General features: G+C 42.9%; 2 protein-coding genes across 2 annotated transcripts; one reads left to right on the forward strand and one right to left on the reverse strand.

Moving 5' to 3' along the window:
* The first annotated feature begins 120,127 nt into the window (after nucleotides 1–120,127).
* LOC130861387 (uncharacterized) lies at nucleotides 120,128–221,887 on the forward strand. The gene is made up of 2 exons (XM_057750221.1): nucleotides 120,128–120,450; nucleotides 221,469–221,887. The coding sequence occupies exons 1-2, from the start codon at nucleotides 120,233–120,235 to the stop codon at nucleotides 221,851–221,853; spliced, it is 603 nt and encodes a 200-aa protein (XP_057606204.1). The 5' UTR covers nucleotides 120,128–120,232; the 3' UTR covers nucleotides 221,854–221,887.
* A 5,959-nt stretch (nucleotides 221,888–227,846) lies between these two features.
* On the reverse strand, nucleotides 227,847–240,961 carry RCN1 (reticulocalbin 1). The gene is made up of 6 exons (XM_057695440.1): nucleotides 240,581–240,961; nucleotides 235,522–235,715; nucleotides 234,358–234,536; nucleotides 232,866–232,926; nucleotides 229,917–230,116; nucleotides 227,847–229,023 (listed from the first exon to the last, which is right to left on the reverse strand). Exons 1-6 carry the CDS (start codon nucleotides 240,835–240,837, stop codon nucleotides 228,916–228,918), a joined length of 999 nt encoding a protein of 332 aa, XP_057551423.1. The 5' UTR covers nucleotides 240,838–240,961; the 3' UTR covers nucleotides 227,847–228,915.
* Nucleotides 240,962–288,358: the final 47,397 nt, after the last annotated feature.

Consider the following 288,358-nt stretch of genomic DNA (forward strand, 5'->3'; position numbering starts at 1 on the left):
ATAGGATTGCAGGGACCTGTCCCCCACCTGCCAAGATTTACGGTGATGCTGAGGTGTTCTCCAACAGTGACACCTGTTTTGTCCATTTATACCCTCTCCCAGCCCCTGCCATGGTTTCCTGATGGTTCAGTCTCACATTTCCTTGCATGAAAGAAGCTTCATTGGCTCCCAAAATCTTCTGAATGGCTAAATTGAAGGGGACCTTAGAGGCCACCTGTCCTGACTTCATTTTTCGGAGGAGGCCTAAAAAGCTGAAGTGGATTTCCTAAAGCCATCCAGCTCAAGGCAGGACTGTGGCTGGAACCCAGGTCTTCTGAGTGCATCACACTGTCTGCAAAGGGCACGCAACTAATGAAGAATATGCTTTATAACTGGAAATTGAGTTTCCAAAGATGAGTAGATATTGGTGTGTATGTTTTTTTTGTGTTCTCCCAAAATTCATGTCCTTCCCCAAACCTCAGAATATGACTTTATTTGGGAATAGAGTCATTGCAGATGTAATTAGTTAAAATGCGGTCATACTGGAATAGGATGGGTCCTTATCAATAGGACTAATGTCCTGATAAAAAGAGGAGAAGAGAGACAGAGATAGAGACGCAGGGGACAACTCCGTGTGAAGTCAGAGGCAGAGACTGGGGTGATCACAAGACAAGGAACAACAAGGATTGCTGGAAACCTCCAGAAGCTAGGAGAGGGGCCTGAACAGATTTTCCCTCTGGGCCCTCTAGAAGGACCCAATCCTGCTGACACCTTTATTTCAGACTTGTGGCCTCCAGCAAAGCCACCCGGTGGCGGGAAAGTGAATACAGTGTGCAAAGATGAATGTCCAGAGATGCTGTGTACCGGGAGGTGTTGTGCCTAATGTACACCCACAGCTGCTTATCACGTTTCACAGAGATTTTTATCTCAACTCCTCAGTCTGGCCATCGGGATTCACCAGGCGTCTGTCCTCTAGCCGTCATCTGCTCTGTGCTGTGGAGGATGCTGAAGTTTAGAGAGATGGAGTAATTTGCCAGGTCGGAAGGCTGGTGAGTGGCCAATTGATATTTGGAGCATATTCTGTTTTCTTCCCAAGTCAATAGTCTTTCTATTGCACCATAAATAATCCCTTTATAACATAAATATCAGGGGTGGGAGATGATCTGTTAACTGAGGTTATTATATGAATTGAATCTGGTTTTGATCCTTAAATCTGACAAGGACACAGCACCACCTTTACCCTGCTGCCCTCACCACCAACTAATTTAAACTAATTTTACTCAGGAAAAGATGCAAGAACTGTATATCACATTGTCAATTAGAATAATACAATACATACTAAAAGAATTGTCCACTACGGTAATGAGGTTTATTCTGGGGATGAAAGATGTAATTTGTAGAAACTATTAATAGTTTCCTATTTAACAGAAAAAAATACTTATCTTAATAAATACAAACACCTTAACAAAAACTCTATCATTTTCCTTGGTAGAACTCTTAAAAATTTCATGGGAAGAATTTCTTCATACATCCAAACACACCCACACACTAACACGGGCAAATTAATACAACAATTGAGATACCATTTCACATTTGCCTGAATGGCAACAATGAAAGAAATTGGTGGGGTTGTGGAACACCTGGGATTCTCATATATTGCTAATGGGAGTGTAAAATGATAGTCATTTTGGAAAACTCTTTGTCAGTTCCTTATAAAGTCAAATATACATCTACCCCATGACCCAACAATTCCACTCCTTAGTATCTATTCAAAAGAAATGGAAACATGCATCTACAATAAAAATTGTACAAGATATATTCACATTAGTTAAAAATTGGAAACTACGTAAATATTCATCAACAGGAGAAAGAATAAATAAGTAAATTGTGGAACATTCATACAATGGAATGCTATTTGGTAATAAAAAAAGAATGAATAAATGATCATTGCAACAAAATGGATGAATCTCAAAAAATTTTGAATGAAGGAAGACAGAAACAAAAGAGAATGTACTGCATGATTCCTTTTATGTGAAGTTCAAGAAAAGGCAAAGAAGTCATAGATAGAAACCAAAACTGTAGTTGCCTATGAAGAGTGGGGAAGAGGGCATAAAGAAATTTCTAGGGTAAATGAAATGAAATGTTCTGTATCTTTATTGGGGTTTTGATTACTTGGGTGTATACATTTAACAAAAGTCATCAAATTGTATGCTTGAAATTGATACATTTCACTGATTTTACCTCAGTTAAAAAAATACTCCAGTTTGCCTCATCATCTTTGAGGAGGAGGAACAGAAAAAAATGTTTGGAAGAAGGTCAGTAGATAAAACAAGAATGGGTGTTAAGTACATGGTAGTTTAGTGCATCTCTCTCTCTACCATTGTGCTTGCTGAAAATTTCCATAAAATTAAATGCAAAAGCCAAAGCATCCTCAGTGTGGAAGAACCCAAGAAATTCTCTTTCAGAATGGAAGCAGACAAGGATGTCTCTTGCTATTTAATAGGAATTAGCAACACTGGTAAGAACTATTCAAGGAGATAAGGAGACAAGAGATAATGCCTTAGTACAAAATACAAACATAGAAAAGTTTAAAAAGAATTATTTATTTATTTGGCTGCACTGTGTCTTTGTTGTGGCTTGCAGGATCTTTGTTGACGTGTATGGGAAAAGTTTTGAGCAGACATTTCATCAAAGAAGATGCATAGGAAAATATATCCAAAATATCATTTATTTGTAGAGTACATAATTATATATCTCATTGATCTCCAGAAAGCACCCAAGAATAATTAGTGAGAGAAAATTAGTCAAGCAGCTGAAAATATAAGAAAATTCATTAGAATGGATTTTATTTGTGCATTGTATCTGAAATACAACTTTAATAGAACAAATTCTCTTAAACATTAAACTTCAAAATACCAGATATATACAGATGTCTTAACACAAAAATATTGGTATTTTTGTTTGATTCTCTTGCCATGTCTGTGCTTAAGTATAAAAAATCCCCCCAGGTTTTGAATTAAGGAAGCTTTTACCCTCCAAGGAAACAATTTCATTATCCCAAACACTTTTGGGGTTATGCTTGGTCTGGTTGAGCCTGGATGCTGATTACAAAACTTTCCACGAGACTGATGGGATGCAGTGAGCTTTATTTACGGTCCTGTATCTCAGGCTTCCCTGGATTCAGGTCACACAGTTCCTAACCCTTGTCTCTACTCACAGAAGTCTGTGTACCTGCCAGTCTGCTACTTCACTTGACTGGATTTTGCATTTCTTTGATTGTTAACATATTTAAATGTCTCTGGTCCAGTTTTAAAGACCTCTAAACTTGGTAGAATCCTGCATTCTTTTAATATTTTTCCAGTGTTGGAGTCCAACAACAAATAAAAGATATTGAAACAACACCCAACTGGATTCTGGATATCTCTCATTCATGGTCTGACCTTGTGCTCATAACTTCCAAAGTTATCCTATTGACAATGAAGACAGGACAGGAATTTGAAATGCTGAAACTATTTAATGGTAAATGTTCCTTGAATTCCATTTTTCTCTTACGAAGTTGCTATGTTCATGATGATTATATTTCAAGGAAATAAATTGCCTCTGGTACCTCATAAATCAAAACTTTCCTTTGTACCAAATGGCACTTTTGCCCAGGAAAATTAATTCCTCTCTCTGAGGGGCAAGTGCTAATTAATTCCTCTCTCTGAGGGGAAAGTATTAATATTAAAACCCTAGGAGAATTTGCTCCAGTCTTCTTACAAGTACTTGTGTGCCGAGATGTGTAGACGGAGAACTTGCTCTGATGACAATACAAGATTGAAATCAGAGTGGAGAAAAGAATCAACTCAGGGCTTTTGTCCTTGCTGCTGACATTGCTGAGAAAGGGCTGCCCCCACCTCTGGCGCCCACCCAGCTTCCCATCAAAAACGAACCAGCCTGGAGTTCATCCTAAGCATCGACACAAGTCTCCCCCCTGGCTCCTCCAGGGGATATTGGCAAATTCCTGAAAGTGCCCTCAGGGTAGTTTTGTTTTCTCTGTGGCTGGTTAATGCTTATCGATGCCCCCACGTCAGCAGGCAAACTGCCGTCTTTTCTCTGTGAATCCAAGGAACTTGAAATAAGAACATGGACATGGATGCAGCTGCAGAGTCACCCTTTAACTGGCTCTCCTCTCATTTATTTGCCTTCTTTTTTGCATACCTCGCCCTGCATGACGCTCAGAGCGTGGTTTATTGAAGCAGAGCCCAGACCTGAATATAAAACTAAAAATATAATAACACCTCATATTTATTAAGCACTTAACTACGTGCCCGCCATGGGCTAAGTGCTTTCCGTGGATCATTTTATTTAATCTCCACAACCCAATGACACAGCTGTTCCCAGGCATCTCCGCTTGGATCTCCCACAGGATCAGCAAATCAACATGCTCACAATGGAACCCATCACCTTCTTCCCCAAGCCTCCTCCTTATCCTCCTCCGTGGCTCCAGCCAGAAACCTGGGAGTCATCCTGGACTTCTGCCCCCACCTGACACCCAATCAATCATGATGCCCTAAGGCTAAATCTAAACCTCTGTCCCTCCACCGCCTCCACATGTCTCCAGCCCTCACCCCCACATCTGTCTCTGGATTATTGTAACAACCCTGTAACTCTTCCCTCCATCACCACTCTTGAGGCCCCCCCAGTCTATACTGGTTCAGCATCTAAGAGAGACTCATCTAAAATGCAAGTCATCTCAGCTCACCACCTGGTTCCCTTAGGATGAAGCTTAAACTTCCCAGGGGTTCACCAGGCCTTTGAACACCTGACCCTTACCTTGCCCCAAAACTCACAGCTCCAAAGACCTGCTTTACTCTCAATCGTCTTTGAGCTTTGTTCTAAACTTTGTTGAATCCCTCCCTCTATAGCTTCCTCTTCCCATTTCTCCCAAATCCCTAACTCTCACTCATTCTCCAGGTCTCAGCCTAAACAGAGAAGCACTTCCTGATCCCCAAACCTGCTATCCCTGTGACCCCTCACACAGTCCCACACTTCTCTTACTTTTGCACTTACCACACCACTCTAGACTGTAAACCACCCGTGGTAGGCAGAATAATGGCTCCCCAGAGACGTCTCAATCCCTAGAACCTGTGAATATGTTACCTTACAAGGCAAAAGGGACTTTGCTGATGTGATCAAGTTAAGGATGTAAAAAAAAAATTTATTTATTTACTGGCTGCATTGGGTCTTCGTTGCTGCTCATGGGCTTTCTCTGGTTGTGGCAAGGAAGGGCTACTCTTCATTGTGGTGTGCAAGCTTCTCATTCTGGTGGCTTCTCTTGTGGCAGGGCACAGGCTCTAGGCACACGGGCTTTGGTCGTTGTGGCACATGGGCTCAGCAATTGCAGCGCACAGGCTTAGTTGCTTCATGGCATGTGGGATCTTCCTGGCCCAGGGATCGAACCCGTGTCCCCTGCATTGGCAGGTGGATTCTGAACCACTGCTCCATCAGGGAAGTCCCAAGTTAAGGATTTTTACATGGGGAGATTATCTTGGATTACTGAGGTGGACACTACATATAAATAGGAAAAGAGATGGGAGAGTCTGAATCAGAGAAGGAGATATAATAAAGGAAGCAAAGCTCAGAACGATATGGGGCTGTGAGCCAAGAAAGGTGGGCAGCCTCTAGAAGCTGGAAAAGGCATGGAAACAGATTTTCCCCTAGAGGCCCCAGAAGGAAAGCAGTCCTGATGATACCTTGATTTTAGCCTAGTGAGAACCATATTGGACTGATGATCTTCAGCAGTGTAACGTAAAAAATTATGTTGTTTTAAGCCACTAAGTTTGTGGTAGTTTACTCTAGCAGCAGTAGAAAACAAATGAATCCTCCGTGCAGATTTTGTTCCTCTCTATTATCATTAGCTCCCAGAACAGTGACCGGCTCCTGGTACGTACTCAGTAACATGTGGCAGGATGCTATTTTGGGAATATTATCCTCTTTATTTTTCTTCTAGCATTCTACTCTCCATCTTGCTACTCTAGCAGCTAGTCCCTGGGTTCTTTTCCTTAGGAAATAGGTATGACAAGAAGAAATGGCCAGTTGGTCCCTCTTTTGAATTTTCACGTATTTTTATATTTGTGTTTGCCAAAAACATCATGAAGGGAATGACTCTAAGAAGAAATTACCAAAATTTAAAAGAAGGAGGGATTTCTCTTGAAGACCAGAAAAACATTCCTTGAGGCAGGAGGAGGTGGAAAAAGAAAATGGGGCTTGAGAAGGGAGAAGGCAAGACCCTAGGAGGGGGTGGCTGAGTGATGCGTCTTAGGTAGTCAGGGTGGAGGACCACCCTGGCAGCCCAGCTGAATATCTAGTGTCTTCCCGGCCTGGATGGGTGGGGCAGACAGGGGAAGCATCTCAGTGGATACCTACATGCACAGATTCCTGGAACAGCAGAAAGACCACTTTCCAGGCTTTGGCAGTGAGTTCCCTGAAACATAGGCTAGAACCTTCAACATTGACCAAGATTAGACCTCAGTGACGTGGGAGTTTGATATAGGAATTAAGTTCCATTCTAGGAAAATAAAATTATATTTCTTGTGCTCTTGAATTCAAACCCACCACACGCACCCATCAAATAAACGAACCGCCCCATGGCTTGCTGTCTGTGCTTATAGCTTTCACATACCCGCAAAAGCCAACTCTGTTATGACTTTGGTAACTATCCTGCCACAATGCAAAACTCTTCCTTAGCTGTCAAAGGAAATAATTTTAATATTCCATACCACAGCAAGTGTGTTAAGCCTATTTTCTTGATTTTTGAAATGAAAATTAGGATCTCTAAGCCCAATATTTTTGTGTGTTCATTCATTAGTTCAATGCATGCAAATAGCAAGATTATAGAGTATAGTGCTGAAAAGCAAACACTCTGCTGGGTGTAAAATCCTTGCTCTTTCTCTTGCTAGCTGTGTAACCCTGAGCACCTCTCTAAATCTCTTTATAAGAGCCTGTGAGTTGAGCTAACATATAGGCTTCTTGTCAAGATTATTTGAGTTAATATATGTAGAATACTCCTGTTTGGGTGTGCTGCCTGATTTACTTCGTGTTGACTCTTTAAAAAAAAATCTGATACATGCATAGAAATTGAACTAATGTCACACGCTGTAATTGGAGATAAAGAGAGATGACGGCTTGATATGAAAAGCACCCCGCTGGTGGGTCGGGCTAGTTGTTTTTAGCCGTGCAGGCTCTGTTCCAGACACTGGGAATGTCAATGAACAACACAAAAAACTCTACTCTCATGGAGCTTACATTCTATTGGGGGAAATAATAGAAAAAACATGAAGAACTAAACCCAGTGAATATTTACTAAGTCAGGTGAAGGACAGCAGATCAAGGTAAAGGGGATAGGTACTCCATTTTAAATAGGGTCATTATTTGGAAAGAGATCTGAGGGAAGTGAGGGAAGAACAGCCAAGTGCAGAGGCCTGGAATGGGGCATCATTGTGAACTTGAGAACCAATAAGGCAGTCAGTTTGTTGGGGCCAAGTGAGCAGGTGATGGAGGAGAAGCTGCAGGAGTCAGATCATGGAGGGACCTTGCGGGGAAATGTAAAGATGTTTGTTTTCATTCTGGCCAGGAAGCCATTGGAGAGTTTTGAGCAGAAGAGTAACATGATCTGACTTAAAAATTAAAAGGATCATGACCCAGCAATTTCAATCCTAGGTATACACCCAAAATACTGGAAACAGGTATTCAACCAAAAACTTGTATGAGAATGTCATAGTAGCACTGTTCACAGTAGCCAAAAGGTGGAAACAACCAAATGTCCATCAACTAATGAGTGGATTACACAAAAAAATGTGGTCTATCCAGAAAACAGAGTATTATTCAGCTATAAAAAAGAACACATGGTATAACATGGGTGAGACATGAAAATACGCTAAGTGAAAGAAGCTGGGCAAAAAAGGTCACATATAGTATGATCCCATTTAAATGAAATGTCCAGCATGGGCAAATCCATAAAAAAAAGAAAGCAATTAGAGGCTGCCAGGAGTGGGGGAAGGGGAGAATGGGCAGTGACTGCTTACTGGGTGCGGGTTTCCTTTGGGGATGATGAAATGTTTTAGAACTGGATAGAGGTGATGGTTGCACAACGTGGTAAATGCACTAAAAGCCACTGCAGTGTGTACTTTTAGCATGTTTGATTTCATTTTATGTGAGTTTTAACTCAGAAAAATTTTAAAGATCCCTGAGGCTTCTGTGTGGGGAATAGACTGAAGTGGGGTAAGGACCAAAATCTGTGAGGAGGCTCTTGCCGTAATCTAAGAGAGGTGGCTCAGACGGGCTGGTGATGGTGGAGGTGGGGAGAAGTAGGCAGATTTGGATATATAATCTAAAAGGTAAAGTTCCTGAGTGTCCTCTCTGAGGTTCAGTTCTGGTGGGACCCCATGGGCTCTCTCTCTGAGAGCCCGAGTAGTTACTCTCAGCGCTGAGCAGGACTAGATTTAGGAAGCCTGGGTGTTGCTCAGCTCAAGGCAAGTACTGGGCCTGAGGATGGCCACAGTGATGGGGTGCTATGGGCCACAGAGACCTTTTGCCCAGGACAATATGCTGGATTCACATCAGCCCGGATGAGGGATTACACTCCACTTAAGGGTGGATACCATGTTAAAGCTCTGTGTAAACTGTTTTCTTCCGACCCATCAATAAACATCGCTTTGAGAGAGAGAGAGAGCACCAAATGCACTGATGGGTCTTAATTGTCCAGAACAGTGACTAAGCCCCACTTGGTCAAGATTTTCTTGACTTAGCAGCCGTCCAGAGAGTGACAAATTTATGATTCGAGAGCAGTTTCATTTTTCTGCCTGAATCACACAATAATTTGTGGGAATTAGCTACCTGATAAGATAAGGGATAGGGGTGGGAGGTTGTGGAGGGGAGGGGAGAGGGCATTCAATGCCCCTCAGTGTTCCAGGGAGGGCTGTGGAATTTTCTGTGCAGCCCTGGACACACTGCAGGGACCATTAAAGGATTAACTGGCCCTGATGGGGCGGCTGCACAGCGGTGAGGTTAGTAAATCATGGGAGGCCCGGTCGTTATCCTGGGAATTCATTCAAGTTGTATCCGCTGAGACACCAGCTATCATCCGGAGTCTCCAAAGAGGACACCAAAACCCGAAGCTGAACTCGGGGACTTGAAGGGCTGAGACTTCCAGGTCACAGGCACCGGGATTGTTTTCTTTTTTTGGCACAAACCCTCTCCAAGGTCATAACTCCCGCCTCCATCATGGTCACATTTTTGTGGGGGCCATCCATTGCAAGTTTACTTCTCTCCACCAGCATTGTATCAACTTGGCATTTCGCTCCTTTAGGAAAAAATGTCCTTTTCTGAAACACGAGAGCAAGCGTATTAGACAAAAGGACGTTTTCTTCTGTGGCATTTGTCAAGAGCAGAGGCTTAGGTATTTGCCTTTCCTCTTTCTTTGTATGTGGTTTTTCTTTTTATCAGGCAGAGGTGGGAGGGGGTGTCTTATTTCACTTAAACATGGAACTATTAAAAAAAACCCCTGATTCATCTGGTGTTGTGGAATATGGGGGTTCTTGACAAAGGCAATAAGTGGAAATAAAAAATGTATTTGAGTTGCTTGTGTTTCACTCCCCAGATGCCCAGCAAAACGGCAGCAAATCTTTCCCCTTACTCTTTTCAGGACATTTATTAATTATGCTGCCGAGTGAGACTCTGTTTGAGGAATCTGTCTCTGTGTCCTCGTGGACTTTGACCGACATCTGAAAGATCAATTTTGCAGAAAAAGGGGATTTTGTGTTGCTGGTTTAAGGGCTCTCAGGGCCCTAATGCGCCACTGCTGAAGGGGTGTTAACGGATGAGGAGGAAGCATTCTGCGCGATTCAATCAACGAACCTGCTACCAAGCAAAGGTCCTGAGGGCGTCGGGCCTGGGGTGGGTGGCCTGATAAATGGACTGAGGAACAAGCCCACTGGGAGCAGGAGGCAAGTGTGTGGTTAAGAGTCCCACAGCCTGGATGAAACCCTGACGCCACCACTTTCTGTCTGTGACTATGGACAAGTCATCTGATGTCTCTGAGCCTCAATCACTTCGTTAATAAAGTGAATAATGGTACTTTCTCCTTAGGGTAGTTTGAGGATTAAGAGATGTGTTTATTTGTTTATTTAAATATTTCTTTTTTTAAAAAAAGATTCATTTATTATTTACTTATATTTATTTTGGCTGAGTTGGGTCTTTGTTGCTGTGCATGGGCTTTCTCTAGTCGTGGCGAGTGGGGGATTACTCTTTGTTGCAGTATGCAGGCTTCTCATTGCTGTGGCTTCTCTTGTTGAGGAACACGGGCTCTAGGCATGTGGGCTTCAGTAGTTGCAGCACACGGGCTCCGTAGTTGTGGTTTGTGGGCTCTAGAGCGCAGGCTCAGTAGTTGTTGCACACGGGCTTAGTTGCTCCGAGGCATGTGGTATCTTCCTGGACCAGGGCTGGAACTCGCGTCCCCTGCATTGGCAGGTGGATTCTTCACCACTGTGCCACCAGGGAGGTCCCAAGAGAGGTAATATTTATGAAGTATCTGATACAGAGTAAGAGCTATGGAGTTAGCTGTTATTATCTTTGTTCGGGGGGCAAAGGGTTGCTTCCTTTGCTGTGTCCAGGACAAACACAGATCATGCCCAGGGATGCTTTCTGGTTCAGCGCTGGACTGTGCTTTGTGGTCACTTGCGTAATTTCACCTAGTGGAGGGGAAAGAACACTGGACTTGGGGTCAGAAAACTTGGTTTCAAGTGCCTTCTCTTCCACTAATGAAATGAGTGCACTTGGGGAAAATGTCTTATTCTCTCCAAGCCTCAGTTTCCTAATTTGTCAAGTGGGGACACTCATCTGGGGCTCACTGATATAGTGTGAGGATCAAATTAGATTACTAATTCATGTGGCTATACTGTGTAGGCTGGAAAGCACTCTATGGATGGAAGATGGGGTCAATAATGAATGTGCTGTTGGATAACAGGCTATTGATGTCATGGGCCACCCCAATACCCTCTAATGGCTTTGTCTCAAGGAGGGACTGAGGATGGAAGATAGGAAGGGGTCAGAATAATCCTAACTCCATAAATGCTTTCACTTTCTGGAGGTGGGACAGACGTGTCACCCTTGCCCTAGATGCTAGGTAGACCTTTGCAGGGCTAGGCCCTGTCTTGCAGCGGCTCTGCTCATATCACCAAAAGCACACGGGTAATAGCTAAGCTAATCACCTCATCCTCCTGCCTCCCCTGGAAAAGCCATTCTGAAGTCTGGTGATTAACTCTGTCCAGGGTAAGTGCGAGAGGCCTGGCCACGTGCACAGCAGATGGAGTGGCTCCAGTAACTGTAACTGGCCTCCACTCCCCAAGGCCAGGGGGAACGGAGCAGAAGCTGACCCATGCCTGCTCTCAACAGCTCGTGGTTTTGCGGTGGGAGGAAAGCAGCAAAGAAAGACCAGGACTTAATGCTGACGAGGGCCTGGTCTCTTTCTTCCTTGCGCGGCTGAGCTCCCTTTTACATACTGTATGATATGCTAAGCTGTATGGTTTTGCAGAAACCCACCGTCAGAGCAGTAAATGATTCCTGAATGCAAAGTGCCTTTCTTAGCACTTTTATCTGCTCTACTCGCCACCTTAGCAGGGAGAAGCTCTGGGTCAGATGGAGTGGGGGGGGGGGGGGGGGGGGGCGGGGAGTGTCATGATTTAAAACTTGAGATATCCAATTTCTCTACATCATCAAATACCCACCAGATGTAAGCCTTCCCTGTGAACTATGCCCAGGTTTGGAACTGTGGAAGCTGGGTTCATCGCTCCCTTGCCTGTGTCAGCTCTGCTTCTTTCTGATGAGGACTCATCGTGGCACCAATCTCTAAGAACAGAGATCTTTGATCGAAATGCTTTATGTCATAGACTTCTGTAATGTAACCTAAAATGATCTGAGGAGACCATTCTGCGTGCTTAATTTGCTCTTTCCTTAATTTAGACAAATGCTTTCAGAAATATATTTCCAAGTTATTCCATGGCTTTCCAACTGAACTCTTTTAAATCCTGTAAGCCTATTATCTAAACTGCCCTGAGACAGACCTTCCACATGACCTCGTATTTGGCCCCTTCTTTTCTGGTCCACACCATAGCCTCCTGCAAGTATTGGTTCTCAGTCAAGATCAGTTGCCCAGAAATGGTAAGTGTGTATTGTCTGATTCAGTCACGGGCACGATTCCTATTTTTGAAGGCTAAATTTTCAAGAAAATTACTATTACAAAAGTAATGTATTTGATATGTGAAATAATTCAAAATAAAGTATATAGAATAAAAGGTAAAAGTAATCCTTTTCCTCGATCCCACGCCCCTCAGGTACAGAATGTTCATATACATATAACACTTAAGAGAAAAATGGAACCATGCTGTATATACAGTCTGCAATTTCTTTATTTTTTTCATTAAAAAATATCTTGGGTATCTTTCCATGAGTATAAATTTTAGAGCAGGAAACAGGGGTCCGTGAATTCCCAGGAGGCTCCATAGATGGACTTGAGGAGTTCACACACCCTGAAATTTTATGTGTATGCACATGCATTTTCCAGGGTTCACGGCATCTCACAGGTCTCAGAGAGTTCAATCACCCCCAAAACGTATAAACAAAAACACCCCAATCCCATATTAAAGGCTTTTTTTTTTTTGTACTGGCTGCTCTAACATCACAGTTAAAACTGTTAGACATCATTGTTAAATTGCCATTGTGATATATTAGTCTAATGATGACTTTTATGAAATTGCTTTTAAATGCTAAGTGTCTTCAAGCACAGAAACTCACTCTAACTCAGTAACTTGCTCAGTAGACCACATTGTACCTCTCTTTGCTCTGTAAATTTTGCAGCAGCCTTGGGCCAAAAGCAATAAAATCTGACCTGGACAAATCTGTGTAGTAACAGCCGTGCTATTAACGGGGTCTCTGTGCTGGGAGGCTGCGTGATGTTCCATCCAAATGAAATGGAAAGTGAGAAGCGAGTGAAAGATAGTCCTTAAGTCAGGTAACCATTTCAGAAAAAGAATGGTGGAAGAACATGAAATCCAGGTTGCAAATCAGTTTCTAATTCTTTGTTTTCTCCAAACGTCGCACAGGTTAATGCTTGTGAAAAATCCTCCTAGCAACTCTCCAACCCTGCTTCATCACAACTGGAAATTATCTGGGTAATTTATGTTTCCTTGTATATTATTTGTCTCCACTGGCACCTCCCCAGAATGTGATCTGTCTTGGTAGTTACTGTTTCCTCAGTTGCCTAGGAAAGTGCCTGGCAAACAGAACTTAATCAAAGTCAGTTGAATGAATGAATAAATCAGTGAATGAACGCTGCCCTGCTACGATCAGAGAGAACGGAATGCCTGGAAAGTGAGGTTGGAGTTGCTAACCCTTCCTAACTGTCAAGACACAGGCCCATGTTCCCAAAGGAATAACAGGGAAAGATGCCCGTTTGCAAGTCACCACGCAGGCCTGCAGCAGCTCAGCCCTCAGCAAGCCATCAACGCCAGCTTCGAGGGGGTGAGAAGGACAAACGTCTTTTCCATTCCCTGGCTGTGGAATGGGAGAATGCTGCTTTTTTATTCTTAACCTCATCTTCATTCTAAGATGACACAATGCACCAGCACATACCATGCGATGATTTCTCCCTCTGACACAAGCAGAAGGGGCTGAGCGGAGACACGAAGGGTCTTCACTGGCACCCTGACCCTGTTCAGACCCAAAACAGTCAGCAGCCGGCCCTCTGGGCCTGCCGGGCAGCCCAAAGCTAGGTAAGGAGCCAAGGCTCTGGGGCGGGGAGAAGAGCCTGCTCCCCACCCTCCACCCACCCCCTCGCTAGCCCAGCCGTGTTGTTTCTAGGACTCATAAATCCTGAGCCAGTATTTGATCCCACAAAGCAAGATTGCGGTTATCTGGGTGGATGGGCCTGTCACGGGGCCTGTAGACAAACCGCAGCCAGGCTGGGCCGTGCTGGATCATTAGTCACGAGGACAGAAGTTCTGCACCGGGTCAACCCCAGGGCCAGTCCAGCTCTGGCCTCAGACGGGGCCCCCGGAGGACAGCTCATTATTGTTCTGAGGAACTCAACGTCAAGCCTTCCCGTTCTTTGGGAGGTGAGGGGGGAGGTAGGTGAGTAAAATAAATCTCTCGCCTCTGTCGGCAGTGCTTTTCAAACACTGGTGTACGTAGCAATTATCCTAGAGAGTGTGTTGTGCATGCACATTAGCTGACTCCATCTCCAGAGATTCTGATTCAGTGGGTCTTGTGCCAAGATGACCCTTAAAATCTGCCTTCAGCGCTGCAAGGCTGTCTGTGCTGCATCCTAAACACTGGTCTCATGTTGTCTAGGCATTGCTCCCCTCCCTCCACCCACCCGGGCCCTGTGTGGGAGGCTGCAGAACAGTGAGAAGGGAGGGCTCTCTGGACTTGTGGCTCAGTGCGGCCCCCATCTCCCGCTTCAGCTCACCTGTGCTGGACAGGACTGGGACGGAGGAGCAAAGAGGGCCAAGCCCGGAGCCACGGGGGCCTGACACTGGGAAGCAGGTCAGCGTCTCCAATGCTAACATCATGGACAATAGTAAGATTGGTTACCATTAACTGAGCGCTTCTACATGCCAGGTACTGGGCCAAGCGGTTTCTGGGCATTATCTCATAAGGCAACCATCCTAGGTGATAGGTGCCACTCTTATGCCCATTTATCAGGTGAGGTACGGATGAGCCACTTAAGTGACTTTCCAACGTCTGCTCTGTGACTACGGAGACTGTTCTAAACCCTGTCTCTCCGGGTATGGGCCGAGGACCAGCAGCAATGGTATTTGTGATGGCTTTTAAAATATGTCCACAGAGTGTTGATTCTCTTCCTGTCAAGGGGTGGAGCTTAATTCCTCTCACCTTCAGTGTGGTCTGGAGTTAATGGCAATTCTGATGAACAGATTATGGCAGGAGTGATGGTATGTCACTCCCGGGATTCTGTGTAAACAGGCTGTGGCTTCTGTCTTCGGGGAAGCCATCCCATGAGCTGCCCTGTGGAGAGGCCACGTGGTGAGGAACCAAAGGCTGCCGCCTTCAGGGACGGACGTACCTGAGCCTGGAAGTGGAGGGTCTGGTCCTTTCAGAGATTGTAGCTGCCACCACTTTCTGAGCTGGCTCATCGCTTCATAAGAAAGCCCAAGCCACAATCATCCAACGAAGCGGCTCCCAGATTCCTGACCCTCACAAACTGTGTGGGATGAGAAGTATTTGTTGTTTCATACTGCTAAGTTTCGGGGTAATTTGTTATGCAGCCGTAGATAACTAACATAGCATCGTCTGGGAGCCTCTGAGAAATGCAGACCTCAAGCCTCACCCCAGAGGTGCTGCATCACAAGCTGCAGTTTAGCAAGCCCCCCACCCCCAGATGATTCACACGCACCTTAATTTTGAGAAGTGCTGTTCTAAGCCTCTCCTTTCTTAGTTAAGAATAGAGAGATGAATACATATCTGTCTCCCAAGGGAAGTCTTTGCATCTAGCTCATCTTGTGTCTTTCCTCTTCTGCCCCTTTTCACTCCAGTAAGAAAAGCCAGCATCCTCTGCCCATCGCCCCACCCCAGCAGGCGTGTCCCTTGTTCTGAGCATCCTTCCCCTCTGCCTCAGACCCAGCATGTGACAAGTGCCTCCTTGCACGAAACGCTCTGTAATGGTTTATGGGAAAGCGCTCAAGGGAGTGCTTTAGATGGAAACCCTGGGGGAATCAGGGAGGCCAAATAACACACAAACTGGGAAAAGTACCCCAGGGATGCGATGCCTTAACATAAACGTGTGAGTTTGATTCATTTCCTTGATATGGGGCCAGCTCACCTCTAGGGGTCTCCTCCCTTTGGGGAGTTTTTAGTGACTTCAAAGGCCAAGCCAACGAATTGCAGAGGGAGTAGGAAGAGGGTGGAAGGAGGTGTTTTGATTTCAAGTTATGAACAGAGGATCACTGAGAGAACCTGGATTTGCATGGTTCTTTCTTTCTTGTGTCTGTTGACAATGTGTGCCTGCTCTGTGTGTGGAGCACAGAGATTTCCTGGAGGACTGAAGGCCAAGTCAGGCCTTTGGAACTGGGGAGGCAGCCTCCACCCTGGGTTAGGTGTCCCTCCTCTGTGCTTTGAAAGCACCCTGGGCCATCCTCCCTTTTGCTGCTTATCCTCTGTAATTGCCGATTTACCTCTCTTCCCTCCTAGACCGGAAGCTCCGTGAGGGGCTGTGTCTCAGCCATTGTTCCAAACATCAGAGTGTCTGGCACAGAGTAAGTGCTCAATATTTCTTCGCTGAACAAATGCATGAATGAAGATCCCCTGTGCCTAGAACAGTGCCTGGCCCCTGGTACGTGTTCAGTAAAGGTTTATGGAATGAATCAGTGTCTGCGGATCATTTGTCTGGAGAGGTGAGAAAGTGGTGGGAGCTCTTGAAAGAAGACCCCCGGAAATCTCGGAAGCCCCTGGAAAGCCGGAGCCGCTCTGCCCGGATCCCTCCCTCTCACGCTGGAGCCGACCGTAGGCTGAGCTCGCGCCCTGCTTTCATCATGCTTGCTGCTCCTCTCACTTCTCTTGACTTGATAAATAGAACTGAACTCTCTGGTCTGAAAGGTGCTGCCTTATTGATTCAAAAGCTGGCAACAGTGACCCCGGCACAGAAACATTTCCTGGGGATCAAATAACCGGCTCCTCTCAGCACTCATCAATCTGCAGCCTGGCTACATGTCCACTTACTCTAGGACTTACTACCTGAACCCTAACCCTAAGTCCCCCAGGCCAGGGGATGGCCTGAATAATTTACTATCATCTTGATTTACCAGGGTTGTAATTTAGAAGGGCTTACCGTTTGAGGCAAAACAAAGCAATGCTTTGGTTCACTCAAGGTTCTGAATGGTGCTACTTTCACAGAATGAAAATAATAATCCTATATCAAAAATATTTTTTACACAAGGAACTCTGCTCAATATTACGCAACAACCTAACTGGGAAAATGTATAACTGAGTCACTTCGTTGTACACCTAATCAACTACACTCCAATATAAAATAAAAAAAGTTAAAAAAGATGCTTTTTACATAAATTTTCTTATCTGGCTTGTATAAAAAACTAGAGCAACCATGAATATCTCCAGTTCATAAATAAGGAAACAAGCTGATGGAAGTTTAACAGACTGTCCTCTAGCCACAGATCCAATGCTACTGTAGATAGTAATAATAAATAAATAAAATCGTAATGACAGTTATTTCTTTAGTGTTTATCATGTGTCAGGCAACTGCATTTAGTATTTTTTAAAGACAATCTGATTAAATGGTCACACCAAGCTTATAGATTACGCATAACTATTCTTCTCACCTGACACCTGCAGGTACTGAACCTTAGAAAAGTTAAATAACTTGCCCAGGATTGTGAAGTAAGTCTGGTTCTCCTAGCTGCTACTCTGTAAACTCCATTAGGACAGGGACCACATCTACTTAGGCTTCTACTGAGCCCTCGTTGCCAGCACAGAGCTAGCAGACGATAGGGGCTAAGTGTCTCGTTCCTCTGCTTCCAACTCTGACATTCTTTCTGATTTTCTGTTCCGCCTTGCACATGAAGAAGGCAGGTCAATGCCGTGTGTCAGGAGGCCAGTCTGGCCGATTCTGCATTCATTGCCAAGACTTTCTATACTCTGAGCCTCCTTTAGCTCACCATCAGAGTGGTCATGGTCACGGCTGCTGTGTACCGAGCAGACTCCGTGTGCAGCACTGTTCCAGGCATTCTGTGGGCCTTGACTGGACCCCCCACACCACCCTGTAAGGGAGGCATTACCACTTCGGACAGTTCAGCTGTGATTCATAAAGCTGAAATAAGTGACTAAGGTCACATAGTACCTAAGTGGCAAACCTGAGATGGAACCCACAGTAATGCCAAAAGCAGACTTCACAATGTCATCCCACTCTTTCTCTCTTTTTTTAAAGCTCTTTATTGGAATATAATTGCTTTACATTCCTGTACCAGTTTTTGAGGTATACCAAAGTGAATCAGCTGTATTTATACACATATCCCCATATCCCCTCCCTCCTGCGACTCCCTCCCACCCTCCCCATCCTGGCCCTCTGAGGCATCACCCATCATCGAGTTGATCTCCCTTTGTTATACAGCAACTTCCCATTAGCTATCTTTTTTATAGTTGGTAGTGTATATATGTCTATGCTACTCTCTCACTTCATCCCAGCTTCCTGCTCGCCTCCCCACCCAACCCTGTGTCCTCAAGTCCATTCTCTGCATCTGCATCTTTATTCTTGCCCTGTCACTGGGTTCACCAGTTCCATTTTTTTAGATTCCATATATATGAGTTAGTATACGGTATTTGTTTTTCTCTTTCTGGCTTACTTCGCTCTGTATGACAGTCTCTAGGTCTATCCTCCTCATTACATATAGCTCCATTTCATTCCTTTTTATGGCTGAGTAATATTCCATTGTATATATGTGCCACTTCTTCTTTATCCATTCATCTGTTGATGGGCATTTAGGTTGCTTCCATGTTCTGGCTATTGTAAATAGTGCTGCAATGAACATTATCCACTCTCTTTTTAAAACAGCTTTATTGTAATATAAGAAAGCACACAATTCACCTATTTAATGTTTAAAATTCACTGGCTTTTAGAATTGTCACAGACTTGGGTAACAGGTATCACAATCAATTTTAGAACATTTTCACTACCCACCAAATAAAACCCCTTACCCTTTGTCTACCTCCTACTCCAACCCCACCATGCTCTCTCAGCCCTAGACAATCACCAATCTACTTCCTGTCTCTATAGATTTGCCTATTCTGGACATTTTGTATAAATGGAATCATATAATACATGGTCCATTGTGACTGACTTCTTTCAGTTAGTCTAATGTTGTCAAGCTTCATCTAGGGTATAGCACATATCAGTACTTCATTCCTTTTTATTGTCCAATAATATTCCATTGTATGGATATACCACATTTTACTTATCCGTTCATCAGTTGGTGGACATTTGGGTTGTTTCTGATGTTACCTCTCTTACCCACCCTATTTGCCCCCCAGGGATGTTCTGAAGACCAAATGAAAATTAGACAAGAAAGCATTTTCTATTCTAAAGTGCTGTACATGCAGGAGGCAGCAGTTCTCATTGAGCTGATGGAAACAAATGAGGGCAAGTTGGCTTCTGTTTGTTTGTTTGTTTCCAACGAAGCACAGTGTATCCTGCAGCAGTAGTTGGAAATTTAGTGGACTGAGAACTGTTTGTGTTCTTATCACTGTTAGTGCCTCTTCAGCATGCTATTCTGTGATAATAGTTTCTATCTTGACTTTTATTTTTTGCTATAAAACAAATGATAGCAAGTGACTCTTTAAGGGCATGTTTTTTATTTGGAGTGATTCAAAAGTCTGGCATTTCACTTTTATGGAAAACAGATCTATCTTCTGTCACTAAACTAGGGCATTGTTGACTGGAAATAATCTTACTAAACCAATTAAAAAAAACTATTCGTGGATCTTTCTCATCGGCTGCTCAGCAATTCATATATCTTTCAGATATCAGAGGCGGCTAATCATGTATGTGTTACTAAGGAATCCACTGTGTATATTTTGTAAACACACTTAGATGAATCCAAGAAGAAAACCAGGACAGTTGGGAAACTTGCATCCTCTTTTCTTCCTTATCCTGGGGTGAAATGAAACAGAAGTGGGAGATTATGTTCTTTTCCTCATCTTAATTTAGCAAACTAGGAATTGTTTCCACTAAGGCCTATAAAGATGGCATATGCTGTGCAAATATCCCTCGTATATAAGACACTTTCGGGTTAGGTTTTTCGGCAGCCATTCTGAAGGCAGTGTAAAAATGTCCCTGTAAAATCCTTCCTGTTTTCAGCTAGAGGCTGCTTCCACTATTTTCAAAGGGGCCTCTATACAATTCAATAGATTTATCGAGTGCTGACTGTGTCTGGCAAAGGACATAGAGACAGACATATAGAGAGGTACCAGCTGGAGCCATGAGAAAGGTGAACATCAAGACAGGAAGAAAGGACGAGAGTGGGGCAGAGAGAGAAAGAGAGAGAGATGGAGAAAGAGCGGCTATACGGGGATGGCAAATTGAAGGGCCAATGAGATGAGATGTGCAGGAAATACTAACAGCTACTATTTTTGTTTATACATTTACTGTTTGCTAGATACTACACCAAACCCTTTACACATATTTCCTCATCCAACCACCACAATTTAATAATGGTACCCACCACAAGTGAAACCCCAAGTAGGTATCATCATGAACCCTCCTTGTAAGATGGGGACTTACTTGTTCATGTCATACCCTTAGTAAGTGATGGAATTCAGGCCAAGTACCTAACCACTGCTCGAGACCATCTCTCAATCAAACAGAAAGCAGCCTACTCAGGATGCTCCATATTAGAGAGTAGATTTTTTTTTTTTTTAAAGGAAAATGAAGCCTAATTTTCTCACTGCAAATTAGGCAATTTAGCTCTGAAATCTAACTGTTGGATATGAAAAGATCAGAGTTGTACACTTTCAGCATTTGAGGATTCTTGAATGCATATGGTATCTTGGTGGCGCTGGGTGAGGCTGGGAAGAGGGTGACTTTTATCTGTGGTAGTTGCACACACCTCTCCTTCTCCAGGGTTCAGGGCTGCTAGCCCCCTCTCTACCACCTTTCAAATGACCATGTGGCTGCCCGTTACGCCCTAGCTGGCCTATGTCCCAGATCTGATATTTGTTTCCAGAGGTTACAGAGGAAGTGACAGCTGGAAAAGACTGAAAGGCATTATATGGTGTAACCCTCCCATTTTGCAGATGAGGAAAACTGAGGCCTAGAGAAATGAATCACTCCAACTCACAGTTGGATAATAGGCCTTTGATGAATTGTTCCTTCTCATGTATAACTGTTGCTGCTTTTTGGAGAAGCATGAAAGGGGCTCACAGAATTCCCTAATGCCTGGGATGAAGACCACTGGCGGTTCTCAAGATGATTGAAGTGATAGTCAAAGCAAAGCTGTCAATCCTTCTGGTTCAGGACAAGGAGATGATTTCCATTTGGCCCTGTATTTAACACTTCACACTTGGTAATCTCTTTTTATAACAAAGAGAGAACAAAGCTCAGGCTCAGAGCCTCTGACAGGCAACTAGCCAGCAAGAGTCTAGTAACCTTGTTTTGTTTTCATTGTAGTCATTATTATGCTGCTATTTATGGCAAATGATACTGACTTTCTGTTTATACTGGTACAAAGTTTCCCCTAAAATATTGCTATCCACGTTTTTTAAAACATGATCTACACTCTTAAGCAAATAATACTGCAGATGGTTCACAAATATGACGAAAATCTTCATAACAGTAAGCAAATGACTCAAAAGCAGGAAATGTTACTGCAAACCATTTGAGTGACAGACAGGCATGAGTTGGGGCCCATACAGGCCCCTGAGGCAGGCAGATCTCAGATCACACTGCCTAGCTCCTCGCCTGCAATGTGAAGGGTCATCTTTGTGTGAGGATTAGGGATAAATTCACGTTGACAAATCACTTAGCATGGTCCATCCCCCCCGCCCCAGGAGTCTAACGTTCCCATGGTCTGGCTTCTCCCTGGTGTGCCCATGTGTTCCTCTGGCCCCCCACACCCCACTTTTCCCTCCAATCCTGCGATGACCTCTAAGTTCCCCTCTCTTCCCCCTACAGACTCTGACATTAAAGAGGCCGGATACCTTACAGGGAATTCCTTGACATGGAAGAATGGTGAGTCACTGTGGCCTCCGGGACCAGACTTCAGTGAATGCAAAAACGCTGTGTGCGGCAGTAGAACGATGCGGGTCTGGGGGCTCCTGGCCCTGCCTCTCGGGAACTTGGTGGGCTTCCGACTCTAGGCCTCAGCAACTGCCCCACCAGCCTGGGGAACTCCAAGTTCAAAGGGTTCTGTCCTCTATTGATCTCACCTCTCAGCTCACAGGGAAGGTGGGCTGAAGAAGGGAGAAAGGAGGAGAGAGGAAACGGTCAGGGAACAGGAGGGGTTTTCCTGATCTGTGAAATAAGAGACATATGTATAGCCAGTTGGAGGCCCAAACCCATAGGGTTGTTGTGAGGATTCATTAAGACGATGTCGGACTTCCCTGGCGATCCAGTGGCTAAGACACTGTGCTTCCAATGCAGGGCACACGAGCTCGATCCTTGGTTGGGGAACTAAGATCCCGCATGCCATGTGTCATGGCTAAAAAGAAAAATAAATAAATAGATTGTCTTAAAAAAAAAATCAAAGCTCAAATTAAAAGAAAAAAAAAAGGCAATGTCTGCAAATGTCATACCACAATGCCCACACCGTAGGTGCTCACAGTAGGTGCTCAAACATGGTGGCTAGTGTGTCATGGGACTGCTGAAGAGGGGAGCCCGCGTCTAGACACAGTGGAGGATGCTGAGAGGTGGCAGGCTTCACCCACGGTCCTTGAGTGGTGGGGTCGCCCCTCAGCCCAGACTGGACTCTCTAGAGGCTGGATGCAGAATGGGCCCATCCCCTTTCCCTGGGTCTGACCAGTGACAGAGGGCACAGTGAGAAAATTAACACCAGGAAGAGAGTGAGGGGATTGGAGGCCCCTGTGTAGCGAAAAAAAAAAAAAGGATAAGAAACCAGTCAAAGTTCAGGAAATCAATTTTTTTTCTCCTTACAGATCTATAAGTTTAGAGGCTTGTAAAGGTCAGTGTTGTTTTTTTAAAGTAGCTCCAGGATTTACATCCTGAGTAACACTTGGTTTCCTCCATGGTAAACATGAAGATCCAATTAGTTTTCCCTATAATTCAAAGAGATCCGAGAAACAGGGACCTTTCCGGTTGGAGTCAGTTTGGCTATAAAGTTTCTTGCTACATTATTCTGAGGATGAACTTTAATCCATATCTTATCTCCTGTTTGAAAATGAACATCCCTTCTCTTCTTATCATAATGTTTCTGCTTTCTTTTTCACTTTTTTCCCCCTTTCCTTAGGAGCCTTGGCCATATTCCTGTTTGGCAATTAGAGTGAATTCTTCATACTTAGTTATGTGCTGCACTCAGTTACCTTAAGAATTTTTCTCCCTGACTTGACTCCAGAAGGCATTTTTAAGGTCCTGTCAAGACAGAATGTTGCTGGAACCCAAGCTTTCTGGGCCCCAATTCTAAGTCTTTTACAGCGACGTGAAATGGTGATCACTGAATATTTCTCTTTTTTATGGCATCCTTGGCCAGGGATGAAATCACTGACACAGCCGTTCCATGAACCCTGTTTACAGAGACTTCTTCTTGCTCTCTGGGTTCTCCCTTCCCCTCTGGGTTTACTAATCCATCCTGGTCTGTCCTGGGGGGACAGTGGGTGAGGTGGGCAATTGCCAATACAAACACCCCCCAGGGTGGGCTTTCTTCTCATGTTGGGCTGGTGTGCTGCCGTGAACAGGGCTAGTTCTGGATTCTCGGGGTAAGAGGTTGGGGGTGTCCTTCACATCCTTTCATGAAGGGTGAGAATCAGTGCTCCAGGCCCTCCTGAAAGGCTGGGCTGAGCTTTGAGGAAGAGATCTGTGTGTGAGCTAAGGAGTTGTGGGCCTTGGAAATCTGCAGGAATCTTATTTTGTTCTCTTTGGACCAAAAGAAGAGGCATGAGCTCTTTAACAACAAGATAGTGTCTTATAGAAGACTTGGCAGGAGACACTGGTTCTCTCTAGCACAATCCCTAGACTATGAATCCTGAGAATCATAATAATTAGCATCTACTGGGTGTTTGCTATGAACAGGGCCTGTTAGATACATGTTACATGTATTATCTTATTTAATCTCAGAGCTTCCCTATAAGGCAGATGCTATTATGGTCTCCACTTTACACATACAGAAACCAGGGCACAGGTAGGTTAAGAATCTTGCCCAGGGCCCAACAGAGTTAAGTGGCAGAGCACATTACATGTGGCAGTTCAAGACATCATTTTTTTTTCTCTATCTTTGATGAGAGAAGAAAAGGATGGATGACCATGCACCTTTTTTGCTTTTGCCTCTTAAAAGATTGCTATTTGGTTTTCCTCTTTGCTTGTTGCCTAACAGTCTACCTAGGAAGTATATCAAATCAGAATGCATTCTGAAGTTTCAAAGAACAGAGAATCCAACTCAAACTGACTTTAATAAAGGAGATTTATGAGCTCATGCAATGGCAAGTCCAAAACTACAGTGATCCAGCACCTCAATAATGTTAGCATGGGCTTAGTTTCTTTCTGTCTTTCTGTTTCTGCCTTCTGAGGTATGTACTTCTTCCAAAAGCTGATTTACTTCATAGTGGCAAAATGGCTATTGCATTCCAGGCTTCATATGTGAGTAGTTGAGAAGGTAAGAGGGCACTTCTTTTCCAGCATTGCAAGCAAGAATCTGAAGATTCACTCTGGTTGGAAAACTTACGTTGTAGCTAACCCTTGAATCAATCTTCATTCAGTTCCAGGGGAGTGGAATTTAATGACTGACTTAAGCCAACCAATGATCACCCCTGTAAACAGGGGAAGAATCTGCTTCCACTGGCCACATGGGACACACAGAGGGGCTGGATACCTGAATAAAAATCTGGGTAGAGTCAAGAAGGAGAGAGCATAGAATGAGCAGTGGGTAAATAATTCATATCTTTGAGTCATTTAAAGATAAAGCATGCCTTTGGCTGAAAGTGATAGAATGCCCAATGGCTGAAATGCAGGAGATGATTAATCTCACTTTGCATGAAATGTGGAAGCAGGCCATTCCAGTGGGTGTAGTGGCTCAGTGATATTCCCTGTGACTTGGGCCTTTTCTCACTTGCATACCCAGTGTTTCGGCAATGGTCGCAAATGGCTGCTAGAGCTCCTGGCATTCATTATCTTCTCAAATGTGACCCAAACAGGAAGGAGGCAGGAAAGATGCAAATAAAAAGTCTCTCTACCCATGCATCTTGTCTTTCACTGAGGTAAGAAAATCTTTCCCCCCAAAATCCCAGCCATCTCTTTCTTCCTTCCAACTGGCCTGGAGCATATGGCCACTGTAAACTGCCCAGGAGGCTGGGAAAGTGAATACCTGCAATTTTCAGTCTCTGTCATGGGAAAAAGTGGACCAACAATGGTCTTGGGTAATCATCTAGTAATGTCTTGTTTTGGTAATTTTGTGCAAATGAAATGAAGGCCTGTCCTAAGATTTTACTGGTATCTATTACAGAGAATATTACCAAGATCTGGCTTAAGGTCTTTATAGCAAAGCTCAGACTCGCAAGTAGTTAGCGTTCATCTATACTGTCTTTGAATACAAAGTTCAATGTAGCGTTAGGTATTCAAGTGTTGACATCAATGAGAGGTTTATCAGAAGCACATTTAGGTATCAGCCTACTTCACATTGTCAGCAGTCAAGGAACACCTCACACCTAATTAAAAATCAGACGTCTAAAGTAGGTGTATAAAAGTTGGAAATTCCAACATAGACTGTTAACTAATCTGAAGTTTGCTTTTTCAAGATGGTGAAAATATTTCTCTACTAATTAATTGCCTAATCGTCAGGGGCTATATGCTCAGTCTCAAAGTACATTACAAATACCCTATCACTCAATAAATTGCAGCTAGTATCAGCAAAATATTTTTGGCTTATTTGAGGACTGGCTCAACTAAGCCAAGAAAGTGACTCCATAGATTAGAGAAACGGTAGAGTGAAAGACGCTGAGAACAATCTGATTACACGCACATACATCCATTATGTTTTCAGTTTCGAACTATTCCAACGGTGGACATTTTTTTTTCTTCCTAACTGCCTTTGAAAAATGACATGAACAAAATTTTCACTGCAGTTGGAAGCAGATTCTGTTAGAAGAAAGAGGCCAATACTCGGGGAAACTGTGACAAATGAATCTGTGAGGAGGAAAGAAAAACTAAAAACATTCAGAGAGAGTTGAGGACCCAGGAGTAACTGCAGTTTGGCTGGGCAGGGCCAATGTGGACTTACATTTAGTACTGACTCACAACCAACATTTCAGGATGCTTTAGCATTTATGAGGCATTTTTACTTACACTGCCAATTGGCCCAGGCTCTCATAAATCTCCACTGGAGCATATTTGGTATGTACAATTACACTGGGATGTAATAGGTATTATTTTTGGCAGCCCAGCAGTTTATTCCCCATCTTCCCTTTCTGGCAGCTGATTCAGGCCTGGCCAATCATAGTATCCATTCACCTGAACCCCTGGAGGACCAATCAGGGTCTTCCCCTGGGATTTTGACATACAGCCAATAGAGGTACCCACTCACCTCATCAGCACCACATGCTGCAAAGCTGGAAAGTAAGACTGCAGCTGTAGAGGAGAACAATGGAGATGAAGAGAGCTTAGCAAGTCTTTTGGACCCAGGATCAATCTTTGCCTGACACCAGACCCCTTGGGATGTACTAGTTAGGTGAGCCAACAAAACTCCGTTTCTGGCTGAGCTAGTTTGGGTTGAGTATCTGTCACTTGCATAGAAAGTCCTGACTGATGCCACCATTCAAACAATCTACAGTTCATCTTTGCAAGTTCAGCTTGAATTGAGACTCTTTGACGAAGTCTCCCCTGATGACTGTCCTCCGACCCTTCTTCTTTCCAGTAGCCACATCACTCACTGTACCAGTTGGCACAGTGTCAAATGCAATCGCAATATTCTATGATTTTTCAAATGTCTTTTCAGCTGTATTGTATGTAAAGTCTTATGGGAATGGGTAATACAGTCCCTAATTAATAAACAGGATAAGTTCTGAAAGGATTTTTGGAAGTTGTTTGGTTAGAACTTGAAATACATGTCTCCAGAGAAGTAATATAAGCATGGTTAAGTTTCCAGGCTAGCTCACAAAAGCCTGTTTTACGAAAATGTGTGTACAATGGCAGAGAATCAGAGAGGAGTCATGCAGAAAACTACTGCCTGGGATAAAGGAAGTTTGATCTGAGAAAACAAGGAACTAGAAACAGACTTTTCTGGACTACCTGGAGGAGCTTTAGAGCTGTGTCGGTCTTCTTTTTTAAAAATTAGTTTGAATTTTTACCAAACTTATACATCCATGTGGTTTAAAGAGTCAAACAGTTCTCCAAGGTTTACCACAAAAAAATAGCAGTTTCCAAACCACCCTATCTCCTCACTTTTCTGCTTTTTTGGGAGGGAACCGCTTTTAAATCTTATAGTTGTTTATTTTGGTATTTTTTAACACATATGTCTAAGCCATTTCTTGAGTTTTCTTTTTTAGGCATTATCTGTTGATTTCCATTAAGGCATATAAGAATTTAGTTTCCATCCTCATCTGCCCACCCTGGTATGTAGCACTCACACTCTCAACTTCTTGATGCAGGTCTAGCATAAAACTTTGGTTAGCTCATCATTTTATGTTCACAATATCATGACTAGATAACATGCAATTCACTGCTGAGCCATGTAGTATAAAAAAGTATGGGGCTTCCTAGGCAGCGCAGTGGTTAAGAATCTGCCTGCCAATGCAGGGGACATGGGTTTGATCCCTGCTTGGGAAAGATTCCACATGCCGCGGAGCAACTAAGCCCATGCGCCACAACTATTGAGCCTGCGCTTTAGAACCCGTGAGCCACAGCTGTTGAGCCCATGTGCTGCAACTACGGAAGCCCACGTGCCCAGAGCCCTGCTCTGCAACAAGAGAAGCCACGGCAATGAGGAGCCCACACACCACAATGAAGAGTAGCCCCCTACTCACCGCAACCAAAGAAAGCCCGTGCACAGCAAAAAAGGCCCAACACAGCCAATAATAAATTAATTAATTAATTTAAAAAAAAGTATGAGGATTACTTCTCCTTTCTGCCACAACTCTAAATTTCCCTAGGAATAATAATTACTTTATATTTTGGTTTGTTTGCCTAAGTTTTTATGTGATTATTAACGTAGCCTCAACTTCTCTCCCAGTTGGCTGTATATCTTCTCAATAAGTTTGGAAAACATCATGTCTTCTAAAAATTTCATCGATTTGGAGACATCACTCCCTGAGCCTTCTGATCTGCTCCAATCCGCAGCGGTTGTTTTCTGAGCCCGATGCACAGCCGCTATCCTAAGGTCTCCCTTCTTCACCATCCCGGGGATGCCTTTTACCTCACTCCTGAGTCAGATTTCTAGCTTCCTGAATCCCAACTTTCCTCTTTCTTACTTCACTCCCTCATTTAGGTGGCATATCTTTTCCTCTAGGAGCTTTTTTCTTCCTTTTGGTAAACATAACATAAAATTTATCATTTCAGCCATTTTTAAGTGCACAGTTGAGTGGTATTAAATATACTCACATTATTGCACAACTATCACCACTATCCATCTGCACTTCATCATCCCAAACTGAAACTCTGTACCCATGAAACAACTCCTCACTCTCACCTCCCCTCAGCCCCTGGTAACTAATGTTATACTTTCTGTATCTACGTATTAGCTATTGTAGGCCCCTTCTATATGGGAAATACAATATTTGCCTTAAGAAAGCGTTTTGAGAGGCATAATTTTTGAGAATATGCATATCCAAAAATCAGTTACTTTCTCACTTATTGATAATTTGGCTAGATACATAGTTCTGGGTTGCATGTACTTTTCCCCTTTCATTTTGAAGCCACTGCTTCAGCATGATATACCAATTAGGGTCATGGGCTCTGGAGCCAGACTGCCTGGTTCAAATTCCAGCTCTAACATTTACTACCTGGGTCATTTGGGCAAGTTACTTAGCTGCTTTGTACTTCAGATCTCCCACCTGTGAAATGGAGATACTAATCGTACCCATTTCATAGGATTGCTGTGAGGACGAATTGTAAAGCATTTAATATAGTACAATACAGTTAATGTCTACCTGAAGTATGAGCTACTATTGCCTTGCAACTTCTAGTGCTGCTGTCAAAAAGTCTGAAGCTGGTTTGATTCTTGATGCTTTCTAGGTTACTCATTTCTTTTTCTTTAGAAGTGGCTAAAATCTATTTGTACCAATATTCTGAAATTTTATAATGATGTTCCTTCATGTAGGTTTATTTTTACCCATTCTGGGCACTTGAGATACTTTCTTTCTTTTGTTTTAATGTAAATTTATTTACTTATTTATTTAATTTACTGGCTGCGTTGGGTCTTTGTTGACGCACACGGGCTTTCTCTAGTTGCTGAGAGAGGGGGCCACTCTTCACTGTGGTGTGTGGGCGTCTCAGTGCCGTGGCTTCTCTTGCTGTGGAGCATGGGCTCTAGGCGCGTGGGCCTCAATAGTCGTGGCTTACTGGGCTCTAGAGCACAGGCTCAATAGTTGTGGCGCACAGGCTTAGTTTCTCCATGGCATGTGGGATCTTCCCAGAGCAGGGCTACAAACCTGTGTCCCCTGCATAGGCAGGCAGACTCCCAACCACTGCGCCACCTAGGAAGTCCAAGAGGTACTTTCTTATTTATTTATTTCATTTGTTTTTTTGGGGTACACCAAGTTCAATCTTCTGTATTTACACACATATCCCCGTATTCTCTCCCTCCCTCGACTCCCCCCCACCCTCTCCGTCCCAGTCCTCTAAGGCATCATCCATCCTCGAGTTGAACTCCCTTTGTTATACAGCAACTTCCCACTGGCTATCTATGTTACAGTTGGTAGTATATATATGTCTATGCTACTCTCTCACTTCATCTCAGCTTCCCCTTCACCCCCCGCCCCCCTCGAGTTCAAGACAAATACTGTATGCTAACTCATATATATGGAATCTAAAAATGGTACTGACAAACTCAGTGACAAGACAAGAACAAGGATGCAGGTGCAGAGAATGGACAAGAGCTACTTTCAATCAGGAGACTCAGGTCCTTCAATTTGGGAAAATCCTATTGATTAATTAATTAATTAATTATTTAATGATCGCCTCCCCTCTATTTTTTTCTGTCCTCTCTGGAACGCCTATCATTTAGTTGATCTGGTCTGTCCTTTATTTTCACCTATATCTTTTATTCCTTAGGTTTTTTTTTTTCATATAGTTACTATCCAAGAGCTCTGCCTTGTTCTTATTTCCTTTTTTTTAAAAAACAGCTTGTTCTTTTTTCATGGATGCATATATTCTTTTATCTCTGAGAATTTTAATGAAAAAAAAACTTTTTTTCCCTCCCTTAATAGCCTTCGTTTTTTTCTGTTTTCTCTTAACACTTCTTTAACACTAGAATCTTTCTTCTAATAGCAAGTAATACTTGGTATCTGCGAAGTGGGGCAAAAAAAAAAAAAAGCTAATTGTTAGCAGTGTGTGTGTGTATGGGGTTTGTCAACTACGGGTTTCACCACAGGGTGATCTTATTGGATCTGATCAACAGCCTGTCATGTCAGTATCTTTTCTTTTTGGCTGGCCAAATTCACCAGAGAAGAATTCTGCAATCTCCTCTCTGGAGGATGTATGTCAGGCTTCCAGCCTGATGGAGAAGAGGGCTTGGGCAGTATTTAAATTTTCACTTAATCCTCTTGTTTTTAACACACTCAGCCTCTCCGGGAATAAGCCTCCAGTGTTTTGCTGGGGTGGGACACAGTCACTGTAATGACTTGGAGAGGATACTGAATTGCCTCTTGGACTTCCAACTACAGCTGTGTTTCTGTGGTTTCCCAGTTCTGCAGTGCAAATTAGAATTCTTCTCAGTACTCACTACCATCAGCTTAGGAGTCTACTTTTTTGGGTCTTCTGTCAGTTACCACTAGACTCTTTTTTTCTTTTTTAGCAAGAAGGAAGAAATTGTTCATGTTGCAGTTTTCACTGTACTCATCAAGAACATCTTTCCAAGTCAATAAATATTGTCTAAACTATGTTAATAGTTGTCTTGTATTCCTTCATATAAATGCACCATCATTTATTTAACCAGCTTTCTATTGATGAACAAATTTGGGTTATTTCCAAATTCTTTATTATAAGCAACCGTGCATAACATTTTTGTTCCAAATATTCTGTGTATGCCCTTAATTATTTCCTCAAATTCAACTCAGTGCTACTTCTGACAGTACTGCTTTTGACAGCTCATTAATCCCACGAGTTGCTTTGTGAAATTGTTCTGCAAAGAAATATGTTTGGGACTGCTGAGATTCTGTGTGAGTGGTTTAAAAAGCTCCATAGATGCTTTTGTTGTGCAGTTCAGTTTGGAAACCATCATGATCACAGGCTCTGCTTCCATTTTACCCAAGAAAAGCTGTGCTGATTGAGGCCTGAGTGAAGCAGTAGAATAAAAATCGGCAGATGTCTTAGTCCCTTTGCGCTGCTATAATAGAACATCATAGACTGGAAGGCTTATAAACAACAGAAATCTATTTCTCACAGTTCTAGGGGCTGGAAGTCCAAGATCAAGGCACAGGCAGACGTGATGTCTTGTGAGAGCCCACTTCCTCGTTCATAGGCAGCCTTCTACGAGCTGCATCTTCTCTTAGCAGGATGGGTGAAGCAGCCTTCTGGGGTCTCTTTTACAAAGGCACCAATCCCACTGGGCTCTGCTTTCGTGACCTAATCATCTCCTAAAGACCCCACCTCCAAATACCATCACACTGGGGATTAGGTCTCAACAAATGAATTTGGGGGAGTGGGGGACACAAAACATTCAGTCTCCAGCAGCAGGGTAGGAATACATGTGGCTCAGAATGACAAAGCCCAACATTAGTAGAAGGCACAAAGTATAACCCATCTACTTATCATCAGGATATAAAGTGGGAAGTAACGCTTTTGGCATAACTTCCTTTAAAAAAATTCATGAAATAAGGCACAGTTTGTTTGGAAGCCAAACTTCATCCTCTACACTTGGGGAAAAAAAAAAGGATGTTCAATACTGTTGAGAGTTTTGAGAGAGGGCTGCAAATGGAAAAACAAGCACTATTTTAGCAATGTCAAATAAAGGGCCAAGTCTAGTAATTCTCAAATTATAGTGAAGCAGACATTTCACAAGGCAAGCTTGTTAAAAATGCAGATTTCTGGGCTCATGGCTCTTAACCTAACTTGTCAGCTATAGTGTGGGCCCTAAATCCTGAAACTACAACAAGGATTCCTCCAGAAATCTGATGTAGGTGGTCCGTGGACCAAAACTGGAGAAACTGGCTTAGGCAGTTACTTTGCCAGAAATCACTAGGGTTGCGTGAATCTGGAAACTTCTCTTGAGTTTCCTTGTTGGTTGTCACAGGATCTTGGGATTAATGCTGAGGACACGTTTCCCCATCAAACAGGGCACCAAGCCCAGAAGACGTGCTGGAGTAACCCACTTTGGAGTGGTTTTTATGGAGCGCAGTGTGTCAGGCAAACACTTGAGACGGCAGGGCTTTCTAACCTTCTTGTCTGGCTGGCTGGCTGTTTCCTGGGGTCCCTTAAAATTAATGCAACCCCCTCGGAAACCAAGGCCGTCAGGCTGAAAGGCCATACAGACCCCGGTAATGGGCTTAAAAACCAGCAATTAGAGAAAATGAGAAAACAGGCCGGCTTGATGTTTGGTCCAAGGAATAAGGAAATGGCTACTCAAAACTCGGAAGCACATTTTTTGGGGTCTTTGTTCCTCTCTGCACCTTAACTTCCTGTGACCTAACAATCCTCCCTCTCCTGAGGCCTGTCTGCTACTCCGAATAGAGTTTGATCAAAGCGCCAGCACTCCAATCTTTGACCCAAACGAGTAGCCAACACCCTCTCAGACGCTGGGCTGGATTTGGGGTTCTGGCTGCGGGGCGAGGCTCTCAAGCTGTCGCACGAATTTTACTGCGAGCCCGAGGAAGGGGCGCCGCCTTCGCGGCCCAACTGTCCCCCCACCCCCACTGCTGTCCCTTCCGGCCCCCGGCTGCAGCCTCGCTCGGCTCCTCGTCTCCCGATCAAGGGTCGCGGGCAGAGAAGCCCACGAGGACCCCGCGCCGGGCGGCCCCACGTCCCCGGAAGCTCAGGCTCTCGGGCGCCGGGCTGCAGCGTTCCAGGCGGGCGCGCTGGGCCCTCCGCGTCCCCCACGGCCGCCCCGGTCCCTGGAGACTCGAGCGACACCGGCCACCGAGGGTAAGCGCTGCGCACGCCGCCGACGTTCTGGAAGCCGGCGCCGGGCCGCGCGCGAGCCCCGCGAGGGAGTCGGGGTCTCCGGCGGCTCCTCCGCGCGCCCGGGGCGCAGGCCGCAGGCGGACCCGAGTCCGCCGCCCGCCCGGGTTTCAAGTTCAGAAACGCGGCGGCCGTGCGGCTTCCCTCTGCTCCTCTTCCGCCCTGCGGAGCGCGGCGGGCCTGGGGCCTTTCAGGGCGTGCGGACTGCGCTCCGGCGTGGCACCGGGCGGGGATGCGCCTGCTCGCCGGCTGGTTACCCCTCGCGCCCCCAGCCTCACTTCCTGACCTCGGACGCCCTGTCCTTGCCCGGCGGCCAGGACCAGCTGCCTGCTTTCTCCTTGCTCAGCTCCTGAATCCCCTCTAGAAAACACACCGGAAGGGGGAGCTTTGGGCCTAGAGAAGGCTTTTCAGTCCAAAAAAAAAAAAAAAAAAAAAAAGCCCGCCTCCCGCGCACCTGGTTTTAATAAGAGCCTAGGGAGAAATATGGCCGGGGGCCTGAAGGATCCCCAAGAAATTCTGTCTAGAGAGAGAAAGAAGGGTGCACGTGGACTGTACGTGAGCAGGCGCGCTCCCGGTACGAGGGTTTCTAAAGACCTTGTGCACTTTTCAACTTTCTGTGGCTCGCAGAGGATGTAGGTGGTAGCGGTGTTAGAAATGGGGTATAAATCGCAGGTCACACATGTGTTAACATCGAGGACAAGGAGATTGCACAATTGTGCACAAGGTATTCTTTTCTCCCCAGTTTTCAAAGCAAAAAAGGAATACTGAAAACAAGCCTGCCCCTGTCCTATATCCCCTACTGCCTAGTCCGTGAGCACACATATTTTTTACATAGTTGCATTTAGAGGTACACGGCATTCTTATTTCAAGTTTTGGAACGAGGGAGGTGAATTACAGCCTAACAGCACGGAAGTCTTCATTACTTCTGAGAAAAAGATCTCTCCATACACGAGCTGGAAGTTAGAGATTGTATCATGCTTTCAACCTATGTTATAAAAGTTTGAAGGATAAAGGACATGAAAGGCTTTTTTAAGACCCTTGTGAGACATATAAATATATATTCACACACATTCTTTTTGCATCTTCTTTTAAAGCCAAGAACAAATTTTCCAATATAGCACTTTGATCTTTGCACGCTTAAGAACTCAACTCTACCTTGTACTAGAATTGTGAGAACATTAATTTTTCAACAAACATTTCTTAAATCCCTAATCAGCATTAAATCAGAGACCTCAGGGTTGTACTGATGTTCCCTTTGCTTGGAATGGTTATCTCTTGCCTTTGCTTTGCCAGCTTGTCCTTATTCAGATCTCTGCTCCAATATTCATTTCCCTGCCTACCCTCATGCAACAAAGATATTTCGTTTCTTCAAAGCACTTACCACGATCTGAAATTATTAATTTGATTATTGCCTGCCCCCGCTGCAATCATTTAAGGGACCTTGCTGTTTCTATCCTAGAACCATACCCGCCCATTCCCAGTGTCTACCAGGACTTGTATTTAGTGAATATTAAAAAAAATAGTAAATAAAATTTTAAAAAAAGTTTGCAGTAGAGACTGTAGCCTTTGGAGCATTTGCTAAGTGAATGTGACCCTCAAGGAAAGGTCTCCTGGGCTCCCCACCCCTGCTTTTTCCCCTGGGTAGCTTGGGTACAGCTGCTGTATGACCCACTGGCCCTTCTAAGGCCCCACCCACGGTGACTCACCAGCCCCAGGAAGTAGGCCCTGGAGGCAGCTGGGGCTCAGGCAGTTTTGTTTTTTTTTTTGGGTCCAGATCTTGGACTAGTGAGCGAGTGGGATTCTCCCCCAGAGGCCTGGGACTGCTGGCCGCACACCCCCCCTGACCCTTTAGCACTTCCTAGTGCTTGGCTGCATGCATGAGCTTCCAAAGTTCATGGTGGGAGCTGCTCCTGAAAGATGCACTGTTATTGTTGGACTCCCAGCATGGGGAAAAATTAGCGGAGTGACAGGCGCTAAAGTCGAGGTCTTTCCTTGTGGGCTGGGTCATTCATGAAGCTGTGACTGGCCTCTTGCTGGCAAAGGCTGCGGATTCCTGTGGATTCCTACGCGGTTCACTTCTTGGAGGAAGCCTTGGTGAGAAAGAGGCTGGGAGTGGGGGCAGAAAAGTTTGGAATTTCCCGTGGTTCCTCAGGGATTGACTGTTGTTGAGAACCACCCTGGGCACCTCGAAGGTGGAGTGTCTGAGTCTGCTTGCCTTTCCTCAAGGCCACTCTGGGCCCTCAGATGTCTTACAGGCTGCCCTGCTTGTCCAGAGGGCAGAGTTTGAGAAGGCAGCAGGGGAAGGAAGCCGAGGTTCTGGGAACTGCCAGCTGGCAGCAAGGAAGAAGCTTTTCCTTAAGCTCTGCAGTGCCCAGCGTGGTGTTCGGCACATGGTGTGTTTAATAAATGTTCATTCAAGTATGCAGTGTGAGTGTGCGTGGAGCAGTGTTTTAAGCCTGGTGGGTCAGTGGACAGGAACTCTGGAGGCCCACTGCCTGGGTTCAGATCCTGGTGACTCCACTTGCAGACTGTCCCTCAGCATCCCTGTGGCCCACACTCCTCACCTGTAAGATGCAGGTGATGTGATCCACTTCATGGGGTGCTTATGAGGGTTAGATGGAGTAAAGATTAGAAAGGACTTCAAGCCTGGCACATACTAATACAGTAGGTGCTAAAAATTGTTTAAAAATACAATACGGGAAAGGTAACAGTTACATCATGGGGGAGAAAAGGGAATGGAATCAGGGAGCGGCACACTGGGAATTTCAAAAGTAACTGTCACTCTCTCTTTCCTAAACTGGGTGGGTATGTGGGTTTTGTGATATTGCTATTCTTCAAACATTACATCTTGTAAATGTTTTAGTAACTGCTCCATGTATGAGAAAACATTGACTGCACACTCTGATGTCTATTTGTGTGACCTATCTTCTTGCACAGCCTTATGAGGGAAGAATTATTATTAGTTCCAGTTTACAGATGTGGGGACTGAGGCTGAATAACTTGCTTCATGTCTGCACGGGTAAATAGGAGGTCCTGGATTTAAATCAGAGTCTGTGTTCTTAACTGCTGTTATGGCTTTCTTATGTGCTGCTTTAAAAATAATGAAATTCATTGCCCTACCAATGGTCCACTGACATAAAATTGTATACTGTGACTTATCTGTGTGAATCAGAATATTCTTAATTATGTGAAGCCAAGTCAAAATACAGAAATAAGCTGGATCCAGAAATGGCTGACTGCAAATTGCCACTTCGAACCCTCTACTTCAGATTTTATATTCACCAAAACTGCCTGCTGTTCTTAGTAGTTCCCTTAATAATGAGAAATGCTAAAATGCTATTCATTTTAATTTAAAATAAGTGCATATAAAATAGGATGCCACTTATGTGTTTTATTTACTCTTTATCTAAAACATATATTAAATCTCTCTTTAAAGCATATATTGGGAGTCTAAGATTTCAACAGAGGGTCCAGGATGCAAGAAAAAGAAATTGACTATTGCTGGCTTAAGAATATAATTAAGGTTTAAGAATTTGATAGTGTGAAACAGGGCTAAATGTCATTCAACAGACATTTATTAAATGTTTTTACGTATAAAGCATTGTGTTAGGCATTTAGGGAAAATAGAGGTGAACAGAAGGTTTGATATTCAAAGTTGTGTGTAGTCCTTCAGGGTGTCACACGTTGATATACTACTGATTGTTTTGAAATATGTGATGCTAATCAAAGCTGATTGTATTATGAATTATGAGATTCCAACAATTGAAGTGTTAGAATGCAAAGAAAAGATCAATGATTTCACAGTGATTCCAGGATTTGAGCTGGACTTCAAAGTTGGATAAAGACAGGGGGAAATGGGGAGGTTCATTGAGGTGGTGGTGGTAGGAAATCTTGAGGGCTGTAAATAGTTCAGTTGACTAGAATGTTAGGTAGGAAACGAGGCCAGGAGGGCAGGCTGGAGTGAGAACCACAAAGGACTCACTTGCCAGACTCATGTGTCTGGGCTTCCTTATGTAGTCGGCGGTGGGGAACCACTGAAGTTTCCTAAGCGTAGTTGTGACATGCTCAGTACTTCAACCTAGAAGCATTCTGCTGATGGTGGCTAAGAGGGAAGAAAACAAGATGTAGAGACCAGTCAGGAGGCTTTTGGGATAGTCAAGGGGGGTGATCGTAAGGACTTCAACTAGCAGGATGGCAGGGGACGTAGGGAAAAAATTTTTTTTGATGGAAGAGATGGCTGGAGCTGAAATTGTAGTTTGATGGCTGCTGGAATGTGTTGACAAAAAGAGAAATAGAAAGACTGCAGAGATTTGAGATTGGATGCCACTGACAAAACGGAAAAGTCAAGAGAAGGAGCTAGGGATATTTTTCATGATCAATGTGTGAGGATGTGAGAAAGCTGGAGTTGAAATTTGTATTCTGCAGGACTTCTCTGAGCCTTGAGAGAATATATCATACAGCATTTCTCCAGCTGACCACAGAAAGCCCCTTTCCTCCTCTGCAGACATTTTTCAGAACTCAGTTTGGAGATGTATCAGCAGACCAGGCCTGCGAGGAAAGAGCAAGCCGAGTGCTTTGGACCTTTCACGATATCAGTCCCACAGTACAGCCAGGGCACACCTCACAGGACCCCTCACGCCCAGGACGTTGGGTTCTGGGACCCAGGTCAGTTAGCGTTTGCCCCTCTCTTCAGGCTGCTGTTCTAGGTACTACTTCATCATGCCTTAGATTTATAGCAAAGGAAGACTACAGTATCAGCTTGGAAAAGAAGATGCGTGAGAATTTCACACTTGTTCCTGAAGCATTGGGAAATTTTGGGGAGATTTTGAATTTTCTTAGAAATGCTTACTTTTCCTTCTGAAGGGCTAGAAGAGGTAGAAGCCCTGTTTCTATTATTGGTGCGCTGCTACTACTTGTTTAGACATCATTTCCTTTAGAACAGGATCCTTGGGTTTTGAAACGTCATGTATGTATTTAACACCAAATCTTTCAAATGGACCCATCTCTAGGTTTGCTGCAAGCTCTCCAAGTGACATTTAGGGACATGGTTCCAGTTAAATCAGAGGCTCCCCTTACCACAAAGTCATCTCCATGATTTTTAAAGAACCAATTTTATATACAAATTTATTTTAACTATTTTAAAGTGTATAATTCAGTGGCATTAAGTACATTCACATTGTTGTACAACCATCATCATTATCCATCTGCAGAATTTTTAATCTTCCCAAACTAAATAATAACTCCCTACTCCCCACGCCCAGCCCCTGGCAACCACCATTATAGTTTCTATGAATTTAATCTCAAGGGACATTACATAAGTGTAATCATACAGTATTTGTCCTTTTGTGTTTAGCTTATTTCACTTCGCATAATGTTTCCAAGGTTCATCCACGTTGTAGACTGGGTCAGAATTTCCTTCCTTTTTAGACTGAATAGTATGTACATGTATCCATACACGTGCATATATGTGTGTATATGTGTACAACAGTATCCATCGTATATATATGCCACATTTGTTGATACCTAAGGGCATTTGGATTGTTTCCATCTACCTGTGATCTTGATTAAGTTCTTTAAGTAGTCCCTGCAGGGAGTTTCCTTCCACACAAGTTGGTGATGACTTTTGGGTTTGTTTTAATTATATTTGAGTTGATAATAGAAAATCACAAATCATCTCATTAAATCAAGATGTGAAATTGGATTCATTAAACTTTGGAGAAAAAAGTTCTTCTTAATTCCCATTTCAAGTGGATTTGAATAGCAGTTCTGTACTTGATTGGAGGGCTTGGTCCTAGGAGCTAATTGGTGATTCCTGGCAGGAGAAAATCCCTTTTGATTTGGGAAGGGACTAGGGCTAGCTCATCAGTAGCAGTTCAATGTAAGGGTCTGCTGTGCTTTCCTAGATCTTTGCAAGGCCTCGAAACAGTTGGGTAGAAAGGTGGAAAAGTCAGTAGGGATATTTGGAGATCCAGGCTCAGATACCATGGAGAAGAATTTGGGTGTTTCCCAGGGACATGCTGCTTTGCAGGCTGCTGTTGGTACTTAGTTTTGAGCTGGAGAGAACAGATTAGAAGAGGACTTTGGTGGAATGGGGGGACATAGAGACTATGAGTCCGGAGGTCAGCTCAGCTTCCCACACCATCCTCTTCTCCTTCTCAGAAGACTTTGGTTCAGAGAAAACAGAATAATTTTGACTGAGCTATTAGGTTGGAATAATTTCAAGGATAATTTAATGAGGTTTCTTTCCCCTTTGCCAGCCTCACACAGAACAACCAGCTTTATCATGTAAACCTGTCGATTCTCAAATTGTGCCCTGCGGTGCCTTGGCGTGCTGCAGTAAACTCACAGGGTGCTGTGAGATATTTAAAATTTTAAGGAAAACAGAGCTATATTTGACGTGTGTGGGATGCTCAAGAACCACTAGCTCGAGGTATTCATGGTTTCAACATTAGATCGTGCTCCACTCTTTTAGTGATGTCATATCTTTGTGGAGCTGGGGTTTTGGTGGCTGCCGTGATAAAATTGAGTATGGGATGGAATCAGTGTGAAGTAGGAAATGAGAGGAGCCGTGTCCAATCTGATCACAAAGTTTAAGAAGTTGTATAGTGCCCAGTAGGTGTACACAGTACATGAATAAGTGATTGTGATCATTTAAGAATGAAATTTAAAAAAATTTTCTGTTTATCTGTATTATTCCTTTAGATGGCTACTAAATTACTAGGACATAAATAGTAAGTTGTTTGGACTTAACTTCTTAGCAAGTGGAACTGTTAGGTATTTCTTTCATCCCAGGGGTGCCATAAAAAATTACTGAATTACATGGACTTCCCTGGTGGTGCAGTGGTTAAGAATCCGCCTGCCAGTGCAGGGGACACAGGTTCAATCCCTGGTCTGGGAAGATCCCACATGCTGCAGAGCAGCTAAGCCCGTGAGCCACAACTGCTGAAGCCCACATGCCTAGACCCTGTGCTCCACAACAAGAGAAGCCACCGCAATGAGAAGCCCACCCACTACAATGAAGAGTAGCCCCCACTTGCCGCAACTAGAGAAAGCCCATGCACAGCAGTGAACAACCAATAAATAAATAAATAAATAAATTTATTTAAAAACAGTACTGAGACACGACTGGCACTGTGTATCAAGAGATTTTGAAAATCTTTGCTTCAGTCTATCTGAAAATTCTCAAAGTTGTATGTTTACTTTTAAATACATCAAATATGGGATTGGAGATGTGATGACAAAAGAAATAAATACTTTGCCTTGAGATTTTTCTGAAGTAAATAGCTTTATTTTTTCCATTGTGAAACTAATATGTATTGATTATTTTAAAAATCCAGGAAGGTACAAAGTAGAAAATAAGACCTCTATATTACTACCCTCTCTCTCCCTTCCCCTGCTAGAGATAATAGCTGCTAACATTTTGCTGGATAAAAGTTCTTCCAGACTTTTATGTTTCCTGGGTGTATTTAAGAATAGATATTTTATAAAAATTGGACCATAAAAATTCTATTTTGCTTATTCCTTTTTAAAATTCACTATACTACAGCTATGTTCCCATGTCAAAATGAATAGATTTGTAATCACACATAATGCATATGTATTTACTTTAACCAGTTTACAAATACACTTTCAAGGGAGAAAAGCCTTTCAATTCTAAAGGCATTATTACTAACTGTAGGTTGATTTCACTATTAGAGTAGCTCAACCATGCCCCCTTGTGGCATAGTGTGATATTTAACATTTTTCCTCAAATCTGTGTGTAAGGCCTTGTATCCTGCCATGGAGGTTACAAAAGTAAATGAAATAAGATCTTTTTAAGAAGCTTACAGTCTCTAAGAGGAGATGAAATATAGTTAAATAACTATGAAAGGGAATAATATGTAATTAGGTATATCTTAAGAGAGCTACAGTTAAAAATGCCATACTAGCAAAGGGTTAGTTCGTCTTTGAAAATTAAAGACGTCACAGCAGCAACAACGACAACAGATAATGTTTATTGAGTGCCTATGAATCAAGAACCGCTCGTTGCACTTTTTATACAAAAGATGGAATTTCTGTCCTCTAGGACTTTAAACATGGGTAGAGTCTTCTCTTAGAGGCGTGAAGAGGAGATGGAATGAGGGCAGGGGCCACTACTCCTGGTGGGGGAACTGCAAGAGCAGAAGCAGGGAGTCTGTACAGAGAGGAGTGGGCCTTGCAGAGTGCTTGGAGTGATGTGGGAAATGACATTAGGAAGAGGCAAGTGCCTTGAATCCCAGCCTAAGCGATGTGATCTTAATTCTGTTGACAGGCAATGGGAAGCAGTGATTCAAGTTTTTGGTCAGGGGAGTAATTTTATCAGAGCTGGACTTTGGGAAGATTAACTTTTCAGCAGGGTGAAAAATGAGAGACACGGGGCAGAGGGGCCAGTTAAGAGGCTACTACAATGGCCCAGGCAAGATATAATGCCACTCTGAGGAGGCACAACAGAAGATGGAGCGGAGGGAATGCATCTGAGCTTGGTTAGAAAGCCAGCAATGACAGGATCTCTTTCTTGAGTTTTACATTAAAAATTTTTATTTATTTATTTATTTGGCTTCATCAGGTCTTTAGTTGCGGCTTTCAGGATCTTTGGTTGCTGCATGTGGGGATCTAGTTCCCTCACCAGGGATCGAACCCTGGCCCCCTGCATTGGGAGCTCAGAGTCTTAACCGCTGGACCACCAAGGAAGTCCCGAGTTTTACATTTTTATTATTAATGTTAAACACCACAGTGACATTTTGTGAACTTTGAATGGAGGTCTTTATACCCATGGGTTTATTCTTAATGAATTAAATAGATTGATTTGCTAGTGTTCACATGGTGATTTCTTCCCTCTCCTCCAAGAAGCTAGTTCTCTTAGGGACACCAGCTAGACCACGTTATTCAGCCTCTGATCTGGTAATTTTAGCAGGGCCCAGGTCCTCTGGTAGGGCACATTATTCCTAGCCATTCCCTAAGTTTGCGAAGGTGGTGTAGTATTTGGAGAATGGTGTCACAAGATGTCTCTTTCCAGTGAATATAAAATCAAAGGGAATTTGCTGAACCAAACCAAATTTCCAGTGAATATAAAACCAAAGAGAATTTGCTAAGCAAACGGGATTTAGATTAGATCAGAGGAGCTGATTCTAAGGATGGGAGCTACCTGGAATTGCACAATCAAGGGGGCTTGCATTCTGTTTTGTGGCCCCTTAAAAGGATGAGATAGTTAGTTGAGATGGTTGGAATTTAGTGTGTCTTCCAAAATAATTCATTTAATTACATTTATGAACGCTTATAAAAGAAATCCTATCTTTAATATTATAAGCACCTAGAGCAGTGATTCTCAGAGCGAGGTCACCAATTCATTGGTGAGCCGTCAGGATCTTCCTGGTGGGCTCAAGCCTATCCCATAAATGTATAGTGTGTTATTTTCTAATAAAGAGTAAGGCACATCAGCTCACATTTGTCTCTTATAAAGCGAATAATAAATGGATGAGACATCTTCCTCCCAGGTCTTCCTCATCACTGGCTTTCTTGTGCCCATGTGGGCTTGTCCCTGTGGTGTCTGAGGGTCACTGATGTGCAGAGAAGTGATTATTTGGATCGCTTTTTGTGCATTTCCCCAGTAACCAGTGGACATCTCTGCACTTCACGGATCCTCTTAAATATTGTTTCTTGAGCAACTGTCTTAAGTTTTATCACAGTTTAAAGGTAAGTAAGTTGAATAGGGAAAACTAAGTCAGAGGTTTCTAGGGCATCCAAGACCTAGAAGTTTAAAAGATTCCCATGGCCTTTTTCTCTGAATGTGAGAGAATATGCTTCTGCTTGTGGGCAGGGAAGTGTGACTGAATATAATATATAACATCATATCATGCAGTTCTTGAATTTGTGGATCACTAATTATTATGCTTGAGCTATTTCAAACTTTTCTGGAATCATAACTCAAAACTGATTTGTCATCGGTATACAGTAGTATCGTATTCCAAACCCCATCAGATTATAGTTATGTACTTTATCACTTTTTAACCATTTAAATTACATTCCTGTTAATAGAATCTGTGTTTTAATGTCAACAGGTGAATTGGTGGATTGCATGGTTCATGTCTAGTTGAGTTTTTATGGCTAATTGGGCACATATGTACTAAGCTAACCCCTCTATTTAGATGTGAAGGATTACTAAAAATGAGCATATTTTTATTACAGGCAGCTTAGTTTCATCTGCTTAAGTAGTTTTTAAAACATGAACCATTTTTCAGTATGACTGTATCTTAATGTGTTAACTGTATTTTTTAAATGCAGATTTTTTCACTTGCTTAATGGGAATTCACAGAAATCATAGCCTTTTAATTAAAGCCAATATGTTTCAGTGCCAGACATTGTGAAGGATTCCAGTGAACCAAAAAAGAACACATTTCTACACTGGAAGTGTGCATATGGGACCCTTCAGAAGCCTGACAGAAATGCCTGATGGAAGGATTTGAAACAGGAAAAAGGTTAATAAAAAGAACGTCAAAGTAGGTTTCAGAATAGCTTAAATAATGTGTGTAGCGAAATAATTTTCTACACCAAAGGATGGTTTGATTGAAAAAGTGTGACTCCTGCCTGGTCTTAATATTATAAAGTCTAAATCTCACTTCAATCCATTTGAACTAAAAAGAGCTTTATTTTTCAAACCTAAAGCTGGTACAAATGACTATATTTTCAGAACTAGTTCAAGTGGTCTGACAAGCAAAATTTGGAAGATTGGAAGACAAGGGAATAGAATATTTGAAATTGAAAAGATCCTTGAAAGTCTGGGGTATACGGTCGCTGTAATGGCAGCTGTAGGGAAATCACAGGATACATTTGGGTACAGTTTGATCAAACAGAAAGAGCCTGGGACCGGAAGTCAGATGACTTAAATTTTAATCCCTGCCCTGCACTTAACTCTCCGTGGGACTAGACACATCATTTAACCTTGCCATGTGTCTGTTTTTTCAGTTGTAAAATAGTGATTATATCTACCGTAACCATCTTATGGCTGTGTGTATAAAAGCTTCTTGAAAAGTGGTGCTAAAGTGTTATGCACATGGAATTATTTCTGTGGTTTTGAATAATCATGGCCAGACAGAGAATGTGCTTTATTTGTCATTGCCTTGATCAAGTGCCTAGTGTTAAGGAAAGGTTCCATAGACAGTGCTGAATGCATGAATGAATGAATGGTTCTTTTAAAAAAAAATAATTAATTAATTTTTGCCTGCGTCGAGTCTTCGTTACTGCACACAGGCTCTCTCTAGTTGTGACGAGTGGGGGCTATTGTTCATTGCGGTGTGTAGGCTTCTCACTGTGGGGGCTTCTCATTGCAGGGGCTTCTCATTGCAGTGGCTTCTCGTTGTGGAGCATGGGCTCTAGGCACGTGGGCTTCAGTAATTGCAGCACACGGGCTCAGTAGTTGTGGCTCACAGTCTCTAGAGTGCAGGCTCAGCAGTTGTGGTGCATGGGCTTAGTTGCTGCTCAGCATGTGGGATCTTCCCATGTCCAGGGATTGAACCCATGTCCCCTGCATTGGCAGGCGGATTCTTAACTGCTGCGCCACCAGGGAAGTCCCTGAATGAATGGTTCTTTTTGCCCTAGTTTTATTTTCTCCGTCAGAGACTTGGGTCAAAAAAATAAAACTAAACTTGTGGCTTGGAATTCTTTAGAGTTTTACACAGGTACACGTGCTGGTACCCATCCAAGTCTGAGCCACATGTGTAAACACAAACATAATCTGGTAAACATCCTAGTATTACATGTGTACAGGATGTTTGGTGGGATTTTTAAAATTTTTCCTACAGTATTGGACTTGGCAACTAGAACCCTAGTTGAAAATGCAACATTTTAAAGAAAGCCAAGGACAGTTGTGGCCCTTCCCTTTCCCTTCTGCATCCCCTGCCCCCACTTCAACTCCTACTTTGGGGCAGCTTGCTTGGTCCTCTCCCTCCGCTCATTGACCCAGTCTCCTGTCCCATCCTGAAGGCCTTTTATGGAGGTTATGGGGGAAGGAAGAAAGGGAGAGAGTCTTTTTGGCTGCAGCCTTTTGGAAGAACAGTGTTCATGATTTTCTCCTTTTTCAGCAAGGGAGAGACAGAGGCTAGGGGGAAATTCCTTCAACAAATTAAACGAGGGGGGAAATTCCTTCTTGCTTGCAAGAAGAGAAAACTGACTTTAGGTTTCCCTACTGGACATCCTCTTGGGCTTGCAGATCTGTCCCCCGGCCTGCTGGAGCAGAGAAGAGGGCTGAAGAGGGATGGCAGGATGCTGAGGGGGGCTGGTTGAGGTGGCGAGGATGCCCGTTTGTCATGGTCAGGTGTGCACTGTGGTGAGGGCTGTAGCGGTTGACTCTCTTGCTGGTTTTCCCACCTGTGAGGGTGGCCCACTTGGTGAGGAAGCATTCTGAAGAGCCATGCTTCCAGCCCCAGCCTGCCTTGCAGGGGAGGGAGGTGATGAGTTTTCAGTTGAGTCAGTTTGACATTTCAAACTGGACTAACTAGAACTCAATGACAGGAACCCAGAGGTGATGGAACTTGTTTGAGATCCACTACTCCAACTAGGAAGGGAGATTTGACAGCAGTGATTAAAAGACGGAAAACAAAGCAAAACCCAAACTGTTTCATGTTTGTCTGGCACTGAGCAGAAACTCTTCCATAAAGTTATTACACTGATTAGAAACTGTCCTCGTGGTTTGACTCCAGTTACTTAATCACAGAATCCAGGGTCTCAGCAGAAAAGACCTTAAAGATAATTCCTCCTAGGCCAGGAGGTTTCAAATGATGTTCCAGGAAGTCCTGAGTGGGGGTGGCAGCCCACAGAGGTTGCTCAGGACCCCCTGGAGGGGTGAGGATGGGTTTAGGTTGGGGCACGGCGGGGGTCGGGGGGGAAGGTTGGAGGAGGGTAAAGATGCCAAGAAGGTAGGTCTTCTGGTCTGTATCCTCCCCTGTAGCTAGAAAACTTTTGCTTTTATCTGCTTTATCTATCAGTTTTCATTGTAAGATTACTTTTGTCCAGAGAATTCCCCAGTTAGAAAAAAAAAAAAAGGCTTTCTTAAAATCCATCCCCCTCATTTCTGAGATAAACTGATGCTCAGACTGGGGAAGTGACAAGTCACAGGCCACAGAGCCTTGAGTGGCAGAGTCAGGACACGGATTATCTAGTTTGACACCCTGTCCCAAACTGAAGGGTAGAGTTAGCGTTGTGAATTCAAGGTGCATTTATTAAGCAGCTACTAGATACAGTCATGCTGTACGGTTTTCTTCTTCTTCTTCCTAAAAGATTAATGCAGTTATTGCATCCATTTGGTGCCTTTACTGCCGGAAAAATAACAGCCAGCAGGGGCTTTCTTGGGTTACCTCCGTAAGAGATCTCTGCAAGTCAAACACTATTAACTTTAATGAAGCGGCTTTGATGGTGGGGAAGAGACAGCTGACACCACATTTCCCTAACAATAAACCACTCTGACAGATAAAAACAAACAGGCTCAAGATAACATATAGCGTTTCCAGAACTGGGCCAATAATGAACGCAGACGGATGTGAGTTGGGGTTTCCTCTAAAGCCGTGTCCCTCCATCTGTTGTGGAAACTTCTAAAAGGCAGGGCAGGACGCTCTAATCTGGCTTTTACAGAAACCACTGCCTGGGTTATTATAAGAATGGCCCTGGGAGGAAATTTTAAATAAACCTAGTATTATCCTGGGCTCTTTCTGAAGACCCTCTTTGCTCTGCTTCAGACATTGGATCTGAGCGCTGATGGTTTGTTTATGCAGTTCTAGCAACCTGGGTCATACACTCCTCTGCCTTCCCTGCCGTGGGGTGATCCAGCCTGCTGCTGGCCTCTCCCTGGGGCACGCTCTCAGCCTCCAGGACCGAACCTGTGACCAGCGAGCATTACACACAGAGCTGCCGTGACTCACTCCCTCTTGGCAGATCCCCGTGGAGAACGTGACCTAAGATAAAAACAACACCACCACCACCTGAAACAGTCAGGGTTCGACCAGGTTTGATGCTAAAGCCTGTTGGAAGAGCAGAAAGGAAACTGGTGTGTAATCTTGAGCTCTGACATGATTTGGTCATTAGTCATTAAATCTAGATTTCATTTAGACTGTGGTGCGGGACACATATTAGTTTAAAAACAATTTTATTTCAGTTCCCTCATCTGGCTGTGTCACTTAACAGAACACCTTATATTATGCCCTTTCATTGGGGGCTGCTTTTATAGGTGCGGTGGAGGAGGGGTCATTATAATTATACTTTGAATTTTTAAGTCATTTTCTACATGTATTTCATGTATATTCTAATTGGATCTTTACAATTTCTCTACTGAAGCAGATTTTTGATAGTTTCACTGATTTGCCCAGGTAGCATCAGACCTGGCACTGTGTGGATTTCAAGTTTTATTCCAGTCTGATGGAAAGCTCTTAGCGTTTTCTGTGTGTGCGTGTGTGTGTGTGTGTGTGTGTGTGTGTGTCTTGGGGATAGGGTGTGGGGCAGAGTGGCTAGAAAGAAGGGCCTGCCTGAATTACTTATTGAAATCCACTGATAATTCCAGAACCCTAGTGTAGCCTTACACACCATGCTCTTTTCTCTGAAATATTTCCTCTGCTAAGACAATTAAGTTGCCTGCTTTTATAATGGTAATAACCATTACATAGCAAGTGCCCATTGTATTAGGCCCTTATGCAAACACAGCATCTTATTTTTACTATTTACACCAGCTCTAGAGGTGCTCTTAGTACCCTCATGTTCTACATGAGGAAACGAAGGCCGAGAGACATTCAGTAACTTGCCCAAGGTCACGCGGCTTCTGAACCTGTGCTTGTCCCACTGCACCACACCATGCTTGGGTTTGGATGTGAACACATGGTCAAAGCTGAACAACAGGAGACAAAGAGGCCCTAAATTGACCAAACTATGCATTAATAATAATAAAAACAATAATAACAATAGTTACTATATGTGTTGGCCCCATGCTAATATGTCACCCACACTATCTCATTCATTTTGACCGTGTACCCTACAGGTAAAGACTCCCATCGCCCATCAGTGCCCTCTACCCCTTCATCCCTTGATACTTAGCTTTAGATATTAAAATCCCTCTCCTCTTTTTTGATTTGACCATGAAAAGAAATTGTATGTTAAATGCATATAGTTTGCCCTGGATACCCTCTCTCCCCACTGCCAGCTAGAGATGACTTAAAACTGGGAGAGAATCAGACTCCACTGGAGATTCAGAATGATCTTAACAGGCTGAAACATGCACTGAAACCTGCAAGAAGAAAAATATACAGTTCTATCAATATATTAAGGGCAAATGTTCAGTTGGAGGCAATGGAGGTCTGCTTTAGGGGTAGCCTTTGTGGAAAAGATCTGAGGCTCTTAAGTATCCACAAACTTAAGATGAACCAGCTCTGTACGGGGCATGGCTGCTGAAGCAGTAGATGCAACCCTAGAAATAGTTTTGAACCATGGATGGTCCTGGGATCCCTAAGGAAACTAAGATAAAATTATGTATTATTTTACAGATGAGGAAACCAGGTATCTATTTATGAGATCACAAGATGAATTTGGAGTCATTTCCCGGTGATTGGCAGAAATAGACTTGCTTAGCTTAAAGTCACCGTCCTTGACCTCACAGTTTCTGGTGGAAAAGCAGGACATCCCATGAGATCGTGGGCGGACAGAGGTCTGCAAATAGAGGCTGACCAAAAAGTAACTGGCACTCGCAGCTTTGCAAGGATTACCTCATTACCACATTCCAACCTTTTGGTGATCCCATGACATAGTTAATCTTATTCTTACCTTTTAACAGGTTAGGAAACTGAGGCTTAGAGCAGTTCAGCAGAGGCTGCCTGTATGGAAAGCTTAATTATACCTGGTGTGGGACTCTAACTCAAAGTTTGAAAGAAAGAGAAAATTCCCATTGCCCCTTCCCACACCCTTAGCTGAGATCAGATTTCCCTCTGATAGACACGCTAGGAGGACATGGCTTAATGAGGACCCTTACTGCAGGGGTGGGTGATGATGGCTGGGAATTAGTTCTAATCCTTGTGTTCAGATTCCCGAGCCGTGAAGGGACTCGGGGCCCCAGGAACATACTTCTTTGTCTTCCAGCGTGAGAATGCCTCTCAGAGGCCAGCGTGACCTCTGGGTGTTGTGGGATTTTGTGGGAGCCATCCGTGGCAGACTAGGACTGATTCAGAGCTGACCACTCAGACTTCTCCCAGGCGCCGTTTTCTCTGTAACACAGCAGCCCTCAGGATACTGCCTCCAACTTTGGCCACTCCAGGCCAGCAGCCCAGCAGAGGCCAATGGGAGTGTTCAATGAGGGCTGAAAATAAGGGATGCATTACACCCGAAGTGGATTCTCCCGCGATCCTGGCTTTTCTCATTCAGTATTTTTATATGCAGGTGAAATGACATAAAGTGAACATCAAGGCCTCGCTCAAGTGGGGAAGGACTGCAGAAAAAGGTAGTCTCAGGCGCATGAGAGGAGTACTGGGTGGGGGAAGCCCCTGCCCGCCCGCATTTGTTTTCCAGACAGTGGAGGATGCTGCGGTGCATTCCATGTCTGAGCCTCTGCTGTGTCCTGATCCCCTTTGGCGTGGAGCGCCCCCTTCTGGGCTGCCCTGCATTAGGCAGTAATTGAGCCCCTCACCCCTGCAGCGCTCGTTTCCTTCTACCCGGAGGGATACAGGGTCCGGTCCTTCACGGGTCTTGCCTGTTTTATTTCATGTGGATTTTGGCCCAGGGGAGACAATCACAAGCTTTCCAGAAGTGTGGTCACAGCCATTCTTGTGATTACTCCTGGTAGTAGCCAGGAAGCTGGGCTGGTTGAGCGATTATTAATTTGAGAACATCACAAAGCTCTGCCCTCTAGTGGATTTTTGGGAAACATTCACATTCTCTGGGGAAAAAGAAAGGAAGGAACAAAGACAACAGTGAATGCTAACATGCTAAGGGTATCTTAAATAGAATGGCCAGAGAGACAAGTGCCTGGAACTTCACAGTTGAACACCCCTTTCTGCTTCAGTCGCCCTTTCCTAGCCCTTGGGAAGTTTGGGAACTGTCCAAACCAATTTAAACTATTTTAATAGAAAATGAAAGGACACATCCCTAAGAACAAAACTCGATTTGGATTCCTTGTTCTTGCTCAGGATGGTGCCTCTACAGCCCCTTAACTTGTAACCCTGGTTCGTTTACATTACTGACTGATAACACAGTTGATTCTTGGATTGCATCAACCTCCTCTCTGTTTTCTTTATAAAACAACCCTTTGGCATTTGTCACCCTGTAACAAATTTTCTATTTTCTCGTGTGTAGAGAAGAAAATGCCTTTTAGTAACATATGTACCTTAATATTTAATTTTTTCCATTTTTTCAAAGTGAGGACAGATCTTAATTTATATGGCAAGCTGAACTGTGTGCTCCCTTCCTAGAGTTTTTAACTTTACCCTTAAGTTGACTCTTGCCTACTCGGTGACCTCGCACCCTAATTTTTCCGTTTACTTCCTGTACTGCATTTGAAGTGCCTATAAATCACATCTTAGGTCAACCCATTCCTTAACATGAATAATATTTGTATTCTCGCTGTGCAACACAATTCTACAACAATGCCAATTTATTTTTTGGCAGTCTAGACTTTCATTCTTTTTCTTTTTCAAAGCCCTATTAAATTTCAAGCCTCTCTTTTAGCACTAGCAGTGATTACTGCTTTAATGCAGTAACTCTTCTCTGCTCAAGGTACTGATATATCTGGAAAATGTCATATGTGAGGTTCTAGATGGGCTGACCCAGTCTGATGTGGATTCAAAGCAAAATTGGGCCCAGTGAGTGGGGCTGTGATGTGGAGGCAGAAATGGCAGAAGGGATTGGTGAGCCCGACCATGGTGAGTGGTGAGTGGATTCTCACCTGGTACTTACTTGGGTTGGGGGCTAACGGGCTTACTGCCCCTCCCCTACTCCACGTAGGACCCTCCTTTAATTAAAATAACATACTTTAATGATCTTGTAATCATTGGTTTGTTTCCAGAGCTATCAGATTGCATGTGGAAAAGTCAGTGGAGCAGAAACAAGATCCACTGACCTCATCTCCCCAGCCACAGAGGAGGGAAATTCGGCATTTGGCATAGGGAGGATAAAAGCAGATAGAATTTTTATTTCAATCATATCTTCTAAGAGCTTAGCTTTTTATGATAAACTCTGGCCAGTTCCTTTCTTACTCTTCCTCCCCCTTGTGAAAAATCCTTCAGTTGTACCCATGTTTGCTTGTGTCCTTATGAGCTGTGTATGTGTTGAATATTCTCTGTTGGAGGACTTAGAATTCTAATTATTTGTGCCCTTAGATGGTGTGAAATCATTTGCGTTTGCCCAGGTAGTCAGTAGTATTTACAAATCTATGGGAACTCAGGACTTCAGAGTATCGTACCTTTCATAAAATCATGAATGTGGCCCAATTTTTAAAAAATTGAAATCTAGTGGAGTTGCAATATTATATTACGATTGTGGCCCAATTTGGGAGATGTAAAGAGTGTTAAGAGGAAGGGCACTTCATTCAGATGGATTTTCTCTGTGACCATGGGCATGTCACTTATCCTTTCTAAGCCTTATTTTTTTTAATCTGTAAAATGGGAATAAGGACATTTGGTGAGGATTAAATGAGGTGCATGTAAAGCTCTTAGTACATAGTGCTCAATAAATATTAGTTATTATATTTGAGGGTGGAAGACCCATTATAGGATCAGCTTGTGTGGTATGAGCCTGGACTGAGGGACCAGAAAGGGCTGAATCGGGGCTCCTACCTCATATGTGTTAGGTCAGTGACTCTGGACACCTGAACCTTGTGTTCTCATCCGTAAGTTTCATGACCATAGCCCTCCACCCTAGGGGTGTTGTGAGGCTTCTGTGAGATGCAGGCTGTACCAGGCTTGGCACATAGAACGTAAATATTATCTGATCTCCAGATCCGCAAGTCTCCTACGGTCATGGGTATCGTCTTCTACAGGCATTTCAACTTCGTTTTACTTGATGTAAGTCAGCGATGAAGAAAAGATGACCCCTTGGAATGACACCCCCCTTCGAAGTTAAAAACGAGCATTTGACACTTCCTTTCGGGTATCTTCAAAAACCCAGGAGCCTTTGGCCCCACAAGTTAAAATACTAACTTAACTGAAACAAATATTGCTGTTCTGTTAAAATGCAACGAAGGCATATCTTGTTAGACAACAATGGGTGAGGGTTCTCCTAATCATTCTGCGGTGGAACAAAACGCCCTAGTTGGGAAGTGGTACGCGAGTTTTTCGGGCACCAAGTGCTTTGGCTGGTAGTAGATTGAAAGATGCCTTCGCTGTGTACCTCCGCCTGCCTCTGTCTGCTGACTCGTACCTGCTAAAGCAGCCTTGGGCTTAATTTTTGCTTGAGTGCCCAGAAGAATTCAGCTGATAATCAGTGCTTTCTGGGGGTTGAAGCAGTGAGAGAAGGGGTTCAATGACACGGGAACTACAGGAAAGCTACTTTCTGCCGTGCTCAGACGTGGGGCCTGTCTGCTCCGCCGGCAAGTCTGTGAGAATCGGACCTGCCAGAACACCCGCTCTTGGTGTGAGCGGTCTGTTTTCTGCTTACATACACGGACTTGATTTATCATCCCAGTCCGGACAGCATCTGAGTCTAATTACCTGGGTATATGAAAGTTCAGGAGATCTCAACTAAGTTAGCAATTCAAGGATGCGCTTTACCAGAAGCAGATGGAAAAAATAAAACACTTTAGTTTATGACTATTTTTCTATTTGGGGGAAGGAGAAAGAACAAAAAGAGTTGCCAAATTGATCCTTGTCAAGCACTAATTAAATATTATTCATGATTAATTCTGATGTTGATGTATTCAGCGTTTTAGCGGTGTCATAAATATCCGAGAGAATGAAATAACTCACTTTGTGTAGCGGTAATAAATCATGCATACCACAGTCCCCACGTGGCCGCCTGATCCAGCCCCTTATTATTATTTTTTAAAATACATACACTTTTAGTGACTTTTATGGTAAGTTATTAGAGGTGTGAGGAAATAATTTTCTAATTATACCTTGCTATTTCATTTAATTCGAAACAAATATTTTTAATTTACAAAGAATGAATAGTTTCTGTTATTTAGAGACATACTGAAATATTGACAGAAGAAATGATGTGGGATCTGCTTTAAAAGAAAATCCAGGGTGTCTGGAAGAGGGGTGAGTGGTTAGGGATATAAGTGAAACAGGAGTAGCCATAAATTGATAATTCTTAAAGCCCAGCGATGGGTCCATTGACATTCATTGTAATATCCTCTATTTTTGTATATTTTGTAATATTCTATAATAAAAAAATCTGAATTGTATTTCCTTGGGAAGGGGCTCCAGTTTATGCCTCAAGAATGATGGTAGTCAGTTTTCATTGTAAGCATATGTTCTTTAAGTTACAAACCATGGCTCAGGAGTGTTGTAAATGCATTTTGGGGTTGATAGACTAATAATGATGACAGGGAAAAAATACCGATAATAACTTCTACCTAATTGAACATTAGCACTATGCCAGGCACCGTGCTACTCGCTTTACACATTTATTTAATCCTTAAGACGACTATGCAGGTTACATATTTTTGTCCTTACTTTGTAGATGAATAAACTGAAACTTAAGGAGATGTAACTGCGTGTCAAAGGCTACATACTCTATGACAGAAATGCGGTATCCAAGGTTCCAAAGCTAATTCTTCCTCTCTTTCTCTTTTTTAATTTATAAAGAGACTACACTGAGTGAGACGGGTCGTCTGGGACCATGAATTCAAGCAATTTGAGCAGGAAGGGACCTTAGAGATGGCAAATAGGTGACACGCCGACTCCTGCTCCCATGCCCACGGTGACAGAGATCGCTAATGGATTAGGGCATGGAATCCCACTCCGCACCGTGCCCCAGGCAGCTCTATGGGATCCGAGCTGGCATTCAGATAGAAGTGTATTCATCCTCTCATTCTGTCACCATCTTGCGAGATGAGAAAACTGAGGCCCAGCGAGAGGCAGGACCCCGCAAGATCTCACAGCTAATGGGGGCAAGATACTTTTCTCCTGATGTAGGTCCGGGATGACATCCACCACAATAGCTGGGGCTCCTTCCAGGTCAAACTTGCAATGATTCTACATGTATTCATATCTGGGACTGCTTAGAACAGTGCCTGGTACATGCTAGGTACTGAGTCAATATTAGCTATTATGGTGATGAGGGAAAATGTGAAATATACCAATTCTAAGATGTAAGAGCTATGAATAAAACCAGATCAGTGTGCAAAAGCATCTGCTGGTTTCCCAAAATGGTAACAGAGCCCTGGGCTGAAGCTGGCCCCACAGCTGCAGCCTCAGGCCCCAGGGCCCCCCGGGAACACAGGCTCCTCCGCCTTCGGTCCCCAGACATTGCTCCTCAGGAATGTGCATGAAAGGCACCTTTCTGAGGGCTCTGTCCAGTCCAGATTGATGATGTAAAGCAGCCGACCTTTTGGCATCGCCTTTGTCTGGCGCCAGCAGCGCCCCACCAGCCTCACCAGCCTCACCAGCCTCACCAGCTCCGGGTTGGCAGACCCATCAACCACTGAGTTCCTGCTCTGATGCGGCATCCAGGTTTGGGCTTCTCTTATAACCTCAGGTCTCCCTCTTCTCCTCTGAAGACTTCTGAATCCTTGGACAACTCTGACTAACATTATTTCCACCCGCACACAGCAGGATTTCACACATACAAGAAAATGTTCTTCCCACAGCCTTTATTCTTTGGTGGCTTTGTGGGTTGGTTGTGCCTTCCCCAGGAAATCCAGGGATGATGCAGGTATTGTGAATGGAATTTGTTGTTGTTTTTAAATCTGTGAATTAAACAGCTAATAGAAGCCCATGTCATTTATGTGACAAGTGACAGCTTGTGTGAAAATAACTTACCCATATCCTGTTACACATTTGCATCCATTATGCTGGGTAAAGCCGTATGTCACTGGTAGACCATTAAGTCGTAGTCACCAGTGTTTTCCTAGGTGAAAGGGTAATTATTTTTGCTGTTTGTTCGTAATTTATTAATAGTCAGTGAAGAACATTAGGGTAAAGGATTATTTCAAACAAAGTGACAGATCAAATGTGTGGAAGGCATAGTGATCCAGAGGTTGATAAGAGAAGCTATTAGTGCAAAGATAAGCTTTAGTTTGGGATCTGCATGTGCTACCACTGATTGGCATTTCAGATAAAATAGATGCACACAGAAGACTGAATAGAAACTATGGAGAATAGTTTTGCTTTGGATGGAATGAGTGGTGCTCTAGAGTAAAAGCACAATTTCCTATAATGTTACATGCGTACAGCTGGTAATATGCAGGGTGATTTTAAGGGGCACAAATATTTTTGTTTTAATAATTATGTATTCATTTAAAATGTGCTAGGAAGACATAAAAGCATACCAAACACATGATTTCTTGGATTATTTCTTATTTATTTTGCTTAGGCTGAGGTTAAACTAGATATTTATGTTTTAAAAAGTGAGTTAAGGAAAAATGAGTTAAAGAAAAGTGAGTTACAGTAAATACGTAAATAAATAATAGTAAAGGTGGTGTTCAGATATGACAAAAATTGAGGAAATGATATGCGAAGCACTGATGTTTTAAGGAACATTGGATTAAAGGCTGGCTGCCCTGGAACACTGGGATTTGCCTTTGTTCATTAGAGATGACCCTTTGTCATCTTATATGGTGAGTCCATCTGGAGCTCTTACAACATTCCACCTTTGCTTTAAATTTTCAGCAGTGTACTATTATTCTTTAACTTGTGAAGCAAAAAACAAACAAACAAACAAAAACCCAAAACTTGTGAATGTGATTCAGAGCAGGTATTGGGAGAAATTTACTGGATTTTTATTCTGAGTGTGGGATGAAAAGATTAAAGTCTTGAATGTGTGATTGGCTTAAAGGTGAGCTGAGGTCCTGTCTGGATGCTGCCAACAACTTCCTACTTGAGCTCTGGGATGACCTCAATCTGACCTCAGCTTCCACATCTGTACACTGGGGAGGTTGAGATGATCTCCAAGTTAACTTCCAACCCTGCCTTTCTGGTTTAGTCAGAATTCTGGGAGACAAGAAGCGTGATGCCACCTTTAGTGGTATGATGTTCTGGGAAGTTTACTGTATTTCTTAGCCTTCTAAGAGGGTTGCTAACACCATAAACCCAACTGATCTCTTGAAATGGACTTATGACTTCTTTAAAGGGAACACCACTCATTTGCAATGTAAATTCAGGTGTGCTTGTTAAAGCAAAACCGGGTCCTGTTTCTTCTCCATCACACCCAGGATCTTCTTGGTAATTGGTGTCCCTTGCCCAGCTCAAAGAGAGGGTCAAAGATGGTTTCCCAAGTGAGGAGAACTCTAAAGCTGATTCTTGTAAACAAAGAGGGAGTTAGTTAGAGGAACGGGAAAGACAGTTCAATCAGAGAGGTTAGCTTGAACCAAGACCTAGAGATGAAAAAGAACATGGCTCATTTAGGGAGATGCAAGTATTCACTGATACAGCACATGATGGTTGCATGGTGTCCCTATGCCAGGCACTGTGACTTAGACAGGTCAGGATAGACAGTGGTTTGGTCAGGCTGCAGTACTGGTGGTGGGGAGGGAGAAGATGGGTGAGTGGGGTTGGCTCATGAAAAGGGCTTCATAAAGGAGCCTCACAAAGAGGCCTCAGAGGCCTTGCTGAGGGTTGGGACTTCCAGCAAGCCCCTGTCCACGTGAGGAGGTAGTGGTTAAGAAAGCTTTGTGATCAGGAGAGCTGTAGGGAAGATGGAGGCTTTGGGATGTGCGTGCTCTTGTTTAAAGGGTGGGTGTCTAGATCTCCTCCAACAGCTCAGTGCCTGTGTAGGCCTTTCCTGTGGGGGAATCATTCTGTCTCCAGTGCCCGGAAGGCCCACTTGAGCCTCTAATGATAAATGCCCTTGTTCCCCTGGCTGGGAGCAGCGGGGAGGAGTAATGCCTCTGTTTCCATTGTGGCCTCAGATGCCGATTCACAAATCACTTGAAATTTTTTTTTTTTTTTTTTTTTTTGTGAAAGCTGACTGTTTTCTTTGAGCTTCTTTGCTTGGAGATATTTCTGTGGATTAAAAAACATGGGCGTGTTTCCTCTTGCAGAATTTTTCATCCTGTAGCTAATTTGCCCAGACCGTGTGAGGTATTGCTCTAGTGACAAGCGGCTTGTTCCTTTTGATAATTTTAGACACAAGCAGCCCGTTCCTTCCCATCAGGCAGATCTGGATAAGCCATTGCCAATTTGATGAAAGCGCAACATTGGCACGGATGAGACAACTGCTGAGCCAGGCGGCCAGAGGTGGGCAGGGCTTTCCAGAAAGAGTAACTGCATTATGGAGAGAGGGTAAGAGAACCTGGGAACACAGCCTCGTGCCATGATTCACACAGCTATTTAAAACTGCAGTATAAAGGAGTGCCCCCACCAAGCCCAAAATCATAAAAAGGGTTCTACCAATGCTATTCATTTTAAGCATTGCTTTTTTTTTTAAAGATTTATTTATTTATTTGTTTATTTATTTATTTATTTTATTGGCTGTGTTGGGTCTTTGTTGCTGCACACGGGCTTTCTCTAGCTGCAGCGAGCCGGGGCTACTCTTCCTTGTGGTGTGTGGGCTTCTCGTTGCGGTGGCCTCTCTTGTTGCAGAGCATGGGCTCCAGGCACGTGGGCTTCAGTAGTTGCGGCACATGGACTCAATAGTTGTGGCTCATGGGCTCTAGAGCACAGGCTCAATAGTTGTGGCACACAGGCTTAGTTGCTCTGCAGCATGTGGTATCTTCCTGGGGCAGGGATCGAACCCATGTCCCCTGCATTGGCAGGCAGATTCTTATCCACTGCGCCACCCAGGAAGTCCCAAGCGTTGCTTTTGATATCCATCATTTGAAGAGTTACAAAGAAAGGATGACTGCTCATCTGGTGACTTGATAGATGCCTAAGTTCAAAATCAAGCTCTGCTGCTTACTAGCTGTGGGGCTCTGTGCAAACGGTCGAATGTTTCTTTCCCTTCCCCTCTGAAGATGGAATGGCAATATACCTTCCTTATAGGATTTTGGGGAGGAGTAAATTGAAAGAACTTGGCAAAGCTCTTGGTAAGTGTTCCGTGAACAGTAGCTCTTGTTATTATCTGGTGGATTTTTTTTGCTGTTGCTGTCACCCTTCTCCTAACCCTACACAGTATGGTAACAATAACAATTTACATGCGCAGACTATAGAGTTTAGCGAAGTTCATATGTTTGTTTGTTTGTTTGTTGAATAAATGTGAACTCAAGGGAAACTGGGAGGTAAGACATCTTAACTGTCCCTTCCATTTCACAGAGGAGTAAACAGGAATCAGAGCACTTAACTGATGTGACCACGTTCCCAGGGCAAGAGGAGAATTGGCAGCCGGACTTCAGTTACTTGATGGGAACCCTGTGCTTCCGTTGCACCAGTGTCACTCTTATACCAGTGATGTCTTTGAGCGACATTTCCATATAAACTCTACCCACTTCCTGTAGGTGAACTGTCCTTATTCCTGTGAATCAAAACACCACCAGCTGCCTGCGTCCTGACCCGAGCACTCGCTGGGGCACATCTAGTTCCCTAGTTTCAGGGTCAGTTAGGCAGGCAGAGGAGTTGCTGGGGGCATAGCCAGGGGGAAACTGGCAGGGTTTGTTACTGATCATGACTGTGACAAACCTCAAAAATCGCAAACCCAATATTCCGTTCCATTTGAGTTCAGGGAAAAGCTCCTTGAGGTTGCCTGGCTGCCTTGGAAAGGGGACAAGTGGGTACAAGCTTGGAGAGTGAGGGTGATTAAATCTTTGCAGGGGCAGCAACAGCTGTGGTGGTGCCCCCTCAATGCCTCCTGCATAACTCGCAGGGGATGGAAGGTGGGGGACTGGCAGGGTTAATAAGTCATCTCTCTTAGAAGACTTCCATGCAAACCCTTATCCTCCGGTGTCATTTTTGTTCATTCATTATGGTTTATGGAACTGGGTTACCTGTTCTTTGTAGATTTTGGTCTTGCAACCTGTAGATTCCTTCTTGTTAGAACAGGCCTAACATTCTGTAGTTTGAGGTATAGCTTAAGTGCCATTTCTTTGTATCTGCAGAGATTAATGTTACTGCAGACCCAGTGTAGGCTGTTCTTGCAGAATGTCCTAGGATGTAGCAGAGCGAGGCCTGGACTGTGAGCACACCTACCTGGTTCTGATCTGGGTTGGCCCCCTGGATGAGCAAGACACTTCATCTCTGTGGCTGACATTGCTTCTTGTCTACCACGAGATCGCTGAAGGAGTATCCAAGGCTCTTCAGCTTTTAAATTCTGTGATAGTTAAGCAGTGGTTTAAGAACAGTTTGGAAGAATTGATTGGGATACCTGACTAAAACTGAGAATTGATAAGTTGTGGAGACATGGATATTTCTATTCTTCTAAAAGTTAGTTGTGCAGTTTTACCAGGGATCACAAAAACATATCATTAAGCAGTTTATATATATTCTCTTTGCATGAAAGCTAAAGACTTTTTTCATTTTTTATTTTTTTGAAATTTTTATTTTAAAACTTTTTATACAATTTTAAAGGGTACTTTCCATTTACAATTATTACAAAATATTGGCTATATTTCCCGCATTGTATAAAACACCCTTGAGCCTATCTTACACCCAAGAGTTTATTCCTCTCGTTTCCCCCCTGTTCTATACTGTTCCTCACTCCCCTCCCCACTGGTAACCACTAGTTTGTTCTCTGTATCTGTGATTCTGCTTCTTTTTTGTAAAGGTATTTTTAAAAATTAAAAATGTGTTTATTCTTATTTCCTTTAAAAAATATTTTAAGAGGGGTTGTCATTCATTTCAGAAGTTCCTATGCCTGGTTTATGGTCAGAAACATGGAGGAAACATCTAAAGGGTAGAGGTTTCCTAGCTATCTCCCAGACCTGTGGAATCAGAATATCTGGGCTGTGGAGCCCAACAGCCTATGTTTCAAAACAAGCAGAGAATCCAGCAAACTCCCTGGGCGATTCTGATGAACAGCCAGGTTTGGGAAATCACTGCTGAATTAGCCTGAGGTGTGTGATTTTGGTGGAGTCCGTTTGTGATTCCTGGCTCTGCCTCCCTCATTCCAGTAGTTTCCTAGTGCCTAAGGTGAGCCATGGGGATTAACTGGGGTTATCAAGTCATTACTTGTAAAATGCTTGGACGTGTGTAGGAGAGGAAGCCCAGGCCTGTACCAAGGACCAGGCATGACTTTTCCAGTCTCTGCAGGTTGATCCTTGACTGCATGTCACACCCTGTCTTTGGGGTCCTGCAGTCTCTTTGCCGTCCTTTTCCCCTCCTGGGACTCCTGACCTCCCACAGTGTGCCCCTGACCTACAGTCTCTCCCTCCTAGTACAAGTCAGCAGTCCCACCCTACTTAGATTGCTTTCTTCCCTTTTTTTGGGGGGGACAGCCTTACTGAGATATAATTGGCATACCATACAATTCACCCCTTTAAAGTGAATAATTCAGAGGCTTTTAGTATATTCGCCAATAAGTACAGCTACCTCCACAGTCAATTTGAGAACAGTTTCATCACCCCGCAGAGAAACCCTGTATCCTTAGCTGCCATGCCCCCACCTCCCCGTCCCCCAGCACCAGGCAACTGCTGACCTACTTTCTGTCCCTATAGATCTTCCTCATCTAGACATCTCATCTAAATGGAATCGTATAACCACAGTCACATGTGTTTTTTTTTGTGACTGCTTCTTTTCACTTAGCATATTGTTGCCAAGGTTTATACATGTAGTAGCGTGTAACAGTACTTCATTGCTTTTTTTGGCCAAATAATAGTCCATTATAGCGATATCCCACATCTTACTTATTTATCTGTTTCTCCATTGATGGACATTTGGGTTGTTTCTACTCTTTGGCTATTATGAATAACGCTGCGTGAACAGTTGTGTACAAATTTTATGTGGCTATATATTTTCATTTCTCTTACACATGTACCTAGATGGGGAGTTATGGGTCATATGGTAACTTTATGTCAAACTTTTTGAGGAACTACCAGACCATTTTCCACCATTTTACATTCCCAGTAGCAGTGTAAGAGGGTTCCAGTTTCTCCATGTCTTTGCCAACACTCGTTATTTTTCCTTAAAAAAAAAAAAAAAAAAACCATCCTAATAAGTGTGGAGTGATATCTCATTGTGATTTGCTTTCTTCCATTTTTAAGGTGATTCCTACCAAATATAATTTATTTAATCCTTCAAGGAAAGGTCTTTTCAAAATCAAAATTAGCTTTTAATTTTTCACTGTAAAAAGACGAAAATACAGGTAAAGACAAAAGTAGACACCCCAAATCACCCGCAATCTCACTACCTAGAGGAAACCACTGTCAAACTGTGGAGCATGTCTTTTCTATGTAATATTCGCTTTTAAAAGGAGAACTTTGTAGACTTAGTGAAACCAGTTGGTGGGATTATGGGGGAGCTATTTTTGAGCAAGAAGTATCCTGACCTTTCTCCTTCCCACCTGAGATAAGAGCAGGGTTGGGTCTCCTGGCTCCATCCCTGCAAAGGTTCTGACCTTGGGTAGTAGATGGAAAGAACGTTCTTTCTGATCCCAACAGTCCCATGAAAAATGTGTTTAACTTTCAGCCATGTAGCTATTAGCTGTCGCTGAATGAAGATCCCTGATGCCACTTAGACTTTGAGGATGGCCTTGGGGTGGGGGGTGAGGGTGGCTAGGTTCTCTTACACCCTGAACCTACGAAACTTTTGACATGATGCTATGAGAGGCATACATTAAACAAAACAAAACAAAACAAAACATTGATCACACTAGACTCATTGGTTGAAGAGAAGGATACTGCTTGTTGCAACACCATCTTTGGTAATGAATATGACATTTTTTGCATTGATTTTGAAAAGGCAATCTTTTTCTACCATAGCTAGCTGATTAAAAGTTGAATGGTAACTTCCTTTTTATATAACATCTCAAATTGTCAAAAGCTTGTTGTAAACCTGTGATGTGCATCTTAGAATGTATACTCCCTTAGCAACAGTGGCATTCTAACTGACAGACAGATTCTGAGGCTAGCACAAGTCTATTTTAGCTCCAATAATAAAAACTAAATATTATGGAGCACTTACCATATGCCAGGCTTTCACACAGATAATTTCACTCAAGCCTCATGGCCGCCTTATGAAGTATGATTTATCACTGTCCCAGTATCATGGATGAGAAAGCTGAGGTTACGCAATGTGGTCTGGCTGTGGAGTCTGGAGTGCTAGCATTCTCGAAAATGGTACTCGTCTGAAACTTGTAACTAAACACAACAGGAAAACAACACAATTGAAGAAGAAAGAAGGTTTGCTTATCTGGACTGCCTGTACCTGTTCCCCATTCCGTGTGGATGTCACACTCTGGGCTATGTCAGGTGCGACCTCCCTCTGTCCTCCTGCCCTTCCTACCTGGGAAGGAGGTTTAGAAATAAGTGAGGTCAACCTCTTCTGCAGGGAGCATCACTACAACAATAGCCTTTTGGCCAATTAAGCACTTGGCCTGTGAAGGCACTTGAGGAGTGAAAAGGAAGCCAGGGTGGTTTCATCTCCTTTTTCTTGATCCCCCTCCCCGCCATCCCAAGGTCATGAAAGGAATGAAGAACGGGGGAGGGGCAGGCACAGCAACGCAGTGGGGTGGTGGCTCTGGTCGGGGAGGCCTTGGGAAGGCATTGTGGGAGGGCTGGGAGGATCGTGAGTGGTCCAGGGCAAGGCAGCAGGGACACGTTCACTGCCAGCCCACCGTGAACCAGGCTCCGTGCTGGGCTCTTGTTGGAGAGTCTCCCAAAACAAGCGCTGTTGTCATAAATAGGTAGTAAAATCATGTTTTATTCTGACCTCCGCTCGGTGAAGTCAGTGTTATTAGCTGCCTTAACTCCTTCGGGAACGAGGCTGGGTGTGAACAGTTAAGGCGGTCATCCCTGTTTGATGGATGCGTGTGCAGGCTCAAATGGATGAGATGACTTGTTTAGTGTAATGTAATCCCCAAGTGACAGAGGCGGACTGCAGTTCTGCCTTGATTCCAGAGGCAGTGAGGGTATATATTTAGTTTATTTTCTGGAACTTAGGATTCTGGGTCCTGTGCTCTCTGGTGGGGCCCAAGGGTGGGGTTAGAGTGAGCAGCCTGCTGGCCTAGTAGGAAGGAGGCCAGAGTCCTCGGCCCCAGGGGCAAGTGAAGGCCGCAACTGCTGACCTCATGTCCCACCTTTTGCCAAAAAATAAACTGGAGTGAATTAAGCGTTTTAAGCAGTATTTCTGAAGCTTTTATCAAGCCTCTAGTGGTTAGGGACTTGGGTGTAGGGTCAGACCTGTGTTGGAAATCAGATCTTGGGCTGCTTGTATCAACTCCCTGTAGCCTTCATTTGTGAGGAGGGGATAGTACTGCCCATTGGTAGGTTTGCTGGAAAGATAATGCTTGGTAGGTGGTAAATGCTCAAGAAATGTTAGCTGTTACTGTTATCACTACGCATGGCCTGTGCTCCTCCCCCCACTTTCTTATACACCCTGGAAGGGCCTCCTTGTCACCCCGCTACCATCCACCCCCATTGAGACCTATTAGATTCAACCATTTTATGGAAAGTCATTCATTGATGCTGCCCTTGTTTGGAGTTTGCTGGTGGATGGCGGGCCTTTCCCATCTAACTGGGGGACTCATTTGCTGCACTGGGTCTCCCAAGGCTGCGTGTAGCTTCCCCGTTGACACCTCTCTGGGGCCAGAGCTGCTCTATCAATTCTTTATTAAGACCAGTTATTTTTTATTTATGATACTTGCGGGTTCATTAAAAATGGCACTCCCTGTAGGGGATACCTCAAGGCTTTTAGCCAGTTTTTATCAGGTTGTTTGAGTAGATATGAGTATTTTAATAGAGAGAAAGAGCAAAGCCTTCAACAAACTTAATTTGTTCTGGAATCTAAGTGACAGGCTTAACAGGAGTGCCAAGTAATTCGGTATAATCAGCCCAGCTAGTAGAATAAGGGACACAACTGAATGGACAGGGAGCTTTTCCAGAGGGGCCACAGGGGGATTTTCTACCCCTGAGCAGCTGTAAGTCACTGTATCCCTGGATCCTTTGAGTCCAGGTACGATCTAGCATAGCCACAGGCAGCTTCTAGGCTGAGTTAAGTTCCCAGGAAGCCAGGAGGAGTGTTTTTGCAGATTCTCTCTTAACATTTATAGAATTTTTTCCCAAGATGCAGATCTTATTAAATTATGTACAAAATAATGGATAAGCCAGGTCACTGCTGCTCATCAAAAGCCTACTTGGGGCCTCAGTGTTGATTGCAATCCTAGATACAGTGGCTGGTTTCTTGATGTAGTTTAAAAAATATCCACTTGGGGGAGCTTTATGATTGACTTTTAAAATCTGTAACAGCTTTGATATGTGATGTGAGATCCAGATGACTACCCCCCTGCTCCCGGCCACACACCCACTACAGTGACAAGCTACTGAAGCAAGCAATGGTTGCAGAAATACAATGATAAATCAACATGAATGGTTTTACTTTATTGGCAATTCCTCCCTCTGGATTTTGAAGTTATTCTTGATTTTTTAAAAGCTTCCCCTTCCAACTAAACTAGTTTAAAGACAAAATAAAGAATAGCAGTACTTTCTGCTGTTTCTTGGATGAGTTTTCTGCATACGTATGCAGACATCAATGCATACTTAAATAAGTGCACGTCTCAGTTAATTTTAAATAGCCAAAGCACCAGAAAAATCTCCTTTGAAGTTTTATGAACATGGTCACTTGCAAGGAAGACAAAACCATAAAACCAAATATCTGAGCAGGGAATGCTGTTTTCCAGTGTGTTCACCACGTAACTCTCCATCACTCTGTCTCTCCCTCAGATAGGTGGGGCGTGGAGAGGTCTAATGAAGGACAATCTCTTGCTGCCCGGGCAGAAGTCCAGGTTCCAGATGGTCTTTGGGGTCTACCCAGATTTGGACAGTTTTGACATAATGGAAAGCGAGTTAGGGTTCCTAATTAGGACATTTGCTAGAGAATGTTGTCACAATATGGATGTACCATTAACCCATTTTACTGTGGAATAAAATGAAACCAATTATAAACCCACGTATACAAGCGTGACTCTAGGTATCCACCTGTCCCCACAGAGGGAGCTGGATTGTTTCTAGAGGGGGGATGGCTTGGTCAGGGTCTGCATCTCAGTCTTATTCTGCTCTCTTCTCCTTTTTCCTCTTCTTTTGAGTTGTCAGGGTGTTATGAGCTCTCTTCTCATTTACTTAGTGTCCAATTATTGTATTAATAAGACTTTGCTATTTTGACAAAGCCCCTTTCTTATTTTTCCTGCTCTCTTTCCAGAAGAGGAAAGGAAGAGTTCCGGAGGGCCACTTTTCAGCCTTTTGTCCCTTCGGTGAGGGGCATCCCTGTACCTGAATAGCTCTGCCTCTTTCTGCATTAGCTCCCCTCCCCCACCAATGGGCTTCTCTTACCTTGCCCCACCTCCCTCTCATCTGACAGCCTGGCCTTTCATCACAGGAGCATCACACTCCATCATCATTGTCCTATGAGGACAAGTCTCAGGTACCTGCTCCAGGGAGAACCAGTCTTCCCCTCCCCCAGTCACGTGTTCGCCATCTTCATTGGTCACCTCGATATGACTTTCACTGTCTGCTCAGTGGGGGAGAAATCTCACTTCCTCAGGAACCCTGTTGCTTCTGCCAGGAAGACTTTTCTTCAGCAGAAAAAAAATGCTCCTTACTCCTGTTTTCTTTCTTTATTTCTTTGGTTGCGCTGGGTCTTAGTTGCAGCAGGCAGGCTCCTTAATTGCAGCTCGCTGGCTCCTTAGCTGTGGCATGTGAATTCTTAGCTGTGGCATGCATGTGGGATCTAGTTCCCTGACCAGGGATTGAACCCGGGCCCCCTGCATTGGAAGTGTGGAGTATTAACCACTGCGCCACAAGGGAAGTCCCACCTCACTCCTATTTTCCTAGTATTTTCTGGCCTTTTTGTTCTAATGGAGTGGTTTTCAAACGTTTCTTTTTAACCATGGACTTTTTTTTCCCTTAAGAAACAAATCATACGCAGAAGCCCAGCCCAGTCCATACCTGACTTCCAAGGGCCCTGTTGCAGGTGGTTTCCTAAGATAGCTCTGACAGTCCCTGCAGACCCCTCTGCAAGAGGACTTTGCTGCTTCTCCAGAGCATCAAGGGGTGGAATCTGTTTCTCCTCGCCTTGTGTGTGGTGGCCTTTTGATTTGCTTTGACTAACAGAATGTATGGAAGTGACACTGTAAGCCCAGCCCCAGTCCTTAGACACCTGCAGCTCCCACTCCTCCTCTTGGATCCGTGCCCTGAGGGTGCCAAGACCGCCAGGTGAGAAGCTGCTCTAGTCACCAGAGGTTGGGAGGAGACATGGAGGAGACATGGAGACGTGAGGCCACCCAGCCAGCATCTGGCCTTGAGTGCCAGGACGGATCTTGGACCTTCCAGCTCAGGTGTGCTCCAGCTGATTGCAGCTAATTGCAGCAGGATGTGCAAACCCACCAGTAAAGCAGAGGAACCACCCAGCAAAGTGCAGAATCAGGAGAAATGGTCAATTCTTGTTATTTTCATCTACTAAGTTTTGGAGTAGTTTGTGATGTAGACGTAGAACTGAAAGAGGTGCCCTTCAGGGAGACCTTATGTTAAGTCTGTTTTGTGTGTGTGTGTGTGTGTGTGTGAGCCCCAGAACTATGGATTGGAAGACCACTGCTTCAGCACTCCATTGCCTGCTGGAAAACTTACAGTCACCAAGATCCCAGACTGACTAGGTATGCCATTAGGTACATCTGTTACTTTCCTACTGCAAGTGGATGATTTTTTAAACCATAAGGGCTACTGTTACACATTAACCTATTCTTGAACACTAGACTTAGTGCCCATTTTCCTAGCACTACCTGGATAATATAATAGTGCTCACTTCTTACCATGTGCTGGGTTCTGTGCTAAGCGCTTCACATACATTGTCTCATTAGTCTTCCTAAAGACCTTGTGAGGCAGATATGATTGGGCTTATCTTACAGATAACCAAAGGAGGACTCAGAGAGATAACAGCATTTATCTATCAGGGCTGGGGCATTGCACAACTCCAGGGGGCGCCACTCATTGTTGTCGATGTAGATGGTGCCTTTTGGTGTTGTGCAGTTCACATGGTGGCCCTGCCCAAGGGAGCAGTCTAACGGCTGGCAGAGCTGAGATTTTAGTCTCAAAAGCCTGAGCACTTCATTTTGTACAACTTTTATTAAAAGTTTTCACTTCACTAACCTACTTTATTTCTCCTGTCTCTGTCTATTTATATATTTGAATGTCAGTCTGTCCACATGCCTATTCATCTATCCATCCATCCATCTATCCATCCTTTCATCCATCCCTGCCTCCATCTGCCCATCCCCTCACCCAGTCAACCATTTAGTGGAATCAGTGAAGTTACTGAGTATCTATAAAAGGTGTGACTATTTCAATTTCTTGAAATATACCTGGAAACACTAATTCTCTAATACCTATTCTTATTTATAAGTTCACGTGGCATAAAATTTTTGATTATTGAATTAAAACAATTAGAAAAGAAAATAATTTTCTAAAAACCCATGTACCCACAAGTCAGATTTCATATTGTGCCATATTTACTTCAAATTTCCTTTGCCTCTCTTTTTTAAAGAAAGAAAATAGAATAATGAACGTTAAAGCCCAACCCCCCTCTCTTTCACGTCTTTCTCTCGCCTAAAGATGGCATGACATATCCACGTCACATTCTCATGCATGGTGTTTTACAGTCACTACATCTGTTTATATTCTTAAATAATCTTTAGTATTGTGTTGAGTTTTACAGTTTGTTTGCTATCAATATGCTTTTGTACCTTGTGTTTGTCCTTCAACACTATATTTTTGAGATTTATTCATTTTGACATATACCCATCTAACTGATAGGCAGTTAAGTTGCTTTTTACTTTTGCTGTTACAAACAATGCTGTAGTGAACATCTTAGAACTTGTCTCCTTGTTCATATGTCTACAGGGTAGACGCCCAGGAGTGGAATTGCACATCTTCAGTTTTCCTTTTTAAAATACTCTCCAAAGTGGTTGTGCCTGTTTGCCAACACCAGCCCTGAGTGTTTCTATTTTCCCACATCCTCAGCTACACGTGGCATTATCTAGCGGCTATCAAATAGTATCTCTATTTCCCTGAGAAGCATTGCGTAGTTATATAGGTCATTCAGGTTTCTTCTTCTGTGAAATGCTTATTCATAATTAATATCCTTTGCCTATTTTTTCTGCTGGGTAGTCTCTCATTTTCTTATTAGTTCATAGGAGGGTTTTTGTTTCTTCTTCTTTTTAAAAAATCTCTTCTGGAAACAGATACTTTGTTAGTTAATTGCATTGCAAGTACCTTCTCCTAGTACTTGCTTTTTGTTAAATTTGGTTCTGCCTGTTTCTGTAGGTCTTTGCCACTTAATTTTATCCTTGAACATTTTAGAAGAGATTAGTCATTTAATTATAGTACCCTTTCACAATATAATGAGGTGTACACAGGTAAGTTTTCCCTACCTTTCTACAGGAGAAATTTTTAGAAAACCATTTCTTGAGCTTTTACTATGAGCAATGCACTATCCTAAGCACCTTACGTGTATTGAGCAATCCTTTTAATAACTCAAGGACATAGGCACAGTTCTTATCCCCATTTTAAAGATGAGCACACTGAGGCCCAGAGAGATTAAGTTATTGCCCAAAATTACACAGTGATTAAGAGATAGACGTGGGATTAGAGTCCAGGGAGTTAGGAATAGGGCCTGTGTAACCACTAAAAGGGACTGCTTCTCAATGCCAAGTTCCCATTCTCCAGAGCCCACTGGAAGAGAGGCACATGTAAACAGTTTCCATTTTACAGTGAGACAAACTTAGGGCAGCACATATTACTATAGGAGGTAGGGGAGGGCTTCCTGGAAGGAATGGCCTTTGAACTGAGTGAGTGCGAATGAGATATTTGTGCTGGAAGCTGATGAAGGCAGTGGTGTGTGTGTGTGTGTGTGTCTGTGTGTGTGTGTGTGTGTGTGTACAGTCCCTATGGAGGGTGGGAAAGGACATTCCAGGCAGAGGGAACAGCATGTGTAGAGGCCTGGAGAGAGCAGAGCATATTCTGGGCATTGTGAGCAGCCCAGTATACTTGGAAGGTGGAATTTAGGGATGGGTGATTAGAAAAGAGGCCAGGCACAGTGCCTTATAGTTGGCTGCTGTTATTATTTAATATACAAATGAATGAAAGGTTTTAGTGTTACACATGCAATTGTGAGGCAATCTCTTAATTAACTGGAATGCTCAAGGCACTGTCCTTTTATAATTAGGAGGACTGGTTCTCTAAACCTCTTTAGTTTCAAACTTTGTTCCTGAATATACGAGGAAATGTGTGAGTCTTAATTTCCCTATATCAATAAACACAGTTTAGCGAGCCCAGTGCAGTCTTTTGCAACGGGAGGCTCCTTCAGGTCTCCTAAGTAAGTGTTCAAATATTATAGGTTATTGCCAATTACTGGTCATTACCTATTACTAGGTCATTACCTATAGGTGATTACTGGAGCTGGTGATGTGGCTGGTTGAGAAATTTGAGTTAAATAAATTTATTCCCTTGAAGACATATGTGGTCTAATGTGGGTTACTTATGCTTAGAATTGGTTTGTTTTCAGGTATGGATTAATTTTTTTTTCATTGACTCAACTCAGCACCAGGAACAGACAGGACTTTTGCTTCCTGTGCTTGCTCAGCAGTCCCTGGAGTGCAGTTTTGTTAGGCAGAGGTTAAGGAGAGGAGAAATACAAGTCTGGCAAGTGAAGTAGTTAGCGATGCCTTAATTCTTACCACGGTGGGTTTTTTGGCCTTGCCTGGTTGGGCTATTGTAGTCATGAAGCTGGGATGGAGGTCCCCACGTGGGATCTGCTTTAATCTACATCCAGGGCTGACTCCACAGATGTTGCTCTTCTCCAGGGAGCGTGTGGATGAGTCATAACTAGCTCCTCAAAGCAATTCAAGGTGCATACTCTAACATACGCGAGTGGCAGTGAATCAGGAGCCTCCTCTTTGCCTGTAAAATATTTATTGAAGCACTTATTGGTATAGCCAGGGGTCTGGTGGCGGGGGAGTTTCCTGAGCCCCAGAGAATCAATGTGCCTGGTGTCCCTTTCCACTGGACGATCTCCAGCCCTTGTGGCCACTGCAGGGGGTGGTTAAGGGGAGAAGGGAGGGGCTAGGGATTCCCTTCTGGCTTCAGGGAGAGTTTCCTCTATTCCAGGCTAGGGGTCGCTTCAGTCTTGGGTTTGGGGTTGAGGGTATTCAAGGGGCAACAGTAAATCCCATCTTGCAGCTCAACCCGTGGGAAGTTGCTGTTGGTGATGTGTTTTTGCCATCGTGAATTCAGATTCATATTTTCCCACAGGATCCATGTTATAAATGATATTTAGATTTTTTTCAGCCCAAATAGAAAAAATTCTATTTGCCTAAAATGTAACTGAAAAAGAAATGTATTTTGGTTATGTTATGGTTTTATAAAAGGCAATTTTTTTCAAACGTTTCCCCCCTTCAGTGGAACCTTTCCTTCAGACCAATGTACAAGGAAGTGCAGTATATACAACAGATAAATGCAGAACTACTCTGGTTGAAGCAGGATTCAGCCTCACCATCGCTGAGTCTTGGTCCCTGAAATTCACTTTCCTTTTGGGTTGACTTCACTAGTTAATCACTGCTGCCATCACCCATGCTCTCCTGAGGGGGCGCTGTCCACCTTCACTGCTGCATTGCAAGGGGGAGGGGTGGATACGCCACTCTGGTCCAAAGTCCCTAAGGCCAGAAGGGATAACAAATTATTCCCAGAAGGGAATAAATTTAGCAACAGGGGGAAAAAAAGGAAAACTAGTGGTTCTAAAAACTATTCTGTGCATCAGTGTGGGCTGGTTGCATAAGAATCACCTGGGAAATATAAAAGAGATGAATTAAAAAAAAGAAAAAACAATCTGGGACCATTCCTCAAAATTCCAATTCAGTTGCCCTTGAGTAGGTCATGGAATCTGTATATTACAAAGCTGCTCCAGAAGATTAGGAAACTTGGAAACTTGGATACCACTCTGCCTTCAGCTCCTAACTTCCTCCTGTGGCAGAGGGTGTCCCTGCCAAATGCAGGAAAAGAAGCAGATCCAGATATGGGAAGAGGACCCCAGGGAGGGACAGGGGTTTCCTCCCTGCCTAAGGTTTGCCCACTTACAGACTAGCCTCCTGTTGAAAATCTGTCGCATTCCCATTAATTGCCGTTAGGAGTCGTCACAACCTTCTCCGCACAGGGCTGTGGCCTCACCCTCTGGCTTTAACAGAACAAGCACAACAGAATATAATTCATTTAACCTCCCCCAAAGTGAAACCACAGATGGGAGCTAAGGGATTGTTTTCTTATTACTAATCTGAGAACTGTTTCCCTGATGACTAAGTTTTTTGTTTTTTTTCTTTAGAAATGTACTCTAAGTCTAATGATCTGTTTAAAGGAACAATCATAGCCACTAAACCTCTTGGAAAGAACCCTTAAGACTTTGTGTAACTCTGTGTTTTGTTAATGTTTTCAAGGTGATTCTCCCCATCCTGGGTTGTTCCAGAGTCAGGCAAAAGGAAGCCCAAGTGTCCTTGATGCCTGCAAGAGTGCGTGACTTTCTGGAGTGAACGTTAGCACGTGGATGGACCAACAATTTTCTGTGCTGCCTAAGCTAAGAAAGCATTGTGTTGGAATATAGTTGTTAAGGTTTCATTTTAACAAAGTGACAGGATCATGCTAATCCTTGACTGCTTTAGTTTTCTAAGGAACACAGGAACCTCCAAAGAGTTGGCCAGTTTTATGGGAAGACAATTCTGGCCTTTCCTTCCTGTAGATCATGTCTCCAGAAGGGCTGATGGGTGCCTGCACCCTTTCCACATTCTACTAGACAGCCCTGTGACACAGAGCCTGGCATGGGCTATAGAACAGACTCCTTCTTGGGGTGGCATTAACTCTCAGCCTAAACCTGTGACCTTGATTGCATAACCAGTCAGGAACGGGCCCCCAGATAGATGATAATATCCTAGTTCTCTGGCTTACTTGGCTTTCTTTTTGTTCTCCTTTATTCCATTCTCCGTCTTTCTCTTTGAATTCTTTCCATATTCTCATGTGGAGAGAGCCAGTGTTCAAATCCTATCAGTTGCTGGCTGTGTGACTTTAGGTAAGTCCTTTAACCTCGTAAAGCTTCAGCTTTCTCATATTTAAATTGGAATTATAATCATGCCAGTCTCATAAGGTGGAATCAGTACTGGTTACATAATTTGTGGGGCCCAGTGCAAAATGAAAATGTGAGGCCCTGGGACTTCCCTGGTGGTGCAGTGGTTAAGAATCCACCTGCCAATGCAGGGGACACAGGTTTAAGCCCTGGTCTGGGAAGACCCCACATGCCTCGGAGCAACTAAGCCCGTGCACCACAACTACTGAGCCCATGCACCACGACTGCTGAAGCCCGTGTGCCTAGAGCCGGTGCTCCGCAACAAGAGAAGCCACCACAATGAGAAGCCTGTGCACTGCAATGAAGAGTAGCCCCTGCTTGTTGCAACTAGAGAAAGCCTGCACGCAGCAATGAAGACTCAACGCAGCGAAAAATCAATCAATCAATCAATAATATAATAAATAAATCTTAAAAAAAGAAAAAAGAAAATGTGAGGTCCCTTGTTTAAAAGTTATTAAGAATTTCAAAATGGTGATAGCAGGGTATTAAATCAAGTGTGGGGCCCTTCTAAACACAAGACCCTGTGTGACTGCACAGGTCACACACTGATGACACCATGGAGTCAATGAGATAAGAAGTATTACCATTGCTCTGTTTCATGTCTTCCACTTCCTCTTTGTACACTAGATTTGCCAGTAACAGCCAAACATGCCCTACTCCATCAAAACAAACACACACATGTATTATTAAGTTGTTCTTAGGGTCTCTTAGGTGGAGTGTCTGTGTAGTTTGCTTTTTTTTTTTTTTTTAATTTCTTGCTTGAACCTAATGACAGAAATCTCTAGGGTATAAGGAAAATCATTCAGAATGTCTCCATTTATATATTCTACTTTTCCTTTGATCCTTTTTCCATGTTTGTATCTGGATGTAATTATACCAGTTAATTTTTTTTCTCTTGATTTCCATGTTGTTCTATAGTTTTCCTGATTTAGTTTTTAAAAAGAAAATCACTTTAAAAATTAATAAAATGTTGATTCATTGTTAACAATTAAAGCATAGGTTCTAGATCCTGAAGAAGGAAATGGGGGCTTCCTAGGTGGCGCAGTGGTTAAGAATCCGCCTGCCAATGCAGAGGTCACGGGTTCGATCCCAGCTCCAGGAAGATCCCACATGCTGCGGAGCAACCAAGCCCGTGTGCCAAAAAAAAAAAAAAGGAAATGGGCTAGAGAGGGAGGAAACAAGAAGGAAAGAAGACCTGGAGAGAAAGACAGAGGTGAGATTTCAAGGGATTAAGTGTTTTTGGTCAGTGGGGTTTGGGTCCTAGATGAATGAAGAGCATACTGGTTAATAATGATGATGATGGCTAATATGTCGTGCTGAGTTCTTTATGGAGCTCATGTCATGAGATCTTCACAATAACCTAAGACGAGACGTGATTGATGTCACTAGTAAACTGAAGAGGAACCCGAGGCGGCGGAAAGTTAAGTAACTTGCCTTAGGTCATATAACTAGTAAGTGTTGAGTCAATACTGGGACTACTCAGACAGGCTCCTGCAGAACTTGTATCTTGTGTGCTTGGTGTTTTGTTGTTATGGCTGTTATTGTGACTGAAGTATTTTAAAGCAAGTTCCAGTCCTTATGTCATTTCACCCCTACATATTTTATCTTGCATTTCTAGAAAATAATGGGTGTTTTCTTATGCAGCTATAGTACCATTATTATACCTAACAAAATTAGCAGTAATTCCTCAGTATTACATATAATCCAGTCATATTCAAATTTCCCTCATTATTTCAAAAATGTCTTTCTTTAATCTTGATACATACACCATCAGGATGCAAATAATGATCTATACGTTGCAATGGTTGCTACAGCTCTTAACATTTTAATTTATAGCAGACTCACCTTTTAAAAAATGCCACCAACTTGTTGAAAAAAACCTGTCCTGTGGAAGTACCCAACTTGAATTTGTTTGCTTCTCCATGATATCACTTAACTTGCAGAATCTGTAATCCCAGCACTGTCAGTCGCCTCCTTTGGACATGTTGTTCTGGATCATCCAAAGCAAATCTTTTGTTATCTCTTTGAAAGGTACAGGAAAGATTTAATTTATTTCTCAGTGCCTTTGCTTTGGATTTTTGGGTTTGTTTGTAAATATCAGCCTTGTATTTCTCCTAGGGATGAACCATCATTTATTTAACTATTTTTTTCTCTGCTGTTTTATATTTTGTTTACAGTTTTTTCCCCTTCTTTAAATATGCTTCAGTGAACATCTTTGCAAATATAATATCTTTTTTATCATTTCATTAAAAGAAGCACCCAAATGTGGAGTTAAGAGTGTCAAAAGTTATGATTATTTTAGTGGATCTTTCAATGTATGAATACTACTTTCCACAGGAGTGCTTTTTTTACATTAAAAACATTAAAACTTAAGGTTTCTTAGATTCAGTTAGAAGATCCCACCGGTTCTTTGGGTAACCACAGAGTCAGGAGTGAGTGTATAATTGAAGATTGGTTCCTAATATTTCCTGATATCTTTCAAAGAGATGACAAAGGAGATTGCATTGTATGACCCAGAACAACACGTCTGTCAAGAGCGGCAACAGAGTATAGAGATGAAGATAATTGAAGTGATGTCCAGATGTACTGACTTTGTCACAGTATTATGATTTGGGCTCATTTCGGTACACCTGTTTTAAAGGGGATTTTGTTTCTCATGTTCTAATGGATTCTAGCTTGGTTGTTCTACAGGATTCTAACTTGGTTGTTCTGATGAATTCTGCCAAGAACCGATTTAGATGTCCATTTCAAAAAGATTGCTAATTAGCTGAAGTGTCATAAAGCAAAGTGAAAACGAAATGAAAATCTTACCACTTTCCCCAGTACTTGCTGTTACATTCCAGGTGGTTGTTTTTGTCTCGTTTTGCTTTTTTCATCAGATGATGTTTTGCAGGTGTCTTTTGTTCAGAATACTTTGTTGTCTTTAGGAATGAAGAATATATTACAATGGAGATTTCATAGAAAGGGTAATTAATTAGACTATTAGTCTCACTGATTCTCTCACACCCTCATGCCTGCTTTTTTGTCTAAGGCTGTAGCATCTTTTCCTTGCTCATGTGATAGTACTTTTTGGCTATATTAGTTAGAGTTCAGCTAAGCTGCTATAACAAGACACTAAAAGTATAATGGTTTAGTAATGTAGATATTTATTTTTCTCTCATATAGTGATTCCAAGGTGGTCCAGGTTTATTTGTCAGTCCTGCTTCACACAGTCACTCAGGAACTTGGGCTTCTCCAGTTTTTGAACTTTCTCATCCTTTAGGATATAGTCCTTGTCTGTGTGATTGACGCTTGGCCCCTGCTATTCTGAGGTCCAGTTCATGAGAAAGAGAAAGAGGAGGTCTGGGACCATGGAGTTCCTTCTGACTCAGAAGTTTCTAACTTCACTTCCACTCATGTTTCTTTGGTAAGAGCTTAGTCACATGGCCAGACCTAACTGCAAAGGAAGCTTAGAAATGTAGTTTTTGGCTAAGCAGACTCATACCTAGGAAGAAGAGGAGAATAGATTTTGATTGGCAAGTAGCAGCCTGTGACATATCTATGAAAGTGGGCCCTAGAGTCAGACAGACATGAGTTCCAGTCTTGGCTCTGCCACTGGCCAGCTGTGTGACCTAGAATGAATGATATATCTTCTTGATTTTCTCATTAGAAAAATGGACATAATAATTTCTACTTTATTGGGGTTGTTGTGAGACTTGAATGAGTGAGTTCATGCAAAGTGCTTAAGGAAAAGAGCACTGGTGGCTAAAAGTACAGAATTGGGAATCAGACCGGCAGAGTTCAAATCCTGGCTCTGCCTTTGCTAGTTGTATGATTTTAAAGAAATTACACAAAATTCTCAGAGATCCTCTCTCTTCTTCTATAAAATGGAGATGCTATTAGTGCCTAGCTATAGAAAGAATTCAATGAGGTCTTCCAATGCTGGATTTTTAAAATGATTTATTCACGCTCAATAAATCATGATGGCCTTTTTATAGTTATTATTGTCTGTTCATTTTATAAACTCCTGAGTTTATCTCCAAAAAAGAAGTAGTAAATTTAATTGCGTAAGCACGTACCTGTCATGAGCTGCTGCATTCTCTTCTACCCCGTTACTGCTTTCCTCCTTCATGCTGTTAACATGTTTATGTATTCAGCTTGTATACTAGTTCCTGTTTAATTTCTTGGGTAAGCATCTACTGATGACTTTATATTCTAAGTCACATAGACTAGGCTATTTAGTGTGAGTTCTACAGCTTGAATCAGCAGTCGAGTATATTTTTTTCATAAAGGTCTCAATCTCATGCAACCATTTTGAATGGCTTAAGCTGGCCTGAAGAAATCTCTATGGATAGCTAAGCAGTGTAATAAAAATGGAAAACTCAGGGATGATACACGGCTGCTTTAACCTCAGGATATCTCTCTCGTATCATTGCAATGATCCTGAATTATATTTTTCAGGTCTAATTTTGGGATTTATGTGTACAATTCTACTTTGATTTTATGCAGATAACCTATAGCCCCATGATTGCTTCTCTTCCCTTCCAGGGACCCTTCCATGATTCCCATGTGACTACAGGGACACTTTCTTCTTCCCCATCTTGCCACCCACTACTTACACAGCTGACATGCTGCTGTGTTGTACCATTGTGCTATCCTGAATACTGTGGCACCTAGCCTGGCTCCAGTGATATAAAATGAGGCGGTATGGATGCCTTTTTCAAACCTGAGTCTAGCAAAAGACAAAACCCCCTTTTGTTTGAAACCATTAAGTGTAGTCTTGAGTTCTTGTTCTTTTAGAGAAACCGTGGGGTGGGTCCTTTTCTTTCCCACAACCACACTCACTGGCTGCTGTAGTTTTACATGGAGTAATTGAGCAAATGAAATACCAACTCTATAAAAGGTAGAATGATCAAAGTGAAGGAATGAACGCTTACCTAGCAGAACTGTAAGACATGGAGAAATAGGAAGACAAGTTAATGATCTAGAAATTGTATAGCTTTGCTGTCTTAGAATCATGGCAAACGGAACATATGGCATTGGGTCACTGTTTGCATTGATATGAAAAGAAAATGAGTTTATTTTACAAATAAATGGAGTTTGTGTTTCTGCTTGCTATTCATGATGATCATGTTTACTTCTCTTGAAGTAGAAATATGTCACCTAAATATTAAATATAAAGATTTTTTTCAGCTATTAATGAATAATTTTTCTTTACATGCTGCGCCTTCATCCACTTCAATAAACATTTTATGCTTTCTCTTCGTTTGCTGTCACTTTGTCTGATGAGGCTGTCTGTGAAGAGAGGCATCTTAAGAAAAAAAGAGAGAATTGGTATAAAGATGGACATGTTAAAATTATTATTTGCCTGAGTATTACAATTTTAGATTAAGGCCTAGAATCAAATTCACTTCATATTCTCATGGATTTTTAGATATAATAGTGTTTCTATTTCCTATTTTGAGATTCAGAGTAGACCCAGAATTCCACTGAAGTTGCCATTAAAAAAAATCTACCACATTCATTGTTCTCATTGTAGTGGACATTTATTATTTTTATCTTCACAGCATCCCTACATCAGAAGCTTCTTCTCCTTGTGGAAACCACCCCTGCCCTATTCTCAGTTCCTGTGACCCAAGCCTGGTCAATCACAGTTCACAGTAATTGGGTAAACAATGGGCTGTGTTTGAAGCCAGGTTAGTCCAAGTCAGCTTTAAGACTGTTGAGTCTTACAGCTGTCCATTGAAATTTCTAGGCTAGAGAATGAAGTACGAAGCTGACAGAAGTGGTCTAGGCTTCTACATGGTAAGAGTCTGCCAGAGATTGAAGCCAGCTCGGAAAAAATTGATCCAAGAGATGGAGAAAGATTCTGAACGTATTGTTTGAGCCTGAAATGAGATTTACCTCCGCTGTTGAATTTCTTATTTTACCCCCAGACTATCCTGAGATTGTTTCACCCACTTACAGGTGGAAGAGTTCTGGCCACTATAATTATTATCAGTTTCCTCAGGAAGAATTTATTCAACACCTGGATCATTGTCTATTAACTACTTCACATGTAACAGGAAAATACAGTATTAATAGCACAGTAAGAATGGAAGAGCCATCTGGTCCAGTTTCCCATCCAATGCAGAACTCCCTTCCTCCTTATTCTTCATTGATAAAGTCACCCTAGAATCAAAATCACTTCCATTTTTTCAAGGATTTCAAGATACAAGTGTTTTATTTCTTGCCCTGAGTTTCAGAAAAAGGTCTCTACTGAATTCCATTATGGTCCCTACCTTTTAAAAATCTACTGCCATGTCAGATAACTCACTACCTTACCAAGTAGTGCATTCCCATTTTTGAAAGTTCTAATTCTCAGAAGGTTTTCTCTTTGGAGTTGAAATATGTTTATTTTTATTTCATTTATTGGTTCCAGTGCTTGAAACCATGCAGATTAAAGCAAAGTCCTCTTCTGCAAGATACCACTTCACATATTTGAAACACCAATCATATCTCTTCTCTGTCTTCTTTGCCCCCAGGTGGATAACTCCAGTTCCCTCTCCCATCCTTCACAAAATGGGGAATCCAGACACCTTGATTGCTGTCACCTCAATTTACTTTTGTTTGTTAAGTGTTCCCTTTTAATGTGAGACCAGCACTGAGCTAGAGCCTCCTTTGTTTTCCTCTAGACACTCACATGAGGGCAGCCTTATACTGAATTGTATTTTGGGGCTCCTGTTTCCTATCCACACTCTCGGATGCGCCATAAGCTTGCTGTGAGCTAGTACTTTCTTTCCCTCCCTCTCATCCCCTCCTCCTTTTTTCTTTTTTGGTCCAAACACTTCTTAAGCCAGGTCTGTGTTTGAGTTTTGATTATTTGAATCTGTTTTAGGACTTTTACAAACAACCATAAGCTTTTATTCCCCTAAATATCCAACACCATGTGGAGGGTACTGTTTTGCCTGTTTTTTTCTGACTCATTTGGGACCTTTGTTGTGTAGAATGATGGAGAAGTCAATCACTGTTACTTGGGTCACTGACATAACCCATTGACTAGATAAGAGTATTTGTTTTATCAGTTAGGAACTGTATTCAGAGGTGGGTAAGAAAGAGTGGCTTAAATACACGTAAAGTGGTGTGGAGAGAGACAGCCTAGAGCTGGGTACGATGTTTGCGTGAAGCTGAGAAGGACTCAGGCTCCGTCTATATTTATGTTCCATCATCCCAATGCCTGGCTTCCATTCTCAACATTGCCTCATAGTCTAAGATGACTTTCTAATATCTTGCCCATATTCTAGACAGTAGGAAGGACAACAGGTTGCTTCTCCTAATAAAATAAGCTCCTTTTAAGGAGTTTTCCCCAATCCCCTCAATCCTTTCACTTACATTTTACTGGACAGCATTAAATCATGTGGACACAACTAGCTGCAAGGGAAGCTGGGAAATATTCTGGGTAGCAGCACAACCAGCCAAAAGTTGGCATTCTGCTACTAAGAAAGAAAGGAAAGTGGGTATTGTGACTGCCAGCCACATTCCTGGAAAGCTATATTGAAATATTTTCCTTCTGGCCTTGGAAGTAAAGAGTAGTAAAAAGAGCTACTTAATTTGGACAATACCTTTCCTCACTTTTGTATGACTTTTGGGTTTGATGTGCTCTATTTTCCTCTAAGCCTATGTGGAAAGGTTAAAATGTAGTTGTTTTTTCACTCCCTTCCTCCTCCCTTCTTGTTTGTTTGCATTTAGTACTAATCTGCTGACCTTGCCAAGAGGAAAATTGTTGGTGCCTAATAGTGTTTGAGTTAAACTGAATTCCTCCTTTATTATTATTTTTTTAATTTTATTTATTTATTTATTATTTTTTGGGGGGGGTACACCAAGTTCAATCATCTGTTTTTATACACATATCCCCATATTCCCTCCCTCCATCGAGTCCCCCCCCACCCTCCCTCAAGTCCCCCCCACCCTCCCCGTCCCAGTCCTCTAAGGCATCTTCCATCCTCGAGTTGAACTCCCTTTGTTATACAACAACTTCCCACTGGCTATCTATTTTACAGTTGGTAGTATATATATGTCTGTGCTACTCTCTCGCTTTCTCTCAGCTTCCCCTTCACCCCCCGCCCCCTCCCAAACCTCGAGTTCTCCAGTCCATTCTCTGCACCTGCGTCCTTGTTCTTGTCACTGAGTTCATCAGTATCATTTTTAGATTCTGTATATGTGAGTTAGCATACAATAGTTGCCTTTCTCTTTCTGACTTACTTCACTCTGTATGACAGACTGTAGGTCTATCCACCTCATTACATATAGCTCCATCTCATCCCTTTTTATAGCTGAGTAATATCCCATTGTATATATATGCCACATCTTCTGTATCCATTCATTTGTTGATGGGCATTGAACTCCTCCTTTAATACAGTAAGAGTGAGGTCTAGTCTTTCTATCTTTAATAACAACTATGGCAATAAACTCAACATAATCTTTAATAAGGTCTCACTTTGCATAGTTCTGATATGCACAAAGTTCAGTTACCACAATTTAAATAACAACAGTCTCCCAACAACACGGTTCAAATTTCAGTTACCAAATATATTCACTGAGAAGTTGCATAAAGTACAAACTTTGCTGCTAGCTCTTCAGTCCACAAGTCACTACATAAGTGACAGAGGTATATCATGATGAGTGACCAATCCTTTCACGTCTTTCAGTGATTGGTATTGTGTGTATGTTACTTAGTTCAGAAACAGACAGCAAAGTGTGTATTTGTGTTGCATCCTTGTTTCCCAGTGATAAACACATGTGACATTTTACAAATTTGGATAATTAAAAGAGAGAATTATCAAACAAAAACGAAAGCACAACACAAGGAACAAAAATAATGCTGAAAGTGAAGTTAAGAATCAAACATAAATTGAAGGGGCTTCCATGGTGGTGCAGTGGTTAAGAATCTGCCTGCCAATGCAGAGGACATGGGTTTGAGCCCTGGTCGGGAATATCCCACATGCTTCAGAGCAACTAAGCCCGTGCACCACAACTGCTGAGCCTGTGCTCTAGAGCCCTCGAGCCGCAACTACTGAAGCCCACGTGCCACAACTGTCCACATGCCTAGAGCCCGTGCTCCACAACAAGAGAAGCCACCACAGCAAGATGCCTGTGCGCTGCAATGAAGGGTAGCCTCTGCTCTCTGCAACTACAGAAAGCCCATGCACAGCAACGAAGACCCAATGCAGCCAATAAATTAAAATAATAATAATAATAATAATAATAATAAACAAAAAAACCCCCATAAATTGAGTATAAAAGAAATAGCTGATTGTGGGAATGTTGATACTACTGCCTTTTGAAAGACAGGCATCCAGAAGAACATAGTGAAGGCAAATTTGTTGACATAAATGGGGAAGGTAGTTGTATGAAAGGATAGAAATGTCCTAGAAGAAGTGACACCAGCAAAAAATTCACATAAAAGGAACTCTTGGAGATATTTCATGACATTGAAAATACAAGGGTTAAAATGTGGGAAGTGGATGCTTCTAACTTAGAAAGCAGTGTGACAATTTGCTTAGGCCTAGAAAAGAGGCTCGCTTGTCAGTTACATGATGACAAGAAGGCAAGCACCACCCAAGCTAATCTTAACAAGTTTTTTACAAATAAATAAGACTCTTTTAATGTTTTTAGCATAATACTTTAAATAACAGTGTACCAAGCAGACAGCAATTTTATTTTATTTTATTTTTCATTTCCTTGTATATTTATAACCAATAGTAAGAGAGTTTTTAATGTTTTGACAAAAATTTTTAGAGGTCAGGGAACAATTGTAATGTTTCCCGTTAAGACAGTTTTGCACAGTCTCAACTTGCATGATCATTTTATGGTCCTGTACTACAGTGCAAAGCGAGGACTGTCTGTACTTCATAGAGTTACGCTATTTCAGAGCCACAACAATGTTTGCAACTCAGGCAAATCTTATCACCCCCCATTTCATTCATTCATTCAGATATGTAAATGAAGACACAGAGATTATGTAGGTTCAAAATCACACAGCTAAATAACTGGCAGGACTTGAACCATGATAATTTCATTTTAAATTCATTCTTCTTCTGGCCCCACTCCCATGACACCGCATTCTTTCCAAATAATCTCATTAATATGTGAGGTGGAAACAGGGAAAATGTCCTAAATGTTGAGGCCCCCCGGATCTAATGTATTCCACGTCACATTCCACTGATTGGTGGATTAGTTATCATTCTTAGGTTGTAAGCAACAGAAACTAACTCTGACTTGGTGGATTCATACAGTAGTGGTCCCCAGTGAATCACTTCTCCCTGTAGCCCCTTTACCTGGGGAGGTTTCTTTGTCACTCCTCCCATTAACAGATGCAGTCTCTTCTCCCACCCCTTCAATCTGCGCTAGTTTTAAACTATCTGAGGGGAGGGGGGTTGGGGTGGGATGAATTGGGAGGTCGGGGTTGACATAGATACTCTATTGATACTATGTATAAAATAGATAACTAATGAGAACCTACTGTATAGCTTGGGGAACGCAATGCTCTGTGGTGACCTAAATGGGAAGGAAATCCAAAAAAGAGGGGATACACACACCCATGCACACATATAGCTGATTCACTTTGCTGTGTAGCAGAAACTAACACAACACTGTAAAGCAACTATACGCCAGTAAAACTGTTTTAAAAAAGTAAACTGTCTGACCAGCAGAATGTGATGTAAGGGAAATTGCAGCTTCTGCTTTTGTTCTGAACATCTCTCCAGTTTAGCTTACTGCAGGGTGAGATGCCTCATGGAGAACTGAGGTGTTCTAGCTGATAGCTCCAGCCAGCTTCTGAATAAGTGAGTGAGCGAGGCAATCCAGGGTCAGTCAGCCCCTAGCAGATCTACCCACTGACTGCAGATGTTTAAACGAACCCAGCTGGTACCACGTGGAGCGGAGACACACCATCCCAGCTGAGCCCTACCCAAGTTGCCAATCTATAGAATTGTGAGTAAATAAATGGTTATTATTTTAAGCCATTCAGTTTTGAAGTGGATTGTTATGCAGCAAACCACTAACTTAAATAGAAAAAAGAACTTTTGGGGAGGATACGGGGTTGTTTGTAGGACTGAAGGGAAAACTTCAGAATGGAAGAATAGAAAGCCTTGTAGCAGGACTTACCAACAGTCTTGCCTGGGTATCAATTCTGGGGTGAAGGGACTCCAGCTGTTTCTCTTGTTCTTGTGTTTTTCTAAAGAGTCACAGTCCTGAGGGAGAAAATTTATGTCCATCCTAAGGATGTATTGATTTATGAGAGGAGAATCTGGCAGAAGGAACTTCCAGTTTCCTCTTAAGCTTTTGTGTTGGAGGTGGGGGAAGAAACACTTGGACTTATCTTCTGGCAGTTGTACAGAAATACTTCCCCCTAAAGAAATTTAGGTGTTGCCAAGGAGGGGGAAATGGATGAGGGACATCTTCAGAATGACAGGTGTCCACTATTGTCACTTCTCTTCCCTGAAGAGGATTTTAAAATATTTATACAAAATTTGTTATCTCATGGCACATGAATTTGTGGGAAATAATAAAAATTATGCCCATATAACAGGCATATAAGTCAATATATGGAGAGAAATTGCATCCTGGATTGAGAAGGTTAAAGGCAAAAAGGGCTTTAGGGCTCATCACGACCAAGGTCCTCATTTTATAAATGAGGAGAGTGAAGCAAAGGCAATTAGTCAAGGGTACATTGAATTCATGACAAAACCAGAATTAAAAGCTAGGTCTTTTTTTTTTTCCCCCTTCCTAACTATAGCCTCAGTTGGATTTGGGGAGAAAAAAAAATTGACCTGGAGTGTTTGAAATGTGCATGTTACCTTCTTTTCGGGTATTCTCAGAGCAAGGACTCTTTGGAAGGCCTGTCTGACTGTGGGTGGCACGCTGCTTATCTTGCCTCCCAGCACCCATCATCTCTTTCTCACTTCTAAACACTCAGGCCAATATAGATTTCCCCTACTATCAGAGAGTAGAGCATTCCTATGAAACCTTTCCTGAGCCGAAATGGCTGAAAGTGAAGAAGCGATGAACTTAGGATACGTGTTGCTAGTGGATGCACAAAATAAACTGAGAGAAAGCACAGACACATGTCAAAGCAGATGTGAGATGCTGAGATGCGCAGTGTATTTCCTGGGGAAGGAGCTTGGTGGTGCTACTCTCCCCTGCTCAGGGTTTGAGCTGCCTCTGTTAACAGCTGCCTGCGGAACAAATGCTGAACGCTATTTTCTCTTTTTGCCTTTTTCATAAAAGCAAAAATCCTCTTCAAGTTTCTTTTGATTAGAGCAAAGAGGTAACAATGTGGGTCTTTTGTAAAAGCAAAGTGGTGTAAAGCCAACTTTTGAAAAGCTGAACTGTATTGCTCTGGACCAATCTAAACCTGAAAAATCAGATGAGGTTGATGTTGCAAAATCCAAGCCAGCTGGCACTTGAATCGGGATAACACTGTCCTGTCAAGACTCAAACCCTCTTAGAACTTGGGTTTGGTGGCTACTCCACATTATATTTTCCATTTGTTTGAAATCTCTTGGTTTTTTGAAGGATGTTTGCATAAAAATAGCATCTTTGCATTCTTGTCAGATCCTGATGCATACTGTTTTTCTGAAGTCCTAATCCTGTTAGTGAGACATGCTGATTAGACTGTATCATGGGGAATTATGGCATCTGCGAAGAAACAGCCAATGGGAGAATCTCAAATGATATGAACATAGACCTATCAAGGAGAAAAGCCCTGATTATTCTTAATGAAAAACTGTTGCAAGAAATAAAAACAAGGTAGTAAACAGGCAAGAACATATTGAAGGAAAATTATTATAAAATAGAGTATAAAATATTTAGATCTCTGGTCTGGAAGAAAGCAAGAAACAGTGGTTGCCTCTGGGAAAAGGGATGGATGGCTGGAGATTAGGGTAGGAGGGAGATTTCTCAATTTTGAACCATGTCTTTGAAGCCTTACCAGTTGAAACATAACGAAGTGGAAACCACGAAACAAGTGTGAAGTGCTGCACAGTTCCTTTACCAGAAGCGTTTCGTTTTGAGAACTTCAATGGTTTTTTTTAATTCTTCAAGCAAGTTTGGGGGGAAGAATTATAAAGACATCTGCCTTAGTCTTATTCTCTTGACTTGAAATAGTCTCCTGCTATCCTTGAGACTTTTTCTTTTTTTTCCAACATATTTTATTTCACTATTTTCTAACCTGGTATTAATTGATTTTTATCATCCTAGAGACTCTTTGACTAGTAAATAATATTCCATTTTTCCATCTTTCTAGCCTTCTTGCACAATGCTTGGTATTTTAAAAACAGCTCCCACCACTCCCCTTTATTTTCATCACATTTCTCTTATCCTCTTCAAATGTGGTCATTATATTTAATGGACCAATTTTGCTCACCTTAAAGGCAGATTAATGTTGCCATTTGTTGGCCGTTTCAGTGTGTAATGCACTAAATCAGGTTTTGTGACCAAAGGTTTCGCATTGGCATATATAGGGATAGCAGTTCTCAGGAGCAGCTTAATGGAGATTTTTCCATTTTGAAAGACACGGTTTTTGATGTGTCTGCCATGGTTTTGCCTTCTCTGGAAATAATACCAGGGTAGCCGTTATTTGTGATATGAGAGAGACTGTAGAAAGAAAGGATGTTGGCTTCAGGGTAAAGGTTTTGGCAGATCCAGTGCCATCTCATTGGTTACAAAGCCTTTCTGGACAGCATGCAATTATTCAGCTTGCACAGCACAATTAAGTAAACAGTTTGTTTAGTCTCTCTATTGATAATCCATTGCAGAGGGACTGGGGTGGCCCGGGAGATTGGAAATGGGAGCTGTAGCCTTTTCCCTAGACGTAGGCGCTTTGGATCTGTTTGTTAGGGTAGTGACCACACAGCGTCTCCATCTGATGGCTGTGCAGCGACCCAGGTGCGACAGATTGGTGGTTTCAGGCCCGTGGAGAGGCGGTCACATCTCAACATCCAGGATCCCAGCTGGCAGAAATATGTGAGGATTATACCGACACGATTCTATTCAGTTTGTGCTTTAGTGAAATTCATACCTTGAAAATCCTACTTGCAATAAAGTGAACTTTAGAATATCTTTATACATCTCTGAGTGGAGGTCTCCGCCTTCTGCGTTTGTCTGTTGATTAGCACACTTGGTCTGTTTACTTTGGCTTAGAGGCGTTAAGCGTCTTTAAGGTCATAAGTTTTCTCCCAGCTCTCGCCCACATTTGTGAATGTCCGGGATAAAAATCTACTCACAGTACAAACTGCCTGAAGAAACATGGTACTTGGGTATAGGATTCTGTTTTCAATTTGTACTAAATCATGGCACATCTCGGTAGTTTAGGCAAAATGAGGCTTCTTGTCAAGAAACACATATGCCTGTAAAGTATAAAGATGTGCTTATAAAGTACCATTCAGACCTAAGGTATTTCTTCACCTAGGCCTGGGGGGCTGTGTTGATTGAACAACTGGTCTTCCTCAGCATTTTCATTTTCCATTCCTAACCTTCAACAATCTTCTCCTACACATATGTGCACACGTGGGTATGCGTCACACACACACACACACACACACACACACACACACACGAATTTACTAGTTCTATTACTTTTTCTACTTGGAGGGAGGAATCCAGATCTGGACCTCAGATAGACAAGCTTTTCAAAATTGAACGTATACTTATAAAAGAAATATATATGCGCAAAGTCCTAGGGTGCCACAGTTACCAGTGACATCTGCACAATCCTGTGATACTATGGAAAGTTACCATTTGCCTAAGGATTTTTTTTGGAAAAAAAAAAACAAAAAAACACCTGTTGCAGTGTTGGGTATGTAAATAAATATTAATAAAAATGGATAATAAAAATCCTCTTTAGAGCTTGGAAGGATGTAGTGGGCCCAAGCAGGGGAAAGTCTAGGCCCTTCTTTTCCACCAACTTACTCACCCCTATTTTGCTGTGATCTTAGGATTTTCCTAAAAAAATTAGGTGATTCTTGGTATGGACACCAGCTGGGCCTGAGAGTCCTGGAATTTGATTTGTCAACGTCAGGCATCATCTTTCAGGTGAAACACGGGCCTCCCCCTTCCTTTATGCACATGTGTGACAGGTGGAACTGATGGGAGACCCCACAGGTGAATTAATTATGGCGGTAGCAGTTGGTACGTACCTGGGCCGCATGACCCTGACAGATGCCTGGGCCACATGACTGGGCCACGTGCTTGTGCTACTTACCCAGAGTTGTGTTCTTCCGAGGAACCCTTGTAGAGGCACCGCTAGAGGGCGGCCCGTGATTGGCCACCTGACGGACTACTTTTCTGGAGCCACATTACAAGTCAGATCAGTGCCACTGCCTTCTGTCCTGGGAGCGGACTGGGCGATGGGAGTGGAGGTTGGGATGGAGGTAGGGGTGGGAGTGGGATAGAGGTAGGGGTGGGCTGGTGGATAGAGCCCGTGAATGGAAACGGGCTAAGTAAATAGTAATTACCTCTGTGGAAGACGCACTCACCTAGCAGTAACGAATGGTAGCATCTATTTCTCTATATTGAGAAGAATCACTGTCTCTTTCTTTCGGGTCCCTGTGAGTAGATTACTATCATGAAAATATTTTAAAAACTTCTTAGCTTTTTTGGCAAAAGACACTGGAGAAAGGCATGGGAGAAAGAGTAGGCTTGGACCTTTCTTTGTCTCCCTTTGTCTTTTCCCCCCAGCCTGACAGAATTGGAGGACAACGAATTCTTTGGCTGTGGACTGAGTCCTTATACATTGGTCCTGAGATAGTCAGGGGACGTGGTGGGGTTGACTTTGTTTATGACATAGTAAAATGCCAGGGGTTGCCTTGTTTCATTATTTGATTAACATTTATTATTTAAACTGCCAGGTATCACTTACATACAAAACTGAATTGGAAAAGAGTGAAGCTGGATCTTTCTGTTAACGAGAAAATTATCAACTCATAAATTCATTAGTGAATTACGGAAACACAGTGGGATGTTGTTTCAGCGGCTTTGGTGGAGGCTGTGCTAATTCTTTTGCAAGTTATTTGAGAAAAATCTTGTGGGAGGTTATAGAACTGATTCACTGGCTTGAAGGAAAACTGATTTGACTTTTATCTCCCGTGGTTGACAGTAAATGCTTTTATTTAGTTTAGAGGAGAAAGGCTTTATAACCTCTTTTCCATGACTCATAACTTTCTGAGCAGTCACATTGTGCTTTACAATGAGGGGTGTTTGGAGGAAAGTGTTATCTAAATTGAGCCAGCCATTTTGAGTGTGAGAGCATGAAATATAGAAAGAGAAGCAATTGATCTTTCCAAACTTCAAATTTGCAATGTGCCCAGACCCAAAGAACTAACTTTCCTGTTAAGAGGAAAGATATTTGGTGGCTATCTTAAAACAAACAAAATTAATTCTGGCTTTAAAGCTTTCAAACAGACATTTTCAACTTGCATAGGGTACCCATAATTTTAGGAAAAGTGAGTAGCTTTAGGCTAGATTGTTTTCTCTGTTGGTGGGTGTAAATGTGCATGAAAGCTATTTGTTTCTCATGTAAAATTGGATCTGTTGACATAAGCATTTTTTTTTTTTAAAGCTTGGAGATGTAAGTCTGCATGAAAGACTTCACTCAGAGTTTTTTCCTGAGAACTTGAATTTAGGCAAACATGTTACTGTGAGATGAGTAACAATTTGAAATATTTTACATAGATTTTTCTCTCAATTTTGTATCCGAATGGGTTTGTAAAGGAGAGTTAAAAGTAAATGTCAGTGGATTGGGGAGAGTTGAATGAGAAGTCTCTAGAGCTGAAATGTCATTTGGGAAGGGAATACTGGAGCTAAAATCATAATATCTTACATTTATCACCTTTTTATTTGTTACCTATTTCTGAATTCATAATCTGTTCCTTTCTTCATACTGGAAAAGAACTAGAATTGGGAGACTAGAAACATGTAGAAAAGATGATAAAATTAGCAATTTTAGACTTAGGAAACTGACGTATTAAAAGTTTTCACACACATTTCATATCATTTATAATCTAGTAAAGCAAAGGAGGCATCACATATAGGGTCCGAATTTGTTCATTTTCAACAACATTATTTGAGGTTAAAACTTTCAGCTTTCTCTCCATTTCTTCCCTCTCTTCCTCTATCCTTCTCTCCCTCTGTCCTTCTCTCCCTCCCTTCCATCTTTCCTTCCTTTTCTTCAATAACATTTAGACCTCTACAGTTTAGTGTCCCATAGTGTATGTTTAGCAGGCTCTCTTCAAAAATCGATGCAAAATTTTATCTGCCCCCATCCCCCACAATTTGCATTCAAATGCCATACCTCTTCCACCAAGGATTGGAGGAGGGAGGAAAGGAAGTTACAAATACATGGCTATTAAGTACATGTAATCGTTGTACTCATTGCTTCATTCGTATTTGGTTCAATCAGAAGAGCTGGATTCTAGCCTTGGTTCTGCCGTTAGCTGGCTGATAACTTGGTTCTGCTCCTTAACTTCTCTGAGTCACAGCTTTTCTCCCCTGTTAAAATGGTTGGAATATGTGGTCAATAAAGACCTTTTCTGGATTTTGTGCCAACTCTGAACTTCTCAGCCTCTTTCTGGAGGCATTTTAGTTTGTTTCCTGTCTGATTTCCAAATAAGTGGAAGGTTTCACCTGTGGCTCACAGGGTAAAAAGAAGTGAGAATTGGGTTCTTCAGAATTTTTCACCAGGCACGTGGAAAGCTGTTTTCTCAGAGCCAAAGAGGTGGGTCACGTTGAAGCACACTGCTCACCACGTAGTTAATCCAGACACATGGAAATCATCCACATAGAAGTCATCTTTCTTCCTCTCTCCCATTTTCTCTCTCCACCTCTTTCTCACCCTCCTCTCCAGTGTCACTGGTTATTTTCACTTCCTGAACATTTCTTGCCTCTAACTTCTTTTTCCATTGACAATGCTTCAGATTGAGCCACCATCATCTCCTATCTAAATTCCTGCAGCAGCTGCATAACTGATTTCTCCACTGCCAGTCTTGCCCTCTCCATTTCCCTCACGGTAGCTGGTGTGATCTCATTCTATTCTATTCTCTGCCTCATCCGGAGATGGCTTTCTTTTGATTCCTGTGGCATGCGAGGCTCTTCCTTTTATCAGGGAACATACTATCCTCTTGATGCCAAAAGCTTGGCCTCTGCACACCAGTGCCAAATCGAATCTCAGAGACAAAAAGAGTTTTGGGTGAAGTAGAAGAGAATAGCTTTATTGCTTTGCCTGGCAAAGGGGGAGACAGCAGCCTCCTGCCCTGAAAAACTGTGTGTCCCAACCTGGGAGGATTTGATGAGGAGTTTTATAGCGATGGTTCAAGAATGGGGTCGCTGATAAGATTAGGGTGTGTGCAGGGTCTCAGGTGGTCGGTCTCCTAATCTTGATGAGCTTCTCTGGTCCCTTTCATGTTGCCTCAAGTGGTTTCCTGGCTGCTCCTCCCTTGATAAGCAACAGTTTGAAGCTGCCCTTTGGAACTCAGGGAAGGTCATGGAGGCTGGCGTCTTGCTTAAGAGAAACCGGGGACAGAAAGGCTTCCGTGCCCAGGAGCCTCACAGGGTCTTGCTTGGTTTCACCCTCAACCTGGAAAACTCCTTGTCCTACTTTTTTACATGCCTGGAACCTTCTTCTCCATCATGTCTCAGCTTCAATATCACCTCTCTAGAGAGATCTTTCTTGACTAAGCAATTCTCTATCATTTCCCCCTCTTTCCTTTTTGGCACTTATTGCAGATCGTGACTATTTATTTGCTTGTGTAATAGGTCTTTTTCAAAAACTTAGGTGTTCAAAATGGAATATTATTTCTCTATAGTTGAACCTAAGGCGGCCCGTGAGTCCCATTTTGATTAGTGGCATTTACGGGGCGGGGGACAAGGGGGAGTCTTGCCAACTCAAGATAAATTCAGGTAATTCTGCATTTTCTCAGTTTCTTTTTAAAAAATTTTTATTTTATATTGGAGTGTAGTTGATTTACAATGTCATGTTAGTTTCAGGTTACAGCAAGGTGATTTAGTTATACATATACATGTATCCATTCTTTTTCAGATTATTTTCCCATATAGGTTTTTCTCAGTTTCTTTTTGGTAAATGCTCTTTCAATTAAAAATGTGTTCCTGGGAATTCCCTGGTGGTCCAGTGGTTAGGACTCCGCGCTTCCACTGCAGGGGGCATAGGTTCAATCCCTGGTCGAGGAACTAAGATCCCACATGCTGTGCGGCACAGCCAAAAAATAAATAAATAGATAAATAAACACACACCTTAAAAAATGTGTTCCTTTCACCCTTCTCATTTGCTTCTCCCTTGAGGCACTTAAAATTCTGGAGAGGCTTGAGTGTTTTCTTAGCATCAGGGACAAGGTATCTAGTTTGTACCATTTACTGTTGATGGTCCCCACCTAATGAATCAACATATTGAATTTTGAAGGGAATCGGTAAATAATACCCCTCTTCCTCTCCCAGATTCTGATCAGTTGAGCTATAAGACAGAAGAGGAAGGCATATGGAGATTGAAATAACACTGCTATTGTTATTAAAGCTGATATTAGAGAATGTGTTTTATATCTGTGGGCAAGGGGATATGCTTGTCACTGCTCTAGTTTCAGAGGACATTCTTACAATAGTCTATAACAGTCGATGCTGAAGTGGTTTTAATTAGAAAAGAACAATGGTTGTCTTAATCTTTATTCTCCTGTGTCTCTGCCTAGGGGGAAAGAAGTGGTCTTGGTGAATTTTTACAACACAATTTTAGTTATTTCTTTCAAAAAACATTCTATAATAGTGTCTGGTCCTATTAGCCACTCTGTAAATACTTGTTGAATAACTTTTCCTGAATGTGTTCATTTAGTTTTAAAACAGAAATGTTGGGAAATAAGAATTATTTTATAGATTTTCGTGTGTGTGTGTCCCTTTAGGGACACAAAAATGCAACATTGGAAGTAGGTAGGCAGCCTTTAAGATGGCCCCCCAATGGTCCCTGACTCCTGGTTTTTTAAACCCTTATGTAATCCCTTCTCCTTGAAAGTAGGCTGGACCTACACTCGTTTATAACAAAAAGAATATGGCAAAAGTGGTGTGATGTCACTTCAGAGATTGACATAAATACCATGGTTTCTATCTTGGTCTTCCCCCCCCATCTCTCCCTCTCTCCCTCCCTCCCTCCCTCCCCCCCCCCCCCCCCCCGCCCGCCGCCAAGGGAAGCCAGCTGCTACAGCTATAGGGAACTGCCCTATAGAGAGGAGCCACGTGGCAGGGAACTGATGGTGGGCTTCGGCTAACAGCCAAAAAGGAACTGACGCCTTCAGTCTAACTGCTCTGGAGGAAATAGATCTTGCCGACCACCACGTGAATGAACTTTGAAAGCAGATCCTTCCCCACTTGGCTTGAGCCTTCAGATAAGGTTGCAACCCCACCTGACAGTTTGGCTGCAATTTCATGAGAGACCTTGAGCCAAAGACACCCAACCAAGCTCCTTACCCACAGAAACAGTGAGATGATAAATGTTTATTGTTTTAAGCTGCAAAGTTTAGAGGTCATTTGTTATACTACAATCGATAACTGATACAGGTATCTGTGTAAAGGAAGAATAACAGAATGTATTCTATCCAGCACCTACTAACAGAGAGAGGGCACTCAGAAGGCGCCCAATGCATGCTTATTAATATTTATAAGTGGTAGACAATGAAAATACTTGTTAAATTTTTCTGGGATTGACATACACATGCTACTATATATAAAATAGATAACTAATAAGGACCTACTGTATAGCACAGGGAACTCAACTCAATACTCTGTAATGACCTATATGGGAAAGGAATCTAGAGTGGATAAAAAAAAGGAAAAAAAATGAATATGTGTATATGTACGATTGATTCAATTTGCTGTACACCTGGAACTAACGCAACATTGTAAACCAACTATATTCCAATAGAAATTACACACACACACACACCCCAAAAAATTTCATGTTGCCTTAAAGGAAAATGAGGTCTTTTGGGGAGAAGGCAGACAACTGTAGAGAGGTACTTATTTGTCTTCCATCTGAGTTTATTGTTAAATAGAGGTGCCTATATTAATTGCTGCTCCTAAAGTGAGGAGGGGGTTGAGGAGGGGAATATAAACAGCTAGAGCACGTCACATTTGGTAGACTATTGAAAATGATACCTGCAAGAGAAATTCATATTGAAGTATAGGTTAGAAAATCTGGTAGAGGAAAAGACAGCTAAGCCAGTGCAGAGGGATCTAGGCTTTTGATGAAGTTAACAAATTTTAGTGCAGGGATTGTCTTTATAAACATCAGTTATGACAAGGTTCTGCCATTACCATATATTTGGAGTATTAATGCAACATATTGTCATCATGTCTTTTTCCATTCTGAGGGGCTGAGAGGATCTGATATTGTTGTATATAGCCTCTGAGATAAGGTAATACACACAAGAGGTGGGAACACGTGGTGGTTGGGAGCAACAGCCATGGAGTCAGGTTGGCAGGGTTCAAATCTGAGCTCTCTCACGCTACTTACCAGTCACGTGACCTGTGACAAATTGCTTATCATCTCTAAGCCCCAGTTTCCTCAACTTATAATCATAATAATAGTACCTATTGGCAGGAATAGATATCCATATAAAGATTTATCACAGTATCTGTCACATAACTAAATGTTAGCTCTCATTGATTATTTTTAGTATTATTACAAGTACTGAACCCTGTGGCTGGCATGTAAGTAGGCATCCAATTAATATCAAGTTTCCTGCCCAACTACTTCCTAAAATCTAGCCCATAATATTTTCTGAATTCTATCTATTGATTACCTATTCTCCCAATTCAAGAAATATTTTGATGCAGGAAATTTTAAAAAGGCACTGCTTATTTAAGGCCGCATTTCTCTTTTTACTGCTAAAGGTTTTAATGTTAGTGAAGCCTTCTGAGATCTTTCAACATAAAACTCAGTCAGTAGCTTGAAATCACGAGGTAGCAGAATTCTTTTCCTTTAAGTTTAGAAATTAGTAGCCAGCAGAGTTAGAGGAGAGATTTCTATCATCTAGTTATTCTGGGTGTGTAGGGTCCACTGCCAGTTCTTTGTATTCTCTGTGAGTACCTAATTAACAGGAAGGGCTATAGTTGTCTGATATTATAGGAGAAAGATGAGTGAATTCAGTGCTGTATCAAGAGGATGGAATATTGTGGGAAAATTACGGAAGGAAAATGAGCAATAGGGGATTGTTTTAGACAAAATGCAGAAGGAGTGACCTACATTAAAATAATTATTTTTTCCTATTAAATAAGACTTTAATTTCAGTTTGACAAGTTTAACATTGAGATTATCAATAAACTCCCAAAATAATTCTGCTTTTGTAAGCTTTTGCATTTAAAACAATTCTGTTGAAAGGAGTAATTTTTTATCCTTATCACCAGCTCAATGGTTACGACTGAACTGAATTCACTACTTAGTTCCTAGGAAGGGACACAAGTAAATTAGGGTTTTGTCAAGGAGCTGGGAAGTTTACAAAATTCTACAAGATCAGGTTTTCATGATATGTAAAAGAAGGGGGGATTGTTTAAGATATTGAACAGTGGAGAAGAGTTTAAACACAGGGCAAACCTAATATAAGAAAATGGCACCTTGCAGATGAAACCCTCCAAGTTCAATATTTGATTCAAGTTCCTTCAGTTCTTCCTTAGGGTGGAGGTGATTTTGTCCATTTGTTCTTTAATAAAATCTTATCAGTGACCAGGTTCAGGTGCCCAAGGGTTATCTCTAAGCAAAACCACTGGGGGGTTACTTCTTTGTTCATTCATTCATTTGTTCCTTTGATTCATTCATTCAACAAGTACTAATGAGTACCTACTACTTGCCAAGCCCTCTATTAAGCCGTGGGGTATAGTGATGAACCAAACAGGCCTGGGTTTGGGAAAATACTGCCTTTTGTATTGAACCCCCATCCTCCTCTACAGGAATATTCACATTACCTGTTAGCACATTAAAGGCTCTGAGATGTCCTGCAGTGAAGAAGCCTATTTAATCTTTTATTTTTTTATTTGTTATTTTATTTTACTTTCAACAGACAATAAACAGCGTATATTTAGAGTGTACAATTTGGTATCCCAATCTCCCAATTCATTCCCCCACTACCCTCCCCACTTTCCCCACTTGGTGTCCATATGTTTGTTCTCTACATCTGTGTCTCTATTTCTGCCTTGCAAACTGGTTGATTTGTACCATTTTTCCATAGTCCACATATTTGTGTTAATATATGATATTTATTTTTTCTCTTTCTGACTCACTTCACTCTGTATGACAGTCTCTAGGTGCATCCATGTCTCTACAAATGTACCAGTTTGTCTACTAACTTTGGGTTTTGTTTGCTCTTCTTTCTCTAGTTGCTTTAGGTGAAAGTTTAGATTGTTTATTTGGGATTTTTCTTGTTTCTTGAGGTAGGATTGTATTGCTATAAACTTTCCTCTTAGAACTGCCTTTGCTGCGTCCAATAGGTTTTGGATCATTGTGTTTTCATTGTCATTTGTCTCTAAGTATTTTTTGATTTCCTCTTTGATTTCTTCAGTGATCTCTTGGTTATTTAGTAGTGTATTGTTTAGCCTCCATGTGTTTGTGTTTTTTTGCAGTTTTTTTCCTGTAATTGATTTCTAATCTCATAGCGTTGTGGTTGGAAAAGATGCTTGATACGATTTCAATTTTCTTGAATTTACCAAGGCTTGATTTATGACCCAGAATGTGCTCTATCCTGGAGAATGTTCCATGTGCACTTGAGAAGAACGTGTAATCTGCTGTTTTTGGATGTGATGTCCTATAGATATCTATTAAATCCAGCTGATTTATTGTGTCATTTAAAGCTTGTGTTTCCTTATTAATTTTCTGTGTGGATGATCTGCCCATTGGTGTAAGTGGGGTGTTAAAGTCCCCCACTATTATTGTGTTACTGTCAATTTCCTCTTTCATAGTTGTTAGCATTTGCCTTATGTATTGAGGTGCTCCTATATTGGGTGCATATATATTTATAATTGTTATCTCCTCTTCTTGGATTGATCCCTTGATCTTTATGTAATGTCCTTTCTTGTCTCTTGTAACGTTTTTTATTTTAAAGTCTATTTTATCTGATTTGAGTATTGCTACTGCAGCTTTCTTTTGACTTCCATTTGCATGGAATATCTGTTTCCATTCCCTGTTTAATCTTCTTTGACATAATGTTTCCTAGACTTTTTCATCCTCAAGGGACTATTCTTTCTTGAAACACACTCTGGGAAATCTAGATTAAGATGAAATATGCTGCCAAGAAAGACAGGATGACACTGAATAACAAGGCAAGTAAAACACTGTTTTAATTCATACATGTTGATTGCAGGGACTGTGTCACCAAGCAGCTTGGCACTGCACTTATTGAAGAGGGAGCACGTTACTACCTTGATTTTGTTAAGACTCTTTCTAGTCTCCACTTTGCAATGGCCACATTTTTCAGCTTAAAAAACCGTACAAGTTCAATGTGACCAGGGAGATTTTTCAATTAGTTAATGACGGTCGTGGAGCTAGCTGTTTGCCAAAGGGACCCTCCTTAACATTCATGACCTACCATTTTGGGGGAAATAGATAAAAATGTTGAATATGTGGTTGAATTTAATTCTTTAAAAAATATTCCAACAAATACAACTGATCTGAAAGAAGAGATAATCTGCCTTTTTTAGAGCTGCGTACTTTCATGAAGTTAAAATACCCATCAAAACTATATTAGTGCACCGCAAAAAATTAATACATCCAAAGAAATGTAAGCACACAGTACTTTTAATTTTTCAGTGGCCCCAGGGCATGGTTATCTGCTCTTTTCTGGAAATCACTCATCATGTAGCTGTTGGGAAAGGGAGCACTTTGGCCTCCTTTCTGGGAGAAATCCAATGCAGTATGGATATTAATTAAATTTATTAAACAAATAACATAGCGACTCAGGGAAGCAGGGGTCCATCTGCTAGTTCTGCAGACAGATCTCTGCAGAGACGCGAGCTGAATGGTAGTTAAAGCGAAGTTGCCGAGCTCAGCAGATGGGCTCTTGTCTCCAGTGGGGGAGATTTGGTGGCGGTCCAACAACTCTTTTCCCCCTCCAGGTTTTTGTTCCTTGCAACTGTGATTGAAGAAGCCCTTCTCTGTCTTTTCCCTGCCTTGTGCCTCTCTCCCCCACCTCACCTCACCCCCTTTGTTTATGTGAGCAATGTTTAAATCTGAGTGATTTGTTAGAGAGGCAAGTCCCGGCTGATCTCATTTTGTGTGTGTGCTGTAAAGCTCAAGCAGAAAATAATTAGGAAAATGTAATCCCATTGACTTTACACCCCACTTGTGTACATTGCAGCAGCTCAGCCTTTTGCCCTGGAATAAAGTCTCCGAACAGATTTGAATTTAGTCAGCATCCCCATTCTCTGCATCTGGAAGTTCACATTATTCTGAGGTTTAGATGCTTATTATTCTTGAACTTGTTCCTTAGGTTAAGTTTAGACCTATATGCCTTTTAAACAATGCAATTTTTTAAAGGATTCTTGTTTAGTTTTTCTCCCCCCTAACGTCTTCATATTCTGTTGGCAAGGGTCTAGGTGCCTTAAATCCCAGTGTCTCCTTCACTTGCCATCTGGAATGAGATGTCATTGACAGTGTTAGATCAGCACATTTGTCTTTCAGAAACCCACTTCCCTACCTCCCGACCCACCTCTCCCATTAAAAAGATGGTGAATTTGAAACCTTTCTGTAAGGAAGGACCACTTTGCTTTCAGTTGATTATCATCTCCCAGCATTTGGTATGATTTTTGACAAAAGCCCACTTGGACAGAATTTAATGCTAGGATGTTAGGTTAATGCAAATAATCCTCCCCACCCCCCATTGCTTATCACTACCTGAACCTTTGGAAAAATTATTTTGTAGAAGGCTCTCTCTCTTGTCTCTGGCTGTGTCCTCTCACCGGGGATTAGTGCCTTTCACCAGGGAAGGAGTTGGGGTGGGGGGTGGGGGGACCACACAAGCTCTGCTAGGCAGATTGTGTCCTCTGTTGATGGCAAACTTTTGGACTAAATAGATGCCACCTTGGGCCGAGTCCTGAAATGCCCTTGCCTTGGAGAGATAGGTCTGGCTCCAGCCAGTCTGCCAGTGGGACACATTTGCAGAGATAAAGGCACCTCTGTGGAATAGAATCTCCTCCAATCAGAATGTGTTCCCTCCCTCCCCACTAAACCCTCAATTCTCTGCCAGCAGAGATCTCAGCTGGTTACAGAACCCAGAGAGAAGAGTGGGCGAGTCTGGGATTATGATTATCCCCCGGTGTGGGAATGTGGAGGTGAAACCCTTAATCCAGTTTGTAAGAAGAACCAACACATGGATTCACTTACCCACACGTAGCACAAAGAAGTCTTAGCTGGCTGAACAAAGAAGTCTTAGCTGGCTGAGCCCCTATCCAGCCAGGATGATCAGTTCATTTCTGCTGCATGTGAACTTGTTTGGCTAAGCCCATCCTTGTTATTGATATTGGTCCAAATTTGTGATTGTTGAACCCCACTTGAAACTCGAATCTCATTGGGTTTAACCAGAAGGTGCAATACTTTAGCTGCTGTTGTCAGTCCCTGCCCCTCACTGAGGTTTTAACTCTTCCTCAGGCCATGCTAATATTAATAACATGAAGGCTTCCGTTACTACGGCGAATTGTTGGAATTAGGTGGAGATTTTTGTTTTTCATTAGAATCCTGCCAAGGGTTATTGTGAATTCCAAGAGTTATCGTCACAGCTCAGTCCTTTATGGAATTTAAAAAGGCTTATCTCAAAAGATGCTCGTGAAGTAGCTAGTGAAATATGTTTGTTTACCAGTGAATCGTAGGTGAACTACCAATTTATTTCTCTAATTTGTTGGAAGTCAGAACGGGGCCAGGAGGAAGGCTCTACATTTTGAATTCATAGGCTATTTACCAGTGTCTGTTCTGCCTCTCCTTCTACCGTAGTGTACCTGGACTAATTTTGTTCTCTGATTTAAATCACAACCTAGTTGCTCTGGCATCTCAATTTAAGGGAAGGTTGGACGTTGTTTTTCAAAGGGAATTGCAAGTGTTTTACTCTTGTCTGAAAACAGATTGTGGCTTCTTTCCCAAGGATAAGCTTAGAAATTACATATACATCTCAGGGTTTCATTCTTAGCAAAATGTTTTCAACCCCCTTGTCCACACATTACTATAAATGAATAAAACAGAGAAAGAGCCAGAAAACACCCTGACAGACAGTGTGTGAATATTTCTGAGCTGCTTCCTGAGCCTGCCATCCTACTGAACACATTTTGTTTACTCTACGGCTTCTAATTGCTTTATTGCAGATTTTGTAGACAGCATGAAAATTTAGGACTAAATGCATAAAAAAGCTTTCGACTGGGAACAAAGTTAACATTCATCTCTAAGGAACTGGAAAATAGCTTTAAAATAATAATTTATTTTAAAATTATCTGATAAGGACAAGTATTCTTCAGATTTTTTTTTTTTTTTTGGTTTATGGTGTGGTTTTCCTCCAGGAGGCTCAGGTGCAAACTTAAAAAATATTCAGGCCAGAGGCTCCTCTGTTAGTCCTTATCCTTACTCTTCTGATCAATATTTTGCAAAGAAACCATGTTTTGGGAATACCATCACCAGCCTTACAGTAACTGTCTCCAGAATTAAATGCTATGGCTCTTCAAAGCATGTGCTTCATTGCCTGGGAGAGGAACTGAAGAGCGGTTTCTCTGAGCAAATCTGAGTGAGACCTAGACCTGGCAGCTTGCAATTGAAAGCACCACCTTTGACCTGTGCCTCAGAGGAGGCAGCCCAGATCCTGAGATAAAAAGGCAGGTTTGTGATCACTGTTGTCCTTAATGATCTCATGTTCTGTTTCCGGGACTATGTCTGGAGCTTTTCATAATCCTGGATATGATAAATATTGATTGATTATTGGTTAGATTTTATTTGGTTTCCAGGAAGCAAGCGAAATAATCCAGCACTTTTTGTTTTGGCCTCTGGTCAGATGAGTCTTCCCAGGTCCAGGAATCCCTTATCTTTGCCGTGCTTCAGAAAACTGCCTTCAGTTTTTCTAATCTCGTCTTCTGAGGTCAAGCTAGCGTGATTCTTTTGTTCTCACTCTGCAGTAGATTTAATTCAAATTCAAGGTCTCATAGTAGGAAAGAAATGTATAAGACGCAGAGCCCAACTCCCTTCCAGCGACAGTCATGATAGAGGGGATCTTGCTGCTTGTCCACTTGTAACAACAGAGAGTTTACCCTCATGTTGTTGCAGTTTTTTTAAATGTGTTGGTGGTTAGAAACCTATTCTGTATACTGATAAGTAAAAATATCAGTTTGAGGAAACCCAGAGTTTGTTTGTAGAGGTGGTGATAATAAAGTCACGATTCAGCTCACTGGTATCATGATTTCCATCTCTACATAATATATCTTCAAATATGCTTACATTTGGTGATAACTAGCTATCACTGCTCGGGCACTTAGTACGTGCCAGCTCCTGCTTGGCGTGCTTCACATGCGTCGTGCCTGTTTAATCTTCACAGTGTATTGATAGTCTCATCTTGAAGATGAGGAAGTTGATGCTAGGAGATGTTAAATACTTGTCCAAAGTCTAATCTTAGTTACCTAGATGAATCTAATCTAAAGTCATAGCTAACAGCCAGGCCCACCTGGATTTGAAACCAGGATAGCTGACTCTAAAACCTCTGCACTTCACTGCTCTGCTATGTTACTGCCCTATATTTACTCATTTCTAATTTATAACTTACTTAGATCCAAAAGGAAGTTAAGGTCTCTTTAAATAAAAGTGCACATAAAATAGCATAGTTATAAAATGAAAGAAAAAGGTAAACCATATTGGAGCCCTTCAAATTTTGGGAACAGCAATCCAGTCTCCCTAAATTTGCACCATCTAAACAATATGGCCAGTTTCTTAAACTTCCTGTCCATTGGGAACAAGGTGGGCTGCTGGACCATGAACTCTTTGTGGGCAGTGGCCTCGTCTTGTCACTGTTGTGTTTCCAGTTCCTAACCAGCCGTGTCAAGTGAGGATTGACAGAGTGAGCTAGAGAAGATGCAGCTGAATAGACAGATCTGACTCAGGCTGCTGTTGCTGAAACAGGCTCATGTGGAGCAGATGCTGGGTCAAATTGGACAGCAGTTGTGACTTGGGAACCCAAGACAAAATAGGCGTGGGGGAGAAAAAGAGGTAGAATGAGAGTATTTATCTTTCTTATCTATACTCTTCTGTATGCTATTTTGCATTTTGTGTATACATCACTGTAAACCACCTTGAATCCCTTTTAGAATGAGGCAGGATAGGACTTCCTAGGTGGCACAGTGGTGAAGAATCTGCCTGCCAATGCAGGGGACACGGATTCGAGCCCTGCCCTGGGAAGATTCCACATGCCACGGAGCAACTAAGCCCACGCGCCGCAACTATTGAGCCTGTGCTCTAGAGCCCGTGAGTCACAACTACTGAGCCCATGTACCACAACTATTAAAGCCCATGTGCCTAGGGCCCATGCTCCACAACAAGAGAAGCCAGTACAATGAGGAGCCTGCGCACCACAATGAAGAGTAGCCCCCGCTCGCAGCAGCTAGAGAAAGCCCCTGTGCAGCAACAAAGACCCAACGCAGCCAACAACAACAAAAAAAAAAAAAGAATGAGGCAGGATATAAACAAATGCTTATATATTTAAACAGACACATGCATACACATAAAATATTAGATCAGATTGACCTGTGTAGTGAAATCCTTTGTTGTCTGAGGGTGCTTTCATAATCAGGAGGACACTAACTATGGTCAGATTTGCATAAAAGGTGGTGAGGCAAGAGCAAAATGGTCAGCGGGGCTGGGTTTCTGCCTGCTTACTGTGGGAGCCATCCCTGCTGGTCTTACCACCATCATCCCAGGTACTGCGATCTCTAGGCCTTTGCCGTGCTGGTTGTTTTCCGCTGGAACTTAAGAGGATTCCTCTTAAGACGAAATGCTGTACCTCAAAGCTGTGCAGAAAGAAGAGAAATGTTCTTGCCTTGTTTATTGCAGACAATTTTTCTTCTATTCATGCAGCTGGAAACTACGCATATGTATTTTAACAATTGCATGCATCACACTGTCATATTGACCTTGTAGTCAACTCAAACCCCTGGTTCTCATCAGATTCCCCTCCCTGTATTTGTGCAGGTGACAATTTACACCTAAATTCAGGACTTTATGATAATTATTCCCATTTTATAGATGGGGAAGTGGTTCTGGGAAGCTAAGTAAATCTTTCCTTTCTTCATCTCCTACCTTTTCTCTGCCTCCCTGGTGCCCTCTTTCAGTTTTTATTCATTTGCTCAGAGTTTTACCTCTTTCTATGCTGGCTGATTCCATTGTGTTCTTGACCAGATGGCACCAGGGCACTGAATGATGGGGATTTTCACCGTGTCTTTTCTCAACGAGGAGTTATTTGCAAAGGATGATAAACAACTCATTGGGGGTCTCCTGTGCTATCATTGTGCTGAAATGATTGCCTTTCTCTGTCATCTTCATGTCCTAGGTCTCCAGCTCTGGGAGGAGGGGAGAAGGAGGAAGAAAGTCTACACAGTTTGATCAGGACCCAGTAGCCCAGTTGTCACTGGGTGCCCTTGGTATACCCTTGCTTTGTTGTGCCCAGAGAAGGTTTGAGGGAGAGCTTGGTGGGCCTGTACCACAAGGCTGCATTGGTTACCCATCTCTAATTACCAGCCCTGCGTGGCCGTGCTAGGATGCGGGAGTCAAGTAGTGGGGTCTCATAGTGTTAGAAAGATTTACTACTGGAGGTCATAGTGCACAGCACTTATTTTCCATCAAGGCAGATGCTGGATGAGTCCTACTCAACATGAGAGTCTTTCAGGCATCAGAGTCTTGTCTATAAAGAAGGAAATGTTGGGAGGTAAGGAAAAGCCTGATGAAAAAGCTTCTTCCTTTTGACAAGTCACAGCACAAGGAAGAAATCCTTTTTCTCCCTCTCCTATGAGCCCTTATAGACCAGGGCCACTGCTCCTTGGGTGCGGTGACTCAGGTAACAAGAAAGTCTTTACTCGAATAATGGGTGTAGTCCTTTTTGTCTCTGACATCTGTGTCCTTCCCAACCCTTATCAGGGGTCACTGAGATGCAAAGACAAATTTTGGTTCAGTTCTCCAGAACTTTCCCTATTTGTAATACTCATTCATTCATTCATCAAATATTTGTTGAGGGCCTGCTAGGATAAGGGCATAGTGTAAAAAAAACAGTGGCAGCAACGGGCCCTGTCCAAGTGGGAATCCTGTTCTTCAGTGAAGCTTCCCTTCCCTTTGGGCATCTCAGGGCCCACCGTGAGTGAGGGTATTAGCATCAACCCATGTATTATATTTCAGGAGTGCTTATTTTCTCTCTTAGTTTTGATATTAAAAAATCAGTGTGAATAGACGTTCTAGTGTTTCCTTCCTGCTTCTCCAGGCCTCTCATCATTGAATCATCCTGGAAACGCCTTGACACACATTGCACACTTTGGAGAAATCACTGGTTTAGAAGATAGGAAGATTATTGGGGATACTGAAAGCAAACAAAGTAAAGCACCATGTTAAAAAAAAAGGGGGGTAGGAGAAGTGACTGGTTCTCTGATTGTGGAGCCTGTGAAGAGTTTATTTCTTTTATTTGTTCATTCAGCAAACAGTACGTGGAGCAATCCCTGCTAGGTGCTGAACGGCACCCTGGGGAGGAAAAAGATAATTCACTTCGTCTCTACCCCTGGGGAGCCTCCCAGCTAAATGAGGAAGACTGAAGTGCAAATGAGAAATTGCAAAATGGTATGCGGGGAGGCGTAGTACAAAATGTGCAGAGGCCCTCACGTTCTGCATGTCTTTGTCACTTTCTTAATTGGCTCTACTTTGACCACTGCTTTGAATTGCAACTCCTCCCGTGTTCCGTCCTCCTGCAACCCTCAGCCCCACTCTCCTCACCCTACTCCATCTCTTTGGAGTTATAAGTTATAAATTATAAGTTTATAAGTCACTTATCAGCGTATATAACATTCTATGTAATTTGCCTGTTTATTATATTTATTTTCACGGTCTCCCACCACAAGAATGTCAGCTTTCCAAGAGCAGGGATGTTGGTCTGTTTGTTCACTAACCTGTTTCAACTGCAGGAATAGTTTGTTGAAAGAATAAAGGGGTGACCGTCAAACTCTGATTACTCAGGGTTGTAGACAGGCGGGGGAAACGATCAGGAAGGATGCCATAAAGAAGGTTCTGTTTGTGCTGGGTCGTACGTGGTGAATTGAAATTTTAAGGGGAGTAGGCATGCTGTGCAGAAGGAACAGCATATGTAAAAGTACGGAGGGTGAGAAGGAGCCCCGTGTTTTGGGAAAATATGAGCAGCTCAGCATGGTTGGAACTTGGGGCACATGGTGGAGAACAATGGAAGATGAGTCTGGTGAGTTGAGGAAGACTGTGAAGCCCCTCACATATTTTGTGTAATGTTGGGAAATTGCAGACAGCAACAGAGCCTGAAGAACTGGAAAAGAGAACTTGATGAACTTGCATAACATATAGAAGATCTCACTTTCTCGATTTTCAAGTCCATACTTCTTGTCCAAAGCATGGCAGTTGAGGAAAGGATTCCTAGTGGATGTTCCTGGGCTTTGGATGAGGCCTGGGACAAGTGACTGAAAATTCAGGTTAGGAAATATGTTGTTTTCATTTTTCTCACCTGGCACAGTGCCCAACACATAATGGTTGTTCAGTAAATACATACAGAAATAAATGAAAGAATGAACTTGCTAAGCAGTGTCCAAATGACCCCAAAGTAAAAAGAATAACACTTCATTGGTGTCCAATTCTGACCTCACTGCAACTGATTTTTACTGATGTGAATGCCGCTGGATGCGTTTGCTGATAATCTCTGTGACTTTTTCTGGTGTTACAGTTTTGTGATGAAGGTCACGAATTTTGGAGTCAGGCCAACTTGAATCTGAATCCTGGTTCCATCACTTACTAGCTGCATGGCCTTAAATAAGTTGCTTAATCTCTCTGAGTCTCACTTTCCTAATGTAAGGATGCCAGTACCTACTGTCTAGGACTGTTTGAAAATTAAATGAGATAGTCCATGAAAGAGTTTCACACAGTTCTTGGACTTTCGTAAGTGTTCAATAATGGTTGACTATTGACTTTTTATATTAATGGGGAGGAATGAGGTACTTGGGTCAGCCTTAATAAGCATGTGTAGGGTTGGGAAACATTGATGGTTTCATTTGCTTTAGATAAAATCAGAGTAAAGTGAATATGGCCCATTCCATTACTTAATAAGTTGGCAAACTTTTCCTTTGTGCCGAATAGTATTAAAGGAAATAAAAACCCAAGAGTAGAATTACAGAAAAGGTGTGGTTTTCCGGTGACCCATAATGTCCAAATGCACCCCGTACTGCATTTCTCTTACATGCTGACACCTTGAAGTGAGGTCTAATGAAGAGAGCTGGCTGTGCTGGGATGATAAGAACAAGGTCAAGGTTGTAGGTTTGATGCCTGAAATCAACCAATTGGTGTGATATAGGGAAATAGTCTGCTTTTTCATTCCAGATGATGCTGGAATTTTGAAAATGACAGAGGATGAAAAAGAAGACCTTTCTCACTCCGGGAAAGGTCCCTGAGACTCTAGTCCTATTGGTGGTTCATTAATCTCAGCTAAATTTTGAATCCTCATGATGTGCTAGGCCCTACGCTAAATGCTTTCCACCGATCATCTCATTGAATGTATTGTTCCTAACAGCAATGTAGGTGTTCTTTCCCCTAACGTTTATTCATTTACGAATCTTGGAGAAGTGAAGAATCTTGTCCAGGTTCCCTTGAAGAGCAAGTAGTGGAGTTGGGACTTGAATCTTGGTTTTTCCACCCTGAAGTTTTGACCTCCAACCTATGCTTTTTTGCTCCAAGATGGTTATACTGTGTTTACAGTTTTGTTAATGAGGGATAGCCATTTTCTTAACAAAGATTAGAGCTATTTGACTTCCCGCTGGACACAAGATGTGTGTTTTTTCTTAGTACCCAGTGTCTAAAGACTATGAAATGCTAGAGAAATCGTTCAGGAAGGTGGCTCTGACAACCAACCAGTGAATGAGTTCAGTACTAGATGGTTCTCTTGCTACCCTGTTTGTTCATTCAAATGAGCCTTTAAAAACTTGCATGTATTCATTTCAATTCTGAATTCATAGAGAGAGTAGGAAGAAGTAACATATCTAAGTAATTCATTATACTTACTCCTCTTTGTGATGTTTTGCCTGGGGGTTTGCATACAATATGCATAATTTATGTGTCATAGAGCTAAAATAATTTCTAAAGTTTCTAGTTTCAGTTAAATATATTTTACAATAAAAAATAAATTATAAAAAACTCAGTGAAATGATTATTTGAGTCATAGCCAGATATAAGATACCCAAAGTGTCAGATTACTCTAGTTAAAATACTTCTTGAAGCATAAAGCAAGCATTTTAGGAAGTGGCATTAATTCCGTTAGACTCATTCAAGATAACGTCTCAGCAGATTCATACTCTGTGATTCAGAAAGCCCCAAACATCTGATATTTCTCAAAGTTCTGGACATAAGCTTGGGCTGTAAATAGACTTGATTCTTACATGATCACTTAGCTTCATGCTATGCCTTGGCCCTCGACTAGCCCTAATTCTGACCAGGTGTTATGTACATGTTGGCTTTTGGTTTCACAAGGGACTGGATGAAATAGAATGAATTGATTATGCAAATTTATCACCACTTCCAAAAGAGAGACCTCCCCCATCCCCAACACATACCTGTTTATTGGTAAGTTCAGCAACCTTTCTTAGAGGGCAATTGACAGAAAATTTTAAGATTTATATAATGTGCTAAAATTTAGCCTTTGTTTACTTAAACATTATTCGACCTGAGTTTAAAACACACTGGTAGGGCCCTTTAAAATTTTTTTGGTTAGATTTTTAATTCAACTGTAAAGACAATTCAAGTGAGAAACTTCAGTGCGTTGATTTTGTTCTTTGAGTCATTGCACTGTAATTAGCTGAGTTGCGTTTTAAATGCAGCACAAGAACATCTTTCTTGTCTGTTTATGTCAGAAAAAAATGGCTAATGAGCACTTATCAAAAAGATGAACATTTTTTCATTAGATTAAGTAAAATCAAAACAGATTTATAATGTACTATTATGTTTCAGCTTGGAATAAATCGAGTAAAATATCTTCACAGCTTCCTGAGAATTTCTTTGCATGGCAGGATCCTCCTCCCCCACACATTTAGACTTCAGGAAAGTGCCCATTTGTGGAGTCAAGGCACATACCCAAAGGATTTAGAATGCCCTGAATATTATTTGTAAAGTCTGAATATTTGTGAAGCAGTTGTCAAAATTGATTTCCTTTGGATTATGCCATTGTGCTTTGCTGCTTAATGACACAGTTCTTTAAAATTGTTTTAAGAAATGACTTCCCTCTCCTTTCTCTTAGTGGTCAGTCAAAATGCCAACTGGTACTCGGTACCATGCAGAGCACTCTTCTATTATGAGATTTTTATATTTGTTCAAGTGGATGAATTTTAGCCTGTGTGTTACCAAGAGGTGCAGACGATGAAGACTGATTCCTTAGGAAAGTTTCATGTAAAGATGTGTAAGTTAAGAACCTTCTCTTTTTAAATGTCACTTGGAGGGCAGTTTATTTGCAGGTCATCAAAGATTCGAAGTAATTACTTGCTCTTCTGCTACATGAGAATTAAGGTCCATCTTTGTCAATGCCTGCTTTGGGCTGTGTAATTATGTGCATATCCACAAAGCAACCAATATAGCAAGGCCTTATGTGGATAAAGCAGAATCTTGACTCCCTCAAGTTTTCTGAGTTTGCATGAGGGTGAATGGACAAGAGATAAATTCCTTGTATATATAAGAAGGAAAAATAAATTGTTGTGGACACTAGAGACTTGACTTAGTGTAATCATAAAATTTTTGTTCACATTGCACACTTTTTGGGAAAAACATTTAATTGGAACATAACACATTTATAGATGAAAGAAGCTTGACGAATTTCTACAAAGTAATATACCCATGTAAATGCCACCCAGACTAAGGTGTAGAACATTACTAACCCTGCAGAAGCCTTCTTTATGCCCCTTGCCTGTCATTATCCCCAACCCAAAAGTAACCATCATTCTGATTTCTACCATCATAGATTACTTCTGGTGTTTTGGAACTTTATATACATGAAATTGTACAGCAGCTATTCTTTTGGCTTCTTTCCCTCAAAATTATGAGTGTGAGATTTATTAATGTGATTGTGTGTAGCAGAAAGTCATTTTTCAAGATTGTATAGTATTCTGTTATGTGAATATCTGCTTCTTATTTATCCGTTCTACTATTGATGAGTACTTGGGTTGTTTTCAGTTTGGGGCTATTATGAATAGTGCTGCTATGGATGTTCTTGTATGTGCTTTGGGGGACATATGTACGCATTTTTATGGACGATATACCAAAGAGTGGAATTGCTGGGTCATAATGTATGCAATTGTACAATTTTAGTAGATATTGTGAAATAGATTACTAAATTCCATCTACCAATTTATACTTCCACCAGCAGAGTATATTAAAGTTCTAGTTGCTCCACATCCTCAACAACAAAATAAAATTTTAACCATTATGAGGGGTTTAAAAGTGAAGTAATTGTGGTTTTCATTTACATTTCCTTGATGGCTAGTGGTATTTAGTACCTTTTATTACACTTATTGGCCAATTGGGTATCCTCTTTCATTAATGTGCCTATTCAAGTCTTTAACTTTTTTTTTTCAGTTTGGGTTGTATGTATTTTTTTCTCTTTGCTTTGTAGGGGTTCTCTATATATTTTGGATATTAGTTCTTTTTGGATATATGTATTCCATACCTTACTGGTATCCTTTGATAAACATAAGTTCTTAATTTTAAAGAAGTTAAGTTTATTAATCTTTTATAAGTGATTTTTATATCCTGTGTTGAGATTATTTTGCTTATCCCAATGTTAAAAATATAGTCTGTATTACTTTCTGTAAGCTTTATTTTATTGTTTTTCCTTTTACAGTTAAGTCTGTAATTCATATAGAATTGAGCTGTGTGCACGTTTTGAGGTGGGATAAAGTTTCATTAAAAATATAAATTAATAAAAATATTATCCTTTCCCCCATTGCATTCCAGTGGCAACTTTTTCATAAATTATGTGGTCTTATATGAGTGGCTTGTTTCCTAGACCCTCTATTCTGTTTCACTGATATATTTGTCTATCCTGTGCCAATACCACTGTTTTAATTACCTATACTTTATAACAAATCTTAATATTTGGTCATGTAAATTCTTCAACTTTATTCTTTTTCATGTTTATTTTGACTACTCTGTCTTTTATAGTTCCATGGAAAATTTATGATCAGTTTTTTAGTTTTCATAGAAAACCCAGCTAGGATTCTGATTAGAATTGCATTGTACTTAGATCAAGTGGGGAGAACTAATATCCTCCCAATACTTAGTCTTCCAATTCATGGATATGATATATCCCTCCATTTATGTCATTATTAATTTCTCTTGGCAATGTTTTGTAGTTTTCAGTGTACAGGTCTTACACATTTTTGACTAGTTTTGTTCCTAGGTATCTGGTGTTTTTGATGCTAGATATTCTTAGGTAGCTTATCTTTTACTAATATAAATGGTATTGTTTTAAGATTTCATTTTTCAATTGTTTAATGTTAGTATCCAGAAATGCAATTGATTTTTAAGTATGACTTTTAAAGGACTTTGCTAAACTCACTTTTAAATTCTTAATAGTTTATTTGTGGATTATTTTGAATATTTTAGGTATATACCCATATCATCTGTGAACAATGGTGATTTTTTTCTTAAAATTAAAAACAATAAATTTCTTTTCCTTGGGCCACAGTACAATGTTTAATAGAAGTGATTGCAGATATCCTGATTTCATTCCCAATTTCGGTGGAAAAGCTTTCACTATTTTACAATTAATATATTTAATGTAGATTTTTAAAAAATATATTCTTTATTAGTTAAGGCAGTTCCTTTTATTCCTACTTTGGTAGCATCGTGAATGGGCACTGAATTTTATCAAATGCTTTTAAAAATATATTTAGTGACTATCTAACTTTTCTTATTTATTTAGTTAATGGGGGTAAATTATATTGATGGATTTTCAAATTTTAAACCAGCTTAGTATTAGTGTTGTAAATTAAGTTGGTTGAGATGTATTCTTTTTATATATCACCAGCTTTGATCTGCCAATATTTAATTTGATTTTGCCAAATTATTGTATCTATGTTCATAAGAGAGATTGGCTTATACTTTTCCTTTCTTGTAATACTTTTTCTTTATTGATAAGTTTTGGTATCAAGACTGTACAGGCCTCATAAAATGTGTTCAGAAATGACTTCATTTTATCTGTTCTTTGCAATAATTTGTATAAGATTGGTGTTAGTTCATGAAATGTTTAAAGAATTTAGTGATGAAGCCATTTGGTCCTAAAGTTTTCTTTGTGGACAGGATTTTAATTACAGATTCACATTTTAATGGATATAGGACTATTTGAATTTTCTATTTCTTCTTGTGTCAGTTTTGGTAAGTTAGTATTTTTAAAAATGAATTTTGTCCATTTCATCTAAATTGCCAAATTTATTGGTCTAAAGTTATTTACAACATCTTATCTTTTTTAATACCCATGATATCTGTAGTGATGTCCCTTTTTCATTTCTTATATTTGTCCCCTCTTTTCTCTTTACAATCTTACTGGGGTTTTTATCAATTTTGGGTTTTTTTTGTTTTATTTTTTCAAAGAACAAACTTTTGGCTTTATTGTATTTTCTACTGCAGGGATTGACAAAATATGGCTCATGGGTCAAATTTAACCCATTACCTGTTTTTGTAAATAGTTTTATTGTAACACAGCTATGCCCATTCATTTATGTATTGTCTGTGCCTGCTTTTGCATTACAGTGGCAGAGTTGAGTAGTTGTGACATATAGCCCACAAAATTTAAAAAATTTTTCATTTGTCCCTTTACAGAAAAAAGTTTACTGACTTCTCTATTATGTTTTTCTTCTCTGTTTTATTGCTTTTTGTCCTTATCGTCATTATTACTCTTTTATCCTTTCTTTGAGTTTAATTTGTGGCTCTTTTTCAGGCTTATTGAGATGGATCCTTAGATCATTCCTTTTCATCCTTATATTTTCATTTAACTATTGTTTTTTTCTCTAGCTACAGGTAAAGTATATCCCACAAGTTTTTATGTGTCATATTTTTATTACCGTTCTGCTGAAAATGTTTTCTTATTTTCCATTGTGATTTCTTATTTAACTTTATTATTTGATTTCAGGCATTTGGGGAGTTTTTAAATTGTGCTTTGTTGTAGTTATTGTTATTGATTTTTAGATTAATTCCACTGTGGTCAGAAAACACACTCTGATTTTAATTCTTTAAAATTTGTTGAGACTTGTTTTATGGCCCAGTATATGTTTTATTTTGATAACTTATATATGTACCTAAAAATAATGTGTATTCTACAATCAGTGGATCCTGTGTTGTTTTTAATCATGATGTTCTAATTTTCTATAGATTATTTTCTGCTTTTTCTTTGAGCTATTGAGAGAGGTATGTTAGAGCTGCACATCACAATTGGGAATTTGTTTATTACTCCTTTGGTTTTGTTAATTTTTACTATATTTGAGACTGTGTTATGAAATTGTGTTGAACTGACCTTTTCACCTTTACCAAAAGTTTCTCTTTTGAATGTAGTAATACTTCTTGCCTTAAAATCTGTTTTGTCTGTCATTAGTGTATCTATATCAGCCTTTTTTCTTGTTTATGTTTGGATGTTTTCCATCATTTTACTAACAACTTTTCTGTGTCCTTGTATTTAAGGCGTGTCTATTATATAAATAATATACGGTTGGATTTTTAAAAAAATCCATTCTAACAGTCTGTCTATTATTTGGAGTACTTCATTACAGTGCATGTAGTTATTGCTAATTTTTATTCAAATCCACTATCTTACTGTTTGTTTTTTGTTTGTCTCATCAGTTTTTTGGTCCTTTCACCAGACACACTGCCTTCTTTTGGATTTGAAAAGGATATTTATTGTTTGGTTTTCCCTTTGTTAATTAAATACTTTTTTCTAATATTTTTCTGATTATCCTAGAGGTTACACCATGCTTCCTTGACTTACAGTCAACCTTAAATTAAGATTGTTATCACTTACTAAAAATTACAAAGACCTTACAATACTATAACTGAATTTACCCTCCTATCTCTTCTGCTACTTCTGTGGGATATTTTAACTCTATGTATATTTTAAACCCCACAAGATATTACTAATATTGTTTTAAGCAGTCATTATAAATTTAAATTTATACATCTATTTACTCTTTCCATTGTTCTTTATTCTTTTCTGCATTATTATGCTTTCATTGAAGGTCATTTTCCTCCTGTCTGAAGAGTGCCCTTCAGCATTTCCTAGTGTAGATCTGTTTGGGGTAAATTCTTTCAGTTTTTGTTAAAATGACTATTTTACTTTCATTTTTGAAGGATATTTTCTCTGGGTGTAGAATTCTAGCTCTGCAATTATTTAAGAATTTTAAAGGTGCCACTCTTTTGTCTTCCTTCATTGTTCCCATTGAATAAATCAGTTTATTGTTGTTGCTTTGAAGGTAAAGTGTCTTTTTTTTTCCCTCTACTTAAGATTTTCTTTGTCTTTGTCTTTGCTTTCAGCAGTTTTGTTATGTTTGGTTTTCTTTAATTTATCCAGCTTGGATTCATAATGATTCTTGAATCTGTGGCTTCATGTCTTTCAGTTTGGGGAAAATTTCTTCCAATATGTCTTCAAATATTGCTTCTTACTCATTATCTCTCTCCTGCCTATTTAGGAGTTTAATTACAACAATTGTTACTTTTTAAAAAAGTAGTGTCCTATCTGTTACTTATGTTTGTTTTGTATTTTAAAGCCTTTTATCTGTTTGTGCTTCAATCTGAATATTTAGACTGATTTATCTTCCCATTATTAGGTTCTCCCTTCTGTGACTAGTCTGTGTTTAACTTATCTATTGAATTCATAATATAATGATTGTATTTCATAGATTCCAATGCTCTGGTAAAATTATCACATTTTTAATCTGTTTTTTGAACATATTAGTGATAGCTTTTAGGGGGTAACTTTTGATTTTTTTATAAATTCAAATTTACAGAAAACTTATGGGAATAGTGGAAAGCATTACTGTATATCTTCTACCTAGATTAACCAAGTTTTTACATTTTTTCCTCATTTACTTTATCATCTTCCCTTCCATGCACATATATTATCCCCCCACCTACCTAACACACACACATGATTTCTTTCTGAACATTTTGCAAGATGTTACAGGTGTCATGCTTCTTTATTCCTAAATTCTTCAGTTTGTATCTACTAGAACAAGGAATTTCTCTTATATAACTAAAGTACAACTTCAAAATTAGAAAGTTCAATATTGATACAATACTATTATCTGATCTACAGTCTAAATTAAAATTTTATCAGCCATTCCAATAATGTCCCTTATAGCAACATCTTTTTCCTAATCTAGTGTGTAATCTAGGATCATGCATTGCATTTATTTGTCATGGTTGTTTAGTCTCCTTTAACTGAAACAATTCTTCTTGCTTTGTCTTTCATGTCTTGATATTTTTGAAGAGTACAGAACAATTACTTTGTAGAATGTTCTTTAATTTTGGTTTCTCTGGTGTTTCATCATGATTAGATTCAGATATTGCATTGTTGGCAGAAATAACACAAAAGTGATACTCTGTCCTTCTCAGTCCATCTTATCAGGAGGCATTTGATGTTCATTTGATTCATTATTAGTGATGTTAACTTTGATAACTTGGATAAGGAGATATCTTACCAGTATGAGCCAACGTAAACTTACTATTATTAATTTGTAATGAATAAATAATTTGTGGAGAAGTACTTTGAGCCAGTGCAAATAATCTGCTCCTCACCAAACTTGTACCCATTATATTTTAGCATCCATCAATAATTGTTAATTGAATCAATTATTACCATGATATTTGCAAAATAGTGATTTTCTAACTCCATTAGCCTTTCTACATTTATTACTGAGCATACATATGTAAGGGATAACTTTGCTTTACCTTCATTCATTAATTTGGTAGACTTAATAATTCTTATTTAATTCAAAAGATTATAATCCATTGATCTCATTTTGAAATTTGATGCTTAAATGTTTCAGATTTGGCCATTGGGAACCCACTCAGGCAGACTCCCATGAACCGTAATTTGCCCATCATTCTTTGAACATTTCTTTACTTTCTGGCACATTGAGCTATTCCACGGTCATCTTATGCTTTATCTGTCCCAGCATTCCAATCAGTTGTTTTCTTTAAGGAGCCCTGGTTCCTTTTTATGGAGATGGGTATTTAGAAACTAAGATCTGGACACTAAATGTGCTGATTTTCTACTGGAGTGCCATTATGTCTAGGCTCAGCTGGGCTAGGAAATCTCTCTCTCTGTCTCTAATTGAGGAGTTCATATTGGTGCTCCTAGATCTAATCTAACACCAGAATGTTCATTTTAGTCTTTTTCCTTTCTATATTTACAAGTCCTTTTTCCAGGTGACAAACCTGGCTCACATTATCCTCAGTGTATTTACTCACTTGCCTAGGCTTAGACTCACAGAAAGTGTGTCAGAATTGCTAACCCTACTGCTATAAAAAATCATACCGAAAAACCAGTGTTCAATACTTGTTAAAAGATTTTCATTTTCAAACTGAGGGTATATAATTAAAATTCTGTATTCAAAGTAATTATTTTTCCCTTCAGTGTGATTATGTTATTCATTTGAATTATAGTTAGGCGCATTTGTTTCTGTGTATATTCCATTTTTGATTTCTTTCCTCTCCATCACTGTTAATTTAACTTCAACATCTTCATCATAATCATTATTTTATGTGAGTATGTAAAGCATTAACATGCTTCCAAAACTCAAAATTACACAAAAATCTATATTCAGAGGAGTGTTACTTCCCCTTTCCCACCCCATATACCTTAATGCACCTTATTAGTTTCTGGTTCATCCTTCCTGAATTTTTTTTTTAAATATAAATAAATACATTTATTTTATCTTATTTCCTCTTCTTTCTTACACGAAAGTATCATACTATATATGCCCTTTTGCATTTTGCTTTTATTGATTGACAGCAAATATATCCTGGAATTCACTCCATACCATGTCTTTTTTAGTTTGTATTTACAGTTGCATAATATACCATTTTGTGAATATACCAGAGTCCATTCAACCAATCTCCTGTGTGTATTTTTCCCCCAATATTTTTCAATTACAAAGTGCTGTACTTTGTTTGCAAGGTTTTTGTTTGTTTGTTTGTTTTTTACATTCTTGAAGGTGTATCTTCAAGGTAAATTCTTAGATGCAATTCAAAAGGTAAACTTGAGGTGCGGCCGCTGCGCCCGCTGGTGTCCCCGCGGGGATGGGGCTGGTCTCTTAGGATGAGGCGTTGGTCGCAGGTGTTAATAGGATAAGTGAAAATAAGAATACCCAGATTTTAAGATAAGAACTAAAAGAACTAAATAGAGAAGCATTTATATTTCAAGATCTCTAAGAAGAGGTAGCAAATATTTAATATGGAACAAAAACCTTGTGAATCAAATAATGAAGATTTTTTATCAACTAGTGGCATCACATCCAATGCAGGTTCTTCAAGTCTATTTTTTATGTCATCTATTCGTGGAACAATAATTGAAAACACATCTTCAACTGGGACTTTGACACAAATTCCTTTTTTCCCTAAATATGAAGTGGAACTTGATTCTCACAGAAAAGTCATTCCTTACCCTGAAAGGAACACATTGAACGTGTTTTGGAGGAATATTCACATAAAGTCAAAGATTTGCAGAGAAGACTAAATGAAAGCAATGAATTGCATGAGAAACAAAAATTTTACTTAAGACAATCAGTCACTGATTTGCAAACAAAACTTCAAGAGTTGCAGATGGAGAGAGATGCCATGGCTGACATCAGACGAAGGGAGAGTCAGTCCCAGGAGGATTTAAGAAATCAGCTTCAAAATACAGTTCATGAACTTGAAGCTGCCAAATGCCTTAAGGACGATATGTTGAAAGACAGCAACACACAGATAGAGCAGCTGAGAAAGATGATGCTTAGTCATGAAGGTGTGCTTCAGGAAATCCTATCAGTCCTAGTTGACTTTGAAGAAGCCTCAGGTAGAGGATCAGCTTGAAGCACTGAAATCTGAATCACAGAACAAAATGGAACTACTTCTTCAACAACATCAAGATAGAATTGAGCAGTTAATAAGTGAACACGAAATTGAAATAATAGGCCTTACTGAGAAAGCTAGCGGTGCTCGGACCCAAGCCAATTGTATCCAAAGTCAGCTGGAAATCATTCAGGAACGAGCAAGGAGCCAAAGTTCAATGTATATGCGTCAACTGAGTGACCTGGAATCTACTGTTTCTCAGCTGCGTTCTGAATTAAGGGAAGCCAAAAGAATGTATGAAGACAAGGAGAACCTCCAGAATTCCCCCTTATGAATTTGGACCAGTAGAAGCTGTCACTATTGGCTCTGTAGATTTGGCTTTACTGTTAACTTTCGCTTTTTGACAACAAAATTATCTCATGATCTTGATTCTAAGTTTATTTTTCCTACTTTGAAAGCATTTGGGGCTGAATTTCATACTCAAAAAGTGAAGACTCAGTAGCACTGGCTGGAGCTGTATACTGTGCGGAAAGATTCTATGCAAAGCTCTTTGCATAGTTCTGCCAATGCACCTCCATGCTGACCTGCAGCATCCCTTATTATCCCATAACAGTGTCTTTTTAAGCACAGAAAACAAAAGATACAATTTGGCATGATTGATGATATCTAAAATCACTGTAAGATTAGAATGAGATCCCAGTACTTATTTGTCCAGTGATCCAAAACAAAAAGTAGATTCATAGATGGTGAAAGGGAAAACCAGTGCTGCTATTTAAAAAGAAAAGAAAAAGAAAAAAACCTTTACTGTATCTCAGATGTCAGTATTTATTCTGGACATTTTAAAAGGCTTTTCTTGGTGTTTTTTACAGCTGTTTGTATCAGCTCAGCTGCTACTTCAATGGTTTTCCCTTTCACTCTCCATTTATCTTTTTGGTTGATTAATTAATATAAATATTTTTACTCTAAAAAGGGAAAGCTGCTTGTGCCACAGAGGGTGAATCACTGTAGGGCTTTTTTCTGTGTGTGCCCCCATATATGTATGGAGTATAAGCATGAGCATACTTCTTTATAGGATTATTAGAATCTGTGAGCACGTTTCTGTCCACCACCTAATGTTTTATTTTATCTAATTCCTGTGAAATACTTTTTTATATATAACATGTAGTCAAATACAAAGTTTTAAAATATATGCAGTGTAAATATTAAAATTTATATTCTAGTCCCTGTAGGCTGTAAATGCTAAAAAAAAAAAAAAAGGTAAACTCACTTGTGGTTTTGGTAGATATTGTCAAATTCTCCTCCCATAAAAGTGTGGGGGACATTCCCACCAGCAATGTATAAAAGACTCTTTCCTCATGGCTATATCAAGAGAATGTGCTATCAGGCTTTGTAATTTTTACCAAATCTAATCATTGAGAAATGGCATCAGCATAGTTTTAATTTGCAGTTATAATTTCTATTATAACTGAAGTTGTCCATCTTTTCATATGTTTAAAGGTCATTTAAAGATTTTTGCTTTTTTTCTATTGGGTTTTTGATCTTTCTCCTCTTTCAGTTTTAGCGTTCTTTATGTGTTGGGCCTTTTATCTGTGATTTATGTTAATCATAGTTGTTCTTAAATCTGTGGGACTATTTTTATTTCATTTTATTTAAAAAAATTCCTCTTTTCCTCTTTCCTGGCTGGCCTGGTATTTTTGACTGAATGCCAGACTTTGTATATAAAATGATGTCCAGGCTCTGGATAGTGTTGTTTCCCTTCAAAGATGATTTCATTTTCTACTAGCTGACAGATGATGTATGGGTAGATAACCTTGATCAAGGCTGGTCAGTTTAAGGTTTGCCTTCATTCCAAGGGAGTAACCCTTCTTGGCTTGAAACTGAAAGTCTGGGGTCTTCGCCTTCCTCATTGGCAGCTCTGAAAACTCATTTTTGGGTTCTCAGTGCAATGAGACTCCTGTTTCCTCCTGAGATTTTAGCCGTTCACAGTTGCTTCTGCTGGTTTTTCTGTTTTCTCTGAGCATGTGCAGCTTGAGAGTCAGCAAAGGCCTTGAGGGGAATTTGCCCTGTTAGGATCACTTCTCTGCAGCTCACTTCCTCCAGGATGTTGGCCTTCCAATTTTTGTCACCTCTTCCAACACAGCAAGATCACTGCAAGCTCTAGGTTGTTGTTATCTCTTCGGCCTTTATTCCCCATGTGGTGAATTGGCAAATGTCCTGATGAGAAACAGCAGTGGCAAGTGTTACCCTGTCCCCGGGGTTACAGCCTGTAGAGTCCTGCTGCTGTGATTTTTCCCTCAAACCTTCATACAGCTCTTCTTTTACGTTTCATCTAGCTCCTGTAGTTATTCTCAGACAGAGAGGTTATTCTGATGCTGGTTATTCCATCATAGCTGGTAGCAGCAGTCGGCTTTCCACTTAGCACATTTCATTAAATGTGTATGGAAATGAGAGAACACAGTCAAATTGACAAAGCATTTTAAAATTGACAAGGAAATTGGCCTGCTCATACACTGCTGTGGAGGGTATAAATGGGTACCACCTTTCTGGAGGGCATTATTTTATATCAAAATCCTTAACAACTCACTTACCCTTTGACTCAGCAATTCTGCTTCTCAGTATTTATCCTGAGAAGAGAATCATGGATGTGTGTAAAGGTTTATTTACAGAGATTCCAATCCCATTTAACAGGCTTGGAATCAAAATTCTCAATATGCAACAAGAATATCTGATAAATTTTCGTGCTTCAATCCAGTGGAATGTAACAGGATCCAACATTGCAAGTGATGTAAGAGACTATTTAAGCATATTTAGACACTTTCTCTATTTAACATTAGAGAGTATTATAAAGCATAAGAGATTACAAAACAACCTGAGCAGTATGGTCCTACTTAAGAATGTGTATACAGATATGTAAATATGAGACAGGAATAATGCACGTGGAAGTGTTAATAGCTGGTATTGGGTTGTTGGGTTTTTCCCCCTTTGTGCATAGTCTAAAAAATTTCCATGAGACATTACCTTTATATATTCTAAAAGAAAACTAGTGCACTTAAAAGAAAAAAGCTTTATAGTTGATAGGCTCAATTGATAATATTTTCTGGGAAACATTTTATTTTATGCTGGTTGCCTAAGTTCTATCTTTATGCCCTTAGTGACGTTACAGGTTTCGTCAGAAACAGTACCCTCCTTGAAATACTTTTTGGAACAGAGCACCTCCGTACAAATATGCTTTAAATTCCTACTAGTCAAATTCAAACAAAGGCTTCACTTGGTTCTGTCAGTGTGTGCCAAGGAGTCCTTTTAAAAAGTAAATAGGTTTGTGGCAAAGACCTGAATTATCAGGGAAGTTTTATTTCCTAGCCAAAAAAAAAAAAAAAAAAAAAAGAAGGGCTAGTTTCCTTTTGAAACCAATGGCCAAAATTTAATGCAATTGCTTTTGTAAAACTAAAATCAAGATTTCTGAAGACCCTTCTTATCCTCTGTTGCTTTTTTTCTTGAAGGTACTCTCCCAGGCAGCAGTCACCAACTATGACCCCTTGGGTTTCGAGGCTGCTTCCTAGGAATGTCCGTTCCTTCACTACATCATCAGAGAACCAGCGAGCTGAGGATTTCCATCGGCACCATGAGGGCTATAGGTACTTCTTGCCCATCCAGACGAGGTGGCAGGACAATGACCAGTACGGCCATGTGAACAATGCTGTGTACTACAGCTACTTTGACACGATTATCAACCAGTACCTGATCAGGTAGGTGTGGGTTCTACAGCCCCCATCCTCGTGTCACCCCCTCTGGTATGCTCGCTGGTGGGGGTTCATGCAGGGAATTCTGGGAGGAGATTCACATTTCCCTCTAGTGTTTCTGCTAGTGTCCCTCCTTTGTGGAGCCAACGGAAAGCCAGATTGTTCTGGAGAACAGCAGGACTGATAGGTGAGTGGGGATAGTGTTGTCCTGCTGCTCCTGCAGTCGCAGGTGTTTGTCTATCTTGGTCCTTTGCACTAAACTGTCAGCAAATGTGCAAGCTTTGAATCTCAATTAAGCAACTACACAACAAGCCACATAATATTCAGACCCTGGAACTTGAGCAGACAGTAACATCAGCCCTCAAGGCCTTTTTGTGAGAAAAGCAGCTGCTTCCCCCACCAAGGGCACATAAGGGGGAGGAGAGAGAATAAAGACGTTTATTATAGCCTCTGAATGCCATGATGACACGATTGCCATCTGAGGTGTGTTTGCAAGATTGGTTAGTGCGTGTTTGGTTAATATAATTCTCTATATGAAAGATTGGACTGCACAGAGAGATCTACGTAAATCCCAGCTCCACCTTGCATTAACTGTGGAGTTTGGATCAAATTATTTAACCTTATTGCATCTTTTGTGAAAATAACTCACATTTATTGAGAGTTTTCTCTGTGTCTAGCACTGTGAAGCCTTTGCACAGCCTTTCTTGTTTAATCCTAAAACAACTTGATGAGAGAGTAGCAGATTGTTGGTCCACTGCCTGAACCTCCTTGCCTGTACCTTTCAGGGCACACTGGCCTGGCTGTCCACTGTCAGCACTAACATTTCTTTGCCTAAGGACTTTCTCTGGCCACCAGAGCCGCTTTTGCTGGCAGGCCGGAAGTGCAAGGAATCAATGTTCCCTAAAAGCAATCTTCAGTTCCCTAAAAGCAACCTTCAGTCACTGACTGATGGGAGTTAGTGTATGAATATCCTAGCTTCCTTACCTCTTGGACGAGATAACTGAGCTGCACACTGTACACAGGCTCCCAGGCTTCCCTAGTGGGGTTAGGCTCCAATTCCCAGAGTGGTAGGCTTAAAAAAAAATTGAAATAAAATTTACATAACATAAAATCTACTATTTTAACCATTTTAAGTATACAATTGGGTGGTTTTAAGTATATTCACAATGTTGTACAGCCATCACCACCACCTAGCCCCAAAATATTTCCATCACCCCCCAAAAGAAGCCCCCTACCTGTTAATAGTCACTCTCAGTTCTCCTCTCCTCCCATCCTCTGGCAACCTTTCTGTCTCTATAGACTTGCCAATTCTCGACATTTCAGGTAAATAGAATCATAGTATATATAGTCTTTTGTGTCTGGCTTCTTTCACTCAGTGTCATGTTTTCAAGGTTGGGCGGTGTTGCAGCTTGTGTCAGTACTTTGTTCCTTCTTACGGCCAAATACTATTCCACTGTGTGAATATGCCGTATTTTGTTTACTCATTTGTCATTTGATGGACATTTGGGTTGTTCCCACTTTTGGCTATTATGAATAGTGCTGCTATGAATATTTGTGTACAAGTTTTTGTGTGGACATGTTTTCAGTTCTTTTGGATATGTACCTAGAATGGAATTGCTTGAGTCATATGGTAACTTTATATTTAACTTTTTGAAGTTTGATGTTATTATCTGTCTTTTTGCTAATCATCATCTTGGTGTGTATGAAGTGGCATGTCATTTTGATTTTGATTTGCATTTCCCTGATGACTAATGATGTTGAGCATCTTGCCAGGTGCTCCTTGGTCTTTGGTACATCTTCTTTGGAAACATATCCATTCACATGCTTTCCCCATTTTCTGAATTGGGTTATTTGTATTTTTATTGTTGGGTTGTAAGAATCCTTTGTATATTCTGAACACTAGACCCTTATCATATAATATGATTTACAAATACTTTCCCCTGGAGATCAAGATGGTGGAGTAGAGGAATGTGGCACTCCCTCCCTCCCACAGATACATCAAAAATACATCTACATGTGGAACAGTTCTCACAGAATACCTACTGAAAGCTGGCAGAAGATCTCATACACCCAAAGCTGCAAGAAAGATCCCCATGTCACTGGGTAGGATGAAGGGAAAAGGGAGAAGACAAATACTTTCTCCCATTGTGTAGGTATTTTCACTTTCTTGCTAGTGTCCTTTGGCACACACAAACTTTTAGTTTTGATGACAGTAGTAACTTTTTGAATAGAAAAAGCTTTATTGGCTACTTTCCCTTCCTCTCCTTTCCTCATTTCTGCAGGAGCACTTCGTCTGCAAGAAGTACCTTATAGTTCTCACTCACATTGCAGAATTACTGTGTTAGGGAAATTAAATTTCTTTTTTCTTTGAAAGGATATGTATAGAACAACTTTCACGTCAAGAGTGCCTGGTTCTCTTGGATGCTATGTCGTCCTGAATTGTCACACTAATTTTACTTTGTGTGCATCTGTCAGTGATTCCTCTTAGAAGTAGTTTGTACTTGCTTACTTATGAATAATAAACTGTCTTTTTCAGCACTCATGATAGCTTTTAGGAGAATGTGTGCTTTATACTTTGAAATCCACAGCAGGAGGTAAAAACAGTATTTGAGGCTATTTGTAATTTCACATCATTTGTCACATAGGGAAACTTGACAATGAATTTTCCCAATTCGCTCCAGGGCTACTTACTCTTTTTTAAGGAAGGATCAGCCTTATAATTTCTTTGGATTGACTTAACTGTGTTGCAGTTGAGACCTAGTGGTGTGTCTTAGTCAGTCTGGGCTACTATAATAGAACTATAAACTGGTGGCTGAAACAACAGAAATTTACTTCTCGCTGTTCTGGAAGCTGGGAAGCCCAGATCAGGGTACCAGCATGGCTGAGTTCTGGGGAGGGCCCTCTTCTTGGTTTGCAGACAAGCTTCCTTCTTGCTGTATCCTCACATGACCAAGAGATGAAAGATCGAGCCACCCTCATGATCTCATCTAAACCTGATTACCTCCTAATACCATTCCATTAAAGGGTAGGGTTTCAATATGTGAGTTTGGGGGGAACAGGGACATGCAGTCCACAACATGGCTTTTGTGACTTTTGAAATCTTCCATTGGTAAATGGGGCTTCTAGAAAGACAATGTGCGGATAATGGTTGACTCTTTTATGCAGTGAAGGTTGTGTCTGTGTGGCCTCAATTTGTTAAAAACCATTCCATCCAAGGTCTGCTTCTGCCAGTTTTGGGCATATGGATGGGGGGTTGACAGCATGTAAGGAAGAATTTCTGCCGGAATAGTGTCCTGTTTCATGTGGAAGTCTCCAAGTATTACACGTTGACTCCAAAACTGTGCCAATACCCTGACCGTTGTGGCCAGGGACTTCCTGATTGTGACAAAAAATGGGTTTACCTTTATACTTTTTCTAAGAGATCTGAGGATTAACAGGTTGCTCACTGACTGTCGGAAGCCAAGCCAGCACCACATAGAGGTGTGAGGACCCTGGGAAGACCAACCAGGCAGAGGCAGCCTTATTTCACCAGGGTGAGCCAATTGAGGAAGGCAGTTGGTCAGGTGGAAGCAATGCCTCCCAGCCTGGCTTGCGCACTCTCTTCCTTCCACCTGGCTTCCTAAGGATGGGTGGCACTGTACACGTGCCAAGCGCCCATGGGATAATCAGTGAGCGACACGCTTGTTTAGAAGATTCCCTCTTTGAGGGGGGTTTTCTCCGGGAGAGGGAACCAGGGAGTCATGGAGGGCATGGCAGGGGAGGGAGAGAAGGACAGCAGAAGAGGCCACAGACTGCCCAAAGTTCCCATCACTTTGACACACGGAAGGGGTTAAGTCATTCTTGAACAGTTTATCGCTCATCAATTGTAATTAAATATGTTTATATTAAATTATGTTCTGTAATTAATGTAAAATCCTTTAGCCTATGCTGTTATTAGAACCAGATGCTGAAGTACCAACAATATTTCAACATGACTGTGCTGCCTCGCCAGCTGTCTAACTGTAATTACTTTAATCTCAGCTTGTTATCTAATTATCACCTTTGTAAAGGGAAAAGCACTCTCTGATGCTTACTGATTGTTTCCAATGATGATGAAGAGTGGGGAACAGCTGTCAGAGATCGTGGGCCCTGCTCATCACAGCGAAGGAACTTATCCTGAGATCTCTTCTGGGCCAAACTGCTGAAAAAAGATGTTCAGTGCAGGAACTGGGGACTAGCCAGTAAGGGGAGACAGTTGGTGTGGTGGTTAAGGGTGTGGCCCCTGCGGATAAACTGTCCGTCTCCTCCAGTGATGGCTGAGGGGCGGGTTACGCAGTCTAAGACTCAGTTGGCTCGTCTGTAACGTGGGGACGGTGATAGTACTAGAATCTACCTCGACGGTTGTTGTGGAGACTAAATGAGATAAAGCCTATGCAGCCCTTAGCACAGTGCCTGACAGTATGTACACACTTAGTAACTGTTAACAGTTTTTTCTTTTTGAAAAACATCAATGTTGGTTTTCAACATTTCCATCTTAGCCTTTGTAGCCAAATCTGAAACAATTGACATGGGTATCTAAATGCTAGCAACGTGGCATTACCAAATTATGTGTACGTCTGCCCTTTGGGGACTGAAATTTACCTTTGCGTTGCTTATTCAAAAATGGTTCACCCAACCGGGATAAATAAGTATTGTCAGGGAGATCTTGAAGCTCTTGAAGGGGAGTAAAGGGTTTTGGAGGATCCTTCAGTGCTTTATGCATGTACTTGCACGTCAGCCGTTGATGTGGTAACTGCAGGTCGTTCCAAAATGAAGTTTATCCAGCTTTTAACATCCTCCAAGCTTTCCCTCTCAGTGCTGCGCTTCCCTCAGCTGGGAGCTGGCAGCCCCCCCGCTGTGGACTAGCCTGTCCGACTGCCCGATTAGACTGTGAGCCCCTCAAGGGCAGGACAGGACCTTCGTCCTTCTTACGCATCCTGAGTAGATTGCCCTGCCTGGCACGTATTTTGTCCTCCCTCAGTGAACATTCCTGAGAGACTACACAAAGTAACTCATCCTCAGACCCTACGGATCATCCGTGGCTTTTCATTTCCTAGCGGCATGAAGAATCACCACCTCCTGGGCTGTGGGGCAGGTCTCCGTCATCTCCCATCAGCGCTCTTGCCACCCGCTACTGCACCCTCGTACCAGGAAACCAAAAAGCAGGCCTGCGGGGAGACAGGTCAGAGCACACAGCGGGGTCTGCCCATCACGGTGACACGCTAGCTGTGTGTGGTTCAGCAGTGAGAGGAGCAGGAGGCCCGACCGGCACATCCCAAGGCGTGCCACCTGAGGAAGGCAGAGCGGCGGGCCTTCAGTGTCAGGAATGGCCAGGTGCACACAGGGCTGCTTTGCGAGAAGGGCTCCCCCTCTTCATCAGAAGAGGGTAACTGTCACGAACTCCACATAAACTCCCTTCAGTAGAAGGCACACACCCGGCTCTGCAGTTACTCTTTGTTATAGTGTATTTGGCTATTGAAGGAAATATCTTAAAATAAGAGAAATAAACCAGCAGCAGAGACCTTAAAGAAATCTCTGCCCGAGCCACCTCTCCCATCACTCCTCTCGTGGTTCCTTTCTCTCCCGCAGTGGTAAACCACCCGGGGTTCCTCGCCAGCAGCGTGTGGATTCGCAGCTCTGTGGCTTTGGTTCCAGTGTTGCCTCTACCTGGGATGCATCTGCTCCCGTTCTTCAACAGTCTGACCCTCCCAACCACCCCCTCACACATAGGACATGTGCCTATTCTCTGTATCCCCACAGGATCCTGGCTTTTCTGTATCAGAGGGCCACAAACTTTTCACTAAACAGCCAGATCCAAAATATGTTTGGCTTGTTGGGCTGTGGGTCTCTGCAGCAACAGCAAGGCTCCGCTGTTGTGGCGGGAAGTTGTGGCGGGAAGGCAGACACAGACAACACGTAAATGAACGTGTGGCTGTGTTCTGAGAAAACGTGATTCTCTGCCTGTTTCACTTTCTCTGCGCACTTGTACTTTTACAGTTCGAGTCACTCTTCTGCTGCTTCATCACGGATTGTTAATGCATCGTTACTGAGTTTTTCGTCTTCTAGTGACATGTCACCCTAATCTGAACTCAAGCTAGGAACCCTAGTGTCTTAGCCTTGGTTTCCCCACAAAGCAGAGCTGAGACAAGCTCTTGCATACAGGTGGTTTGTTTTATTTATTTTAAAGATTTTTTTTTGATGTGGACCATGTTCAAAGTCTTTATTGAATTTGTTACAATATTGCTTCTGTTTTTATGTTTTCTGGTTTTTTTTTTCTTTGGCCACGAGGCATGTGGGATATTAGCCTCCTGACCAGGGATCGAACCTGCACCCCCTGCATTGGGAGGCGAAGTCCCAATCACTAGACCACCAGGGAAGTCCCCCACAGGTGGTTTGTTTTAGAAATGGATCCCAAGGAGGAAGAGTGGGGACCGAGGAGGAGTGGACTAGAAGGAAGGCCAGCGTTACTGAGCTGACCAGCAGTGTGAGCAACAGCAGCTGGATTCCACTGGGATTCCCAGGAACCGTGTGGAAGGGGCCTCAGAATTCTCTGCCTACAGGACAGAAACAGGAGCGTTTATCCACTGACTCCACCCCTCATTGGTCAAGGTTTGCCCCACGGGGTGTCAGCTCCTTCTCTCTTCCAAGTGTGCCCAGGTTTCAGAATCATTGAGCAGATTCATACAGCCTCCTGGAGGTTGGGGCAGAGATGCCCCAGGGTAGAAAGAAAGAGAAGCTCCATGCTGTCCAGGCACGGTGTTGCCAGGTTGTGCCTGAGCACCAGCACGGCCGGTTGCTGTAGTGTAGTGATGGCTGGAATATAAAAGGGGGCACCAGAGGTGGTGAGGCAGCCTGGCAAAGGTGTCCGATACACATACTGTACATCTTCCTTTGCCCAGCGCAGTAAGTTGTGCGTGCTGAGAAGCAGTGGTGAAGAGGGAAGCTGTTGATGCAAGACCACCCAGGTTTTTATCCTGATTCCACTCCTTACTGTGTAACCTCAGGCAACCTCCTTAGCCCACTGTGCTTTACTCTCTCCTTTCTCGAGTGGGAATGATAATACTTACCTCAAAGGCTGTTATAAGGTACAAAGCGCTCAAAAAAGGCCCCATGTCTTGTGCTCAGCTGATGTTCACTACTGATAGGTACTTAGTAAATACTAAAGGATTTTTAACAGTGGGGTTTTGTAAGTCAATGCTTCTATATTTGTTTATTTTTTAATATTTTAATAAATATATTTAATAAAATACTCCTTTCCAAATTGAACTTGAAATACTGAAATAACAAATAAGAAGCACTAAATAAATTTTTCACTAGAAATAGAAGAATGAGAAAAATAGAAAATAAGAAAGAAAAAGACAGAAAACATCAACCTAATGCTGCGATTGAGTATGACGGTGACCTCTGAGCTTCCTGGCACCCAAGGAAACAAAGGGAACAAGATGAGCTACATAGTTCTCATTATCTGATGAAAGAAGACATATTATTTCTTCCAGAAAAACAGACTTTTGTTTTTCTCTCAGATTAAATTCTAAAGGGAGGGGCTTCCCTGGCAGTCCAGTGGTTAAGGCTCCATGCTTCCACTGCAGGGGACGCAGGTTCGATCCCTGGTCAGGGAACCAAGATCCCGCATGCCATGTGGTGTGGCAAAAAAAAAAAAAAGTAAAAACATTAAAAAAAACTTTTTTAAATTAAAAAAATTTTAAAAAATAAAAAAAAAATTTTTAAAAATTCTGAAGGGAATTCAAAGGAATTTACCAAGGAGGCTTGAGCAACAAAACCAGAAGAATGTAAATAGCCTGGAAAGAGAGCCTGTATCTGTTGAGTCTGACTAGTGCTTACCATCGGGGAGCTCAATGAATTAATGAAAAATGGGAGGTGTTTTCAGTGACAGATTTTCATAAGAGCCGGCATTCTGCCTCTGATGACCGGTGGAAAAGCGTGGCTCTAATGGTAAGGTTTGGAGCCTGCATGGAGGACAGAGGTGAGCGGCTCTGCCCCTGGGGGTGTGTTTGGGGGACTGGAGAGCAGCCAGTAGGTCTTTCAGCTGCCTGCTTGTTCAGAATGCTGGCCTGACCCCGCCGGCCTCTATTGCTTCCTCTTTCCAGGTCTCCTTCCTTGGTCCCCCATCTCAGGCTTCCTGAGCAGACTCCTTCTGCATCTTCCCCAAGGGGCAGGTGAGGCCAGTCTTGCTGTGGCCCTCCCAGCGCGAGGTTTGCCCTGCTGGGGTGACCCTGGGCCTTTATTTTTCCTGCTGAGTCGCATCCTAGACCCTGGACGGGCCATGTGCCCTTGAGTATATTTGCATCTCAGGGCTTCCATTAACATACGGTTTCTCCGTCAGTCTGAAGGCCTCAGTTAAAATTTTGTGATCTACCTCCTTGAACCCACAGAAATCTCATTATAAATAAAGTAATCTCATTTGCCGGGGTGTTCTATAACCCACAGGCTCGGAAATGTACGGATGCAGGATGCCTGGGAAGTCGGGCTGTCAGATGAATACGTTGTGTGAAAATTGGGGCCGGAGGTCACCAGTCTCCTGATACACAAATCTCCTTCTGAGAATCTCATTTCATTCAGACTATCAGTTAGATTAGAAATACCCTAATTATCCCACTGAAATTAAATTACTTTATGTTAGGGTGATATGATGAACAGCCATAAAGAGGATATATACAACCAATCATCTTATTAGTCACAGCAAGACCAGAGCACACACTAAACGGACCTTGCTCACTATTGGCAGCTAGTCCCTGTCTCACAAAAAAAGGGCAAGGGAAAGAGGAAAATGAGAGAGGTTACCAGTTGTTCTTGTGGTGTGGGTTCCTGCTGCGTTCCTCCGCTGCATTGCTAAGAATTTCTCCCCAAAAGCCTCTGGTCATTAGGGGTGAAAGAGCTATGAAGCGGCAACTGTGCTCTTGACTTATTTACCCCCATGGCATTGTGAAACCTCATGAGTTACGAGATAGGACCAGGCATCCTCAGCCCTTCACTTCTTTATCCCAGAAACCTTCCCAGTACCTGTCAAGTGATACGGCTCTGTTGCTAGGGTACACGTGTCCTCCTAGAAAGACTAACCTCTATCAGTTGTATTTGCTAAAGTAAATAATGCTAGCTGCTGTAATGCATTACCTCCAAATCTCAGTGACTTAACACAACAAAAGTTTACTTCTTGTTTAAATCACTGTCAAATGGAGGTCCTTGTGTGTGTGTGTGTGTGTGTGTGTGTGTGTGTGTGTGTGTGTGTGATGTTCTGTCCATGCAGTCACTCAAGAACCCACCTTGTGGCTTTGATCCCCTATAGATTAGATATCTCAATAGCGGAACTATTGACATTTTGGGGCCGGATAATTCTTTGTTGTGGAGGAGTGTTCTGTGCGTTGTAGGCTGCATCTCTGGCCTCTACCTGTTAGATGCCAGTTGGACAGCCTCCCAGTGTGACAACCAAAAATGCCTCCACATGTTGCCAGATGTCCTCAGGGGAGGGGTACAAAATTGCCCTGGTTGAGAATCACTGAATAGACAGTGACTGAAGGTTAAGTGTTTAAATTATAATTTTAAAGAGCACACACGTGAACTTCTCTCTTAGGCAGAGGATATATAGACACAGTTGGGAAGAGATTGCTGTGTGTGCTGATGACCGATCATTAGACTTGGTACCTTAATGCTGGTTACTGTCAGGGTTGTTGTCTGTGTCAAAGGCTAGTTTCACAGAGAGGTGAAGGGATGTGCTGCCTGGTTTACCAACTTACTGCCCAGGTGACAACATCACACCTTAAAAATTCTGCTACTAGGTAATTTTGTAGTGGAAAGAGTTTTGGGGTTGGAGCCTGTTGTCCTGAATTCCTGAGTTGGCTGTGCCATTGCCCTTGTGACTATGGGTGAGTCAGGTCACTGCTAGGGCAGGTGAGACTCTGAACACCTACTTTCCTTGATGGATTTTTGGCAAACAACGCTCCCCAATCCCTTCTAATATGGCCAGCATGCTGCAGTCAGAGGGAGGTTTTCTAATGGCCCTCATCCTCACTACAACTCTTCCATGGCATCCAATTTGCATTTTAAATAAAGGCAAAACTCTTCTGCAGGTCCTGCAAAGCCCTGCAGGGTCTCCCCTTTTTCAGGCTCCTTTGGTGCCATGTTCCCCTCGTTCACCAAGCTTGATGTATACTAGCCTTTTTTTTCCAGTACTTGCCAAGCCCTTGACCTTGTCAGGCTTTGCCTGTGTTGTGCCCTCTGCCTCGAGGGTTTCCCTCCTCTCTTCTTTTGGCTTTTTCTGACCTTTTAGTTCTCAGCTGAATGGTCACTTTCTCTGGGATGTCTTCTGGATGCCCTGACCAGGTCTAATTCCCTTCTCCTGGGTTGTCAGCACCACCCACAGTATCACATTGCCTGTCGGAGTTGCAATTTTACATCCATTGGAACAACTATTTGAATGTGTCCTGTCTCTGTCATTTGAAATCGCCATGAGAGCCGTGGCCGATAGCTTTGCTCACGGTTGTATCCCAGGGCCTGGCATAGTGCCTAGCACGTAGTAGGTACTAATACCTTTTTCTTGCATGGATGAATTAGAGATTTGGGCTGTCTGGAAATATGAGTCAATCAGGCTCGACACTGAAATGCAGTCTGCTTGATTCACTATAAAGCTGCTGACAATTAGGAAATATGATTCCTCCAAAAATCTCAAGCGGTGCCCCCAAGAAAGCTAAAGCAGTCGGTGAAAATGGTGTGGCAGTCAGTATATCTTTGTCAGCCTGACTTAATCATTTCTACTGGAAATCTCAGTAGAGCCCGGAAACCCCATAGCCTTCCAAAGCCTTTTGGGTAAAATGCATGTACCTGGGCAATCTGTAGGCAGCTAGCAATCCTAGGAGCCTGACTGTGGCAGAAAGCACAGTTTTGCGGGTAAATAGCCTGGTCTGCGGGAGGGGAAGACTACTAGTCGTGCAGCTGTGACTCCAGTGTTCTCAGCTCACGAATTCCCTTCCCGGGTTAAGGGGTGGGGTGAGTAGTCTGTGAGTGTCTAGATGTCGAAGAAGCCCGGCCCGTTGGAGGAATGGGAGGAAGGGTGGGCAGCCCCGCAAGAGCCTCAGTCTCTTAGAATTCACAGCATGCGGCCACCTCTCAGCTCTGAACGGAGTGAGGTATGAAGTCATTTGCAAAGCAGTGTCTATGAAATTCCATTACACGGTGCTTTTCAATTTAAGGGGAAAGACCTTTGTGGAAACTAATTTGCAGTTGCTTTAATCATGGAGCTCAGAGGTGGCACCCTTTCTCCCTCGCTGCAGCTAAAGAGGCTCACGCTGGTTTGCAGATTTGGTCCCCCTCCCCGCACCCCACCTCAGCTCCTGGATTCCATCTGTGGTTGTTGTGCATTCCCTAATTTTTGCAGTTTCTGAGACAAAAAGGAAGCCGTTATATTTAGTCTTCCTGGTGAATGTAAGTATTTTGGAATCATAACCTATTTGAAAACACTCAGAATCAAATCAAAGCAAATAGGATGCGCTCTAGGAAGCGGATCACCCCGGGGCTGTTTCTTCTCCCCTGCCAACCTCTCCTGCCTCCCAGGACTGCCTCTCGGGTTCCTTTGGTCCCTTAAGTCACTCACAGCCCTAGGGTTGTTCGAGACCTGGAGAAGGGCAGCCAGGAGTTATAGAAAGTGAAGAGCACCTGCTAGGAGTTAGGAAATCTGGGTCTAGTCTCAGCTTTCCTGTTTACCAGATTTAGTGCCTTGGGAAATTCATTAAGCCTTTCTGGGTATCTCATTTATCAAATGAAGATAATGATATATGAGGTTTGGAGGGACGACCCCCCGAAAGACCTCCTTGCTAACCAGAACTCTCCAAGGTAAATTTCACATCTGATCTAAATCCCTTTGGGCTGAACCTTTGTGGCCCCTGAAACTCCTGGAGAAAATAGGAAGATTCTAGAAAGAATCAGGCACTACCTAACCCATTTTCAGTCACCAGCATTTAGCACAGATTTGTTTATCAGATAAGCATTGGCTTCCTGGGGAGAAGAATAAAGAGACTGGGATGTGGGGACAGGTGCGTGTTACAGGTGGGAAGTTTTTTGGGGTGTTGGGGGCATGTGGGGGTGGTTGTGAATGTCTTTACAACACACTGTTGTGACACTGTGCTCAACTCAGACTCGGGTAAAGTATAAGGGTGACAGATAACACATCAGGTACTGTATCATTTCATTTGTTAGTGAATATTAGTCCTTCTTTTTGGCTATCAGCAACTGAACACACTTCCTATAACTGCAGGAAACTCCTCTCCCCCAGTACACACCTTCGGAAGCCGAAAATGCCAGGTACTTGTTCTCCTGGCCTACTTTGCAGCTGAGATGCTGGTACAGGACCCAGGCTTTGTCAATGCACCTGCGTCAGGCGGTGGGTCGGCAGCTACCGACGTGCTGATGTAGACACTGCAGAATCCGTTCTGGCCAAGGTGCGGGAGAACGGCTACATCCTGCTTGAGATGCAGCCATGGCAGTGACCGTGTGTCAGTGTCCAGAGTGTGTCTGGGGATAGTGGCCGTGGCAGAGGTTCCTTCAGGGGACTCTCTCTAGGATGTGATTTCGGGTGTTATTGCTGGCAACATAGGCTTTAGATCCATTCTCCAGCCCTTTCGGAGCTCTGTGGGCTCTCCAAAATCCTTTCAACACATTCTTTTTCTTCCTAAATTTACCAGACTTCATTTCTGTGGGTTGCAATGGAAAATTCTGATTAACATACATATATCATATACTTAAATCCTCACAACCACGCTACGAGGTCATCTGTCTATTGCTTGCATTTTATGAAAATGAGACAAGTGCAAGGGTGGGATTCAGGCCAGCCTGAGTAGCAGAGTAGATATTTCAAAGTAGGACCATTGAACTCCAGCATCCGGGCTCTTACCCCAGGGCAAGGTGAGTGTGAGGATGCTGAGAAGACCTCACTGCTTTATCTGCTGGGGAGACTGGAGCGTGGCCTGACTGAACGGGTGCAGGAGAAAGGAGCACTGGGAGACGAGCCCCTGTGCCACCTCTGCTAACATACGAAGTTGGTTGTAAACTACCTGGGGCCTATAGAAGTGTCTGGTACCACAAGAGCAGTGACTGCAATGATGACGATGGTGGTGTCTGGTAGGAGCAGGAAAGGCCTGGCTTCTTACAGGGCACATTCCACAGGTGCCGTGAAGCAGCCGGTATTTTCTGAGTCCTCTCCAGCTATATTTTGCAAGAGAAGTCAATTCAGTCCCTACTACTGCAGTGGAAATGTCTGCCTCTTTCATTTTCAGCCCAGCAGCAAGAGGTAAGAGGCACCGGCTCCCTGGTGTGCCGAGGTGCCCAGTGGGGGAAACCGACTTTGATTCAAGGCACGGGATTTGTTCGTGTTACTCTAGAAGACTTGAAGAACTGCCTCTTTAGCTTGGCTCACCAAAACAATTTTCTTATTTTTGATGATTTTGGAGTTGGTTATAGCTAATGCTGCAGGGTCTCCTTCCTCCGCTCCAGATCCCCTCAAATCCCCCCGAAACTCTGGAATTAAACACACACTTGTTAAACTTCATGACTATGTGATAAAACATCACAAAGCATAGACGGTAAACAGGTGACTGCCAGTGTGCAACCTTAGCAGGGAGGAACTCTGCACATTAACTTGGTAGGGTAGGAACAGTTCATTTTCTCATGTGCTTCAGAAGTAAAAAATTTCACTTGAACTTCTTCAATAAGTTGATTTGGGGAAGGTGTTCATCTTGGAGTGCGTGTCTTCGTAGAATAACTTCATCATAGAAAACATACTTGGTTCTCTCTCACTTTCCATTAGGAATTGAACGTCATTCCATAGTTAGCCCATAGGGTTTATTTCAAAAGAAATATCCACTCAGTGGCTTAATGGAAAAGCCTGGTTGGCATCAGTGAAATATGCGTGCCAAGCCCTCAGCTTGGCATTTAGACTGATGAGAAGGTTCACAGCCCGCCGGCCAGACAGGTGGTGTGGACCTTTGGTCACTCTTCCTCCCCCTGTGCCTGTGGCCATGCTCCTTAATTGCCTAGAAGGGTAAGAGATACAAGAATAAAATTGTTAAGGCGCCACCTTGGGAAGAACTGTTCTATGGCAAAGGAACATTACTGCAAGTAATATACTGCAGTTGTTTCCTGCTTCCGTAGCTCTTTTTTCTTAGTCCCACTGTTACTGGCAAAGGAAACCAATGGATTAAATGTGGTGAAGGCTTGCTGCATTTCTAACATGCTTTGGAAGTTCTGTAATTGTGAGAAAGGAGTCTTATAAGGATGAGAGAGGACTAGCTAGGTGGCGCAGGGGTAAAGAATCCAATGCAGGGGACACGGTTTCGAGCCCTGCCCTGGGAAGATTCCACATGCCATGGAGCAACTAAGCCTGAGCGCCACAACTATTGAGCCTGTGCTCTAGAGCCCGTGAGCCACAGCTACTGAGCCCATGTGCTGCAACTATTGAAGCCCATGTACCTAGGGCCCGTGCTCCACAACAAGAGAAGCCACTACAATGAGGAGCCTGTGCACCACAATGAAGAGTAGCTCCCGCTCTCAGCATCTAGAGAAAGCCCATATGCAGCAACGAAGACCCAGCACAGCCAATAAATAAATAAAATAAAAAAAAAAAAAAAAAAAAGGATGAGAGACCCTGGGACATGGGAGGATCCTTATTCTTGTTCGTGCATCCATCCGGGTGATGATTTACAAGTGCAAGTTCTGGAGCAGGCGGCTGGGGTGAAATCATGGCATATTGGGGAAAAGGCCTTAGCTGCCCCTTTCCTCACCTGAAAATTAGGGTAATAATGATGCTACCCTTAGGGGCTTCTTATGCAGATCACTTAGAAGAATCCCTAGTGCATACACGGTGCTAAAAAAGTGTTAGCTGTTGTTGCTGACATCGTCATGTTGTGCTCTGCAAATAGTGCCAGCCGCCCGCTGGTGCGATTTGAATGGCCCCAAACCTGTCCCTTTCCCAGTCACACAGTCCTCTCCTCCTCTCAGTGGTTTTAGAGCGTCTCTGATAAAATCCCATTTCTGTATGAGAGGGGCCCCTTTCCTGGCTATTCCTAGCTGACTCCTGAAGGGGATGGCGAAGAACCTGGGTTTGGGGAAAGGGAGCTGCTGGTCAGAGAAGGAGCGGCTGATGTCACCACCTGACCTAGGCCCGTTTGCTCCGAGGATCAGAATTGGAATCCTCTCCTCCCTCCAGGCGTCTCCATCAAGGTGGGAGCAGGAATGAATCACTTTAGCATTGCTGAAGGTTCCCTAAATTTATCTTTCCTATTGCTTCTCTTTGGTTTCGAGCGGTGTGTTCCATTGGTCAACGATCTTTCACTTTTTGAGATCAGTTGAGCCTCACAGAGACCCTGTGAAGTGAGAAGGCAGATGTTATCATTCTCTTTGAGGTAATTGAGGCCCAGAGGGCTTAAGTGGTGTCCAGGGTCACAGATAATTAACTGCAGAACCTAAATCAGAATTCAAGTCTCTTTCCACTCTGCTGCTTGGGTTTCCGAAAGGTGGGGCCTGTTGCCCTGTATTGAAGTGACCCTCCGATGTGGTCCCACGTTCCTCTGAGCTCTAACCATGTTGGTCGTGAACCAGCGCAGCCTAGGAATGGCAAAATGCCCCTGCTCAAGAGTTTCCTGCTTACTTACATGCCAGCCTTCCCTTTGTAGGGAAAAAATACTCAAGTATTTTCATAATCAGCAGGCGTCAAGCTCTTTGAGTCCAGAAAAGAATGTCACGTGGAGGCTTAGAACACAGATTCTGGTGTCAGGGGTCTGGGTTCCTCTCCTAGATCTGCCAATTAGCTGCATCACTTTGGGAACTTTATTTACCATCTCTGGGTTTCCATTTCTTTATCTCTAGAATGGGGATAGGAATAGTCCTACCTCAGAGGTTCACTCTGAAAATTAGATGAGATAGGGGTTATAAGAGAGATGGGAACAAAATCAGGAGGGAGTGGTGTCATAGGACAGTTTCAAGGAGGGAGTGAGAGCAGGGTGAACACTGCTGCGAGGCCAAGAAGGATGAAGATTGGATTTCTCGACATAAGATCATTGGAGACATTAATTAGGACGGTTAGTGCAGTGATGGGACATAACTCCTACGGGGTGGCAGGGAGTGTGGTTTGAAGAGGCAATGCCAACTGAAGAAATAGAGACAGAAAGCATGGACTACTAGGAAGTGGTTAAGGGTTTGAGAGTAAGGGGTGGTGTGTGATCAAGAGAAGTCAGTATTTTTTTGTATTATTAAGATGAGAAAATCGTGAACATGTTTATTTTTTATTATTTATTTTTTAAAATAAATTTATTTATTTATTTTATTGGCTGTGTTGGGTCTTTTCTGCTGTGCACGGGCTTTCTTTCATTGCAGTGAGTGGGGGCTACTCTTCGTTGTGGTGCACAGGCTCCTCATTGCTGTGGCTTCTCTTGTTGTGGAGCACAGGCTCTAGGCACATGGGCTTCAGTAGCTGCAGCACATGGGCTCAGTAGTTGTGGCTCATGGGCTCTAAAGCACAGGCTCAATAGTTGTGGCACACGGGATTAGTTGCTCCGCGGCATGTGGGATCTTCCTGGAGCAGGGATCGAACCTGTGTCCCCTGCATTGGCATGCAGATTCTTAACCAGTGCGCCACCTAGGAAGTCCCTCGTGAACATGTTTAAATACTGCTGTGAACACAGTTGAGAGGGGCAGGTTGAATTATAAAAAAGAGAAGGGAAGACTGAAAATGAGCGTTCCCTGAGGAACAGGAGGGGATGGGTCACAAAGCCCTGATAAAAATCCTACCCAGGATGGGAGGAGGGACGTTCCATGGAGTCACAGCAGGGAAAGGGAGGAGTGGGTTGGGTGCAGATGTCACCTGAAGTGGTTAGGTAGTGAAAGCTGAGAGAGTTCTCATGTGCTGGCTTCCTTTTTTTCTGAATTGGAAGAGGAGAGCGGAAGAAGTTTAAATGTCAAGGTCAGAGACCATGAGTATGAGTTACATATAGGCTGCTGTACCAGGAGACCCCCCAAATGCTGGGCTTAAACAAGAGAGAGGTTTATTTCTCTCTTACCAGCAGTCCAGGTGGAGGGTCTAGGGCTGGCAGGGAACTCAGCAGTGGTGAGGGGAGAGCCAACCAGATCATGCAGGGCTTTGATGGACAAGGGAAGGACTTTGCATTTTATTCTAAGTGTGATTAAAGATACTGGAAGGGCTGCAGAAGGCAGTGGGTGGATGTCATGGAGGGTATTGGGGAGGGCATCAGGGAACCCATGTCTTACTAATGTCTAGAGATCTGAGAAAGTCTGGCAAAGTGGAAGGGAGCGGGAGGTCCCTCCACCTTTGCCCTCTGAGCACAGAGGAGCTGTGGCGCTCACCTGCATACCCCCAACTGTGTGGACCTGTTAGTGGAGAGAGAAGTTTTGACTTCACTCTGTCGTGAAGTCCGTCTTGCTTCTTGGACGTTTAATTGCCCAGGTGCTTTGCCTTTTATGTTAGGTCGTCTACACACACAAACACACCCACGACTCAGATACACATACACTCATGCACACCCACACCTACATACACTGATTGGGCACAGGCTCTGGAATCAGGTAAACTTGGATTTAAACCCCAGCGACTGCACTTACTAGCTGCGTGTCCTTTGAGCAGTGAATTAGCCTTTAGGAGACTCCATTTCCTCCTCTATAAGAAGGTAATATGAATAGAATACTCTTCATATAGTTGTCATGAAGAGCAAATTAGAGAAAGCATGTAAAGCATAGTTCCTGGCATGTAGTAAGTGCTCAATAACTTGCAGCTGCCATCATGAAGCTTAGTAAGCAGTAGCTGTCATCATCATCATTTACTTTTTTCCAAGAAATTTTATCTATTAAAACAAAATGTGCCCCCCCCCAAAATGCCCAAACAACTCCAAAGGTAAATTTGCATTTCAAAAAATCTCTCTATTTTGAGCCAGATTTCTCTTCCTCTCCGGGCCTGACCAGGAAGCCTGGAGTCTGGAGAGGAAGTTATAGGTGACGCTTTTCAATGGGAAACCACCTGTCCATCCTTTTGTGTTCTCCTCAGATAAATCTGTTGTCCTGGGAAGTCTTTTCTTTGGATGGCAATTTGGCTGCTAAAATGAAGCTGGGCTTTTTTGTGTCTGAGCGCATACTGGTTCCAGGGCTCTGCTGGGGGTGGAACAGCTTGCCATTAGCAGGTGATGGTGAAGCATCCTGCTGGCGGCCCCTTCTCCTTGCAGAGCCACGTGAAGCCCTGCCGTCTGTTGGTGAGCACTTCCATGTGTGCGTGCTTGCCTGTGTGTGGTGTTCTTCACAGACTCTCCCAAGGATGTGATCTTAGTCTTATCTACCACCTTGAGAGGCTGTGTGGCTGTGTGTCACAGATGCAGAATTACCTCCAGTCTGACCCATCCTCCAAGAGGTCAGGACATTCCCCTTCTCCCTGAGAAGGATGTGAGTGGCTCCAGGTGAGCCATTCCAGAGACTCAGCGACTCAACCCTGCAGGGCGTGGGGACCTGGCCTGGGAGGCTGTTTAGTGTGGAGGATAAGTGTTTGAGTTTCTGAATCAGACACTATCAGGCTTGAATCCCAGCTCTAACCCTTAGTTGTTGTGTAACTTTGGACAACTCATCTCTCTGCACCCCAGTTCTTGCTCTGTGAAATAAATTCCTGGCACCATAGTAAGTGCTCAACAAACAGTAAGTCATTGGTAAGATCTGGGTCCCAGTCTTGGCCAGTATCTAGCTCAGTAGCCTTGCCTGTCATTTCACCTTAATATTCTGATGGGTAGACGTGTGGGGAACTCAGACGTCTCCTCTAGCTCTGAGGTTCTGTGATTCTACCAGTGGCTCCTAGTCTACAGGTCTTGGTTCCTTTGGCCATCGCCTGTCCCTCCTGAATTACCCCTCTCTCCCTCTCCAGTAGGTCATTCTTGCCAGTGTAGACACATGGCCCACTATCTCCCATCTTCAATACATTATTCCATCACCCTTAATCAATTATGTGTCTTTCCCCAAAACATCCTTAATGCTTTATTTCCTCAGCTTCACAGGGGCAGGGACTCTGTGTAAACCAGAAGAGGGATGCGAAGGATAAAATCTGCACAGCCGCCTTACTTCCTCCAGTCTTGGCTCAGCAGCAGCTCTGAGATGACTCCAGCTTTGTTGCTCTTCCTTGCTTGCTAATGATCGTTAATTTTATGTGTCATCGTGTCTGGGCCACAGTGCCCAGGTACCTGGTCAAACATTATTCTGGATGTTTCTGTGAGGGTGTTTTGGATGAGATGTACATTTAAATTGGTGGACTTTGAGTAAAGCAGTTTGCCCTCCGTAACGTGGGTGGGCATCATCCAATCAGCTGAAAGTTTGACTCGATCAAAAGACGGACCCCCCTTGAGCAAGAGGGGATTCTGCTGCAGGTGGCCTTCAGACGAACTACGACTTCAGCTCTTCCTGAATATCCAGCTGGACTGCCTTTGGATTTGAACTGCAGCTCTTTCCTGAGTCTCCAGCCAGATTTTAGACTCACAAAGCCTCCACAATTGTTGAGCAATATCTTAAAATAAATTTCTATATATCTGTTTATCTATCTATCTATCTATCTATCTATCTATCTATCTATCTACATCTATATCTATATCCTGTTGGTTCTGTTTCTCTGGAAAACTCTGACCAATATACTGTGCAACCCCAGCCTGTTCATGTATGCCCTTCTCCCTGGTTCTGGGTTTTCTTCTCTTCTCATAGAATTTATTTCCTGACCGCCACATAATTCGGGAGAAAAGTGACTCAGTAAACTCAGTCATACCAAGACATTAGAGAGAGATGCGTGTCCCCTCCCATGTGGGGCTCACCTGTAGAAGAGGAAGAGGGCGGTGCTCAACGCAAACATCACCAAGAATGGTCAGTCAGCCATCAGTGGGGATGTCACCTCACTTGTCCAGAGGACTAGATCTGGTAACAATGCAGCACGAAAGAAGAGCTACCTGCAGTGTGAAAGAGATGAAAATCTCACTGGTCCAACTGAGTTATGTCGAGGGAAAGGCAAGGGATTTGGGGTCTGGAACCTTTGGCTTAAATCTTGACCTTGAATCTCGCTTGCATATCTTTGGGCAAATCCCTTGACTTCTCCAAGCCTTCGTTTCCTCATCTGTAAATTGAGGCCTTAACAGGGCATAGGATAGCTATAAAAATCAAGCGAATAAACACACGTAAACTGCCTAGCACATGGGAGGAGCTAAATTGACGCTAGCTTCTTTCTCCTCTTAAGAGAGAGATTTATTTGGGGGTAGGCAGGGACAGTGAGAGTTAAACCTATAAGAGAAGTTGCAGCAACTGTGGTACAGAGTGCACCTTTCCAGGATGACTGCCCTGTGTTCTGGGTTTGCAGATGTGCATTAAACTGCAAGAGCAGCAGACCTGTAACAAGAGCCACTCACCTTTGCAGAGTGGCCTGGGAAGCTTCCCCTCCCAGTCTCCTTCTGTGGTTGTTTCAGTACGTGGATAGGAGCAGGATTGCCATGCCTCATGCCTCGTAGCCTTTAAGGGAGACTCTTTCTTCTTTTGTCCTGCCATGGATCTCCGAGCTCACCTGGGTCCTCCCTGCACTGATCAGAGTAAGGCTGCATCCAAGGTGCTCTTCCTTCTTTGGTCCCCTGGGGGGAAATGGCATAGACAGGAGAATGAAGATGCAACAGAAGCCTCAAGAACAAAGAAAAAACACGACACACCTTGCCCTTCTGCTCGACTTGAAGACACTCAGTTCATATCTGTTGTCCTAATGAGTAGCTTTGGAGAAACTTCATTTTGCTCTGGGCTAATCTTTCTCTCTAATTCAAAACAATCTGTATTTTCAAAAGGAAATTCCCTTTTTGCAAGCGTCTGGGAAAATGTAAAGATTTCCAGCCACGTATCCTGCCTGGCTTGACATGCTTCAGAAAGCCTACCGTGATTTGGGAATGGAGAAACTACCCTTATCTCAGATCCCTTTTATTTTTTTTTTAGGACAAGGACTAATAGAAAACCACATTGCCTGATGTAGGTTCCCTGTACTGACTTCTCATCTCACGTGGGATTCACAAAGTCATTGATGAGCATTTAATGGGAGGCTGCTGTGTTCCCTGATGGTTCTGGGTACCATGGGGTCATATAAAAAGAAAGAAGAGTGAGTCATGACAACCTGCTCTCAAGGAGTGGGAAGAGCTTATAACTTTGAGGAAGCTTGTAATCTCACTATATCCACCTTTCACCCCGTGGCACCCTATGGCCAGTGGCCTTATAAGTTATCATCCATTGTGGGATACTTTCAAAATGAAAGTAGATGCTATTAATAATTGTATCAGGACCACAGACGTAACCTACTCTACTTAGTATTAAGAGCTATCTAGGTGCTTAATAAGTCTGAATAGGGTAAGTGAATGAACACCTGATTCTTTTTTTTTTAGTTGAAGCATAGTTGATTTACAATGTTGTGTTAATTTCTGCAGTACAGGAAAGTAATTCAGTTTTTAATATATATATATACACACTATATATATAATATATACATTCTTTTTTAATATTCTTTTCCATTATGGTTTATCATAGAATATTGAATATAGTTCCCTGTGCTATACAGTAGGACCTTATTGTTAAGACCTGATTTCTTTCTCTCTCTTTCTCTTAAGTATTTAGATTTTGCTCTAATTTCACCAATTAGAGAGGTGGGGATGGAGTGGGGTGGCCAGGACTTGATCTAAACATCTGGAGTCACAGATGGACAGACTTCAGTAATGCCTATCATAACATGATGCATTTGGGGCTGAGTCAGCCAGGTAGCAGCAGAATTGGAATAAGTGGCTCCCTCAGTGCTCTGGCCTTAGAACAGTGGGCTCAGAGGAGGATGACTAAAAAGAGCAGTGAACTTTTGTTGAGCTAAATAAGAAACTTTCTGTGCCCGTGAGTTCTAGAAGCATTGGCCCGTAGGACCCCACTCCAAAGTCAACCGGCCAAAAAGCTCTGAGGAGTTCGAGGATGCCACAGGCACAAGTGCAATGAGCATTTCTCCCCCGGTTTTGGATAACGGTTTTTGGAAGTGACACTTTGTTTCAAAGTCTTGACCATCCATCAATCCTTGTCCATCCTTCTGTTGCCTTCCCAAGTCAGCAGTGCCTCTTCCCAGCCCACCTGGCACCAGATGTTCTGTCAGCCACCACTGTGTGTCCCATGTCCTCCGAGTGGCAGAATGCGAAATCTCAGGTGACATTCACCTGGAAGCGCTTAGCCCTCAACAGCTGCAGCCCCTTGATTACCTTGCCCGCCTCGGCAGCTCGGTGCCGCCGGCGTATCAATTGCTTGTCAATTCGGTTTAGCCATGACTTTGACTGACTGGATTGAGGGGAGTGGAAGTGGGGTGTAGGCGAATGGTTAAAATTAATTGCTACATAAGAAAAAATTGAAAGATAATTATTCCTGCTTTCCTGTCAGTGCTCGAGGGTAGATGACCTCATTAACTTGCAGCTTGTACACAATTCAATTACTAGGAGATGGAAAATACATTTTTAATTACCTCGGTGGCCTGTGTACCATTTATCTCCATTTGCATGGCCTTTTTTTTTAAACTGTTGTGCTCTGAAGAAGTAGCACCATCTTAGGAAGGTTGTCATGAAAGCTGCTTCCTGGCTCCTATTATTCCTGTTTGAGGTGGGGTATTAAATGTGTGAGATTAACCCCCAGATGTCAGGTGAGTTGCAAGGCAACCCTCGCGGTAGTAATGTGTTTTTAATTAGCTTCTTATGTCAGAAAATTCCCAACATCTAGTAAGAGGGAATTAAGAAGGATAAAATACTGTATTTGGTTTCCAGTCGTTGAAAGGAAAAATTAAAAGCCGTGGAAAGCAAGGAATCCAGCATGGTGGGCCAGTACCGTTATCCATGTGGATCCCAAAGGAGAATTCTGGTCCTATTCTGATATCTGTTATTTCATTAATTGAATTAAATGATGACTTAATTACCTTAAGTGTATTGCTTGGCATTCTTCTTTTTTTTTAAATTCCATGCACAACTTAGAAAACCGTCTAAGCAGTGGATGGTTTTGCAGTGGTCCCTGTTGTGGGTATTGCCTGCTATTGCTCTCAGGATCACTTGTGTTCTGGAGAATAGCTGTCACCTCTCTGCATCTTAGTCCCCTGTCCCTTAAGTGCCCTGGGCATGGGTTCCTACCTACTCTGAAACAGGTAGACGTGATACCCCATGGATAAAATTGTATGCGGGTGAGTCAAAAATTATCTGCACCCTGGCTGTAGAATTTATTTTAAGTAACTTTTAGAAAAGACAAATACATCACTTTTCAATGTAATCTCCTTGCTTTTCAATACACTTTGTCCATCTGTCAACAAGCTTTCGTATTCCCTCATTAAAAATGTTTTAGGCTGAACTGCGAGCCACGAATGCACCACTGTCTTCACTTTTTCATCAGAAGTGAATCTTTGTTCTCATAGGGCTGCTTTCAGGGGACCCAACAGGTGAAAGTCTGATGGAGCAAGATCAGGACTATAGGAAGCATGCTTTAACACCTCAAAATGAAGTTTTTGCATAGTGTTGACAGTGTGTGGGCAGAAGTGTGGGGACGTGCATTGTCATGCAAGATCACAGCGCCCTTGAATAGCAGTCCTCTGCATTTAATCCAAAGTTTAGGCTTCAGCTCTTCAATAAGCATCTCACTATAATGAGCACTGTTGACTGTTGAACCTTTTTCCTGATTATGTTCCGATCCTGGCCCTTGAGAATCCCTCCCAAAAAACTGTAAGCATCAATTTTCCAGCTGATGGGTGACTTTTGAACTTTTTCTTGGTTGGCAGTTGAGGATGTTTCCATTCCATACTCTGCCGTTTAGTCTCAGGCTCGTAGTGATGGATCCATATCTCGTCACCAGTAATGATTCTTTCTAAGAAACTTTCACCTTCCTTAGAGTATCGGTCCAGATTTTGTTTGCAGATATCCAAATGCTTCTGTTTGCGCTCTTCTGTGAGTTGTTTCAGTACCCATCTTGGACAAACTTTTCAAAACCTAAGTCTGTCGTGGATTACTTTGTTTTGAGGTGTTAAAGCATCCTCCCTATAGTCCTGATCTTGCTCCATCAGACTTTCACCTGTTGGGTCCCCTGAAGGCAGCCCTATGAGGACGAAGATTCACTTCTGATGAAGAAGTGAAGACAGTGGTGCATTTGTGACTCTCATCTCAGCCTAAAACATTTTTTAATGAGGGAACACGAAAGCTTGTTGACAGATGGACAAAGTGTATTGAAAAGCAAGGAGATTATGTTGAAAAATGAGGTATTTGCCTTTTCTAAAAGTTACTTAAAATAAATTCTACAGCCAGAGTGTGGATAATTTTTGACTCACCCTCATACATATGGGACCTTCTCCCACCACACACAGTCAAACAACCATGAGTTGTTCTTCTCCCTACTCTACAAATACAGAATTTGAAGAGGCAAGTCTACATTGTACTTGTAAAGTGTCTTTAGTCCATATGTTTGGAAATTTAGGGGCTATATTTGCAAAGGCAGCTATTTGTTTGTATGAACTCCATGGATGTTGTTCATTAATTGTTATGGTCATGTATCTTATATAGTAGGAACAAAGAATATATATGTAGCATATCTGAAAAATTTGGGTTGCTTTTGAATTGACTTGCTATTTCATATATTTGGATGTAGCATCACAATGAAAACATTGCTTGAACCATACGGGAAATACTTAAATAATTCAGTGAGATAGATGTTAATTCTGCCAACACCAGATTTGTAAAGGAGATCCTTCCTCCCTCTCAGCCTTCCTCTCTTTAGACCTTAATGCATGAGATCAAGATCATTGACTGAACTCTAGTTGAGCATGGAATGAGTAAGAGACATCCATGTTTTCATGGAGGTCATGGTCTAGCAGCAGAGATTGACATGTAAATCAGTAACTGTGTCATATGATAAGTGTGACAATGAAATATTCACATGTAACTAAGAAGAGGCTGTGATTAAGTTTTTCCAAGGTGTTCAGGAAGGTTTTCTGTTTCAACTTAGTTTATTTTGTTTCCAGCTCATCTCCAGGGGCGACTTTCTAATTCTATTAAGAGATCTGTGGTTAGCTCTTTGAGAGGTGGGCCTAGAGATTGAGAGACGTTAAAAAGTCGGGAGTTGGGACATGTGTTTTTGAAAAGGGGCCAGGTCTTAAATGTCACTCCCCTAGGGATTCCTGAAGACCTTGTCTGTACAACTATGAGAATTTGTTGCTGGAGGAGCTATGTAGGTTGTCCATGGTTCTATCCAGGGGCCTGCTTTAAATGCTTTTTTTGATGTTTATTTTTATTTTTTATTTATTTGTTTATTTATTTATTGGCTGCATTGGGTCTTAGTTGTGACACTCGGGATCTTCGTTGAGGCATGCGAGATCTTTCGTTGCGGGGTGCGGGCTCTGTTTCAGCGTGCAGGCTCCTCTCTAGTTGTGGTGTGTGGGTTTTCTCTTCTCTAGTTGTGGCATGCAGGCTCCAGGGTGCTTGGGCTCTGTAGTTTGCAGCACACAGGCTCTCTAGTTGAGCTCAGTAGTTGTGGGGTGCGGACTTAGTTGCCTTGAGGCATGTGGGATCTTAGTTCCCTGACCAGGGTTCGAACCCACGTCCCCTGTATTGGAAGGTGGATTCTTGATCACTGGACCACCAGGGAGGTCCCCTAAATGTTTAACATAAAAGTTATAGTATATTGACATGAAGATGTATAGCTCACAACTTACAAATCATATTAAAATATGTAACTCATTTTATTATAAATCTCATAGTCAGCTAATTATCACAGAATGCTTTTACTGATTTTTGCTGAACTCTTCTACCTGTGCCAATCTATGGTAGCAATCCAACCATAGTTTGACAAAACTAGACTGAAAATAAATGTCTAATTACAATCTGATTCAGCAAAGAAGTTGCTTACCTCATTGCTGAGTGAGTACAGTTCTAACATGAATGACCCAACAAAGACTATATCAGTACTTTACTTATTTGTCAATGATGTGAGATACTTCTGTAGTGAGGCAGATTCAGATACTAGGAGAATATTATTTCATCTTTTTTTTGTACTATTCACAGTGTAACAGCCAAAGGTAGCACAGTTTAATTTATATTATTTTCTTTACCACCTTAAGTCTAGACAGTGAACAAAACAATAAATCAAGCCTTGATTCATAGCATTTGTTAATTTCCATGGTGTAAATACTCCCACTATAACCAGTTTCAAGCTACCAACAAGATGTCATGGAATGCCTAGTTGGGGAGAGATATGCAGCAGTGTACTATTTTATAGTATTTCCACCACACAGGTAAGAGCATAGTTGGTAGGAAAACGTAGGAAATTAATGAGGAGATGATGAGTTTTGAGTAGTGTATTTAATAGCTTGTTTTTAATATGATTTATTGTCACAGTTGCCACCTATTACCTCACACTTGATGACTTCCTGGATGGAGGTTTCCATTCTAGTCCCAGGACATTTGGAAGACTTCGTTCAACACATATGCATTCTCTATAAAGGTTAATAAATGGGTTCCATACAAGGACAGAATCATATAATCATAAAGGCTAAAGAAGGTTTTGGAGTCAGACAAACCAGAGTTTGAAACCTGGCTCTGTCACTTTACTGGTCATTAGAGCTTACATCTCTGGGCTTCTGTTTCCTCGGCTGTAAAATGAAAATAATGGTACCTAACTTTCACAGTTGTTGAAGGGTTAAATGAAGTGAAGGTATTTAGCATAGAGCCCTACATGGAAATAATGCATAATAAATGACAGCTCTTACTATTAAATAATAGCCTATACACACTAGGTATGAATTGACTCAAATACTTTTTTCCCACTAATGAAATAGCAGTGATGGAATGGAGAGGTTGAGAAGTATGTGCTCCAACAGACAGAGGCCATGTGAGGATTCAATGTCTACCTTGTAATACCAACCTTGAACTCTGTGCCTAGGAACAAGCCAGGTCACAGAAATAAGAGCTAGGGAATCACAGTCAGTCACACATTTGCTCTAGGTCTTTATACTGGCTAGGAGGAATATTTAAAATGGACTTTTTGTCTTTTTTTGTTGTTGTTCTTATTTCAAAAATAATAAATATTTATTGTATATTTTTAGAAAATATAGATAAGCCAAAATCACCAGTAAGTCCACACTCATCAATAATCATGTGACCTCTGTGAACACTGGTGTTTTTCTCCATACATTGTTTTTTGCCTCTGACAAAAATTGAGTAATACTCTAGCACTATTTCATAATTTAATTTTTTTTACTTAACAAATATCATGGACATCTTTCAATGTTCATAAGTATTTCTTCCCCAACATTAATTTTAATAGGTATATAGTATGTGATTGTAAGAAGGTGCCTTAATATATGCACCAAGCACACTACTATTGGACACATGTTATTATAATATTTTCTGTAATCATATCTCTTCGTGCACCCAGATGGCCCAGAGGAGGGGGGACCACGTGGAGGTGTGCTTGGAACAGGGCCTTGCACGTAAGCAGTGCTAGCTATTATTATTCTTCCAATATTTATTAAGAACTTAATTAAGATATATTATAATGCAATACAATGGATAATTATACTGTACAATAAACAATTGTACTGGATTCAAATATATTTAATACAGTATAAATAATTGTATTGTGTGATAAACAATTGTATAATTAATTAACCAAAAAGATGCTCAAACACATGAGTAATAAAAATGGGGATTAAAACAGTGAAATGTTACTTTTTATGTTCTTTCATTCTGGCCTGGATTAAAAACAATGGTAGTTCTAATGTTGGTGAGGACCCCAGAAAACAGGCATTCTTCTGCACTGTTGCTGGCAGTAGCTAAAACTGACATTAAGTATACCCTTTTGAACTAGCATACTACTTTTCAGAATTTATCCTAAGAAAATGATCATTTTTCTAAGCTCTAATTTCAAGGCTTTTCCTTGTAGCATTTCTTGTGATTATAAAAAAATGTGAAACAACTTAAAGGTCCCTCAGTAGAGGAATGATTAAGTAAATTTTGATATTCTAATACTATGCTGCCATTAATTATAATATAAATTTGTATTTCCTTACATAGGAAGAGTGCATAATTTATTAAGTGACAGGAGCAGGTTATAAAACGACATGTTACAGATGATTCCGCATCTGTTAAAAAGTGTCTCGTGTATATATGTGTTGCAGGCATATGTATAAGCATGTGTGTGCTGTGTGCACAGAGTAAAAATTATGTAAGTATGTAGATGAAAAATTTAACAGTGGGGGAGTTTTAGAAGATGGACTTTATTCTTGAAACATCTCTATGGAATTTGAAGTTTTTACAATAAATATGTAATAATTTTATAATCAGAAGAAAAGAATAAAGTTATTTTCTCTCATTCACTAAAGAAAAAGGAACCTTTTTTAAAGAACTTTTATTGAGGACTTCCTAGGTGGCGCAGTGGTAAAGAATCTGCCTGCCAATGCAGGGGACACAGGTTTGAGCCCTGCCCTGGGAAGATTCCACATGCCACGGAGCAACTAAGCCCGTGAGCCACAACTACTGAGCCCATGTGCCGCAACTATTGAAGCCCATGCGCCTAGGGCCCGTGCTCCACAACTAGAGAAGCCACTACAATGAGGAGCCTGCGCACCACAATGAAGAGTAGCCCCCACTCGCAGCAACTAGAGAAAGCCCGTGTGCAGCAACAAAGACCCAACGCAGCCAATAAATAAAATAAATAAATAAATAAATAAATAAATTAAAAAAAAAGAACTTTTATTGAGATATAATTGCCATACAATAAACTGCATGTATTTAAAGTGTACAATTTGATATTTTTTTATTAGTAATGTATACATGGCAATCCCAGTCTCCCAATTCATCCCACCCCAACCCCACCCCCTTTCCTCACTTGGTGTCCATATGTTTGTTCTCTACATCTGTGTCTCTATTTCTGCCTTGCAAACCAGTTGATGTGTACCATTTTTCTGTATCCGCATATATGTGTTAATATACGATATTTGTTTTTCTCTTTCTGACTCACTTCACTCTGTATGATAGTCTCTGGGTCCATCCATGTCTCTACAAATGTCCCAATTTCGTTCCTTTTTACGGCTGAGTAGTATTCCATTGTATATATGTACCACATCTTCTTTATCCATTCATCTGTTGATGGACGTTTAGGTTGCTTCTGTGTCCTGGCTATTGTAAATATGCTGCAATGAACATTGGGGTGCATGTGTCAGAAAAAGGAACCTTTTGTTTGCAAAGCAAGGTGCTGCATGTCGGTGATTAAGACAAGCACCCAGTCTCCACACTAGAGAAAACCATGGGAGGTGGACAGTGGTGTGCAGTGGGAGCTAAGTGATGAGAGAATTATTCCAACTACATGGGGAGAGGGGCTTCGTAGAGGAAGGGACATTTGAACTTAGCCTGGAAGGATGAGAATTAGTGGGACATAAGAAAAAAAAGCTTTTGGATGGATAAAGTCAACTGTGCATAGGCTGCTTATAGTCTGAATAAAAATGTTGGGTTTTCCCCCCAGGATTGCCCCTCAGAAAAGAAGCTGTCTTATGTTCAAGTTTTTCAAGTTCTCTCATGTTAGGAGATTCTCTTTCAATTATTTTGCTTTGGAAAATCACATTAGCCTGAATTGACCTAAATCAAACTTAGTTTTCAATGCTTAAAGAGGTTCCCAGCACTGACTTAGGAATCCTTCCTTGGGTATGATCTTACAATGGCAAGAATTCGAATTTGTCATAAATGTGCCTTTTAGAAATCACTTTACAAAGCAATGTGATTATGCTGTGAAGGTCATGAATACACATGTAAGTACGAATAAATGAAAAAACCCACAACAGTTATAATGGTACGTGAAAATAGTACTGTGGTTTAGGATAACATATTTGTGTTAGCATCATACACAAACTCAAAAGTGCTGCATCTCAAATAACGTAGATGGAAATGAAGCTGAAGTCCTTTTGAAAACGGACTCCAAAAAGTCCTAGGTGATGAAGACTGATGTTAGAATAAGATTATTTCATGAAATATGGAAATGGGGGAAGCATTATTTCTAAATCAGTGTATGATTTATATATGCGATTTTGCACGTGTACGTGTCACTGTTATACCACATATTATAAGTAGGCATTTGGCTATTTTGTCTATATCCCTAAAAGTTTTTTCCCTGGTTTCCTCATTGGAAAAAATGGGAAATTAGCATTTAGGGAGTTGACTTATAGTCAGACAATATGATGTTTCCTGTATTCAGCATACAGGTGTGTCTGATATCTATGTTATTTCAACTTGTGATATTCTAATAAGTAGTAATAACAACAACTACCAGCTTTGCCACCTGTTGTAAGCTGTGAAATATGTGTTTTATAACTTTTTTATATAAATTTATTTATTTATTGGCCACATTGGGTCTTCATTGCTACACATGGCCTTTCTCTAGTTGTGGTGAGCAGGGGCTACTCTTAATTGTGGTGCACGGGCTCCTCCTTGTAGTGGCTTCTTTTGGTGTGCAGCACGGGCTCTAGGCACTTGGGCTTCAGTAGTTATGGCACATGGGCTCAATAGTTGTGGCACACGGGCTTAGTTGCTCCGTGGCATGTGGAATCTTCCCAGAGTAGGGCTCAAACCCCTGTCCCCTGCCTCGGCAGACGGATTCTTAACCACTGCGTGACCTAGGAAGTCCCTGTGTTTTATAACTTTATTTTGATTCCTCATGATAATCCTACAAGGCAGATGTGTTAGTTTGCTGCCATAAAAAGATACTACAAACAGTGGCGTAAACAGCAGAAATTTGTTGTCTCAGTTCTGGAGGCCAGAAGTCTGACATCAATGTATCTACAAGCTTGGCTCCTGAGGGCTGTGAGGGAGAATCTGCCCACACCTCTCCCATAGTTTCTGGCGGTTTGCTGGCAATCTTTGGTATTCCTTGGCCTATAGAAGTATCACCTCGATCTCTGGCTTTGTCTTCACCTGGCGTTCCCTCTGTGTACCTGTCTGTCTCCAAAGTTCCGCTTTTTGTAAGGACACCAGTGGTATTGGAGTAGGGCCCACCCTGGTGACCTCATTTACACAGGATTACATCTGTAAAGAGCCTATCTCTAGATAAAGGTTACATTCTACAGTGACAAGACAAGAATAAGGATGCAGATGCAGAGAATGGACTGGAGGACATTCTAAGGTACTGGGAGTTAGGATGTCAACGTATGAATTTGGGGCAGGGGCACAATTCAGCCCAAAGCAGCAGGTATGCTATAGCCCTTCTACCGATGAGAAAACTGAGACTTGAAGTTGCACATTTAGAAAGTGGTGGAACCCAGAATTGAACCCAGGTAGGTCTGGAGCAGCCCTCTCTCCTGCTGTGCTCTGCCGTGCTGCCTTCCTGGTCTGCGTACTGACAGATGCTGCCTTGTGGAAATTCTCTCAGCAGCCATGGGGTCTGCAAGGTTTTATCTGAAGCATTGACGCTACAATTCAACTCTTTCATCCTGATAGCTTTATGTTCCATAGTGAACCAGAGTACAAATAGATAAGCTTTCATGTCTGTACATGTCTGAACAAGTCTTCACCCTTAGGGAATCCGGTAGCTAAAACCTGAGGTTATGGTCCGTTCCTTTGTTTATTTACTATTTATGAGGCACCTGCTGTAGGTAGGTAATGCTGAGAAAATATAAAAAGACAGGACCCCGGCCCTCAGCCATTCCTGTTGCTAGTCTGAAATGTGCATAATCAAATTAAAAGTTAAAGTGGGAAGCCCACCTGTGAGAATAAATTTGGCTTAGAAATCATGGCAGAACTTTTGATTTTTTAATTAGTTTCAGAAAAATAAACCCACCCCAACCTCGGTGCTTTAGAGCGTCCTCTGGCTTGACATTGCTTCTTTGAAGAACAGAGGATTCAGGGTCGAAATCGTGATACCTTTCAGGATTCTGAAAGAGCAAGCAGATGGTTGCTAGTTTTCAGATGGAGGGAGAGCAGCCTCCACTGAACTGCCATCCAGCCCTGTGCTGAGAGCTTGATCTGTTGATACACGGTCTCACTTCCTTGCATTCTTGGAACAACTGCTGCCCTAGGTGCTCTGTTCTCTGTCTTATAGATAAAGAAAGTGAGTCTGAGTGAGGTAAGAGAGTAGGTGAGTGCAGTCACTCCTTCCACAGATGTGTCCTGGCTGCCGTCACTTGTCCGGTGCTGAATATGCAGTGGTTGTGGCACAGCTCGGTCCCTGCCCTTCTGGGGCGCAAACAGACAGGGACCGCGGTTAGAACAGAGTGCAGCCTGGCTCTATCCATCTCCAAAGCCTATGCGCTTAACCGACATGAAAGGAGAAATGCCGTTCAGGTTAAAAAGAAGGTAAATGAGACCAATCCCAATGAAGCCCCATAGGCTGGATAAAAAATCGCCCGGCTGTCCAGAATGGCATTAGCACGCTCATGGTGTCTGCCAGCACCATGGAACTACAACCTAACCCCACCACGATGCTATCAGTGGGGTCCAGGACTCCACCCCGTAAAACGTAGGGTCACGTTATTGCTTATTGAGAGGTGAACGGAAAGGCTGGGGTGAGTTTGCTGCCAATTGTTGATTACCGTATCTCCAAGTTAGCATTATCACGTGGTTTGGGACCCCAGGGATTCACTGCCATGTTTCTAAAATCATGAGACGTACTCAGAGAAATATAATCTAGCCGAACTTTCTATTTCTAACAATGTGTTATTGTTGTAAGTGTATTCCCCAAATCTTGTTTCTTTTTATTTTTCTTATGGCTCTAACCCAGAGTCTCTCAATATCAGCTCTGATGACGTCTTAGGCACGATAATTCTTTATTGTGGAGAGGAGGTTGTTTTTGTGCATCGTAGAACATTTAGCACATCCTTGGGCTATTCCCTCTAGATGCCAGTAACACATCTGTACAGCTGACAAGCAGAGATGTCTCTAGACATTGCCAAATGTCCCCTGTGGGCAAAATAGTCCCTGGGGCTGAGGGGTGAGAACTACTTCTCTAGCTGCACGGTACTTCGCATTATCAGGAGACTAGTCGACCAGCAAACGTTTATTGGGTTTTACTGTGCTGTGCACAAGGCATTGTATTAGAAGGCACTAGGCCCACAACATGCTTGGGATCATGCTGGGGAGACAGGATTGTGTTCCAAGGCAGAGAAGGAAACATCAGATCCGAGAGGTCACAGGTGGTCAGCTGCACCTGCGGAGGAAGGCATCAGGCAGGAGGTTAAGTGACATAGCGGAGAAACCTACAAATGACCCAGGAGGCCTGGCTGCAGAGCCTGAGCTCTTAGCTGCTATACCGTGTTCCTTTTGAATACATGATTAATTTATGTGCATATTCTATGAAGAGACTAAACCCTTCATGGATGGCAACCACTTAAAAAAATCAACAAAAACTTCCCATTAGAAGTTAGTTCCTAAAAACAAAGAGAAGGGAAGAATAGTACCTTGATGCTACGCATGACACAAATGCTTGTTAGCTGGACAGTCTCTCTGTCTCTCTCTTGGGAAATTTGGTATATTTAAAAATAATAGAACTTTATACACATTAACTCAATTGGTTCTCCCAGAGATCCAATGAGGTAGGTATTTATTATGCCCTCCGTTTACAAGAGGAGAAAAATGAGGCACAGAGAGGTTAAGTCATTGCCCAACATCACGTAACTAGTAAGTGATGGAGCTGGAATTTGAATTCAGACGGTCTGTCTCTTAATCACTAGGTTATACTGTGCCAGAAGAGTCTCCTGTTTGGACTGATGAAGATGACACAGTCTAACAGTTACGTTCAACAATATTAAGACTTTTCAGAGAGTCTTTGTTTCTCCAAACAAAGTCAGTAGTGTTTTAAATCCTAGATGTGATTTAGTCATGGTGTGAAAATAAGCTCTACAGGGTTTATACGTTATGTATGGTCTCTGCTTCATTTTGCACACATGCTTGAAGAACATTGTTTTTCTTTACATTACTTTGTGGGTTTTAGTGTCTGGACATTCACCTATATTATCTCAAATATACTATTAGCTCCTTGAGAGCCGTTTTCGCTTCCAGAGCTGCTTCATACCATCGTCCTGACCACAGTGCCTTTCAAAGGCATTTGAAGCTATTTAAACACAACTCATAACCTCTTTGATTCATTAGTTTCATTTGCAGTTAATGGAAATACACTGGGCATCTGTTGTGCTCAAGGCAACCGTGGAGGATTACAGAGGCGGATGAGGTGGCATTCTTGCCGCTGAGAGCTTGCAGTCTAGCAGGGTCGGTCTGCAATGCAAGCAGCCAAATATAGTAGGCAGAATGAAGCAGTGCTCAGCTAAGACAGGAACTGTGTGTTGTGCAAATGCTGGGGATGGAGGGATTGATTTTGCCCAGAGAGAAGGGGATGTTTTATTTAGATCGAGAGGAACAGTGATAATTCTGTTGGAAAGGAGGGCAAGGTCCTTGTAGGCAGGTGCTCAGAGATGAGGCGGCAAAAGCAAGTCGGGACTAAAGCATTAGAGAATCTTAAATGGCAGGTGAAGGCATTTGAACTTCATTCTGTAGGCAGTGGGGAGCCATTGAAGGATTTTGTGCAGGAGAGTGACATCATCACCTTATATTTTAGGCAGATAACTGTCTCCAGCGTGAAGGGTGGACTGGGAGAAGGGGACTGGATGCTGGGAGATCAGCTCATTGGAGGTGACTTCAGTAGCCCAGGGGGAAGTGGGACTAGGGAGGGGTGATGAATGTGTGCGCCTGTGGAAGTGAGACTGCCACGACCCAGCTGCTGATCAGCCGTCAGAGGCGATGGGGATGGAGGAAAGGAAGATCGTGAGTTTAGTCTCATCAAGATGAGTTTGTGGTGAGAGAGGACAACCGAGAGGACCAGTTCCTGTCCTCCTTTCCCCTAACCCAGGAACACTTCACGGTAACAGCCTGATGCTGCACAACCGACAATGAGACATTCATCTTGTCCATTGAAGAATACCTGGTAGAGGAAGACGCCCAGGCCTTTTCTGCCAGAAGCTGAGTTAATCAGGGGCAGGGTGCAGACCAAGGTCAATTCTACCTGCACCAAACCCACAGCCAGGAGGTAACTGGGGACAGGGGTCGTGTGGGCGGTCAGGCGAAGAAAATGTTTGAAGAAGCAAGTTTAGAAAGGGGAGAGGTGTGACTCAGGAATGTGGGTCATCTGAGCAGGGAAAGCAGGAAGTCTCCAAAGTTCAAGCTCACTGATGAGGGCTGTCTCTGGCAGGGGACACATGCTGAGGAGCGTGAAGGTCTTTCTGGGTATCTCAGGTGAGTTTTCCTCCTTCCTCTGAGCCTGGCTCCTAGGTTGGTATCTGTGCACAGAGTCTGCTCTTCCCTTTTACTGTCATTCATTCCTCAAAACTGTTGGTCCCTACGTAGGAGAGGTGCCATATTGGTGCCAGAGATGCACAGACGAATTCACACCAGGCTCTAGACTCAAAGAGCTCGCAGTCCCATGCCGGAGGCAAAAAGGGAATGAAGGAGTTACAGAATGCAGAGGAGGGAGCGATTCATCCAGCCTGGAGTGGCAGTGTGTAGACTGGTGGTCTCCGTCCCAGAGGGGGTGATGTGAACTGGATTTTGAACCACGAGGAGCACAGCAAACCAGAGGGTGGAGAACAGACCTTAGGGGCAACACCACAAACAGGTGGGCACATGTCCTTAGGGTACAAAGCAGGAGTATAGTGGGGATAGGAATCGTCAAAGATGAGGAGGAGGATGGAGAAGCATATCTGGGCCAGACTGTGGTGTTGAGGGGTTGGCAGTGGGGGAGACATGGTCACACAGTGCTTTAGGGATGCAGGGTTGGGGAGAGATGAGAAGGAGGAGAGACGGGAGCCGTTATCGACAGGCCCCGCCTAAGATGTTGGAGGTTGGCGTTTCTGTTGCCAGGCATAGAGAAGAGGCTATAAACTAGCCATTGGAGACCTGGAATTTATGGAGCTTGGTGACTGTGGATGCCCAGGAGAAGGACTACCTGGGAGATGGTGGGTCTCTGTGTCCCAGCCTGCCCCATTCCTCTTCAGGATGCTGAGGTCTCACAGTGGTCACTGATAAGACCGATGACGACGGTTCTGCCCTGTGTCCACTGCAGAGCTGAATGGTTGCCCACAAACGCACAACCTTAACCAAAGCAGCCTTGTTAGACTGCCAGAGGGAAAGGGATTTCATTTTCATTTCACAAGTCAAACTTGCACTTTCAAGAATGCTAGATTTTAGCCTGTGGTTAAAGAGATCTGGCTAAGGAGTCAGAGATCGCTTCCGTAGTATACCGAGGACAGCTGTTCAGGTCTGGCCCCATCCGGCCCTGCACAGGGCTACCAGGAGTGGCTTCCAAGAGGATGCTTTTTTTGGGAAAAAATGAAGCAGGGGTGGGGTGGGGGAGATATCAAAAATCAGAAACAGAAAAAAAACAAAACAAAACTCAGGCACAACTCCAAGCCCGGCTGTGGAGTTGCCAGGAGGCCAGGTGCTGCTGCTGGAAGCTGTGCCTCCACTTGGCAGCCCCCCGCCCCGTCGTGGCGCCCGTTTCCTGTGCCTGCCCCGTGGGGCCCAGGATCCCCAGTGGACGGCACTGTAGCCACAAGCTGCCGAGGTGGTCCCAGAGAGAGAGAGAGAGAGAGAGAGGCATCCGAAGGTCCAATGGAGAGGCTCTCTCTGAGGGCTCGCAGGAGCGGTGGCAACAGCCCCGATCTCTCCTTTCCTCCTGATACGCCCCTTCCTGGTTTCTAAGAGTCTCCCGCGGAGAAATAAAGGTCTTCTCCTGCCCAATTCTGTGCATCCTCCCAGGGCAGGAACACGTGTACTGGGGACTCATTAAGTGGCAGCTTTGGCCCTAAACAGTTTAGTCCGCGCTTGGTGTCATGGGAAGACCAGGACCAGCCTCGCTGAGGGGCTGGGAAAAGCCTTGTCGGCGGGGCCCCTGCTGGCCCCGGCCTCAGCCGGCTCTCCGCTGTGAGGCTCTGGAGCCCCTTCCAGGACACCTTCTAAATCCTGTTCTCAGTGTGGAGCCGTTGTCTTCTGGAAACAGAGCAGAGGGCAGGGCCTGCCTCCAGGGTGCGGTTCCTTATGCGTTTTTAAACTGCTGTTGGTTGTATCTTCTTTCCGTGAAGCGTCGTGGGGAAGACACGTGGACTCTTCCCAACCGCGCATCCCTCGGCTTCCATCCTCAGCGGTGGCGCCCGCGGCCCCATAACAGGCTCCTGTGGAACCCCGTCTCTGGGGCTGCTTCTTTCGGGCACGGAGGCTAAGTTTCACCTTCATCCTGTGATTTTTAACCCAAGTCTGTGTAGTTGGATAGGAAGGAACTGACGCAGGAGCAGTTATCCTGCCGACATTTACTGAGTACCTCCTGGGCGCTGAGCTCTGCAGGGATGCGGAGTTACACAGTGGAATAAGAGGCTGCCTCTGGTCTACAAGACAGTATGACGTGGCCTCTAGGGCCCGATGAATTGGTTCAATCATTGCTTCGTAATCCTGGGATCACAACTGCAGGGCCTCAGGCCGCTTGTTAACTTCTCCAAGCCTTGTATCCTCATTTGTAAGATGTGCGTGCACCTACCCCGTAGGACTGTTATGAGGGTTACATGAGAGTCCAGATGCGGCACCGATTAGCACAGCACCTGGTGCCTGAAAAGGACCGATTGGTGGCAGTCGTTATGAGCGGTGAGCGGTGGGTATCACGGGAACCCCAGGGAGCTCTGCCTGGAGGAGGGGACACCAGACAAGAATTTTAAAAGACAAGGAACAAGTCAGGCGAGAGGGAGGTACCTGAAAGCTTCAGTCTGGGGAGGGCTGTGGTTAAAAAGTCGCCTTGCAAGCTTTGCCCAGCCTCCTGCGATGGGTATGATTACACGTTCTCCACAGGGCCTGGGGAGTTAAGCTTTGCTTTTTGGGGGCTGCAGCGTTTGTAAAATAATGGACGGACTAAACCGCCACAAAAGCAATACGCTTTGTGGTGGTTTTCTGGCTTGTAATTTGAATTAGACATAATTACATTTCCTAAACATAAAAGGAAATATTTGTGATCTGCAGAGAGGAGGCCCTGATACACAAAGGCAGGTCTCTCTTGGTTCCCTGACCCATTAACTGACAATTATGGTACCTGTGTTAAACATCTTCTAAGTGAAATAACTTGCCATAGCTCTGTGCTGTTAATGCTTGAAATGATGGCATTTCCTCCCTCAGTTGCATAAATGTCAGCATTTATGATTTTAAATAATAGCACATAAAAGCCCAGCTCCGAGGTATTTGCTGGCTTCCTTTGCCACCCCGATTTAGAATTTCAAGTCCTTTTACTTCCTATATTTTTCCTCTAAATAACTGTTGACTCACTGTAACAGTGAGTAGGGATGACTGCATATCGCAGAAAATCCAAATAATGGGGATGCGAACATGAATGTAATTTTTTTCATATAAGAGAAGTCCAGAGATGTGCAGACGTGGCTGGGATGCCAGGGCTGCTTCTACCTTTCTGCTCCAGCGTTCTATCATGAGGCCTCCAACCCAAAGTCACCTATGATTTAGGAAAGCTGTTGGAGCTCACCCATCACGGCGACAAGAAGGAAGGAAGGCGGAAGGACAGATGGACAAAACTTCCAGTAGAGTCAGCTTCCTTGAAGAGTTTTCCTGGGAGCCCCACACAACATTTCTGCAAACATCTCCTCAGGCAGCACTTAGGCTCAGGGCCACACCATCTGTGCGGGAGGCTGGAAAATGCAGTCATTTAGCTGAGTGCTTTTCACCCAGCAGAACATTGGCGTTTTGTTACCAAAGAAAGGGGGGAATGAGTGCTGGGTGTCAGAGTCTTAGCCCAGTGAGATAACAGTTTCCTAAAATCTGGGGATCATATTTCAATAACAGTAGGAGTAGTTCACTGCTGTATGTTTAGGTTTCTAAAAAATAATTTTAAATAACTCCTCTTTTTTTTCTTTTACAAAAGCAGCACAATTTTATTGTTAGAAAATTAAAAATTGCAGATTCGCAGAAAGATTACAGTGAAAAAGTACCAGGACTCCATGATGTAGTGATAACTACTGAGAACATCTTGGTAACTATCCTTCCAGAATTTCTCTGTACCTTCACATATGTATATATTTTTCTTTTTTTTTCCCCGAGCATCTTAGAAATGAGTACTCCTTTTCCAGAATTCAGCACCTTACCAACCAGGATCATACAAGCCACCTAAGGCCTAGAGGCAGCTGGAGCCTCTCTGTGTAGCTTTGACCTAGAGCAGCCTGCCAGCCCTAGGATGAAAACACAATAACCAAAAATTCTTGCCTACTATAAATACATAATAAAACTTAGGTTTTTTTTAAAAAAAGCCACAATTCCACTCTATTTTTACATAAAATGGGATTATACTATAGAAACTGTTTTAATCTGTGCCTTTTTGATTTAATAAGATAGGATGAACCCTTTTTCTCTGGTGAGAAATATTACTCTACTTTAGACTGCTGGTATTCCATGGACTGGACACCATAATTTCATTCACGAATCTGTCTGTTGTTGAGCATGTTTCCAGCTTTCCGTAAATAATACTGTTATGAATGTCTATACAGCTGAATCTCTGAACACATCCACAATTATTTATTTGGCATAAATTCCTATATAAATCGAGGGGCCTAAGAATGCACACATTTTTAAGACTTTAGGTGACTGTGCCAGACCTCCCCCAGAAAGTTCCTCCCCAGCGGTGTGGAGGGTGCCCTTCAGGGTGGTCAGTTCAGATGCCCAGGGAGCCATCCTGCCTTTGTGCCTCAGATGAAGAGCTGAACCTCAGGTAGCTTTGTAACTGCTTTAGCCCCAAACCACTCGTTCCGTCCAGTGGTGATGATGCGTGCATGTGTTTATTCTGTGATGAAATAGTGCAATACGGGGGCTTCCTAGGTGGTGCAGTGGTTAAGAATCCGCCTGCCAATGCAGAGGTCACGGGTTCGATCCTAGCTCCAGGAAGATCCCACATGCCGCGGAGCAACTAAGCCCGTGTGCCAAAAAAAAAAAAAAAGAAATAGTGCAATACGAGAGGAGAGAGGGAGGGGTCAGAGTGTAAACCCCAAAGCACCTGACAGGGTAGGGTTGGCCTCTTCTGTCAGGTGGTTCAGGAAAGCAATGTGCCCAGCGGAGCCCACCAGAGAGACGGCCAGAGGGTTCGGTGTGTGCCTCTGAGCAGCTTTCACTCCACTGCCCTCAGCCAGTAGTGAAAAACTTCCCTGTGGACATATTTAGCTGAAAATGTTTGCATCTTCTGATACCTGTGGGAAAACAGAGCGGACACCAGGTGGTTAACGGAGAAGAGAGTAGGAGGAGGGGAAGCAGGTCAGGGTCATCAGGACATTAAGACTCCATTTCCACTTTGACAGGGACCGACTGCCAACCCGTGAACCCACTGTGGGGTTTCTCCCACCCTGCTACGTACCCCAGTGGTCCTGACACATGCTGAGTCCCCAGACCCAGCTCTCCCGCTCAGGAGTCCCAGGCCCACCCAGCCCCTGTCTCCATCACTCTGCCCCCAGCCTGTTAAAGCCGCCTGACTGCTGGTCTGCTCATTTTGCTGAAGGACTGGGCTTTAGTATCTTTTGACCTCGGGCCTCTCCCAGCTCCAGGAAACAAGGCCACCTGGGTCCAAGCATCTCTGAGGAAGAAGATTATGTGCTTCAGGTCCCGTCAACCATCATCTTTGTCTCTGTCTGGTTTCTTGTACCTCTCCTCTTTGCCAGGCTTCTTTGGTGAAGAAAAGGCTATGAGAGAAGAAAGAAAAGGGAGAGAAGGAGGCATGCAGGCAGGCAGACAGACAGACAGACAATGAAAGTTCTTCCCACAATAGCAAGCAAAGCCCTGAGACCCTGTCACCCAGGAGATGTGGGTGAGGGTCACTGAGTGATTTAGTTCGACTGGCATATTCTGAGCCCTATTCAGTGCCAGGCACTATTAGACACAGAAAAGAAGGGAGGAAGAGAGGGAGGGAGGAGGAGAGGGAGGGAGGAAGGAAGGAGGGAGGGAGAGAAAGTGAAGGAAGGAAAGGAAAGAAAGGGCATTTAAAACCTGCCCCTTGTCATCAGGGAGCTCCCAGTGTGGCAGGAGAGATGCAATCTGACCTAAATATTTGCAGTCAGCTGTGCTGGGTTCTAGAAGAGGTGAGAGCAGGCGCGTTGGGCAGAGGGCAGAAGAGACTAACCTTGCCTGAAGGGTGGGAACAGCTTCACAGAAGAGGTGTCAGATGAGCTGGTCTTGAAGGAGGAGAGCGCCAGGTTGAAAGAGGAGAGGCAGCAGGGCGGAAGGATGGTATGGACAAAGGGGCAGAGATTTGAACACTGGTGGTAAGTTTGGGGAAAAGCAGGAGTTCTGTAGCCTGAAGCTTGGGACACGCAGAAGGTCATGGCAGAAGCAGGGTTGGGGTCAGATAGTGAAGGGCCTTGATTATTTATTGTGCAGAAAATTAGCCTTTGAGGAGAGTGGGAGAAGGTTTGGTGGAGAAAGGATTTGAAGGAGTGGAAAGGCGGAGGAAAGGCAGCCCAGGGCAGGATGGGGGACCAGCGTGTGCAGGGCCCAAAGGCCGGGCCGGGCATTGGCTGGAGGATTTGCGTGGGGCAGTGTTGAGAGGTGAGGCTCAAAACAGACCTGTGTGGGGAGCAAGGAGGCACTGAGGGCTTCAAGCCTAGAGGGGGATCTTAAAGTAACTGTTTTAGGAAGCTTCATCTCTTGGCCTTGTAGAGATGCTTCGGAGAGGGGAAGAGACTGAAGGCTACCAGGTCAGTTATGAGGTTCTTAATAAAACCCTGTAAATTCTGTGTGAGAAAAAGTGCTTTTTCCTTCCTGCTTGTCTGGGTCCTAACGTTACTGTTATCACAGGAACTCAAGAAAAATCATCAGAAAGCATATACCTAGACGGTATGATTTTAGTTTCCTACAGAAATGGCTTTGCCAGTTTCAGCTGAAAGCTTCGTGCTTGCCTTTTAATGGAGTGATGACACAAGAAACACTTTCTGAAGAACAACTCCGTGTCTTTTGCTAATCTGTAGTTAGACACATTGGTGATCTTCTTATACAGTGACCGTTCTGTAAGTAACCACACAATTAATTTCTCTCAAGTTCAGCATGAAGAGGGAAACTTGTCTATCCAGATAAACTTACATGTTACCGTAAGGACGTCAGATAGTGAGAACTATATATCCCTGTGCACTTAGCACTTTTCCCTTGGCTGCCAGGAAGCTCAGAACTAAATTTGCTTTGTGAATGGGATAACTACCTTTTCTATTACTCTCTGCTCTCTTTCTCATGAGCTCCTTATCTTTTTTTAAACCAAATTATATGCTTTTTACTTATTCTTTTTGTATGTGTTTGAATAATGTAAATGCCTCAGCTACTTCTGGGAAATAGGCTGGGTGTGTAGTATGATTAAATCTTAGATGAAATAGTTTCCTCCCTGGGAAGGTGGCTCTTCCTGTGCTTTTCCATGCAGCCGAAAGGCCTCTCCCCGCTCCTGCTGCTGGCCCCGGCTCCCGTCTGGTTGTGGCACCCGGCCTGCGTCTGGATCAGCTCATCCTGGCCAAGCTCCTTAGTAAGATACACTCGCTCCGAGCCCATCCGCCTCTGTTCCCCGGCCCTTTTGGCTTGAGATGTTTTCTATCTTTTCTATATTTCAAAGCTTTGTGGTAAATAATCAATTCAAACCAGCACCGAGTCTCTCTTTCTGTAATTCTAAAAACCCATTAAATTATATTGTTGGGAGAAAACAATAGCTGTGCTAATCATGCCCTGTGCACGCGCATCTTAATTTCCCCAGAGGCCTGAATATGAATTTTTACTAACATGTTAATTTTGTGTGTTAATCAGTAGCTGTAGGCCGAATGAATGGATTGACTATGTAAAACTGTTTGATATTGAAACAACTCCTTTTGACCCCCTCAAATTGGCTTCATTCCCCTAAAGACGGTTAAAGTTAATTAAGCACTCAATAGGTTTATGGTGTTTAAATTAAAATATATTACTCCTCATTGTGTAGTCATCAAGTGAGAAAGACATCCTCCTCCTGGCTGCCTGGCTGGCTAATGGGCTTATCAAAATTCATGATGTAATAAGAAGGCCGACAAGTGCATAAGAGACTCTGGCTGTCACTCAAGGAAAAGCACTGACCACCTCTGCCCACTAGAGGGCACAAGAAAGCCATGAATGCCCGTGGCTTGGTGGGCTGGACTGGGAGTGGAAGTAGGAAAGGCCTGATCCTCTCATTTGTAAGGAAAGCAATTTATTATTCTATTTTCCTCTAAATGCTGAGCTCTCTCAATTTCCTTAATTCCCTTTTTCTTCTTTTTTTTCCCCTTCTCTATTCATATTTTACACCCCTTTTCTGCCTTCTTGGATTTATTTGTGACTCTGTGTTTATAGCAGCAGCAGAAAGCAGCGCACACGCCTCTCAGGACAAAAAAATAAAATTAAAATGTTGCCTTCCTTAGTCTGGATAACTTTTCCATGAAATTTTCATTGTGGGTGAGGAAAAAGCCCGAGGCTTGTGCTTCCCGAGAAAATCACTGACATGGTACAGAGAAGATATATAAAATAACACTTAAGTCTTCTCTCCAGAAAGACACATGAAAGCTATAATTGTGCCCGCTGACTTTCCCTCTGGGCTTCTCGGGGGCTGGGGGTAGGGAATGCGGCTTTGCAGCCTGCCACGGCAGTTAGCGTTCAGACCTGGGAGAACGGCTTAATGAAATCGGCAGAGTGCAAAGAGGGGAGGTAATGGTGAGTCCTGCAGGAATACTCTGAATTAAAGCCGGGCCTAGGCGAAGCTGATCGGAGGAGCTCTGCTAACAAACCTGCCAGCTCCTCCTCTGTCCAGCAGACTCCCTCCTTGACGGCAGGGACACTAGTCATCCACCGACAGTTACCGGTGGTCACTTTCGGAAACGTGGCTGATGGTACGGATCATTGCGGGGTTCCAAAGGGCTCCTGTTCATGAATCTATAGCTTATTTTTCTTGGACTGGTTTTAAGAAACAAACTTTTATCCAGCTATTAAGAGTTTGTGTGTGTGTGTGCACGCGTGCGCACAAATGAGTCACAAAATGGACAGAAGTTACCTCCTTTAAAGGATGAACAGCCATGAGTACAAGACATGGAGGGAAAAGGGTGATACAGTTGTTGACTTAAAAAAAAGTGCACAATGTGAGAGTTGCGAGTTAAGTTTTATTTGGAGCAAAATGAGGATGGCGGTCCGGGAGACAGAGTTTTAGATAACTCTGAGAAACTGCTCCCAGGAGGCGAGGGGAGGAGCCAGGATATATAGGAGTTTTGCAACAAAGGGCAGGCAGTCCACCACATGAAAAGATTATTGTTAAATAAAGAAAACTAGATATCTCAAGTTGAGGAATTCAGCGCTTTTCTATGTAGGGGAAGATGCAAGAATCTGGGCTCACAGAAAACATTCCTTTGATATGCACCTCAGCTATATGGGGCCAGTATCCTGTATTTTCACATCCTGAGTTTCTGCAGGGCTCACCACAGGGAGTGGCTGCAGTCTGATGACTGCTAGATGGCAGGTATTCTTTTCAGCCCTGAATTTCCTCAGGGCTCACCAGCTCACGTTGGAGGGCTGCAAATGTTGATGACTGTGACATCCTTTGTTTATTGATATGGCAAGAAATCTTCCATTTATAAATATTCCATTTATCACAGCGATGCTGTGGTGAATGGAACAGACGTCATCATGAGGACACTTAAACGACACCAGGTTGATGTAGCAACGTTCATGCTCAAATAGGTGGGAGTCAGCCCCATCCTGGACTGATAACTGTCAAGGTGAATGAGCATTTGAAGGGCATTATTTGGCCATCTTCCATTCAGGTTGTTGGTAATAGCATGGAATTTTATTTTCAAAATACTTTTGATTAGTAATTTAGTGGCTATAACTTGAGAACAGTGGTTTTCAAACTATGAAGCAGGGAAGAGAACCTGGAGGATGTAGCTAAGGGGGTGGGGGTTCTATCCCTGCTCTTCCAGAACCATCTGCCTTTCCTCTGTTTTACAGTTAGGATGTCATTTGGAAAAGAGGCTATCACAGCTAAAAGAGAAAACAGGAGAGAGGGAGAAAGTTTTTTAAGTTTCTAGTTTATTGCCTTCTAGTTTATAAAGTTTTCCATTATTTCATTTGAGCCTCAGAACAGACTCTTTTTCCTCCGTGATCTGTTTTCAGAAAAGGATGCAAAGTTCAGAGAGGTCAAGAAATGCATTTATTGTCACACAGTGAATGGCGGAGCTAGAGCTCGAGCCTGAGTCTTCAGATTCCAAACTTTGGACTCCTACCTTAGAGCAGGGTAGCGTAAGGGCCTAAGATCAGACCTGCAGAGGGTCATGGGTGCCTCTAAGAGAAGTCTTGAAGGGGAGGGAGGTGGTGTTGAACCAGAGGGAGGGAGAAACCTGAGATACAGTAGGCAGGACTGCAGGAGGCAGCGGTGTCCCAGGACGGGGAAGGAGGAACTGGGAGCCGCAGGGGCCTGACTGCTGGCCAGCTCCTCCCAGGCCCACCTCTGTCCTGCCTCTGGGCATCTCCCCTCATCATCATTACAGTCCTTCGGCAGGTGGGGAAACTGAGTCACAGAAGGCCGAGCCGGTCAGGAATCAGCTCTGCAAATCTCAGCCCCCCGCCAGCAGCGGTTCCCATGTCTTTCTGGGGGAAATGATCGACTCTGGGGGTGTGAATGGAAACAATTGTTTCCTATCAGCTCCCTGTGTTCGGAGACTGCCCCTCCCCGCCGCCTCCTTTCCAACCCTTTGACAAACCTGTCCACCGGGGCCATTTCACTCACTGTATTAAGATGCCACCCTTCCCCGCAGTGTGTCCTGCTCTTTCTTAAAGTTAACCAGTAACTCGTCTTTTTGTTGTCCCATTTCTGTGTGAGGAACCCTTGCAACACTTCTCACCGAGGGAGCACTTGGGATTTTTGTTTCCTTTCTCTTTCAGGTCTGCAGAAAACCTTTCATGTTCCTTTGTGTCCAGGGAACCTCGCACTGCCCCCTCTCCCCAATGAGCTAAGCTGCCTCCTCTTTTCTCAGCACCTCTGACTCTGCTCTCAGCGGTTCCCTTAATATCCAATCTCTGGCAATAAAATGGGCTGGGAGACTCACCGCTCCTCCAACAAGATGTACTTTTAGGAGACTCTCTTGGGAAGGAGTAGTAGGCAGAGAGCAGAGATACTTACATTTAAAGTTTGTTATTCATTTGTGTACTTTTCTTCCTTTGTGTGGAGTTTTTTTCCCTGGAAGAGGGGGGCCTGATAAACAGCAGAAAGCCTACAGAACCAATTAGCTGGAAAAGAAATGACAATAAAAGTCACATAGAATAAAGTCTTCTGTCAGCACCCATTTAAATGAAACAGGTTTACAAGTTGCAGCAGAGAATTAACTATATGCTCTGCCATAAGCCGAGAAGATTTTCAACGCTTAGAATGAAAAATAATTTTATTTTACTTTTAGTTCATATCTTAGACCACCCTCCCCCATCCCAAACCGAGACCTAATTGCAGTATTTTCCCCGTCTGGGTCAAAGGTATCCACTGGAAAGTCCGAATACGGGGCCCTCGGGCTCTCTGGAAGGGTCTGTAGTTTGCAGCCTGGGAGTTTGCTCTGTTGTAGAAACCTCTCCGTGTCATCTCTCCTAATTTGTGCACTTAATTGACAGCTTGTTAACAGTTCATTAGGAACCCTGAAAACCATGTGGCAAAAACAGATCTATCTAGCGGAGAGGATGTGGTCCCTTCTTCTGAACCGCTGTTTATTAAATTTCACCAGAAACAAAATAGCATGGCAAAAACAACCCACTGCCTCCTTTCAAAGCAAGGACCGTCCCTCCCTCCCTGCGAAACTCCTCAGGACACCGTGTCATCTCCTGGCTGGGGCTTTGTTCTAGGAGACTGGGAACCCGTGGGCCTGTGATGGGGACATACACAAAGGTTCTTGAGGCAGAAGAGGGAGGGCTCATCCATCTGTGTAGACAAATTGGTCACTTTTAAAGGCTCCAGGAATTACAGGGCACGTCTGATCTTCCTGCCTCCTACTCACCATTCCTCTGGGTCTCTGGAGACTTTACAATATTGTCTCTGCGGAAGCTTCTGTTAAGGCCAGTTACAGTCCAAAATTCTTTCCTGTAATCCTCCTTGATCTTTCCAGGGAAAATTAACTGTCCTTTCATCTTTGTGCCTATGTCTCTTTCCACTTCCTTCTGTTATATATTGTCACTTTGTGCTGCCACTACTTCGGTGTCCTCTCTTCCTCTGACCATCTGTGAACTTGTGTTTTCTCTGTCTCTGGATCCCAAGCACTGGGCAACCCAGGGTTGACTTGTTGAAATGATTGCTTTTCGGTCATATTTAAGTACTCTGTTCTCAACTCCTCCCTCACCACCAGCACCACACCCCCCCCCGCTCCACCTCAGCCCGGCCACCTGGAGGAATTACGTTAGAACACACGGAATCCTCTTCAGACTGAATCTGTGTGTAAAAATAGGCTGGCTTCTCCAAAATAAATTCAATCTAATTTCACTGCATCAGATATTTACTGAGTGCCTACTGTGCTTCAGGACTTGGGTACATGGTGGTGAACAGAGCAGACACAGTTCCTACCCATATGGATGTCACTGAGTATTAATGATAGTAATTGCTGTAGATTATAAAGGTAGGAAGCGCATTCCATCTTTCAAATGAGTGTGATATTTTAAAGACCTCTGGAGCAGAAATATGCCAAGGGCTGCTCTAGCGTCAAGAATTATTCTTTTTCAAACTGCATCCCCTGCTTCTTTACCCCTGTAGATTCTCCCCACCTTAGCCCCACCCCTTACATGCATGGTCCCCTCTTGTCACCAGAAGGAGGTGGCACAGCAAACTGTGAGTATAAGGAAAAAATTTGAATAGCACTTTGCAGAAATTTAACGTCAGACGCTTCCTTAAGTTTTTTTTACTAGATGTTACAAGATGTACCAACCTCATGCTTGACCAGGCTTTATTTGTGTAATCTTAGGGTAGGCGCTGATAACACTTGAACTTTGTTCATAAAACCTTTTTGTATTTTTTAACTCTTATGAAGCATCTATGTCTTAATATCCCTAGACTGTATTCTGGATTTCAACAGAGCAGTCTGGGAGAAATCCCATCCAGGATGGGGTCGGGGGCGGGGGGTTGTTTTCTTAAAAGCATTGTGCTGGGGAGATTTTTCTCCAGCCAGAGGAGTCCAGTGGTTATGACAGTTCTCTGGAAGGAGAGAAATTAATTTTGTGTGATGTGGTTGAAGCTACTGGAGAATTCAGCAATTCCCCAGTTGAATCCCACACATCAGGTAAGATAAAGTAACAACCTTGGACACATCATGTTGCTTGTGGTGGACATTTGTTGGGACCTCTCCATGTTCACCCCCAGCTTCTCACACTGAGGGACTTTGATTTTTCCTTTGGAGACGGTACCATTCTGCATTCTCTGCCATACAGTTTGGATGGAATGAACCCTCCTCCAGCTCCCGGGATGGGCCCTGATTGGTCTAAGCCAGTTAGGGAAGCCAGCAATCGCTTGCAGTGATTGGTTCAGAAATGGACATGTGGCCTAGTTCTGACCAATGGCAGAGGACGAATTCTAGGATTTGTGGGAGCTAGAAAAGAGGCTCATTCTCTTCCACTGGATGTGTGGTGAGCTGCTGTTGAAGCCACTTTGAAACCTCAAGGTGGTTTCCTGGAGCTGCTAGAGACCACAGTGTGAAGCTTGAAGCTTATGTCCACGTGGAGGAATACAGAACGGAGAGTGTGAAGTGAGGTCCTTGGTGAAATTGATGAAGCCTCGCCTGAAGCTTATCTCCTTTGGGCCTTCCAGTTAGGTGGGCTGATAAAATACTCATGCCCTTTGCCTGCTGTTTACTTGAGTTACTTTGAGTTGGTTATTCTGTCAGGTGCAGCTGAAGAGTTCCTAACGGATAACTTTACTAATATCCAAAGTGTCATATGTTAGAATCAAGTGCTCAGAGATCAATAGTGGAATGCAATTTAGTCAAAGACAATAGTTGTGAAAGCCTTTGGGTAGGTAGCTCAGTGACCTACCTATCAACAAGCTCTTTTCTACACCTTGTAGAAAGTAGCTATAGCAGGAGGGCATGCTGTCGGGTGCCGGGCAGTCTGGGTGCTAACCGTGCCGTGCACAGGCCGTGATCCACTCTTTTGTGTCTGTTTCATTGCCTGACATAGAGCACTTAGTCCATGTGTGTTAAAGGGTGGCCTAAGGACATTCATCCAGAAGAGCCTTGGACCACTGTCCCCAGGGTGAGGGGGGGACAGATTCTGAGTCTGAACATCACTTCACAGGGAGAGGGGGTTAGAGAGAATGGGAACGTCTTCCAGCTCCACTGGACTGTAAGCCTCTGGAGCTGCGCTGTCCAGGACAGGGGGCAGTAACCCCCAGTGGCTCTCAAGGAACGTGGCTAGTCTGAGTTGAGATGTGCTGTAAGTGTCAAGTACATGTGGGATTTCGAAGAGGTAGTACAAAAACAAGTAAAGCATTTTAATCATAATTGTTGATATTAATTACATGTTGAAATTATAATATTTTGATATATTGGGTTATAAAAAATATACTATTCACTTTCATTTCACCTGTTTCTTTGTACTTGTATTAATGTGGCTACTAATGTGGAAAATTTAACCTTACTTACATGACTCACGTTATGTTTCTATTATTGCATCTCTTGAGGAGAAACTGCATTCCATTTGCATTGTGTGCCAGGGTCTGACCCAGGGAGAGTTCTCCATGCTGCTTTTGAATGGATGACTCATGACTGAAACCTGCCGTTGAGAGCCTCATCAGCAAACACCCACAGTCTGGGTTCTGCTGTGTCCGTGGCCTTTGTGTGGATGTGGTATCCTGACCTGGTGGGGTCCTGAGTGAGGCCCATGCTGAGACTCAAAGGCTGAGTCGCCCCTGTGGAAAAGATGACCACCCTAGGGTGAAAGTCCAGGAGAGAGGGGGATACAGACCAGGAGGGGGCTTTGGAAGCTGGAGAAGGGAGTCCTATCTGTCCCTGAGTTCACCTCTTTGGATCTAGACAAAGAGGGTTCCAGATATTCCTGAGGACACTCGTGGAGTGGAATAGGGAATGTGGCTTCTGTGACACAGAGGTGGGTGGACCCAGGTGGGGAAGGGGTCTCCAGGGACCCAGTGTGTGAAGAGAGAGGGCTCAGCTTCCCAATCCAGGTTATCTATGTCTGTTACTCGGTGCATGTCCTTAAGCAAAGCCTGATTCTATCACTGTCTGGCCTTTGTTGAGTGGAGTCCGCTGCTGCGGGCTGGGTTGAGCCCTGGTCGTTGCAGCAGAGTTGAGTGAGTCGTCCCCAGGAGAAGGAGAAGCCTGAGACCCGCTGCCCCTGCGTGGAGATGGACAGCCTGGTCGAGATTCAAATGGCAGCTGAACACAGGCAGGTGCTTCACTTTGGGATTATCTGAATCTGCCTACCTTTGAAAGCTTGGTGTAGACAAATGAGTGCCCCAAGTCACTGCATGATGCTGGGAGCTGTGAGGCCAAGGAGTTCCCAATATCGGACCCCGCAAATAGGGATCGGATTCTGATCCTTTCCCCGGCTTCTCCATAACCCCAAAGGATCTCAAGTGGACTGATGACACGGGAGTTATCCTTTAGGGGAAAATGATTTGGACCATGTTATTGATTTGTATCCAGTTCTTATAACTTTTCAGATCGCCAGAATGGCCATTCTCACCATTTTCCACAGTGCAGGGCTGGGGAGTTTTATTTGTTTGCGGGCGGGCTCTAAGGAAATCAGTACCAGTTATTTATTTTTAAAGAAGTTCCCAATATTAGGTGCTTTCTGAAAATTATTCATGAAGTAAACAATTCAGTGTAGCTTGTTAGGAAAATCAGTATGATGGTGGCACTGAATGGCGCCAGAAACTCTGGAAATTCTGGATGAGAGCCTGGTGTTTACTCTTCAAGGAGAACTGTTGAAACTCGCAGCTTTCAGGTTCACTGGCGCATTCACCGAATCAAGATCCTTAAGGGTGACACTAAGAAAGATTGACAGTTTAATAAGGAATTGGCATTGATTCTCAAGATCAAATCAAGCACTGCTGTCATTTTTTATCCATGCCAACAGACCTAAAATCAACCCTGTGCCCCAAATTCATGTTAGAGGTCCACTCTTCTCTTGCCAAAGACTGTCCATCTTCCTTGATTTGGCGTTTTAGCCTCTGTCCATTTCTCAATTAACCTGTCAGTTTCTAGCTTTAAAACTGGGTGGACACTCTTCCATTTCCACTGAATCCCATTGAGACATCTCAACAACGTCACTTTCTGGAATAAATGACCTTGTTTCCTGATCTTTGACTTACAGCCTCAGAATCTCAACTTACTTCTAAGCTGAGATATTGTCTTGATCCCATGCAGACACTCTCCTCTCTTCTCCTTGGAGTATTTGGTCTGGTGCTAAGCCTAGCACTTCTAAAAAGAATTCTCCCCGCTTTCTGGTCTTGGTTGTTATTAGTGCCTGTTTCTTTCTTAAATATGAAGCATCAAGCATACTTTCCAGGATGCAGGAATTGGTAACCTTAATCAGTTTTTAGCCACAGCCCAAGAATTTCAGCCTTCTAAAAAAACTTTTTTGCATTATCTTCTATCTACAACTTTTCACAGTTTCTGCCTGTCATCACTAATAACATGGGCAGAACTGAAAAGTGTTTACTCTGTAGAGAGTCTTTATTTTTCACTCATCTTAGTCCCCGGTGTTGTTCCCATCTTCCCTAAACCTCACTTTCTTTATTTTGGAGTTATCAAACGGCATGTATTAATTTTTGAGAACTACAGCTGGGAATGAATTCTGGGCTTTTCTTAGTGATTCTTTTCATGTATACTCTAAGTGAGAGTGATTATGGGTATATTCAAATATTTAGTTGTCTAGTGTGATGGAATTGATCAGACTCCACATTTACTCTGTTATTAATTAGCTACATGACTAAACTGAAGCTGGTTACTTTGTCTCTCTGAACCTGTTTCCACAGCTATTAAATAAGGATAATGGTATTTACCTCATAGAATTATTCTGAGGCTTATACCAGCTTTGTACTAATACCTGGGAAAAGTCAGGTGATCAACAAAAGTAGATCTTTTCACCCAATTTCTTAATGCTGTATTCATAGGAAACTCAAAGATGAAATGTAGTTATACAAAGATAAAAGAAGACTCGGGACAGTCTTTAGAGAAATAATTTGTGAAATCTGCAAACTTTTGATTACTGAGTTGAGAAAAAGTGAAAAAGAGGCAGAAATTTTAAATATTTTTATGGAGTTTGCAGAACATTTTGCATCGAGCTGTGCATAAATTAAAATTTTAAATCAGAGTAAAATTAGAAATGGAATTTTGGGGCAAATTTCAAATGTTTAGGCAGAAGCCAAACTATATACCATTTGGCAAGTTGGAAAATTTTAAAAAGACCTATGCTTACTTAAAACTGGTCAGAATCATTGCTTTGGATTGCCAAGGTTCATTTCAGAGGTATCTGCAAATTTTTATTGCGTATCCAAAACAAGGGCTAACAAAGTATTGATAACATGCTTATTTTAACAAAAGAAAAATCATATCAAACCATCTTTTACTATAGTATCTGCCTATATCCTACAAGGAGCATCACCCACCGACCCTGTTACTCGTGGTACCAGCCGCTCTCCACGTGGTATCTGTCTTGTGGTACGGTAATGTCAGGGCAGCCAAGCCCCGATTGTGAAGGGATTAGGAAGGGCTGGCGTTTTGTGATCCCTGGTGTGGCTCAGATGCTTAAAGAACGTTCATCCATTCTACCCAGGGGCAGTTTTTGTGGGGCTTGAAATCTTTGCATTTGGGAGAACTTATTTATAGGAAAAAAGAGCACAAAATTAGGTCCATGGTCTTGAAAAGGGCCCCAGTGAGTGAAGGGCCCTGAAGCTCTGGCTTCAATAACCCCACGTCAGTTTGCCCCTTTTTCAGATCAGCATGAAGCATGCAAGGAGCTGAAATCCTAGAGACTGATGGGGAAGATGAGTTTAAAGCTGGTAATGGTTGGTTGTCCCTCATCTCCAGTGGCTGAGCAGTTGTCAGAAAACTAGGAATTGCAAAAGATGAATTTGAGAATGAACACCAAAGATGTTTTCTAATTATAATTTGTGTTTCATTACGCTGCGCAAAATGTCAGTGCTAAAATCATTTTTAAGCTAATAGAAGTGCCAAGAATTACCACATATTTGTTTTCTGTGTTCAATTTATCATACTTCTGTAGATGCATCTCAGTGTCATATGTTGTCTTTTAAAATAATTTGCAAACTATGTGTAACATAGAGTATTTCACTAGAGATTGTGATTTCAGGGCTCGTGATTTCTAAACTCCTGGAAATGTTTTTGTAAAGGGTGAATCATAATTGTTCCTGTGAGTTCTGATAACTATCAGAAGGATGATTTTTTAAATTTCTATTCAAACTCAGGGTTGGGAATTTGTTATTTGTTTTAAGCCTCATGCTTAAATTGGTGTGTCAACTATCATTGAAGTCTTTGGACTATTTTAACAACTTAAATGGTATATTTCCCTTTACAAACATTCCTTGAGTATAATCATACCTGAATTCTGGAGTCTGAAGATTGAGGTTTATTTTGAACACCCACATGGGATTTTAGAAACAACATTCATGTTTTCTCTTTTTTGCACTTTCTTGGTGGAACACTTGCTAAATGCCCTGAAACAGTTAATTTGGCCCTTAGGGCAGCATGAGGCGGTGGTTTCAGAGAACTGCAAACGGGGTTGCTCTCTTTTCTCTTTTCCTTTGGCATCTCTCCCTTTGGCCCTTCCCTTGTCTGGATTCCGTTGAGCAAGCAGCTCGCTCCGAACTACCCACTCTCCTGTTTTGCTCACAGGCTGCCTGCTTACAACCATTGTAATGTACAATTAGCACTGAAGCACATGCAGATAATAAGAGAATCATCATAAGAGTACTAAACAGAGCAAATAACATTTCAGGCTGGATTTAATCCCAAATACCTGGCACTCTGAATCAGGGAGGTACAGAAACCCAGAAGTCAAGTAAGATAACACTCCAGTTAGCTGTGGAGGATTGGAATTGTATGTAAAAAAAAAAAATATATATATATATATATATATACACACACACAACCACCATGGTCGAATTCAGACATTAATCAGGGCTGCATGCAGAGTGAGTAAATATTGTAAATTTGAAGCTAAAAGGGCTGGGAAGAAAAGGTAACCCTTTTAGGTTTAATGTAGCATTAAAATGGTTCTTCTGGCCTAAGAATGCAAGAGAGACATTGAGATTAGCTGGGAAGAATGAAGGCTTCATGAGGTTGGGACCCTGGGGTCTCAGCCAGGACTTTCAACCAGGGAGCTGAGCTACCATCTTGACCTTGGTCTGGCCATTTACATCTCTGAGCATCAGTTTTCTCTGTAAGAAATGCAAATAAAAATACTGGCTTGCATTGCTGAGCAAATTCGACCAAGCCTCCTGGGATGATCTTTCCTGAAGAATCGGAACCCACCAGGAGGTGTTTCCTGGGGGTGAGAGGCTGCCGCTGCGATGGTAACTGATAAGTTTGTTTTCATCAAAGTAATAGCTGATAGTTAAGTGCTTACTCTGAAATGGGACAGAGGTTCAGAAAGGGTAAGTCACTTTCCCAAGTTCACAGGGCAACACAGAGCCTGGGTCTGAACCTATTCATTCTGATTCTGATTTGAGGATGCTCTGTTCCTGCAGCTCCCCAGCCAGCCCTCCTCTTTCCCTCTGGAGAAGGAATGTGCCTTTGGTCACAGGAGGGTGTCTTTGATCAGGCCCTGCAGCCCCCTTGAGGAGTTCTGTTCTTCAGCCTCTCCCTCCTTTGTTCCAGCTACAAGGTTGAGATCAGTGGTAATAAGCCTGGGCTTGGGGATCTGATTGTTGGAAAGAGCAGGGACAATTCTGTGTGCTCAGAGGAGAGAGCCTCTCCAGATAAATCCAAGCACCTTGTTTTCCTACAGATCCAGGGATACTCAAGAAAGTGTGCAAGGCAGCGCTAGGGGCCAATACATAATAAATAGATCTTAGTCTTTTTTTTTTTTTTTTTTTTGGTACACTTTATAAGGCAGTGTGCAGAGCTGAGAGCTGATGATTTATTAATTACATTTTCCAGATGGAATGGCATCCTAAGGGATGATTTTCTACCTAAAATAGACACCGAAAATGCAGAGATGTTCAAGATCTAGTAACCGACCTTAATATTTTCATTTTGCAGCTAAGCTGGAAAAGCCTGTTCCTTTTCCAAAAGGCTGGTTTTATACTATGGAGAAAATAGTTCTTTGTGAACAATTTCCAGCCTCAGAACTTTGATTTTTACACAACTCAATCACAAAGCTGGATTATATTAACAACTAACTACTGCATTTATATCAGAGTTTATTTTTAACAGAGCTCATCAAGAGTGATGAGGATGGAGTCCTTCATTTTAGTACAGAAGTTGTTTGAAATTATGCATAATATTGATACCTTAAATGCACAGAGAGGCATTTTTGCCCAGTTTTTAACCTATAAGCTGGACCTGACTTCAGCACACTGTATTTTCACACCCAAAGTAAATGGAGCTGTTTCTCAAAGCTGAAGTGTGTGTGTGTGTGTGTGTGTGTGTGTCTGTATGTCTGTATTTTGCATCCTTTCTAATCTCCTGATAAAGCTTCTGAACTTCAGAAAACAAATCGCTGGCTTCCAAATGTTGCTGGAAGTTATTATTTTTGTTTGCTCGACGTGAAGATTGCTAATCCTCCAACACATCACATTGTGTGTGTTTTTCTTCTCATGGCATTAGGGTATTAGTCTTCAGGATAATATATACTTATTACCCCTTTTTTTCCAGTTTTCGTGGTGTGTCTTTTAATAGCAGAAGGGGATTTGATGATGATTAAGAAGGAAAATAGAGGGAGAAAAGTTCTTGTTACATAAAATGATGTTTGCTCACATAAAGAGGATTCTCTGGGGCTTAATTGGGAAAGAAACAAACAGGAGGTAAATGTCCTAGATGTTTATAGGTTAAACATTCCATAAGTGTCTCCGAAATCAGCCCTTCCTGGCAGCCTCGAGGTGGCTAATTGCTGGAACATCGAAACCGTGTGAGTGACTTCATTTTCCCTGGGGATCGACACTCACAACAGGGTAATGCTAACCCTGATAGAAGTGTCACAGTGGGGACTCGGCATAATTTGCTGATATGATATCAAAAATAGCATTAAGGTAATTACATTTTGCACTTGTAATATTTCACAGGCAATAATACAGTTGAAAATTGCATGGGTTTTTGTTTTTGTTTTTGTTTTTGGTAACCTGCATTTAAAACTTTTCGTTTTAATGGAGCTGCAGTGAAGCTGACGTATCTGATGGGTTGTTGTTTCTTAGATGTGTGCTCCATTTATAAATGCATAGATGCAGTCATTACTCCAACCATTTGACCAGGGTTAAAAGACCAAGAGAAGTAAATGGGAACTGTTTGAATGGGTATCATTAAAGGTGTCTTTAATTGTAGCAGCAGAGAATTGAGATAGGATAAGAACCTCCTTTGCCAAGGGTAGCTGGTTATAGTAGAACCACTGCCTTTAGAGGCCAAAGACATGAGGTCCAGGCTCCCTTCCCCTACCCTGGCTGTGTGACCTTGTGCAAGTTATCGAACCTCTCTGAGCTACTGCTTCAAACAGGGCTGGATGGACTGATCTTCTGCAGACCATCCAAGTTTTAATATCTATGATCCCAGAAAGAATTTAAAAATTTTAATATTTATTTACTATTTATTTAAGAAAACATTTTCAGTGTCCTTTTAAAAAATCCTCTCTGCTCAATATTCTATAATAACCTAAATGGGAAAAGAATTTGAAAAAGAATAGATACATGTATATGTATAATTGAATGACTTTTCTGTACATCTGAAACTAACACCACATTGTTAATCAAATATGCTTCAATATAAAATAAAAATGTTAAAAATAAAGTAAAATAGGACTTCCTAGGTGGTGCAGTGGTAAAGAATCTGCCTGCCAATGCAGGGGACACTGGTTCGAGCCCTGCCCTGGGAAGATTCCACATGCCACGGAGCAACTAAGCCCATGTGCCACAACTGTTGAGCCTGTGCTCTAGAGCCCGTGAGCCACAACTATTGAGCCCATGTGCTGCAACTATTGAAGCCCACGTGCCTAGGGCCCATGCTCCACAACAAGAGAAGCCACTACAATGAGGAGCCTGCGCACCACAACAAAGAGTATCCCCCACTCGCAGCAACTAGAGAAAGCCCGTGTGCAGCAGCGAAGACCCAACGCAGCCAATAAATAAATTAATAAAGTAAATAAATTTATTAAAAAAAAAGTAAAATAAAAGATTAAAAAAAAACCAAAACCTGGGTTTGATTTCACCACAGGGATAAATTTTCTTTTTGCCCAGGGAGCATCATACGTCCTTTAAGTATCAGGATTTGGACTCCTGAAATTCTGGCAGTGACTTCTTGTGAAAAATGTCACTGATTTAACTTCACTGAAGAAACCCTCATCTTTCTGTTGTTCCAGGTGGGCTTGATGAGGAGTCTCATAGGCTGCCACTTTCTCAAACCATGCATGTCACAACTTTCTCATCCAAGCATTCATCTGGCAAATCTTCATGGAGCAGCTCTTATGTGCTGACACCGTGCTGGGCTCTGAGCATACAATAGTGAACAAGATCCAGCCCTTGCCCTCCTGCAGCTTAATCACAACAGGATATTTTTAATTACAAGAAACAGCCACTCAATAAAGCCAATGAAGGGAATTTATTAGAAGGACACTAGGGTATCTCCTACAAGCCTAGGGCAAGAAGCAGAGCTGGGTGTTATACGGACTGGAACAAAGTATTCGGTAGCTTTCAGGACCCAGGCAACGTCTCTCTCCATCTCTCTCTTTCCCTCTCCCTGGAGCTGCATGTCTCTCATCACTGTGGCCTATTCCTCCGTTCTTGTCTGTGCCGACTGCCTTCTCTACTCACTCATCTATTTACACACAGGACCCACTGCTAGCCTACGTGACAACTGTGCCCTTCCAGGGCACACAACATGGCAAACTGGGTTTCAGTGCTCACTTGCCTCTCAGTTGATTGCCCTTGTACATGATGGCCCTGCTTGCACATAGCCTTATCTTAACAAACCCTAAATGGTGTTTTCAGCTCCCAATTCCGTGTGACCTTGTAGCTAGGCTCCCCACAGGTAAATGATCATGTCTCTGCGATCCAAATCCGATTTCCTCAGAAAAAAAGTTAGGCCAGGTGTCCATTCTTCATTCAATTGAATGTGTCTTGGGTGGGTAAGAAGCAGACCCATGATGAATGGGGCTGTGGGAGGAGATGCTGTAGATCTCTAGGAGACACGCCTCTGCCTGGGCTGGGGCATTCCATAGAGGGGAGACATTGTAGGGGATGCTTGGCATCTGAATCAGATGGAACGGTGTGGGATGCTACGTGTAACTGAGTCCTGGTCTTGCACCTAAATCACTCAGACCCTGTGGGTTTGGAAGAACAAGATGTTGGCGGATGATGACAGCTGTGCTGCATCCAATGTCAGAGAACTTTAGGGTATGTTGTGAAAAGAGACAAAGAAGGTCATCATATAGTGATAAAGGGGTCACACCTTTCCATATTCCAGTCCTGTAATCTCATTTGAGACTGAGACACATCCCTTGGGCGTTTTGTAGTTGTCCTATTGCTGTATATTGTAGGGTCACCAAGACACAAGGAAGCAGGAATATAAGTCACAGGGGAAAGACCCTGTGTTTGTTGAAATATAACTCAGCTGATTCTCTCCTCCTTATTGTATTCTAAAATTTTTGTATTAAAAGTACATACATATATATATATATATATATATTTTTTTTTTTTTCCCCCTAGTGATAGTTCTGTAAGTTTGTCAGTAGGGTCTTTATCATTTTTAGCCTTATGTAAAGAACTTATGATCTGTGTGATAATCATACATGTTGATTGAGATCTTATTGGTCTTCATATAAGAGATTCATATGTGAAATCATAGGTGTCTACTTGATAGTTCATATCACATATGCTAATTTTAAACCTTGCATTTATCTCATAAGTTCTTAATAAACAATGAATTAAAAGAAAAAATTAACTCTCAGAAATCTTGAACCAGGGACTTCCCTGATAGCACAGTGGTTAAGACTCTGTGCTCTCAATGCAGGGGCCTGGGTTCCATCCCTAGTCAGGGAATTAGATCCCACATGCATGCCACAACTAAGAGTTTGCATGCCACAACTAAGGAGCCTGCCTGCAGTAACTAGGACCTGGCGCAAATAATAAAATAAATAAATAAAGATTAAAAAAAAAAAAAAGAAATCTCGGACCAGAGCCTTCACTGTCCTGTAAATGTAGGAGAAGCTCCTGTGAAAGGTGCAGGCATTCATTAAGGTTTTTTAGATGGTGATCTTTTTAAAGGCCTATTTTAGCTGCTGAAAAGTAACTGAGAAGATTCTGTCTAGGAAGTATTATCTCATTATACTGTGGGTTGTATCAGAGCATATTGCAAAGTATCTGACATATTTATAGAAGAAAGAAATTTTAAAAAAGGACCAAGAAATGGTTGACTCACGTAGACTTGCTCCACTAGAAAGTTGGCCTGGATTAAGATAGCTCAGTGAGTTCATGCTTTGGGCCAATACCTCTGTTTCAAATGTGTAGTAATGAGATATTAAATATTATAGTAGAACACTGGAAAGGTATTAAAGGCCTGGCTCAGATATGAGCTAATTCTATGGACAAGAAATGCAAAATAAATGGGGCTGAATCCTAGGGCCTGTTGACTCTGGATCTGGAAGTCAACAAGGTTGAGTAGAAGGTCCACTTCTGAGGGGTAAAAAAAAATGACCAGCACTCACTGGGCCACACTCACTTCTGCTTAAAGCTGGGGGCTGGTACATGGCTCCCTTGTCGTGAAAGGAGCTGGAAAGTGCCACCCACTGCCTGGGAGCTGTGGCAGAATTTCTCACTCTCGGTACTACTAATACTTTGGGCCAGATAATTCTTTGCAATGGGGTTGTTCTGTGCAATGTAGGATGTTTAGCAACATCACTGGCCTTTACCCACTAGATGTCAGTAATAGCAACCACCTCCTTGCAGTTGTGACAGCCAAATATGTCCCCAGGTATTCCCAGATGTCTCCTGGGGGAAAAGGTAAGCCCTGGTCGAGAAGCATGGGGCTGTAGGAATGATGGAGAACACAGACCCTCCAGAGTAGGAATTTAACCAAATTGCCCACGGTCTCATGACCGGATCTCTGTTTCCCCAATGATACATGGAAACAGGTGCTCTGAAATGCCATTAACAGATCTGACTTGGGGTAACCTGCATGGAGGTAGTTACAAAGTTCTCAGACAAGGGAAGCTGAGCAAGCAGTGAGAGGCAAAACAAACCAATAAATGAAACAAGAACTAATTAGAAGTCTTGGAATATATTCACTGAACCAGGAAAGTATAAGATAAACTCTAGATTATACAGAGTTGAATAAAGAATTTGGGAATTCAAAGATAGCGCTGGGGAAATACTTCAGAATGTGGTACTAACAGGATATTTTAATAAAAGAAAACAATAAAATTTTTAAAAAGTTAAGAGACACGCAGGATAGATCAAGGACTAAAACACTGAACAAGGCAGAGAAGCAGTATCTGACAAGAAATTGAAGAAAGACATGACTTTCTTAAGGTCAGAGTGCATGCCAAATTCAAAGCAGTAAATATAAAGAAAAAATCATAGCTAGACATTAAAGTAAAACTGTAATACATAAAGTACAATTTCTTATCAGCAGTAGTTAAGGCCAGCAGACGTTGAAGTAATATATTCAAAGTGTTGAGGAGCAATAACTGTCAGCCTAGAATTTTTCTAGCCCACAAAACTATTATTCTAGAGCAGGGGTCTGCAAACTTTTCCTGAAAGGGCCAGATAGTAAATATTTTAGGCTTTGGGGCCTTAAGGTCACTTTTGCATGCTAATATCTGTGTCACATTTGGGAGGAAGATAGAAATACTGAGTAATTTGAGACTTTATTGTACAAAGACACAGTTAAGTTGTAGGTTAAAATATTAAAGAATAACCATTAGAAGAATAGAAATACAATCTATACCTTTTTTCTTTTTTGGGTGCGTCAGGTCTTAGTTGTGGCACGCGGGATCTTTGTCATGGCGTGAGGAATCTTTTGTTGCGGCCCACAGGCTTTTCTCTAGTTGTGGCGTGCGGGTTTTCTCTTCTCTAGTCGAGGTGCACTGGCTTAGTTGCCCTGCGGCATATGGGATCTTAGTTCCCCGATCAAGAATCGAACCCGTGTCCGCTGCATAGCAAGGCAGATTCTTTCCTACTGGACCATCAAAGAAGTCTCCAATCTATAGCGTTTAAACAAACAGTATAAACAAAAGGAATAATATGTATGTGTGTGTGTGTGTGTGTGTGTGTGTGTGTGTGTGCATATATATAAAGCTTTGTCAATCTAAAAGAAATCAGAAAAAGAGAGGAAAGAAGCCAAGAAAAATGGATTAGCCAACAGAAAAAACAAAATAAGAAGGCAGAAACAATTCAGAAATGTAACTAACCCATTAAATAAGAGACTAACAGATTGGATCAAAATGAAATAAAAAACACTTCAAAATCCAGCTGGATTCTGGCCCCCAATTTTAAAGACTATCATAAATTGCATTGGGAGGGAGGGACTTAACAGATTATTCCTCTGCTCTAGCCAATGTCCAGTTCCTACAAAAGATTTAAAATCTTGGGGTTAGATAAATTCATCTAATCTCTTCCCTGAACTGATAGCTCAAAAGTGAGAGAATTGGTTTAATAGACACCTAAGCTTTTTCAACTCTGAAGTTCTAAGATTTAATGCTTTCCCAGATGTGACATCTGTTTGGGCAGAGCCTTGTGCTGGGATTCTGGAGAATCAAGGAAACTGTGGATACTGCTGTCCACTTGATGGAGGTCGACCTTGTCACTTGGCCATTTAACATTTCAACTGCAGTCTCAGTTTTCACGTTGTGACTGCCCTACGTTAAGGAGCCTTTTGCAGATGGACAGATGCTTGTTATTACCATACGCTTATAGGCAGCATGGAGATTGACCTGTGAGAAGCAGGAGAGGGCTTTTTACTCCTAATATGTTATGAAAGTTTGATCAGAGTGGGAATTTTCTGTCATGGGTGATTAGTATCAGCTCAGATTAATATTCGCTTTCCCTAATTCAGTATGAAAAGTGCCAAGATAAGAACACTTTGCTAGGAGATGGAGAGAGAATGCAGAATGATGGCACTCACAAGGTATAGGGTCTCCTTTTTGAAAGAGGAAGAGGCTTCCCCCACCCCTGTTTATTCTTTTCCAGGAAAGCTTAGCCTCCTTTTTTTTAATTACTAGATTTTTTTCTCAGCTTGCTTGAGATATAATTGGCATATAACATTGTATAATTTTAAGGTGTACAATTATTTGATACGTGTATATATAGCTAAATGGTTACCACAGTAAGGGTAGTTAACACGTCCATCAAGTCACATAGTTAGAATTATTTTTGTGGTGAGAACTTTTAAGATCTACACTCTTAGCAACTTTCAAGTATATAATATTGTAAACTATAGTCACCATGCTGTACCTTACATCCCAGAACTTATTCATCTTATAACTGGAGGTTTGTACTCTTTGACCACTCTCCCCAATTCCTCTTCCTCGCCCTCTCCTGGCAACCGTCAGTCTACTCTCAGTTTATATGAGTTCAATTTTTTCAATTTTTTTAGATTCACATATAAGTGAGATCACATGGCATCTGTCTTTCTCTATCTGATTTATTTCACTTAGTATAATGCCCTCAAGACCCATCCATGCAGTCACAAATGGCAAAATTTCCATCTTTTAAATGGCTGAATAATATTCCATTTCATCTTTATCCATTCATCTGTTGATGGACACAAATTGTTTCCATATCTTGACCATTGTAAATAGTGCTGCAGTGAACATAGAGGTTCATATATCTTTTCAAGTTATTGTTTTCATTTCAATTGGATAAATACCCAGAAGTTGAATTGCTGGATCATAGACTAGTTCTATTTTTAACTTTTTAAAGGAAACTTCATACAGTCTTCCATAGTGGATGCACCAATTTACAGTCCCACTAATAGTTCCCTTTTCACCACATCCTCACCAACACTTGTTATTTCTTGTGTTTTTGATAATAGCCATTCTGCCAATTGTGAGGTGATATCTCTTGGTGGTTTTGACTTCCATTTCACTGATGAGTAAGTGATGTTGAGCACCTTTTCATGTTCGCCATCTGTATGTCTTCTCTGGAAAAATGTCTGTTCATATTCTCTGCCTATTTTTTAAGTGTTTGGGTTTTTTTGCTATTGAGTTGTTTGAGTTCATTTTTGATATTAACTCTTTATTAGATATATGGTTTGAAAATATTTTCTCCCATTCCTTAGGTTGCCTTTTCATTTTGTCAGTGGTTTCCTTTGCTGTTGCAGAAGCTTTTTATTTTGATGTAGTCCCACATGTTTATTTTGATTTGTGTTGCTTTTTGATGTCATATCTATGAAATCATTGCCAAGACCAGTGTCGAGGAGCTTTTTCTCCTATGTTTTCTTCTAAGAATTTTATTGTTTCAGGTCTTACGTGTAAGTCTTTAACCCATTTTATATTAATTTTTGTGGGTGGTGTAAGAGAGGGGTCCAGTTTCATTCTTTTGCATGTGAATAACCAGTTTTCGCAGCACCATTTGTTGAAAAGAATGTCTTTTCCCCATTGAGTATTCTTGGCTCCCTTGTCAAATATTAGTTGATTGTATATAGATGGGTTTATTTTTGTTCTCTTGATTCTGTTCCATTGGTCTATATATCTGTTTTTGTGCTAGTATTGCACTGATTACTATAACTTTGTAACGAAGTTTGTAATGAATTAGGAAGTGAAATGCCTCCAGATCTGTTCTTTCTCAAGATTGCTTTAGCTGTTCAGGGTCTTTTGTGGTTCCGTACAAATTTTAGGATTGTTTGCATTATTACTGTGAAAATGCCAGTAGAATTTTGATAAGGATTGCATTGAATCTATATATGGCTTTGGGTAGTATGGATGTTGTAACAATATTAACTCTTTCAATCCATGAATACAGGATATTTTTGCATTTATTTGTGTGTTCTTCAATTTCTTTCATCAGTGTTTTATAGTTTTCAGTGTACAGATCTCTAACCTCCTGGTTAAATTTATCCATAAGTATTTTACTGTGGTTGATTCTATAGTAAATGAGATCACTTTCCTTATTTCTTTTTCTCATAGTTCATTGTTAGCGCATAGAAGCACAGCTGATTTTTGTACATTGATTTTTGTATCTTGCAACTTTACTGGATTCCTTTGTTAGTTCTAATTTACGTTGTTCATCTTTCTTTTTTCCCCCTCTTTTCTAGTTTACTTATTTCTGCTCCAGTGTGTATTATTTCTTTCCTTCTGCTCACATTGGGCTTATTCTTGTTCTTCTAGTTCCTAGAGATGTAAAGTTAGGTGGTTTTTTTGAGATCTCTCTTTTTATTCAAACTTTCCTCTTAGAACTGCTTTTGCTGAATCCTATAAGTTTTGATATATTGTGTCTGTATTTTATTGGTTTCAAGATATTTAAAATTTTTCCTATTGATTTCCTTTTTGATCCATCGGTTGTTCGGGAGTATGTTTTTAATTTCCATGTATTTGTGAATTTTCTTGCTTTCTTCCTTATTTATTTCTAGTTTCATATCATTGTGGTCAGAAAAGATACTTGATATAGTTTCTTTCTTCTTGAATTTGTTGAGACTTGTTCTGTGGCCTATCACATGACCTATCCTAGAAAATGTTCATTTATGCATTAAAAAATGTGTATTCTGCTGCTGTTGGATGGAATGTTCTTTATATGTTTATTAGGTCCATTTGATCTATAGTATTGTTCAAATATAAATTGTTTGTCTGGAATAGCTACCCTGCTTTCTTCAGGTTACCATTTGCTTGAAATATCTTTTTCCTTCCTTTCATTCTCAGTCCATCAGTGTCCTTAAAGCTAAAGTGAGTCTTCTGTAGGAAGCATATCATTGAATCTTCTTTTTAAACCCATTCAGCCATTCTGTGTCTTTTGATTGAATAATTTAATACATTTACCTTCAATTATCGATAGGCAAGAATGTACTGTTGCCATTTTGTTCATTTTTTTCTGACTGTTTTGTAGATCATTTGTTCCTTGCTTTCTCTCTTGCTATCTTCCTTTGTGATCTGAGGATTTTTTTGCTTGTTTGTTTGTGTGTGTGTGATGGTATGCTTTTTTTTTTTTTTTTTTTTTTGTGGTGATATGCTTCAACCCTTTTATCATAATCTTTTGTGTATCTACTAAAGGTTTTTCCTTTGTGGTCACCATGAGGCTTACATAAACTATATTTATAATATCCTATTTTAAGCTGATAACTTTGATAGCATACAGAAACTTTATACTTTAACTCCCCCCTCCATATTTTAGGTTACTGGTGTTACATTTACATCTTTTTTATGTTGTGAATCCAATAACAAATTATTATAGTTATGTTTTTTTAGTATGTTTAATATGGTTTTAAAAATATGTTCATTTTTAAACTTTTAAATAATAGTTGTAAGTGAATTACATACCACCATTACAATATTAGAGAATTTGACTTTATATATTTACTTTTAGCAATGAGTTTTACACATTCATATGTATTATGATGTTAATTAGCATCCTTTTATTTCAGCTTGAAGAATGTCTGTTAGCATTTCTTGTAAGGCTGGTATAGTGGTGATGAACTCCCTCAGCTTTTATTTGTCTGGAAAAATCTTTTCCTCTCCTTCATTTCTTAAGGATAGCTTAGCCAGGTATAGTACTCTTGGTTGGCAATATTCTTTTTTAGTATTTTGAATATGTCATACCTCTTTCTCCTGGCCTGCAAAGTTTCTGTTGAGAAATCTGATGATAGTGTTATTGGGGCAGGGTGCAGAGGTGGGGGTGGGGGTGGGGGACTCCCTTATATGTGACTAGTTGCTTTTTCCTTGCTGTTTTCAGAATCCTCTCTTTGTCTTTGACTTTTGACAGTTTAATTATAATGTGTCTCAGTGTAACCCTTTTTGAGTTCAACCTATTTGGTGTGCTTTAGTTCTCATGAATCTGGGTATCCCTTAATCTCGCCAAGTTTAGGAAGTTTTCAGCCATTATTGCTTTAAATAGACTTTCTGTCTCTTTTTCTCTTCTTCTTCTGGGATTCCAATATTGTTTCTCTTGATGTTGTCCCCTAAGTTCCATAGGTTTTCTTCACTCTTTTTCATTCTTTTTTTCTTTTTGCTCCTTTGACTGGATAATTTCAAATGACCTATCTTCTAGTTTACTGATTCTTTCTTCTGGTTGGTCAAGTTTGATGCTGAAGCTCTCTAGCAAATTCTTTAGTTTAGTCATTGTTTTCTTCAGCTCTAGAATTTATTTGTTTTCTTTTTCTTTTTCTCTTTTTTTTTTTTTGTGGTGTCTATTTCTTTGCTGAACTTCTCATTTTGTTCATGCATTGTTTTCCCAATTTTGTCTATCTGTCTGTATGTTCTTGTAGTTCACTAAACTTCTTCAAGAGATTGTTCCAAATTCTTTGTCAGCCTGTTAATAGATCTCAGTTTCTTTAGAGTCAGTTATTGGAGCTTTATCAGTTTCCTTTAGTGGTGTTATATTCACTTGATTCTTTGTGATTTTTGATTTTTTGCATTGGTATCTGCACATTTAGTAAGAGATCTCCTCCTCAAGTCTTTAAAGGTTCTCTTTGTCAAGGAAAGAACTTTACCAGTCACCTCAGGTTGGTGTACTAGACATGTCAGCTGGTAGCATATATGAGCAAGCAGGGTTTGCTACCTGGGTCTCTAGTTCAGTGAGGCTATTGCCTATGCTCTGAAGTCAGGGAAGTGTCACTTGCTGGGCTCCACAGTTAGGTGATCCTGCTTCCTGGGCTCCACATTCATGTCCATATTAGGTGGACTCCCTGATTGGGTGTGGCTGTTGGCTGTGCTCCACAGTCAGGAAGGACCATTAGTTAGGCTCTGTAATCACCTCTGGTTGGACAAGGTCACAGGCTGTGTTCCCTGCCAGGGTGGGACCACTGGTTGGGCTCTGAGATTGGACAAGGGTGTGGGCTGAGCTCTGAAATCTCTCCTGATCAGAAGGGGTCTTGGGCTGTACTCCCTAACTTGATGGTGCTGCTGACTGGGCTTTGTGTTTAGGTGGGGCCACAGGCAGGGCTTCATGATTGAATGCATCCTCAGGCTATGCTCTGTGATCCAGTGGGGCTGCAGGCTGTGCCCCAAAGTTGGATGGAGTTGTGGCTGGGCTTCACAATCAGCTAGGCCACTGGCTGAGTTCCACTGTTGGGCAAAGTTGCTGCCCAGGTTCTCCACTCAGGTGGGGTCTCCAGCTGTATCCTGTGGTTCAGTGGAGCAAGAAACTCTGCTCTGCAATTGCATGGGGGTCACTGCTTGAATGTGGCTGCAGTCTATGTTCAGCAATTGGACAAGACAATAGGCAAGTCTCTGCTGTGGACCAGGGCTATAGGCTGGGCTCTAAGGCTGTCCAGAGTCACTGTTTAGGCTCCCTGTTTATACAGGGCCAAGGCTATACTTAACATTCGGGTATGATTGCTGGCTTGATTCTCTGCCAAGTGGGGTTATAGGATTGCTCTCTAGCTGTGCAGGTTCTCTGGCCAGGCTTCCTGACTGAGCAGGACTGGAGGCCATACTCAGCAGTTTGGGCAGGCTAAGAATTGCTTCCTTGCTGGGAGGGCTATAGAATGGGCTCCACAGTCAGCATGGCTTGTTAGCAGAGGTCCCAAATCAGGCAGAACTGTTAACTGAGCTCCCTAGCCAGATGGGGCCACTGGTTTGGCTCTGCAGATGGGCAGAGCCACTGTCTGGAATCTCTACTCAGGCACCACTGCAAGCTGGAAAGCAGTCTGCCGAGATCTGAATACTGGTTTTTGTTGGCTCCACCCTCCTTTTCCATCTCTATCTAATCCCTGTTGGTCAAGCCCTGCAGACTCCCCCAGGGATCCCCGTGAAGTGAGACTTGTATCTCTCAATGCTGGGGGAAACTGGATGTTTACCTTGGGTTCTCATTTTCCTACTGGAGAAACTGTAGGCTCACAGAGGCCTTCTCACTGTGGTGCTAGCCTTCTAATGAGATCTCTGTGGTCTGGGGGTGGCGTGGAGGGTGTGCTTCAACCTCATATCCAAGCTCTGGGATTTTCACAATGATGTCTTGTCAGTGGACAGTTGCTAGTTGGTCTTCTTGCGAGGAAGACTGAAGTTGAGAATGACCTGTGTCACCATCTTGCTGACATCACTCCCTTCTAGTTTTTTTTCTACCATTGTAAAATTTCCTGAATTAGTTGAGCTATCCACCCCAAATCACAGAGGCATGGAGGAATTCCTCCACATTTTAATTCAGAAATAAATAATAATAATATTGATACATAATGACCGTATATTGAGTACTTACTATGTGCCAGACACTGGGCTAAGTTATTAACAGCATTAATTCATTGAATTTCTTCCATCATCCCTATTATCCTGTCACATACATGTGGAAACAGAGGCTTAGCAGTGTTGTGGCTTACCCAAGCTCACTCAGCCAGCAAGCAGCGGTGTAGGACCCTAGCTCAGCAAGTGGGACTTGGATTCAACTATGTAGAGCACTGTTGCACCTGCTGTGGATGAGAAGGCTGTAACTTTTTTAGGATCTTGTAGGCTCTAGACCAGGATTTCTCAACCTCAGCACTATTGACATTTCAGGCCAGATAATTCTTTGTCGTGGGGGCTGTCCTATGCCTTGTAGGATATTTAGCAGCATCTCTGGCCTCTATCCATTAGCTGTCAGAAGCACCTCATCTCCCCCATCCAAGTTATGAAAACCAAAACTGTCTCCAGAAATTGCCAAGTGTCCCTGGGTGACATAGTCTTCCCCAGTTAAGAACCATTGCTCTAGACCCTCTCCTACCCTCTGCTGGAGTGTCTCACACAGCCTGATGGAAGTCCACTTCCTTCCTGCCCCTATACATTTGATAGAGGCTGTTGTTTGCAGAGATGGGAGTAACTTTAAGTTGTGTTTCAGTGAAGGTGGGTTTCCTGAGTCCTGATCTCTTGCTGTGATGGAGGCATCTGGGCTTCAACTAGTTCAGTAAAAATGGAAGACTTCCTCATATCTTATGGCAGCCACACTGGGTTATATGCCAGCTCCCCTTCTCTGGGAACTGTGATATACCCATAGTCAGCCATGTGTCTGGCCATAGCTGAGGCTACTGTAGGGTGGATAAGGTACTCCAGCTAGGCCAGGAAGTCCTGTGTCTTAGGAAGTGGGCAGTAGGACTAGGGTGAGTCTCTCCTGGTGGCTGGAGCTGTGATCTGCGAATGTATCAGCTCTGGTGGCCATCTTCCTGCTCTGTGCACTAACTCTTGTAGAGTTCTTGTAGCAATGTACTCTTGTAGAAGCATCGCCTGGGAACTGATGAAAAATGAAAATTCTCAGGCCTTTCTTTGGACCTACTGATTTGGCATCTCTGGAGAGGAGCCCAGCAATGTGCATTTTAACAAGTCCTCCCAGTGATTTTGACACACGTTAAGTTGGTGTAGAGGGTGAGAGAGACCCAGGGAATGTGATTGATGGGAGAGAAAGCTGGAACTCCTGTAGATGAGGTAACTTCCCAGCTCCCAGTTCCATTCTTCCCCATGCCCAGCCATGTTCCTGCCCTTGGCTTTAGTGAGATACTTCTAGCTCCTAATAGCAAAATACACTCTGACTTATTGTTTTCCCCTTACATTGATTGAGGTTGGTTTCTTTCACTTGCAACTAAAAAAAAAATCCTTACTCATTCACTTCACAATATGACTACATACAATTCATCTAGAGAGGAAATTATGTGGAGTGATATCACCCCAGCTGCTCAAGAAAAAACTGTAATTTTATCAAGGGCTCTTGGAATGATTTGGAAGCTCCAGAGAAAATACTTCATGGTTTTTTTCTTATTATCAAGAGCAAGTGTGTGTGTGTGTGTGTGTGTATACTTAATGAAACTTATCTATTGAAAAAAACCACCTTTCCCCCCCTCTTTTCTCTCTTTGTATTTTTTATTTTTCATTGCTAACGATTTGGTGTTTTCTTGACTTTTCTCTCATTTTCACCCTAAGTTAGCCTAGAGTTAAGGTAAAACTCAGTGGGCTGACAAATATTTATCGATGCCTATAAAGTGCCAGATGTTTGGAGGGTCAGTCAGTCATGGTTCCCAAATAGTCTCCCATCGAAGAAGTTACAGTTTTAGAGGAGAGAATGTAATGATCTTACTCTTGAACATTACAGTACTATTGTACAGGACACATACAGTGTGATAAGTCCTGGAAGAAGTTCCACCTGAATTAGACTTGGAAATATGATTAGATACCTACCAGGTAGAAAAGACAAGCAAAGGAGAGCATTCAGTTTGTAGTCTGAAAGCATCCCAAGGGAGGAATTTGATGTTTTATTGCTTACCCGATTTTTGATTCTGACTGACTTGGAGGGCTACAGTATTGTGTAAACATTGAAAACAAGTTAAAGACTTTTCTAATTTCCTAAAGCCTCTAGGAACTGTCTCTGTTATAGCACTGGTGATTCCTCGTCCTGGACATAATTTATTAACCGGACTTCCAGCATGATGTGGCTGAACATAACTGGCCTTTTAAAGTCATCCTTGTGAGGAGAATAGACTGTATGTTGGTTTATCTTGACTCAGAGAAAAATAAAAAGTATGAAGGGGAAAAAATTCCCTATTAAGTTTTATAATTATAATATGAAAATTCAGTTAATTTCTTTTATCATGGTGAGTCATTAAAGACTGAAGTAGGTTCTCAGCCTTTTGTTTCCAGAACAATCCCCTAGAGGCTTAGCGCTCTGTCATCCGAATGGGCCTGATTAAAGCAGGGAACCTCTATCTTCAGATTACTGCCCTCCGTCATTAGCATTACGTTATCTTGCTCTTCAGACCGATTTTTAATTTTTATGCTTGCAATTATAAATGATTTACAGGGACATTCATCGCCCGACCTGTCCTGAGTCATTAAATTCACCTAGGTTGAATGGCCTGATGTGCACCTGAAATTAACCAAATCAGTGACATTATCTTGCTGGATTTTTCAGAGGCTTTCGAAATAGAGAGGAGACTCCTCGCTCCCTCTCAACTTCTTGGCTTAATGGGAAAACATTTTTAATTGATAAAAGAGGTAATTAGCCAAGGCTAAGAGGTGCACACTAATTGTGCAGTATATCTTGCAGAGTTAGTTTGGCCATGGTTTCTGGCATAGAAGGAAAGATGATCCAAATACAGATCTGGCTATAGGCACATGGGGCTAATTTGAAAGAGTTTAATCTCCCTCAGTCAAGTCCAGGGAAAGAACTGTTCTAGTGCTTATTGGGTGCCTACTATGAGGCAGAAACGGGAATGCTCACAGTGGTCCTTTTGCTCCTCTCAATGTTCTGTTTTGTATTGTTTTGATATAAGGAGTGGACCCTTCCTCAGGCTGGCTCAGATGAAATAGAGATCGGGATCACTCAATCTAAGGGCAGGCTCTTCTCTTCTCTGTCATTCAGGAGCCGTGTTACTGATCTCATCCTGCTTCTCTCTTTCTTATAGCATCTGTTTCCTTCAAAGCTCTCTTTTCTTAACTAGCATCCTTGCTCCTCTGTTTTGTGCCTGGGCCCAAATAGCTGTTCCTACTCCATTTACCAGGCCTTTCACCTCCAGCACCTACCACTGGCTGGGCAACAGTCTCTACCCTTCTTAGTTGAAATTCTCTGTAGAACATCAGTGGTTTCTTTCTTTTCTTTTCTTTTTTGGCTGCGTTAGGTCTTCGTTGCTGCGCACAGGCTTTCTCTAGCTGTGGCGAGCAGGGGCTCCTCTTCGTTGCGGTGCGTGGGCTTCTCCGTATGCAGGCTTCTCAGTGCAGTGGCTTCTCTTGTTGGGGAGCACGGGCTCTAGGGAGCTCGGGCTTCAGTAGTTGTGGCTCACGGGCTCTAGAGTGCAGGCTCAGTAGTTGTGGTGCATGGGTTTAGTTGCTCTGTGGCATGTGGGATCTTCCTGGACCAGGGCTCGAACCCGTGTCCCCTGCATTGGCAGGCGGATTCTTAACCACTGCGTCACCAGGAAAGTGTCCCTATCAGTGGTTTCTTATCAGCTAATGAGTGTTCTGTCCTTGTGTGAAGAATATGTCCCTTTTCCACTGCAGTGAAAAGGACAGAAGTTGTGGGCAGAATAAGAAGAATGAGGATAATAATATCTTTTTGGCGCATCTTTAAAACAGGTGTGATCCTTCTCGTTTTCCAAAGGAGGAAACTGAGGCTGATGGATGTTGTGATCTGTGAGAGTTCATAGAGCCAGCAAGTGTCAGAGGCAGGAATTAGGGACCAGTTGGACTGGCCCCATCCCCCGGCTGACTCTGTGACCCCCATGCTATTTGTTTCACAAAGTATAAGCACAGGGAAGCTCCACAGCCAGGCTGAGTGCTGGTTACTTTGGTTGGGGGCCCAGTGACCACCTGTGCAGGGAAAACAACAACATCTTGCACCATTCTTTTTTTTTTTTTTTTTTTAACTTCTTTCTATGTCTCTTCAGGGCCATTGACCCAGCACACCCCATCCTCCCAAAATCAGAGGTGAAAGAGGAGACATCTTGTTACACCTTGAGCTTTGGAAATAGCCCAAAGAAAATCTGGTGGAAGGGACATAACATATATTTGCATGGCTTTAACAGTGAGGCCTGATAAGAGAGGGGGCCAGAAATCCGCACTTGCCTCCCTGCCAGAGGACGAAGACCTCTGCCTCCTCTACCGGCTGTGATGCTTGTTAGCTGTATGGCTTTGGGCACTTACTTAACCTTCCGATCCTGCTTCCTCATCTGTAAAATGAGGATGACGTAGTGCCGAAAATTAGGTGAGGCAGCGAGCATACCAACAAGCACAGTCCCACATGCAGTGACCATCCAATGATTGTTAACCCTTCTCTCCCTCCCTGTCTTGTCAAGACACTGAGTCCCTGGCAGCCTTGATATCAGCAGTTGCTCTGGGTCTGAAAATCCCCTGAAGAGTTCTGTGAATCAAGGGACTTCCGCTTTTATTTACCCAGCATCTCTTCCCTCCTTTAAGTGACAACACCCCTTTACTTGGTGGGCAAGGACTCTTTCGAGTTCTGGCAAGGCCACCCATTCTGCATCACACCAGGCCTGGGCAGTCATAATACCCCTTTGCCTGGCCTCACTGATGGACCAGAGATGGGCACATGGTTGAAGGTGGACCAATGAGAATTTAGATTCAGATGCTGGCAGGCTGGAGTTCTCTCCCTTTTGGATGAGTGTTAAGCTGGGATGATGTAGCCTTGAGTTGTCTCAGTTGTGCCTCCTGCCTGCTATAGGAGGAAGTGTCTCCAGGAGCGGAGAGAAGCAGAGTCAGAGAGGAAGCATGACAGAGCTAATTTCAGAGAACTTTGCTCCAGTCCTTCGTGTCCTGAGGCCACTCTTAAACATCCCGGCTACACGAGCCAATACATTCTCCTTTTCCGTGTAAGCCTTTGAGCTGACTTTTTATCACTTGTTGCTTGAAGAACCTTGAGGAAAACAGGGACTCAGTGTCCCCTAGTCAGGTGCTTGGGTGAAGCGTGGTCTAGATCCCAGTGATGACCTCTCCCAGCCAGAGCCATTTGGCCATTGGAGGTGCTGCCACAAAAGGTGCTGTCGCAGTGATGTTCTATTTTCTCTCGCTCACGCTCTATCAGGAAGTAGGCATGCGCTCTGAGGCCCGCTTACACTCTCTTACCTCCCAAGCTGCAACCTCAGCACAAATACAGTGTACCTTACAGCCCACTAGCACTATTCCCAGCCGTGGCCTGGCACCTCCTATTAATCTCTGACTGCACACCACTTAAAAAGCATGCTCCATTTCCTATCACAAAACTATTTAATTGGATTATAGATGCTTGCCTTTACAATTTCTTCATCAGTACAAACCCCCGTTGATGGGAGGAAATGTGCTTACCGTTGCAGCCCTGACATAGGAAGTTGTTCATCCCTATCTCTGTGTCCAAATGTTTGCTCTCAGCCACGTTGAAAATCTGCCCCATGCATGTGGCCGCATCATAGCCACCCCTTCCTTTCCCGTAGGCCTGCCTGGCCTTCACCTGGGTATCGACTCCTCTGGAATTTCTCCAGGCCTCCTCTAGCCCATTTCCAAACTGAGCCTCACTTACTACTTCCCTATGTTCTTCTGAACCAAATACACAGTTTCTAATGAGGCAGTCCCCAGGGATGGGCTGTGCAGTCAAATAGACTTAGGTCTGGGTTTCGGTGCTGTCGCTCGCCAGCTATGTGACTCGGGACAAACCTGAGTTTTCTCATCTACAAAATGGAGATGTGTCAGGGTTCCCAGGCAGGCCCGAGAGGAGGTTCAGATATATTTGGTTTGTGATGTTTGGCAACATCTCCCTTCTCCTGCATCTATTTACATCTACTGTTTTGCATCAGGACTGGGAGCCTTTTGAGTCGTGTGCTTGTAAATGTTTTTAACAACCAGCATGTATGTACATATGTAAATTCATGATAAATTTTACTGATAAAAAAGATGCTTGGCACTTGATTTACAAATTGTAATAAAATATACAAGCCTCTTTATTATAAATTCCATAGAGCCAGCTGGTTCTCACAGAATGATCTTTGGCTGGATTCTTCTATCCTTAGCCAACCTTTAGTTGCATTGACAAGTATAGCTCTGGCATGAATGTTGGTTGATATTTTTGTTCAAGTTAACGAGTAAGAAGTATGTTGTGAGCATTTTGAATACTGGGTGAATATTTCTTCAATTTTTGCATGATTCATACTACAGACAGGACACACTTTAAAATTTAATTTGTATTGTTAACATGGTCTCAAATCTTTCGTCTAGCCCAAGGATCAATAAATCATGGCCCTTGGGTAAATCTGGCTTGCTGCCTATTTTTGTAAATCAAGTTTACAGGAACACTGCCATGCCCCTTCATCTTGGTATTGTCCATGGCTACTTTCATGATGCAAAACTGGAGTTGAGTGGTTGTGACAGGGACCAGAAGACCCACAAAGCCTAAAAGATCTACCACCCAGCCCTTTACAGAAAATGTTTGCTGACCCACCTTCCCTGTCTTAACAATCAATAAATAATAAGTTAATGAGTAAATCAAAACAATAAATTTGTAGTGTTTGCTGATTTCTGTAATGTAAATACTCCCACCATGGCCAATAAGTTCAAGTACTAACTTGATGTTACTGAAGACGGAGCTGGGAAGATAACGTGCAGCATCCCATTATGTAGCATCCTCACTAAACAGGGACTGTAGATGTAAATAACCTCAAGGGCATAGATAATAGTGAAATGTAGTAAAATAATTAAGCCTGTTGAGTTTTGAATATTTATTGCTTTGTTTTAATAGCAAAGGAAGAGATCAGGCCCCTCAAAAGGGAATTCTCCCTGAGGAGCAAGTGTCAGACTCAGTCCCAGAGCCTGAGAAGCAAAAGAGAGAAGTGGGAGGGGTCTTCAGGCAGCTGTTACTTTAATCCACTCCAGTGCAATCCAGCTACTCTGGCAGAAGATGCATTTCCAGCCTGCACCAACCTCAACTTAAGAGAAAGCCCCCAGAAGGAGAGTTTCAGTGGGATGCCCTTGGCACATTTGGAAACAGTGAGTGCTGAGCACGTGTGGGCAGGGCACTGAGGGCATTTGCCACAGCACCTTAAATGCGGGTTTTGCCCTCTGCTGCCTTCACTCCTTACACTCAGTGCTCTCCACGTACAATCTCATGTGCTTCGTGACTTCAGCACCCAGCGGTATACCAGTAATTCCCAAATTTCTATCCCCAATTACGCCCTCCTACTTGGGTTCCAGAACTCTATCTCCCATTGTCTACTGAGCTTCTCCACCCAGGTGTTCCACAGGCATCTTGAAGGAAACACTTCCGAAGCTAAAGTCATCACCCTATTCTTCTCACCCCACCCCAAACCAGACATTCCTTTTATAGTCTAATTCATGGTAGATGACATCACCATATTTTCATTCTCCCAAGCTAGAAATTTAAAAGTCATCATTTTGCAGTAGCCCTATGTTAAGTCCTCCTGCCATCAAATTCTCCTGCTCCAACACATCCTATGTTTAGCTGCCAGAACTGTTTTCATACAGTCTGTTCACATCAGTTTCCTATAAAAATGGTCTGTTATTTGTTGTAAAAGACACATTTTGAGGTATCTGTCTTGCACATATTGATCCTTGTAATTTACAGCTATACTCACAGAAACGGGTGGTAGCAGCCATATTATCCTTAAGACTACTTCCACCCCCGCCATAACAGTTAATTAGACAAATTGTATTAGTCAGGTTCTCCCAGGGATTTTGAATTGGAGCTAAAATTTCTTGAGCAGACAAGGTGTAACTTGAGCTGAGGGTGGCAATATTTCTCTTGCCATACTGATTGAAAAGACAGAAAACTGCTATGCAGAGAAAGAAGAAAGAAGTTGTGATGGACATGTTTTGACTGCCCAGTATCTGCTTGGGAAATCACCCTTCTCTCATTCTCAGTCCGTGTGGTTCAAGCGAAGCTGGCTTTTGCCAGAGGACTCTGCTCCTCTGGCTATAGTGATTGATTCAAGGTTGGACTTATGACCCAGGCTTGGCCAATCAGAGTACCCTACTCCCTGGCTACAGTGATTGGTTCAGGAATGGTTCTATGACACGACACCAGGCCAATTAGTTACCCCTGAAGTTCAGCTGGAATTGTCAGGCAAGAGGCTCTTTTTTTGACTGTGATCCTTAGCTCTATAGATAATTTAAGATGAGAGTGGCCATCTTTACCTCCACTAAACTTTCTTGAAAATGAAGCTGACATAGATGAAAGTGGAGCAAAATAGAGAATGACAGAATTTCAATGATATCCCTTGACTCCTGAATCTAGCAGTTCCTGAAGTTGCATTTCCAACTTTTTAAAAGTTATTAACATATACATAACATAAAATTTACCATTTAAACCACTTTTAAGCATACAGTCCTGTGGCATTAAGTGTATTTACTCTGTTGTGCAACCATCACCGCCATCCATCTCCAGAACTTATCTTCCCAAACTGAAACTGTTAAGCAGTAATCCCCAATTTCTCTTTCCCCCAGCCCCCTGGAAATCACCATTCTACCTTCTGTCTCTGTATGACAACTCTAAGCACCTCATGTATGTGGAATCATACAATATTTTTCATTTGTGAGTAGCTTATTTGACATAGCAAAATGTCTTCAAGCCAGTAAAAGCTGGTCATTTGAATAGATAAACAAAATTAATAAACCTTTAGCTAGACTTACCAATAAAAAAAAGAGAACGCAAATAAAATCAGAAATGAAAGAAGAGCAATTACAACTGATACCACGAATATAAATGACTACAATGTAGGAGACTACTATGAACAGTTATACATCAACAAATTAGAAAACCTAGAAGAAATGGATAAATTTCGAGAAACAGACAACCTACCGAGACTGAATCATGAAGAAATAGAAATAGAAAAGCAATCTATAGATTCAATGCAATCCTTATCAAAATTCCAATGGCATTTTTCATAGAAATATTACAAACAATACTAAAATTTGTATGGAACCACAAAAGACTCCAAATAGCCAAAGTAATCTTGAGAAAGAAGAACAATGCTAGAGGCATCATGCTTTTTGATTTCAAATTCTATTATGAAGCTATAGTAATCAAAACAGTATGATTCTGGCATAAAAACAGACACACAGATCAATGAAACAGAACAGAGCCCAGAAATAAACCCATGCATATATGGTCAATTAATTTATGACAGAGGAGCCAAGAACATACAGTGGGGAAAGGACAGTCTCTTCAATAAATGGTGTAAAGAAAATTGGATAGCCACATTTGGAAGGATGAAACTGGACCACTATCTTAGACCAAACAAAAAAATCAACTTAAAATTGATTAAAGACTTGAATATAAGACCTGAAACCATAAAACTCCTAAATGGAAATGTAAGTGGTAAGTTCCTTGACATAGGTCTTTGTGATGGTTTTTGAAAATCTGATACTAAAAGTAAAAGCACCAAAAGCAAAAATAAACAAGTGGGACTACATCAAACTGAAAAGCTTCTGCACAGCAAAGGAAACCATCAATAAAATAAAAAATCAACCTACTGAATGGGAGAAAGTATTTGCAAATCATATATCTGATAAGGGGTTAATATCCAAGATAAAGAACTCATACAACTCAATAGAAAAACAAACAAACAATCTGACTATAAAATGGACAAAAGATCTGAACAGACGTTTTTCCAAAGAAGATATACAGATGGCCAATAGGTACATGAAAAGGTGTTCAACATTATTAATTATCAGGGAAATGCAAATCAGAACCACAAAGAGATATCACCTCGCACCTGTTAGAATAGCCATTATCAAAAAGATAAGAAAGGCACTTCCTCGGTGGCACAGTGGTTAAGAATCTGCTTGGCAGTGCAGGGGACAAGGGTTCAATCCCTGCTTCAGGAAGATACCACATGCCGAGGAGCAGCTAAGCCCGTGTGCCACAGCTGTTGAGCCCGCACTCTAGAGCCAGTGAGTCACAACTATTGAGCCTGTGTGCCACAACTACTGAAGCCCACGTGCCTAGAGCCCGTGTTCTGCAACAAGAGAAGCCACCGCAATGAGAAGCCCACGCACCACAACAAAGAGTAGCCCCTGCTTGCCGCAACTAGAGAAAGCCTGTGTGCAGCAATGAAGACCCAACACAGCCAATAAATGAATAAATAAATAAATAAATAAATACATTTATTTAAAAAAAAATAAGAAATAACAAGTGTTGGTGAGAATGTGGAGAAGAGGGAACCCTTGTGCATTGTTGATGGGAACGTAAATTGGTAAAGCCACTGGAAAACAGTATGGAGGTCCCTCAAAAAATTAAAACTAGAACTACCATATTATGACCCAGCAATTCCACTTCCAGGTATTTATCTGAAAACAAAAACACTAACTTGAAAAGATATGTGCACCCCCATGTTCACTGCAGCACTATTTACAGTAGCCAACATATGGAAACAACCTAAGTGTCCATCAATGGATGCTCAGATAAAGAAGTTGTGAGATAGATATATATATATATATATATATATATATATATATATATATATAAAATTCAGCCATAAAAAAAAGAAGGAAATTTTGCCATTTGAGACCACATGGATGGACCTCGAGGGCATTATGCTAAGTTAAATGACTCATAACAGAGAAATACAAATACCACATGATTTCTCCTATTTGTGGAATCCAAACAAACAACAACAACGAAAAGCCCACGTTCCTAGATACAGTGAACAGATTGGTGGTTGCCATAGGCAGGACGTGAGGGGTGGGAGAAATGGATGAAGGGGATAAAAGGTTAAAAAAAAAGAAGATTCATCTATGTTGTTGCATGTACTTAGACTTCTCACTTTAAAGAGTAAATAAATTCCCTTTTTGGCTTGAACTATTTTGAGTTATTTTTGTCCCTTATGACCAAAAAAATCCTGGCTAATATAAAATAGATGTGGAGAGAGAGAGAGAGAGAAAAAAAAGACAAAATGTAAAGGAGAGTTCTTCTAGTATTCCAGTTCCCAATTCCAGCCCCTTTCTAGGCCTGACTGCAGGAAGTCCTGGAGGGCTCTAAAGATGGAGGAACAGTGCTTTCGCGCTCTCTCACTCTCTCTCTCTCTCTCTCTCTTTAACAAATTCATTTCTACTAAAATGAAAGAGTTGTAACCAACACACCTCTTCGTTTCCTCTAGCATGGGGTAAAGGGCCTCCATCTTCAGGTCCTCTCCCCTCCAGGTGAATCCTACTCTTAATCCTCACTTGAGCTCTTAGCATTCACCAAACAATCCGGCTGTCTCATGCCTCTCTGCCTTGTCTATCTTCTGCCTAGTAAGTCCCTCTTTTCCTGAGTAGAGAACTTCTACATAGCCTTCAAAACCTTCTTCAAGTGTTACCTCCTCTCTGTAAGATTCTTTAACTTCTTTTTCATTCTCCCAAACCATGGACATTTTGTATTGCAACCGTTTACAGGTTTCTTAGTCCTTAGATTAGAGCTCTAAGAGTGCATGGGTTGTTTTTCCTTCTTTATAACCTAAGACCTAGCCTAGCACAGTTGCTGAGTGACTTTTGTTGAATAAACGAATGTAAAAAATTACTTGATAAGCCTCAGTTCTTGATATTCAAATAATTAACGTATCTAGGGCTGTAAAAAATTATTTATCATCTAAGTAGGTTAAATCTGTTCCAGGAAAGCTTTTAAAAATTATTTTCACTATTAATAAAAATTCAGAGTAAATCCTCAGCCCAGTACAGACAGATTTAGCAAACATTTCCAAGAGTGGAAACCCAGATTAATGATCCTCAACCATGTTTGGTCAGATGTGGAATAGCATTTTCCATGGCCTCACTTGTCCTTTGCAGTATGTATTTTTAAGGATACACAATGCAGCTTACTTGCTAATTATGTTGGGTTGTTCCTTAATCCGTATACTCCTGAGTGAACTCAAGAATTGATGGGTCATGACATCATCTAAAGATTCACCTTTCTCTGCTGTCTGGCATTGTGTCTTTCTTTTCCCGGTTCCCTGCATCTGCCTCCCACTGATGTATTTGAGAGACATTTGAGCTGGACAGTCCAGCTAAATGATGTATTTTGTTAATATGGCGCCTTTTCCATAAGTGGCTTTAGACATAGATATTTTTATTCTCGTGGAACGTATAAAACCTTCCCATGGTCCCCTATGGCCTACCATAGCTTCTGAAAGAATAGAGGATCTTTTGTCACTTGAAAAGTGTCATGTTTTGGTTTTTTTCACCCAATAGTCTTAAAGTTCATAAGTACAGACTGTTTTCTCCAAATTTCCCTGTACACCTAACTCTTTCTTCTTCTGCAAAAGTAGCTTTTTTGATTTACATAGTATAACCTGCTCATTTTGGACAATTTGGAAAATTCAGAAAAAGATAGTAAGAAAAGGGTCATTGTTAACAAGCCCACCATCCCATAATCAGAGCCTGATTTTGTTTAGATATTAGTATGTTTGCTATTGCAAAGATATTGGCCTGTTTCTCTCCATTGTATGATTTTTTTTCAAACAGCTTTATTGAGGCATAACTGACATAAAATAAGCTGCACATATTTAAAGTGCACAGTTTGATGAGATTTGGCATATTTGCACACTTGTGAAATTATCACTTCAATCAAGAAAAGGAACATCACCCAAAGTTACCTGGTGCTCCCTTTGTAATCTCTCCTCCCAATCCTCCCCACCTCCCCTTCCCAGGTAACCATTTATCTACTTTCTTTCACTAGATTAATTTGCATTTTCTGGAAATTTATGTAAGTGAAATCATACAGAGTGTACTTTTGTTTTGTTCCGACTTCTTTCACTCAGCATAATTACTTCGAGTTTCATCCATATTGTTGTGTGTTCATTTCTTTTTTATTGATGAGTAGTACTCTATAGTATGAATGTAACATACTTTGTGGACTTATGGACCAACATTTTGGCTGTTTCCAGCTATTGCAAATAAAGCTGCTGTGAATATTCATGGATGGGCCTTTGTGTAGACATGCTTTCATTTCTACTGGGTAATTACCTAAGAGTGAAGTGGCTGTGTCATATGGTAGGTATATGTTTGCCTTTTATTCAGGAAACTGGCAAAGTATTTTTCCAAGCAGCTGTACTGTTTTCCATTCCCATCAGCAGTGTATGATAACTCCAATCCATCCTCCACAACACTGTCAACACTTGATGTAGTCCATCTTTTTCATTTTAGCCATTCTAGTGAGGGTGCAATGGGTATCTCATTGTGGTTTTAATTATAATTTCCCTAATGACTAATGATATTGGACATCTTTTGTTATTCTTATTGTCACTCATATGTCTTCTTTGGTGAAGTATCTATTCAAATATTTTGCACATTTTAAAATTCTGTTGTGTGTCTTCTTATTATTGACTTGTAAGTGTACTTTATATATGCTAGATCCAAGTCCTTTGTTGGATAGTTTTGTCTAATATTTTCTCCCAGTCTATGGCTTGCCTTTCCTTTTTTGTAATAGTGGATTTTCAAGTGCAAAAGGTATTAATTTTGGTGAAGTCCAAAATTAATTATTGATTTTTTTCCTGATAGCTTATAGTTTTTGTGTCCTATTTAAGAAAATCTGCTAAAGTGCAAACCAATAAGAGTGTCTCCTATGTTTTCTTCTCTTATGTCTTTTAAGTTTTAGCTCTTAAGTTTTGACATATAATTAGTTTTTCATTAACTTTTGTATATGATGTATGGATGTGGATATGATACAAATATGGGGTATGGATCCAAATTCATTTTCTGCATATAGTTCTCCACTTTCAGCATTTTGAATAATTTTATATCAGCCATTAGGACGTGCACTGGGGTGAACTTGGTATCTCTGCTGTGTCATTGCATAGTTGTGTCACTTTGACTTTCTGCATCGCAGTTTACTAATCTGTATAATGGGAATAATAGTGATTGGCCCTACCTCTCTGACAGGGTTGTTATGTAGATCAGCTTGAGATAAGTAATATTGTTCATAATTTTTCCTTCTCTGAAAAGTGGAAAACTTGGAAGTCAACCTCTATCCCTCCTTTATCATTATCGTCACACTCAGGTACCTCTTAGGTATTTCTCCAATCTGTTGTCTCCTCACAACTCCGACTCCCACTGTCCTGGTCAGGCCAGACTCTTCTTTTCTCGTCAGGACCACTGCAGTATCCTACTACCTGATCTGCTGCCTCCAGGCTTGCGGCCCTCAGACCCAACCTCTCTGCTGCATCCCGTGTAATCCATCAAATCTTGTCAGTCATGTTATCGTCTACTGACACCATCTCATCTGCAGGGTCAAGTCCAAGCTTTACATCAGGCCTTCCAAGCTCTGGCCCTGCCTCCCCTTTAGTCCACACATGCGTGCGTGCACACACACACACGCACATGCACAAGTACACGCACAGGTACACACTTACCATTGCTCACCTCCATGCCTCTTGACTCCAGCTGTGAGATTTGCTCCTTCTCTGTGTTTCCACTGTACTCTGGGCCACCATCACGCCCAGAGTGTTATGTTGCTTTTCCACATTGCATTGTAAGTACCATTTGTGTTTCTCCCATCTAAATGTAAGCAGCTCAAGAAAAGCGCTGTTGCTTTATTCATTTTTATTTCTTGACATCCAGCACACAGACTGGCCCAGAGCAGAACCAAGAGTTGTTTGAAGAAACGTGATACCAGGAAAGGGATGACTATTTTTGTAATGAATTATAGCAGTTCAGTGCAGAAATGGCTCTTGGAAATCATCCAGGTCAGCATTTCCCTATCCAGATCCAGAGCCAGTGACTATAAACACTTTGCACCCTTGTCTCTGGAATGAGGGGAAGGCAAAGGGGAAAGGGCTGGAGTTAATGTAAAGCCTTAATCTTTTCTCTAGGCACGAATCATCAGTGAGTCCTAGATCGAGAAGTAGGAGGTGAGAGGAAAGGTTATTAAGGATGGTATCTGAGGAGGAGACTGAGGTCATCTTAGTGTCTCTCCACAAATTACTTGTTAAAAGGAAAAATAAACACTATTGAGCAGATGCACAAGAATATGAATGTACTTATTGCCACTGAACTATACACTTTTAAAATTGGTTAAAATGGCAAATTTTGTGTTGTGTATATTTTACCACAATTTAAAAAGTATCTTAGAAATGTACAATCTTCCAAGACTGAACCAGGAAGAAACAGAAAATATGAACAGATCAATCACAAGTACTAAAATTGAGACTGTGATTAAAAATCTCCCAACAAACAAAAGCTCAGGGCCAAATGGCTTCGCAGGCGAATTCTTTCAAACATTTAGAGAAGAGCTAACACCTAATCCTTCTCAAACTCTTCCAAAATATAGCAGAAGGAGGAACACTCCCAAACTCATTCTACGAGGCCACCATCACCCTGATACCAAAACCAGGCAAAGATGTCACAAAAAAAGAAAATTACAGGCCAATATCACTGATGAATATAGATGCAAAAATCCTAAACAAATACTAGCTAACAGAATCCAACAGCACATTAAAAAGATCATACACCATGATCAACTGGGGTTTATCCCTGGAATGCAAGGATTCTTCAATATACGCAAATCAATCAATGTGATACATCATATTAACAAATTGAAGGATAAAACCCATATGATTATCTCAATAGATGCAGAAAAAGCTTTTGACAAAATTCAACATCCATTTATGATAAAAACTCTCCAGAAAATGGGCATAGAAGGAAATTACCTCAACAAAATAAAAGCCATATATGACAAACCAACAGCCAACAACATTCTCAATGGTGAAAAACTGAAAGCATTCCCTCTAAGGACAAGAACAAGACAAGGGTGTCCACTCTCACCATTATTATTCAACATAGTTTTGGAAGTTTTAGCCACAGCAATCAGAGAAAAAAAATGAAATAAAAGGAATCCAAATTGGAAAACAAGAAGTAACATTGTCACTCTTCGTAGATGACATGATATTATACATAGAAAACCATAAAGATTCTACCAGAAAACTGCTAGCACTAATCGATGAATTTAGTAAAGTAGCAAGATACAAAATTAATGCACAGAAATCTCTTGTATTCCTATACACTAACAACAAAAGAGCAGAAAGAGAAAGTAAGGAAACACTCCCATTTACCACTGCAGCTAAAAGAATAAAATACCTAGGAATAAACCTGTCTAAGGAGGCGAAAGACCTGTATGCAGAAAAGTATAAGACACTGATGAAAGAAATCAAAGACAACACAGACAGATGGAGGGACATACCATGTTCTTGGATTGGAAGAATCAACATTGTGAAAATGACTATCCTACCCAAAACAATTTACAGATTCAGCGCAATCCCTATCAAATCCCAATGGCATTTTTCACAGAACTCGAACAAGAAATTTTATGATTTGTATGGAAAAGCAAAAGACTCCGAATAGCCAAAGCAATCTTGAGAAGGAAAGATGGTGTTGGTGGAATCAGGCTCCCTGACTTCAAACTATACTACAAGGCCATAGTGATCAAGACAGTATGGTACTGGCACAAAAACAGAAATATAGATCAATGGAACACAATAGAGAGTCCAGAGATAAACCCATGCACATATGGGCACCTTATCTTTGACAAAGGAGGCAAGAATATACAATGGAAAAAATACAGCCTCTTTAATAAGTGGTGCTGGGAAAATTGGACAGCTGCATATAAAAGAATGAAATTAGAACACTTCCTAACACCATACACAAAAATAAATTCAAAATGGATTAAAGACCTAAATGTAAGGCCAGACACTATAAAACTCTTAGAGAAAAACATAGGTAGAACACTCTATGACATAAATCAAAGCAAGATCCTTTTTGACCCACCTCCTAGAATAATTGAAATAAAATAAAAAATAAGCAAATGGGACATAATGAAACTTAAAAGCTTTTGCACAGCAAAAGAAACCATAAACAAGACAAAAAGACAACCCTCAGAATGGGAGAAAATATTTGCCAACAAAGCAACTGACAAAGGATTAATCTCCAAAATATACAGGCAGCTCATGCAGCTTAATACCAAAAAAGCAAATAACCCAATCCACAAATGGGCAGAAGACCTAAATAGACATTTCTCCAAAGAAGACAGATGGCTAACAAACACATGAAAACATGCTCAACATCACTAATCATTAGAGAAATGCAAGTCAAAGCCCCAGTGAGGTATCACCTCACACTGATCAGAATGGCCATCATCAAAAAATCTAGGAACAATAAATGTTGGAGAGGGTGCGAAGAAAAGGGAACTCCCCTGCACTGTTGGGAATGTAAGTTGGTACAGCCCCTATGGAAAACAGTATAGAGGTTCCTTAAAAAACTAAAAATAGAACTACCATATGACCCAGTAATCCCACTACTGGGCATATACCCAGAGAAAACCATAATCCAGAAAAAAACATGTACCATAATGTTCATTGCAGCACTATTTACAATAGCCAGGACATGGAAGCCACCTAAATGCCCATCAACAAATGAATGGATAAAGAAGATGTGGCACATATATACAATGGAATATTACTCAGCCATAAAAAGGAATGAAATTGAGCTTTATGTAATGAGGTGGATAGACCTAGAGACTGTCATACAGAGCAAAGTAAGCCAGAACGAGAAAAACAAATACTGTATGCTAACTCATACATATGGAATCTAAAAAATGGTACTGATGAACCCAGTGACAGGGTAAGAATAAGGATGCAGATTCAGAGAATTGACTGAAGGACACGGGATTGGGGGGTGGGGACGAAGGGGAAGCTGGGATGAAGTGAGAGAGTAGCATAGACATATATACACTACCAACTGTAAAATAGATAGCTAGTGGGAAGTTGCTGTATAACAAAGGGAGATCAACTCGATGATGGGTGATGCCTTAGAGGGCCAGGACAGGGAGGGTGGGAGGGAGTCATGGGAGGGAGGTGATATGGGGATATATGTATAAATACAGCTGATTCACTTTGGTGTATCTCAAAAACTGGCATAAAAAAAATTAATCCAAACCTGAAAAAATATTATGGGATTCACATAAAGTATTTCTCTTCAAAAAAAAAAAAAAGTAAACAAAAGTAAGACTAATATTTTCAAAAGCCAAAGAAAAAAGTCTTTGAATAGAGGAAATGATGAATAAAATGGTAATGCATTTCATGAAATACTAGACAGTTAAAAGAGTGGGCGACACCTGTTTGAATCAGTTTGGGTGAAGCTCAAAAGTACATGATTGTGTGAAAAGAAAACATTGCAAAATGAAAAAAAAAAAAGTAGACAAAGGGGAAAACTATACAATAGAAAAACTAGGCAATAAATACTTTAATGAAGTGATCACGATGAACATCACCAATAAGGACAAATGGACATCTTGTGCCTCTGGATGTGATGCCTGAAAAGGGCCTACCAGCTACTATGCAGCAATCCAGCAAAAATGCACAACCTCAGTCCCGCCATGAGGAGCCATCAGACAGACCCAAATTAAGGGTTGTGATATACAATAACTGCCCTGTATTCATCAGAAAAAAATATCAGTGTCATAAAAGATAAATACAGACTGAAGGGCTGTTTCAGATTAAAAGATGACTGAAGGACTTCCCTGGCACAGTGGTTAAGAATCTGCTTGCCAGTGCAGGGGACACGGGTTTGATCCCTGGTCCAGGAAGATCCCACATACCGCAGAGCAACTAAGCCTGTGTTCCACAACTACTGAGCCTGCACTCTAGAGCCCTCGAGCCACAACTGCTGAGCCCAGGCACTGCAACCACTGAAGCTGTCATGCTCTAGGACCCATATGCCACAACTACTGAGACCGCATGGTGCAACTACTGAAGCCCATGAACCTAGAGCCTGTGCTCCGCTACAAGAGAAGCCACTACTGCACTGAGAAGCCCAAGCACTGCAAAGAAGAGTAGCCTCTGCTTGCCACAACTAGAGAAAGCCCGTGCACAGCAATGAAGACCCAATGCAGCCAAAAAAAAAAAAATCAATGAAAATAAAAGCTGGTTCTTTAAAAAGATAAACAAAATTGATAATCCTTTAGCCAGACTTGAAAAAAAATGACTGAAAAGCTGTGACAACTAAATGTAATATATGATCCTGGATTAGATCCTGCACCAGGAAAAAGAAGTTTCTTTTTTTTAAAGTAAAGCACCTTATTGGAACAACTGGTAAACTAGGAATATAAACTGTAGATTACTAAAACCATTGTTAAATTTCCTGAATTTGATAACTGGCCTGTGGTTATGGAAGAGACTATCCTTGTTTTTAGGAAATACACACTGAAATATTTGGGGGACAGTGGCATGATATGTACAACCTACTCTCAGATAGTTCAGAAGTAATAAATGTTAATGGTAGAGCACATGTGGCAAAATGTTAAGAATGGATGACTCTGTTTAAAAGACATGAGGAGTCCTGTGAACTGTTCTTGCAAACTTTTCTGTAAATTTGAAAATGTTTCCCCAAAAAGCCATTTTTTTAAATTGCCTTGGGGTTGATTCAATAAATGTTGTTACATTCATGCAAGGGTATATACTTGGCGGTCATGAATAATATATTTATTGGCATAGAAACAAGTTCTAATATATAATTGATTGAAGGAAGCAAATTGCAGTATGATATTTTATTTAGAACAAAACAAAAATCTCCTTTTCTGAAAAACAGTTTGAAAAGATGTGTACCAAAATGTTAATTCTGTTCTTCTCTGAGTTATGGAATAAAGGGAAATTAAAATTTTTTCTTTTTGTTTATATTTTCTAGTTTTTCTACAATATGCATGCATTATTTATGTAATAAAAGTTATTTAAAAATCGTGAAGAAACAAGTGACGAAAAAGCCTTAAAGCCACCCAAGTGCGTGGACTGATTGGGAACCCTCTGAACTGGGTACCTGCATTCTTTAGTAACCTCTTTCTGCAGCAGAAGCTTCAAGTTCTTTCAACTTCCAATATCACACTGTGGTGAATTTAAAAAAAAAGAAAAAGAAAGAAAAACTCCTTATCTTCCATCCTCTGTCTTCTCCAACTTTGCTTTCTCTAGATGGAAAGCCCTTAGAGAGTTGCTGCTGGTGTACTTGGTATTCTAAGCTGTTCCCTATGTGTTTAAGTGTTTTCTGCTCCATGGTCAATTTAAAATAGGGTTTTTTTCCCCCAGATCTTTGTTGGAGTATAATTGCTTTACACTGTTGTGCTACTTTCAGCTGTACAACAAAGTGAACCAGCTGTATTTATACATATATCCCCATATCCCCTCCCTCTTGAGCCTCCCTCCCACCCTCCCTATCCCACCCCTCTAGGCCATCACCAGTCATCAGTTGATCTCCCTGTGTTATGCAGTTGCTTCCCACTAGCTATTTTATGTTTGGTAGTGTATATATGTCAACGCTACTCTCTCACTTTGTCCCAGCTTCTCCTCCCCCCCCTTCCCATGTCCTCAATTCTGTTCTCTACATCTGCGTCTTTATTCTTCCCCTCCCACTGAGTTCATCAATACCATTTTTTTAGATTCCATATATATGCATTAGCATACAGTATTTTTCTCTTTCTGACTTACTTCACTCTGTATAACAGACTCTAGGTCCATCTACCTCACTACAAATAACTCGATTTCCTTCCTTTTTATGGCTGAGTAATATTCCATTGTATATATGTGCCACATCTTCTTTATCCACTCATCTGTTAATGGACATTTAGGTTGCTTCCAAGTCCTGGGTATTGTAAATAGTGCTGCAATGAACATTAGGGTGCATGTATCTTTTGCAAAGGAAGCAACTGACAAAAGATTAATCTCTAGAATATACAAGCAGCTCATGCAACTCAATATCAAAAAGAGAAACAACCCAATCCAAAAATGGGCAGAAGACCTAAACAGACATTTCTTCAAAGACATACATACAGATGGCCAACAAACACATGAAAAGATGCTCAACATCACTAATCATTAGAGAAATGCAAATCAAAACCACAATGAGGTATCACCTCACACCAGTCAGAATGGCCATCATCAAAAAATCTAGGGCTTCCCTGGTGGTGCAGTGGTTAAGAATCTGCCTGCCAATGCAGGGGACACGGGTTTGATCCCTGGGCCAGGAAGATCCCACATGCTGTGGGTCAACTAAGCCTGTGCACCGCAACTACTGAGGCTGCGCTCTGGAGCCCATGAGCCACAACTACTGAGCCCATGTGCTGCAAATACTGAAGCCTGCATACCTAGAGCCTACGTTCCGCAATAAGAGAAGCCACCACAATGAAGAGCCCGCACACCACAATGAAGAGTAGCCCCTGCTCACTGCAACTAGAGAAAGTCTGTGGGCAGCAATGAAGACCCAATGCAGCCAAAAATAAAAATAAATAAATAATAAAATAAACAACAACAACAACAACAAAATCTAGAAACAATAAATGCTGGAGAGGCTGTGGAGAAAAGAAAACCCTCCTGTAGTGTTGGTGGGAATGTAATGTGGAGCACAGTATGGAGATTCCTTAAAAAACTAAAAATAGAACTACCATATGACCCAGCAATCCCACTCCTGGGCATGTACCCTAAAATAGGTTTTTACCTGCTGTTCCTCACAGGCTCCTGGACTTTTCCATAACTAATTGGAAGATGTTGGATTTTAGGGACCTCATGGAATGAATAAGCACCTTCCTTAACTTCTGTTCTCCCTTTTTCTCAGCAGGCCTAGGAATGATTACTGCATTCCTGGCCTGCTTAATTTTGAAGGCCTGAAAGATCTAATAGACACTTTTCAAAGTTGCTTTCTTTGAACTCTCTCACTCAGAGAGCAACTCCAACAAAGACAAAAAGCACAGCAGTTGTGATACCATTAATGTGTGGAGTCAAAATTCCCTCTAACTCACTCTCTCGGGGCTGTCGCTCATGGTTGACTCTGCTTCTGGATGTCTGAAAAAATCAGATCATCATTTACCACATTTACCCTTCAAGATTGTGTGTTCCTGTGACTTGAGCATCATGTCACGGGCTTCTTATTTTTATTCAAAATGTTTTAATGAATTTGTTTCACGTCCTTCATTTCTGGGTCTTGAGTTCCTCATCAGGCGCTTTAATGTTCAGTCTCTGAGCACGGATTTAAAGATTTTTGCTTGTTATATATGGTGCCTCTTGAGATATGTTGGACTTTCTTGTCATCTTGACACTGATTTACCAGAATGAACTTCCTGGGAGAACACGGTTGCGAAGAAATTTGTCCACTCTGACAGCAGATGATTTTCATTAGTTTTGCTGAGTTTAGGAACCCAATGTGCGCACTTTGCACATTGCAGGAGCGATGATCTGCAGGCAGCTGGGTCTGGGCATTTTCCGAATGTGACCTATTGCCAGCTCATTATATTAGCTCCTTATATTTGGAGATAGGCAATCAAGTTTATATACAGATTTCATTTTTTAAAAAATATTGCCAAGTGGCAAGTAAACATAGCATGAAGTAAAGGCTTGTTTATTTATTCAATTTCACACCTTACTTCACTTTAGTTCTACAAAATCTTTCTTGTTACTTATGGTATCATTTGTCCTTTAAAATGAAGCCAAAATGTGCTTAAAAGCAATATGAAACTAACCAAAGGAAAAACTCAGTATTCTTCAGGTCGTGGTTGTTCAAAATGTGATGTGGTCAGAAAATATTTCTTCCTATTTCTATTTTAACTACCTCCCATCATTTTCAGGAGCAGAACACCTTAAAAGTTTCAAAATAAGTTCACTTGTCTATGTAGTCATTTCCCTTGGGTTTGGAATAATCTTCCTTAACTACGTGAAGAACCTAGACCTAAAATGATACTCAGAGAGAAGTGAGACAAGACCACAGGCATAGCCATGCCGAGTGATAGGTAACTGAGGTAGAAATCAGCCTGGAGGATGTGCTGTTACAGTGAGGAGCTCCAGGTTGCATGATAGCTTCAAAGACTAGAAGGATGGTGGAGGCCCCTGTTTTTGCTATAGGTGCTGTTACTGTCAAACACTGACCTTTGTGAGAGCTGGAAGCCAGTCAGCCAGGAAGGCCCAGGTATCAGTCCTTTGAGCCCCTCCTTAAATATCTCTGGAGCCACGAGCTTTCATCCCACGACTGCCACCAAACCCAGTCCTCAGCAGTTTCCCAAGTGGTACCTCTGCATCCACTCTTGCCTTCACCAGTCCTTTCCCTACAGGGCTAATCTTGAAATGCAAACATGATCATGACTCTGTCTCCTCTTTAAACCTCCACAGCAGCTTCCCATTCTGTTAGGCTAAAATCCGATTCGTACAGAATCGGGCCCAGCCTTTCTATCCTGCCCCGTCCACTACCATTCTCCCTTCCTGTCCTGTGATCCAGGCATGGGGCCTCACTGGCCTCCCTTCAGTTCCTCAGAAGCTCTACACTCCCACCTGCCTCCATCTGGGTCAGGCTCCTTTGTTACAGCGTCTCATACAACCACGTCCATCTCCTGAAGAGTACCTCCCCTCAGTATTGATGTATTCGTTACGGTCTCTCTTTGATTAAGTGTAAGCTCTGCCAGGGAAGAGAGCCCATCACTGCCATATCACTGGCACCAAACCCAGTGATTGGTTAAGTCAGTAAAACTTAAGATGAAGTCTAGATTGATTTACCATTTTCTGTTGAGAAGGATTAGCTCAACAAATTGGTATGACTGCACCATTGCCACAAAGGGACCAAGCAACTTCCATTGTACCTCTTGAGTAAATTCCTGTCTGTTATGACAATGTAGCAATCATTACATTATAAAATAGTTTACTATGTAAGTTAAAATTGCACAAACTTACTCTGGCTCAATTGCTGCATGCATCCTCTCTCCCCTTCAAAGCATCTCTCAGCTCTTCCTTGGAATTCCTAAAGTGTAACAGTTGCCAAGCTTCATCCATCCTGTCCTTTCCTTCTTGCTCTGCTCACCTGATTCTCATGTCCCAGGGGACATGTTCTTGAAACCACTCGAAGGAACAACACAGTGGCCTTTTCAATAGTCCCCTTGTGAGATCACCATATCTACACCTTGGTTGGCTACCAGGGTTTTGACACAAAGGGTCTTCCCCAAGTAAAGGAAACATTTGCCCCAAAGACAAATGTAAGTTTCCACTGCTAGAGAACAAAGCTGTTTAAAAGCTTAAAAAACAAACAAAAATAACAACAAAAATCAAGTTATAGTAATCAGCCAAGACATATGAAACACGCATTGCCTTATTTAATTGTCACGAAAATCCTATCATGTCTGTGTTGCTGTTTTCATTTTAGAGATGAGAAAAACTGAGGCTCTGGGATGTTGAGTGACCCACTGAAGTCACACAGCAGCAGGGCCATGATTCAAACCCAGGTCTAAAGACTTTAGCTCTTAACCAGTATTTTCTACTGCAGGCCAAGGTCAATAGAGATGGCCGACATGGGGACTTGCATACAATTAATTTCAATTATCCCTTGTAGACCAAAATCATTCTGTATAGGCAATATCCAGACAGGCCTGACTGAAGATAAATTATATAAAGACACACAGAGTATGTTCCTAAGTGTTAGTTTCATCATCCTAATCTTTTAACTTTATACATGCTCATATTTAAGGCATTTTCTCCCCAGGACTATATTTCTAAATGTTCATGTATTTCTCCTTGTAACCGCATAACCTCCTAACACCACCCAGGCAGGGACCTCCTTGTGCTGCCTCTCAAGACTGGAGTTTCCCTTCAGCTGGTCATGAGATGCTCCTTGAGGACTCAGCACAGTCATGGGGTCATGCTGCCCAGCGTGTGCTTATTCTTAGTTTTGGACAATGTGGGGATGGATGTCCTGCCAGAATCCTGCCTTGGCATGCCAGGTAACTCACCACAAGCCACGGCCCAGCCTATGCTATTTATATCAAGTGACAAAAATAGCCTCACCCCTCTGAAAGGTGTATTTGTGCCATATGTCCACTGGCCTGCTACCATCTGACAGGCACTTCTCTCCAGACCTGAGGATGCGACAGAACTGTGTCCTCACACAGACCCAGAGGTACCATGTCCCTCACGTGTGCACATCTTCTGCTCCAGAGGCAATCAGGGGTGGAGAGGCACCAAGGCAGGGCCTCAGCAGTGGGGTCAATGCAGAACATAGTAATAGACCCAAGGAAAAGGAGGCAGGAGCTTGGGGAGGGGGAGTAGATAAGATCAAACCCAATTGGTAGAGTTGGGTGAAGAGTCAGGGTGAGATTGTGAAGACTGCAGATCTGATTCTGAGCCATGAATGCCCCAGAGACCCACCAGTCTCCAAGCTTGGACTGGGGCTGAGGCTGGGGTTGGGGGTGTCAGCTACAAATCGGCACTTGCCATGGGCACTTGCCTTCTACCTCTACAAAGATTAAAATCCCACGTGCTGCTGCAGCTGCTGACCTTCAACACCCCCTGAAGGGAGCTCATGTAGAGATCAGGAATGAGGCACTCTGTGCTCTGCAAAAACTGGCGGAACAGGTCTTCAGATAGATGTTTTCAGGAGCTGATTTTGTGAGCCGAATTCTTGCAATGCCTCGTATCTAGAAAAGCACTGAATTCCTTCATGGTGACATCTGCTCCTAGTGCCTGGCAGAAACCTTTTGCAAAAATATGTGTTTGCATGTACTCCTCCTTCACCAGGATCATATACGTACTGACCTTCCCCCTACTTCTTTGGAGCAGTTTCTCAGAGCTATCTGAAATGCTGTCTCCCAGGCTGCGGTCCTTGTTTTGCCCCCAACTTAGCTTGCAACTCTCACGGTGTACTTTTTTTTTTCGAAGTCAGCAGGGAGGTTAATGGAAAGGGCTGGGATGACTTGGCAGAATGTGGGCAGACCCTGCCCCTCTCTAGCTGCATGCAGGTGACCAACTTCATCTCTCTGGGCTGTTTCCTTATCCAAGAGGGTAGCCCTAGAGGAACAACTCCTAGGATAGGTCTGTGCATCAGAATCACTGGGACCTTGTTAAAATCAGAATGCCTGGGGCCCTCCTTGTACTTTAATTCAGGAGGTCTGGGAAGATACTGGGAATCTGGACGTTTTGCAGGTTCCCCAGGAGATTCCGATCCACACCAGTGTTGGAGAGCCCCTGTACTAAGTGAGGCCCAAGGGGTCTTCCAACTCAAACATCCCTTTACGTTAAAGTTTACTAAACCAGGTGTGAGAAAGCATGGAAGACAGGCATTCACCTCACTCTGTTATTAGGCAGCTTTAGAATCCCACACTTTATCAGCTGCTTGTTGCATCCTAAGAAATATCAATTGAGAGCTTATTCAAAGCCATTTTTTTGCATGTTAGGCTAAAACTCTGGGCTTGATTTTACCCTCTTCTATATCCTCTTCTAGGCCATCCCTCTGTCTCCCCTGGTTTAATTACCATCTCTCCCAGGGGTCACAAATGTTGCCAGAATCTTAGATCTCTGTGCACTGATGTCAAACAGAAATACGGAGACAGAGTTATGGAGGGGAAAGGAAGAATGGTTTTCCTTCTTTGCCAGACAAAGAGGGAACACAGTAAGCTAGCACCTCAAGAGCTGTGCCCCCCTCCCTGGGGACTAGGGAGAGGTTATATAGTCAGATCTGTGGTCAGAGGTATGTGATAAGGATCAAGGCAGTAACAGTCTTGCATTCTTTCTTCTGCAAAGTTTCAAAAGGGTGAGGTTGCTGGCAAGATTAGGGTGTGTGCAGGATTTCAGGTGATAGGGTCTCCTAATCTTGATGAGCTTCTCTGGTCCCTTTCATCTTGCCTCAGGTGGTTTCAGGCTGCTCCTCTCTTGATTAGTAACTGTTTGAATCTGCCCTTTGGAACTCAGGGAAGGTCGTGTAGGCTGGAGTCTTGCCTACAAGAAATAGGGGACAAAAGGCTTCTGTGCCCAGGAGCCCCACAGAGCCCCACTCAGCATCACAAACTGGGGACCAGAAAGACAAATCCAGGCAGGCCACACATGAATTTTACTGAGCCTGCCCAGTGTTAACAGAACAAAATCCACCTGAGTCAATTTGAAGATCTAATTGGCTTTATTCATCCCATCTAGTTAAACAGAAGGGTGCTCTGAGGAGCTGTACAAAATGAAAGGTTTTTATAGGTGAAAGGAGCTGGGTCAAGAAGGTATTAGCACGAGAAAAGAAAGAATTGTGGGGCTTCCTAGGTGGCGCAGTGGTTAAGAATCTGCCTGCCAATGCAGAGGTCACGGGTTCAATCCCAGCTCCAGGAAGATCCCACATGCCACGGAGCAACTAAGCCCGTGTGCCAAAAAAAAAAAAAAAAAAAAAAAAGAAAGGATTGTGTCAGGCTAGGTCTTCTTTTGGAGGAAGGGAGTGGCAGGGGTCTTTATCATGCAGATAACCTTGCTCAGTAGATTGAACTTTTCAGACTGACCATTTCAAAGGTCACATTTCTAGGAGGGATTGAAACCGCAATTAAGTCTTGGTTTGCTGCCTGAGGGGGCAGATGACTCCTTTTGGGGCTTGGTCTTTCTTTTTATGCCAGTGTTGTTTTAAAAGTCTGAATTTGTGTGGGGTCAGACCGGGCATTTGCTTTCATGGGTCTGCCTCATGGAGTGTGTTACATCAGCCGCTTCAGCTCTCCACCCTTCCTGCCTAGACCCTGATGTTAGATCTGAGCTCAACTCCTGTCTCCAGCCTAAAAATCTTCCTGAGCATTAGTCCCATAGGTCCAGATGCCTCTTGGGTAGGTAATCCAGTTTGTGTACTTAATGGAAGGCCTCGCAAGTGGTACAGGGCTAAATAAACCTTAGCAAGGGGTGTTATTGTCCCTACTGTACACCTCTTCTTAGGATCTCACAGGCACCTCCGCTCAACCTGTTCAAAGCAAAACTCATTACTTTCCTCACCTTCACCCAAGCCTCTTCTCCACAAATGATCTCATCATTAAGTCACCTAGACTGGGAGTAGCCCTGGGCTCTTTTGTCTCCTTCATTCTAATTTATCATCACGCCTTATGCAAAATCTCTTTTGATTCCCTTTTGTTTTCTCCATCTCTGCTGTCACCATCCTAGTCCCAGACACCATCAGTTTTGCCAGAACTATATAGGTACCTAATTATTCTCCTGCACACATTACTTTTTCCATCTAACCAATTGTTCAATTCGAAGTCACAGTTTTGTTAGGGGAACCACTGGCTGAAACCGCCCACCCTGGCCAAGCACGATAGTAACCACTTGCATGAGTTATCTTACAACAGGAGGTCCTGGTAAAGAACCAGGAACTAGGGCTTCCTAGGTGGCGCAGTGGTTAAGAATCCACCTGCCAATGCAGAGGTCACGGGTTCGATCCCAGCTGCAGGAAGATCCCACATGCCGCAGAGCAACTAAGCTCGTGTGCCAAAAAAAAAAAAAAAAAAAAAAAAGAACCAGGAACTAACAAGCTACCACGAACCGGAAGAATTTGGGAAAGGTTAAAAGGAGAGAGGAGGGACTTCCCTGGTGGCGCAGTGGTTAAGAATCTGCCTGCTAATGCAGGAGACACGGGTTCGATTCCCTGGTCCAGGAAGATCCCACATGCCATGGAGCAACTAAACCTGTGTGCCACAACTACTGAAGCCCGCGCTCCTAGAGCCCGTGCTCTGCAACAAGAGAAGCCACTGCAATGAAAAGCCCGTGCACCACAATGAAGAGTAGCCCTCGCTTGCCACATCTAGAGAAAGTCTGCATGCAGCAACAAAGACCCAACACAGCCAATAAATAAATAAATACATACATAAATAAATGGAGAGAGGAGACCCCAGTCCATATGTCCTATCAACCTCCGAGAGCCCTTCTCGCTGGAATCCATCTTGGCTGAGTGATGTGTGCACCACCAGGAAGGACACTGAGTCAGAGCGATTGGCCAGAGACAACCTGGAAACTAACCCCATTACCATAAACCCTGAGACTGCAAGCCACCTGGCAGAGCAGTTCTCCAGGGTTCCCTTACCCAGCTGCTCCCCACCTTGATGCCCTGTCCCAATAAATCTCTTGCTTTGTCAGCATGTGTGCCTCCCCCGACAACTCATTTCTGAGTGTTAGACAAGAGACAACTCTCCGGGCCTTCCTGCAACAGTTTAACTAAGTAAATTTGACCTTTCCTCTCCCCTGCCTACAGTGGCTTTCCAATACCCTGGGATAAGATCCAAATTCCTTACCAAGACCCTCCCCAGTCTGGCTCCTGCCTCCTCCCCAACCTCCTCTGGCAGTCTGCCTTCCAGCCATCTGGGACTTGTGATGTCTCTGGCCTCTGGGCCATCGCATATGCCGTTCCTCCTTCTGGAAGGCTGTTCCCTTGACTGTTCACTGGGGAAGTCTGTATATTTTCTTCTTAGCTTAGCTTAGCTGTCACTTCCTCAGAAGGTCTTGCCTGATCCCAGACATGGAGTCAGACCCCCAGCTACAAGCCCCCAGAGCCCCTGTGCTTTCCCTGCCTAGGGTGTGTCACCCGGTGTCATGCGTGCACTCCCTTCTAGACCAAGGCCACGTGAAGGCAGGGACTATCACTGGCTAGCTGTTCACTGTCTCTTCCATGCCTGGCACGTGCGTGGAACACAGTAGTGCACAGTAAATGTTTGCGGAGGAAAGGAAGAAAGGGAGAGAAGAAGAAAAAAGTGGAAGGGGAAGCAGACAAGAACACAACGAGTACCACCTTCTTGCCAAAGGGAGGACAAGAGCAGACACATCCCATCCCGGAGGACGAGAGCAGACACATCCCATCCCACCACTGCCCTGAAATTCACAACTCCCGAAGGCAGGAATTCTCTCTTATTCAGTGCTGTAGCCTCTGTATCTAACAAAGAGCAGGTGTGCTGCGGAGGCTGTGGAATGAAAGAAGTTACTATAAGAACTCCCTGACCTAGACTGTAACCAATGGTATAACCAGCCAGAGAACTACTGGTTTTGAAATAAGCCTCAAGCAACAATTTGACTTTTTAGAGTATGTATGTGTATATAAAGTCTGATAAAGATTAAAACCTAGGGGCTTCCCTGGTGGCGCAGTGGTTAAAACTCTGCCTGCCAATGCAGGGGGCACGGGTTCGATCCCTGGTCCGGGAAGATCCCACATGCCTCGGAGCAACTCAGCCCATGTGCCACAACTGTTGAGCCTGCGTGCTGCAACTACTGAAGCCCACACGCCTAGAGCCCATGCTCTGCCACAAGAGAGAGAAGCCACCACAGTGAGAAGCCTGCACACTGCCATGAAAAGTAGCCCCTGTTCGCTGCAACTAGAGAAAGCCCGCGCTCAGCAGCAACAAAGACCCAGCGTAGCCAATAAATAAATAAATTTAAATTTTTAAAAAATTTAAAAAAAAAAGATTGAAACCTAAAAAATGGAACAATGGAAAAAATTCTTACTGAGTACCCTGTGATTACCACCAACCAAATCAGATTGGGTTGTGAACCTACACAAACAGGAGGTCTGTTGTCCAAACGTGATGAAGCTATCACTCAACATTTAAAGAAAATATAATTCTTAAAGTCACAGGAACACTTAAAAGAAAATGCAATTCATTCACTAGACTAAAATGTAGATTTTGGCTTCACCATCTAGTAAGCCAGAATGAAGGAGAAAATGTGAACTTTGGCTTTAGAGAGCCTGAAGTTTGGGCTTAGACCATCACTTACTGCATGCATGCCTTTGAGAAATGTATTCACCTCCCTGCTTTACTTTCTTTCCTGTAAAATGGGGACAATGAGGCCTATCTTGCAGGATGGTTTTGAAGACTGAATACAAAATGTAAAATACCCAGCACAGCCCTGGTGACCAGGTGCTCATCGATGGCATTGTTTAAAAGTACTCCTGCATTTTAATTATTTAAAGGTATCATGGCCTGGCTCATAGTTACAGGGAGCTCAGGAAATACCGTACTCCCTGTGGGAAGAGGCACGATGTCTTCACTGTCAGTGCCTTCAAGGAATGAGGAAAAGGTGGCAGAGAACTAGGAAAGCAATTGCAGCAAAGAAGCACGGGAAATGAAAACGGGAGACTCTGGTTCTCACTGGATCTCGGGGTCACACTGAAGAGCAGGGTTTTCTTTTCCTGTCCCCTTTTCCTTCTCACTTGTTCAGGAGGGGGGCTTCTCAGGGAGGGCGGCCAGAAGCAGGAGCCCAATGGGCAGAAGAAGGAGCCTTGCTGCTCCAGCCTCCTCGTCTCTCCAGTCCTTTTTTTAAAAAAATGAAATTCGTATTCAGACATTTAAAAAAATAATAACTTTGTTTTTTTTAATTTCAAAGGCAAATCATGTTCATTCTGGAAAATTCATATAAGCATAAAGAGGGAAAAAATAATCCAAAATTCCACTGCTAGATAACCACTGAAACCATTTGGGAGGCTATCCTTTCAAAGTTTTTTCTAGGCAATAAGTACGTAAACCAGTATTCTTATAATAACAAATCGATTGGCACATACTGTTCTGTAATGTGATCTTTTTCACCGAACGGCTTTCCATGTCAGTAAATGAATGTATCTAATGTCATGATGGGTGACATCATTGGATGCTCAGGTGGCCGGCCACAGGCACCCACGGTGCCCTCCCTGGACAGAGGCTTGTAGCTTGTTTCTGTGAACCATGATTCAGTGAGCAGCTTTGCAGTGAAACCTTTATGCAACCCACAATTTTTTCCTTACAGTGAATTCTCACATTCAGTCTTAATTTTCTCAAAAAAAAAAAAAAAAAAACAAACCCAAAGAAGACAATAAGACAATGTGATTAAAATTTTTAAATCATAAGTAGGCCTCTTTGGAGAGGAGGGAAGAGACCCTAACTCAGTGTAATGCTTTTTATTTCCAATTCTGCTCAACCTCCACATTTATCACAAGCACAGCCTTATTTCTAGTCAACAGACTTCAGAAACAAGACGGTTCCTGTCCTTAAAGAGATGATAATCTAGAAGCAGATACAAGAGATGCTTATACGAAAGTACCTGACATTTATACAAAAGTACCTGATTTTTTACTGAGAAGCGAGGACAAGATGGATGCAGTAATATGCATAATAGCCAATGTTTAATGAGAACTTACTGTATCTGTGAACTGTTAGTATAGTAAATGTTATACTGTATTAGATGACACTAGTCATTTAATTTTCAGTAAGCCTATGAGGTAAGTACCGGGGACGTGAACATTACATTCTTGTGGAAATTGAGGTACAGAGAAGTTGCCCGAGGTAACCCAGCTAGTGAGTGGCGTAGCTGGGATTTGATTCCAGGCCCTTTGAAGCTGGTGCCCCTAGGCTGAAACACAGTCATTGGGCTGGGAGAGAGCATCATGGTGACCCAGAGTAAGCGTTGTGATGTACCTTTCCAGGTATTGTGGCCTGAAAACGGGCTTGCTGACATCCCCCATGGTGGGGTTCATGGTGACCAACCAGTGCACCTTCCACACACCGGTCGGCTTTCCTCAGATCCCAGTGGCTGCACTGGCCGTGGAGAAAGTTGGTCACTCCAGCGTGCATTACCGCCTTGCTCTGTTTCCCCCCAAGCCTGCCAAGGAGCTGCCTTCTGTCAATCACCGGGACCTCAGTGATGGCTTTTTCTTCGGCCACCCCAAGCTGGCACACTTTGCCGCTTTGGCCTGTACCACCGGGTCTTCAGTCCATGTCTTTGTGAATCCAGCCACCAGCAAGCCGGTGGGCCTTCCCGAAGACTTCCGGCAGGGTCTCCTGCGGCTGATGCACCCGGCTCCACTGTGAATGTACGGGAATCGCGTCTGCCGGAAAATAAAGTGTGGGTGATCCTCTACACAATTTCTTTTCTTTTTTTAAAATTTAAGTATAGTTGATGTACAATACTGTTTCAGTTTTAGGTGTACAGCAAAGTGATTCAGTTATACCTATACATATTTTTTCAGATTATTTTCCGTTATAGGTTAGAACATGGTATTGAATACAGTAAATCCTTGTTGCTTATCTATTTTATGTAGAGTAGTTTGTATCTGTTAATCCTATACTCCTAATTTATCCCTGCGCCCTCCCTTTCCCCTTTGGTAACCGAAAGTTTGTTTTCTATGTGACTCTGTTTCTGTTTTGTGTACAGATTCATTTGTATTATTTTTTAGATTCCACTATTAAGTGATATCATATAACATTTGTCTTTGTCTGCCTTACTTTGCTAAGTATAATATTCTCTGCGTCCATCCATGTTGCTGCAAATGGCAATATTTCATTCTCTAGACGATTTGTTTTTATTCCTTAGCATGTTTTGTTTTTTACCCTTAGGAGAGGGTAGTTTTCACCCTTTATGAGAGTCACCTAGCTCCACGGATCAAGCATCTCCTTGCATCAGGCCCAGGGCAAAGTGCTTCACACACAGGGCCTCACTGAGCCTTGACAACCACCCAGCCAGGCTGGTACTGCTCTTACCTTCTTCTACAGAAGAGGAAAAGGAGGTTTGCAGAGTGGAAGTAATTGGCCTGAAGTCATTCAGCTAGTGAGTGGGTCTGACTCTCAGGTCACCTGGGTGTGCTCTCTACAGGCATCTTTCTTAATTTTCAGTATCTTAGCAGCAAGGTCATGTACTTGCTGTGGTTTAGGACCACTAATCTGATATGAGTCATTAAATGTTCTTACAGTTAATAACCATGTGAACTCTTTTTTTTTTTTAAAGGTGTGAACTTTAAAAAAAAAACACCTTTCATGCATTTAAAACAACACACCTTTGACAATTTTCTGACAAATCCACAGCCTCCATCAGTCACTAATATGTGGAAATCTAAGAGTAACCACAAATAAATAAAATATTTAATGCTGAAATATGTAAAGACTTACTTTGGTGCGATAATAAAAATGGTTACCATTTCCTGAGCACTGACCACACAAAATGCTTATGGTCATTACCTTAGTTCATCCTGTTTCTCCTCTATAAGGTAGGAGTTATTGCCGCCATTTTTCAGATGAGAACGTTAAAGCTTTAAAGAGAACAACTGGAGTCAGGGAAGGTGTTCTAGTCCAACCTCTGCCTCAGTCCTGAGAAAGGGAAAAGCACAGGCTTAATCTCTCTGGACCTAAGTTTCCTTCCTCCTCTGAAAATATAACCTTTGCCAGCTGAGTCCCCAAATGTTTTTGAATGCGCAGAGACTACTTGATCTGCTTTTGAATTGAGTTCCAAATCCCTACCACATGCAACTAGCTTTGGAATACCCTGATCACGATAAAAACAACACTAAAAGCTATTCCTTTGTCATTGAATCCATTCAGTTTCACCTAGTAATAGATTGATTTTCAGGTTTTAAAACACTTTGCATAAGAATTCTAAATCTCAGCAAAACCAGTAACCAGCAGCCTGATGTTTGCAGACATTGATCTACCTGACCTCTGGCATTTGACCTCCTCACGAGGGTCATCAGGGAAAACTCAGTCCTTGTAGTTCTTGTTTGTGCATTACTCACTTCAGCTTTGTAACCACTCTGAGAGGTAGGTATTATTATTACTGTTATTGTCCCTGTTGTACAGCCAGATAGGCTTTTCAGGAGGAAGGTGACCTGCTGAGTCCCTAGAACTCCTGGGTGGCAGAGCTAGACCTCACATCTAGACAGGTCTTTGGATCCGTCTTTCCATTCCACCCACTCTGTATCTCACCCCAGTGACCTTGAATTTTCAAATTACACCATGTATTGCCACCAATTTTTAAAACTGTAGTAATGCTAGCTGTGTTTTCACCAAGGGGCTAATTGGAGGTAATGTTGTAGGGTGATTAAGAGGATGGGGTCCTCCATGATAGAAACTTGGATTTGTACCTTGGATCTGCTGCCTCTGTACAGGGGAACCACATGTTCCAGTGTGCCCAGGACAGTCCTGGTTGTCCCAACATTGTGGCAGGCGCATCCCTAACCTTGTGGGCCCCCGGGTGGGAGTAAGAAGGGAAAATGATCAGTGGGTCACTCCACCACTTTTCCTCCTACCAAAGGGGCTCCATGTACCTGTGTGTGGACATCCGAGCCTACGTGTTCAAGTGGAGTCCACCAGCTGGCCCCTGGGTCCTTTGGGTCTAGGTGTGTGTACCTCTGGCTTTGCCTGCCCTTTGGAAGAGGCACCTGGGAAGTGCACACACAGGCTCTGGAAGGGACTTGAGGTTCTCTGGGCAGGGAATTCTGAGGTGTTCTAGGGACATGGAGCTCAGTCCAGAAGCAAAGGCCTTGGCTTTGAGTGGGCAAAACGCTTTGGCCCATGGACTCCTCAACCCAGGGGGAGGAGGAAGATCCCAACCAGAGGAGGAGCAGAAAGGGTCTGTAAATCCGAAAGCGGTCAGTGCAGGTTGCTCAGGATTTGGGGTGGTACTGATTAAAACTGCCCCCTTTCATTGGCAAAAGTGTCCTGGTCTGGACCATCACTCCTACAGTCACCTAATTTATGAGTTGTGTAACTTTGGGCATTATTTCCCCTTAGAGTTCCCTCATCTGTAAAATGGAAAAAAAAACAGTACGGTTACCGCTGGTTACCAGGAGTGCCACTCACCAATGTTTTCAACACCCCAGCCCTCCCCCTGAGCAACAGTAAGATTGCACTTCCTACTCCCCTGACGTTAGACATGCCCACGTGACTTGTTTTGACCAATGAAATTGACCATGGGAGACACGGGTCGCTTTCAGGAATGACCACGTTTGCTTGCCTGTGCTCGACTCCTCGGTGGACCTGGTGGATGTGGAGGTGCGCTGCTGAGTCCCACACCACAGCTGCTGTGGACATTTGCCCAGAAGCACAGCAGACTTTGCAAAAGCAAAACTTAAATTGCTGTTGCTTTAAACCACTGAGATGGTAGGATTGTTTGTTACTGGAGCTTAACCCAGCTTATCCACTTTCTTGCAAGTATCAGCCTCATTGGGCTGTTGTGAGGGTTAAATGGTTCCTGTGTGTCAGTCCTTGGCAGAGTGCCTGGTACAGATATTAGTATTTATGTAGGAGAAAAGAAATGCTTGTGTGCTCCCACTACACAAATACCTCCAGGGTAGGAAAGTAACCGACCCTTACCTTGATTTTCTTTCAGGTGACTTTGTGGCAAATTGGACACTGTTTTCTAGTTTATATGAGAAAAAATTCCAGAGGTACTTAAAGCACATGAGATGGGGGAATACATTATACCTAGGGTATGCTTCCTAGGCCCAGACCCTGGAACTGACCAGAATTGAGAGTGCAGATGGATTCTTGGAAATAGCTCCAAGTTAATGTAAATCTCGTGAGTTTAAGTGCTGATGACACAGTCTTTCCACTGCTCAAATTTTTAATACTTCCACAAGAGCCAAAGCGGTGGGTGTTACGGCACTTACTGGTTTTTAGTGGGAAATTCTAGCGCTGTGAACTTGTTTTAAGGATACAGAGAAAATTAAACAAACAAACAAACAAAAATACAGAGAGAGCCAAATCTTAGTTGCCTGTACTTGGAGGAAGCTGGATTTTACTATCAAGGTGGCAGAATAAATCCAGAAAGACTTAAAAAAAAATCCAGTCAGCCATTCACTGCTTCACTCCACAGGATGTTTTCTCTGAGCTGCTAACAAGTAGCCAGGTAGCGGTTGTTTGCTGGGCACTTCTGAGCAGATACGACTCCTGCCTTTGCTAGCAAGGAACAAGTACAGTAATCCAAGCCGGTGAAGAAAACCTTCAGGTGTGCAGATTTTCTAACTACGTCTTTGTTACACTCGAATTCATTCGAAAATCTACAGTAAGAGACAAGAGGTGCAAAATATGTGTTCATGTTTTGCTTGGACAGATTTTGGCTCCTAGCAATTAATGTTTTCAGTCACATTAAGCGTATAAATAATGCTTTGTGACATAACAGTATTTCCCATTACAGATCAATTTTGTAGCATTTGTTCATAATCAGACTTGAAAGGTTACCTAGGAACAAAATATGTTTTCGTTGAAACAGTCAGACCCTATTAGAAATCCAAGGCTTTACAAATCACCATGTTAACGGCTATGTCCCCTAGCTAAGGTTTTCTTTCCTTAAATAGTGTTAAATTCAGCCCCAGAAGCACTAGTCTCTTTGAGGGTTCTCTTATGTGCACTGACTTGAAACGAAAAACTTAATGCTTAAAATATGTTTAACATCTTACTATGTATAACTTAATAAACCAACCAGTATTCCCTTTTGGGGGAAAAACCATGTTAGCACCTTTTACAAGTGTTATGCTTATAATTAGGTTACACTATATTATTTTCCCATTTTTTAAAAGACAGGTTCTCATTGCTTGGGAAAAAAAGGTGCCTATTTCTAGGTAAAAGGAATTATTTTCATTTCCTGACCACATAATCGTATACTATGGGTGAACAAAGAAATAAAGGGAACATATATCAGATTCAGAGATTTGGAGCAGTAAAATTTAGTGTTAAACAGCAGAGATTTTGGAGCAAGGAACACCTGGACTTGAGTTCTGGTCCTGCCGTTTAATCACTCTGGAACCTCGGGCAAATTACTTTTCATTCAGCAAATGTTAGCTATTTTTAAAAGGTTTTTATAGACCCCACCCCCCCACCCCCCATCCTCCGCTCCCCAGGCGTATTCTCTTTGATTAAAGCTAACAACCTCTCATTCATTCAGCAAATAATTACAGAGTATTTACTGTAGGCTAGGCTCTACTGTTGTAGGTCCCGGGAAACAGCAGTAACTTAGATGGACCAGGCTGTTGTTGTTGTCATAGAGCTCATATTCTAGCTCAGGGAAGATGGACAATATACAAATAAGATAATGTCAAATGGTACAGTTGGTTGAATGGTGGTGCCCCCAAAGACAGTTACCTCCTAACTCCTAAAACCTGTGAATGTGAGCTTACTTGGAAAAATGGCTTTTTGCAGGTGTAATTAAGGATCTAGAGATTAGGTCACCCTGGATTATCCAGGTGGGCCCTAAAGCCAATGACAAGTGTACTTATAAGAGGCACACAGAGGAGAGACACAGAGAGAGGAGGAAAAGGCCTTAAGATGGAGGCAGAGTGGAGTGATGCAGCCACAGCCAAGGAACACCTGGAGCCACCAGAAGCGGGAAGAAGCAAGGAAGGATTCTCCCCTAGAGCATTCTGAAGGAGCACAATCCTGCCAATACCTTGATTTCAGACTCCAGCCTCTAGAACTGAGTTTCTGTTGTTGAAAGCCACCTTCTTTGTGATAATTTGTACAGCAGCCCTAGGAAACAAATGCAAATGGCAATATGTACATACCAAGGAGAAAATAAAACAGGGAAATGAGACCGGACTCAAATGGGACCACGACAAATAATGGCGTGGGGAAGGTCCTGTTGAGGAAGCACGTTTAAATTACCCCAGGATGTGTGAGATGAGGGTTCCAAATCAGAAGGGACAGCAAGTGCAAAGGGCCCAACCTGGAAATGAACTTGATGTGTTTGAGGACCAGAAGGTCAGTGGGGCTGCTATGGGAGGTGAAAGGAAGTGATGCTGATGAGGTCCTATAGGACCTCATAGGCCTTGATAAGAAGTCTGGATTTTCTTCCAATGGAATCCTGCCTCTGAAAGGTCTTACAGTTAAAATGACCTGTAGGTTGTCTACTTAGCATAGAGAAGTACATGTTTATTAAATAAGTAAATATGAATATGTTCGCAACATTCTAGTGGTTGGATTTAGTAAATGCAGAACTTTTATAATCTTACTCACGTCATCTCATCCCACTGTTCCAAATTCTATTTCAACAGTGAATAACGTCACATATGGTACACGTGAAGTCAAACACCACAAGACACAGTAGCAGATCCTCAGAGGGATCCTTTATTTCATTTACTTTCTACTTAAAAGGTGGAATTTCAACCTGTAAAAGTTATTTCTTCCAATTCAGCCAGTGGCTTGGAACACTGCTTTGTCAATTCCATGGTGTAAGTGGTCCCGGGGGAGGTCCGAGGGCTGTAGAATCACTGGAACTGGATGATACGGTTCCAGAGCTCCACTAGGCAGGCTTTCCAAGGACACTTCTCCGTATTCCTATCAGAGATCAGCGAGGAAATGGACTGCAGTTCTATTCACTTTTTCAAAGATCAGATCTACTTCATTTACATGTCAAGAAAAATTTCTCAAGTATAATAAAGTGTTTAACATTTCCCTATAGTTCTCCAAATGCCTGACATTCATCTTTTCTCTCTACCTTTAAAACTTCCTTTTTCACATTATCTTTCTTAATTGTTTCTTATTGTAAAAAAGACAAAAAACAAAGATGGGTGGATCTGTTGTGCACATTAGCAGGTCCATACAGAAGAATGCACAGGGGTTTATATGCCATTTACAGTAACAGCTCAGAGGACAAAGTCAAGAAGGAAGAATCTGAAACATCAGCCTTGCTCTGAAAGAAGCCTGTGTAGGATGAGATACCACTGACGCATAACCACAATTTTCCCTTACCAATTATTCAACAGTGGCAAATGTAAAAAATCTGCAGTTAAAATCATAGCAGTCACTCCATGTACTGCCCTCTCCCCAACCACCCAACTTCTGAACAACAAGACTTTTTCAAATTTTATTCCCCTTTAGTTCAAATTTCATGGGAAAAGCTAAAAAGTCATATTTTAGCAATGTATCCCTAAAGAGCATTGCAATTGACCAAGATTTTAATGTTTGCAGAGAAGTCTTAGAGAATAGTGATGACTATTTTCCAGCAAATATTGAGTAAAAAACAATTTTAACCCCAATCTGAGGTGATAAACTTGCTTTTCGGGGGGGGGGGGGGACGCAACTGCTGTAAATGAGACAATTTGTAGCAATTATCCAGGACAATAAAAGAAAGCCTATGACAGTCTGTCATATTATGGTGAGTGTGTATCAAAGCTCATCATGGTTTTTGGTGAGATCTTCCCCATAATTGGTAGCTTGGCTTCCAACAAACATGTTCCAGTTGTCCAAGATCTCCTCTTTAGTGAGCTTTTCATCCTGTGGGAGAGAGGAAAGAGCTCTGTCACGGAAACTCTGGTCACTCTATGTAATCACTCAGCGTGAAGCTCATGTTATTTCATTGATCTGCAACACTGAACATCTTACACTTCATAATTAATAAGCTGCTAGGTACCTCCTTCATCTACCACCACTGCCCTGCAAAACCCCAAACTGGAACAGCCTCCTGCTATAAAAGCTGTGCTAAAATGTATCAGAAAAGTCCTCCAGGAATTCAGAAGCCAGAGTCTAGTTATGTCGACATGCAGCGCTGGCGTTCCCAAAACAGGCCCCGAAGAATTCTATTTCCCTTTTATGGCCTGACTGCAAAACTTGACCGTCTCCTGAGAACGTGGAGCAGTGATCAAAATGGCAGGAGGCAGGATTTCTTTCTAAATCTTGTTTATTGACTTATTTGGACATTGACCAACAGATACTGGCATTGGAGCCAGCACGGTGAGCTGGCCTGAGGATGCCCGGGCTTTAATGCGATGGGCTTCCTTGGGTCTGACATGCCGCAGATGTCTGATGAGTGTCTGCTGATTGAATGAGTGGATGAACAAGCTGATCCTAGGGCAACGCAGGGCACACCTCTTAAATCCATGCCTGCCCACAGCCAACAAAGTGACCGGTTCTATGATCCAGGAGATGGCAGTGAACGTAAGTGTGACCCACAGCAGACTCGCCAGGAACAGGAAAATCTGGGCCTAATGAGCTCACTGTGGGTTATCTCGCTGTTGGCTCAAGTTCACAGGTCTCTGATGTAGGGCAGGAATAAGAGAAGTCAGTAAGGACACGGCCGCACGGGCCAAGGCAAACATCAAAGAAGCAAACAGAACTGATCTTATGTAAACTGTCTCCCTTCAAGGAACAATTCCAGAAGACTGAAATACCTTGTCTTTGTCCGACTCGTACACCAGGTGCCTGGCCTCAGCCTGTGCGTGGTCATAGTCTTGCGGGAGGATCCAGTGGCGAATCTCATCTTTGTCCAGCTTCCCGTCCTTGTTCAGATCCCGGAATTCATTAAACTGCTCCCGTTCTGACAGAACCCAGTCCGGCTCAGGGCCATTCTCCTCGTGGGAAAACATATCAGCTAGAAGGGAAGGCTGTTCTTGGTTATGAAGACAAGTGGGAAGGTAAGTCCAAGAAAACCTGACCTCTAACAACCAAGAGACCTAACCAGACACCTGAGGGGCAGTCTCCTGGGTAAATAATGCAATGATTTATCCACTCTGAAGGCCGCTTAGTGGAAGAGAAAGAACTGTGCTTGGGAGCCAGAAGATGAATCCTGGCTACTGATTCAGTTCAGTGCCTTGTCTGTAAAGTGGAGACAATACTTTATTACTCACAGGGTTATTATGAAGGTCAAATGGGACACTTCTGTAAAAGCCCTCTACAACCCTGCCTGGAACTATTCAGGTGAAAACTAGTAATAATGCCCAGTATCAGCACTTTCTATGGTCCAGATGCTGTGTAAAACATATACTTTTCTAATTTGATTTTTCATTACAATCCTATGAAGGTAGGTGCTGTTATTCCCACTTTATAGATGAAAAAACCGAGGCACAGCCTTAACCCAAGGACGCACAGCTAGTATGAAAATGTAGTAAGTAGGCTACATAGGGACATGGGCACTTTGCTTCCAACCCATAGTCTTAACTGCTGTGTTTCTTACTGCTGTTGTTTATATCAGTTCCAGAGGGCTTTCACATATATTTTATTTCATCCTTATAACAATTTTATGACATAGATCAATACCCTTATTTTAAAATGGCAGGGAAAGGGAAAAAGAAGGCAAAGTTTACCCATTGTTGGCTAAGCCACTAGATCTTCTTGGAAAAGAGAGATACCCTGTGGGCAATTTCTCTTTGATGGAAACAGCTTGGAAATGTCAGGTGGTAGAGAGAGTAGGTAGTGAATGAAGGAAAAAGAGAGGCATGACCTTAGGTTCAGTTACAAGGAGACACACACCATCCTGGAAACATGGGTGCTGTGTCTTCCCGTTTTACAGATGAGGAAACTGAGGCTTATACTGAGTGATTACATGACTCCCACAGGGTCACACAGCTAGTAAGTGGAGAAGCCAGGACTTTTAATTCCAGTGTCCTTGCCACATCACCACCGGTTTCCACTCATCCCTGCCTGCAGAGAAGGCTCCCCCATAAATGAAGTCATTTGCTAGACAAGTCTGGACATTCAGTCTCTCTGACTGTAAGTCGCTCAGAGTTCAGTCTTCAAGAACAATGCCCCCACTTCCCTTTCTGCCAGTGTGCAGAATGGACTGTTTCCTTTAGGCAAAGCCACTCAAAGAGTTTTGCCCCTGACTTTGCCCCCTTTCACTGCAGATCGGGAGGAGGGCAGGGAGAGCACACATTTTTAATCAAAAGTGCTACATTGTTTTAATCAGTCAGCCCCTCCTGTCAGTCTAATTCCGTCACCACTGTCAAAGTGTCCAGGGCTCTGAGGCTTCCCTCACACGCACGTGCACCAGGCGAGAGGCAGGCTTTGCTGCCTGCACTGACGATGGGGCTGTCAGCACTGCTTTTTCAACAAAGAAAGGCAGGGCCACTGAGATGGCTTTAACTACGGTGGCGAGAGCTGCCTGTTTCCACAGACAGAGGAGAACAGCATTTGGGTCTTCAGACCAAATATCTTCTGAATGATTAGAAGAAACGTTGCTCTTTATTACAGAAGGCACTTGTTCTTGTGTACGGGGTGGCAAAATAATACAACCACACACCCGAGGCTGATGGCAACATGGGCTCTTCTTTTACGTCGAAAGGTAATTAACTGCCTCTATTAAATATCTGCACAAAAATTATATCCATCCCATCCCTCAAATGATTTTCCAGCTTTTACTTTACTGAGACTTGGGAAAAGAAGAGCTATAATGAGAAGGCGGCCTGCAGCTGGGGCCACACGCCAACGCACTGAAGCAGCAGCCGCTGAGGAGCAAATGGAAATAAATCTCCATGCTGCCTCCTCCAGTCCTTCCTGCTGGAAGAGCTCCCGGGCAGCTGGGAAGGTCTCTAACCAGCAGCCGCGGCTTCTGACCCGGGGGCATTAATTGGAACCTCATTCAGCCAGGCCTCATTTACCTGCAAGCACACTTCTTGATGTTGCTTAAGGGGAGCCCTTCAGGACAAAAAGCTAGGAACAGTGCTCCCAATGAGAGACCAAAAACAGAGGCATAAAACGGCTGTATTATAGAGCAACCCTGCACTCTGTAAAAGGATTTACCTCTTTAAGAAGGAATGCCTTGGGCTTCCTAGGTGGCGCAGTGGTTAAGAATCCACCTGCCAATGCAGAGGTCACGGGTTCGATCCCAGCTCCAGGAAGATCCCACATGCCGCAGAGCAACTAAGCCCGTGTGCCCAAAAAAAAAAAAAAAAAAAAAAAGAAGGAATGCCTTTCTGCAGGCATGTAAACAGTTCTGTTGATCACAGCTCCATCAACTCAGTTTCTAGGCCCTGCTGGCTAATAGTCTGTTGTAGAGTCTGTCCCCTAAGACTGTCCACTATAGCCTCACTCTACATCTCTGGGATCTCCAATCCCATTTTGCAAAGGTTGAACTATACAGTGGGATGAAAGGCACCTCTCAAAGCTGTGGGGCCAACTGCCGGCCAGCCTCGGGGTGGGGCCAGCCTTTTGGGCTTTGCCTCCCTGAATCTGTACCCCTAGTGCTGGTGTGACAAGTCCCTCAAACTGGGAAGTCACAGGAGTGACACCTACAGACTTGCAGCTGCTGTGAAAAGAGACATCTGAGGAAAATAGCTAGACGTGTGGGTGAAGGAAAGTTGCCCAGTGGGGACAGTGGAGCAAGACTCCAGGCCAGCACCCACCAATATACTCATCCTGATCCACAAAGCCATCCCCATTCTTGTCGATGTCCTCCAGAGTTTCCTAGGAAGCAAAGGGGAGAATTTTAAAAGCAGAACACTCTCTGCAAATGAAAATGCACCTGTACGTCCAGAGGTGCTCTGATTATATCAGGAAGCCCTGCCAGGCCAACCACCTCCACCCTCCAGCCAAATCACCCCTGGGTACTGTGAGGAACCCAGCTTGAGAACCACTAGACTAAACTATCACAAAGATAGACTCCAGTGCTAACTGGACCGTGAACACTGAGTTGGTGTCAGAAAAAGTGGAATTGTGGACAATTAGAAAAGTATATCTGAATTCTGAATGTATTATGTTGTGTGTTTAGAATCAATACATTTGACTTCTTAACTAGGTTTTTTGCTAGGGTGAGTAATGAAATGAGTCTACTGTCCATTGCCACAGAATCTCAAGGGCATCCTGAAGAAAACGCCAACCTGAGAACAGAGCCAATCCAGAAGCACATAATCCACTTCCCCATCTTCACGGTCTTCTGGCAAATTAGCTCTCATTAAGTAGATGTTGCGTGGTAAAAAGGAATGACTCTTAGAGCCATTGCCCAGTCCTTGGGGTCATGGTGGTCGTAAGGATGAAGCAGGAGGCAAGAGTGAACCCACCACCAACTGGATAACTACACTAGTCCACAGCTGGTTGTCTCCTAGCATCAAAATATTGGAACTGTCTCGGGGTATCTGCACTGAAAACAGCTGATGGCATTTATTTGATTGTCGTGGAAAATGAAGACACTTGGGACCCGATAAGACACTGTGGAAAGCACATACACTCCAAGGGGAGTGTCCTTTCCAGGCATGGTCCGACTTTAAGTTTCCATAGGATTTAACAGACTCAGCATTCCATTTCTGAGTCTTTTTCTAGTTCCCTCAAAGCTGGCAAATGGGACAGAGGCTAGCTAGTTGCTCACTAAACCCATCTGCCCATTCTGGGCACACATCTAGACTGTATTCCCCTGCCTCGTCATGTGTAGGAGGGGCCCGTGGAATATAAAAGGAAGGCTGTGTCATTTCCCGACCAGAACAGTAAGGGCAGACCGTGCTTCCTCCTCAGTCCTTCTCTTCTTCTGTCTACCAGCTGGTAGTGGCCAGGATGACCTCAAAGCCACAGGATGGTGGAGGACAAGATGGAAGTAGCCTTGAAGCCTGACACTTGGAGAACGGCCCAGACGATGCACCTGACTGGGACTGTCTGCCCTGGACTCAGTACAAGCAAGACCTAACCTGTGATTGTGTTCAGTGGCTGGGACTGAGGGCTACTTGCAACAGCAGCTACCCTGCCCTGACTCATCTCCTGGGTACACAGGTATTCCAGTTTATTCCACTTCAGAGTCCTTGCCCAGTTCCCCTCAGGCTGAAGACCACTCTCACTTTGCAAGGGACGAGGTTTCGGGGCAGCTTTCGTCCTGGTCTTTTCCCAGCGCAGGCTCTTTCTGTATCTTACCAAAACCACAATTTCCTTCATATGCTCAAACTCCTCAGGGTGCAGAAAGGCAGTGAACTCCTCCCGGGTGGCTGTCTGGTCACCATTGAGGTCTGCAGCTTTGAACCTTCTCTCATCACGTGGCAGCATCTTTTTAAAGGTTTGATGATCTGAAGTATCTTGAAACTCTGTGGGGTTTCCTGCAGGATGTACACAGAAACATGAAAACTGGGCTGCTAAGGAAGGCACTTCCTTCCAGATCTCTTCCTTCATGCCAAATGGTACACAGAGGACAAAAACTGAGTTCTTTGAAACATTTTATTTCAGAATGCCTCTAGTGTCTGTCCCTCCATACCACCCTATGGTCCAGGCCCTAAAGACTTGTTAGGGACATTAAGCAAGTGGTGAGAACCATAGGCTTAAGACCATATGAATGTCACGCTTCTCTCTGCAGAACCCCACTTTCATCATATTCTTTGATCCAGAACATACCGAGGCTCTCTAGTACCCAGGACATCTGTTCTAAATGTTCCTGCAACCCTTTCAAGACCTCTCTTACTCTGTATGTCTCTGGTTCTCCTCACACCTGTCCGTTCTCAGCCCCTATCAGGTACCCAGTGGTCTGCACCCAGTGCTGGGCACACACCCCTCCATCATCCCCCCGAAACAAGCATGTCTGATGTCCAGACCCTGCCCCCGGCTGAATGTACTGCTGCACCTTTGCCCCTCCAGCTGACTCACCTTCCCCGCCCGTGTCTATCTCTCCAGATACAAATCCATTCTTTAAGGCCCGGTTCCCAAACCACCCTCCACCGGGAAGCCTTCCCAGATGGTTCCAGCGAACTCGGTCCTTGCTACCTGAAACTCGGCAGCATTCTGGAACTGTACCACGGACATGCTCCCTCTCCGCTTTGCTCTCTGGGTGTGCCTCTGAGATTGTAAGCTCAGGCTAGGCGGCAGCTTACTCTTTATTAGACCCTTGCACCCTTCCACCTACAAGTTCACCCAGAGTAAGCGACTTGGTGTATTCTTAGTAAGCAGAGCAGGATGTTACCCAAGCAGGTTCTACTTAGGAAGTTGTGACATCTCCCCAAAGGGGGCAGATATGATGAGAGAGTCGAGTCTCTCCCAGGAAGCGGGTTACACGGGCCCCGGCTGTGTAATCGCTCCTGCAGCACCTCTTACCTAGGTAGTAGCCGTAGGTGGCTTGTTTGTATTCTTCCCAGGAAATGTGATCGTCTTTGTCCCGATCATAATCCTTCCAGACTTTGGCAACATTATCGTAGATGTACCTTTTCTGCACCCGTTTGATCCAGGTTTTCAGCTCCTCGGTGGTGACAAAGCCATCCCCGTCATTGTCGATGCGATCGACAATCTTCCTGTAGTTTAAAAAAAAAAAAAAACCACCCACGAGGCTGTCATCAAGGCGCGTGTGATCCCGATCCAGAAACAGATCAAACACCTGCAGAATCTAAAATGCAAAAATGCCAAAATAAAATCAATGATCCGACCAGGCTGGGAAGGATCTTAAAGCTGATCTTTTCCAAGGATGATATGCCTTCCACCCTACCACCCAGTGCCAATGGCAGACCCCAACAGTGGATCAGGCCCTTCTGTCCTGATAAAAAGCCTTGATGTGGCCTCAGAAGCCTTCTAACACAGTGTTCTGCATACATGGAGTGAGCTGACTTGTAAGATGAAACCTAGCAGTCTTCCCTGATATAGTCTAACTCCCTCATTTTCGAGTGATGAGGGAGTATTTGGTACCACTGGGGTAAGAATCCATGTCCTCTGGCTCTAAGCCCAATGCAAAAGATGGAAGATTCTAGCTAAACCAAACAAAAAATGAGGTTTTTTTGTTTGTTGGTTTGTTTGTTTAAATCTCACCACTTTGGATTCAGACTTGAATCTTAAAGCAGGAGGAGACCACATCTTGGACAACGTAGAAAGTTTCAGGGACAAAAGAGCCTTGACATCATGGAACCTATTTAAGAAACTTGGCCAGTTAAGCAGCTGCAGGAGCCTCAATCCCTTGCTCTTTTTAAAAAATAAATAAATTTATTTAATTATTTATTGGTTTCATTGGGTCTTTGTTGCTGCACGTGGGCTTTCTCTAGTTGCGGTAAGTGGGGGCTACTCTTCATGGCAGTGCATGGGCTTCTTATTCCAGTGGCTTCTGTTGTTGCAGAGCAGGGCTCTAGGCAGCTTCAGTAGTTGTGGCACTCAGGCTCAGTAGTTGTGGCTTGAGGGCTCTAGAGTGCAGGCTCAGTAGTTGTGGCGCACAGGCTTAGTTGCTCCACGGCATGTGGGACCTTCCCGGACCAGGGCTTAAACCTGTGTCCCCTGCATTGGCAGGTGGATTCTTAACTACTGTGCCACCAGGGAAGTCCCCTCAACCCCTTGCTCTTAGGGTGAAGACCTCTATGTCCACTGGTGTCTCTTGCTCCACAGCCGGCCCAGGTTCCAGCAATTCCCCACTGGACTTCACTAAGGCACCCCAAACCACTGTCCAGAGCAAACTTCAGGCTGGGAACTTAACAATGTCCATCTCTAGGCCAGAGGGCCCCCAGCTAGGGATGCCATCCCTGAAGGGAACTTCAAAGACACCTGCAAGCTATTTCCAATGTTTAAGAAAGTTTTAACCTAGTAGTCCATTTACCTGGGACGAGGTCATACAGGCTAATCAGCAATTTGTTTCTTTGCTGTGGGCTAGAATTTTATCAACTCCAACTTTCTTACTGTGACTATAAATTCAAATCAGCAGTTACTCTTTGATCAACTAGAAATAGAAATGAATTCATTGGTACTGTACTTAAGTCTCCATCTCCTACTGGAACCTGGGTAGCCCAAGCTCCTCTTTCTCAGGAAGGTGTAAACTTTACTAACAGCTTTAACTTGTCCCTTCATTTGCAATTTTAACCGGTCCTCCCGAAAGACTAAACCTCAAGTATCTTCCTTCCAGGAAATCACAGCCAGACACAGCAGAATTCTCTCAACACAGTGCAGTGTTCAGCCTAACTACTGTGCGCCAGGCACTGTCCCAGTCCTGGGGACACAGTGGTGGCATGCCCGTCGGTTATCCAAAGCCAAATGAGAAGCATAATCTCAAACCAGCAAAGACTGGATGACATCAGATAGTATACAACCTGTTTTTGTGGAAAGGACAGCATCTAATCTATGGCAAAGAAACATCCAGGACATAGCTCAGCCTGACATGTTTTGGGAGCTCAATAAATATTTGTTGGAAGCATATCTAATCTTAACCTCTCTCTAAAAATCTCAAACATGAGCTGTAGGGAAAGGAGGCTGTGATGCAGATAAACCAAATGCTATAATCAGAACAGCTGAATCCTAGTCCCATGTGATCTTGGGCAAATGACTTCACTGAATCTCAGTTTCCCCATCTGTAAATTGGAACACCTACTTTACAAGGAATGTTGTGAGGAATACAAGAGACAATGTGCGCCTTTCCTCATTAAGGATGACAGTCCCCATCACAGGTAGATGGGGAACTCAACAAACAGGTAACAGAAGTAAGCAAAGTGTCCGGGGAACCCGGGGATCCCCTGCTAGCTGCCCACAAGGCTGCCCAGCTCTGCTCCACACAATGACTGCTTCATGCAGTCACAGGCCATGGGTGTCAAGACGAGTCAGAAATCGGGGTCTGTGTGTGAAACTGCTCTGATGTTAAATGTTGGCAAGTAATTTACATTTTTTTCTAAGACTGTGCAGCACATTTGTGACTAAATGAAGCCTAGGGGTCCCTACTTTTTTCTGTCTTCAGGGGTCGTAGAGCTGTCATGTTTTCAAAATCTATGGGCAGATGGTGGTGATAAAGTTGCCTGGAATTAGCCACACTCCTGCCTCTGCAGCTGGGACTTGGAGGGGACTGTTGCACCAGGAGCTGTGGACAGAGAGATGGCTTCTCACGCTCAGGCAGTCCCATACCGCACCCATCATTTGCAGCGCTCCAAACTCCCCTGCCTCTAGCCCAGATTTACCTTATAGGTGAGCGGTGTGTCCACTACCCATCCAGTGGCTCAAGGCCAGAGACCAGATGCCACCCTTGATTGTCCCCTCCTCTCCTTCACCCCCACGCTGAGCCAAGACCAAGCACTGCCAGTTTCATCTCTAACGTGGCTGCGGGTTCACCCTCTCCCGCTGTGCCTGATTCAGGCACTCACAGCCACCCCCTGCCTTTGGTCTCCGCATCTGTGCCTCAGTTATGTTCTCTGCCCTACTGCCAATCCGACTTTCCTAATAAATTTCTGGGGTGATGACGTTTCTACCATGTACAGAATGATGTCTAATCTCCACCTCACAGAAGTTCTTCCTGCTCTGCCCTTGGCCTCCTCACCACTCCCACTTCTCTTGCCTTGTCCCTTTACTGTTCAGCACCTGTATAAGCAGGCTGTTCTCTCTTCAGGATGTCTTCCCCTGCTCGTACGCCTGGTAACCTCTGAGTCATGCCACAAGCTCTGGTCAGGTGACAACCCAAACGCCCAAGCCCCTTTCCCTAACCTGAAGCCTTAGGGGGCTCCTTCCCCTAGATGTGGTTACTGTGGCTTTTACATGCCACCATCACAGCAACTATGCATAGCGTCTGCTCGAATCTCTCTCCTCTGCCTATGATTCTAAGTACTTTATGGCCTAGGACATAAGGTTTCATCTTTGTAGTTGTCAGGTATCTAACACGGTGCCTGGAACACAGGAGCCACTCACATGTTTGTTGCATGAATAAATGAATGCAGCTAAGGTGTTATACAAGGGTCCAGTGCAGACCGACTCTATCACCACTTGCTCTCACCACTAGGCTCACTCATCATGATGAAGGCATTAAACTGGAAGCCTCAGACCCTACTCCCATCCTGTCCTATCTAGGATAGGAACTCCTATCCTAGAGTTCCCTACTCCCATCCCTCAAACCTCTCCTCCTCCTTCTCCCTGGTGACAAAGGGCTGCCACCCAGGGCCCCAGAATGAATCAGCCTCCAAGTGCCTCCAAGTGATACAATGGACTGGACTCATCAATGGCCCTCATTGTTAAGGCCCAAACCAGAAGAGAAAGTACTTCTCTTGCAAGATAAAAGGTGATTGTTGGGAGGTGACTTTGAAGTTCAGAGATCTTTTTATCAGAGCAGGCAGATGGTGCACCTACACAATAGGTATAATTTAGCCTCATATTCTAACCAACCACATTGGCCTTTGGTTGCCCCCGGCAGCACAGGGATGGCTGTGTTCTTTTTTTAAGTAGCAGGGGCGGACAGACCCTCCACCCCCAGGAACCAGATTCCTGGAGGCCTGGTGCCCAGTAGGCAGGGCTCTTGGGACCCTCCCCGTCCGGGTCACCATTTGGGATCAGGCTGACTGCTGACTCCTCAGTGGAAGGGTTCCCAGATACCTTTGCACAAAGCTCAAGGGCCTCCCCAAGGGCTGCGGAGAGGGTGCACGGAGATGGACCCAAGTTTTGTTTCGCAGGTTCGGTTCCTAACTCAACTGCCTGCAATGGTGAAATTCACAATGTGCCACCACACCACCCTCCAGCTTTTTGCCCTCAGCTGCCAAAGGACTGGGCGCCTCTGCTGCCATCAGAAACTGCTGGAAACATAAAGGAGGGGACCAGCTTCCATTCCCACCCTCCATCTCCAGCCCGAAATGCCCCTCCGTGCTTAACGACAGGATTTTTATACCCCTTACTTCAGATTTTGGGGCGATTAAGCAGAAGACAAGAACACCCCAGTCCCGGCCCAGGGACGCAAGCCAGGAATCAAGCCTCTCCTTCGTCTGCCCCTTCATCTTTTACCCATCAACGATCATCCGTGAGACCTTAGCAGTGTCTCATGCCCTCCTCTCTTGGAATGGGGGGAGAAGAGAGAAACCGTGAGGGTGGGGAAGAACGCATGCCACTAAAAGGCCACCGTGGACAAATTCTTCTTTTGTGCGCTCTCTCCCCTCCCTTCTGATGCAACCCGGGGGAGGGGGCGGGCCCTGGCCGTCCTGGCTCCCGCGACCGCTGCCACGTTCTCGCCTCCCCGCGGGAAGCCACCCCGGCCCCGGCGGCGATCTCCACGCAGAGGCCCGGCGCCCGCGGGCAACTCCGCTCCAGCCCCGCCGCCGGGCCGGCCGGGCGCCCCGCGCTGGGGTCCTGGCGCCCGATTTCGCTTTCGCTTTGCGGCTGGCGGCCCGCGCGGCTCCAGCCCGCGCGGCCCCACGGGCACCTGCGGCGCCCCCGAGCGCGGCCTCACCCCAGCCTCTCCTTGCTCTCCTCCGAGGTGAGCTGGTCGAAGGTCTTGGAGTCCTCCTTGCCCAGGAAGGCCTCGTGGTCGTACTGGAAGCTCTGGTTGTCCTCGGGCGGCCGCTCGCCCAGCTCCGAGTCCGGCCGCACCACGCGCTCCTTGCGCACCGTGGGCTTGGCCCGCAGCGCGGGGGGCGCCAGCAGCAGCAGCGCCAGCAGCAGCGCCAGGGCCAGCCCCGCGGGGGGACCGCAGCCGCCGCGCGCCATCGTCGGGCGAGGAGAGCGGCCCGCGGGGAAGCTCCGAGCGCGCGACGAGAGCGGCGGCTCGGGAGTGGGGGCTTGGAGCGCGCGCGGCGGCGGCGGCGGCGGCGGCGGCGGGGCTGGGGCTGGGGCTGGGGCTGGGGCTGGGGCCGGCGCGCGGAGGGAGGGAGGGAGGGAGGGGACGGGCCGGCCCCTCGGCCAGCGCCCGCCCCGTGCCAGAGCGCAGGGGCGCGCCCCGGGCGGCGGGCAGGGGAGCGCCGCGCGGCCCCGCTCCCGCGCCCATTGGCCGCCGGGCGGCGGGCGGGGGAGGCCGGGGCCGCCGAGCCACGTCGCCCGCCTGTGGGTGGTGGGCGCCGGGCTCGGGTTTCGCCTCGGCCCCTCCCCGCGATCTCGTCGCCAGGGGCGGGCCCGGGCGCCCTGGGCTCGGGACTGGAGGGCTCGTGAGAAGACCGGGAAGTTCTTTGTCAAGCAACAGATGTTCGGGGTAAAATTCCCTCTCTCTTCTTCCAGTTCCTCCCTGCCTTCCCGCTGGGAGCCCGAATCTCAGCCCCGGACCCCGCTCCAAGAAGTGCTCTTGAAACAAATTCAGCCCCACTTACCCAAACTTGGAGTCTGGTTACAAGCTCAAAGAGGCTGGAAGGAGACCCGGGTGGGCCAGGTCGCCTAGAAACAAGGGTCGCAAACTCACATGTGGAGCAGGGCCAAGCAGATGACTTCAACATGACGAGGGACCATCTAAACAGAGCAGCCCCGTGCACTCTGGCTGCCAGGAGGAGTGCAGGCCCCAAGCTGACAGACAGTCTGAAAAGAAGTCAGGATCTCCGCTGTCTGCTTTCATTTCGAAGGATGGCAACTCACTTTACAAAAGTATTAAACAAATCGTATCTGTACGTTGAATCCGGAGTAATGCTACCGGTATAGAGAAGTTCTGTAGAACTTTATGCAGTGATGGAAACGTTCTATATCTGGCCTGTCCAATAGGGAGGGGCTACTGAGCACACTTGACAGATAGCTAGTGTAACTGAGGCATTGAAAACTTAACTTTAGACTTAAATAGCCACATATGGCTAATGGCTGTCATATTGGACAGTTCAGGTAGAGTGATGATTGTGTGTTCCAGCCTTTTGAGACTCGTTGAAAACCATGGACCTTCTTACAGAAAAATGTACATACAGCTACTGGCTTGGACGCTTGATTAAAGTGTCAGTGGGTGCATGGTTCTTCTGAAGTCTCACTCATGTGCCTCAGGTTAAGATTCTCTAGTAAACCAAAATTGTGGTTGAAGAGGCGCCCACCCCCACCGCCCTGGACAGCTGTACTCCCAGAGCTTCTCCTCCATCTTGCTCTGTTCCCCCATCCCTGATCCTCTAGAAAAGGTCACTGGGGCTGTGCTTCTTGCTCTTGCAGTAAGGATATCAGGACCTTATTAACAGCAGTATAGATCCAAGTGCCTGTCTTTTGAAGACTTCTTTCAAGCAAGTAGTGAATAATGATTGTGTGCCCTCCATGGCCTAAACACTGGATTGGGTGCTGAGGGTTCAGTGGGGAACGTGACAGTCATGGTTTTTGGAGAACTATAGTGTATGTGAACAAATATTCATTCATTCACTCACTCATTCATTCATTCAGTCAATATCCTGAGCACCTGCTAAATGTCAGGGCTATGCTGGGTACTGGCTTACTGAGTAGACACAGATTGCAAATCAGCACGACAAGTTATTGGGGAAGCAGGCATTCAGTGTCTTGCGGTATGTCAGAGGGGATCAATTTGGGAAGGCCTCCTGGAGGAAGGGACATCTAAACCGAGACTGAAGGCAAGAGGGATAAGCCAGACAGCAGGGGTAAGAGGATAAAGTCTTGTGTGAATTGGCAGAGAACAGTAGAATTTAGGGTAATGTTCTTGTGATCCTGTACATCCCCATCTGTTGGCAGCGAGACCTGGGGATGTATTTCTAGGTGCCTCACCCCATCTGCACTGCCTTTGCGTGAGACAGGAAGTGCTACACTTGGGGGGCTTGTCCCCCACTGCCTGTCCAGAGGCTTGGATTTCAAGCAACAGAGAAGCATTACTTTGGGTGTGGAAGAGCTCCCGATTAAAACACAAGGGCGCTGAGGCAGGTGGCTTAGTACCTTCTGTACTCATCAGGCAAGCAGGATGTGATTTGCCAAGTAGGGGGTGAAGGGGAGGAGTGGGAGGAGGCACAGAGAGAAAAAGATGAGAGCTAGAAAAAGAGGAGGAGGATAAGGAAGGGAATGAGAAGGTGGGTGGAGATCAGAGACAGTCTTTGCTTATTTGCAATGTTGCTAGCGGCAGGCCTGGGCCGGGGCATTGATCCAGACTCTCAAAATGAGAAGGGCACATCCTTTGCCCCTGTTCTGGTTGGTTTCCTGCCAGACACTAGTGGTTTCCAACAGTTAGATTGTTCCAGAGGTAGTCTTGGCTCCTGTGGGAATTACCAGAGAATTCCAGCTCCACTGTGAATGTGGAAGTTTGTCATTTCCCCTGGGCTTGTCTGCATTCTCTTTTGCATTTTCTTCCCTCTACTGTCCTATGAGAGTTCAACAAGTCCTCTCAATCAAAGAATCAGGAGTAAGTGATGATATTAAATAGTCAAGGTATTTTACTGTGTGATTGCTTTCTTTCATTTTTAAAATTGCCTTTTATTTCTTCCTATGTGTGTATATGGTTAAGTATATTGTCATTTTTAATCTTTATTCTTGATGAGCCAAAGGAACCAGAAGCCAGAGGAATGACATTTAGCAGCAGGTGGTACCAGCGGAAGGGAAAAACAGATTTCAAAAAGGTGAGCTGGTCAGCTGGGGTATGCTGATCTGCTATTTCTGGCTGCAAGCAACATCATCAAAGACAACAAAATCCAACCGGAAGTTACTAAAACGATAAGAAAACTTTGCCATCTCACGGAACAAGAAGTCTCATGTTAGATCAGTTTCAGAGTGATTAATTCAAGCAGCTTGATGACATCATCAGGGAACCAAGTTCTCTGTTTTGTTATTTTTGCTCCCAGAGGCAGGGAAAAAAAAGTAGTATTTCCTCTCTTTATCGGGAAGAAAATTTTTCCAGCAGGCATCCCTTCACATCTCATTGGCCAGAATCATGTCACAGGCCTATGCCTGATCCAGTGACAGGCAAGGGGAATGGAATTTCCAGCGCTGATTTAGGCAAATCAAGATTCACTTCCTGGGGCTGGAAGATATGTAGTGTCCCCTGAACCACGTGATTAATGTTCTGTTGGCAAGGAAGCGCAAGCCGATGGCTGTGTCTGCTGGGAGCAATCATGATTAACTGCTTTCAGGTTGAAAAGTGCCTTGAGCAGTCTACCTTTTTCTACTTTTCCATTCAAAATTGCACACATTCTTCAAGGCTCAACTCAAGTGTCACCTTCCCCGTGAGGTTTTCCCTTATACCTCCAGGCAGAACTTATTACTTCCTCCTAAATATGCCCAGAACCTCTGTATCTCACACAGGACACTTTCCACAGTCTCCTTCGGATTAACTAATTTGTCTTCATCCCCCCACTTCTGAATTCCTTGAGAGGAAGGACCACGTATGATGCCGGTGTATGCGCTTTAGTCCGGGGATCATCACATTATCGCCTTTCCACACAAGTTGATCCTCATAAGACAGATTCGCCTCGAGGCCGGGAGCTGTTATTGTTGGTTCATCACTGTGTACCCAGCACCTAGTAGAGTGCCTGGTGCAAGTAGGGGCCCAACAGATATTTTGAATAAATAGTAGAATAATAATAACTACCAATTTCTGCTTCTTCTCAAGGTGGGTGAGGGAAGGGGCAGGATTTACCCTTCCATTTGAAACAAACAAACAAACAAACAAAAAACAGACAAAATATATGAAACAACAGGTTTCAAGGCACTGGACACCAGCAATGAAGGACATTGGAAATAAGTAAGGTGAGTCCTACAATTGCCCCACTTTACTTGCCCTCAAATATTTTCCAGGGCATGGGTTCAGAGAGGGGAAACTAAGATGAAGCCTGGCAGATTCCCTGAGTTGAAAAGAGAGACGTGAGTGTCCAGAGACCAAAAGAGCCATATGTCTTAGGAGAGAGAACCAGAGAGCAGATAGCTGCACAGAGAGAGAACCCCAGAGATCAGCAGAGGGTCCCCTCGAGTACTCAGTAGAGTACAGATTAGTGCATCCATGAGCCTGAGAAACAAAACATGGAAAGGGTTAGAAGGAACAGTGAGCGCCCGAACGACGCCTGTTCCCCGCAGCCGGGCTGGAAAGACAGCTCATGAGGCCCTGGGCAGAGTGTGTCCTCAGTAAGGTCTTGCCTCAGTGGTGGGGAATAATTAGCCCTAGGCTGAGCACTACTCCAGAAAATGCCTAATGAGCACAAACGCAAGACTTGAAAAAAATCAAATGGTTTCCAAGTAACTGAACTTCATCCCAGGAAAAAAGCTCAAGAAAAACTTACAGGAATGCAAAAAATACCCAGCACCCAACCAAATGTAAAATTCACAATTACTAGCATCCAATCAGATACAACAAGGCATGAAAACATGACCCACGAAGTAGAGAATAATCAATCAATAAAAACTGGCCCAGAATTGACACAGATACTAGAATGAACAGAGAAGAACATTGAAACAGTTATTATAATCGTATTCTGTGTGTCTAAAAGGTTCAGAAGAGACAAGGAAGACTCAAACTGAAAGTGTAGAGATTAAAAAATGATACCTGAGATGGAAAATACACTGCATGGATATAAAGAAAAACTGTTGTTTTCATTTACATTACATACAATACTCTCTGAATACCACTGCAATATTTCGCTTTCGACACTTCTGACCACCAAGTATGTCTGGGGTCTCCCCCATACCACCAAGCAATTCTGCAGCTCCACCTGGGTCCTACAATTTAACTCAGTTCTGACATATCTACCTGGAGATAGTGTCAGATCCCACAGGTTAAGGGTTCAGTCCCACAAGACATTCCCCCCCGCCCCCCAACTTCAGATGCAAATTACAAGTCCAGGTTGTTACCTGTGCCTCTGACTGATTGCCTATAGATCAAACCCCCTCCTTGGTCCAATTACTTTGCTAGAGCAGTTCACAGAACTCAAGAAAACATTTCACTTACTGGGTTATAAAAGGAAGTAACTCAGGGACAGCCAGATGGAAGAGAGCAAGGTATGTGGGGAGGGACTTGGAATTCCCATGCTTTCTCTGGGCTTGCCATTCTCCCAGGACCTCCATGTCTTTACCAATTCAGAAGCTCACCAAACCCTGTCTTTTGGGGACATATGGAGGCTTCACTACGTAGGCATGCTTGATTAAATCATTGGTCACTAGTGATTAACTCAAACTCCAGCCCCTGTCCCCTCCTTGGAGGCCGGAAGTTGGGGGATAGGTTGAAAGTTCCAAACCTATAATCACATGGTTAGTTGCCCTGGCAATCAGCCCCCATCCTTAGGTGCTTTTCAAAGGTCACCTTATTAACATAAACTCAGAGGTAGTTGAAAGGGGCTTGTTATGAATACCCAAGGACAAGTTTTTTTAAAAATAATTTTTGTATTTTATTTATTTTGGAGGGGGTGGGTGGCCTTCGTTGCTGTGCGTGGACTTTCTCTAGTTGCAGTGACTGGGAGCTACTCTTTGTTGTGGTGCACTGGCTTCTCATTGCAGTGGCTTCTCTTGTTGCAGAGGACAGGCTCTACGTGCGTAAGCTTCAGTAGTTGTGGCAGACAGGCTCAGTAGTTGTGGCTCACAGGCTCTAGAGCACAGGCTCAGTAGTTGTGGCGCACAGGCTTAGTTGCTCCACAGCATGTGGGATCTTCCTGGAGCAGGGATCGAACCTGTGTCCCCTGCATTGGCAGGCAGATTCTTAACCACTGTGTCACCAGGGAAGTCCCCAAAGGACCATTCTTATCATTTAGCTCGGTGTCAAGGAGACAAAGCCCAAATATATATTTCATAAAATAAATCACAGTATCCCAATGGCATGTGATACTTAATGAACTTGAAGGCATATCAATGGAAGCTATCCTGAAGGAAACATACAGAGAAAAATGAATTTAAAAAATAAAAAGAGAATCATTGATATCTGGGACAACTTTAAGTGGCCTGTTACATGAGTAATTTGAGTCTATGAAGGAGAAGCAGAAAAAAATTTCTGAAGGAATAATGGCCAAAAGTTTTCAAACTTGATGAAATCTATACCCCGCAGATCCAAGAAGCTCAACAAACCCCAAGCACAAGAAGCATGTGCCTCCACTGAGGCACATCATAGTCAAATTGTTTAAAACCAGTGATAAAGAGAAAATCTGAAAAGCAGCCAGAGAAAAAAGTCATGTTAAATTCGATAAAAACAGGGAGAGTCTGTAGCATATGAACCATGAGCCACACTTTCTCTGTCCTCTTCCGGCTCAGCATGGCGGAATCTCTACTCCAGGTAGGCACAGCCAAGAACACAGGGCTTCCTTTCCCACAGCTCCCAGTAGAGGGCTATGGTATCTTCCCAGGAGGAACAGACCATCAGTGTTTCTTATCTCTCCTAACTGTACATTGTGGAAGCTAAATCCGGGCAAGTGCAGCTGAAAAGTTGGGTCCCTTCTTCCACCCCTACTCAAAAGGTAGAGCCTCTACTCAGTTGTAACATAGTATATATCTTTATATCTTTAGTTAGTATATCTAAAGTAGATTCTAATGAGTTAAGATGTATAATGTTAGCCCTCTGGCAAGGATTAAAGAAAAAACTGAAAAAGGAATAGTGGAAAAAAATCATGAAAGGAATGAAAATGCTACACTAGAAAATATTCACTTGATGCAAAAGAAAGCTGTAAAGAAGGACTAGAGAAACAAAAAAGGCAGAAGGAAAACATTACCAGATAGAGTTTAGCTCTACACATAAAAATGAAAATCACCAGAAATAGCAACTGAAAGGAGGAATATATAAGATACTTTTCTTTAATATTTTCTTACTACTTAAAACCTTAAAAACTATAATTGACTGCTCAAACAATATGAATAACAATATTGTGGGGCGTATAACCTCTGCATGAGTACAATGCATACTAACGATAGACTACAGGCCATGGGGAGAAAAATGGAAGTTTGCTGTTTTAAGGTTCTTATATTACATGTGAAGTGGTGTAATATCACTTGATGACCAACTGTGATGTATTAAAGATTGTGTTGTAAGAGTTAATTCCAGCAGGCTAGACTGAGTGGTTTTGCTAAAGTTTCTGCATATCACTGACTCCTAATGAAAGCATGAAACATACCCATTCATTGTGTTGTCTTGAAACCAAGGGTCCGAGGAATTTGGGAGGGGGAATTTTTACAGCTTATCAGCATTGTTTTTTGAGATTCCTGAAGGACTCTGCTGTTAGGTAGCAAGAATATGCTTATAGGACCAGGCAGGGTGCCCTTTGGGGCTCCTTAGTTCTGAGGTGTGCTGTATACACAACAGTGGTTCCTGACCCAAAAGATTAATGGCATTTGGCTATGGCTTTTACAGAAAGGGGGACAACAGGAGATTCCTTCTGACTTTTCCAAACGAATAATTACTGTGAGATAGCCTTTCGTTGTGATGCATGTTTTTAATGTTGTATATTGTATCCTTTCCTGTAGGTTTATAAACATTGTCATTTTGGGTCCTGTGAATCTTCTTTAGCAATCAACTCTTTCACTTCCATTGATAGTGTGAAAAAGTGTGCTTTAAACTGTAAAGCAACACAAAAATATCAAAGCAAAGAGTTAGAGCTAATGAGCGAACAATGGCCACGGAATGGAATCATTAAAAGTACTCAATTAATCCCAAAGCAGGCAGACAAAAGAGAAAAAGGGGGAATCCAGGACAAATGAGACAAATAGAAAACAAATAGCAAGATGACAGACTCAAACCTAACCATGTTATTGATCACATTAAAGATAATCATATAAATACCCCAGTTTAAAAGGCAGAGATTGTCAAATAGTGTAAAAAAGCAATATAGAGCTATATGCTGCCTACAGAAAAGGTACCTAAAATATAAAGACAGAAATGAGCTACATAGTAAAAGAATGGGAAAAAATAGCATGCTGACACTAATCAAAAGAAAGGTGGAATGACTATACATTTGTATCAAAGTACTTTTCAGAGCAAAGAATATTGCCAAGAAAAAGAAAGTCATTTCATAACCACATAAGGGTCAATTAATCAAGAGAGCATAACAATCCTAAATGTTTATGCACCTAATGGCAGAGCTGCAGAATAAATGAAGCAAAAGAAGCATTGCAAAGAGAAATAGACAAATACACAATTATAGCCAGAGATTAAAAAAAAAAAAAACTCCCTTATTAACTGATGGAACAAGTAGGCAGAAAATCAGCAAATAGTAGACTTGAATAGCACTAAATATGCTTGAGCTGATTGACATTTTAGAAAATTCTATACAATGACAGCAGAATATACATGATTCTCAAATACACAAAATTTGCCAAGATAGAACATCTTCCAGCCCATAAAATGTCTCAATAAATTTAAATGGATTCAAGTAATATTAAGTATTGTTCTTGGGGTGGATGGGCCTGTTATCACCAACTGTTGAATTTCATAGTCAGAGCAAAACTAGCCAATCAAAAGACTAACTTCAGGGGACTTCCCTGGTGGTGCAGTGGTTGAGAATCTGCCTGTCAGTGCAGGGCACATGGGTTCGATCCCTGGTCTGGGAAGATCCCACAAGCCTGGGAGCAACTAAGCCCGTGGGCCACAACTACTGAGCCTGCAGGCCACAACTACTGAAGCTAGAGCCTATGCTCTGCAACAAGAGAAGCCAGCGCAATGAGAAGCCGACACACTGCAGTGAAGAGTAGCCCCTGCTGGCTGCAACTAGAGAAAGCCCACACACAGCAAGGAAGACCCAATGCAGCCAATCAATCAATCAATCTATTGATAAATTTATTTATTTATTTAAAAGGAAAAAAAAAAAAGACTAACTTCAGGCAATCAAAACTTAGCCTGCCTTGGGACTCCCAGTTTCAACTCCAACAAGAAAAGTGCTTGGAGGTTGTCGCTCCTGACCTTACAACAAGAAAAAAGCTGAAAAACAGGGACTTTTCTTGGACTCACCAGAAAACTGAGGTTGTAGGGCAAACCACCATCATGAAATCTGGAGAGACAAGTGAATGCAGAGAATCAAGGTCAAGATCAGCTTACCTGCAGCAGAAGCTGCTGGAACCAAAACCTGGTAGGAACAGTGAAAGGATCGTTTTGATGAATTGCTGAGACTGTGTATGGACTCAAGGGGGAGTGGTACCCTGCTGGGGGCTGTAGTCTTGAGAGCAGAGGGTCAGACATTTTGTGGTTTTACCTCCAAGAACCCCACCAGGTTCTCATAGTAAGTGCCAAGAAAAAAAATCACCTTATGTCTCTGGCAGGTAAACAAGGAAAGTAACCATTTGAAATACCCAAAATGTTCTCCATTACACAGGACTACTCTCCAGTGAAAAAGACTTTTCAGAGCCTACCTCACCTGGGGGAAGAGCATTTTCCTATCTCCGGCCCCCTCTAGCTTTCCTGTACCAACTAAGGGAGAAAGGGTAGGGAAGAAATATTTGTGAAGGGATGCAAGCCCACAAGAAGACTGAAATTCAATCATAAGTTTATACAATGCTTCCCTTCCTGCACTCTTTGCTACCATATTAACAGGCATAAGTGGATTGTAGCTGAAAGAACTGTAGGGCTCAGATTCTGTTTAAGAAGGAGTTCTTAGGGAAATCCAAAGACAACAGAGGAGAGGACTCTAGAGAAATTTGAAGCCCTTGGCACCTCCAGTTACAGCAAACACAAAACACAACCCAACTGCTGGCCAGATTTACATAAAACTTCACTAAATGTTTATTTACCTTAGTTCCTAATACCTAACAGGTCATGTCTACCTTTCAACAAAAGATTACAAGACATGATAAAACAGAAGAACAAATACAGTCTAAAGAAGCAAAACAAGGATCAGAACAGGGTTTAGATATGATGCAGATTGTGAAGTGATTGATGAGGCATTTAAAATAACTATGACTAGTATGTTAAAGGCTCTAGTTGAAAATGTAGATAACATGCAAGAACAGTGGGTAATACTGGCAGAGGGATGGAAACCTTAAGAAGGAATCAAAAGGAAATGCTAAGACACTGGGGAGTTCCTGTAAGACTCTGGGCACACAGGATCAGAGAAAAAAGGATGCTCTGTATGGGCAGCTCATTCCCAAGAAGCAGGGGAGGGGAAGGTACTGGACCTCTGATGTGGGGCTCCTTGGTGGGGCAGCAGATAGTGAGAGGCCTGGGGTGCTATCTAGCGGCTGCTTCTCCACACAGCAGAACATGTCAGAGTGAAGAAGTTTCTCCCAACATCGTGATGATGAAAGTTAGAATTGGCTGCAGCACGAAGGGTAGATTAAAAGGCAGGAAGATGAGTTAGGAGACTGTTGCCAGTGTAACAAAGATCACAACTTTGATATTTTAAATCAGGTTGCTTTTTTTTTAAAGTCTTTATTGAATTTGTCACAATATTGCTTCTGCTTTTTTTTTTTTTTTTTTTTTTTATGTTTTGGTGTTTTGGTGTTTTGGCCACGAGGCATGTGGGATCTCAGCTCCTTAACTAGGGATTTCACCTGCATCCCCTGCATTGGAAGGCAAAATCCCAACCACTGGACCGCCAGGGAAGTTCCTTAAGTCAAGTTAGTTTTATTCTTGGTGCTGTGGACTGAACTGTGTGCCATCCCCCAATACCCCCGCAATTCATATGTTGAAGCCCTAACTTCCGACGTGACTATATTTGAAGAGAGGGTCTTTAGGAGGTCATTAAGATTAAATGAGGTTTTAAGGGTGGGGCACTAATTCAGAGGACTGGTAGCATAATAATAAGAAGAGATCTCCTCCACTCCCTCCTCTGCATGCACACTCCCCAGAAAGGCCATACTAGGATATCGTGAGAAAGTGGCTATCTGCAAGCCAAGAAGAGTTCTCACCAGAAACCAACCGTCCGGGCACTCTGATCTTGGACTTCCTGTACCCAGAACCGTGAGAAAATTAATTTCTGTTATGGAAGCCACCCAGCCTGTGGTATTCTGCTATGGCAGCCAGAGCAGACTGATACACCCGGTAATTATATTTCATGGTACACCCAGGCTTTGTATAGATGAAGAAGACATGAGTCAAAAAGGAGAGAGCCTAAAAATGCAGGAAAGAAGGGGTAACTGATGAAGCAAAGTCCTAGATCGGCAGGGCCCTTTGGAAAGTAGATGAAATATAGAGACTCTCTCTCACCTAAAGCTGACAAAAAGACAAAATTTTGCATTAATTTCAGATTCTTGGATCACCTGGAATGCCTCATGGACTCCGCACGATCCCCTGGACCCTCGCTTACAGAACCTCTGTCCTAGGGGAGACCAATCTGGAGGGCTGAGACAGAGAGCTTTGAAGGGAGCTGCTGTTGGCGGGGAGGGGCCGTGGTGATAACAGGAAATTAGGAGGGCGCGAGACATTTGGAGGAGGAGGTAGGGCAGCTGTTGGATCTCACATGTTAGGAGTCAGGGTCTCCATGGAGTGTGAGGTGGCGGGGCATGAAAAGGATGGAAAAGGTGAAGATCAGACTCACATTAGGGAAAAGGATAAGGAAATAAGTAGGAGTGAGGAAAGGAAATCCAGTTTCTTAAACACAGCCAGCTGGGATCAGATTATAGATGACTGCTGTAGAGTCCATCAGCCTGATATGTAATTTTCACCAGGTCTATCTGGAGGATTTTAGCAATAGCAGCAGTAGTGGCAGAAAAAAAATGGATTTGGGTTTACTGCAAATTGAGGGTTGGCCAGGAAAGTACAGGAATAGATTTGCTATAAACTAGGAATGTTAGATAAGGAGAAAAACAAAGAAGGAAAGAAAGAAGTAAGTAGAGGAAGAGGTGGGGTGGGGTGGGGGTGGGGCACTCTGTGAGTGATGGGGAGGGAGGAAGGAAGGAAGGGAGGAAGGAAGGAAGCAGAAAGAAAGAAAAAGAAAGTCCTTTTAGCGTTTGGAAAGATTAGAGCATTAGGTATCCTTGGCCCGCCCTGGGTCATCAAATTTCTTATTCTGAATGCATGAAATTTGACACCTTTTGTTAGTAGGAACTTAGAGAAGGTCTCTTTTGTTTGCTCAAGGCATATAAGTAAGCTCTGTAGGCAGGAAGTTTCTGGAGGTGCTCTACTCTGCTCCCAGTTTCCCCAACTCAGAGGGACTTCTAAGGCTTCCCTGGCTCTAATGGTGGGCTGGGAAGACAGGGCTGGTGTGAAGCCACCACCACCCACAGAGCTTCTCTTTTCAGGTTTGCTGATAAGATTAGACAGCTGTATTCTGCTACCTGCAATCCTTAGTGAGTCTTGGAAGAGGTGATGTTTCCAAGTTGCCTGCATAGGATGCTGCAAGAATAACTACTGGTGCCTTTCTCTGCAAATGGTACTTGAAAAACATTCAGCTTGTTACCGATAAGTCAAAGTATAATCAAACAAAATGCACTCTAAGGCAAAGATTTTTCCTCCCTTTTGAACAATTATACTAGTGACATAAAATGAAAATTACCCCAAGTCCTACCACCCAGAGATAACCATGTCAGCATCTTGTTGTATATTAGACCTGACACTTCCATATGCAAATGTAGAAATGTGTGTTTTATGAAAATGGTGTCATATTATTCACATTGTTTTTCAATCTTCTCCCCTTTCTGCAATTTATCAGTTTATTGGGAACATTTCAGGTCAGTTTACAGTCAGCCTATCCTATCTGTCCATGGATTCAACCAATCAGTGATCAAAAAATACTAAAAAACATTTTTTTTCAGAAAGTTCCGGAAGGCAAAACTTGAATTTGCCATGTGCCAGCAACTATTTACATAGCATTTACATTGTATTAGTTATTATAAGTAACCTAGACATGATTTAAAGTATACAGGAGGATGTACGTAGGTTATATGCAAATACTACTCCATTTTATATAAAGGACTTGGGCATTCTTGGATTTTGATATCTCCAGGGGATTTGGGACTCAATCCCCCTAATACTGAGGGATGACTGTATATCTACACAGCGTTCTTAAAGGCTGCATGGCATTGCACCATTCTACAATTGTTGAATGTCTCAACTGCAGCGTATCGATATCCATTGATAAAATAATGCTATGTAGTGAGAAAACCACAAAATCCCAGTGGCAACAAAAATAAATGTTTGTTTAATTTACAAGTTTGCAGGGGTTCAGCTGATCTGGGCTGGGTTGGCTGCTCTCTGCTGGGCTCGCTTGTGCCTCTGCAGTCAGCTGTGGTTGGCTGAGCCAACCTCCCCATTTTGACTTGCACAGTCCCAGTTATGTGTCTGGGACTGGCTGGTTATCAGCTCCTTTAGGATGATCACAACTGGGACAACTAGGGCATTTCCACTCTGTGCCAAGTGAGTTATCCTCCAGGAAGACAGAGAATTCTGTCCAGTTGGGGGCTGGAGTCAATTCCGAGTTCAGATTAGACATGCTAAATTGGACACCTTTGGGATATTCAAGGGGAGGTTTTGAGAAGGTGGGGTATGCCATTCAGAGGACAAGTTTGGGCTGGGGTTATTAATATTTTAATCTTATGCATTGTGGGAATTAATTGAAATTATAGATCTGAATGAAATGTCTTTGGGAGAGAAGAGATCTAGGAGAGAGGAGACTTAGAGCCAGGCTTGGAGGACTGGTGCAGAGGAAGAGGAGGTCTGCTAATACCACTGAGACACTTTTGTCAGAAAGGTAGAAAGAGAACAGAAAAGTGGTGTGTTATGGGAGCAAGGAGACAGTGTTTCAATAAAAGTGGACAGTTCACAAAGGCTCTGATAATTGTTGAAAAGTCAAAGAAGTATGACAGTTAGTCTCCAAAGATACCCCCCCCCCCGCAATGAATTATGCCTCCTGAGATTCACACTTTGTATAGTACCCTCCCACATTGAATGAGGGCTGGGCTTGTTCAACCAATAGAATTTGGTAGAAGGGACACTGTGACTTTTGAGGCTAGGTCTTTTGAAGCTTGCAGTGTCAACCTTGGTCTCTTGAAATGCTTGCTCAGAGGGATGGCAGCCACCATGTAAAAAGTCTATTTACCCTTAAATCATCATGCTGTGAAGAAGGCCAAACTGACCGTGTGGATGCCATGTGGAGGGGGTGGGTGGGGGGAATGCTGCTGATGATAATGATGATGCCTGGCCACCTCCCGGTTGTTGCAGCTATTCCAGCCTGGGTACCAGACATGTAAGGAAAGAGTCACCTCAGTGTCAAGATGATTCCAGCCCTTTGAGACAGCTCTGTGAGAACTGCCTAGCTGATCCCAGTCAATCAACAGAACCACAAGAAAGAAAAATGAATTCTTGTTTCAAGCTACTAAATTTTATACTAGAAGAAGGTGGAGTTGCAAAAAAAAAAAAAAAATCTGTTTGATTTGGTATGGAGGTCATTACTGTTTCTACGAGAAACAGGGGCAGAAGACAGATCAGATCTGAATGGGTTGAAGAGTGGGTAGAAGCTGAAGAAATGAAGAAGGCATAGACAGCTGCTTTCTGGAGAAGTTTGGCTATGGATGGGGAGGAGATAGAAAGCTTGGTAGTTGGAAGAGGATGTGAGACAAGGGAGAATTTTTCTAAAAGTAGTCTCTACCATTTTAATAAATTTAAAAAGTACTACCTGATATTTCACAGAACTAGAGGAAATAATTCTAAAATTTTATGGAACCACAAGAGATCCTGAATAGCCAAAATAATCTTGAGAAAAAAGAACAAAACTGGAGATATCATGATGTCTGCTTTCAAACTATACTACAAAGCTGTAGTAATCAAAACAGTACAGTAATAGCACAGAAACAGACCCGTAGATCAATGGAAGAGAAATGAGAGCCCAGAAGTATACCCACATGCTTATGAACAGTTAATTTACAACAAAGGAAGAACATATAATTGAGAAAGGATAGTCTCTTCAATAAATGGTGTTGGAAAAACTGACAGCCACATGGAAAAGAGTAAACTAGACCACTATCTTACACCGTATAGAAAAATTAACTCAAAATAGATTAAATATTTGAATATAAGACCTGAAACCATAAAATTCCTGGAAGAAAACATAGGTGGTGACCTCATTGACATTAGTCTTAATAATGTTTTTGTGGATCTGACTTCAAAGGCAAGGGAAACAGAAGCAGAAATAAACAAATGGGACTATATCAAACTACAAGCTTTGTACTCTGTACAAAGCTTCTGTACAGAGAAAGAAACCATCATCAAAATGAACAGAGAAGCTACTTAATGGGAGGAGATATTTGCAAATCATATGTTTGATAAGGGGTTAATATCCAAAATATATTAAGAACTCATGCAACTCAATAACAAAAACCCAAACAACCCAATTATAAAATGGGCAGAGAATCTGAATATACATTTTTCCAAAGAAGGCATATAGATGACCAATAGGCATGTGAAAAGATACTCAACATTATAATTATTGGGGAAATGCAAATCAAAACCACAAGATGTGGGCTTCCTATGTGGCGCAGTGGTTAAAAATCCGCCTGCCAATGCAGGGGACAGGTTTGATCCCTTCTCCAGGAAGATCCCACATGCGGCAGAGCAACTAAGCCCATGTGCCACAACTATTGAGGCGGCGCTTTAGAGCCCATGAGCCACAACTATTGAGCCCATGTACTGCAAGTACTGAAGCCCACGTGCCTAGAGCCCGTGCTCTGCAACAAGTGAAGCCACGGCAATGAGGAGCCCGTGCACCACAACAAAGAGTAGCCCCCACTCACTGCAACTAAAAGAAAGCCCACACACAGCAAAAAAGACCCAATACAGCCAATAAAATAAATAAATAAATAAATAAATTTATTTAAAAAAAAACACAACACGAGATGCCATCTGGAATGGCTATTACCACAAAGACAAGAAATAACAAATATCGGAGAGGATGTGGACAAAAGGGTAAGTTCATACACTGTTGGTGGGACTATAAATTGGTGCAGTAACTATGGAAAACAGCATGGGGATTCTTCAGAAAATTAAAAATAGAACTACCTATTCTGCTTCTGGGTATTTATCCAAAGAACCTGAAAACACTAATTCGAAAAGGTATATAAACCCTTATGTTCATTGCTGCATTATTTACAATAGCCAAGATATGGAAACAATCTAAGTGTCCATTGATGGATGAAAGAATAAAGAAGATGTTACACACACACACACACACACACACACAGAGGCAATGGAATATTACTCAGCCTTAAAAAAAGAATGAAATCCTTCCATTTTCAACAGCATGGGTGGACCTCGAAGGTATTATGCTAAGTGAAATAAGTCAGACAAAGACAAATACCGTATGTTTTCACTCAGATGTGGAAGAAGAAAAAAAATGAATAAACAAAATAAAAACAAAAATGAACTCAGGCACAGAGAACAGATTAGTGGATACCAGAAGGGAAGGGGGTTGGGGAGGAGGTGAAATGGGTGAGGTGCGCCAATTGTATGGTGACAGATGGCAGCTAGACTTGTGGTGGTGATCACTTTGTAGTGTATACAGATGTCGAATTATGATGTTGTACACCTGAAACATATATATATAAACATACATATATAAAAGTATTGCCTATCGAGTACTCTTACTTAAAAAGACTGAACCCAAATCCAGTCAAGATGATGTAATTACCAGTTTACCAGCAATGTGCGGGATAGAGACAAAAGTTATCAAAACCGTAAGGATGTGATCGGACAAATCAAGAATTTGGGATAGTTTCTGTAACAAATGGCCCAAGAAATAAATGACTTAAAAAAAAGGCAAGGAGACTGCTATAGGATAAAAACAACTTGAGACATAACAGTGAGATACAACGTGAGGATCTCGTTTGAATCCTGATTTGAACAACCCAACTATAAAAAGACATCCTTGAGACAACTGGGGAAATGGAATATGGACTGGGTATTAGATGATATTAAGGAATTGCTGTTAATTATTTAGCTATAATAATGGCAGGGGGATTCTTTGAAAATACGTCTGTATTTGTTAGAGAAGCATATTGTGATCACCTGGTATTTGAGATTTTCTTTAAAAAATACGTTGGTAAAGTGGTATTAATTGTTGAGACTGGATGATGAATAAGAGGGGTTCATTATACCAGTTTCTCTATTTTTGAATATATTTGAAATTTTCTATAATCAAAAGGTTTAAGAACTGCTGAAACATTCTTCATTCTAGTAAGTATTTATAGGTAACAATTCAGTTTGGTAGCTGAGTCTAGAACATGTCCTATTGATGTATGCTTGTCCTAGGATATTGGAGAGAATCCCCATTCTAATTTGTTACTCCAGTGATACTCTACATTGGAAAAAAAAAAAAAAAAGAGCCAGAGGGAAGGATTGAGTTGAGAGGACATGACTGAATGCACAGAAGGGAGGAGATATACTGATAGTGCAAAGTTCTGAGAAGGAGGGTGAGGTGGAATCTGGGATCCCATTCAAGGTGAGGGATACGTCCAGTGAAGATGAGGTGTGTGTGTGTGTGGGTGTGTGTGTGTGTGTGGGTGGGTGAGCAGAGGGGGGCTGGAGCCTAGAGGAGGAGGGAATTCTCTTTGCGCAGCCTCTAAATCTTCAGAGATTAGGAGCAAGGTCAAATGCTACAAGGTGATGTGATTGGTAATCAGGAAATTGTAGTTGGAAGAGAACAGAAGAGATCTGACAAAGTTATTCAGGTGGGTGGGAGGTGAATTTACTGGGGGAACAGAATGGAATTGCAAGAAAGTTTAGGATAAAACAATAGACCAGGGACATTTAGCTGGATAAGGAGAACAATGGAAGGAAAATGCTAATGGGCTGGGAGGAAAGAGAAGTCTTGCTAGTCTGGCTGTATGGGTGGTGTTGATGAAGGAACCTACCTCCTAGGGTGTGGTCTCAGGAAGCTCAGGATAGGGAGTCCACACCTGTGTGTTTAAAGATGATTCTGATGCAAGTGCAGGTGGTTCTTGGACCACTGTTTGAGAAACACTGCCCTAGGGTCTGGAAAGGGAGCGAAGCTGGCTTGTGGCAGGAGGCCTGTCATGTTCTGGTTGGGAAGCCCCCTGGACAGGAGTCTCTTTGCTGCTTCAGGTGGCTCTGTAGCTTCCTTGGCCTGAGGGATTATAATTTGAAGACCCAGTTTGTCCAGTGGGACACCCTTCCCAGTCCTGGGAGGAGCTCAAACCCAGAGGAGGGTGGCCTTCCAAGTAGTCCTGTTTGTGCTTGCCCCAGGGGCTTCTCATCCATGGACTGTCACTACTGGAGGTTTTGTTGTTTGTTGTTTGTTTTTGCAACTTTTGATTCCAGAAATAAAAATGGGCTTTCAAAATCAACCGACCAACCAATCAACACTGTTGAAGTTGGCCCATTTGGGCTAATTGTTTTCCTTTTCCTTTGGACTTATTTCCTACTGAGTGTGAGGGAGAATTTTCAAGTAAATCTTTGGTAATTCCTAGGCATCAAGCAATTGCCTTCATTTCCCAGCGGGACATACTAAAGTGGGCTCATTTAGAGAGAGAACGGGAATAGCAGTTTCTATAATAAGCTTAAGGCCTGAAAGAAAACTGCTTTTTTTCCTGACAATCATAATCCACTCATGCTTTAAAAATGCCTTTCAGAATCAAAAGGACTCTGAGGGCCTGGAATGTGCCAGGAGGATGTACTAAGACATTTTATTAGCTGGTTTATCTATAATCTAGATAAACTTGCCTCTTGTTTCTCTTCTTTCTTTCAAAACTTAGCCACAGACCCTACATGTTGTCTGGACGTCAAAGAATGAAGCCTGTCTTGAATTAACAGAGGAAACAGGGATACAGAGAGAATTGCTTTGTTTTCTCCTGGTCTCCACTGTGACTCTGATTCAAATTTGCAGTGGCAGACAGAAGGAAAGGTGGGTGCTCCGGGAGGGGAGCACGGCCTGAATAAAGGCCTGGAGGCCAGCCGGTCACGGGGCTGCTGTCTGGACAGCCGGACTGGACAGCCGGACTGAGGCAGAGAGGAAGCAGAGCTGGCTTGGTACGGGAAGCTGGATTAGGCAGGCTGAGCAGGGGGTGGCTTTGAGTGGTGCCTGGGGAAATCCTGAGCCATTGAAATGAGCCACTTAAATCTGACAGACAAATTGGTGTTTTAAGAAGATTTACCAGGCAGTGATGTGCAGGATGAGGTAGAGCGGGTGGGGGTAGAGCGTGTGAGTGTGTGTTTGTGTGTGCGCGCATTGGGGGGTGGGGTGACAGAAGTGAGGGGAGAATGAAGCTAGGAGAATGAAGTTTCTGCTTTGAGTCAACACTTACTGAGCACCTACTGTGTACCTTGCCTGGTGGCAGGCACCACCTTCAAGCGTGCTCTCTCTCAGCTAATAGAACCAGCATCTGTCCAAGTCAGAACCTGGACAAAAGGTGTCTTTGATGCCTTCCTTTCCTTTTCTCCCCAGTCTACCAAGTCGTCCCATCAACTCCACACCTCTCATATCCGCCTCTTCTCCCTCATCCCCACTCCCTCTATCCCACTTCAGCCACTGCCATCTGTCCCTGATTAAGGGCCTCCCTGCCTCCAGTCTCCCCTATGATTCCTTCTCCACCTGGCCGCTGTTGGTGGTGAGGATGGCCTTCCTGAAACACACTGAATCAGGCCATGTCCCCCAGCAGAAACCCTGCAGTGGGCTCCCCATTGCCTTCAAGGGAAAAGTCCAAGCGCCTCAGCAGAGCCAGAAGGCCCTTGGTCCGTTGGTCTTGCTTAGCTTTCCCTCCTTCCCAGGGCTCTTGCCTCCCCCACCGTGAGGCTCAGGTCAGGCCAAGCAAAAATGCTGTCAGTAATCCTAAGAGGTCATGCTTTCTCTTCTCCCTTGTAGCGATGTTATCCTCCATTCTACCCTTCCCCTCCGACTCATTCTTCAGAATACACTTAGCGTTCCCTTCCTTCCAGTTCTTTCTGGCCCACAGGTACTTCCTAGGTGCCTTCAAAGAATCGTTTCTATTGCCGTCCTAGAGCTTATCACAACACGTCACTGGCATCTCTCTCCTTGGCATGTGAGCTTCAAGAAGCATCTTTCAGGGCCTGCATCTTCCCCTTTACCCAGCACCCTCCTGACACACAAAAGGTGCTTGGTAAGTATTCAACGAATGGGAATGGATGAATTTACAAGAACTGGGGTGGCAGGGGTGGGGAGGGAGTGTTGGTCCCATTTTACAGATAAAGAAACTGAGGATCAAGGAGTGATTTAAGAATTTGTCCAAGTCTCAGCTTCGCAGCCCAGAATCCACTTCAGGGTTGCTGATTTATTGTTTAGGGTTTTCCTCTTCCTTGCAGTCACAAAATGGAGATCATCATGGAAGAGTTCTGTATAGTGCCTTCACTTCTGGCTGATGGTTCAGAAAGCTACCAGTAGGGCCACTTTAGAAATGAGTGTAGCAATAGATGGAAAGGTTTCACTATATTAGTAAGGGATTTCATAAACTGCAGTATTATTAGGTTTGGAGATTGCAAAAGGCTAGGAGTCCAAAGGAACCATTTTCCAATATAATTTGAACATTTATTTCACTAGAAATTATTCAAAACACAAATCCTCCCTGTTTCCTAAAGCCGAAGGGTCTGGTTGCATGTGTTCATTCCTGGGGGGTTTTGTTGTTGTTGTTTTGTTTTCTTCTCTTCACTCCAATAAATGTTCTTTGCCTACCAGTTTTATTTGTTTGTTTGTGTGTTTTTTTTTTTAATCGAGTGGAAAAACTGCATTGCAGAATGATAGATATTGTTCAACTCCAGCATTTACTTTTCTCCTAAACCAGAGTTCGGCTCATAATCGATCAGACTTCTCCTCCATTTAGCACCCATGTAAAACACTGCAAAAGATTGGGTCTGCAGCTCAGATAACATGTTTGCAGCAATCTGTTCAAGCTGCAGCAGGCATGCCGAGTGGCACGGAAGCTCTTAATGAAACGTTGGCGGATATTAGGGTTTTATGGACTGGAAAACAGTACAAATCAAAGTACTTTGCTTGCTGTTTATCTGTTTAGAACATTTTTATTTTCTAAACCTAGCAATGTTCATCTTTTTCATCTGGCACTTCGGTCTGGTTCTTTACATATTGATTTTCCTGATCACTGGCATTCTCTGATGAAGTCGGAGCACCCAGGTGTGTTGTCTGAATGCGTGCCGGCCGGGGGTGCGAGGCTGGGGGCATTCTCTGTCCTGAGACCCCTCAACTCAAGGGCTGGGAGAGAGCAGGGGTCACTGTATAAAAAGATCACTACACCTCTTTCTCCTGTGTGGTTTCCCCTTGAACCAGCAGGGCTGACCTTTTATATTAGTTTCTTCTCAAAATTTATGTATAAATCTTACAGCAAAAGTAGCATTGTCTTCTTAAATTTTATGAGGAAATATAATAGACAGGGTCCCAGCAGGAAACAAAATCTATCAGAGTTGGTTTCTCCAGGGGTCAGCAATTTTTTTTTCTGTGAAGGGCCAGAAAGTAAATATTTTCGACTTTTCAGGTCACATACAGTCTCTGTCACAACTGGCCACAGACAACACCTCAAGGATGGGCTGCGGGTGCGGCTGTGGTCCAGTAAAACTGTCTTTACGAAAAGAGACTGGGAGGTGGTTGTTTGGCTTGTGGGCCAAAGTTTGCTGACTCCTGGTTTAGATAAAAAGACTTTGTAGAGATATGGATGGACCTAGAGACTGTCATACAGAGTGAAGTGCGTCAGAAAGAGAAAAACAAATATCGTATATTAACACATATATGCGGAATATAGAAAAATGGTACACATCAACCCGTTTGCAAGGCAGAAATAGAGACACAGATGTAGAGAACAAACATAGGGACACCAAGTGGGGAAAACGAGGGGTTGGGGTTGGAGGGGGTTGGGGTGGGATGAATTGGGAGATTGGGATTGCCATATATACATTACTAATACGAAAAATAATATCAAATTGTACACTTTAAATATATGCAGTTTATTGTATGTCATTTGTAACTCAATAGAAGCTCTTAAAGAAAAAAAAAAGACTTTAAGGGACAGTGTGCAGATAGGTGGGCAGGGTCAGGGGAACAAGCAAGGAGCATCGCGATATCCAGAATACAGCAGGAGGAAACTGTTACTCCCTCAAAGGCTGGAGGGGCAGGGGGAGGAGACGGTGTGAGTGGTGAGAAAGGGGCCTTGGGAGGTTCTAGAACAGCGAGGGGGCAGAGGAGAAACACGCACCACTTTCCCATCCCACACTCACATCTGCTCGTGCCTCCCCTTGTCTGAGTCAATCCGTGGCCTGTGGCAGGAGGCCTGAGGAGGAAGCTTCCAGGGGAGAGCCTCTCAGAGCACAGAGCATGGAAAAGGTGGAGCAAGGGTGGCGGGGAGAATCGATGGGGGTGGGGTGGTTGGGGAGAGGCAAAAGGAGAATAAGCAGCACCGGTGATGTCTCTCTGGGGACTAACTTCTTAGCACTCACTCCTTTGGGGAGAGAAAATAAGCTCGGCTGGCTGCGTCATCGACCCTGAGTTTATTCTGGAGCACTAATGCTTCCTCACAGCTCTGTTGCAGGTTTGGGCATGTCCCTGGTCACAGCGATAAATTCAGGGGTAGGCTCGTGATCTAGTTCAGGCTGAGACCCAGGTGCTGAACTTTGTTTGAACCGTTGGGAAGATAAGCTCTCTTTTTTTCCGGCGGATCCAAGGCTAGAATTTTGGCAGCCAACTGACTGTGTGGTGAGGCCTTCATGGGGGAGCACACAGGGGAAAGCAGACTGCCTGGGGGGTGGGGAGAAAGGCAGGTCTTGATAGTGTCACTGAGTCCCTGGATCAAGCTGTACCTGACACACTCATTTCTCAGTGAGGTGAGCCAATACACTCTACTTTAACTGAGACCAGTTTTCTGTTTGGAGCAACTGAGAGAATCCTGGCTAAGAGAGAAAGTCCAGATTTATCACTGGAGCCAAGGCCTGCCTTCCTAGAGCTGTGTGGACCTCACGCAAGGTCCACACATCTAATTACCAAAGCATGCAAGAGGTAAGGATTCTCCTGTGTGCATGTGTATTTTCACGTGTGCGTGCAGCTGCGTTCTAGCTGTGGTGTTTATTGCCAGCATGTACATTTCTCAGGCACAAAAATCTTTCTGTTTTGAGTATCCGCATGGCATGGACCTCATATGTCACAAAGACGGCAACTTCCAAGGTAATTACATAGATGTGGTGATAACCATAGCAACCCAGCGATTCTGAGATGTAATGTCATGCAGATCACTGCAGCTCAGGGACACTGATGGCAGTATAGTATTTGCCCAGGTCTGTGGTTTTTTTTACAGGGGCTTTTCTTTTGCTTGAACAGAGGGCTTCTTACCGCACAACACCTCCCATCAGTCAGTGATTCCCAAAGTTTTTAATTTTACGGGCCAGAAAAATGTCCCGAACAGAGTACTGACATACAGTTGCCAACTTTATTTTGCTAAGAACAGTTCACAAGAGAGATAAAACGAACAACTGCCATCTGCTATCACCATCATTTCATACAAGAGAGGACATTTTCACGTCTCAGAGGAGAGAATAAAAGAGAAGCACTTGAACAGAGCCCATTTATCTGTAAGAAAAATGCATGGCTTGCGGGACGCTGTGCCTGGTGGGGCATGTGTGTGGAGAGGCTGCCTGGGTGAGGGGCCTGCAGGACCTAAATCCAGTCCCCACCCTGCCTGCCAAGGCATGCGCCCTGCATGGGCTGTGTCCACTCGGATGAAGGGGCACTTTTTTCTTTACACAAAGGGGCTTCTCGCCTGCCAAGCTGTGTGCTGATGGGGCTGTGTCTGCCCAGAAAGGGCAACCTTTTGTAATCTGCGCAAAACACTTTCGGAGCTGGCAGTGGCCCTGTGCAACACGATTCTACTGTAAAACATTTCGCTGGGGGCTGTGCTGGAACCAGTGCCTGGCATGTGGTAGGTGCTCAATAAATATGTATCCACTTTACGTTGAAGGGCTGACAGGCGTTCCCTCAAGGGCCATTCCTGGTCTGCAGGTTGACATAGGGGGGCAGGGTGTGGACGGTGGGGGTAGACAGTCCTTGGCAGCACAGCTCCAGGAATCACATTTCATGTCTTTTCCCCTCTCACGAGTGTCCAAGTGGACGGGAGGGGGATGGAAGATCAGAATAGCCCCTCCTACTTCTCAGTGCTCAGAAAGGACCAGAAAGAAACCAGCCTTGTTCAAGTGCCTGCTCTGTGCCAGGTAGGACTTTGCACTGTTACCTCTTCAGCATGTTTTAAAGCTCAGGGAATGGAGCCTTTGAAGGGTTAAATAATATACTCCAGGTCACCCAGTGGTGGAGTGAGATTTTGACTGCAGAGGGCATGTCACTAGGATTTGTGGAGAGAGTTACACTGGGGTCCTGCCCTCAAGAAGCGCTAAATGAATACCTGGACGTCTGTCCTATATCCCTTGGAAACTGCCCAGTCATGGAGTGGGTGGTCAGCTTCGCCATCTCATTTTCTGGCATATCTGTCACTGCCGCCCCTCTCTACGTCAGCTCCCTGCCCCCATCCGTCCTGTGTCTGGTGGTCGCAAAAAGCACGACTCCGAGAGGATGTGTGTACCATACATGTATGGACCATGACTCCGAGGGTTGCTGCAACAAATTGCCATCAACTTGGTGTCTGAAAACAACAGAGATGTGTTCTCTCACTGTTCTGGAGGCCAGAAGTCCAATATCAGTTTCAATGGGCTGAAGTCACGGTGCAGACAGGGTGTTGCTCCTTCCAGAGGCTGTAGAGGAAAATCTGTTTCTTCCAGCTTGTGGAACTACATGCTTTGGCTCACAGCCCTTTCCTCCATCTTCAAAACCGTCTTCACGTCTCTCTCTTCTTCCATCATCACTTCACCTTTCATCTTCTACGTGAGAGCATAATCTCTGCTTCTCTCTTACAAGGATATTTGTGGTGGCATTCGGGGCCCGAGGAGATCATCTAGGAAAATCTCCTCATTTCAAAAATCCTTAATTTAATCATATCTGCAGAACTTTTACCATTGAGGTAACATTCACAAATTCCAGGGATTTGGACCTGATACTATTGAGTGGCCGCTGTTCAGCATACTACAGAGGGTCAGTGACTTGCCCAAGGTCAAGCAGCAAGTGTGGGATTCAAATCCAGGCAGAGTCTCTCCGGACCACATGGGACCACCCAGCTCTCCTGCTGAAGCACCAACAGCCCAAACAAGTGTGTCCATCAGAGAAGGCCATGACTTGCGATCCAAACATGGCTATTTGGATGACGCTATTAAATTGCCTTCAGTATTGTTGGAGGTGACACCGGAGGGGAGAGCGTTCCTCTTTTTGTAAGTACGAATTTAACCAGCTCAGCCCTCTTTGCAGCTATGCCAGGTCTCTGCCATTTTGTGAAACGGCCATGAGGAAATAATGGTTTGTTTTGCTATTTGTAGCTCATCGTTGGACTTGGGACCTATTCATAAACTTGAAATATTAAGGGCTAGAGAGGAAGAGGGGAATGAAGGCTTTAAGAAGGAGTAATGGTAAATACCCAAGAAACTGTGTTTTCTTCTCAGCCACTCCTTTATCCCAGCTGAAGTCAGTGGAGTCTGGTCTCACGGGGGCCCTAGGGCTCCTGAGTGCAGATGCTGCACCCAACCTGGCAGTCTACGCACTGCTTGGCCAGCCTGGAAACTCTCTGTTATCAGACCCTTTTCTTACCTTGCTCTGTGTTTGCAAGCCAGAGAACAGAATGAAGAGGGAACAGATGGGATGCAGCCTGAATGCTATAAAGATTCTGGTTTTAGAAGAAGAGCAGACAGGAGAACAATTCACACCTAACGTTTATCTCGAGTCTATGGTTGCCAGACACGTTATATATTAATTTCCCTTAACTCCATTTCACAGCTAAAGGAACGAAGGCCTAGAAAGATGAAGTAACTTGTCTAAAATAAAACCTCGAGTAAGCAGCAAAGCAAGAACTTGAACCTAGGTCTGTCTGGCTCAAGGCCATACCCTATGTGATTGATTTCAGAAGACCCTAGTTCTCCCCTTCTTGCCCCACCTGCTCTTTAGTGTAGAGGTCAAGTGCCTGGACTCTGGAGGCAGACTACAGGAGTTCAAGCCCTGGTTCTACCGCCTCCAGGCTCCGTTACCTTAGCCAAGTAACCCAACTTCTCTGCGACTGTGTTTTCTAATCTCTAAGTTTCTGATCAGATATGACTCTATTGACATTCATAGCACCTTAGAGTTCTTGAAAAAACCTAATAGATTAATAAAGTAATGTGCTTGGAACAGTAACTGGCTCCGAATAGGTGTAATGTCATTATTGGTACATCAAATAACTTAGGCAAGAGAGTCAATTTACCAAAAGTCACTGACATCAAGCCAGAACTGGGTGCAACTCCTAGGTGATAAGGTGAAATCAACCTCTTTACCTGTTAAAAAAGTGTCCAGTAAAGAAACAAAAACAAAAACAAAAAACCCCAGAAGCCCGGCAGAACTGACTAGTACAGTAATTATAATCAGATGTGTGTTTGCTTTCCTTTATCTCCTTACTGATTTCAGCTGAGTAACATACACTCCCATTAGAAGCTCTGACATGATTTCCAGAAAGCAGGCTCTCATCTCACCCCATAGTCCATGGGCCTAATGGGAACGGTGTCCCGTGTGGTCAGCATGGCCAGGGGCCAGGCTTTGACAGCTGCAGCTCCTTCACTCCATCCCCCGCCCCGAAGCAGAGCAGACCCTGCCCACCACACCACAGAACCTGTGTGTCAAGTTGTTTCAGAAACTATTTGTCACGAGGCTGCTCTGTGCCTTGTGCCAGGCTGGGTGTCAGGGAGGCAGGGGGCATAGAAGGCATTGCCCCCACCCTCCAAGAGCTTACGGGTAACTTGTAGAGTCAAGTCATCACACACAGAAGTCAGACGACAGCTTGAGCTCCGAGTGGCAGCACGGGGATGTAGACAGAGCACCCCTATGGGTCACCGTTGGTTGTTGAGGTGGGAATGTGCCCAGGGGAGGTGGGACCTGAACTTGGCATTGGAAGAATTGTAGGGATGTGGATAAGGAAAGAGCTCAGAGAACATGCCATGAAGGGGGACGGGAATAAGCAAAGGTGCTGAAGGTGGGAAACCCACACTGAAGGAGCACCTACTATACTGGGCACTGGACGCTGTCTCTTCATTCATCCACTTGCTTGGTGTTTCCATAGGAAGCCTCTGGTGGTGAGTCACAGGCAAACCTTTCTCAGACTGATTGAAACATCATTTTTTCCTTTTCTTTTTTTTTTAAAATAAATTTATTTATTGTTTATTTATTCATTATTTATTTATTTATTTATTTATTGGCTGCGTTGGGTCTTCGTTGCTGCACACGGGCTTTCTCTAGTTGTGGCGAGTAGGTGCTACTCTTTTCGCGGTGTGTGGGCTTCTCATTGTGGTGGCTTCTCTTGTTGTGGAGCACTGGCTCTAGGTGCACAGGCTTTAGTAGTTGTGGCATACGGGCTCCGTAGTTGTGGCTCGTGGGGTCTAGTGTGCAGGTTCAGTAGTGGTGGTGCACGGGCTTAGCTGCTCCTCAGCATGTGGGAATCTTCCCACCCAGGGATCGAACCCGTGTCCCCTGCACTGGCAGGCAGATGCTTAACCACTGCGCCACCAGGGAGGTCCCAAACATCACGTTTTTTGTTCATAGCTCAGGCATTGGACTGTTGGTTCAGGTGGTCTGGCATCCAGCAAGAGAGTGGGATTCGTGGTTCTTACTGGAGGAGGATGCAGCAGGCTAGAACGACAGGAAAACAAAGATGAAGGTGGAGAACTTGAAGAGAGGGCTCAAGAGTGAACCGAGAACTTAAAATTGAAGAGGCCAATAAGTAAGTGGAAAACGTGTTTTGCAAAAGTCATTTTGTGATCTGACTGTTTTTGCCTGGTCATTGTCTGCTGTCTCACCTGACTGGGGGGTTAAGAAGTTTACCCCTGATATCCATTTTCTTAAGAATCTGCCTGTCTGCAGAGAGCATATGCATGGCTCTGCTCTTTGCCAAAGGGTAAACATGGCAGTGGAATGAAGCCTGGCTTTTCCAGTGATGCTTGTTCTTGGGGAACACATCTGTGTAGCTCTGGGGCTCAGGGTTAGGGGGCCTGTGGTAACGGAGCTCACATGTGGCCAATGAAACATGAGCAGAGGTGATGTTGTCACCTCTGAGTGGAAGCTCTGGGGCTTCCATAGTCTTTCCATACATTTTCCTCTGCCACCAGGATTGGCAGCGTTCCAACTGCTGGGTTCCTGAGTGAAGATGACACCGAGCAGAACTTCAGCTGGCCTACAGTGGACATGTAACGTGGACCAGAAATAAGTATTTTTATCAGCCACCGAGATTCCTGAGTTGTTTGTTACTGCAGCGTAAACTACCTGTCCTGATACAAGGCCTGTTGTTACTGCACGTCTAAGCCCTTGCTCTAGCAGCCCTATCAGGAATAGGTTGACAATGACATCTCCATGTGCCCTACTCGTTTTCCCTTTTCTAAAACTCTGATGGTATAGAGGCTCTTATTTGGTCTCCCTTACAACCTGATAAGGGTCCAGCCTGCAGAACTCCAGGTAATAATGAATCTTGCACCTCAGTCTACAAAAAAGGAAGGTTAGACGCATCCGTAGAAAATGTATTGGTGAGTTCTGATGTTGTGAAGTGAGTGGAAGATTATTTAGATAAACGGATTAATCTGATTGAAATGGTTCCCAGAAGTAAATGTCAATGAACCAGACGTGGTAATTTCTTGCTCATGAAGTAGTGTTAGTATGCATGTGATTTGAAGTTTATGTTAAAACACAAGCACAAGATTACCTCTTGGGCTGTGGATGGTGCAAATGGGGTGGAGCCACCACGAATAGGAACTGTTTGTGTCAGATGTGGTTAGCTCAAGCAGGATGATGGGCAAGATTGGAGGTTCCTAGGATGTGGTTGTGAATCAGAAACAATAAGCCCAGGCCAGAAATATATCTTTTGTATAGAAATTAATATCACGCTATCTGTAAACATCTACTAAGCAAATTCCAAGCGTGCTGGCAGTTTTGCTTCAGTGCTTCAGAATAACAAGTGTTACCTTCAGAGGCAACAATTGTCCTCTTACAATTGTGTATGTGGGATCTTAGGAGAGAGATAGTTATGCAGTCACGTGCACGTTTCCCAAATTGAGTTGCTATTGAAATGTGTGCTCAGAGAAGAGTTCTGTGATTAAAAAAGAAACAACAACAACAACAACAACAACAAAATCAAGGAATACTGAGTTAAAGTTAAAGGAGTTTCTTTACTACAGAACTTCTCAAAAGTTCTAATATGTTAATGTTGATTGTGATTCTCCAGAAGTATGCAGTAATCACAGCTTCCCAAAATTTTCTGACCATGGAACTCATAGATAGATAGACAAATTAAGAGATGGACAGAGGGATGGAGGGATGGAAGGATGAAGGGATGAATATGGGTATAGATATATAAATATATTTCTTATTTCTCTGGACTATTTGTAAATAAAGAAGTGTACTAAATGAACCTATATGTATACCTTTGACTGGATAAACAGACCTCCTTTTACGTGAGCTCTTACAATGAAAATAAAATCAGTTAATTAGATTAGGATGCTTTTGGGTGCAGGAAACAGACTTTCCTTTAAAGAGGACTTAAACAATAAGAATGTCTCTTATGTCACATAGGAAATCTGGAGGCAGGGTCGTTTCTGGATTGGTTAATTCAGCAACTCTACAGTATTCTTATGAATTCTGACATTTTGTTTCTTTCTGCTCTGCTTTGCTCAGCACAAAGGCAGTGTCTCCCTCCTGATGGCAAGATGTTACTGCGGTTTCTGGCACTGGGCAGATGCAACTCTCCACAGAGTTGGAGGAACACATTTCCTTCTGGGTGGTTCCTTTTGTTAGAAAAGAAATTCTTTTCCCATAGTCCCTGGAAAACTCTCCTTTAGGTTCACATGGCAGGGTCTGGTCGCACACCTGTGCCTGAATGTAACGGGAACTGGGCAGGGGAGTGTTTGGCATTTTGAACCTCCATCGTGAGAGGTAAGGGAAGTGGGGGATCTCAGCAACTTGGTAGGCAGGCAACCAGGAGTGTTTACCATACAGTTGTGTGATCTAAGTGCTTAGTCTGGGTTCTTCGGAGAAACAGAGTGTGATAATATTGTACACACACATAGGCACACACCCACACACATATATAGACACACATTAAACAATGGAGGAAATACTGAGTTAAAGTTACAGAGTTGTGTATGTGTGTGTATATGAGCCAATTCCTTATAATAAATCTTTTTGTTTTCTATGAGGATGTCAAAAATTATCCGCACTCTGGCTGTAGAATTTATTTTAAGTAACTTTTAGAAAAGACAAATATATCATTTTTTGACATAATCTCCTTGTTTTTCAATACACTTTGTCCATCTGTCAACAAGCTTTCATATTCCCTCATTAAAAAATGTTTTAGGCTGAGCTGCGAGCCACGAATGCACCGCTGTCTTCACTTCTTCATCAGAAGTGAATCTTTGTCCTCGTAGGGCTGCTTTCAGGGGACCAAACAAGTGAAAGTCCGATGGAACAAGATCAGGACTATAGGGAGGATGCTTTAACACCTCAAAACAAAGTAATCCACAACAGACTTAGGTTTCGAAAAGTTTGTCCGAGATGGGTACCGAAACAACTCATGGAAGAGCATAAACAGAAGCGTTTGGATATCTGCAAACAAAATTTGGACCAATACTCTAAGCAAGGTGACAGTTTCTTAAGGAGAATCATTACTGGTGATAAGACATGGATTCATCACTATGAGCCCGAGAGTAAATGGCAGAGTATGGAATGGAAACATCCTCAATCACCGAACAAGAAAAATTCAAAAGTCACCCATCAGCTGGAAAATTGATGCTTACAGTTTTTTGGGAGGGGACTCTCAAGGACCAGTATTGGAACATTATCAGGAAAAAGGTTCAACAGTCAACAGTGCTCATTACAGTGAGATGCTTATTGAAGAGCTGAAGCCTAAACTTTGGATTAAATGCAGAGGACTGCTACCCAAGGGTGCTGTGATCTTGCATGACAATGCACGTCCACACACTTCTGCCCGCACACTGTCAACACTCTGCAAAAACTTTGTTTTGAGGTGTTAAAGCATCCTCCCTGTAGTCCTGATCTTGCTCCATTGGACTTTCGCCTGTTTGTTCCCCTGAAAAGAGCCCTACGAGGACGAAGATTCACTTCTGATGAAGAAGTGAAGACAGTGGTGCATTCATGGCTCACAGCTCAGCCTAAAACATTTTTTAATGAGGTTATATGAAAGCTTGTTGACAGATGGACAAAGTGTATTGAAAAACAAGGAAATTATGTCAAAAAATGATATATTTGTCTTTTCTAAAAGTTACTTAAAATAAATTCTACAGCCGGAGTGCGGATAATTTTTGACTCGTACGTGCACGTGTGTGTGTGTGTGTGTGTGTGTGTGTGTGTGTGTGTGTGTGTGTAATTGGCTGACATGATTTTTACAGAGGCTGAGAAGTCTCAAGCCCTGCAGTTGGCAATTTCACTGGCTTTTTCTCTCATATGTTTCCAGAGCCTCCATCCCCTACAAATACCAAGAGTGTGTCTCTGCTGATCCAAGGTTGGCATCCTCAAGGATTCGAGAGCTGGGTTCTAAGCAGAGATGGGGAAAAATCCCTCCGAGTTGCATAGAATCTTCCATGAAAACCACTCCTTCAGCCTCTTCTGCAGGCGTTCTCTCCACAGCTCATTCACTTATTTAACAAATATTTAATGAGCATCTACTATGTTCCAGCAGTGTGCTAGACAGTGGCTCACAGATAGTTGGCAGTTGGGCTGAACCAGATGTGTCTATTGTGTTGGCATTGGAAGACTGGGCAGTCTGACAGATACTGCTCCTTCCTCAGACCCAGGTGCCAAGCAGCCACAGTACTTGCTCTCCTGAACCACTGGCAGCTAAAGGGTTGGGGGTGGGGATGCATAAGGATTATGCAACGATGACCTTTGAGAGTAGGAACCATTGCTTCCACGTGTACTGCTCTCTGCATTAGATCTGCTGGCTTCTGGCTAGAGTGCTATTTTGGAACAGAGGTGGATTAAAACTAATAGAGCTTCTCCCTCTTTCCTTCTTTTAGCTGCCCTTTCTGAGATTTTTCTATCTATGCCTGGGCATAAAAACACCAGAGGATAGGAAGCTGAATTTTCTTCCTCCTTCTATTCTAACAGGACTGTGTATCTTAAAGGAAAAACAAGGTTCTAATACTGGTCAATATCGCCAGTGATGTCACAGCTTAAGTTGTCTGGGTTCTAAATTCAGTGAGCACAGTAAAGATCACCTGCCATTAAACTCACCCTTGAGACTTCAAAACCCCACAGGTATGGTTTTGTGGATGCCAAGCTATAACTTAATATGTGCAACACAGCAGTTTCTCTCTGAACATGGGAATAGATTGCTATTTCTGTACTGGAGCACCAGATGAGATATTCGGCTTGTGTTTAGGAATCATAATAAATGCAAACTAGCTGTGCTTTTTGTTCTTTGTTTTATTTTAGCTAAGTCTGAACAGTTTGCATATATTTAAGTAAGCGTGTGAATGATGTGAACTCACTGTAGAGGACATTACTAATGAATAATATGCCAGCCATTTGTATGTTGTGGAACATTTGAAAAGTAATTTTAAATCACTTCTATTTTCCCCCCAACTTTTTACTTTGGAAAATTTCAAACCTGGAGAAGAGTTAAAAAACAATATAATGAATAATGAATATTCATAGATCCTTCACCTAGATTCATCAATTGGTAGTATTTTGCTACATTAATTAACCTTCTCTCTCTCCCTAATACACACACACACACACACACACACACACACACACACACACAGAGTGTACTCACTATAGCAGGTCTTCACAAAGTGAATAAAAGCTTGTAACAGGCCCTGAGATAAGAAGCAGAACATCCTCAGCACCCTGAATTCTTTCTTGGGTGCCCTTCCTGATGTTACCCCCTGAGGGGAACCACTGTCCTGATTCCTAATACCTAAATGGGTTTTGTCTGTCTTCCAATTGTATGTAAATAGCATCATGTTTTATATACACTTTCTGAGCCTAGCTACTTTTGCTCAACGTTGAGAGATTCATGCCAGCTGTGTGAGGTACTCTTTTCTGTTTAGCCTGGTCTTTGTGGTTGCTGCTGTTCAGGGAATTGACTTTTTTGAAGAGTGCCTTGTGATCTGGACTTACCTGATTATTTCCTCCCTATCAGACTCAGCTTAAACGTCTTGGCAAGAACACAACAAAGGTGAGGTTGTGTATTTCCCGTTGCATCTCATGAGACGGCACATAGTGGCATTGTGTCCCTTGATCGCTGAGTGATGCTGAGCTTGATGGCTTCCTTAAGCAGCTCTCTGGCTGACCGCTGCCTTGTGAAGATACCTTCCCTTTTGTAATGAATGAAGACTCTTTGGGAGTCTGAGATCATATAAACCTCCTGATGGCCAACCAACATTTTACTCAATAGTTGTAGCATCTGTGGATGATCCCTGAAGTTTCCTTGAAGTTGAAATTCTTAGGAAATTCTCTTAACATGAAAACACTCTTAAGTATGTTCACTTTTCCAATCCCTCAACTCTTGCAAAGATACAGGATGAACATGCAGGTTATTCTCCCTTTGTCCCCTTAGTTCCACTTTCTGCCTTAACTCTTCTATGTTGTCACCCTGGGAGGCCGACCCTGAATCCTGCACCACCTGAATTCCCTTGCAATTGGGTTTCTGCTTGGGTACGGCCCATGGGATCATGTTACTGGCAAGACATCCAAGGGCAGGAGAAGAGAGAGGTCAGGGTGCCTCAGCCCCCCTGCTTCAGCCCTCATCGCTGGCAGTAGCTGCATCCCCCATCACTCGAGTCCCCACCTGGTGCCTCTCCACGATGCAGCTCTCCTTGAGCCCAGCACCATGGTAACAGCTCCTCCTCTTCCAGTCTGGGGGCTTCAATACTTCTTGTTTATATACTCAACGCTGTTCACACCGCTACAAAGACTCCTTTATTAAAAATCTCCTTCATTAAACCAACGGAGAAATTCTGCTTCCTGCCAGGACTTTGACTGATTCAGTGAATTTCACTACAAATTACCAGTTCTGATCTGAATGGTAGGGTTTTAATCTTGTTTCTGTCAATTGGCATCACAGACAAGGCTGCATTTGTCAGAGGAATGAAGACAACGTTCAGGGAGAAACAGAAACAAAAACAACAACAAAAAAAGGAAGAGGGGATCCTCCCAGTGTTGGAGGTCCTGGATCCCTACTTTTTCTGCAGTTTGAGTCCATGAACCAATAAGTTCACTTTTTTGGTTGAAGTCAATTTAAATTGAGTTTGTGTCATTGCATCCAAAGAGCCCTGATATTCTGGGACAGCACAAGGAGTCAGCAGTTTGCACAAGCAAAGAGATGGGAGGTTCTAGAGACACGCCATGTACTCTTCTATTTGCTTGAAGGGTGTAACACGGCTATAGCTCTTTACTCCTGTCTTAATTTTCTCTGGGTTCTTACATAAAATATTGAATGACTTCCTGTCTTCCATCTCTCCTGTGTCCAGTTCCTTGAAAGCAGCCTCTGCCTGGTTGTACTGGGGCAGGTCTTCTCTGCGTCGTTCATTGGTCACAGGGAGGGCAGGCTGCAGGGAAACTGCAGGAAAGGACAGGCAGTGCCCGGGGGCTGGTAAGAGTGGGCACCACGACCACCCTAAGCCTGAAAGGGCGAGGAGAGAGGGCATTATTAAGCCTGGACACAAAGAGGGCAGTGTAGCCACTTGATGGCAGCCGTAACCTCTGGGTAAGGGACACAGCCAGCTCATGGCAGCTCTGTAGTGAGGAAACCAGAAGAATAAACACTCCGGCCCCACTCACCTCTCTCCCTCTATCTCCTGCTGTTGCTCCCACTGCCCAGACTCAATAGATGCCCCCAATTTCTCCTTGCTGGCACAGAGCAGGTAGAGAAGGGGGAATGGGTGTGAAGATATTCAGCACAGGGGCTTTGCTTCATTCCTGCACCAAAATGTGCCTTCACAACAAAACACACCAAAGCCCGGGTGGACTACAAGATCAAGACGTCTTAACCTGGCATTTAAGAACCGTCTATGAGAGGAGCTAAGTATTAGGGTAAAGAGTGAGATTTTTTAATCCTAATTGCATCCCTGGACAAGTAACCTACCCCATCTGAGCCGCATCTGTAGATGGGGATGTTAATGGTACCTCCCTTGAAGGTATGTTTGAAGATTAACTGAGCTAATACCTGTCAAGTGCTTAGCACAGAGCTAGATACATAGTGAGAGTTTCATCAAGGTTCACTTTTATTTAATATTGTTATTACCTTTGCACTTCCCTCTGGAGAATTTCAAGACGGAGCAAATTTCTCCAGAAAATATCTTGAGGTAGAAAGAATACTGGCTTTGAAATTGGAACTCTTGGGTTCAAATCTTGCCACAATATATGCTCTTCCACACCGTGACCTTAATTCTTCTGAGCCTCAGTTTCCTCCCTATACAATGGAGCGCAAATACCCACTTCACAGACTTAGATGAAGACCAAAGCAAATGAGATAAATGTACAGGAAAATGTTTTCTAAAGTGCAACCACATTCTGCTAATGTAAGGAATTATAAGTATTAACCCAACAAAGAGTGTTTTGTGGCAAGCACTTTTCTGGTGATCTTCCTTCCTGCTCTCTTGTTGACTCAGTACATGTCAACAGATGACTCCATTTTAACCTAAAGGTCCCTTGCCCAGCTAATTGCTAATTTAGACTTAAACTGTGCCCAACTCACGATTAGAATTCAAACCTTGGAACTCCATTAGGGATGCATAATGCTACATTTTCCTTCACTGAAATTAATCAGCTGCAAATGATTAAATTACTATATATAGTGTGAAACACAACAAAGCTGTAATTTTTATATAAATTCCAGAATGTTACATTATTTCCCTTCAGCACTGACATCGGAATAATTCCTTCACAATCATTGCTTTGTCTTCTGTAAAATAAAATTTTAAAAACCCATTGCTCACCAGGCGTACCAGAGTCTGCCTTCAATATTTAATATGATTAATGTTTACTGTATTTGTTGTGGGGTTGTCTGCTAATTGTGGCGTTAAGCCGCACCCCCTTTCATCATCTTTGGAGGCTGAGGGATGTTGGTTCAGAACCACTGTTTGAGAAAGTATCAATTAAAATTCAGCTTGGTTGAGCACATGAATCTTTTTTGTTGTTTGTTTGTGGTACCCGGCATATCTGGTGGCAACACTCTCCTTCTCTCCCCCTCTCCTTGCTGCAGCAACAGATTGAGATTCTAGGCAACTTCTCAGTGAGGATGTAGCCTGTGGGGAAGCCCCAGGCTTGCTCAGCAGGCACGCGGGGGCCAGGGAATCTAGCGTGCAATCCCAACTGTGTGCTTCTCTGGCAAAACCTTCCACCTCTGGAATGAGGTGCTTAAAGGAAGGCCTGGACGCAGGTGGGGCAAGCAAGGTGTCCAGGGGCCGAATCTAAGAAGGCAGCCAGTGCGCGTACATGACCCGGGGAGCCACTTCAGACTCCTTAAATTTTGTGTCCCAGCTACCTCCTTCTTAAGGACCGTGCCTCCTTACATACTGCATCCCAGGCACCTCACTCGCATCCGACTCCAATTAAGAGGACCTAGCTGAGAGGCAGGAAACCTGAATGGCAACACCAGTGTGCCCTGACATCACCGTGATAGACCTTGGATCCATCTTTTAACCTCTCTGGGCTTTGCTTTCTTGTCTGTAAAATAGGGATGATCATCTCTGCTGGGCAGATTTAGGATTGAGACAGTGCTTTGTCAACTGGAGGATACCCTCCAGGCATGGGGGTCATGGTCGTGAGTGGCGGGCATTTCTCTGGCTGGACTCCCCATTGCGGCAGGTCCTCTGCTTCCCTCCTCAAAGCCCCTACGGCTTTTGCGGGGGAAGCTGTGGGCAAAGTCTTGAAAGTGGTGCCAACCAAGGACTCTCAGCCCCACCCAGAAGGCCTCCAAAGCCTGGGGAAGGTGTCTCCCACGGCTGCTGCTGCCCACAGCTTCTTCCAGATGGTGGGGCTCCATCCTTCTGCTGACTCTGAGGACCAACTATGCCAACTATTCCCAGGCCACCGCAGTGATGGAGCGATCTCTCCTCTCGCCCTCCCCCATTCTTGTCAATTCCAAAGGACAACTGCCTCACTTTCCCAGGGTCTCTCAGAGAATATGTGGACAAACCTCTCTTGGTAGCCTTGCTCCCTCTGGAGCCCATACACATGACCAGGATGGCTGGCTTCAAAGTCTTCTCTCTCAGTGCTCTTGTTCCTTCCCCTCATCTCCCTCACGTCTGTTGAAACTTGCTCCCAGATACATGATCACTCCTTTCCACCCAAAGCCTGAGTTCCACACTTACACTTGGCTTCACTGAGTATAAACTGAGTAGCCTTTGTTTTGGGGGTACCCAGAGCCTGTCATGCTCCTCACCCCAAGAGCTCACAACCCACGGGATATCCCCTCATGTCACCTGTGCCTCACCAAGCCCACCTCAGAATCTCCTCTCAGCATTAGTGGATTCTCCTTTCATCCTTACTTGGAATAGGCTTCCTCCTGGACTGTCAGCAGCTAGAGGGTGCGGCTTCCAAATATCTTAGCCTCCATCAGCTACAGAAGAATAAGGACCAACCCTGTGCTATTTTGACACTGATTTGTCCTTCCAGAATTGGGAAGAGATTCCTTCTTAATTGATTCATACATTCCCCACTGATTTCTTTTGCCAAAGAAGGCATACTTATAAACAGGTGGCCCAGTTTGCCCAAAGGACAAATTGGTGCTCAGGTGAGGATTGAACATTACACCTTGACCTAGAATTGATACTCAGCCAGGGTGCACCAGCATGTCCACACAGGTTATTGACATGCTGAAACACTTCTGTAGCAGTTGGTCAATAGCCACTGCCAAGTGCCCCTCTGCATCCCTGATGCCCAGCATCCCCCCTGGGTCCCCTGGATTTCCCCACAATCCAACAGAAGGGCCTGGCCCCCCAGGGGTTCTCTAGGACTCTGCTCCAGCACTGGGGCCAGGGTTCTCTCCCATTGGCTGGTGCTCCTGCCATGCTGGTTGCTAATTGGTCTGAAGATCACCCTGACCCTCCCAGCTTACCAATCACACAACTGTCCCGCAGACAGCCACTTCAAAACCCGGGACAAGGAAAGCATTGGGTTACACTTTGAAGGATATTAAACGTCTTTAAAAAATTATTTCAGTGACAAAAAGTCATGTTACTGGACAAGATGAAATTTCCCCTCTGTGGACAAACTCGAGTTTAGCAATCTCAAACTGCCCCTTTATCTGCACACTTCCAGAAAATAATCACTGTACTGAGTACCACTCACTGCCAGGCACTGTGCTAAGTGCTCTACGTGCAGGATCTCACTGAATCCCCTCTGCAACACTGTGACTTACAGGCATTTTTATTATCATTTGACACATGGAGACTAAGATTCAAAGAATTTCAGTAATTTGTTCCAAGTATCACACTAGAAGGTGGCAGAGCTAGGACTCAAACCCAGGCTGAGTGAATCCAAAGCTCTTAAACTTGAAGCTAAATTATTTGGTATATAGTCTCATGTGTGTTAGTTATCTTCTTGTTGTTGTTACATGATCTTCACTATCCTTGTGCCCTTAGGAATGCCTCTGTGGGTGTGTGTGTGTGTGTGTGTGAGAGAGAGAGAGAGAGAGAGAGAGAGAGAACAGGAGAGAACAGGAATGGACCTCTGTGCGGTGACGTTGCATACACAAGGTTTCTGTTGCCAGGTCACTGTTCCCCATCATTTTATGTGGTTCTATGTCAAGGGCTTTGATTCACTTACTTAGAACCCAGATGGGTGCCACATGAAAGCTAGTCCTCTGCTAAGGCATCTGTAACCACAAGAGGGGTGAGGTGGAGTCAGAATCACTAAGTGAAAACTTCTGGGACCAGGCAGGAGGAGCCTGCCAGCTCCATCCCTCCCTCCATCCCTCCCTCCCTTCCTTCTTTTTCTCCAAGTCAACACCAAGAAGGGCACTGAGGGCTTATTGAAGAGCCTATGAGAAATGAGCAGTGAGGACCCAGAACATTCCATATTTCCAGACCTATGTGCATCTTTGTGGGTCTGGGTGGAACAGGGACCATTTTTGGTGGACTCTGATGGCTTTTTTAAACCCTGAATTCCCTTCAGAGTAGTTTTACTGGGGGCAGACAATTTAAGATGCAAAACAAAATTCAAAAAGTTGAAGTGGAGCTGTTTCCTCTGAGGACTTCTCGCCTTCCAGACCAGCCAAAGGCCATGCCCCAGCTGTAACCCATTCATTCCCCTGGGGGTGTCCAGGCCCAGAGAGACTCTGTCCCATTTAATCCCTGGAAGCTGGTTAGCCAGGCTGCCAGGCTCCCTGCCCTTCCACCCCCATGACTGACAGTGGTTCACAATGTCCAACATCTTTGTGCAGAAGGTTTGCTGTTCATTAAAAATCACCTTTCTTATGGACAAGAAAATTACCTGCTTTTTTTTTTTTTCACCTTCGAGCTCAAAATCTCACTTATCATTAGGGTTTGGATGAGCTGCAAATCCAGTCCAATCCAGCAATGCCCAATAAAAAGGCTAATGTGAATTTTGCCCCAGGCCAAATTATGGAGAGGAAGTAAGTGGAGGGAGGGAGAAAAACAGCATCTCATTGCGTTTCTAATTATTTTGTGTCTCCAAGTGTGGGAAGAATGGAACCCTGGGCCAGGGATCTGAGTGCAAGCAGCCCCTGGGTCTGGGTGGTTTCTTCCAAGTGCCCCCTCCCCACCAGGCAACATGCCTTCTGCTTCAAGGGCACCCAGGGCCAGGACACAGCTGCAAAATATCTGCGATTGTGTTAATCTGGAGTGAGGCTTGGCTAGAGGCGGACATTGCCATTGCGCCACCTGCTGGAGGTTTGGAAAAATAATTTGAAACTCATGATTTGGCTGTTAACTAGTAACTTCACAGTCCTAATGGTTACTTGTAATACTTCTCATTTCGTCTCATACACAAGTTACACAGATTTATTGAAGACAATTTAGGAAGTTCATACGATTAAAACAAAACATAAAAATCACTCACAATCCTGTCACCCAGAGATTACCATTGTTTATATTTTGTTGGCTTTCCTTCCATCCTTCCAGTCTTTTTTCTATTTAGATGTGTGTAAATTCATATACATTATTAGTCTCATTCAATATACATGATTTTATGGCCTAATTTTCAGGCTTAACAATGTGTCTGCAATATTTTTGCATATCATTAATTATAGTCTGCAACATGAATTTTACTTAGCAGTTTTTTATATCCCTCTATCATAATTCTAGGTCCTCTTCCTGTATATTAATTACAGTGTTGTCTATGCTTTGAGATTTTACTAAATCTAATTTCCCCCCCTTCTTTCTTTCTCCTTCATTCCTTCTTTCCTCCCTTCAGCTTTTCGACTTTTTTCTTTATTTTCCTTCCAGTGGAAAAAGTCTACAGCAGATGTTGTTTGGGGACAGTTCTTTGCAGTATCTCTGGCCTCCCTCACCCCTCCTGTAAAGGGCTCCAGAGACTTCTTACTGAGCCCTGGACCTCTCTCTCTGCGTGCGCTTGGCAGTCCCTGCCTTGGAAGACAGAACACTTTAAACTCTGAATTGAGGTGGGCAAGAAAGATGGGATCCCAACCTAGTGTCTTCTCCAGTGTCTAGAAAACACCAAAAAACTAACAATTACTGATCACTTACTCTGTGCCAGCCCGGCTCCATCCTAAGAACATCACATGCATTTTCACAGGTAAGCATCATAAAACCCTTATGAGATACAGTACCTCTCCTTCCTTCTTTCCATTCACTGGACAGCTGAGGACACCAAGGTTGAGAAAAGCAAATGAACTCGCCCAAGGTCACCAGCTATTAGTCCCAAACCTCGGTGTGCAGTGATTGTCTATTAAAAGGAAGCAAAAAGAATTCCAAATTCTCTTTGAAAAATTGGAACATCTGGTAATGTGGGTTTTGTTTCCCCACAGCAGTAATCAGCTCAAGCAGAGTCGTGGTGCCCACACAAGACTAGCATGGGCTGTCCAGTTGGACCATCTCCACCTTTCATATATTCTCCCCACAACAGATGAGGGATGTCTACTGCCAACCATATTGTGGGATGGGCTAGCCAGATGGATTAGCCATCTAACAGAACAAGGGAACTTACAAAAAGACAACCATAGGCTCAGGGTTTTACCATTCCTGGCTCTTTCTGTCTGAGAATGAACGTGTATCTATGACTTCCCTGAAACAACCTCTTCTCTCTCCTGTCCATGAGTATGGGGATGGATTCTGAGAGTGCTAGACCAGGATAGGAAGAACATAATTAGAGATCAGAGTGAAATAGTTGCTGTGGGTCCACTGGAATAAGGGCATCACATGGACACATGTGAGTGGCTGTGTTAGCTTGGTTGGTCGACTGAAACCATAAATCAACAGTGACTTGTACTAAATGAAGTTGATATAATATAGAACAGGCATTGGCAAACTTTTTCTGTAAAAGGACAGGCAAGTAATAGTTTTAGACTTTGCAGACCGTGTGGTCTCTGTTGCAATCACTCAACTCTGCTGTTGCAGTGCTAGAGCAGCCACAGACTGCTGCTCTACATGAATGAACCTGCGTTGGCTGTGTTCCAATAAAACTTTATTTATAAAAACAAATGGTGGCTTTCTTTACAAAAGCAGGGATAATAAAGATAATCCCAATAAAGAAGGGATACAAAGACTTAGGAACAGGAGTGTTAGAGTGGGTTTATCATTTGTGAGCCATGCACTGGTTAAACTAGGTGGATTCTGTTTTCCAGAGTAGATTCGGTTTTCTTTAGCTGAACCTTCACCCATACATCAATTCTCTACTTTCAGTGACTTTTGAAAATGGTCAACATAAGACTTCTCCCTGGAAATGACTTGGGATTGGGGATGGGAATGCAGATTTGGACTCTCTGAGCTGGGTTATTTTCTAAGCTGTGTTAGTGATTGGATTCTCAGAAGATCAGAATCCTTGCCGGGACTCCACACTTATGAGGCTGATTGAGCCATTTGAGGCAGAACCACCCCCAGAAGGACTGTACCTGTTGGGTACCACTTTACTAACGCTTCCTACAAGGATCTGACTGAACAATGTCATTTTAACACAGCAATTTCCAGGCGTTAAGTCAGGTGAGAGGGAAGTAAAATAAATGACTTAAAAATACAGAAGCCTGAGAAGCCTAGGCGTCTCTCGTAAGTCTGGAGACTTCAGATTCAGGGATTAGGCTCAGAAGATGAGAAAGTGGGTGAGAAGAGAGCCAGCCAGAGAGAGAAAGACATCAGGAGGAATCCCTGTGTTTGTGTTTTACTTGCTATATCTGGTGGTGTGTGTGGTGTAGAGAAGAGAGGGGGAAAGGCTCTTGTATGCTAGCTTAGTATAGGTAGACAAAATTCTGTAAAGCTGGAGAAGAAGAGGACTCGGGAATCCAGGAATCCCCTCCATTACAGGGAACTCCCCGCCTTGTGCCCGTGGAAGACACAGCTAGATGATTACAGCGTTCATTTCCAGCGAGCACTGATGTGGTCTCATATCCTTGTCAACACAGCACTCCAGGCAGCCTCCTGCAATCTGTCAGGGTCAGAACTTAATAGCAACAATACTTGTAGCTAATAGTTGTAGAGCGGGTGTTGTGTCTCAGGCACTGGGCTAGGTGTAGTTTACACATTATCTCTTCCCAGCCTCACAACCCCACAAAATAGCTGCTGTTATTTTCCCCATTTTGCTCAAGATGAATTCCATTCTCATGCATCCCAGATTCAGTCCAAATGCCTTATTTTACACAAGAGGAAACTGAAGCTTAAGATCACACTGTAGCAAGTTGTAGAACTAGCGAGAACCCAGTTCTGTAAATAGCCAGTCTACTGTCCCACACCAGTTCCTCGGTGGATATGGTACATTAGCATACAGGCTAAGCTGGTATAACATAGAAACCTGAAGACACAGCGGCTCAAATAAGAGAGCATTTTATTTCTCTCTCAATACATGGTCCTAAAGTGAGAAGTTCAAGACTGTGGGGTATCACTGCTCCATCAGATAATTCAGGGACCCAGAATCTTTCCATCTTTTAGGTCCACCATCTCCTCGGGTGTGGTTCTAGGAGGACTGAGGCTGGTTCAGTTCCACATCTGCCTTCCAGTCTAGGAGAAGACAAAAAAGTCCAGGGCATGTAGTTTCAATTTTAAGGAGATAACCAAAAAGGTGCACACAATACTTCCCACCTTCTGCTAACCTGATATTAACACATGACTTCCAACCTCACACCCCTCCCGGCTGTAAGACAAACTGAGAAATAGAATCTGCTGCTGGGAGGCCATGGGTCCAGCTAAAACTCAGGATTTCTATTACTAAGAAAAAGAGTCAAACAGGTAGTAAGTAGCCTAAAACTGTCTTGGTAGAAGTCAGAATGTCAAAGCTTTTGACTAGCTTTCTTTCTCAGAGTCTAAAGCTGTAGTGTCCAAGGTAGTAGCTATAGGGACATGCAACTGTTAAAATGAAAATTGAAGTTGAATGAAATGAACAATTTAGTTCCTCAGGCACAATAACATTTCAGGTGCTTGTTAGCCACGGGCAGCTAATGGCCACATATTAGCCAGTGCAGATAGAGAACACTCATGTCACTGTAGAAAGTTCTGTTACATAGCACTTGTCTACAGACTGTGGATCCAAATGTAAAATACCTTGAAGCTTCCAAGCCTCTCTTTGTAAGGCGACTAGAGTTTTATTTACCAGAGAGCTTTATAAAAAGAGTTGGAAATTGCTGAGGGATAAGGCTTAAAGATTCTACTCTGGGTAAACGCCCAAGACTGGAGAAGTTGAGTCAAAATTGAAACTTTGAGATATGGTCAGGCCTAATATTTTTAGCTGCTGTGTCCCAGGTGCTACCCCTACCTTTTTGGGATCAATCACCGTTGTTACAGATAATTCTGCAGGATACGGAGAGAAGGTGGAAACCTTGGCAGGAGTTTGTGGCTGGCATAGTCCTAGTCTTCCCAGGGGTAGCAAATCAAGGTCTCTTATGAACATCTGTTGTTTTCACCTGCCCCGTGTCAACCCACCCTTCTTTTGGTAACAGCAGCCCTATTTTCTCTTAGGGAATCATGCTGGCCTTTTCGGTTCATGTGGGTGTGTTGGACTCCAGGGGTGGGCATGTAACCTAGGCCTGGCCAGTTAGAATCACACTAATCAGCCCAGGGGTGGACATGTGCCCCAAGAAGGATGGAGCAGAGTCAGCCTTGAATTTCTGTTGGAACCATGGGGAAGCAGGCACTCTCCTTACATGGGAGTTGCTAAACAGATAAACTATGGGCCTAGAGTGGTTCCACACATTTCTACCACCACATGAGGAGACCTTGAGAGTAATAAAGACAGCAGGGAAAACTAGAGCCACGAAAACAAGAGGAACAGAATCCCAGTGACAAGGTTTGAGCCCAAGAATCTAGCTTGTGAATAAAGCCAATCTACTCCTGGACTTTTAAATTTTGTAAGCCAATAAATTTGCATTTTTGTTTACAACTGTTTATGATGGGTTTCTCTTACTTGCAACCAAAAGAGCCCTAATAAATATTGGGTCATTTCCTCAAGATTCACTTTTCCTGCTCTTCTTCCATTGGTATAGCTCAGCCACGGATCACAGCAGTGGTTCTGGAAGAAGAAAGAAATTCCACGGAACCAAAAAAGTCCTGATGCTCCTAACCGTATCTTCATCCTACCCCTCCCTCCCAAGCATCTCCTTAGCACTGCGGATACCTCTTTTCCCAAACACTATCTTCAGGCCGCTATTATATGACTTCTTTTCTATTTAATATTTATTTTAGCTTAATTTCACCAGGATATGAGTGTGAGTATGTGTGTGTGCATGTGTGAGAGAGTGTGTGTGTGTGTGTACACACACATGACAGTGGTTCTCAATCTTGAGTGTCTATCCGAATCACGTAGAAGGCTTGGTAAACACAGTTTTCTAGACACTACCCCTAGACTTTCTAATTCAGCAGGTCTGGGTGTGGCTGGAGTATTTGAATTTCTAACAAGTTCGCACTGATGCTGTTGCTGCTGTCCAGGGGCTGTACTTTGTGAACAACTGAGGTATGGGCTGGGGGTAGAGTGGAGAGTGACACCTGCCATTTCTAGCATGTTTTACAATGTGTAAAGACCTTTGCAGTTTATTTTAATCGAGCCTCATGGTCATCAACTAAAATAGATAAGGCAACTATTATTGACAAAACTATTATTCTGAGAAAGAAACTGGGGCTCAGAGGATAAGATGACTTACTAAGTTCACACGGCTAGGACTTGCAAAAGCTGAAACCATAACTCAGATCTCCTGACCGCAGTATTTACTGCATTATAACATGCCATCTTGCATGAAAGTGGAATCAATATTAAGGAGGGGAGAAAAGAGGGAGGGGAAGAAGAGAGCAGGAATCTAGGGCAGATGGGACAGGAAGGGAGAGAGAAAGAGAGAAGAATCTGCAACTGAAACCCTGGGGGCACGAGACATACCAAAACCGTCATGCATCTGTGGCACCTGGATTTGTTCCATTTCTATCACTTTCTAGTCTTTGAACCTTAAGAACGTTTCTTAATCTCTTTGATCTCCAATTATAAAATGGAGATAATGAAACCTACCTTGAAGGATTATTTCGATTATTTAATGAAATCATGTATGTGTTTAGCATGGAGCCCAGTACACAGTAAGGGCTGCATAAATGTTAGCCATTGGAATTTTACTTACACCTTATAACTCTTCTGAGTTAGATGCTGTAATAGTGAAGGATAGGCTGGGTCCCTCTAACAAGTTAGCTCTCTAGATGGCTTACAGAATAAAAAACAGTCTCTTCCATAGATAGTCTTATTCCCAACAGGAAATAGAAATTCAAAGAGGTGAAGTAACTTGCCCAAGTTCTGGCAAGCAGCAGAGCTGCGATTTGAACACATCTTATAAACCCTTCTATGAAAAATGAGAAGAAACACACAAGGAATCTATTACTGCAGCCATGCAAATATGCACAGAGGCCTGTTTGCTGTGAAGCTAATCCACCTTAATCCTTACCCTAACCCTTCCAAGGCTCTGGGAGGGGCCCTAGTAATGTGGTCACGTGACATTGGTTGCTGTTCTAAGGAGGTTGGACTTTAACATATAGGTCATAGGAAGCCACTTGAAGTTCTTAAGCAGGAATACAACGCTGTGACTGCAGTGTGGGAGAATGAATGGATGGAGGGAGGCCCTGGAGACAAGGATACTGCTGTTATGGTGCCTGGCACCATAGTAGGTACTCAGGGTGTGCTGAATGAACGCTTTGGTTAAAAATGTTAATGGCCTGATCCAGTAGAAGGACAGGATGTGTGGGATTAGTGGCAGATTATACATTCCTGTGACATCCCATGCTTGAGAGTGAGACACCACATTATATTCAAGATGGAAGTTACTTCTAGGGACCAGGAATAGGGTGTGATTTGGGGAAAGGGTCAAAGGGGCCTCAACTCCATCGGTAATATTTTATGTATTAAGCTGGGTGATGAGTGATTCTTTATCTTTTGTAAATCTTAAATATTTTATAAAAAAAATTGTAAAGGACATTTTAGAGGAAGAGTAGAAAGGGTAATGCTTTGGAACAACATGCGTATTCAATCCCTCCCAGAGATTTTTGCATATTCAGTAGATAATACGTTAATATAAAGGAGAGAATGTCTAATTGAGGAATGTCTATTTCCAGCAGCCTGTGGATGGGAAAGATATTACGGGGCAAAGAAGGGTCTTTGGGGTCTGCCTGCAGTCACATATGCATGACTGGCCCTGACTGTTCTACCCAATGGCATACAGGGCTGGACCTGGGGGGCCCCTAAGAGGGAAAACTGTGCCTATCCTCTGGAGGGAATCTCCTTGGCAAGCTGGCTGGTTTTTGCTCTGAGACCTCCCACCCTGCCCCAAAGATCATGTCAGCAGCGGCCATTTTAATAGTCACACCCATCACCCCAAAATGCCTGAGTTCTCTGTGAAATTTTCTTAATTTCCTTAAAAGCCCAGAGGAACAGGCTAATCTTTTCTCCTCTCTCTGCTTCCCATCAAGCCCTGGTGCACAGCCTTGCATTATTCATGAAGGTTTACATTAATCAAATGCTTCAAAGTTTCATAAAGTTTCTATTTTGGAGCACACATTCTTTGTAGAGTTGGCACTTGGTGGACAATGGGATCATATTTTGGAGACTCTCCAGCATTCTTAATTCCCATCTGCTTTATTTGCTGCAGCTGTTTTATTTCTTCCCCAGAGACCGTATCTCAGAATTCTGCAGCATGTAGACTGTTTTCAAGTAAACGCAAGCACCAAGGAATGCTTTCTGGGTTGAGTGAATGTAAAAAATGTTGAATTACACTGAGA

Source organism: Hippopotamus amphibius, chromosome 9 (genome assembly GCF_030028045.1).
Source record: "Hippopotamus amphibius kiboko isolate mHipAmp2 chromosome 9, mHipAmp2.hap2, whole genome shotgun sequence".
Lineage (NCBI taxonomy): Eukaryota > Metazoa > Chordata > Mammalia > Artiodactyla > Hippopotamidae > Hippopotamus > Hippopotamus amphibius.

Coding starts and splice junctions, on each gene's coding strand:
- LOC130861387 (XM_057750221.1), top strand. CDS start 120,233: ATGACCCCTTGGGTTTCGAGGCTGCTTCCTAGGAATGTCCGTTCCTTC. Junction 120,451..221,468: donor ATCAACCAGTACCTGATCAG/GTAGGTGTGGGT, acceptor GTACCTTTCCAG/GTATTGTGGCCTGAAAACGG.
- RCN1 (XM_057695440.1), bottom strand. CDS start 240,837: ATGGCGCGCGGCGGCTGCGGTCCCCCCGCGGGGCTGGCCCTGGCGCTG. Junction 232,927..234,357: donor TGAAGGAAATTGTGGTTTTG/GTAAGATACAGA, acceptor TTTGCTTCCTAG/GAAACTCTGGAGGACATCGA. Junction 229,024..229,916: donor ACGAGTCGGACAAAGACAAG/GTATTTCAGTCT, acceptor TCTCTCCCACAG/GATGAAAAGCTCACTAAAGA.